Genomic DNA, 288,358 nt, shown 5'->3' with positions numbered 1-288,358 from the left:
CCACCCGCAAAAGGGGGGGTACTGTCAGTGTCCAGAGTCTTACCGGTACGCTGGGGCCGCGGGGCTGGCTTCCTTGGCGTTGTGCGGGCAGCGGCGGAGGTGGGCTGCTGCGCTGGATCCGTCGGCAGCAGTAGCTCGTGGTGGCGGGACGCTGCTACAGCGGGTCGCTCTTGCTGAACCGTTGCTTGGAGACCAGGGAGAGTGAGCAATGTGGCTTTGCAAAAAGTTCTGCATTACTGGGTGACGCCATGTTGGAGACCAAGTTTTAAGCATAGTTCCTGTTTCCTGTTTCTTCCAGCCAATCCAGGGGAAGCTCTCTCTATAAAAGGGGGCTGGTTTAGGACAGGGATGCCAGTGCTTCAAGTTACAACACACAAACACAATACAGTGATCCCCTGGCGCTAATTCTTATCTTAATTTGTGTATATGTCCTTTAACAAATTATTAAAAATCTACATGCAGCTCACTGTAAAGGGGGAATTCTCTACCCCCTTACCTCAATGCACACAAAAAAATATATATATATATATACAGACAGCGCAAGTAGATTTCTTATTAAAATAACTTTTTTATTTTTACTTTTATTTTTACCCTTATATTATGTAAAAAAACTCCTTTCTTACTGCTAACACCACTTTCACATAAAACAATTCGTTTTTTTATAAAATACATAGCATATTATTAATAACTCGTGACCTAGCACAATTCAATGCTCAGTTCTATACACTTTCAGATAAGCAACTAGATACAATTAGCTCAGACTCTTTCCTTTGCTCTTAAAGGACCTTCATCCTATATATTGATACTTGAATTTGGAAACTTTAATGATTCATTCCCAAACTGAAGAGCAATAGTTGTTACAAAGTCTCTTATTCAAGCTGTGTAAGATTATTTCCAAATCCACATTGCTATGGAACACAGATAACTGCGCTTCCAAAAGGATAAAGACAATTGCACAGTCTGGATAGTTTCTCCTTTCCGTTTTGAAAGTGTCACTGATTAGATATACAGCAGCAGTCAATCGGTTAATTATTTAGAGACATGTAGATATGCGAAGCTTCACTCAAAACCGACAATGTATATTCAAACAGCTCAGCTGTTAATTAAGCAATGGCCATCCTAAATATAAATGGTTACCAGACTTCCTCCTGGCTTCAATTTCTATTCCACTCCCGGCTCTGGTGCTTAGATCCCTTTTAGCGAGCCTTATCCGGATGTCCAAGAAATTTCCCCAGCGCAACGAAGTCACCCTGTGATACGGTGGTTTGCAGGCAGGTAGGAGTAGATAAAAGACGTGTTTCTCCGCCTGTAGCAATCGGCGGCTTCCTCAGTCAGATAATTTAAAATCTGCCGCCCCGCTCTCTTTTATCACCGGTATTTCTCAAATGCGCCTGCGCGTACTCACTGCGCTCCAAGCCTCATTCGGCATATGTCAGCTGTTTTAATTATTCATGGAGCTGCACCGTACGCTTAACAGCTCTCTGAATCCTGTTAATATGCAACCATTCATTAGCTGCTATGAATCCTGTTTATATCCAACCATTCCTTCCTCATTAATTTCAACCAAAATAAATTAGGTTGTACATATATATATATATATATATATATATATATATATATATAAACAAACAATTCAGACGCCTAGATCAGATACCGGAATTATTAATAACAATCAGAGCAGAACTTTAATTCAAACAAATAGGAAAACTATTTCTAAATAGGATCATGTACACATAAATTTCTAAAACAGATAAAATTCAATTAATCTTCTAATTACAACACCAATCATGTACTTCTTTAGTCTCACTTTCAATATACAGACCTATATATTACTCTATCATTATTTATAAAAATAGATCTCTTAATCAGTATATTTCCTTAGGGTACTAATTACAGAATAGTTTTTGTGAATATTCTATGCTGTACTTTTATTTATTCAAAGCTATAACCATTATATTATAGTGTTCAAATCTATTTAGCATATCCAGACTACCAATTTGTTAATCCTAATTCTTCATTACGATCCACATGAATTATTTCTATCCATATGGATCTACCATTTTTTTTAGATATACATATATAGTGAGTAAACTTACACATGTATACTTTTATCATATCACTATATTAGGTTATAATAACAATTCTGACCTTATTGATATTACTCTTCTTCCTCATCCTAACCCCCCACTCTATTCACAGAGATCCCACAGATATTAGCTATTGATTCCAAACCCCCCATCCATCAGTACCACATATTTAACCCTAGCCCCACGGTCTAGCTGATATGGTTTAATTCCACCGTATCATTCAGACCGTCAGGGCTCAGGGTACCCAGCCTAAATATCCAGAAGGCTTCCCTCCGACATAGTGTATTGAATCTATCCCCCCCACGTGCAGTACTATTAATATGCTCAATACCTAATACCTTGATATTACTAGGTGTATAGAGATCACATTGTGCCATATGGTTGGACAAAGGATGTGTTCGCACATTTTTATTTATATTTCTCCAATGCTCCATAAATCTGGTGTGGAGCATTCTAGTTGTGCGCCCCACGTATTGTTTGCCACAACCACACTGCACAATGTAGATCACGAAATTTGATCTACAGTTCATAAAACTTTTTATCTTAAATTTTTCCCCACTCTGATTTAAAACAAATTCAGTTGTTTTTTTATTTATATGTGAACATGTATTGCACGTGGAGCTCCCACATTTGTGGAAACCTAGAGGTCTGAAGGATAACCACGTATTTGTTGTCTGTTTATATTCTTCCTTCCTCTGGTTAAAATGACTGGTGGTTAGTTTTTGTTTCAAATTATCAGATCTTCTAAAGACCACTCTCCCATCAAGATTCTAAGTACTATATCTAGCTTCAAGATTTCAGAATTCTTTTTGATTATTTTTTTGATGTCATGGGAACAGTTGTTAAATTTTGTTATAAAGAAAGACGATCGTGAGGTTACTCTCGGTCACCCGCTGAGCAAAAAGTTCCCACCATTGGTTACAATGAAGCGCATAGGCGCTACATTGTAACACTGCCGTGTGCCGCCTGTCACAACGTGGCGCTCCCTGATTGGCTGATGGAACCTTCTTGGACTTAAGTCAGAGGGGGTTCCAGGCATTCGGGGAAAGGGGACCCATGTGAAAACATGGGTCCCCTTTCAGTGCGAGGTCGGGTATCCATTTTTTTATTTTTTCAAGTACGTGGATTACAAATGGATTTACCGAGGAGCCTAAGACACTGGATTATGTGAGTATAATTTTTTATACAGGTACACCATGGATTCTACTGGAGAAGAGGACCGACCTGCGTGGGAACATAAGGTAAGTATGTGTATATGGAGGTGTGGATGGATGTATTAAAGTTACACTTTCAAGGTGTGTGTGTGTTGTCTTTATTGGGGTATTTTTTTAGTAGTAGTACTACAGGTACCAGCGGGCCCGTTTTTCCGCCGCTTGCTGGTACTTGTGGTTCTCCAAGTACCAGCTTGCGGGGGAGGCTTGCTGGGCCTTGTAGTACTGCTACTAAAAACAATATTCATCACTTTGAACAAAGGTTATCAGCCCCCCATCCGCAGCCCATTGGATGGGGGGGACAGCCTCGGGCTTCACCCCTGGCCCTTGGGTGGCTGGGGGGGTGGACCCCTTGATTGAAGGGGTCCCCACTCCCCCAGGGTACCCCGGCCAGGGGTGACTAGTTGGATATTTGATGCCACGGCCGCAGGGCACTGTATAAAAGTGACCCCCGGCTGTGGCATTATCTGTCCAGCTAGTGGAGCCCGGTGCTGGTTTAAAAAATACGGGGGACCCCTACGCTTTTTGTCCCCCGTATTTTTGGAACCAGGACCAGGCGCAGAGCCCGGTGCTGGTTGTTTAAATATGGGGGAACCCCTGTCCATTTTTTCCCCATATTTCTGCAACCAGGATCGGCTCAAAGAGCCCGAGGCTGGTTTGCCTTAGGAGGGGGGACCCCACGCAATTTTTTTTTACACTTTAAACTTTTTTCTTTTTTTTTACAAGGTGAACAATGAAGCCCAGCACGGATCTCTCAGATCCGGCCGAGATTCATTGCATTAAAGTCGGCAGCGTTTTACAATTCACTCACGTAAAACACTGCAAAAAAAAACGAATGACATAGACATCGGAAAACCCGAAAATGCAGAATACGGCAGCTTAGTAAATTAGTCGTAATCAATTCAAAAAGTTGCAATCTTACACTTTCGATGTCATTCGTGATTGAACTTTGACCTCAAACGGGAAAATACGAATCTTAGTAAATTTACCCCTAAGAAGGCACCAGTAATCCTAGGGAAGGAATAAGTACCTTTTTTACTTCACCCCCTCCCTTTAACCCTCCTCACACACACGCAGATCAGCCTTGTACCCAAGGGCCCATGGTACCTCTCCCCCCTACCTCGGACCTCTGCCGTTGGTCAGCTCCACATTCAACGGCACAGGGTACAAACTCCAGCGGTGTCCCTGCTGCAGCATGCCCAGGCCAGTAAGCGAGGCACCCCCCCCATGCACCTTATCCAGGCCGATGTCCCCTCTTTCTCGCCCGCCCGCAGTACACCCGTACGCCTTACCAGCAACCCCCGCAGGCTGGATGCGGCGGCAGCAGTGGGCGGCCCAGGCCTCGGTTCCCCACGGCAGCCGTGGCTATCCCCCCTCCGATGTGAGACGCCTGTTCACTCCCCCGGCACCGGCGGGAGTGTTCCCCCCCACCTGGTTACATGCCATGTCCGCCCCGAATGCCCCCGTCCACACGGCAGCAGGTAGGACGAATATGCGCTCCCCCATGCAATTCTTGCACTCAAGCGGCGAGGCGGGACAGAGGCTATGTCCGGCGCACCGGTAGCTGACCTCCACGATGTCGCGCAATCCCCCCCTTCTGGCGCCGAGGGACCACGTTACGCACAGCACCAGCCGTCAAAGCAGGGGGACGGCACCTAACCCCCGACGCCGGGCGATCGCGCCACGCTCGGCGTCGGCCAACGGCAGGCGCAGACCCGGGTTCTGGCTGCCCCAGCCGGAGCTCGTACACCTGCTCCCCATGCCACCTAGCACAAAAGCCTGCCCTTTCCCCCGCAGCTTAACCGCAGCAGCCTTTCCCCCGCACACACAGGCAGCACAGGCTGCGATTACGCAGCATCCATACCCATCAGCACCCCAGGCGGGGTGAGGGCAGCAGCCACAGTGCATCCCCCCCTGGGTGGGAGCCCACAATTTACAAGGTGCAAATTATTGGCCCCCTCTGCGCACCTTCCCCCCGGTACCAGCATACAGGATACATTTATTAATTTATTTTCATTTAATTTAATTTCTTTTATTGTATTTGGTTCTCTTCGCCGTTTACAATTGTTATGTCATGTTACGTTGTAAAGATATATTTATTTAGAGTGTTTTACCACTCCAACTCCTGGCGCAAATGTTTGTAATGAGTTAATTAACTATACATCAGCTGCAAACACTGAGGGATTGCTGGCTCCCCCAAACAACAAGAACAAAAAATATATACAAAATGTGTATTGCGCTTGATGTATACTTGTTGATATTTAAATTGTCAAATAGTAAATACACAGGTGTCTGCTTAAATCAAATTTCAACACACATGGAACTTGCTGGTATGATTAAATTAAAACAGATTTATTAGCACACATTTAAAACCATTAAATAAAGGAAAGCTCGAGCACACTTATATACATTCAGATTTCTTTGTCACTTTGTGGTAGGACTTGAAACAGTGTAGCTTGTATGTTGCCACACAGACCTATTTAGGTCTATTTGAATCAATTGAACAGATTGCAACAGTTACTACAGCCTTTAGAGAATAATTGTAGTTCCCGTCCTCTATGCTACTGGCGTCCCAGTGCAGAGGAAGTGCTGCTGGTAATAATTACCCGACCTGCGGGAAGGTTCAGTCTCGCAGCGCAGGAGGTACCGGGATATCTTCTAAGCGTCCGCCGCCGGCACTATCACGGTGCAGATGTTACTGTCCTGGCGGGCGGGTGCGGATGCTTCGGAGGTAAGCTGACCTGGCGTCCCGGCAAGAGAGCTCCAAGGCTGATTTCAAATTCACCGCTGGATACGGATACGGCTGACAGCAATCTGTAGTACGTGTGCGGGCTGAGCAAGGAGGATGACGTCAACACGTTTCGTCCCGTCACACTCGTCTTGAGGAAGTCCCGGGTGTGACGGGACGAAACGCGTTGACGTCATCCTCCTTGCTCAGCCCACACACGTACAGATTGCTGTCAGCCGTATCCGTATCCAGCTGTAAATTTGAAATCGGCCTTGGAGCTCTCTTGCCGGGACGCCAGGTCAGCTTACCTCCGAAGCATCCGCACCCGCCCGCCAGGACAGTAACATCTGCACCGTGATAGTGCCGGCGGCAGACGCTTAGAAGATATCCCGGTACCTCCTGCGCTGCGAGACTGAACCTTCCCGCAGGTCGGGTAATTATTACCAGCAGCACTTCCTCTGCACTGGGACGCCAGTAGCATAGAGGACGGGAACTACAATTATTCTCTAAAGGCTGTAGTAACTGTTGCAATCTGTTCAATTGATTCAAATAGACCTAAATAGGTCTGTGTGGCAACATACAAGCTACACTGTTTCAAGTCCTACCACAAAGTGACAAAGAAATCTGAATGTATATAAGTGTGCTCGAGCTTTCCTTTATTTAATGGTTTTAAATGTGTGTGCTAATAAATCTGTTTTAATTTAATCATACCAGCAAGTTCCATGTGTGTTGAAATTTGATTTTAAGCAGACACCTGTGTATTTACTTTTTGACAATTTAAATATCAACAAGTATACATCAAGCGCAATATACATTTTGTATATATTTTATGTTACGTTGTAATGCTGTACTTTCCCCTTCACTTACTGTATTTACTGCAGACGATTAGACTACATGTCACATTCTCCTTCCGGCTTAGCTTTAGAGGGGCCCACGTGAAACGTTGCAAACTAATGATTCCGTGGGACACACATAGGGACCACCAGGATAAGTATTATGCATTTACATTCTATGTGTCTTGCCTCTGCAATCATTCATCACTCCATCATTACCCGTTTCTTATGTTCCTTTCACTCTATCCTTTGCTTGCTTCAATTTCCCCCTAGCGACTAAGGGACAGATCATACACCCCGCTCCTCAGTGTTTTCTTATAACGGGCACAATGAGTGAAAAGTCCGTCACGGTCCACTGGTATAGTTGTGACGTTATTGCAGAACTTTACTATATGCTCTCCAGTAACCTGCAAATAAAATATATGTGGAAGCCTAAGATAATCACTCCAGCCTTGGAGTTTGTTTTAAAAGACAAACGCATGGGAAGCAGATCATATAATAGCAGGACGGGACATTCAGCTGCTGCAGGGAGAGCAAACCCCACATCTACGCAGCCCTCCCCTTCCCTGTTGCTTCCCTCATAAAATCTCTGCTCTCACAGTAATACACTAGCTTCCCCCCTTCTTAATTACTGATAGTATGTCCAGCAGACGCTCCCTGGCTGGGGGGTTATCTCCCCTCCTCCAACAATGTTGGTGGTTCCCTTTCATCTTCTCCCCTGCACGTAACCCCTCCCAGCAGTGTGACCTGCGTACGGTATACGGGGAGGGGGTGAAAAAATAAAAATAAATTAATAAAATAAAAGGGCATGGGGTGCTGGGTAGAATTACAGGGTTGTGGGGGTTATTGCAGCGCATAGGATGTAATAGTGTCATAGTAGACAGTATAACATGGCTCAGTGGTTACATTGCTGAGTCAGTATTAAATTACAGCGTATAAGGTATGATAGGGTTATAGTATGCGATTGAGGCAGACCAAGGATCACAGAAGTGCAACTGCATGTATATATTGCAGGGTTAGAATAGGTACTAGTAATATAATATCCAATATAATACAAAGCAGTGATGTCATTGCCGCGTGGGTTTATTACAGTGTACGGGACGTACTAGTTACACAGCGTAATGATTACTGGGGACATTGCTGCAGGAGCATATTTCAGCATTATAGGCAGTGGTTAAAGTGGGCCGGAACGGGGCGGAACTGCGTTCCGTCACCTCTAATTGCAGGCGGAACCAGTTCCGCCTCCGCCCGGCCACAGCATCATGTCCCTGTTCCATAGTAAAGGTGGCAGCGGCCGCCAGCCAATCACGGCTCGCGGACCGGCTGCAGCACCAATCAGAAGAAGATGAGGCTTTTTTGGCGTGAGCCAATCACGGCTCGCAGACCGCCAGCCAATGAGAAGCTGCCAAGTGGCAGTTTCTCATTAGCTGGCGGTCCAGGAGCCGTGAATGGCGCACAGCCGGCGCCAGGTTCAAAGTGCCGTCTCTCCCCTCCTCCGCCGCTGCCACAGCCGCCAGAGTGTGACTGAGCCGCGGGTTGTAACGCCCGACCCCCCCCCCCCGCAGCCGCCGGAGTTAACTGTTCCATAGTAAAGGTGGCAGCGGCCGCCAGCCAATCACGGCTCGCGGACCGGCTGCAGCACCAATCAGAAGAAGATGAGGCTTTTTTGGCGTGAGCCAATCACGGCTCGCAGACCGCCAGCCAATGAGAAGCTGCCAAGTGGCAGTTTCTCATTAGCTGGCGGTCCAGGAGCCGTGAATGGCGCACAGCCGGCGCCAGGTTCAAAGTGCCGTCTCTCCCCTCCTCCGCCGCTGCCACAGCCGCCAGAGTGTGACTGAGCCGCGGGTTGTAACGCCCGATCCCCCCCACCCCCCCCCGCCCCCCCGCAGCCGCCGGAGTTAACTGTTCCATAGTAAAGGTGGCAGCGGCCGCCAGCCAATCACGGCTCGCGGACCAGCTGCAGCACCAATCAGAAGAAGATGAGGCTTTTTTAAAATCTGGCGTGAGCCAATCACGGCTCGCAGACCGCCAGCCAATGAGAAGCTGCCAAGTGGCAGCTTCTCATTAGCTGGCGGTCCAGGAGCCGTGAATGACGCACAGCCGGCGCCAGGTTCAAAGTGCCGTCTCTCCCCCCCTCCGCCGCTGCCACAGCCGCCAGAGTGTGACTGAGCCGCGGGTTGTAACGCCCGATCCCCCCCCCCCCCCCCGCAGCCGCCGGAGTTAACTGTTAACTGTGACGCTGAGCAGTGGCCAGTAATGCCCATGCCCACTCCCCATCTCCCTGCCAGCGCAGCAGCTTAAATTCCACCCTACCCCTAAGCTTAGTGACCCGCGGCCTGTAATGCCCTCCCCACCTCCACCGGAGCACTGTCTGCAAGTGAATGATGGTCCGAGGCCCTATCCTAACCGTGGCACACCCCTGGGCGTCTGGCAGGAGAGTCAACTCGCCCTCCACATGAAGACCTCCAGGTAACTGCTGCCACAATTCACAGCTCTGGGTGCCCAGTCTTTCTGCTGCTGATATTCTCTCTCTCTCTCTCTCCATGTTTCTCTCTCTCTCTGTCACTCTATTTTGCTATGTCTCCCCCTCATCTCCCTCTTTTGCCATGTCTCTCTCTCTCTCTCTTGCAATGTCTCTATCTCCATGTCTCTCACCCTCTCTTGCCATGTCACTCTTTTTGTCTTTTTTTGCACTTTCAAGACTCTGAGAGAGAGAGAGAGAGAGAGAGAGAGAGTGTGTGTGTGTGTGCGCGCGCGCGCTGGAAGGGGCTCTACCTGTCGTACTGTGTAAAAGGGGGACTCTGCTATTGTGTGTGTAAAGGGCATTAGTATGTGGGGCGGACAATGTGAATAAGATTGTGCTACTGTGAAGCATTATTTTGAATTGGTGTTACTTTTGTGTGGCCACGCCCCTTCTGTGTGAGGCCACACCCCTTTCTGCGGCATTGCGGGTGAGGTGAGTTCCCCCACCTCTCCAGGACCACTTTAAGCCCTGATTATAGGTATACTTGCGGGCTAATATAAAGCTTAATACCAGATCGATGGCCGGGGGTATATCGCAGATTATAGAGGGGAATACCGATAAATTATACAATATAAGGCAGAACAGTCATCACATTGCCGTGACCATGTATTATTGCATTTGTAGTAGGTATATAACGAACAGTATAATACATTCAGTGTTTTCAGTGCTGGCCAAAAAATAGGCTGCAGTCTAGGAGGTATGTTAGCAATATGTATTAATAAAGGAGCATGGTGACAGTGACGCACCATAACTTTCATATTAGCCAATTTTTCTGTATTACCCGTGGCCTTAGCAGGATTTTTATTGTATTGCATTTAGTGGGAAGGCGTCACAAGCGATTTGCAATGCCTTGCACAGTACATACATTAGAAAAATGCTGGGTACACAGAGCATAACGATGCAGTAACAAAAGAAACAAAAGAATACAGGTAACAATAAGCACCATGATTCGCATAGCACGGTCCAGCCCAGCGCTACACAGTACAACTTCCACTGTGCTAAACGCATGGTTTAATCCCCTGGCATTGCATTATGCGGTATATAGTTATACTGATAATAACCGGTTAGAACAAATTAGCTTGTTCTATAACCTGTCATACAAAATGTAGGCCTGGGAGGCAAAGCAAGTAGCGATAGCGCTCACAGTATAAAAACCATCAAAGCTGCTTTAGGGAATGTGCAGTATGATGTTCACTTAGGTAGCATAACAGCATAAACGCACCATTTATGGTGCAAGGGTTAGCATTACGGCCTCACAGCACTGAGGTCACGGGTTCAATCCCAGTTCTTAATTCATATTACAGTTACTAGCTATGTCTAAGCGCTGAATAAGTTCGTTCTATAACAAGACTGTCATACAAAATGCAAGGCAAAGCAAGTAGCGGTAGCGATCACAGTAAAAAACCATTAAAGCTACTTTAGTGAACGTGCAATATGATGGTCACTTATGGAATCATAATAAGGTAGACAGGACAGAAGGAGAAGGAAAGCCAAAGGCCAGGCGCAAAGCGAGGTATTTAAGGGCTGAATAGTACCTTGTCTCTGCATAAAGTAGGGGTCAAGGCTGCATGTGCCTTAGCAGTATACGGGATAACGTAGGACAACTATAGTCGGGCACAAGGCATGAATAACAATTCAGAGTAAACACACCAGTTATGGGGCAATGGTTAGCATTACGGCCTCACAGCGCTGAGATCAGGGGTTCAATTACAGTTAAGAGCATTCTTTGTGGAGTTTGTATGCTCTCGGGTGTCGTAATTAATATGACAGTTGCTAGGTATAGATCATAGTGCGCTATATGATGAGTATACTTAACCGGATTGAACCATACCATAAATACATAGTGTAACATCTCTTTACCGATATGCCGTGAGTATCGGTTTCGGATAAGGTGGGATCAACCCATTGGGGAATAGGGAAGGATACTCCAGTTGGAGACTCAAAGTGGTATTAGCAAGCCAACCTTATATACATTTAACATGAGTTTTAAATGAAGACAACTTCTCTGGTTCGCAAGGTCGCAGGTAACTTAAAGTTGCAGTGGTCGACAGCAGGCCAGAAATATGCCAGGAATGCCCGCGGTTGTCCAGGCAATCGACAGGCGCCTGGGGATTAACAATGTTCTGAGTTTGGAAAAAAGCCCAAGCATGTTCTGGCAGAGCAGCAGCCCTGTCCCAGGATGACAGGGTAAGGCTGCGGAGAGAGCTTGCAGTAAGGGTATGTGCATGGCCGCGGGGCAGCGTAGGTAGCGGCGGCCAGGCAATGATCCCGAGGATACTTAAAAAGCGTTCGTATAAGCACCTACACAGTGCAAACTAACATTGATTTTCTACTTCACAGGGTAATCTCTATCAGCAGCTTTCCACTAGACATCCACAAGATCCTCATAGAGCTAAAGAGTTTGTCAGGATTGCCCAAGGAGGAGCCAGGAAAGCCTTTCGGCAACAGGCTGGGAGTTTTTAAGCCCCAGGGATAAAAAGTCATTTAAACAGTCCCACATTGGGGTGGAAGTACAGGAGAGATTATGTGCAGGGAGCCTACATTCACCTGAGTCTGATTGCGACACCTTTCAGTGGCAAACGCAGGATTTGCAAGGGGGGTTTCCAGAACTGGGCGGAGCCAATCACGGGGGTGGGGACTGAGGTGACCCAGTATATGCTGGGTCCATAAAACTAGTGTGTCTGTGTGTGTGTATATATATATATATATATATATATATATATATATACATACACACACACATACATATACACGGGTGGTCTTCAGTATGCCGGCGGTCGAGCTCCCGGCGACCAGCATACCGGCTAAATAGAATAGTGTGTCGCGCGTAGCGCGCCATCGTGCCCGTAGTGTGCTGAGCGCAGCGAGCCCGCAAGGAGCTCATTTGCGCTCGCCACACTGTCGGTAAGCCGGCGGCCGGCCTCCCGGCACCGGTATGCTGGTCGCCGGGAGATCGTAGTGAACCCATATACATAGCACATTAAACATGCATATATATATATATATATATATATATGTACACACACATACAGTACACATATATATATATATATATACACATGTATACATATGTATATCATATGTGTGTGTGTTTATATGTATTGTCAAAGTCAGAAAAATATCTCTATGCACACTGCCATATTTGCACCTCATTCAGGTCCGCGCTGCGCATGCGTGCGCTCTCCCGCGATTGCGCATACCCGCTGTTGCGTGCACCCGCGGGCGCACGGTGTGCGTATTTACGGTAGAGTTTATGTAATCGTAGCGTGCGACTCATTCGTTACATATTTTCACTAATAAGGTATTTTATAGCTCATGGTCCCTTTGATAGATTCTGAAAGTTTGGTTAACATAGCATGTTCCTGAACAGAGGGATCCCTCTTTGTATTGTACGAAGGGTCTAACAGGGGTCATACAGTAGTGTTTGGTACCCATCGGAAGAGTATTTAAATAGCAATATTCCGGTGTTGGTTTGGAGCGGATTAATCGCTCGTGCGAATAGTTATGGACATAAGAAGTTTATGTCCATTTACTATTATTTGTTCTTATTTAATCATGCGGCGGGAAACCCAGTGTCCCACCCACCTGAACAGTTGGAAACAGTCACAGCCCACCTGTATGAATCAACCTATGACCTTTTGTTATAATGCGAAGCCGAATTCCTGTGTCCAATGGACAATAAGATTGTAGGGACCATTGAATTGTATTGTGTGTGGGGCATAAATAGGCAGGCCGACCATATCCAACTTCACTCTCATCAACGGTTCTCATTGCTGATAATCGGGAGCTGGATATCGAGGCGCATGCGATCGTTTCCCCTTGTGCGTAAGTTTTCTCCGTAATCATATTGTCTTACTGTGAGCCATCTCTCTCTCTTCCTCCTCTTTCTCTCGTATTTTCCCTCAATTGTATTGTATAGTATTTCCCGTGTTGTTATCTGGTTAGTCAGTCTATGTTATATTGTAGTGTATCATTTGTACTGTGATTCCTTTTGCAAGTATAATAGTTTTAATACATATAATAGGTTTTGGACCCTAAGCCCAGGTATCTGTGTATTCTTTATTGTGTTAAGTATTCCCTGAGCGTCGGTGACGCTCAAGCAGCTTTGTAGTTAATCAGGTTACACCAGGTTGCACTTACACTTTGTCTCTACACTAAGGTATACTGTGTATCTCATTGTTAAAGGTATAGATATAAAGGTTTAACGATTGTGAGCGTCTGCATCGCTGGTGATCTCCTCGTGGTCCCGAGCGTCCGCTACGCTATAGCGAATCATTACGTTAGTCGGCAGCCAATAGCGTGCCTGCCTGTGATCACTGGGCCGTAAGCGAACGTGACGCTTGAGCGTCTCGACTACGGTTGAGCGATCGCTACGCAACTTGCGTACCCTTACGGTACTTCTTACGTAGATAGCGTACAGTGTTCTTAGACCATAAAGTGTTTTATATACGATAAATATTCAGCTTTATCAATTGGCGACTCGTCCTGTCCTTCACATATCTGCACTAGGTAGATCAGCAGACATTATCCCTCAGCAAAGGGCGGGAGGTTGTATCCCTCGTAGTGCTGACAGGATAAGCGTCTGCTTCGCTTAGGTAAAGGGTGCTGAAGGAATCCGGGAACCGGAGGTAAGAACAAAACGCTAGTGTCTTTTAAAACTGTTTATTTTTCTGTCTTGCGTACACACGCACGCACACATATATATATCTGCATTTCTTTTTCATTTTCGTATATATCACTCTCCTGTCTGCCAGTTTCATAGTTGATAGAAGTACTAAAAGAGATTTGCCGTTATTTCATAGTTTAAGAATAGATAACATAGTTAAAGGATAGACAAACACACAGTTTTGCCCGGGAGATAAGGCGAAGTCAGTGTGTTGTGTGGTAGATGATCAAGGATCATCTACATTGATAAAAGTATAAATTGTGTTACGGTGGATCTTTGCTTTGCGTACACGTGTCTCTAACAAAGACTTGTGTACGCAATCCAAAGGCCGACGCACGCAGCGTACATTACGCAACGGAGCGTCCGGTTACGCCCACGTAGCCCAAGTCACGATAAGTTGATTTTTAACGCAAAGCGATAAATAACGCAAAGCGATAAATAGCGCAACAGGCGGTAAATAACGCAAGTCTATTTTTGGTGTCCGAAATTTAATTAACAGATCCTGCTCCTAATTGGTAACACACCTGATCTAAAGAAAAATTTCTGCGCAGAAATAGAAATAGAAACAAAGTGTACATGTGATGAGTGAGTGTTTTTACAATTTTTAAAGGTTGAACCACAAGAAAAGTCGAGTACTCGTGAGGTACATGCGTGTAAGTGACGTGCACGGTGGCTAGGGAGGCATCCCTGGTTAAATATACAATTTTGAGCATTAGAGTATAGCGGACCAGGAGGTAACAGACCAGGAGGTCATACCGTAACAAGACCAGGAGGTCATAGCAAACCAACAGGTTCAGGTACAGTAGACAAGGAAGTCCGCTATACAGTCCACAGGCACAACACCGAAAAGGGTTGGTGCAACACCCATATAGGCCATATAAGCTCTGGCTGAAGGAATTCGCAGTCGTAAGTTTCGATTCCATTGGTCTTTCCGTACATAAGCTTAGTTGTTTGTGTACTGAACGACTGGACCGCACGTAATTGTGTGCAGTAGTTAGTAATCTGACCTAGTACCATTAGAGTAAAGGGGTCACAAACGCTATTTGTACACTCTAACGTGATTTGTGTAATTTTTTTATTTTAAGGAAAGTTTGCTGCTCACTCAGGAACTATCCAGCAACCAATAGTTACTGGAAAGAGTAAGTGTTCTTCGGATAACCCTCGCAGGTTCCAGTAAATAGAGGTTCAGGTCGCAGGGGCCCTAGGTCGAGTACGCCAGCACCATATCGGTGTGATCAGGTCGTATTGGTCGGCGTGGGCGAGTGAGTGGGGTACTCGGTAAACCGCCGCCGTCAGCCTATTTTGGACATTTGGTTTTGCGTAAGGGTTGGCTAAATAAAGCAACACTTTCGAACTATGGGGGCCACTTGTTCAGGTAGGGGGCGATCAACCTCGGTTCGGGTTGATTCAGTGGTCCGGCCAATTGGGTCGGCCAGGTATATAATGTGTGAGAAATACGGAAGTCACACAGAAACTTTATGTGATGAATGGGAGAGAATGACTGTACATGACGGGGAGAAATTCCCAAAAGTAGGTAGCTTCAGCTCAGAAGTGTTACAAAATTTAAGGAGGAGGATATGTCTCATAAAATCAACAAAGAGACGAATCCAGCATTATGATTATTTACAGTTGTGGCAACAGGAAGGTGAGATACAGAGAGGTTTGGCTCAGGCGGCGGGATCTGGCTCTAACAGAAAACTGATTGCCACGGCCCCACCGCCACCATATATATCAGGAGAGAAGTTGATTGCGGAGAAAGACGCACTAAGGTGTAACACAAAATCACTTAGTAACTGTGTAAATGTTAATGATAATGTTAAACCATTAACCCATGCAAGTATTAACCCGTGCAAGTTGTACCCTGTTTTGAACTTTCCTCAGGAGTGTGATCAAGAGGACGAATCGGCAACGATTTCAGCGCTCTCTCTCGCAGCCACCATAGCAGAGACCACAGTAGGCACAGCTCCACCCACGAGATTAGTAAAGGCCCCTAGCGGAGGGATAGGTGAGGTCGTATCAACTGGTAAGTACGGCACCATGCATTATGCTGAAACTATTTCACCACAGCCTGTAGAATCTACACAGAATGAGGTTGTTAGAATTACACCTGTTAGAGTAATAGCAGTGCCAAATGGGAAAACAGAAGCATCAGGAGCCACTCCCATTAGGAACATCGCCATGTACACCCCATTTTCCCGAATGGAATTAAGGACCATAGTGTCTGAATTTCCTGACCCTAGAAAAGACTTAGTTGCCAGTCAAAAATACATCAGAGACTTAGGTAACACTGTAGAGCCCAACAATAAAGACTGGCAAATATTGCTGAGAGCATGTTTACCCTCAAATGTCGACGCAACTCAATTTTTAGCTGATTGCGGAGTAGATCATGATGTACCTCTTACAGATGTGTACAACCAAGATAATGTGAAAAGAATAAACTTGCAGCTAAAAGAGTATTTCCCAGCGGTAGCTAAATGGAATAAGATATTCTCCATTAAACAGAGGGAGTCAGAGACAGCTGCAGAGTATTTTCACAGAGCATTATTAGAAATGGAAAAATACACAGGCATAGAGGACATTAAGACAGACACAAACCATCGGGAAGTAGCAGTATCGGTACTGATGGATGGTTTAAGAGAGTCATTGAGGACTAGGGTACAGACCACACAACCATGTTGGCGAGGTCTGTCTGTGGCTACTTTGAGAGAGGCTGCTATTGATCACGATAGAAACATCACCAGACACAGGGAGCAACAAGGTGATAAATTAATGGCAGTAAGTATACAGGCCCTGACCACAAGGCAGCCTTTGTTTGTATCACCAAACCCTGTGGGTAAGTCAAGTATGGTTACTTGTTATTCTTGTCACAAACAGGGACACATGGCACGAGATTGTAGAGTAAAGAATTCACGAAACTCATACCAACCCCCTAGACAACGACACGACACACGACATTGGGATCGGGGTCCGCAGAAACGGAGTTATGAGCCACATGCAGGGGAAACAAAAAGATATCCCCCGAACAGAGACTGGCATGCCTCTGGTAGTTCCCAACTATCTCCCTCACAAGTAGTTGCTGCCAGCGGGATTCAGGAAGGTCACCATACCCAATAGGGGTGTGGCCATACCTGTAATCTGCAGCCAGTAAAATTGATTGCCAATCTTGGAAGTGAACCCGAGATCGCAATTAATGTAGCTGGTAAAACTTTAAACTTTCTTGTAGACACAGGGGCGGCCAAGTCAGTGATAAATTCGACAGTGGGCATGAGAACCACTGGTAGGACAATTCCAGCCATGGGAGTAACAGGAGTAGTCCAGCACTACCCTGTTAGCAAACCAGCCGAGATTACAATAGGGCCTTTGCATACCAAGCATTCCTTTTTGCTGGCTGCATCGGCACCAACCAATCTCCTGGGAAGAGACTTATTGTGTAAAATGGGGTGCGTCATTTATTGTACTCCTGAAGGTGTATTCTTGGACATACCTGAGAATCACGCTCAGGAAGTGCGAGACATGTTAGACTCCCTATCAAAATTAATGTCACATACCATTATGACAAATAGGAATCCATCCCAGATAGAAGAGATGACATCTCAGATACCAGAGTCACTTTGGACAAAAGACGGACAAGACACTGGATTAATGGCAAACGTAGCTCCAGTAGTTGTACAAGTAAAAGATGGTAGGATAGCTCCAAAAAATCCCACAGTACCCTCTGAAGCCAGAGGTGGAGTTAGGAGTTTACCCAGTAATAGAGCGCTTGCTACAACAGGGCATTCTGGTAAGAATGTCCAGCACTGCTAATAGTCCCATCTTCCCTGTCAAAAAGAGTGGGGGGAGGGGTTACAGGCTAGTGCAGGATCTAAGGGGGATTAACAAAATAGTTGAGAGTCAGTTCCCCGTAGTGCCAAATCCAGCTGTCATCCTAATGCAAATCCCTCCCACTGCGAAATTTTTCACTGTTATTGACCTCTGCTCCGCTTTCTTTTCGGTACCTCTGCACCCTGACAGCCAATATTTGTTCGCATTTACATACAGAGGAGTCCAATACACATGGACTCGATTACCCCAAGGTTTCATAGATAGTCCAAGTATATTTTCTCAGGCTTTGCATGATTGTTTACAGTCTTTCCAACCAGAGAGTGGATCAGTATTGATACAGTATGAGGATGATTTACTGCTGTGTTCAGATTCACTGGAAGCATCCCTGAAGGATACGAAACAGCTCCTGTTTCATCTTTCAGACACAGGACACAAGGTTTCCAAAGACAAGTTGCAATTATGCCAGACTAAGGTAAAATATTTGGGACACTGTCTAACACAAGGACTGAGACACCTGACCGCTGATAGAATCCAAGCAATTAGAGACATGACTCTGCCACAAACCCAGCAACAGATCAGAACATTTTTAGGAATGTGTGGGTATTGCCGTAATTGGATCCCAGGGTTTTCCATTTTAGCGTTACCTTTGCAGGAGATGGTCTCCTCGAACAAACCTGATCGGATTTCGCATACAGACGAGTCCGAGATGGCATTTGAGAGACTTAAACAGTGCCTAACGCAGGCACCAGCATTAGGTATGCCAGACTATGGGAAACCCTTTGAACTATACGGAACAGAAAGTGCTGGTTGCGCGGCAGGCGTACTAACCCAAAAACACGGTGATGCCAGCAGGCCAGTAGCATACTACAGCGCTCAGCTAGACACGGTAGCGCGATCCCTCCCCACATGCTTGCGAAGCGTTGCTGCGATAGCATTGCTAGTAACGAAAAGCGAAGACGTCGTGCTAGGTCACAACCTCACAATTCATACACCACATGCAGTGTCAGCCTTGTTAAATTCTGCCCAAACCAGGCACGTCTCATCAGCGCGGTTTACAAGATGGGAATTGGCACTAATGGCCCCCGTAAACATCACCATAAGGAGATGCAGTGCATTAAATCCTGCAACATATCTCCCGGGTGTGTCTGGTCAGACACAAAGGGTGGAAGATGAGAGTGGTGGGGAAGGAGGATCTGATACAAAGGAAGACACTCATGATTGTATGGAATATTTGACCCAAAATTTTACCGCAAGGCCTGACATCAGTGACAACCCACTGGAAGATGTAGAACTTACGTTCTACACGGACGGTAGTTGTCATAGACAGTCAGACTCGGGAGACTTGTGTACTGGATACGCAGTCGTAGATGACCAAGGCACCATAGAAGCGGAACCGCTAGGCCCACCTCACTCAGCCCAGGTTGCTGAACTGGTCGCCCTAACCAGAGCATGTGAATTGGCTAAGGGAACATCAGCCAATATCTACACCGATTCTAGATACGCATTCGGGGTAGTCCATGATTTCGGAGCCCTATGGCGCCTCAGAAATTTCATGACGGCAGCTGGTACACCGATAGCGCATGCAGCTCATATAAAAAGGCTTCTAACAGCGATACAGGAACCCGACAGAGTGGCTGTTATCAAGTGTAAAGCACACACATATAGCCAGGACCCAGTATCACTTGGTAACAGCCGAGCAGACGAAGCTGCTAAGTTAGCAGCTGCTACCCCCATACAGACAGACACCACACAATTGATGGTATTTAATACCATCAACACACAGAAGTTGTGTGAAATGCAAAATTTGTGTTCCACACAGGAAAAGGCAGTCTGGAAGGCAAAGGGATATGGCCAGGAGTCCTCAGGACTCTGGACGGATGGACATGGTAAACCAGTGGCCCCCAGAGCATATCTTCCATGTTTAGCTGAAGCAGCTCACGGGCTGACTCATCTGGGCAAGGAAGGGATGTGCAAGTTGGTAAGAGCATATTGGTGCGCCCCAGGATTCTCCTCTCATGCGAGTAAAAGAGCAATGTCATGCCTTACCTGTTTGAGAAAGAATATTGGAAAGGCAATACCTACAGAACCATCCCATATCCCACCTACAGGCGGCCCTTTCCAGATAATACAGATTGACTTCATTCAATTACCCCCTTGTCGGAATTTGAAATATGTACTTGTTTGTATAGATGTTTTCTCAAATTGGGTCGAAGCATTTCCTGCGGCTACAAATACCGCTATGTTTACTGCTAAGAAAATTGTGCAGGAATTTGTATGTAGATATGGTATCCCTAGAATAATCGAAAGTGATAGGGGTACCCATTTTACAGGTGATGTCTTTCAAGGAATGTGTAAATTGATGGGAATTGATAGCAAGCCTGCACACTCCATACCGTCCACAGGCGAGTGCGAAGGTGGAAAGAGTGAACAGCACTATTAAAAATAAATTGAGTAAAGTGATGGCAGAGACAGGATTGACATGGCCAGAAGCTTTACCCATTGTATTGTACAGTATCAGAACCACTCCCAGGTCCCCTCTTAATCTGTCTCCCTTTGAAATCTTGTTTGGTCGACAACCGCATGTCATGATTAACCCTCAGGATGATTTGAAATGTAACAATGAAGTAACTGTAAAGTACTTGATTAACATGAGTAAACAGTTAAGGAATCAAAATGATAATCTGAAGTTGGTGATTCCTGATCTACCTGATAGTAATTGTCATGACATTGAACCTGGGGATTATGTAATGATACGGAATTTTCTACGCTCAGGTTGCCTTATTGACAGATGGGAAGGACCATACCAGGTCTTATTGACTAGCACTACAGCATTGAAGGTTGCTGAGAGAGAGACTTGGGTCCATTCATCCCACTGCAAGAAGGTTGCTGATCCAGAGAAGTCCCGTGATAAGGAACAGACGGTAGAGGTTGTATCACTGGAGTGTCTGTTCCAGGAGGACTGAGGCGGCACCTGAGCCTTGAAGACCGAAAGCAGTTGTCGACTCCCCACTCCCTTTTAATGTTTTTCTCCACTTCCCATCCCCTCTCCCTCAAAATTTCTTTTTCCTCCTTCTCATTCTTCTCCGTTTCCTCCTATAAGATGGACTTGCCCCAAGAGACTGTGATCCGGATTTTCCTGTTGACCATGATGTTGACCAGAGCAGTCTGTTCCGGCGAGAGTACCATGGAGGTCGATAGAGGTTCTGGAATGGGTTCTGATGATAAAGATGGAGGCGTAGTTTTCCAAGATCAACCTAACCAACAAGCAAAGGCGAGTATCAGAAAACGATCCGATAGCATTGACCATAGAAGAAATTGTGACGGATTGTTAGCTGAAGAAAACTGCATCTGTAGGCTCTGTAACAATGTCATTGAAGATGGGTGCATTAAGAAATGCCAATCCAGTTTTAATATCCATATGGACCGGCATCCATTGAGTGACTATCACTCCTTAGTGGGTAATGTGTTAAACAAAACAGATTGTTGGGTATGCTCTCAAGTACCTCAAGGTCATAGCAAATCAGGGCTAGTGCCATTTCCTTTAACGATAGAGGAGGTACTTGAGTTAAATGGTGGGAGACCGGTGGACAGGAGGTTTAATATCTCCAGCCCTCCTAGTTTGAAGCTCCACCAATACCATGTGGATAGGTCCCTATTATGTTTCAACATCTCCAATCCCAGAAAGCCGGGAAATTGGGAAGTGTCATGGAGTAACCACACCATGACCTTTTCGCATAGAGCAGATAGAATGCCTACAGATACAGAGCTTGTACGCCACATAGCCAGTAGAGGAAAATCTTTCCGGTATAGGTACACCTTAGGAAATAGGATTACGAGAGTTGGAGAAGTATCACCAGGATACTGTGCACATATCGTACAACCTGATACGTGTATTAAGCAGATGGAAGAATTAGGGTTAGGAGATTTCACCTGGAAGGTGTGTAATATGGTTATGTCCTTCTCCGTCCCATATGTTCTCCCCGATGATGCATATTTCATATGCGGGAGAAAGGCGTACAAGTGGCTTGCCCCAAACTCTGAAGGATTGTGTTATATTGGAAAAGTACTGCCTGAAGTAATGACTGTAACACATGACAAAATGAAAGACATACACCGTGGTGCCCAAGCTCCTTATACTCACACTCATTACGAGCACATAGTTAAAAGACAACTGACAGAAAGGTTAGAGCATCCAGCCTCTGACCTAATCCATGAATCCACCGGGATTCAGGTTCTGGTGGCGTTAGATTTCACTCGCACCGCTCGAGGAGTGATGAACTATAGAAACATATCGGCGCTCGCAAATTTGTTAGATAATATCACTGAAATGTATGATGACACGTTTAGATATACGGGAAGGGAACTTCAAGCTTATAAAACAGAACTGGTACAGCATAGAATGGTTCTTAATTACCTCACAGCAGTGACAGGCGGATATTGTGTTACATTGGCAACACAGTACGGCGTGAAGTGTTGCACGTATATCACGAATAGCACCGAGGATCCGGTCGAGGTCATAGACCAAAAGATGGACGATATTCTCCAATTGAAGTGGGAATTTCGCCGAAAACACAATCTCACTCTTGCTGCTGTAGGTAATGAGCTGACTGGTTGGGTGTCATGGTTGAACCCGCGAAATTGGTTCTCCGGTTTGGGAGACTGGGCTCAAGGAGTCATAATGGATGTTGGGAAGTTTCTCCTATGTATCTTAGGTGTTGTCATATCGATTGGATTGATATTTAGATGCGGTCAGGCTTTAATGAAGTGCAAACATCGTACAAGGGTAATGAGTTTGAGGAGTGAGGAAACCGTAATTAACCTGGATTTGATTTATGACCCAACGATAGAAACAATGATGTGATGAAAATGCGATTATACGGTCCGTTTCTTTCACCTGTTTTTCTGCTTTTCTCCAAGATAAAAAGACCCCCTTGGACGAGGAAGTTGACGAGACGCTATACAGACAACGGATAGACCAAAGAAGAAGTTTTGACCACTTGAGATATGGACATTTGATGAACTTTGCCATGGATCCCCAGTTTCCCTAGAATTCTTAAACTTACGCTAGCCCAACATTTTTTGTAAATCTAATGGCATTGACAAAGCTTTTTGCTCACACCTAATGGGCAACACAGCGCAAAGAAGACGACTTTCAACTGATACCGAACAAAACTTCAACCGACAGATGTACATTAACCTGACATAGAATACTACTGCATTTTCCATAAGTGTTCTTTATCTTCAGCTCTACAACCCTCAGGTAATGACACACATAGTCGATAGGGAATACAGGCACAAATATCAGCAACCACATACCTCCCCTATTCATGTATCATCAACTAAAATGTGCTTCCCCATTTTGTTACAACCACAGCCGAAAAGAGCTCGGTAGAGTTTGACAGCCCATCCACAGACCCTTAATACGGGATAAGAAGGAATTCAAATGTATACTTCGCAATACCTCGAAGCTTGATTTACAACACGTACGGCACGATGATACATGACCCCCTAAACATGGACTCATACACACATGCTTCTGCTATCTCACTAGGTCATACCCTCTTCCCACCTACTCCTCTCTCCTCCCTTACCCAACCATGGAAATGAATTAACCCCTGACATATATTTTTCTCCTATTGAAATGTTTTAGAAGGTGGCAGTTATTATTGACTGCCAAATGGTGGACTGTCAAAGTCAGAAAAATATCTCTATGCACACTGCCATATTTGCACCTCATTCAGGTCCGCGCTGCGCATGCGTGCGCTCTCCCGCGATTGCGCATACCCGCTGTTGCGTGCACCCGCGGGCGCACGGTGTGCGTATTTACGGCAGAGTTTATGTAATCGTAGCGTGCGACTCATTCGTTACATATTTTCACTAATAAGGTATTTTATAGATCATGGTCCCTTTGATAGATTCTGAAAGTTTGGTTAACATAGCATGTTCCTGAACAGAGGGATCCCTCTTTGTATTGTACGAAGGGTCTAACAGGGGTCATACAGTAGTGTTTGGTACCCATCGGAAGAGTATTTAAATAGCAATATTCCGGTGTTGGTTTGGAGCGGATTAATCGCTCGTGCGAATAGTTATGGACATAAGAAGTTTATGTCCATTTACTATTATTTGTTCTTATTTAATCATGCGGCGGGAAACCCAGTGTCCCACCCACCTGAACAGTTGGAAACAGTCACAGCCCACTTGTATGAATCAACCTATGACCTTTTGTTATAATGCGAAGCCGAATTCCTGTGTCCAATGGACAATAAGATTGTAGGGACCATTGAATTGTATTGTGTGTGGGGCATAAATAGGCAGGCCGACCATATCCAACTTCACTCTCATCAACGGTTCTCATTGCTGATAATCGGGAGCTGGATATCGAGGCGCATGCGATCGTTTCCCCTTGTGCGTAAGTTTTCTCCGTAATCATATTGTCTTACTGTGAGCCATCTCTCTCTCTTCCTCCTCTTTCTCTCGTATTTTCCCTCAATTGTATTGTATAGTATTTCCCGTGTAGTTATCTGGTTAGTCAGTCTATGTTATATTGTAGTGTATCATTTGTACTGTGATTCCTTTTGCAAGTATAATAGTTTTAATACATATAATAGGTTTTGGACCCTAAGCCCAGGTATCTGTGTATTCTTTATTGTGTTAAGTATTCCCTGAGCGTCGGTGACGCTCAAGCAGCTTTGTAGTTAATCAGGTTACACCAGGTTGCACTTACACTTTGTCTCTACACTAAGGTATACTGTGTATCTCATTGTTAAAGGTATAGATATAAAGGTTTAACGATTGTGAGCGTCTGCATCGCTGGTGATCTCCTCGTGGTCCCGAGCGTCCGCTACGCTATAGCGAATCATTACGTTAGTCGGCAGCCAATAGCGTGCCTGCCTGTGATCACTGGGCCGTAAGCGAACGTGACGCTTGAGCGTCTCGACTACGGTTGAGCGATCGCTACGCAACTTGCGTACCCTTACGGTACTTCTTACGTAGATAGCGTACAGTGTTCTTAGACCTCTTAAAGTGTTTTATATACGATAAATATTCAGCTTTATCAATATGTATATACATGTGTATATATGTATGCACATGGATATATATGTACTATAATTGAAATAAAGTAAACTTATTGCACTTGCAAGTGCCACCAGGAAGACAGCAGGCTGCAGAGGACGCTAGACAGTCATTAATAACACTCATGCAGCTTTAAAAAAAAAAAAAAAACTTTTTTTTTTTTTTTTAGTGGAGGGGGGGTTTCTGGGTACTCGGAAACCCCCCCTGGGTGCGCCACTGCCTTTACTGGTGAAGTAAGCTCCCTTAGTGTCTTTTGGGAAACCCAAGGCATTATGCTGCCCGCGCTTTGGGGGAATGAAGGACTTTCCAATTTTGCCCTCAAAGAGGTTTTGTGGTTTTCACCTTCATATGGGTCACCCAAAAGCACTGTCCATGCTAGGCCACGCGGGTGCGGTTGGCAGGTCACTCCGATAGCTAGCGGGCAGCAGACATAGGGCAGCTGGTAAATATCTGGGCAGGCATGGGAGACAGAAGCAGTGGCCCCTAGGGGCCCTCAGTTCATCAAGCAGTCCTCCGCAGTGCAATAGGATTGTTTTAATTTTGGAGAAACTTAGTGGGCAAAAGGCTCTATTTGCCTTAGTCTGATGGAGACGGACAGCAGTGGTCATAGATGGTCGAAGCGGGTGGCGGGCCTTGGTTCTAGGAACCAGGCTTTGGCGGCAAGCCGTGCTCCTCGGCGGTCTGTAGTAGCGCAACATCGGTTGGCCGGCACTTCCCCCAGATACTCTGCGAGTTTGTCGTGGCCTCAAGGGCCGACACGGTCGTCATCTTAAGGGTGGACCGGTGCTATGCCAATGGTGGGAAGTGGTCCCGCTCAGCTAATTTGCACAAGGGCGGGACTTCGGTTCTGCCCCATTGTTTAATTGATGAGAAACTTAATATTGAGACTGGAGCCGGGGGCACACACTGCTTTCTCGCCACCCACTTATAGAGTACCAATTCTTTTTTGTGTAAACTATTTTTTTATTAATTAAAGCAGCAGACAAATCATTACAGCAATACTTTTCCAAAGAAGGGACAAAAACATCTCATATCATATATGTCAATACAATACGTTTAAAGCACCCAAAGTATGGAAATAAGTTGTCTGCATAACTTATAACATCAGAACATATAGGAAGGAACATTTTAACAAAACAGCACAGAAAAATAGGAAAGGAAAGAAAGAGAGAGGGAGGATAAGGAAGAAAAAGAGGTGGAAAGATAGTAAAGATAGAGCCAGGTGAGAGTGTATGCGCAGAGAGGACGATCACTTTTAAAAATAGGGGGGGGAACTTTAACAGTTAGGGAACTGAGACCAATTGGAAGGACACCTTACACGGAACATAGGGAGGGTTATGTAGCCATGTAGGACCGGTACACAGGAGATTCTTTAAAGTCGTACCAGGGAAACCAGATAGCTATAAAGTTAACGGTTTTCCCAGATGAGAAGGAGATCAGGTCCTCCATGTCTAAAAAGTAATCGATCTTTGTAAACCATAATTTAATCGAGGGTGGTGAGGTGGATCTCCAAAGAGTTGGAATAACCGCTTTTGCAGCGTTGCTAAGGTGTCTCAATAGGGAGTGTTTATAGGAGAGCGCCCCCGCGGAGGTGTGATTGAGGAGCCAAAAACCCGGGTCTTTCGGGATTACATCCCCCACTATCAGTTCGGAACACCTAAATACCTCTGCCCAAAATGGGGTTATAAGAGGGCAATCCCACCAAATATGCACAAAGCTCCCTGGGGCATTTCTACATCTCCAGCACAGATTCGAGGGGGAGGGAAATATTTTATTAAGAACAAGAGGAGTCCTATACCACCGGTATATGAGTTTATAGAGGGTCTCTAATGTCGATAGGCATAAAGAGCTCGCCTGGGTGTTACTAAATACGGAATCCCAATTGATCTGTGTAGGTAGCCCTATCAGATCCTTCTCCGAGGAAGCCATGAAGGTAGGAGGTTGCGGAAAAAAGTTTTCCATAATAAGCACATAAATTTGTGAGATAGTATGCGTGGGGGAGCTGTGAGAGACACATAGTTTTCAAACCCTGTGAGGTCAGGAAGGTTCTTGGAAGATGTTATGAAATGATGGACCTGCAGGAACTTCCAAAACTCGGAACTAGGTATGTTCCAATGAGACTGGATATCTGAAAATGAGTGCACCCTACCCGAGCTCACCTACTGACCGACCCTGAAAATTCCTGCCTCTGCCCACGGAGCAAACGCTGTCCCATGGAGACCCGGAACAAACTTGGAGTTACGGAGAAAGGAGGTTAAAGGGGACCATTTGGAGGATATATGGCTCTGAGATCTCAACGTGGCCCATAATTTAAGCGTGGGGGAGACCGTGGGATGAATAACCCACGGGAGGATAGGAAGCCAAGGTGCAATTTCAATATAATGTGGAAGACATCCCTCCTCCAGAAGAACCCATTGTTTGCGATCTTTAGCCCGAGACCATTCCAGAATCCTATTCAAGTGTACTGCATGATAGTAGTTGAGAATATGCGGGAGTTGTTGCCCCCCTTGATGCTTTCTCCTGAATAATATATCATGTCTAAACCTGGGTGTTTTGCATCCCCAAACAAATGCCCGAATAAGATTCTGGACGTCCCGAAGCCAAAGTAGTGGGATGTGTACTGGAAAGGTCTGGAGAAAGAATAATATCCTAGGGAGGGCATTCATCTTGACAACATTAATCCTGCCAAACCATGATAATCTTAATTTCTTCCATTTCTGGAAGTCCAGGCGAAGCTTCGCCAGCAAGGGGCTGAAATTCAGGGAGAATAATTTGGATAAATCGTTGGACAATAGCACCCCCAAATATTTTAATTTGTGATCATGCCACACAAAAGGGAAGGAATGTTTCAGACCCTCGACTACAGCAGGAGGGGTAGTTAAATTCATAGCAATGGATTTGGAATAATTTATTTTGAAGTTAAAGAGGGCTCCGAACTTCTCAAATTCAACCATCAGGTTTGGCAAAGAGGTGACTGGTTTTGAAATTATAGCGAGTAAATCGTCGGCATATAAAGCCAATTTATATTCAGTCCCTTTTACCAACAAGCCCGAGATATTCGGATTGGCCCTAATACTTCGGGCTAATGTTTCCATACAAAGGACAAAAAGTAAAAGGGATAGTGGGCAGCCCTGTCGCGTGCCATTAGAAATAGAAAAGGAATCGGAAAGGGAGCCATTAATCCTAATTTTGGCGGACGGGGAAGTATAAAGAGATAGGATTCTATGAAGACAGGTATTACCGAGCCCTAGATGCTTCAGTATGCCAGACAAAAAGTCCCAGTCCACCCTGTCAAACGCTTTTTCAGCATCGGTCGACAGTATGATTGAGGGGGACGAAAGCTGGTCAGCATAGTGAATCATGTTGAGCACTTTAGAGGTGTTATCTCTAGCTTCTCGGCCTAAAACAAATCCCGTCTGATCTCCATGTATCAGACCAGGTAATAATAGTTTAAGGCGATTTGCAATCAGTTTGGCAAATAGTTTTATATCCATATTCAATAGTGAAATTGGCCGATAACTGGAGCAAAGACTAGGGTCTTTACCCTCTTTAGGTAAAACTGCAATATGGGCTTCTAGTGATTGCGGGGAGAAGGGTGAGTGTTCTGATATAGTATTGAAGGCTCTCGTGAGTAGGGGGACCAATTTGTCCTTGAAAGCTTTATAATAAGCAATGGTATACCCATCAGGGCCTGGACTCTTGCCATTGGGAGAAGATTCAATGACTTTCATAACCTCTTCATTAGAGAAAGAGGCATCTAGATCCTCTGCTTCTTTTGTGGATAGTTTGGGGAAGTCTAAGGCCCGTAAATAGTCAGCTATGGCTGTTTGATGGGACGACTTGTCCGCTCTTCCCGTCGGACCTGCAATGTTATATAGAGTGGAATAATATGCCCTAAAGGCCTTAGCGATATGAGGTGTCTCATGTTGGGGCTGACCGTGACTATATTTAATTGTATGAATAAAAGTAAGAGCACGTTGCTCTCTAAGGGCTTTGGCCAGTAATTTCCCGGGTTTGTTGCCCCATTGATCGTATCTGCTACGGCACTTCCGATAAGAAAATTTGACTCTATCAGAAAGTAGCTTATTCAGATCAGCCCTAGCAGCTTCAAGATCAGCATAATGTTGTGGGGTTTGGGATTTCTTGTGTAAAAGCTCAAGAGATTGTATCTTAAACAATAAATCACCCCGGAGTTTCTCCCGCTGCCTTTTGCGGAAGGATCCTATCTGGACACAAACCCCTCTAATGACACATTTATGTGCTTCCCAGACTGAGACTTTAGAAATGTCATCTAGGTCATTGGTACAGATATAGGAATCTAGGGCGTTGTCGATTCGAGACCGACAGTCCGCGTCCTGCAAGAAGGTGTTGTTAAAACGCCAGGACCATTGGCGATGTGTTGGGAGGCAGGCGTAAAGTGAGGTTAACTGGGGCATGATCTGACCACACAATTTGTCCTATAGAAGCATCAGAAAGGAGGTGTAGGTGCCGGTGGCTCAGAAACAGGTAATCGATTCTAGAATATGTCTGATGTGGGTGTGAGAAAAAGGAATAATCTATCTCCGTAGGATGTGTCAGTCTCCATGTGTCAATCAGCTGGTGGTCGAGCAGGGTGCGCCTCACCCCCCTATGTTCCCTCTCCGACCTGCAAGAGGTCTTTTTAGAATTGTCCTGGGTGGGATCTAGGGTCCAATTTAAGTTGCCTCCCATCACCACCACCCCCTCCAAGAGAGGCTCCGCGTTTTCCAGAACTGAGGACAGAAAGGAGGGTTGTTTAGCATTGGGAGCATATATGTTCAAGAAAGAAAAACGTTGGCCGTATATATCGCATTTCACCAGCAACCCTCTACCTTCAGCTAGTCTATGAGAGGTAACATTAAGAATAGGCAGGTGGCGAGCCAATAATACAGCCACGCCTAATGTCTTGCCGGAAGAATTATTAGACAGGAAAACATGAGGATAGTAGTGATATTTTAGGGACGGCACATGCCCCATCTTAAAATGCGTTTCCTGAATAAAAGCAACGTGAACTCTCTCATCTCTAAGCCATTTGAGGAGTTTAGACCTTTTCTCAGGAACATTCAACCCTTTAACATTAAGGGTAGTGACATGCAGATTAGAGATGAGCGGGTTCGGTTTCTCTGAATCCGAACCCGCCAGAACTTCATGTTTTTTTTCACGGGTCCGAGCGACTCGGATCTTCCCGCCTTGCTCGGTTAACCCGAGCGCGCCCGAACGTCATCATGACGCTGTCGGATTCTCGCGAGGCTCGGATTCTATCGCGAGACTCGGATTCTATATAAGGAGCCGCGCGTCGCCGCCATTTTCACACGTGCATTGAGATTGATAGGGAGAGGACGTGGCTGGCGTCCTCTCCGTTTAGAATTAGAATAGATTAGAGAGACACTTGATTTACTAATTTTGGGGAGCATTAGGAGTACTCAGTAGTGTACAGTGCAGAGTTTTGCTGATAGTGACCAGTGACCACCACTTTTATTTATAATCCGTTCTCTGCCTGAAAAAAGCGATACACAGCACACAGTGACTCAGTCACATACCATATCTGTGTGCACTGCTCAGGCTCAGGCCAGTGTGCTGCATCATCTATTATCTATATATAATATTATATATATCTGTCTGACTGCTCAGCTCACACAGCTTATAATTGTGGGGGAGACTGGGGAGCACTACTGCAGTGCCAGTTATAGGTTATAGCAGGAGCCAGGAGTACATAATATAATCCGTTCTCTGCCTGAAAAAAGCGATACACAGCACACAGTGACTCAGTCACATACCATATCTGTGTGCACTGCTCAGGCTCAGGCCAGTGTGCTGCATCATCTATTATCTATATATAATATTATATATATCTGTCTGACTGCTCAGCTCACACAGCTTATAATTGTGCGGGAGACTGGGGAGCACTACTGCAGTGCCAGTTATAGGTTATAGCAGGAGCCAGGAGTACATAATATATTATATAGTGAGTGACCACCAGACACACAGTGCAGTTTATTTAATATATCCGTTCTCTGCCTGAAAAAAGCGATACACACAGTGACTCAGTCAGTCACATACCATATCTGTGTGCACTGCTCAGGCTCAGGCCAGTGTGCTGCATCATCTATATATATTATATATCTGTCTGACTGCTCAGCTCACACAGCTTATAATTGTGGGGGAGACTGGGGAGCACTACTGCAGTGCCAGTTATAGGTTATAGCAGGAGCCAGGAGTACATAATATTATATTAAAATTAAACAGTGCACACTTTTGCTGCAGGAGTGCCACTGCCAGTGTGACTAGTGACCAGTGACCTGACCACCAGTATATAATATTAGTAGTATACTATCTCTTTATCAACCAGTCTATATTAGCAGCAGACACAGTACAGTGCGGTAGTTCACGGCTGTGGCTACCTCTGTGTCGGCACTCGGCAGCCCGTCCATAATTGTATATACCAGTGACCTAACCGTGGTTTTTTTTTCTTTCTTTATACATACATACTAGTTACGAGTATACTATCTCTTTATCAACCAGTCTATATATTAGCAGCAGACACAGTACAGTGCGGTAGTTCACGGCTGTGGCTACCTCTGTGTCGGCACTCGGCAGCCCGTCCATAATTGTATATACCACCTAACCGTGGTTTTTTTTTTTTTCTTTATACATACATACTAGTTACGAGTATACTATCTCTTTATCAACCAGTCTATATATTAGCAGCAGACACAGTACAGTGCGGTAGTTCACGGCTGTGGCTACCTCTGTGTCGGCACTCGGCAGCCCGTCCATAATTGTATATACCACCTAACCGTGGTTTTTTTTTCTTTCTTTATACATACATACTAGTTACGAGTATACTATCTCTTTATCAACCAGTCTATATATTAGCAGCAGACACAGTACAGTGCAGTAGTTCACGGCTGTGGCTACCTCTGTGTCGGCACTCGGCAGCCCGTCCATAATTGTATATACCACCTAACCGTGGTTTTTTTTTCTTTCTTTATACATACATACTAGTTACGAGTATACTATCTCTTTATCAACCAGTCTATATATTAGCAGCAGACACAGTACAGTAGTTCACGGCTGTGGCTACCTCTGTGTCGGCACTCGGCAGCCCGTCCATAATTGTATATACCACCTAACCGTGGTTTTTTTTTCTTTCTTTATACATACATACATACTAGTTACGAGTATACTATCTCTTTATCAACCAGTCTATATATTAGCAGCAGACACAGTACAGTGCGGTAGTTCACGGCTGTGGCTACCTCTGTGTCGGCACTCGGCAGCCCGTCCATAATTGTATACTAGTATCCAATCCATCCATCTCCATTGTTTACCTGAGGTGCCTTTTAGTTGTGCCTATTAAAATATGGAGAACAAAAATGTTGAGGTTCCAAAATTAGGGAAAGATCAAGATCCACTTCCACCTCGTGCTGAAGCTGCTGCCACTAGTCATGGCCGAGACGATGAAATGCCAGCAACGTCGTCTGCCAAGGCCGATGCCCAATGGCATAGTACAGAGCATGTCAAAACCAAAACACCAAATATCAGTAAAAAAAGGACTCCAAAACCTAAAATAAAATTGTCGGAGGAGAAGCGTAAACTTGCCAATATGCCATTTACCACACGGAGTGGCAAGGAACGGCTGAGGCCCTGGCCTATGTTCATGGCTAGTGGTTCAGCTTCACATGAGGATGGAAGCACTCAGCCTCTCGCTAGAAAACTGAAAAGACTCAAGCTGGCAAAAGCACCGCAAAGAACTGTGCGTTCTTTGAAATCCCAAATCCACAAGGAGAGTCCAATTGTGTCGGTTGCGATGCCTGACCTTCCCAACACTGGACGTGAAGAGCATGCGCCTTCCACCATTTGCACGCCCCCTGCAAGTGCTGGAAGGAGCACCCGCAGTCCAGTTCCTGATAGTCAGATTGAAGATGTCAGTGTTGAAGTACACCAGGATGAGGAGGATATGGGTGTTGCTGGCGCTGGGGAGGAAATTGACCAGGAGGATTCTGATGGTGAGGTGGTTTGTTTAAGTCAGGCACCCGGGGAGACACCTGTTGTCCGTGGGAGGAATATGGCCGTTGACATGCCAGGTGAAAATACCAAAAAAATCAGCTCTTCGGTGTGGAGGTATTTCACCAGAAATGCGGACAACAGGTGTCAAGCCGTGTGTTCCCTTTGTCAAGCTGTAATAAGTAGGGGTAAGGACGTTAACCACCTCGGAACATCCTCCCTTATACGTCACCTGCAGCGCATTCATAATAAGTCAGTGACAAGTTCAAAAACTTTGGGTGACAGCGGAAGCAGTCCACTGACCAGTAAATCCCTTCCTCTTGTAACCAAGCTCACGCAAACCACCCCACCAACTCCCTCAGTGTCAATTTCCTCCTTCCCCAGGAATGCCAATAGTCCTGCAGGCCATGTCACTGGCAATTCTGACGAGTCCTCTCCTGCCTGGGATTCCTCCGATGCATCCTTGCGTGTAACGCCTACTGCTGCTGGCGCTGCTGTTGTTGCCGCTGGGAGTCGATGGTCATCCCAGAGGGGAAGTCGTAAGCCCACTTGTACTACTTCCAGTAAGCAATTGACTGTTCAACAGTCCTTTGCGAGGAAGATGAAATATCACAGCAGTCATCCTACTGCAAAGCGGATAACTGAGTCCTTGACAACTATGTTGGTGTTAGACGTGCGTCCGGTATCCGCCGTTAGTTCACAGGGAACTAGACAATTTATTGAGGCAGTGTGCCCCCGTTACCAAATACCATCTAGGTTCCACTTCTCTAGGCAGGCGATACCGAGAATGTACACGGACGTCAGAAAAAGACTCACCAGTGTCCTAAAAAATGCAGTTGTACCCAATGTCCACTTAACCACGGACATGTGGACAAGTGGAGCAGGGCAGGGTCAGGACTATATGACTGTGACAGCCCACTGGGTAGATGTATGGACTCCCGCCGCAAGAACAGCAGCGGCGGCACCAGTAGCAGCATCTCGCAAACGCCAACTCTTTCCTAGGCAGGCTACGCTTTGTATCACCGCTTTCCAGAATACGCACACAGCTGAAAACCTCTTACGGCAACTGAGGAAGATCATCGCGGAATGGCTTACCCCAATTGGACTCTCCTGTGGATTTGTGGCATCGGACAACGCCAGCAATATTGTGTGTGCATTAAATATGGGCAAATTCCAGCACGTCCCATGTTTTGCACATACCTTGAATTTGGTGGTGCAGAATTTTTTAAAAAACGACAGGGGCGTGCAAGAGATGCTGTCGGTGGCCAGAAAAATTGCGGGACACTTTCGGCGTACAGGCACCACGTACAGAAGACTGGAGCACCACCAAAAACTACTGAACCTGCCCTGCCATCATCTGAAGCAAGAAGTGGTAACGAGGTGGAATTCAACCCTCTATATGCTTCAGAGGTTGGAGGAGCAGCAAAAGGCCATTCAAGCCTATACAATTGAGCACGATATAGTAGGTGGAATGCACCTGTCTCAAGTGCAGTGGAGAATGATTTCAACGTTGTGCAAGGTTCTGATGCCCTTTGAACTTGCCACACGTGAAGTCAGTTCAGACACTGCCAGCCTGAGTCAGGTCATTCCCCTCATCAGGCTTTTGCAGAAGAAGCTGGAGGCATTGAAGAAGGAGCTAAAAGGGAGCGATTCCGCTAGGCATGTGGGACTTGTGGATGCAGCCCATAATTCGCTTAACAAGGATTCACGGGTGGTCAATCTGTTGAAATCAGAGCACTACATTTTGGCCACCGTGCTCGATCCTAGATTTAAAGCCTACCTTGGATCTCTCTTTCCGGCAGACACAGGTCTGCTGGGGTTGAAAGACCTGCTGGTGACAAAATTGTCAAGTCAAGCGGAACGCGACCTGTCAACATCTCCTCCTTCACATTCTCCCGCAACTGGGGGTGCGAGGAAAAGGCTCAGAATTCCGAGCCCACCCGCTGGCGGTGATGCAGGGCAGTCTGGAGCGACTGCTGATGCTGACATCTGGTCCGGACTGAAGGACCTGACAACGATTACGGACATGTCGTCTACTGTCACTGCATATGATTCTCTCAACATTGATAGAATGGTGGAGGATTATATGAGTGACCGCATCCAAGTAGGCACGTCACACAGTCCGTACTTATACTGGCAGGAAAAAGAGGCAATTTGGAGGCCCTTGCACAAACTGGCTTTATTCTACCTAAGTTGCCCTCCCACAAGTGTGTACTCCGAAAGAGTGTTTAGTGCCGCCGCTCACCTTGTCAGCAATCGGCGTACGAGGTTACATCCAGAAAATGTGGAGAAGATGATGTTCATTAAAATGAATTATAATCAATTCCTCCGCGGAGACATTGACCAGCAGCAATTGCCTCCACAAAGTACACAGGGAGCTGAGATGGTGGATTCCAGTGGGGACGAATTGATAATCTGTGAGGAGGGGGATGTACACGGTGATATATCGGAGGGTGAAGATGAGGTGGACATCTTGCCTCTGTAGAGCCAGTTTGTGCAAGGAGAGATTAATTGCTTCTTTTTTGGGGGGGGTCCAAACCAACCCGTCATATCAGTCACAGTCGTGTGGCAGACCCTGTCACTGAAATGATGGGTTGGTTAAAGTGTGCATGTCCTGTTTTGTTTATACAACATAAGGGTGGGTGGGAGGGCCCAAGGACAATTCCATCTTGCACCTCTTTTTTCTTTTCTTTTTCTTTGCATCATGTGCTGATTGGGGAGGGTTTTTTGGAAGGGACATCCTGCGTGACACTGCAGTGCCACTCCTAGATGGGCCCGGTGTTTGTGTCGGCCACTAGGGTCGCTAATCTTACTCACACAGTCAGCTACCTCATTGCGCCTCTTTTTTTCTTTGCGTCATGTGCTGTTTGGGGAGGGTTTTTTGGAAGGGACATCCTGCGTGACACTGCAGTGCCACTCCTAGATGGGCCCGGTGTTTGTGTCGGCCACTAGGGTCGCTAATCTTACTCACACAGTCAGCTACCTCATTGCGCCTCTTTTTTTCTTTGCGTCATGTGCTGTTTGGGGAGGGTTTTTTGGAAGGGACATCCTGCGTGACACTGCAGTGCCACTCCTAGATGGGCCCGGTGTTTGTGTCGGCCACTAGGGTCGCTAATCTTACTCACACAGTCAGCTACCTCATTGCGCCTCTTTTTTTCTTTGCGTCATGTGCTGTTTGGGGAGGGTTTTTTGGAAGGGACATCCTGCGTGACACTGCAGTGCCACTCCTAGATGTGCCCGGTGTTTGTGTCGGCCACTAGGGTCGCTAATCTTACTCACACAGCTACCTCATTGCGCCTCTTTTTTTCTTTGCGTCATGTGCTGTTTGGGGAGGGTTTTTTGGAAGGGCCATCCTGCGTGACACTGCAGTGCCACTCCTAGATGGGCCCGGTGTTTGTGTCGGCCACTAGGGTCGCTAATCTTACTCACACAGCTACCTCATTGCGCCTCTTTTTTTCTTTGCGTCATGTGCTGTTTGGGGAGGGTTTTTTGGAAGGGACATCCTGCGTGACACTGCAGTGCCACTCCTAGATGGGCCCGGTGTTTGTGTCGGCCACTAGGGTCGCTAATCTTACTCACACAGTCAGCTACCTCATTGCGCCTCTTTTTTTCTTTGCGTCATGTGCTGTTTGGGGAGGGTTTTTTGGAAGGGCCATCCTGCGTGACACTGCAGTGCCACTCCTAGATGGGCCCGGTGTTTGTGTCGGCCACTAAGGTCGCTAATCTTACTCGCACAGCTACCTCATTGCGCCTCTTTTTTTCTTTGCGTCATGTGCTGTTTGGGGAGGGTTTTTTGGAAGGGCCATCCTGCGTGACACTGCAGTGCCACTCCTAGATGGGCCCGGTGTTTGTGTCGGCCACTAAGGTCGCTAATCTTACTCACACAGCTACCTCATTGCGCCTCTTTTTTTCTTTGCGTCATGTGCTGTTTGGGGAGGGTTTTTTGGAAGGGCCATCCTGCGTGACACTGCAGTGCCACTCCTAGATGGGCCCGGTGTTTGTGTCGGCCACTAGGGTCGCTAATCTTACTCACACAGCTACCTCATTGCGCCTCTTTTTTTCTTTGCGTCATGTGCTGTTTGGGGAGGGTTTTTTGGAAGGGACATCCTGCGTGACACTGCAGTGCCACTCCTAGATGGGCCCGGTGTTTGTGTCGGCCACTAGGGTCGCTTATCTTACTCACACAGCGACCTCGGTGCAAATTTTAGGACTAAAAATAATATTGTGAGGTGTGAGGTATTCAGAATAGACTGAAAATGAGTGTAAATTATGGTTTTTGAGGTTAATAATACTTTGGGATCAAAATGACCCCCAAATTCTATGATTTAAGCTGTTTTTTAGTGTTTTTGGAAAAAAACACCCGAATCCAAAACACACCCGAATCCGACAAAAAAAATTCGGTGAGGTTTTGCCAAAACGCGTTCGAACCCAAAACACGGCCGCGGAACCGAACCCAAAACCCGAAAAATTTCAGGCGCTCATCTCTAATGCAGATCATTCACCCCCATCGGTACGGCAGACCTAAGGGCATTGGAATAATCATCCCTTCGACAGACACTGGAGAGGGGAAAGGAGGAGCAGCAAGGGAAGTAAATAGAAAGTGAAGGAAGGCAGAGAAAAGAGGAAAAGAAGATGCAGCGTGGAAAACCACGCTGTGAGGAATCATGATATTAAACAGAGATGACAATCCTAAAAAGAGGACAGCTGCAAAAAGGACAGGAGCGGAATCCTGCCGACTCCCAGTCCAAAGAAACAGGGGATGCAGCATGATGGGGTCCTACGGGGGGCCCAGGACAGCGACCATCCACAAATTATAAGCTAAACAAATATAAAGTATTACCGAGGAATGCACCTAGGCACAGGCGAAACATATAGAAAAAAAATGTAAATAAAAATTGAAGATAAAAAATAATCAGGAAATATGCAAACTTATATATATATATATATATATATATATACTTACAACAACTATCTATCAAGGTTTCATAAAGGCTGAGCAATAATGTATATGAGTATCGTCGCAGAAATGATGACTGTGGCTTAACCAAAAACAAGATATCATACCGACGATACTCCATTACCCATCCATGAAACCATTACAACATTACAAAATTACCAAATTACAAAAACCGATCTCACGTGTGAGCAACATAAATCACTGTTTAAGGAAAAGAACCAAATGTGTGACATAAGTAACAGGAGACTTCCTGTCGGCATGAGACGACATCTCCCCCTCAGGGAGGCTCAGAGGAGCGAGAACTAGGAGTAGTTCCCCACATCCGTGGGGAACGCACTTGTTGCCATGCGTCATCTGGGGGGAGCACAACAGGTAAGTCCGGTATGTGGTGAAAAGCTTCTCAGTCTGGCAACGGTACTGGAGGTATACCCAAGGTCGTGAAGAAGGCCTGTAATTCCGAGGGTCTGGAGAGACTCGCGACCTTGCCGCCATGAGAAACCTGAAGGGTAAAAGGGAAGTCCCATCTATATTTCAGTTCAAGTTTCCTGAGAGAGTCTGTAAGAGGCTTCAAGACTCGACGCTGCTGCAAGGTCGACCAGGTGAGATCAGGAAATATCTGGATCTGGTCTACTTGGAAGGTAATACTGTCCAGCTGACGGGCCGACCTCATTATTTCCTCTTTTTGAGCATAGTAGTGGAGCCTGCAAATCATATCGCGTGGCCTGTCAGACGACAAGCCGTGAGGACGGAGGGCTCGGTGGGCTCTATCAAATATGATGACTTTGTTCGGATCCAGGTCGATTAGTTCTCCAAAAATTGTAGTTAGAACCTTTGCCAGGTCAGCCTGTTGAACGCTCTCAGGTAGGCCCCGGACTCTAATATTATTTTGTCGGCCGCGATTATCCAAATCTTCGATCCGTGATTTTAGGAAAGAGATATTGGGGGTAATTCCAAGTTGATCGCAGCAGGAATTCTGTTAGCAATTGGGCAAAACCATGTGCACTGCAGAGAAGGCAGATTTAACATGTGCAGAGAGAGTTAGATTTGGGTGTGGTGTGTTCAATCTGCAATCTAATTTGCAGTGTAAAAATAAAGCAGCCAGCATTTACCCTGCACATAAATAAAATAACCCACCCAAATCTAACTCTCTCTGCAAATCTTATATCTGCTTCCCCTGCAGTGCACATGGTTTTGCCCAACTGCTAAAAAATTTCCTGCTGCGATCAACTTGGAATTACCCCCATTGTCCCTTTGATGTGACAGCACCTCCCGGAATTTAGTCAGAGAATCCAAGCTAGACGTCTCATGGCGTTCCAGAACATCAACACGGGTCGCAATTTGAGACATGTCTTGTCGGAGCGCTGTCACTTCCTGAGTGATAGTGGAAAGCAAACGAGTCTCCAAGGCCAGAAAATCTTGCTTCGTGGGAAGCGATTTTACATGAGATAAGATCTCGCCCATCTCCGCAGACAGAGAGGGGGCCTGTGGAGGCTGTGGAGTCCTTGGGGACGCCATGTCATCTAACAGCCCATGTAGGTTCGTGGAGGCCGGGACCGTGGAAGAAGTAGCGGGGATTGAGATTGGAGTATTTAAGAACTGGAGTAGGTCCGACGAATGTCGGTTCGCAGGGGATGAGATCGCGTCCGGCTTGGTCTTGGCCTTTTTTTTCCTTATCCCTCTCACCATGATATCTGTCTTCAAACAAAGCAGAGCAGTATTACACTTTCACATTTCCTCGGTACTATTACAGCATGTGGACCGTCGCCGCGCCAAAGCCCCCAAGCGGCCTTAGGGCAACATCAGGCAGGCAGACACATGGCTAGGGATCCTCACAGCACCAGGACATCTGGCTTGATCCAATCGAGGTGCAAATACGGGACGCTATGCGTCGCAAAGTGTGCGGCCGTAACACCTCTCCGCGTGCTTCGTGGACCTTCCTGGCCAGAAGGGGTGTTATATTATATATGTATATATATATATATATACATACAAATCCACAGAACTCGGCACTCCCATAGATAAATGTCTTACTTGGTCCGGTGCCCTCACAGCTGTGAGCGGCACTCAGGACACAGGCTCGGTGACAACGAGATGAATATCAACGTTTCAAACCTTTATTGGTTTGTCATCAGGATACAAAGATAAAAAACAGGTAAATGTGACTCACCTATATACCCACCACCATACATGAGGAGAGAGTCCGCACACCGGCGCCGCGTGCAGCTTCCGGAGTTCGGCGCCCTGCGATGACGTCATCGCGCTCACGCGAGGACGTTGCCAGGGCAACAGTAACACCACAGTGACATCGGGGACTGGGAAAAATACATATACATAAGGCCCATGACTAGCGGTTTCAGCATTTATGTACAAGATACATTCAAGAGACATATATAGAGCAAGATACTAATCCATTCTTATTCATAAAATATACATATATTCATAATACGTGCGCAGAGCATCAGCTCATTACTTAGAGTATTCTATAGATAAACATCCTTAGTCCAACAAAAAGCAACATAATTATATATCTGACATTACTAGTTAAAGCATGACAGCGGAAGTATTTAATTAAGCCCCCTCGGTGCTAGAACATCAAGTTTATTTATCCAAAAAGCCTCTTTCCTGAGCAATAATTTGCCACGATCCCCCCCTCTACGTAGGGGTGGGACATGGTCAATCATCCTATATTTTAGGCTGGCAAGGCTATGTTTTGCTTCTGCAAAATGCCTTGCCACCGGTTGTTCCCTACTGCCACCTGCTAATGCTGCCCTAATTACAGAGCGATGTAAAGTCATTCGCTCCTTAAACTTCCGTATGGTTTTCCCCACATAAGAGAGGCCACATGGGCACATAAGTTGGTAAACTGTGTGGGTACTCTCACAAGTTAAGTGATACCTAATGGAAAATCTTTCCCAGAATGCGGATGGAAAAAGGAATCTCCTGGTAGCATAAAGCCACATGTTGTACAAGGGCATTTGAAGCATCCTTTTTTAGGGGGGGGGGGGGGCAGGAATGAGGATGATGTAGTGAATTTTGTATTTGGAAGGTCCGTTTTCACTAGCAAATCCCTAAGATTTTGTCCCCGGGAATAACAACTCATTAAAGAATGATCAGGGATTCTTATTTCACGATCACTCTTTACTATAGGCCATAGTTTTTTGGCAGTATGGTTTATGTCAGCGGATGTAACATTATCACATTGAATCGAGATGATCTTTTGAAAAAGCAAGAAATTAAAAAATAATCCAATAAAGTAACTTGGGTCAGTAGGTATAATGTTACATCTGCTGACATAAACCATACTGCCAAAAAACTATGGCCTATAGTAAAGAGTGATCGTGAAATAGGAATCCCTGATCATTCTTTAATGAGTTGTTATTCCCGGGGACAAAATCTTAGGGATTTGCTAGTGAAAACGGACCTTCCAAATACAAAATTCACTACATCATCCTCATTCCTGCCCCCCCCCTAAAAAAGGATGCTTCAAATGCCCTTGTACAACATGTGGCTTTATGCTACCAGGAGATTCCTTTTTCCATCCGCATTCTGGGAAAAGATTTTCCATTAGGTATCACTTAACTTGTGAGAGTACCCACACAGTTTACCAACTTATGTGCCCATGTGGCCTCTCTTATGTGGGGAAAACCATACGGAAGTTTAAGGAGGGAATGACTTTACATCGCTCTGTAATTAGGGCAGCATTAGCAGGTGGCAGTAGGGAACAACCGGTGGCAAGGCATTTTGCAGAAGCAAAACATAGCCTTGCCAGCCTAAAATATAGGATGATTGACCATGTCCCACCCCTACGTAGAGGGGGGGATCGTGGCAAATTATTGCTCAGGAAAGAGGCTTTTTGGATAAATAAACTTGATGTTCTAGCACCGAGGGGGCTTAATGAAATACTTCCGCTGTCATGCTTTAACTAGTAATGTCAGATATATAATTATGTTGCTTTTTGTTGGACTAAGGATGTTTATCTATAGAATACTCTAAGTAATGAGCTGATGCTCTGCGCACGTATTATGAATATATGTACATTTTATGAATAAGAATGGATTAGTATCTTGCTCTATATATGTCCCTTGAACGTATCTTGTACATAAATCAGAAAAGATCTGTCTAATCCTCCCACGTGTTGCGCAGTCAAAAAAGAGGCTGCGCTATGGTTCCCTATGGCCAGGACAAGTGTCTCTCCAAACACTATAAACAGCTACAAAGAAAAAATTTTGGCCAAGGATACCAACAGGCGCCTAAAATCAATGAGAAACAAGATGTTCACTTGTAATAGAAAATAAAAAGCAAATATACAACCCTTATAGCCGGCGTGAAAGTCCAACTTCTACTCCTCACAATTCCTCCTCTTATTGTGATGACATGAAAAAATAGAGGGGAGAGGAGAACCACATGTGCAGTACAGTAATTTAATAACATATACACACATACACAAAAAGGACAGTCACAATACAGGGTCACAGAAAAAAGTGCAGAGAAATAAATTTCCAAATATGGCAGTCGTCAGGAGATGTGCAAAACAATTACCAGAGGGTTTGAGAACCCAAAAGAGTCCTCAAACAAGTTCTTTAATTTCCAAAGTCCGCCCGGGCAGGAGCTGGAAAAGGTCACTGGTTCTTGAAGATGCAGACCAACGTAGGACCTAACCATAGAAGGAAAACGCCGACGCGTTTCAACTCCTATTCCTGGAGTCTTCCTCAAGGCTGATTAATCACTGCACATACTTCATCCGGTTTTTAAATGTCTTGGTGTCTTTAGGAGTTCCCAGCTGTGGGGCAGCGTTTACAAGCACACAACTAGCGGTGAAGGAGATTCTGACAAGTTGTCAATGCTGCACTCGGCAGCGTTCAGGGAGTCACAGTGGTGATATGCCGTATGTATGGGTGTCCACTATGTATCGGATCACAGTGAGCGGCAGGTGTCTTTAGTGTACCAGTCCTCTGTGAGCGGCAGATGTCCTCAGTACAACGGTACACCGTGAGCGGCCGTCAATTGGCACATGCAATGCAGCAGAGTGAGCGGCAGGAATCGGCACAGCACGAACGGCCGTTGTACTGAGGACATCTGCCGCTCACAGAGGACTGGTACACTAAAGACACCTGCCGCTCACTGTGATCCGATACATAGTGGACACCCATACATACGGCATATCACCACTGTGACTCCCTGAACGCTGCCGAGTGCAGCATTGACAACTTGTCAGAATCTCCTTCACCGCTAGTTGTGTGCTTGTAAACGCTGCCCCACAGCTGGGAACTCCTAAAGACACCAAGACATTTAAAAACCGGATGAAGTATGTGCAGTGATTAATCAGCCTTGAGGAAGACTCCAGGAATAGGAGTTGAAACGCGTCGGCGTTTTCCTTCTATGGTTAGGTCCTACGTTGGTCTGCATCTTCAAGAACCAGTGACCTTTTCCAGCTCCTGCCCGGGCGGACTTTGGAAATTAAAGAACTTGTTTGAGGACTCTTTTGGGTTCTCAAACCCTCTGGTAATTGTTTTGCACATCTCCTGACGACTGCCATATTTGGAAATTTATTTCTCTGCACTTTTTTCTGTGACCCTGTATTGTGACTGTCCTTTTTGTGTATGTGTGTATATGTTATTAAATTACTGTACTGCACATGTGGTTCTCCTCTCCCCTCTATTTTTTCATGTCATCACAATAAGAGGAGGAATTGTGAGGAGTAGAAGTTGGACTTTCACGCCGGCTATAAGGGTTGTATATTTGCTTTTTATTTTCTATTACAAGTAAACATCTTGTTTCTCATTGATTTTAGGCGCCTGTTGGTATCCTTGGCCAAAATTTTTTCTTTGTATCTTGTACATAAATGCTGAAACCGCTAGTCATGGGCCTTATGTATATGTATTTTTCCCAGTCCCCGATGTCACTGTGGTGTTACTGTTGCCCTGGCAACGTCCTCGCGTGAGCGCGATGACATCATCGCAGGGCGCCGAACTCCGGAAGCTGCACGCGGCGTCGGTGTGCGGACTCTCTCCTCATGTATGGTGGTGGGTATATAGGTGAGTCACATTTACCTGTTTTTTATCTTTGTATCCTGATGACAAACCAATAAAGGTTTGAAACGTTGATATTCATCTCGTTGTCACCGAGCCTGTGTCCTGAGTGCCGCTACCAAAACCTGTATGTATATATATATATATATATATATATATATATATATATATATAGTCTCGCAATGGTGTGGCACTCGGCTTGATAAATAAGTAATAAACCAGTCAGGTCTTACAACGTTTCAGTGCTTTATTGCACTATATATATATATATATATATATATATATATATAGCGGCAGCGGGTGATAGCTTGTGTTAGGCACCGAAAGCAGGGACTGAGTGAGGGGCGCTTTTGTGGATAGCAGCGAGGTCACCACCTCTAATTTAACAGCCACCCCCCGCTGGGGCACCGCAGATCCCCGGCCCGGGGACCTCACTTACTGTCAGATGCCCAGCGGGAGAGAGACAGCCAGGAGCAGCCCTCCTGTGAAGATGGCCGCCGGGCGCCCGCCGGCCCCATCTCGTACGGCAAGTCTCCGGATCCCCAGTGCACAGGAGAGTGTGGTCAGCGGAGGACAGCTTCTTGTAGCAGCAGCCGGCGGCGGCGTGTAGCACGGAGCTCCGGAGGAGACTGGCAGCCCAAACTGGAGGGTCCCGGAGCCGCCGACGGTGCGGGGAGTTAATCGAGGCCCCCGGCTTTGTGAGCCCCGGAGGCCGCAACCCGCAGGAGCAGTTAAAACTGCTCCTCGAGTCCGCGGTTCTTCTGGTGGCACAGCAGGGGGATCAGGAGGGACAGGGGGGACGCCAAGGTGTCCAGATAAGTCTGCAAGGGGGGGTTTAAATGATTAATGGAGCTCTGGGTCTCAGGAGCTCCACCAGAACGCAGCTGCCTCCTTCAGCAGCCAGGCCACGCCCCCAGAGTACCAATTCTAATTCGATCAATAAATTTGTCTGTGACCTTTTAAATCGCAATTCAGTTGTCTGAGTGATTATTGGGGGAAAAGGTGGTAGGTGGTGAGGGGCAAGTGTATGAATAAAACCAATGGACGGCTTAAAGAATTCAAGGGCCAAATAGGCCTGAAGAATAAATAAGCGTCCTGGTATTTTAAGGAAGGAAGCCTAGGGCTGGGAATTGGGAAAGGAGGGAGGGGAGGGGGAAGGGGAGTGTAGAGCAGAGAGATAACAGAGCACATCCTATAGGGAAATGGGGAGGAGAGTTACCTGGGAGGTACAAAAGGTCAGGAAAGGCAGGCATCCTCTTTCACTCTGGACAAGGATCTAAGAAGGCACCCACCCTCCCGCCCATGTGGTATGGCATTTTTGGCACGAAGCGTAATTATCACCTGACAAGACATGGCAGTATTGCCACGTAGGCAGGGCAAAGTTGGATAACTGGGAGGTAGAAATTTTTTATTTTCGGTGGAGGCACCATCAGGATGTAGAATTTTTTTGTTTTCGGTGGAGGCACCGTCAGGATGTAGACCTTTTTTATTTTCAGTGGAGGCACCGTCAGGATGTAGACATTTTTTTATTTTCGGTGGAGGCACCGTCAGGATGTAGACATTTTTTATTTTCGGTGGAGGCACCGTCAGGATGTAGACATTTTTTATTTTCGGTGGAGGCACATCAGGATGTAGACATTTTTTATTTTCGGTGGAGGCACCGTCAGGAAGTAGACATTTTTTTATTTTCGGTGGAGGCACCGTCAGGCCATTTCAAAGTGTAATTATCACCTGACAAGAGAGGTCCAGCAGGCGCGGCAAGCAGTGCTCCTCGGCGGTCTGTAGTAGCGCAACATCGGATGGCCGGCACTTCCCCCAGATACTCGGCGAGTTTGTCGTGGCCTCAAGGGCCGACACGGTCGTCCATCTTAAGGGTGGACCGGTGCTATGCCAATGGTGGGAAGTGGTACCGCTCAGCTAATTTTCGCAAGGGCGGGACTTCGGTTCCGCCCCATTGTTTAATTGATGAGAAACTTAATATTGAGACTGGAGCCGGGGGCACGCACTGCTTTCTCGCCACCCACTTATAGAGTACCAATTCTAATTCGATCAATAAAATTTGGCTGTGACCTTTTAAATCGCAATTCAGTTGACACATGGTCATTCGCTTAGGTTAGAGGAGAGGAGTTTACGCACATTGAGGCGAAAATATTCACAGTAAGGACAATACGTGTTTGGAATTCCATGCCTGAGAGAGTAGTAACAGCAGACTCATTCAACACCTTTAAGAATGGGTTAGATAAATTCCTATTGGATAAAGATATTCAGGGTTATGGTGCTTAGGCACGCATTAGTTATTATAACTAGCCCTAACATAAAAATAACTAGTAGCAAAGAAAAGCATAGCGAATCCCAAACAAATCTTTAAATACATTAATAGCAAGAGATTAAAGAAGGAGAGTATAGGCCCTTTAAAAGACAAGTTGGGAGTCTTAAGCAAAAATTATAATGACATAGAGCACACACTAAATTAGTTTTTTTCAACAGTATTTACTAGAGGACCCAATTCAGGGACTAACACATAATCTTAATAATGAGAATATTCCACTGATAGGTACTTATTTAAGCGAGGAAGTAGTCTGTGACCGATGAAAACATTAAAGTTTAATAAGTCACCAGGTCCCGATGGTATTCAGTTTCACCCAAGGGTTCTAATGGAGCTTCACTCTGAACTTGCAAAACCGCTATTTTTGATCTTTAAGGATTCAGTAATATCAGGTATGGTTCCCAAAGACTGGCTTATAGCGGAAGTAGTGCCTATATTCAAAAAGGGAAGTAAAGCTGAACCAGGTAATTATAGACCAGTTAGTCTTACATCTATAGTGGGGAAAGTATTGGAAGGTATTCTAAGAGACAGTATTCAGAAGTTCCTTGAAGTCAATAAGGTCATTAAAAGGAATCAACATGGGTTTATGAAGGACAAATCCCGTCAAACCAACTTACTTGGCTTTTATGAAACAGTAAGCGCAAACCTAGGTCAGGGTAAAGAGGTGGAGGTAATCTTTTTAGATTTTGCCAAAGCATTCGATACTGTACCACACATGAGACTTATCTACAAGCTACAAGAATCAGGTCTAGGAAGCACAATATGCACTTGGGTCAAAAACTGGTTAGATAATAGGTAGCAGCGTGTTGTGGTTAATGGATCTTTTTCAACTTGGACTGAAGTGCTAAGTGGTGTGCCGCAAGGCTCAGTATTAGGACCACTATTGTTCAATAATTTCATTAACAACCTAACAGAAGGTCTAGAGAGCATGGTGTCAATTTTTGCAGATGATACCAAATTGTGTAAAGTTATAAATGCGGAGGGGGATGCTGAGTCGCTTCAGAACAACTTAGTTAAATTAGAAACTTTGGCAGCGAAATGGAAAATGCACTTCAATACAGACAAGTGTAAGGTAATGCACTGTGGTAACAAGAACAAAAATAACACCTATCTACTAAATGGGGTAAAATTAGATTCTGTACTGGAAAAGGACTTAGGTGTCCTCATAGATAGCAAACTAAGCAGTAGTACCCAAAGTAGGACTGCAGCAAAGAAGGCTAATAAGATATATTAGCATGCATAAAACGGGGAATTGATGCTAGGGACGAGAGTATTATACTCCTGTTATATAAATCACTTGTGAGGCCACACCTTGAATACTGTGTACAATTCTGGGCACCTTACTACAAAATATATCCTTGAGCTAGAAAAGCTTCAAAGGCGGGCGACCAAACTAATTAATGGTATGGAGACGCTGGAATACGAGGAAAGGCTTGCAAGACTAGGCATGTTTACACTGGAAAAGAGGAGATTAAGAGGGGACATGATCAACATTTACAAATATATAAGGCGACAATATACAGATCTTGCGCAGGACCTGGTTTTGGTTAGGTCAACACAGAGAACTCGTGGACACTCGCTCAGGTTAGAGGAGAGGAGATTCCGCACAATATGGCTTTTTTATGGTAAGGACGATACGCGTTTGGAATTCCCTGCCTGAGTGAGTTGTAATGGCCGAATCAGTCAACACCTTTAAGAATGGGTTAGATAAATTCCTAATGGATAAGGATATCCAGGGTACGGGGCATAGTCACGCACTGTGGTTATTATAAAAAAGAGGGATAAAACGTAACGGCAGACATCAGCATCAGTCAAAATTTTATACAAAATAATCATGCATAGGAGACCACAAATAGGTTGAACTTGATGGGCAATTGTCTTTTTTCAACCTTAGTTACTATGTAGTCCTATAATAAGAATGCATAGGAGACCACGAATAGGTTGAACTCGATGGACAATTGTCTTTTTTCAACCTTAGTTACTATGTGTATAAGGGCACTACTATTGGCATTCTGTATGTAAGCAGCAATAATGTGATCATTATGTGTAAGGGGCACTACTATTGTGGGCATTATGTGTATAAACTGCACTACTTCTGTGGGCATTAGGTGTATAAGCGGCACTACTGTGATCATTATGTGTAAGGGGCACTACTGTGGGCATTATGTGTATAAACTGCACTACTTCTGTGGGCATTATGTGTATAAGCGGCACTACTGTGGTCACTATGTGTAAGGGGCACTACTGCTGTGGGCATTATGTGTATAAACTGCACTAGTACTGCGGCCATTAGGTGTATACACTGAACTACTTCTGTGGGCATTATGTGTATAAGCGGCCTACTATGGTCACTATGTGTAAGGGGCACTACTGTTGGCATTCTGTATATAAACTGCACTACTACTGTGGGTATTTTGTGTATAAGCACCACTTCTGTGGGCATCATGTTTATAAGCGCCACTACTGTGGGCATTATGTGTAAGGGGCACTGCTGAGTGACAAAACCATAATAAAAAGGGCATTACTATGTGGTGTAATGGGAATACAACTGTGCTACTGTGTGGTGTAATGTGAATGGGGGGTACCATAACAGATGGAGCCATCTTTATCTTGCCCTTTAATAGGATTAAATGAGCCAGGGCAGTTGGACTTAATTCTTTGCTGTAATGACTTAATCCCCTGATGTATTGTTCTGGCTGTATTGTATTGCAGCTGAGAACAATAGATGAAGGGTTATGCTAATAAACCATGGTGCGCCTAGGCACAGCAGAGTAGCAAGATGAGCGTTGCTCCATCTGTATGTCACCACACTGCTTCTTTGTGAGATCAGTGTCCCTTTATAAAGTACGGGAAGTAGGGCACTAATTTATAGTTTACAGTGGTTGCCGAAAACACTAGCACTGGCCCTGGGCTTAGTGTGAGTGTGAGTGTGTGTGTGTGTAGTGGTGGACTGTGGTGGTGGTGGACTGAGGGGGGTTGGGTGTCAGGGTAATTGAGTTCCACCACCTCTCCAGGACCACTTATTCCTCTCCATCTGTCTGCATTCACTTAGGGCATGGTGAAGACGTTTTTCTGGATACTCCCTCACAGGGAACGCCTCTTCTAATTCTGTTGCTTGTTCACCATAGTGTTCGATGTCTGAAAAAGTGTCAGAATTTTGTTTACGGCGCCCCTAGGCCAAAAGTTTCTTGATAAAATGAGAAAAAAATATAAAATTAAGTAAATTGTGTTTGTAATGATGTCACTCTTAGGTTACATTGTGTGGTGACTGACAGGATTTGCTTCTGTTTGTCCACATATGTTATGATTAGCAGCCGCCAGCACTGGTTTTGCCTATTACATTGACCATAAATGATTTGAATTGGTCCTGGACCACCAACCTGTGGCACCTCTGCAAGTTTCCTAAGGTGCCCCGGCACACAGTTTGAGAACCACTTCCATAACCTGTATGTACAGTAGACATAAAGGACCCGTATAATGTACTAACAGGAGTATAAGTAGCTTCATATCCAGTAACTAGAAATTATTCGTCTTGTTGCCCATTTACTTTGTGTTAGTGACATGAGGAGACACAAGCGAAGAAGGGAATGAAACAACGTATAAAATTTTTTTCTCTTTAATTAGTCATTTGATCATATTTCTCAGTATCAATACTTATTGTTGGATCATCAATCAAACCAAACACTTATTAGGTGTTAGTAAGAAGTTCTTCTGTTCCTGCAGCTCCGTGCATGGTGTGTTCTAGGTTATACAGAGCCCAGGACCTTCTACCTGCACGTGTTCCCCATACAGAGTACAGCTGGAGTTGGTCTTGGTCTCGTTCTCTAGGATGGTCTGGGGATCACCTACAACTCAGAATGGGCCTCCCCTGTCTTCTGCAGCTCCTGGAGTCTCTCAGGAAGGGTGGTCATCCAGAATTTGTACTTATCTGCTTTCAGCCCTGTAGCAGACGCCTGCTCTAGATTAATCTTCAGATAACCTTCGTCTTGGCCGTATGGAGGCCAGTGGGTGAGGCCCGGCCCATTGGGATTGCTGGAAAAGATCAAATCGTCGATTGTTACATATATATCAGAAGAGATCATCATCTCAGAAACTAGAATTTCACAGTCAGCCAAACAACTCTCCAGAGTCAGCTGCACTATTACAGGTCTCAGGGACCTTCTACACTTCAGGGGCGCCTGGTGGCCGAACAAGTGGCGGACTGAAGACTGAAAAAACATTCAACCCAAGGGGAAAGGAGAGTTGTACACAAGGGAAAAAGAAAAGTGTGTGTGAGTGTGTTAATGATAGATGTGCTAAATATATATTTTTTTTAAATATATCTAAACACAGCTACATGGACAATTGCTCCCCTAGCCAGTGACTAAAATCATGACCATTATATCACTAGTATATATACACAATATGATGTGTAAGTGGCCGAGTGTAGCTGCAGCTTCTCCAGCCAAATCTGGTGTCTGTTTTGAGCACTAAAATCAGTACAGTGGATCAGGAAGACCAGAGAGCAGCTGCCAGCAAGAAGAGACAGGTGTCTTACCATGGGGTGGGATAATGTGCACATAGCAAATGCCGTTCTGTCTCCTACTGGTTATACTAGGTATGAATAATTATTATGGTATGTGTAACTTATTGGTCGTTTAAGTCCACCCGTAGAGCGGGGACTTGAATTATGTAGTGGTGCTCACATCCAGAACAAAAAAACAAAAAACAAAACATTCAGCTCAGACAGACTGGGATCGTACCTTGTCTAGAGATGTGTGGGTTTGGTTTTACTCGGATTTACTCGGGGCTTGAAACGGCATCTTATTGGATCACCGATGTCACGTGTTTTGGATAGCCAATAGGCAAAACCCGAAATACCTGAGTAAAATGGAACCCGCTCATCTCAGCGCCCCATCTAACAGCTTGCTTTAATCACTGTCCCTATAGTCTGATGTGGTTGCTGTTGGGTCAGAACTAAAGTGGGATAAAGCCTGCACATCTGCTGAATGTCTCCTGGTCTTCCTTCCCTGTAACCTCTGGTTGTTTTCATGGAGGGCCATCTTAATGTATTGGCCCACTGGGCAGCTGGCCAGGGCCCCATAATTCTAGGGGCATTCGAGCAGGGTCAGGTGGTGGTTACACAATCAGAGCGGCGAGACAGCATTCTTTACCTGCCTCCCAGCCTGCAGCCAGACAGTGAGTGGCTGTCAGCATGCTGATTGGTGGATGGCTGGAGCTGTACACCAATCAGAGTGCAGACAGCCAGTCACTGTATGGAAGCATGTGGAGAGAGGACACAGGAGGGGCAAGTTATGGGTTTTTATTGATTCCCGTGCATTGCTTTGCCCATTACCTACTGTTGGTAAGACAGCCTCCTGTCCATGCAGCATCTCACCTGTGTTATACTATTATTTCATACTATGTTGATTGTGCACTTTATGTCCCTGGCCTATGTAATGGCCGCTAGTGCGCACCCGGTGATAAATGCACCATTATACTGTATCTAGATAGGGAGAAGCTGTAATTAGACCCTGGTAGAGTAAGGACCCAGGATATACAGCCCCAAGTCCGTGGCCTCAGATCTTATACCCAGATAAGTCAGACATCAGGGTGGGTGAGCAGTCAGCAGATATCTTACCCAGTGCGGGCAAAGTTGGCCCAATATTTCATCATTGTCTTACTCAGAACCTTCTCTTCTTCCTCCGCGGCACCTAGAGAAACACAATAAGAGGTTAGTACCACAGATGTGGATGTAGAACAATGAAAATGACGGGTGATGGGCACTCAGGTGACATGTAGAGTCTGCCACAGACCGTAATAAAGCAATGTATATATGACCTCCGGGCATGTATAGATCATCTGCAGGTGGAGGGCTCCATGAAACATGCTGGATTCCACAAAAGATGCTCTTACTGGGTGGGACCCATTGGCCATGTGACAGGGATTTGGAGGACTACCCGCTAGGAACAGACAACTAACAGCTACTCTGGGTTGAGGCAAATCATAGAAACATAGAATTTGACGGCAGATAAGAACCACTTTGCCCATCTAGTCTCCCCTTTTTCTTTTAACCATATTTTTATCTCAAAGCTTACTTGATCCTTATTTCTTTGTAAGGTGTCATGATCCGGGTTACTGGACGCCATTATTTACCATTCAGGTGTCTCCTGAGGCTGGCTCAGTGTCCCAGGGCCAGGTCTCAGTCATGCTGCTGACATCCTCACTTCATATCTCCTCCCTGCCTGTCCACAGACGCTGTCACAAGGAACTCCTGTAGCTATAATGGCGTTTCTAGCCCTCCGCGGTCTCTGCCACCATTGCTGCACTTCCAGTACTCTGATGGCGTATCCTGTCAGTTGCGGCCTCTGCCGCCATCATTATATACAAACAGGTCTGCATAGCGTCTCTCACCTGCTGTGGCCTCTGCTGCCAGCTCTGTGTCATGTGCGCAGGTTGGCGGCTACTGTCCTCCACGGCCGTCGCCGCCATGACTGTTATTCCTCACATGGGACTACAAGCTAGAGTTCCCTCCAAATGTTAGTATGGGCGCAGCCATGTTGGTTCTAATCACATGACGCTATTTCCACCAATCTACAGCATCGCTGAACTCTGCCTGATTGTTCATCCAATCCCTGCACGGCTGCAGGTATAAAGGGCCTGTTCCTGAACCAGGAAGTTGTCATTGCTTTGGTTGTCATTTCCAGTGTATCCTGTCTCTGCTCCTTGTGGTTGATTATTCCAGGTATTCCAGCTCCTGTGTCTTCATTCCACCAGAGACCCGCACCAATCACCACCTTGCGGTGCAGCCTGACTCTTCAGTGTTCTCATTGCTTCCTGCGTCTGGCAGTGCTCTAAAACACCAGCTTCCAGCGTCTGGCTCCTAGTGGTGTTCAGCTTCACAACACCATAGGTGCTCTGCCATCGGTTTTCTTGATACCATCGATGGTCTGTTATCTACTCTTCAATACCATCGATCTCTAGCGTCACCAGTGTCATTCAACTCTCACTCTGCTACACTGGTTCATCTGCACTTCAACAGTTCTTCATCAGGTCCGGTTCCATCCGGCAAAGCTGGCAGTCTACATACACCATCTTCTTCACAGTACATCCAGACTCTGTACAACATCTGCTGGTCAGTTCCTGCCTCCATTTCACTGTTCAGTGGATAGATGTGGGTATAAGGACTTTCCATCTCCTAACTTCCCAAGCTTGTCTTGTTGTGGATACCACACCCAAGGACATTCCATCTACTGCTGCATTTAGTGGAACTTTGTACTGTTTTTAAATCATTCTCATATCTACTACTGCAACTGCCGATGTACCACCTGAACTGTGCTAAATCAATACTCATAGGCCCTCATTCCGAGTTATTCGCTCGCAAGCTGCTTTTAGCAGCTTTGCACACGCTAAGCCGCCGCCTACTGGGAGTGAATCTTAGCTTCTTAAAATTGCGAACGAAAGATTCGCAATATTGCGAAAAGACATCTCTGTGCAGTTTCTGAGTAGCTCGAGACTTACTCGGCATCTGCGATCAGTTCAGTGCTTGTCGTTCCTGGTTTGACGTCACAAACACACCCAGCGTTCGCCCAGACACTCCTCCGTTTCTCCAGCCACTCCCGCGTTTTTTCCCACACGCCCATAAAACGGCCGGTTTCCGCCCAGAAACACCCACCTCCCGTCAATCACACTACGATCGTCTGAACGAAGAAAAAGCCGTGAGTAAAATTCCTAACTGCATAGCAAATTTACTTGGCGCAGTCGCAGTGCGAACATTGCGCATGCGCACTAAGTGGAAAACCGCTGCGATGCGATGAAATTTACCGAGCGAACAACTCGGAATGAGGGCCCTTAATTTTATCTCTGTCGTTGTGGTCACGCCTTCGGGCTTTGGTGTGCTACTCCATCTGCATGTCTAGAAGTTCTATACTGCTGCCCAGGTTTACATATACACCAACCCCTACAACCACCAGCCCTCAGTTGTGACATAAGGCTATCCTTATGTCTATCCCATGCATGTTTAAAAAGCTCTACTGTCTTAGCTTCTACCACCTCTGATGCATAGTTGCCTACCCTCCCTCATTCTGCAGGAGACTCCCTGAAACAGTAGCAATCTCCCTCACTCCCTGAATGGTCCCTCAATCTCCCTGAAAAAAAAAAAGAACTCATAGATACATTAGAGATGAGCGGGTTCGGTTTTACTCGGTTTTACTCGGTTCTCAAAACGGCATCTAATTGGCTCACGGATGTCACGTGTTTTGGATAGCCAATAAGATTCGGTTTTGAGAACCGAGTAAAACCGAGTAAAACCGAATCCGCTCATCTCTAAGATACATATACATTTAAATGGTATTATCAGTGCCATTTCCCTATATTGGTTATAAGGCACAATGATCCTTATGGCTACATGCGTTTTAAAGGTTTCTTGTGGCCACTTACAGTATATGGAATCTCTTGTAAAACACAATACACAAACAAATCCTGCAAAATATAAAAGAGTATTTTCTTCAACAAGTAGATTTTATTACCTTTGGGGCTCATTTACATTTGGAATAAGTAATTTTTATGACACGCCTCTCCGATGTAGCAGTACGCGCCCGCGCTGATAGGTGTTACTTTCACAATCTCCCTGAAATACTTTTTCAAAAAGTAGGCAAGTATGCTCTGATGGGAGGCTATTCCACTTGTCCACTACTCTTTCTGTGAAGTAATTTTTCCTCGTATTTCTCCTGAATCTCCCCCCATTTAGTCTCAGTGCATGTCCTCGTGTCCTATTGCTTCTCTTCATTTGGAGAATGTTTCCCTCCTGGACTTTGTTAAAACCCTTGATCTATTTGAAAGTTTCTATCATGTCCCCCCTTTCCCTTCTCTGCTCCAAACTATACATAGAGATTTTTTTAGTCTTTCTGGGTATGTTTTGTGATGTAGGCCATGCACCATTTTAGTTGCCCTTCTTTGTACAGTCTCTAATGTATTAATATCCTTTTGAAGATACGGCCTCCAGAATTGAACACAGTGTTCTAGATGAGGCCGTACCAATGACCTATACAGTGGCATTATTACTTCTTTCAGCTGCTGATTCCTCTCCCAATGCAGCCAAGCATCTGACTAGCCTTCCTCATTGCTTTGTTACATTGCTTACCTGTCTTTAAGTCGCCTGAAATAGTGACTCCTAGATCCCTTTCCTCCTCAGTAGTTTCCAGTATAGTGCCATTAATACTATATTTAGCCTTTGGATTTTTGAGACCTAAGTGCATGATTTCGCATTTTTGGCCATTAAACTGTAATTGCCACACTCTTGACCATTCCTATAGTCTACCTGGATCCTCAGTCATTTGTTTTACCCCACCTGGTGTGTCTACCCTGTTGCATACCTTTGTGTCTTCTGCAAAAAGGCATACTTTCCCTTTAATGCGATTTGCAGTGTCACCAATAAAGATAATAAAAAGCACTGGTCCCAGTACAGATCCCTGGTACCAAATCATTTTCACTGGCAGCATTTCCCTCCTGTGAATGCACTCCATTTACCACAACTCTTTTTTCTACCCTGCAACCAAGAATCTTATCCATTCAATAATCCTAGTATCCAATCCCAAGCTTCCAAGTTTATTTAGCAGCTTGCGATGTGCAACAGTGTCAAAAGACTTACTAAAGTCTAGATAAGCTATATCCACGGTTCCACCTTTATCCATCACTTTAGTCACACAGTCAAAAAGTCAATAAGATTTGTTTGACATGGATCTCCCCCCAGTGAATCCATGCTGTTTGGGATCCTGTCAATTGCTGGATTTGAAATAATCTACAACTCTTTCTTTTAAGAGTGTTTCCATCAATTTCCTACTACTGATGTAAGACTCACTGGTCTGTAGTTTGCCTCTTCCTTGCTTCCACTTTTGTACAGTGGGACTGCATTCGCTCTTTTCCAGTCCTCTGGAAGTACTCCTGTAGCTAATGACTGGTTGAATAATTCTGTCAATGGTGCTACCAGCACCTCTTTAAATTCTTTTGGTATCCTTGGCTGTATCCCATCTGGCCCCATAGATTTGTCCACTTTCAGCTATGAGAGTTCTGTTAGGACCTTCTCCTCTGTAACTGTACTTGTTTAATTTTAATGAATATCCCTGCAACTTAACTGTGGCCCCTTCCCCTCTCTTTCAGTAGTGAATACTGAGCAAAAATAATTATTAAGATGATCTGCTATTACATTGTCTCCCTCAACAAGACTCCCAGTGTCCGTCTTTAGTTTTATAATTCCACCTTTTGTTTTTCTCCTTTCGCTTATATACCATAAAAAAGTTTTGCCTCCTTTACCCACTGACTGGGCCATTTTCTCCTCAGCTTGTGCCTTTGCACATCTTTTTACCTTCTTAGTCTCCTTCTGTCTAACAAGATACATCTCTTTGTCTTCATTATTTTATGTCTGCTTATATTTCCTAAAAGCCATCTTTTTTTTCCCTTTCACAATATTTGCTACTTCTTTCGCAAACCACACTGGCTTCCTTTTCCTTGTGTTTTTCCGAACACGCTTGATACAAAGGTCTGTTGCCTTTAATATTGCAGGCAACAGACCTTTGTATCAAAAGAGATAGGAAAAACACCAGGAAAAGGAAGTCATTGCTCTTTGCTTCACCTTATGAAATAAGCCCCTAATGAGTGATTGTATTTATCTCACAATCTCCTGCACCGACTGATACTTCTGCTAACAGTTATTAGGATGGTCTTAGTTTTCTGCCACATTTTCCATAATGCTCCCCATCCGTATTCTGGATTAACACACAGAGATTACCATTCCATCAAATATAATCTTCCATCTGTGATGTCACCTCTGCCCCCAGCAACTGAGACATCCTCCGCCCTTCTGTGAGAACCAGAGACAGCCGATATCCCGACATGTATTGTATGGAGCATTTACCAGTCCCGTTCCATCAGATCTGCTACACTTATGTTCCAGCCGTCTCTTTATTACATTGTCTGCTCTGTAATAATGCACCCTCCTTCCTGCCTACACACCATGAGCTGCCCGCCTTGCCACACATTCCTATGCCACGCATCTGTGCCACACCTCCCAATGCTGCGCATCCCTATGCCACACATTCCTATGACGTACAATACCTACGCCTCCCATCTCTATGGTACACATCCCTATGTCACGCATTCCAATGCTATGATCACTATGCCACCCCTTTCTTAGTTCTTATCTCAGCCAGTAAGGGCATTACCTGTGAACAGCAGACCCTCTGGTAGGAAGGGTCCTCCTATCACAAAGAACAGCTCATCTCCATGGTCGGCTTTGACAAAATCTGGTTTAGAATCCTTAAAGAATGATGGACGGCGCTGGAATTCATAGAAGTAGACTGGATTCCCGGCATCTGTTGGCCAATAATCAGAAAGCATGGAGGAAATGGGTGCATTGAGAAAGCGTGGAGGAAACGGGTGCATTGAGAAAGCGTGGAGGAAACGGGTGCAATGAGAAAGCGTAGAGGAAACGGGTGCAATGAGAAAGCGTAGAGGAAACGGGTGCAATGAGAAAGCGTAGAGGAAACGGGTGCAATGAGAAAGCGTAGAGGAAACGGGTGCAATGAGAAAGCGTAGAGGAAACGGTTGCAATGAGAAAGCGTAGAGGAAACGGTTGCAATGAGAAAGCGTAGAGGAAACGGGTGCAATGAGAAAGCGTAGAGGAAACGGGTGCAATGAGAAAGCGTAGAGGAAACGGGTGCAATGAGAAAGCGTAGAGGAAACGGGTGCAATGAGAAAGCGTAGAGGAAACGGGTGCAATGAGAAAGCGTAGAGGAAACGGGTGCAATGAGAAAGCGTAGAGGAAACGGGTGCAATGAGAAAGCGTAGAGGAAACGGGTGCAATGAGAAAGCGTAGAGGAAACGGGTGCAATGAGAAAGCGTAGAGGAAACGGGTGCAATGAGAAAGCGTAGAGGAAACGGGTGCAATGAGAAAGCGTAGAGGAAACGGGTGCAATGAGAAAGCGTAGAGGAAACGGGTGCAATGAGAAAGCGTGGAGGAAACGGGTGCAATGAGAAAGCGTGGAGGAAACGGGTGCAATGAGAAAGCGTGGAGGAAACGGGTGCAATGAGAAAGCATGGAGGAAACGGGTGCAATGAGAAAGCATGGAGGAAACGGGTGCAATGAGAAAGCATGGAGGAAACGGGTGCATTGAGAAAGCATGGAGGAAACGGGTGCAATGAGAAAGCATGGAGGAAACGGGTGCATTGAGAAAGCATGGAGGAAACGGGTGCATTGAGAAAGCATAGAGGAAACGCGTGCATTGAGAAAGCATAGAGGAAACAAGTACATTGAGTAAGCATGGAGGAAATGCATGCATTGAGTAAGCATGGAGGAAACAAGTACAAGCATGGGTGGAATGGAAATGGTGTAGTAAAGTAGACTGGTCACTGGGCCTATGATGTAACATGTAACATACGCACTCAGTACCAAACATGTGCATAGATTTATCAAGCCTTGGATAGTGATAAATTGCACGGTGATAAAGCACCAACCAATCAGCCCTTAACTGTCTTTTTTCAAACACAGCCTGTAACATGGCAGTTAGGAGCCGATTAGTTGGTACTTTATCACCGTGCAATTTTATCACTCTCCAAGGCTTGATAACCTGGTCATGGTTTCCCCAGAGCTGCGTTTCCATAGGAGGGAGCATTTCTGTGCCCCATGCTGCCACCTGACCAGCTTAGGACAGGCCTAGTGCATTGCTACAGCTGGACTTGGCAGGAGAGTTGGGCTGGAAGAGTAGATGGTTTGCTTCTGGCCGGTTTCCTCCATAGCTCGCGGCTCTCCTGCACTGCACTCTGGAGGAAGCACACAGGGGAGAGTTAGGGATGGGACAATACAAGCTTAACCTCAATGTCACCATCAACACATGACCATCGGGATCAGATACCCATCGGCTGCTAAACATCAATGATTTTGTATGCAAAGCGATTTATGGAAAAATTTTGTCCATCTCTAGGAGAACGTTGCCCCTAATTGTCAGGGTTTATTTGTTGATATATAGTACATTAGTGGACCTTGTCATGGTTCCTTTTAACTGGTCTTCATGAAGGTGTAACCTCAACACCTTATTCCATAATACAGTATAACTACCTCATATGCAAGAGGAGAAAACATGGCCTAGACCAGTGATGGCTAACCTTGACACTCCAGCTGTTGTTGAACTACACATCCCAGCATGCCCTGCATCAGTTTTAGCATAGCTAAATAGCAAAACTGATGCAGGGCATGCTGGGATGTGTAGTTCAACAACAGCTGGAGTGTCAAGGTTAGCCATCACTGGCCTAGACCCAACAGAAGGTGCAGAGACAGGGGATGTGCTACGCCCTGGGTGGGCCTCATACCTCTATGATATTTGGACTTCTTAAGTGCCGGCATCACAAACATGAAGTCTCCGCACAGGTCAAAGAAGTGGCTGCGGATTACAGCGGGATCGGTGGCGTCCCCCAGGTACTCATCCAGCAGCAGAGAGGTGGAGCCGGCCAGAGGACCCTGCAACATTTACAGATATTGTCACACCATTAATCCCAGTCTCCGGTTCCAGCCATGAGGCATACACAGTGGCCGGGTCTCCTGGGGTCAGACAATGGGGACAGAGCTGGGTCACCCCCAGCCTTGCTCGCCGTGGGTAGTTGTATTACATATGTATATCAGTAGTGATGTAATAACATTTTATAAAGGACGAGACAGGAATATGACACATGTATCATATAATGGTATACACCTAGAGATGGTTAATGGGCTGAGAGCCAGTCTAATTGTTCTGTGAATGAGTAACATGTACTGACTAATTGTGACTAATTGATGGGTGTCTGAGGCACAGACTGTATATACAGAACCGTGCATTATAAAGCCTGTGTGTATTATGTTTTATATCCTGTTAAAACCTTACATCTGTTACCACTGTGACCTTGTCGACAATATTTTTTCATTGTCGACATTGTGACTGTCAAAATGGTCATAAAGAGTTTTTTGTCCCGAAAAAAGAGTACTGGGACAGAGAAGATAGCCTCTTTTTGGGGGCACTCCTTGCTTTAAGTTATTGTTTAAAATCAATTTTAATTTAATTCGTTAAAAGTAATAGTGGTAATATAACTTTATTCGAACCTTATCCTATACCCTTACTGGTTAGTAAACGTGTGATACAAATTGCTTACCCTTTTACATGTAGATCAACATGTCATCAATTTTTTCGCACATGGCTCAGGTATTCTTGTTAGAGAAAACAATGGTCTGGTATCCATAACCCGGCTTATTGCTGTTTTATTTGTACAATTTTTTTGTCTCTAGTAAATCATAATTCAGCCCTGATTGGGCCGGCAGCATTTGGCTGCCGTTTAGGGGGTGATGTCACACGCAGCCGCTGTAACCAGCACAGTGACCGGTAGCTTCCTGTCAGCGCCCAAGAGCTGCACTGCCAGGGAGCTACTTTTCAAGTACAAAAGCATCGCCGCTGTTTGATGCTTTTGTGCATGGGGGACGGGGGGGGAGGGGCCCTGACATGCGGGGCGGACTAGCCCTGTGCTGGGCGTCCCCGTGCATGTCTATATAGCTGATCGTAGATGTGTTAATTTTAGCACATCTACGATCAGGTCTGAATTAGGCCCCATGATGGAGCCAGTGCTCTCTGTGAACCTCTTCAGGTCAATTACCAAGAATAATACATGCAGCACACACAGCTCAGGATCCTACTTCTTACACATAACACGTGGAGATTACAGTGCTAGAGATGATTGGAGCGCACATGGTGGGAACAGTACATAACACGGCTATTCTGCCCCGCATGTCAGACCCTACCCCTCACCCCAACCCCCCCCCGCCCCCCCTTCCCCGCACAGGTACAAAAGCACCCCCCCCCCCCCCCCCCCCGCACAGGTACAAAAGCATCGCATGGCAGTGATGCTTTTGTACCTGGCAAGTAGCTCCCTATCTGCGCAGCTACAGCGCGCCGGCAGGGAGCTACCTGCCACGTTCCGGGTCACAGCGGCTGTGTGATGTCATGCAGCTGCCGTGGCCCATCACCCCAACGGACCAGACCACGCCCTGACAAAGGCATTCTAATGCCATTGGCACACCCCCTCCCACCCCGCGACCACCTCTGCCTGTCAATCAGGTGGAGGCGATAGCAGCCAGTTAGATGCTGATAGCATCTCACTGGCCATCCAGGGTGCGCAGGCGCAGTGCGGCCGCTGCAGGTGCGCACTCCACATCGCTGCAGTCTGAATTACCCCCTAATTCCAGTCTCTGGTGTTATACAGAAGGTAAAATTGGGAGGAGAGGAGGAACAAGGCTCGGAAGCAACACTGAGGAGTGTAGGATGGATAGCCAGAGCTCACATAGCATATTGTTTCCTCCTGACGTAGGAGATGGGTAATGTATTACACCCGACAGAGTTACAAAACTGGATTTTATACACGTATGCGACCCGGCTGAGGCCCCTTTCAGAGTGGCGTCTGGATCCGGGCGACACAGGTGCAGTGATGAGATCATCTCCAAGCGCCGACTCTTCCTATGCTGTGAACGGGTCCCGGATCATATCGACCCAGATTAGCCATTCACACAGGGTCTTACCCGGGGTCGTCCTCACTAGCAGGGTTAGATTCCTGGGTTACTAGACCTAGATGGAGCCATTTCCACTGCCAGAAATCCCAGGTTCATGTGCAATAACCATGGACCTACACATCAGTGGAAAAGGGGTATTTATGATCAGAGAACACAGCGCACAGATCTCACCAGCATGGGGATGTTCTCTAGAACTTTGCTGGCGGTTTCTCTGTCCATTCCTTCTTTAACGCCGCTGATATTCATGGCCTGGTAATAACAACACATAAAACATGTTAAAATAGATTTATTATCCACAGATACCAGTGGACACAATCCTACCTTATTCCCACATCCTCTAACAACATCCACTCTAGACTTAAGGAGTTATTCAGGTTTGTCAGCGGACCCAAAAAGTTAGCAGTTGGGCAAAACCATGTGCACTGCAGGGGGGCAGATGTAACATGTGCAGAGAGAGTTAGATCTGGGTAAGTTATATTGTTTCAGTCATGATCCGTGCCATATCTCCTTTCTGCCTCTAGGTGTCACTCTCTGCCTCATGGTCCGTCTAGCAGTTTCCACTCTGTAACCTTGCAAGGTTGATTACCTAGTTATGTGCATCTGTGGTTGCACCTGGGAAGCTGCTATTTATCCCCTGCTCACAAGCACTCCTGTGCCAGTTCATCAAGTCTATGTTTGAGGCTGCTATCTCTCAGCTCCTCGTTAATGGCCTACTGAGTAGCTGGCCTGCATTCTCCTAGTACTCAGGTAACCTGCATAGCTGACCTGCATTCACCCAGTACTCTGCTATCCTGCATAGCTGACCTGCATTCTCTCAGCTCATCGTTAATGGACTACTGAGTAGCTGGCCTGCATAGTTGGCCTGCATTCTCCCGGTACTCAGGTAACCTGTATAGCTGACCTGCATTCTACCAGTACCCTGCTATCCTGCATAGCTGACCTGCTTTGTCCCAGCTCTTCACTAATGGTCTACTCAGGGTAACTACAAGTAACAGAGTAGCTGGCCTGCATTCTCCCAGCACTCTGTTATCCTGCATGTTCACAGCTACTTGCTTACATACCTGGCCGCTTATCTGTTGATAATGCAGTTTATGCCTATGGATCCTGTTATTTTGCATTTATAAATCTATATACATCCTTTGGTCTACGTATACCTCATTTCATGTACCTCCTGCGCACGCACACACAGGAAAGCCTAGTATCCATGACAGTTTCTGTGCATGGCAAATACTGGCTGCTTTATTTTTACACTGCAATTTAGATTTCAGTTTCAACACACCTCACCCAAATCTAACTCTCTCTGCACGTGTTACATCTGCCCCACCTGCAGTGCACATGGTTTTTCCCAATTAGTAACTTTTGTGATTTGCTAACAAACCTGAATAAGCCCCTTTATCCGCAAAATAACTTATTGTACAGAGGGAGTAACGTACCATTGGAAGCATCCAACCAAACTCCTGCTCCGTCACGCCAGTCATAAACGGAACAGGGCTACTCTCCTTATCAGCCAGAATCTGTTCTACAGGCTTGGGAAAGAACGTCCCGTCTATGCTCCCAGGCAGTGGAAGGAATTGCTGCACAGATAGAAAAAGCGATAGATAGATCAGGTCAGCGGTAATCATAGGGCATCATAACACGTGTGCAGAAGGCACATACATTAGATTTGTCTGTAATCCTAGTGGTCTCGGGCAGTTACACAAAAGGAAGTGTGTGTGTGTGTGTGTGTGTGTGTGTGTGTGTATATATCCTGTTACACTTCTATTATCTTTTATTGTGAGGGTAGTTTGTTAGTTTGTGTGCTTGCTGGTAGCCCAGCATTCATGGAAAGGGAGACCAGGGAAACAGGGGAAGATGTAAACCCAATTTTGATGCAGTTCTTTTATAATAAACAATGGTTTTGTGACAGCGGCCACAGAGAGGATTCCCAAAATGATTGTACGCAGCCACAGGGACACGTGAAGCCACTGGTGGGCATCTCGGTACAGACCCAGGCGGCTGTGGCATTTGCATACTTCCGCACAGCCGCTGCGCACACATTCACTGCTGTGGCATCATTCGCGCACATCACTATTTCAGGCTCTGTGTGCAGTGACACTATTAGAGAAAAGCCACTAGTCAGGGCCTATGTGGCAGCATGTTGTGCACACAGCCTGTATATTGAGTGTATGTGGCTTGTATACCGCCATATTGTGCCCACATATACTCTCCAGCCTTCTGGAGCATACGAGAGAGACAAAGCCGTAGATTCTGCTCAAATAGACCGGTATGTGTGGAAGCCGGCTCAGCGTGTCTGTGGTCTCTGAATCACGCTGGCACCGAGTCTGTAACTATGTGACTTTCCTTCCACATCTGTATTAAAGCTGAGCCCAACGCAGAGCATCACTAGAACAGCTGTACACATATGTGCGTATAGACTACATATGAAGAACATGCTATGTTCCTCTGCAATCAGCCAATGACCCCAGGATCCCAGCTTTACCACAGGAAATGTAGGCCTGACTCAGAGCTGGCGATCTTGTGACAATATATATATAATCATTCCCTGTGTGCCCAGCGTTATACTGTGATTCAGGGTAATATGATGACATGTACAGTACCAGGCTGGAAGCTATAGCGATGATCTCCTCTTCAGTTTTTGTCATGAAACAGTCCAGTATCTTGTTCTGGTCACAGCCGGACACATTTGCAACTATCTGCAAAATGTACAATTATCCGGTTAAAAGAAGATCTGCAGTGATTCCCAATATTCACTAGTTACAGAGATTCCACATTGCATATGTTTAACACTTGAGCTCAGCTTTGAGGTGACTATAGGGTTGGCTTCCCCTGCTATAGAGCAACCTGTACCTAAACAGATAAAAACTCCCCAAATGTCCAGTAGTATACACTGCTGCACCTGTGTATAATGACTACATGTATATACTGATGCCCCGTGTATAACGCCCACATGTATATATACTGCTGCCCCAGTGTATAATGCCCACATGGATATACTGCTGCACCTGTGTATAATGACCACATGTATATACTGCTGCTGCCCCGTGTATAATATACACATGTATATGTACCGCTGCTGCCCCATGTAATATCCACATGTATATACTGCTGCACCTGTGTATAATGACCACATGTATATACTGCTGCTGCCCCGTGTATAATATACACATTTATATGTACCGCTGCTGCCCCGTGTATTATATCCACATGTATATACTGCTGCACCTGTGTATAATGCCCACATGTATATGTACCGCTGCTGCCCTGTATATAATATCCACATGTATATACTGCTGCACCTGTGTATAATTTCCATGTGTATATGTACCACTGCACCTGTGTATAATACCCACACGAACCCTTTGGCTCATATATTATGTGTAAATCTGTCTCTGGTACTAGCCAGTGCCTCCTGAGCCATTTACCTCACTGCACGTCCCTGCCAAGATGGGCGTCTATAGTGTATGTGCACATGCACTGCTACATATTATTTACTGTATGAATGACATGGTGGAGAACGGCTGTCCTGCTCTTAGATTCAGAAACTTGCACCTTCACCATGCAATACCGCTGTTCCAGAATCCTGCACCGCTACCTGAAAGTAAGGGACCGTCACTGGCTGCTGAGCCGTCTACACCCTGCTCCACTACAGACCCTGCTTCATCCAACCAAGCAGTGTAACCAGGAGTACCATCACTTCGGTAATAAACCACATTGTCTGGTTAGTGGTTAAGCCCCTGGACTGGTTCTTGCCAAAATTACAAGCCACTGACAGTGGCTTGTGTGTACAGTACTCTGCTCAACACCAAACTGCAAACACATTCCCAACAGGTTATGGTCCCAGACACAGAAGAGTGAAAGTGTCACTAGGTATCCAGGCACACTGCATGAAAGCACCAAGAGTGCATAACTGTAACAGGCACCCAGGACACTTAACGGTCTATTTACTAAGCATTGGAGAGAGATAAAGTACCAGACGATCAGCTTCTAACTGCAATGTTACAGAGTGTGCTCGAAAAATTACAGCTAGGAGCGGATTACTGGTACTTTATCTTTCCCTAAGGCTCAGAAAATAGACCCCTAAAATACAGAAGGGGCACCTCAATATACTAATGGGAGAAGAATCACCAAAGCATTCTGTATACAGAAGCAGTGGGAAGTTTGTGATGGACACCAGACCAGCGCTGAGCCACCATCTTGGACACATGTAAAAGATATTCATGAAGCAGTGAAAAGAGTGGAGAAGTTACCCATGACAACTAATCACCTGTTACATATAATTTTATAGAATGCACTTGACAGATGCTACTTAAAAGCCGATTGGTTGCCATGGGCAACTTCTCCACTCTTTCACTGCTTCATGAATAGACCCCAGAGAGGACTGCAGCAGCACAAAAAGAAGCAAAGTGTGTTTTAATCTAAAAGGTGTCACAGCAAACACATTTACAATACCAGATCTGCAGAGTAATGGCTGTAAGGAACACACACAGGAATTACATCTATAAATGGTGTTAATTGAACTTATATGTGCGGAGAACTACACTACATGGCAATTTGATACAGTAATTCAACTTAGGTGGAAAACAGTGCAAAGTTAACAATAGACACAGTTAGAGCAAAGCTATTACAGTTTTAGAAACATGATAGCCACTGAAATGATTCTTGGTATATTGATTCAGGTGCAACAAGACATTAAGCTGCAATGAGGAGTGGTTTACCAAGATAAATGAGTGTGACTATCGCAATCAAAGGAATTGGCAATCAAACATTGACAGCCACAAAAGTTGGGACAGTTAAAGTTTTCATGAGAATTAGATCAATGATAATAGTTACACAAATCCAAAATGTATTCTATGTACCAGTGATGGGAACAAATATCCCCATCAGTGTCCTACAGCAAAGAGGTTCAATTTGACAAAGGAAAGAGCATTGGGAGAAACAGAAGTGGGACAATCATCGATACAAGGCACAAGTCTTCATCAGTTGCTAAGCAATGATGACAAATGAGTCACAGTCTTTGGAACTCAGAAAGAGAAGATTTGGTCACCTTGGATATGACCATGTTCAGAAGCTGCAGAACAGGATAGTTACAGGAATGTCAGGTGACTAACACCGAGATATCTGCATGTGGAAGCTGCATATTTGGGAAACAGAGCCATCAACCGTTTCCAAAGTCAACCAAAAGAGCTACAGCACCACTTGAAATATTACATTCAGACGTTTGAGGACCAGTGGAAATAAAGTCTGTCAATTGATACAGATCCTTTGTGACATTTATTGATGACTGCACGAGAAAAGCACACTTACAGTACTATATACTTCATAAAGGAGACATCTGAAGTAGAGATGAGCGGGTTCGGTTTCTCTGAATCCGAACCCGCCCGAACTTCATGGTTTTTTTCACGGGTCCGAGCAGACTCGGATCCTCCCGCCTTGCTCGGTTAACCCGAGCGCGCCCGAACGTCATCATGACGCTGTCGGATTCTCGCGAGACTCGGATTCTATATAAGGAGCCGCGCGTCGCCGCCATTTTCACACGTGCATTGAGATTGATAGGGAGAGGACGTGGCTGGCGTCCTCTCCATTTAGATTAGAAGAGAGAGAGAGAGAGAGATTGACCTGATTTACTGGAGCTTAGGAGTACTGTAGAAGTGTAGAGAGTGCAGAGTTTACTAGTGACTGACCACAGTGACCACCAGACAGTGCAGTTTTATTTAATATATCCGTTCTCTGCCTGAAAAAAACGATACACACAGTGACTCAGTCACATACCATATCTGTGTGCACTGCTCAGCCCAGTGTGCTGCATCATCTATGTATATATATCTGACTGTGCTCAGCTCACACAGCTTATAATTGTGGGGGAGACTGGGGAGCACTGCAGTGCCAGTTATAGGTTATAGCAGGAGCCAGGAGTACATATTATATTAAAATTAAACAGTGCACACTTTTGCTGCAGGAGTGCCACTGCCAGTGTGACTGACCAGTGACCTGACCACACTGACCACCAGTATAGTTAGTAGTATACTATATTGTGATTGCCTGAAAAAGTTAAACACTCGTCGTGTGACTTCACTTGTGTGGTGTTTTTTTTTTTATTCTATAAAAAACTCATTCTGCTGACAGACAGTGTCCAGCAGGTCCGTCATTATATAATATATACCTGTCCGGCTGCAGTAGTGATATATATATATTTTTTATATCATTATTTATCATCCAGTCGCAGCAGACACAGTACGGTAGTTCACGGCTGTAGCTACCTCTGTGTCGGCACTCGGCAGTCCATCCATAATTGTATACCACCTACCAGTGTTTTTTTTTTTCTTTCTTCTTTATACATACATACTACTACATCTCTTTATCAACCAGTCTATATTAGCAGCAGACAGTACAGTACGGTAGTCCACGGCTGTAGCTACCTCTGTGTCGGCACTCGGCAGTCCGTCCATAATTGTATACCACCTACCCGTGGTTTTTTTTTCTTTCTTCTTTATACATACATACTACTACATCTCTTTATCAACCAGTCTATATTAGCAGCAGACACAGTACAGTACGGTAGTTCACGGCTGTAGCTACCTCTGTGTCGGCACTCGGCAGTCCGTCCATAATTGTATACCACCTACCCGAGGTTTTTTTTTCTTTCTTCTTTATACATACATACATACTACTACATCTCTTTATCAACCAGTCTATATTAGCAGCAGACACAGTACAGTACGGTACGGTAGTCCACGGCTGTAGCTACCTCTGTGTCGGCACTCGGCAGTCCGTCCATAATTGTATACCACCTACCCGTGGTTTTTTTTTCTTTCTTCTTTATACATACATACTACTACATCTCCTTATCAACCAGTCTATATTAGCAGCAGACACAGTACAGTACGGTAGTTCACGGCTGTAGCTACCTCTGTGTCGGCACTCGGCAGTCCGTCCATAATTGTATACTAGTATCCATCCATCTCCATTGTTTACCTGAGGTGCCTTTTAGTTGTGCCTATTAAAATATGGAGAACAAAAATGTTGAGGTTCCAAAATTAGGGAAAGATCAAGATCCACTTCCACCTCGTGCTGAAGCTGCTGCCACTAGTCATGGCCGAGACGATGAAATGCCAGCAACGTCGTCTGCCAAGGCCGATGCCCAATGTCATAGTACAGAGCATGTCAAATCCAAAACACCAAATATCAGTAAAAAAAGGACTCCAAAACCTAAAGTAAAATTGTCGGAGGAGAAGCGTAAACTTGCCAATATGCCATTTACCACACGGAGTGGCAAGGAACGGCTGAGGCCCTGGCCTATGTTCATGGCTAGTGGTTCAGCTTCACATGAGGATGGAGGCACTCAGCCTCTCGCTAGAAAAATGAAAAGACTCAAGCTGGCAAAAGCAGTAGCACCGCAAAGAACTGTGCGTTCTTCGAAATCCCAAATCCACAAGGAGAGTCCAATTGTGTCGGTTGCGATGCCTGACCTTCCCAACACTGGACGTGAAGAGCATGCGCCTTCCACCATTTGCACGCCCCCTGCAAGTGCTGGAAGGAGCACCCGCAGTCCAGTTCCTGATAGTCAGATTGAAGATGTCAGTGTTGAAGTACACCAGGATGAGGAGGATATGGGTGTTGCTGGCGCTGGGGAGGAAATTGACCAGGAGGATTCTGATGGTGAGGTGGTTTGTTTAAGTCAGGCACCCGGGGAGACACCTGTTGTCCGTGGGAGGAATATGGCCGTTGACATGCCTGGTGAAAATACCAAAAAAATCAGCTCTTCAGTGTGGAGGTATTTCAACAGAAATGCGGACAACAGGTGTCAAGCCGTGTGTTCCCTTTGTCAAGCTGTAATAAGTAGGGGTAAGGACGTTAACCACCTCGGAACATCCTCCCTTATACGTCACCTGCAGCGCATTCATAATAAGTCAGTGACAAGTTCAAAAACTTTGGGTGACAGCGGAAGCAGTCCACTGACCAGTAAATCCCTTCCTCTTGTAACCAAGCTCACGCAAACCACCCCACCAACTCCCTCAGTGTCAATTTCCTCCTTCCCCAGAAATGCCAATAGTCCTGCAGGCCATGTCACTGGCAATTCTGACGATTCCTCTCCTGCCTGGGATTCCTCCGATGCATCCTTGCGTGTAACGCCTACTGCTGCTGGCGCTGCTGTTGTTGCTGCTGGGAGTCGATGGTCATCCCAGAGGGGAAGTCGTAAGACCACTTTTACTACTTCCACCAAGCAATTGACTGTCCAACAGTCCTTTGCGAGGAAGATGAAATATCACAGCAGTCATCCTACTGCAAAGCGGATAACTGAGGCCTTGGCATCCTGGGTGGTGAGAAACGTGGTTCCGGTATCCATCATTACTGCAGAGCCAACTAGAGACTTGTTGGAGGTACTGTGTCCCCGGTACCAAATACCATCTAGGTTCCATTTCTCTAGGCAGGCGATACCGAAAATGTACACAGACCTCAGAAAAAGAGTCACCAGTGTCCTAAAAAAAATGCAGCTGTAACCAATGTCCACTTAACCACGGACATGTGGACAAGTGGAGCAGGGCAGGGTCAGGACTATATGACTGTGACAGCCCACTGGGTAGATGTATGGACTCCCGCCGCAAGAACAGCAGCGGCGGCACCAGTAGCAGCATCTCGCAAACGCCAACTCTTTCCTAGGCAGGCTACGCTTTGTATCACCGCTTTCCAGAATACGCACACAGCTGAAAACCTCTTACGGCAACTGAGGAAGATCATCGCGGAATGGCTTACCCCAATTGGACTCTCCTGTGGATTTGTGGCATCGGACAACGCCAGCAATATTGTGTGTGCATTAAATATGGGCAAATTCCAGCACGTCCCATGTTTTGCACGGGTCTGGGACTCAGGGTCGACAGCACAAATGTCGACACACTTTAGTTCGACGCCAATTGGTCGACACACATTAGGTCGACAGGGTCAAAAGGTCGACAGGGTCAAAAGGTCGACAGGAACAAGGTCGACATGGAAAAAGGTCGACATGAGTTTTTTATGTTTTTTTGGTGTCGTTTTCTTCGTAGAGTGACCGGGAACCCCAATTAGTGCACCGCTTCGCTCGCCATGCTTCGGGCATGGTGCCTTCGCTCCGCTACCGCTTCGCTCGGCACACTTTACCGTTCCAATCGTAGTCCACGTGGATCGTTAAGTATGAAAAGGTTCAAAAAAAGAAAAAAATCGTGAAAAACTCATGTCGACCTTTTTCCATGTCGACCTTGTTCCTGTCGACCTTTTGACCCTGTTGACCCTGTCGACCTAATGTGTGTCGACCAATTGGCGTCGACCTAAAGTGTGTCGACCTTTGTGCTGTCGACCTGGAGTCCGGATACCGTTTTGCACATACCTTGAATTTGGTGGTGCAGAATTATTTAAAAAACTACAGGGGCGTGCAAGAGATGCTGTCGGTGGCCAGAAGAATTGCGGGACACTTTCGGCGTACAGGCACCACGTACAGAAGACTGGAGCACCACCAAAAACTACTGAACCTGCCCTGCCATCATCTGAAGCAAGAAGTGGTAACGAGGTGGAATTCAACCCTCTATATGCTTCAGAGGTTGGAGGAGCAGCAAAAGGCCATTCAAGCCTATACAATTGAGCACGATATAGGAGGTGGAATGCACCTGTCTCAAGCGCAGTGGAGAATGATTTCAACGTTGTGCAAGGTTCTGCTGCCCTTTGAACTTGCCACACGTGAAGTCAGTTCAGACACTGCCAGCCTGAGTCAGGTCATTCCCCTCATCAGGCTTTTGCAGAAGAAGCTGGAGGCATTGAAGGAGGAGCTAAAAGGGAGCGATTCCGCTAGGCATGTGGGACTTGTGGATGGAGCCCTTAATTCGCTTAACAAGGATTCACGGGTGGTCAATCTGTTGAAATCAGAGCACTACATTTTGGCCACCATGCTCGATCCTAGATTTAAAGCCTACCTTGGATCTCTCTTTCCGGCAGACACAAGTCTGCTGGGGTTGAAAGACCTGCTGGTGACAAAATTGTCAAGTCAAGCGGAACGCGACCTGTCAACATCTCCTCCTTCACATTCTCCCGCAACTGGGGGTGCGAGGAAAAGGCTCAGAATTCCGAGCCCACCCGCTGGCGGTGATGCAGGGCAGTCTGGAGCGACTGCTGATGCTGACATCTGGTCCGGACTGAAGGACCTGACAACGATTACGGACATGTCGTCTACTGTCACTGCATATGATTCTCTCACCATTGAAAGAATGGTGGAGGATTATATGAGTGACCGCATCCAAGTAGGCACGTCACACAGTCCATACTTATACTGGCAGGAAAAAGAGGCAATTTGGAGGCCATTGCACAAACTGGCTTTATTCTACCTAAGTTGCCCTCCCACAAGTGTGTACTCCGAAAGAGTGTTTAGTGCCGCCGCTCACCTTGTCAGCAATCGGCGTACGAGGTTACATCCAGAAAATGTGGAGAAGATGATGTTCATTAAAATGAATTATAATCAATTCCTCCGCGGAGACATTGACCAGCAGCAATTGCCTCCACAAAGTACACAGGGAGCTGAGATGGTGGATTCCAGTGGGGACGAATTGATAATCTGTGAGGAGGGGGATGTACACGGTGATATATCGGAGGATGAAGATGAGGTGGACATCTTGCCTCTGTAGAGCCAGTTTGTGCAAGGAGAGATTAATTGCTTCTTTTTTGGGGGGGGTCCAAACCAACCCGTCATATCAGTCACAGTCGTGTGGCAGACCCTGTCACTGAAATGATGGGTTGGTTAAAGTGTGCATGTCCTGTTTTGTTTATACAACATAAGGGTGGGTGGGAGGGCCCAAGGACAATTCCATCTTGCACCTCTTTTTTCTTTTATTTTTCTTTGCGTCATGTGCTGTTTGGGGAGGGTTTTTTGGAAGGGACATCCTGCGTGACACTGCAGTGCCACTCCTAAATGGGCCCGGTGTTTGTGTCGGCCACTAGGGTCGCTTATCTTACTCACACAGTCAGCTACCTCATTGCGCCTCTTTTTTTCTTTGCGTCATGTGCTGTTTGGGGAGGGTTTTTTGGAAGGGACATCCTGCGTGACACTGCAGTGCCACTCCTAAATGGGCCCGGTGTTTGTGTCGGCCACTAGGGTCGCTAATCTTACTCACACAGCTACCTCATTGCGCCTCTTTTTTTCTTTGCGTCATGTGCTGTTTGGGGAGGGTTTTTTGGAAGGGACATCCTGCGTGACACTGCAGTGCCACTCCTAGATGGGCCAGGTGTTTGTGTCGGCCACTAGGGTCGCTTAGCTTAGTCATCCAGCGACCTCGGTGCAAATTTTAGGACTAAAAATAATATTGTGAGGTGTGAGGTATTCAGAATAGACTGAAAATGAGTGGAAATTATGGTTTTTGAGGTTAATAATAATATGGGATCAAAATGACCCCCAAATTCTATGATTTAAGCTGTTTTTTAGGGTTTTTTGAAAAAAACACCCGAATCCAAAACACACCCGAATCCGACAAAAAAAATTTGGTGAGGTTTTGCCAAAACGCGGTCGAACCCAAAACACGGCCGCGGAACCGAACCCAAAACCAAAACCCGAAAAATTTCAGGCGCTCATCACTAATCTGAAGTGGCAAAGATTGCAGACTACAAGAGACTTGGTCAAAACCAAACAGGCTATAAGACTCAAAGTTCTGAGCTCTAATAACGGTGGAGAGTAACTCAAGAGAGATGTGGAACGATTCATGAGAAAATAGGATTTTAATTACCTACCAGTAAATCCTTTTCTTGTAGTCCGTAGAGGATGTTGGGGTCCACATTTGTACCATGGGGTATAGATGGGTCCACTAGGAGCCACTGGCACTTTAATAGTTTGAGAGTGTGGGCTGGCTCCTCCCTTTATGCCCCTCCTACCAGACTCGGTCTAGAAACTGTGCCCAAGGAGACAGTCATCTTTGAGAGAAGGATTACACAGACAGTCGCGAGATTCACACCAGCTCACACACAAGGCAAACCAAGCTAACAAGCTTGAAACTCAGCAACAGCTGAAAAAATAAGAATTTACTCACCGGTAATTCTATTTCTCGTAGTCCGTAGTGGATGCTGGGAACTCCGTAAGGACCATGGGGAATAGCGGGCTCCGAAGGAGGCTGGGCACTCTAGAAAGATCTTAGACTACCTGGTGTGCACTGGCTCCTCCCACTATGACCCTCCTCCAAGCCTCAGTTAGGTACTGTGCCCGGACGAGCGTACACAATAAGGAAGGATTTTGAATCCCGGGTAAGACTCATACCAGTCACACCAATCACACCGTACAACTCGTGATAGTATACCCAGTTAACAGTATGAAACAACTGAGCCTCTCAACAGATGGCTCAACAATAACCCGATTTAGTTAACAATAACTATGTACAAGTATTGCAGATAAACCGCACTTGGGATGGGCGCCCAGCATCCACTACGGACTACGAGAAATAGAATTACCGATGAGTAAATTCTTATTTTCTCCGACGTCCTAGTGGATGCTGGGAACTCCGTAAGGACCATGGGGATTATACCAAAGCTCCCAAACGGGCGGGAGAGTGCGGATGACTCTGCAGCACCGAATGAGAGAACTCCAGGTCCTCCTCAGCCAGGGTATCAAATTTGTAGAATTTTGCAAACGTGTTTGCCCCTGACCAAGTAGCAGCTCGGCAAAGTTGTAAAGCCGAGACCCCTCGGGCAGCCGCCCAAGATGAGCCCACCTTCCTTGTGGAATGGGCATTGACAGATTTTGGCTGTGGCAGGCCTGCCACAGAATGCGCAAGTTGGATTGTACTGGAAATCCAACGAGCAATAGTCTGCTTAGAAGCAGGAGCACCCAACTTGTTGGGTGCATATAGGATAAACAGCGAGTCAGATTTTCTGACTCTAGCCGTCCTGGAAACATATATTTTCAGGGCCCTGACCACGTCTAACAACTTGGAGTCCTCCAAGTCTCTAGTAGCCGCAGGCACCACAATAGGTTGGTTCAGGTGAAACGCTGACACCACCTTAGGAAGAAACTGGGGACGAGTCCTTAATTCTGCCCTATCCATATGGAAAATCAGATAAGGGCTTTTACAAGACAAAGCCGCCAATTCTGATACACGCCTGGCAGAAGCCAAGGCCAATAACATGACCACCTTCCACGTGAGATATTTCAGATCCCCGGTTTTTAGTGGTTCAAACCAATGTGATTTTAAGAAATTCAACACCACATTGAGATCCCAAGGTGCCACCGGGGGCACAAACGGGGGCTGAATATGCAGCACTCCTTTTACAAATGTCTGAACTTCAGGTACTGAAGCTAGTTCTTTTTGAAAGAAAATCGACAGAGCCGAGATCTGTACCTTAATGGAGCCTAGTTTTAGGCCCATATTCACTCCTGCTTGCAGGAAATGCAGAAATCGACCTAGTTGAACTTCCTCTGTTGGGGCCTTTTCGGCCTCACACCATGCAACATACTTCCGCCATATGCGGTGATAATGATTTGCTGTAACTTCTTTCCTGGCTTTAATAAGCGTAGGAATGACTGCCTCCGGAATGCCCTTTTCCTTCAGGATCCGGCGTTCAACCGCCATGCCGTCAAACGCAGCCGCGGTAAGTCTTGGAACAGACAGGGCCCCTGCTGGAGCAGGTCTTGTCTTAATGGTAGAGGCCACGGGTCCTCTGAGATCATCTCTTGAAGTTCCGGGTACCATGTTCTTCTTGGCCAATCCGGAACCACGAGAATTGTGTTTACCCTTCGCCTTCTTATTATTCTCAATACCTTTGGTATGAGAGGCAGCGGAGGAAACACATACACTGACTGGTACACCCACGGCGTTACCAGAGCGTCTACAGCTATTGCTTGATGGACCCTTGACCTGGCGCAATACCTGTCTAGCTTTTTGTTTAGACGGGACGCAATCATGTCCACCTGTGGACGACACCACTGATGAACAATCATTTGGAAGACTTCTGGATGAAGTCCCCACTCTCCCGGGTGGAGGTCGTGTCTGCTGAGAAAGTCTGCTTCCCAGTTGTCCACTCCCGGAATGAACACTGCTGACAGTGCTGGTACATGATTTTCCGCCCATCGGAGAATCCTTGTGGCTTCCGCCATTGCCATCCTGCTTCTTGTGCCGCCCTGACGATTCACATGGGCGACTGCCGTGATGTTGTCTGACTGGATCAGCACCGGCTGGTGTAGAAGCAGGGATTTTGCTTGACTGAGGGCATTGTTGATGGCCCTTAGTTCCAGAATATTTATGTGAAGGGAAGTCTCCTGACTTGACCATAGTCCTTGGAAATTTCTTCCCCGGGTGACTGCTCCCCAGCCTCGAAGGCTGGCATCCGTGGTCACCAGGACCCAGTCCTGTATGCCAAACCTGCGGTCCTCCAGGAGATGAGCACTCTGTAGCCACCACAGAAGAGACACCCTGGTTCTGGGAGACAGGGTTATCAAGCGATGCATCTGAAGATGCGATCCGGACCACTTGTCTAACAGGCCCCATTGAAAAATTCTGGCATGGAACCTGCCGAATGGAATTGCTTCGTAAGAAGCTACCATTTTTCCCAGGACTCGCGTACAGTGATGCACCGATACCTGTTTCGGTTTCAGGAGGTCCCTGACTAGAGAAGACAACTCCCTGGCTTTCTCCTCCGGGAGAAACACTTTTTTTTGGATCGTGTCCAGAATCATCCCCAGGAACATTAGACGTGTCGTCGGCATCAGCTGTGACTTTGGGATATTCAGAATCCAGCCGTGCTGGTGCAGCACTTCCTGAGATAGTGCCACTCCCACCAACAACTGTTCCTTGGACCGTGCCTTTATTAGGAGATCGTCCAAGTACGGGATAATTAAAACTCCCTTTTTTCGAAGGAGTATCATCATTTCCGCCATAACCTTGGTAAATATCCTTGGTGCCGTGGAGAGTCCAAACGGCAGCGTCTGGAATTGGTAATAGCAATCCTGTACCACAAATCTGAGGTACTCCTGGTGAGGATGGTAAATAGGGACATGCAGGTAAGCATCCTTGATGTCCAGAGAAACCATGTAATCCCCCTCGTCCAGGCTTGCAATAACCGCCCTGAGCGATTCCATCTTGAACTTGAATTTTTTTATGTACATGTTCAAGGATTTCAAATTTAAAATGGGTCTCACCGAACCGTCCGGTTTCGGCACCACAAATAGTGTGGAATAGTAACCCCGGCCTTGTTGAAGTAGGGGTACCTTGATTATCACCTGCTGAGAATACAGCTTGTGAATTGCCGCTAGCACCGCCTCCCTGTCTGAGGGAGCAATCGGCAAGGCAGATTTTAGGAACCGGTGGGGTGGAACCGTCTCGAATTCCAGCATGTATCCCTGTGATACTACTTGAAGGATCCAGGGATCCACCTGTGAGCGAGCCCACTGATCGCTGAAATTTCTGAGGCGGGCCCCCACCGTCCCTGGCTCCACCTGGGGAGCCCCACCGTCATGCGGCGGACTTGGAAGAGGAAGAGGGGGAGGACTTTTGTTCCTGGGAACCTGCTGTCTGTTGCAGCCTTTTTCCCCTACCTCTGCCCCTAGACAGAAAAGACCCTCCTTTTCCACGCTTGTTTTTCTGGGTCCGAAAGGACTGAACCTGATAAAATGGCGCCTTCTTAGGCTGCGAGGGGACATGGGGTAAAAATGCTGACTTCCCAGATGTTGCTGTGGAAACTAGGTCGGAGAGACCATCCCCAAATAATTACTCCCCTTTATACGGCAAAACTTCCATGTGCCTCTTGGAATCTGCATCTCCCGTCCACTGACGAGTCCATAAGCCTCTCCTAGCAGAGATGGACAATGCACTTACTTTAGATGCCAGCCGGCAAATTTCCCTCTGTGCATCTCTCATATATAAGACTGAATCTTTTATATGGTCAATTGTTAGGAGAATAGTGTCTGTCTAGTGTGTCAATATTTTCTGACAGTTTATCTGACCACACAGCGGCAGCACTGCACATCCATGCTGACGCAATAGCTGGTCTAAGTATAATGCCTGAGTGTGTGTATACAGACTTCAGGACTGCCTCCTGCTTTCTATCAGCAGGCTCCTTAAGGGCGGCCGTATCCTGAGACGGTAGTGCCACCTTTTTTGACAAACGTGTGAGCGCTTTATCCACCCTAGGGGGTGTTTCCCAACGTGACCTATCCTCAGGCGGGAAAGGCTACGCCATTAGTACCTTCTTAGGAATTACCAATTTTTTATCAGGGAAAAGTCACGCTTCTTCACACACCTCATTTAATTCATCTGATGGGGGGAAAAATAAGAATTTACTTACCGATAATTCTATTTCTCGTAGTCCGTAGTGGATGCTGGGGACTCCGTAAGGACCATGGGGAATAGCGGCTCCGCAGGAGACTGGGCACAAAAGTAAAGCTTTAGGACTACCTGGTGTGCACTGGCTCCTCCCCCTATGACCCTCCTCCAAGCCTCAGTTAGGATACTGTGCCCGGACGAGCGTACACAATAAGGAAGGATTTTGAATCCCGGGTAAGACTCATACCAGCCACACCAATCACACCGTATAACTTGTGATCTAAACCCAGTTAACAGCATGATAACAGAGGAGCCTCTAGAAAAGATGGCTCACTACAGCAATAACCCGATTTTTGGTAACAATAACTATGTACAAGTATTGCAGACAATCCGCACTTGGGATGGGCGCCCAGCATCCACTACGGACTACGAGAAATAGAAGTATTATTTTCTCTGACGTCCTAGTGGATGCTGGGGACTCCGTAAGGACCATGGGGATTATACCAAAGCTCCCATACGGGCGGGAGAGTGCGGATGACTCTGCAGCACCGAATGAGAGAACTCCAGGTCCTCCTCAGCCAGGGTATCAAATTTGTAGAATTTTACAAACGTATTTGCTCCTGACCAAGTAGCTGCTCGGCAAAGTTGTAAAGCAGAGACCCCTCGGGCAGCCGCCCAAGATGAGCCCACCTTCCTTGTGGAGTGGGCATTTACAGATTTTTGGCTGTGGCAGGCCTGCCACAGAATGTGCAAGCTGAATTGTACTACAAATCCAACGAGCAATAGTCTGCTTAGAAGCAGGAGCACCCAGCTTGTTGGGTGCATACAGGATAAACAGCGAGTCAGATTTTCTGACTCCAGCCGTCCTGGAAACATAGTCCCAAGTCCCTAGTAGCCGCAGGCACCACAATAGGTTGGTTCAGGTGAAACGCTGAAACCACCTTAGGGAGAAACTGAGGACGAGTCCTCAATTCCGCCCTGTCCGAATGGAAAATCAGATAAGGGCTTTTACAGGATAAAGCCGCCAATTCTGACACGCGCCTGGCCCCGGCCAACAGCATGACCACTTTCCATGTGAGATATTTTAACTCCACAGATTTAAGTGGTTCAAACCAATGTGACTTTTGGAACCCAAAAACTACATTGAGATCCCAAGGTGCCACTGGAGGCACAAAAGGAGGCTGTATATGCAGTACCCCTTTTACAAACGTCTGCACTTCAGGGACTGAAGCTAGTTCTTTTTGGAAGAAAATTGACAGGGCCGAAATCTGAACCTTAATGGACCCCAATTTCAGGCCCATAGACACTCCTGTTTGCAGGAAATGTAGGAATCGACCCAGTTGAATTTCCTCCGTCGGGCCTTACTAGCCTAGCACCACGCAACATATTTTCGCCAAATGCGGTGATAATATTTTGCGGTTACATCCTTCCTGGCTTTGATCAGGATAGGGATGACTTCATCCGGAATGCCTTTTTCCTTCAGGATCCGGCGTTCAACCGCCATGCCGTCAAACGCAGCCGCGGTAAGTCTTGGAACAGACAGGGTCCTTGCTGGAGCAGGTCCCTTCTTAGAGGTAGAGGCCACGGATCCTCCGTGAGCATCTCTTGAAGTTCCGGTTACCAAGTCCTTCTTGGCCAAGCCGGAGCCACGAATATAGTGCTTACTCCTCTCCATCTTATAATTCTCAGTATATTGGGTATGAGAGGCAGAGGAGGGAACACATACACTGACTGGTACACCCACGGTGTTACCAGAGCGTCTACAGCTATTGCCTGAGGGTCCCTTGACCTGGCGCAATACCTGTCGAGTTTTTCCCAACGGTTTATAATCATGTGGAAGACTTCTGGGTGAAGTCCCCACTCTCCCGGGTGGAGGTCATGTCTGCTGAGGAAGTCTGCTTCCCAGTTGTCCACTCCCGGAATGAATACTGCTGACAGTGCTATCACATGATTTTCCGCCCAGCGAAGAATCCTTGCAGCTTCTGCCATTGCCCTCCTGCTTCTTGTGCCACCCTATCTGTTTACGTGGGTGACTGCCGTGATGTTGTCCGACTGGATCAACACCGGCTGACCTTGAAGCAGAGGTCTTGCTAAGCTTAGAGTATTGTAAATGGCCCTTAGCTTCAGGATATTTATGTGAAGTGATGCCTCCAGGCTTGACCATAAGCCCTGGAAATTCCTTCCCTGTGTGACTGCTCCCCAGCCTCGCAGGCTGGCATCCGTGGTCACCAGGACCCAGTCCTGAATGCTGAATCTGCGGCCCTCTAGAAGATGAGCACTCTGCAACCACCACAGGAGGGACACCCTTGTCCTTGGTGACAGGGTTATCCGCTGATGCATCTGAAGATGCGACCCGGACCATTTGTCCAGCAGGTCCCACTGGAAAGTTCTTGCGTGGAATCTGCCGAATGAGATTGCTTCGTAGGAAGCCACCATTTTTCCCAGAACCCTTGTGCATTGATGCACTGAGACTTGGCTCGGTTTTAGGAGGTTCTTGATTAGCTCGGATAGCTCCCTGGCTTTCTCCTCCGGGAGAAACACCTTTTTCTGGACTGTGTCCATGATCATCCCTAGGAACAGAAGACGAGTCGTTGGAACCAGCTGCGATTTTGGAATATTGAGAATCCAACCGTGCTGCCGCAACACTACCTGAGATAGTACTACACCGACCTCCAACTGTTCTCTGGATCTTACCTTTATCAGGAGATCGTCCAAGTAAGGGATAACTAAAACTCCCTTCCTTCGAAGGAGTATCATCATTTCGGCCATTACCTTGGTAAAGACCCGGGGTGCCGTGGACCATCCAAACGGTAGCGTCTGAAACTGATAGTGACAGTTCTGTACCACAAACCTGAGGTACCCTTGGTGAGAAGGGTAAATTGGGACATGAAGGTAAGCATCCTTGATGTCCAGAGACACCATGTAGTCCCCTTCTTTCAGGTTCGCAATCACTGCTCTGAGTGACTCCATCTTGAATTTGAACTTCTGTATGTAAGTGTTCAAAGATTTTAGATTTAAAATCGGTCTCACCGAGCCGTCCGGCTTCGGTACCACAACAGTGTGGAATAATACCCCTTTCCCTGTTGCAGGAGGGGTACCTTGATTATCACCTGCTGGGAATACAGCTTGTGAATGGCTTCCAAAACTGCCTCCCTGTCGGAGGGAGACGTCGGTAAAGCCGACTTTAGGAAACGGCGAGGGGGAGAGGTCTCAAATTCCAATTTGTAACCCTGAGATACCACCTGAAGGATCCAGGGGTCTACTTGCGAGTGAGCCCACTGCACGCTGAAATTTTTGAGACGGGCCCCCACCGTGCCTGAGTCCACTTGTAAAGCCCCAGCGTCATGCTGAGGGCTTGGCAGAGGCGGGAGAGGGCTTCTGTTCCTGGGAACTGGCTGATTTCTGCAGCCTTTTTCCTCTCCCTCTGTCACGGGGCAGAAATAAGGAACCTTTTGCCCGTTTGTCCTTATGGGAACGAAAGGACTGCGCCTGATAATACGGCGTCTTCTTATGTTGAGAGGCGACCTGGGGTAAAAACGTGGATTTCCCAGCTGTTGCCGTGGCCACCAGGTCTGAAAGACCGACCCCAAATAACTCCTCCCCTTTATAAGGCAATGCTTCCATATGCCGTTTGGAATCTGCATCACCTGACCACTGTCGTGTCCATAACCCTCTTCTGGCAGAAATGGACAACGCACTTACTCTTGATGCCATTCGGCAAATATTCCGCTGTGCATCACATATATATAGAAATGCATCTTTTAAATGCTCTATAGTCAGTAATATACTGTCCCTATCTAAGGTATCAATATTTTCAGTCAGGGAATCCGACCACGCCCACCCAGCACTGCACATCCAGGCTGAGGCGATTGCTGGTCGCAGTATAACACCAGTATGTGTGTAAATACATTTTAGGATACCCTCCTGCTTTCTATCAGCAGGATCCTTAAGGGCGGCCATCTCAGGAGAGGGTAGAGCCCTTGTTTTGACAAGCGTGTGAGCGCTTTATCCACCCTAGGGGGTGTTTCCCAACGCACCGTAACCTCTGGCGGGAAAGGATATAATGCCAATAACTTTTTAGAAATTGTCAGTTTTTATCGGGGGAAACCCACGCTTCATCACACACCTCATTTAATTTCTCAGATTCAGGAAAACTACAGGTAGTTTTTCCTCACCGAACATAATACCCCTTTTGGTGGTACTCGTATTATCAGAAATGTGTAAAACATTTTTCATTGCCTCAATCATGTATCGTGTGGCCCTACTGGAAGTCACATTTGTCTCTTCACCGTCGACACTGGAGTCAGTATCCGTGTCGGCGTCTGTATCTGCCATCTGAGGTAACGGGCGCTTTAGAGCCCCTGACGGCCTATGAGACGTCTGGACAGGCACAAGCTGAGTAGCCGGCTGTCTCATGTCAACCACTGTCTTTGGTAAAGAGCTGACACTGTTAATTCCTTCCAACAGTTCACCCACTCAGGTGTCGACCCCCTAGGGGGTGACATCCCTATTACAGGCAATTTGCTCCGCCTCCACATCATTTTCCTCCTCATACATGTCGACACAAACGTACCGACACACAGCACACACACAGGGAATGCTCTGATAGAGGACAGGACCCCACTAGCCCTTTGGGGAGACAGAGGGAGAGTTTGCCAGCACACACCAGAGCGCTATATATATATATATATATATACACACACAGGGATAACCTTATATAAGCGTTTTTCCCCTTATAGCTGCTGTATTGTTAATACTGCGCCTAATTAGTGCCCCCCTCTCTTTTTTAACCCTTTCTGTAGTGTAGTGACTGCAGGGGAGAGCCAGGGGAGCTTCCCTCCAACGGAGCTGTGAGGGAAAATGGCGCCAGTGTGCTGAGGAGATAGGCCCCGCCCCTTTTTCGCGGACTTTTCTCCTGCTTTTTTATGGATTCTGGCAGGGGTTAAAATTCATCCATATAGCCCTGGGGGCTATATGTGATGTATTTTCGCCAGCCAAGGTGTTTTTATTGCTGCTCAGGGCGCCCCCCCCTAGCGCCCTGCACCCTCAGTGACCGAAGTGTGAAGTGTGCTGAGGAGCAATGGCGCACAGCTGCAGTGCTGTGCGCTACCTTGGTGAAGATAGGATGTCTTCTGCCGCCGATTTTCCGACCTCTTCTTGCTTCTGGCTCTGTAAGAGGGCCGGCGGCGCGGCTCTGGGACCGGACTCCATGGCTGGGCCTGTGTTCGATCCCTCTGGAGCTAATGGTGTCCAGTAGCCTAAGAAGCCCAATCCACTCTGCACGCAGGTGAGTTCGCTTCTTCTCCCCTTAGTCCCTCGATGCAGTGAGCCTGTTGCCAGCAGGTCTCACTGAAAATAAAAAACCTAAAACTAAACTTTTCACTAAGCAGCACAAAAATCTAACTGAGGCTTGGAGGAGGGTCATAGGAGGAGGAGCCAGTGCACACCAGGTAGTCCTAAAGCTTTACTTTTGTGCCCAGTCTCCTGCGGAGCCGCTATTCCCCATGGTCCTTACGGAGTCCCCAGCATCCACTAGGACGTCAGAGAAACTACGGGTAGTTTTTTCTCCCCAAACATAATACCCTTTTTAGTGGTACCTGGATGTAAATCAGAAATGTTTAACACCTCTTTCATTGCCTCAATCATGCAGTGAACGGCCTTGACAGGCATTAGATTTGACTCATCGTCGTCGACACTGGCGTCAGTATCCGTGTCGACATCTGGGTCTGCAACCTGAGGTAGCGGGCGTTTTAGAGCCCCTGACGACCCCTGAGACGCCTGGACAGGCACAAGCTGAGATCCCGGCTGTCCCACAGTTGGCATGTCGTCAAATTTCTTATGTAAGGAGTCTATACGTGCACTCATCTCTTTCCATAAGCTCATCCACTCGGGTGTCTGCCCCGCAGGGGGTGACATCCCTTCTAAATGCATCTGCTCCGCCTCCACCTCATTATCCTCATCAAACATGTCGACACAGCCGTACCGACACACCCCACACACACAGGGAATGCTCCAACAGAGGACAGGACCCACAAAAAGCCCTTTGGGGGGACAGAGTAAGAGTATGCCAGCACACACCAGAGCGCTATATATGTACAGGGACTAACTGAGTTATGTCCCTAATAGCTGCTTTTCAATAATATATAGATATATCTAGCCAAATTTAATGCCCCCCCTCTTTTTTTCCCTCTTACTGTGACTGTAAACTGCAGGGAAGAGCCAGGGAGTTTCCTTCCAGCGGAGCTGTGAGGGAAAAATGGCGCCAGTGTGCTGAGGAGATAGGCTCCGCCCCTTTTTCGCGGCCTATTCTCCCGCTTTTTTATGGAATCTGGCAGGGGTATTTACCTCATATATAGCCCCTGGGGCTATATATTGAGGTATTTTAGCCAGCCAAGGTGTTTATATTGCTGCTCAGGGCGCCCCCCCCAGCGCCCTGCACCCTCAGTGACCGCAGTGTGAAGTGTGTATGAGGAGCAATGGCGCACAGCTGCAGTGCTGTGCGCTACCTTGGTGAAGACTGAGTCTTCATGCCGCCGATTTTCCGGACCTCTTCTTGCTTCTGGATCTGTAAGGGGGACGGCGGCGCGGCTCCGGGACCGAACACCAAGGACTGGGCCTGCGGTCGGTCCCTCTGGAGCTAATGGTGTCCAGTAGCCTAAGAAGCCCAATCCGGCTGCAAGCAGGCGAGTTCGCTTCTTCTCCCCTTAGTCCCTCGCTGCAGTGAGCCTGTTGCCAGCAGGTCTCACTGAAAATAAAAAAATCTAAGACTATCTTTCTTTCTAAGAGCTCAGGAGAGCCCCTAGTGTGCATCCAACCTCGGCCTGGCACGAAATCTAACTGAGGCTTGGAGGAGGGTCATAGTGGGAGGAGCCAGTGCACACCAGGTAGTCTAAGATCTTTCTAGAGTGCCCAGCCTCCTTCGGAGCCCGCTATTCCCCATGGTCCTTACGGAGTTCCCAGCATCCACTAGGACGTCAGAGAAACATTACTTAACCAAGTAACAACGCAGTACAAAACTAAACAAAATCGTAATGAACCAAGTAAACACTGCAGGATCACGAAGCGCTGGGCGGGCGCCCAGCATCCTCTATGGACTACGAGAAAAGGATTTACCGGTAGGTAATTCAAATCCTATTTTCGCTTACATCCTAGAGGATGCTGTGGTCCACATTCGTACCATGGGGATGTACCAAAGCTTCAGCGGTGCAAGTACGGCGTACCCTTAAGAATTTAGCCATGAGTTCCCTGTACCCACACCGACGGGCCGCCTCTCCTCGTCCCTCCCTCCCTCTGCTGCTCACCGCCGCTCCAGCTGATGTGAAGGGAGGAGAGCGCAGCCTGTGCGGGGCATTTCTGTATCTGGCACTGTGGGGCAATGTGCACCTGGCACTGTGGGGCAATGTGCACCTGGCACTGTGGGGCAATGTGCACCTGGCACTATTTGGCACTATTGGGGTCATATGTGTATCCACCCCTCCCTCATATGGGTATCACGCCCCCATTTTCATTGGCCACGTCCCATGTGATAATTGGCCACATCCTGTAAGACATTTTTTCTACTTGCACCACTGCAAAGCTCCCAGAACAGGGAGAGCACGGAGGACCCTGCAGAACTGATTGATCAAACTTTAGGTCCTCAGAGGCCAAAGTATCGAACTTGTAGAACTTAACAGACGTGTTCGACCCTGACCAAGTAGCCGCTCTGCAAAGTTGTAAAGCCGAGACACCCCGGGCAGCCGCCCAGGAAGAACCCACCTTACGAGTAGAGTGGGCCTTAACAGATTTTGGACACGGCAATCCTGCCATAGAATACGCATGCTGGATAGTGAACCTGATCCAGCGAGAAATAGTCTGCTTAGAAGCAGGACCCCCAAGTTTCTTGGGATCATACAGGACAAACAGAGTCTGATTTTCTGTGACGAGCAGTCCTCTTCACATAGATTTTCAAAGCCCTCACAACATCCAAGGATTTAGAAGTAATTGAGGAGTCAGTAGCCACTGGCACCACAATAGGTTGGTTGATATGAAAAGCCAGCACAACCTTTGGAAGAAACTGCTGACGCATCTTGAGCTCAACTCTATCTACATGGAAGATCAACTGGGGGCTCTTACACGACAAAAGCCCCCAACTCCGACACACGTCTAGCAGAAGCCAAGGCCAACAAAGTTACAGCCTTCTATGTGAGAAACTTGACCTAAATCTCCTGTAGAGGATTGAACCAAGCCGATTGGAGGAACTGTAACACCACGTTAAGATCCCAGGGTGCCGTAGGTGGCACAAAGGGAGACTGGATGTGCATGACCCCTTTCAAGAAAGTCTGAATCTCAGGAAGGGAAGCTAGCAGTTTCTGGAAAAAATGGATAGGGCCGAAATCTGGACCTTTACGGATCCCAACCTCAGGCCCATATCCACACCTGCTTGTAGGAAGAGGAGAAATTGGCCCAGTTGAAACTCCACGGTAGGAAACTTCTTGGACTCACACCAAGACACATACTTTTTCCAAACTCGATGGTAATGTTTAGACATTACTCCTTTCCTAGCCTGTATCCGGGTAGGAATAAACTTGTTCAGAATGCCTTTCTGAGCTAATATCTGGCATTCAATCTCCGTGCCATCAAACGTAGCCACGGTAAATCTTGATAAGTGAATGGCCCCTGTTGCAGTAGGTCCTCCTGAAGAGAAAGAGGCCTTGGATATTCCAGCAGAAGATCCGCGTACCAAGCCCTTTTTGGCCAGTCCGGAGCAATGAGGATTGCCTGAACTCTTGTTCTCCTTATAAGTTTTAGAACTCTTAGAATGAGTGGAAGTGGAGGAAACACGTACACCGACCTGAGCACCCACGGAGGCACCATGGAGTCCACTGCCATGGCTTGCAGGTCCCTTGACCTGGAACAATACCTCCGAAGCCTCTTGTGGAGATGGGAGGCCATCATGTCTATTTGAGGTACACCCCAAAGATCCGTCACCTCCATGAACACCTCTGGATGGAGGCCCCAATCTCCTGGATGGAGATAGATCGTGTCTGCTGAGGAAGTCTGCTTCCCAGTTGTCTACACCTGGAATGAAGATTGCTGACAACACCAATGCATTTTTTTTCTGCCCAGAGGAGGATTCTTGTAACGTCTGACTTTGCAGCTCTGCTCTTCATTCCGAAAAAAGATCTATAAAACATCGCGCTTTCAATATAATTGTATGTTTATAACGATATTACAATAAAAATTAATTTTGAAGAAATGGCTGTGAAGTGGTCAGAAATGAGGCTGGGATACTGTTTATGAACAATAAAAATATATTAGTTTTATTTTATACCAAATATCCAACAAACATTTTTAAAATAAACATATGTATAGTTTTGGAAAAGCATCAGTTTGGTTAATATATTCCAAAGTACATGGCTTGCTATTATACCAACTATATTTTAAAAGCTGTAATTTTTATATGAATACTAAACTGTCCTCTTTAGAAGTAGTATAAATCAGCAATCGCACTCCTTTAAAAGATCCACACAATTTTAGGTGATGACTATAAATGCCGGCGTCCCGGCCACAGTTTTTTGTTCAGGATAGACTGGAGACCGGTATCTGTAAAACTCACAATGATGATTGTATAGTCTCTCCTATCCCGGTGGTGAGGCTATCACCGCGCCGGGTAGGTGTAACTTGTGTCCGTATAGCGGAAAAGGACTCATCCGTCTCCCCGATGGGATGTTTGCTGCCGTCTCTCCGCTCCCGGTGGTGAGGCCGTCACCGCCCTGGGTGATGTGTTGGGAGGGTTCGTGATTAATTGCCCGCAAAGGTCTCGTTGTCTGCACCCTGCAGCGTGATGGTAATTAAATGACGGGTTAACAGGCAGGTTGTTACCAATTGTGTTGCAAGACAGAGCCCTTTGAGGATTTTGGGCAGCGGTATCTCTGCAAGTTTTTTGTCGAGAGCCAAACAGGTTCTATCACGGTGGACTGGTGTGCTGCTGATTGTTCAATGGTGTCAACGCGTTTCGTCCCACAATGCCTTGGGACTTCCTCAGGAATACCATTTAGTTAGAGGGTTCCTCTTTTATAGCTAGCAGTGATTTCTAATCAATTACAGCTGTTCAGAGTAAATGGTTTTTCTTTCACAGGTCTCTAGACTTTTATACAGTTTAATTTGTGATGCTTCTAAAATATTATACTTTTAATAGGTGTACATATATAAATAATAAACTAAAATAAATTGAATTAAGGTGTGTGTGTGTGTGTGTGTGTGTGTGTGTGTGTGTGTGTGTGTGTGTGTGTGTGTGTGTGTATGTATGTATGTATAATATATATATATATATATATATATATATATATAAATATATATAATGCCATAGATTACAATTAATAAAAGGTCTCCCAACCTTAAAGCTCTTCTTTTCATAGGGTTTACAAGAGTAATTTGTAACTTTGATAGGTATCTCAGCTGAACTCAGTTCAATTTATCAAATGTCAGAACCTAATGCAGGTATCCACAAATCTCTTCTATGCAGAAGTAAATATAAGAGGGAAAGAAAAAATAAATATACGAAGAAATAGAAAAAAGCATGGGAAGAGAATATATGAATATGAACAAACACATATGTGGAAATATACACACGCATAAATACATCCATGTGCATAGGCACATGCATGTACTAATACATATTTTTCTTTTAAGACATTTTGTGGAATTAAACCAACTCTTCTATAGTAATTTTTTATATATATAATCATTTTTCTTATTCTTTTTCTTTCTCATTCGTCTTCCGTCTATATTTACACAGATGAAAATATTTGTGAAAAGAAAGGTTTACTAGAGAGGACTACTTTATTGTTCTCAATATTATTATTGTTGGGTCACACCAAAACAACATAAATAGGAAAGAGGTGGGGAATAGAGGGGGAGGGAGGGGAAGGGGAGATTTGTGGGGATGGGGGGGGGGGGGGGGGGGAAGGAAAAGGAGGGGGGGGTGGGGGAAGATGGCGGTGGGAAAGAAAAAGAAAGGGAGGGAGAGGGGGGGGGGGGGGGGAGGGAAGCGGAGGGGTTAAAGGAGGGGGGGAATGGCAAATGGAAGTTTGATGAGGAGGATACAGATGTATTTCAAGAAGCTATATGAAAGGGGACTGTATAAGCGATAAAAATTGATACATATATCCTTAGTGATTTTATTTTATTCTAAATGGGTGTATATATATATATATATATATATACACATACGCGTATACACACATATATATAAAAAGATATATATCTTCATATATATATAGGGGGTCAAATTCATCATTTCGTATAGATTGTCTAGTCCATATCTACGCCAGACTTAATGTAACAAATATATTCACTCATCTAGGCACGTATAGTCAAGTGCCTCATTTAGACCTTTAGGTACGAGGGTTTCTAATTTGAATATCCAAGAAGACTCACCAATACACAATTGTCTAAACCTGTTTCCACCTCTCTTTGTGTTGGTGAATCTTTCTACTGCTGTAATAGACAAGCCCATAGGATTTCCTCCATGGTGTTTTGCAAAATGACGAGAAACACTGTGTGTCATTTTTCTATTTATAATATTACATCTGTGTTCCCTAAATCTGCTTTTTATACTTCTAGTCGTCTTTCCTACATACTGTAGGGAACATGGACATTGAAGAACATATACACAATATGCAGACTCACAGTTAATATATTGTTTTATATCAAAGGTATCCCCATTAGAGCTTGAAGTTATGCTAGTGATTTTATTAAGCATAAATTTACAAGTTAAACAAATGGTTTTATTACATCTATAAGAGCCCACCATTTTAGTTTTAAGCCAGTTTTTTGATGGTTCTGTATTTTCTAACGTTTTTAACATGCTTGGGGCTAGCAGATTCCCCAAGTTAGTATTCTTTTTAAAGATTACTGCCGTTTTTTTTCTGATTACGTTTCTCAGAATAGGATCCTGTTCAAGTAACGCAAAATTGTTACAGATGATCTTTTTAAATTTCCCTTGATTTATTATTAAATTTCGATAGGAAGATGATGTTTTCACAAACATCTTCCTTGATGCTAGAGGATTCGATTTCTTCCGATTTATTTAAGGGTATTTCCTTTCCCAGGCTTGGTGGTATTTCTGGTAGGGTTTTATTGGGAGTATGTTTGCTCAATAAATCTTTTCTACATAGTTTCATCGCATATTTCCTAGCATTATCTAAGAGTTTATCTGGGTAACCTCTTCTCTTAAAGTGTCCCAACATGATTTCCATTTGGGAGTGGAAATCTTTATCTCCTGCACAGTTTCTTCTAAGACGCATTATCTGATTTTTTGGAATATTTTTAATCCATGGTCTATGGTGACTACTCATGAAGTGCAAATAATTAGATGCACCCACCGGTTTCATGTAATTAGAAGGTATGATAATGTTATCCGTAGCAGAGAGTGCAATATCCAGAAAGACTGTTTTCACAACTAAAAGAGTGAGTGAAATTTAAATTGAAATCATTTTTGTTCAAGTGCTCAACAAATTCAAGTGCTCGGTGATAACCCCCTTTCCAAATAATAAATAAATCATCTATAAAACGGCCATAGAGGACCAGATCATCTCTACATGGTCCGCCCCAAATAAGGCACTCTTCAAGGCGGCCCATATAGAGATTCGCAAAACTCGGTGCGAATCTGGTCCCCATAGCCGTCCCCAGTGTCTGTAAATAATAAGTGTCGTTAAACAAAAAATAATTGTGTGTCAAAATAAATAGTATAGCTTCAGTTACAAAGTCACGTATTTCTTGTGTCATGCTAGGGTCTTCCTTTAAATAATATTTTTTCTCTGACGTCCTAGTGGATGCTGGGACTCCGTCAGGACCATAGGGAACAGCGGCTCCGCAGGAGACAGGGCACAAAAGTAAAAGCTTTAGGATCAGGTGGTGTGCACTGGCTCCTCCCCCTATAACCCTCCTCCAAGCCTCAGTTAGATTTTTGTGCCCGGCCGAGAAGGGTGCAATCTAGGTGGCTCTCCTAAAGAGCTGCTTAGAGTAAAAGTTTTATTAGGTTTTTTATTTTCAGTGAGTCCTGCTGGCAACAGGCTCACTGCAACGAGGGACTTAGGGGAGAAGAAGTGAACTCACCTGCGTGCAGGATGGATTTGCTTCTTAGGCTACTGGACACTAGCTCCAGAGGGACGATCACAGGTACAGCCTGGATGGGTCACCGGAGCCGCGCCGCCGACCCCCTTGCAGATGCTGAAGAGAGAAGAGGTCCAGAAATCGGCAGCTGAAGACTTCTCAGTCTTCATGAGGTAGCGCACAGCACTGCAGCTGTGCGCCATTGCTCTCAGCACACTTCACACCAACGGTCACTGAGGGTGCAGGGCGCTGGGGGGGGCGCCCTGGGCAGCAATGAAAATACCTATACTGGCTAAAAATACATCACATATAGCCTCTGGGGCTATATGGATGTATTTAACCCCTGCCAGGTTGTCAGAAAAACGGGAGAAGCCCGCCGAAAAGGGGGCGGGGCCTATTCTCCTCAGCACACAGCGCCATTTTCCCTCACAGAACTGCTGGTGGGAAGGCTTCCAGGCTCTCCCCTGCACTACAGAAACAGGGTTAAAACAGAGAGGGGGGGCACTTATTTGGCGATATGATTATATATTAAGATGCTATAAGGGAAAACACTTATATAAAGGTTGTCCCTGTATAATTATAGCGTTTTGGTGTGTGCTGCCAAACTCTCCCTCTGTCTCCCCAAAGGGCTAGTGGGGTCCTGTCCTCTATCAGAGCATTCCCAGTGTGTGTGCTGTGTGTCGGTACGTCTGTGTCGACATGTATGAGGACGATGTTGGTGAGGAGGCGGAGCAATTGCCTGAAATGGTGATGTCACTCTCTAGGGAGTCGACACCGAAATGGATGGCTTATTTAAGGAATTACGTAATAATGTCAATACGCTGCAAGGTCGGTTGACGACATGAGACGGCCGGCAAACAAATTAGTACCTGTCCAGGCGTCTCAAACACCGTCGGGGGCTTTAAAACGCTCATTTACCTCAGTCGGTCGACACAGACACGGACACCGACTCCAGTGTCGACGGTGAAGAAACAAACGTATTTTCCTTTAGGGCCACACGTTACATGTTAAGGGCAATGAAGGAGGTGTTACATATTTCTGATACTACAAGTACCACAAAGAAGGGTATTATGTGGGGTGTGAAAAAACTACCTGTAGTTTTTCCTGAATCAGATAAATTAAATGAAGTGTGTGATGATGCGTGGGTTTCCCCCGATAGAAAATTATTGGCGGTATACCCTTTCCCGCCAGAAGTTAGGGCGCCTTGGGAAACACCCCTTAGGGTGGATAAGGCGCTCACACGCTTATCAAAACAAGTGGCGTTACCGTCTCCAGATAGGGCCGCACTCAAGGAGCCAGCTGATAGGAGGCTGGAAAATATCCTAAAAAGTATATACACACATACTGGTGTTATACTGCGACCAGCGATCGCCTCAGCCTGGATGTGCAGCGCTGGGGTGGCTTGGTCGGATTCCCTGACTGAAAATATTGATACCCTTGACAGGGACAGTATTTTATTGACTATAGATGCACTCTGGCATCAAGAGTAAGTGCGATGTCCATATCTGCCAGAAGATGTTTATGGACACGACAGTGGTCAGGTGATGCAGATTCCAAACGGCACATGGAAGTATTGCCGTATAAAGGGGAGGAGTTATTTGGGGTCGGTCCATCGGACCTGGTGGCCACGGCAACAGCTGGAAAATCCACCTTTTTTTACCCTAAGTCACATCTCAGCAGAAAAAGACATCGTCTTTTCAGCCTCAGTCCTTTCGTCCCCATAAGGGCAAGCGGGCAAAAGGCCAGTCATATCTGCCCAGGGATAGAGGAAAGGGAAGAAGACTGCAGCAGGCAGCCCATTCCCAGGAACAGAAGCCCTCCACCGCTTATGCCAAGTCCTCAGCATGACGCTGGGGCCGTACAGGACCCCTGGATCCTACAAGTAGTATCCCAGGGGTACAGATTGGAAATTCGAGACGTCTCCCCCTCGCAGGTTCCTGAAGTCTGCTTTACCAACGTCTCCCTCCGACAGGGAGGCAGTATTGGAAACAATTCACAAGCTGTATTCCCAGCAGGTGATAATCAAAGTACCCCTCCTACAACAAGGAAAGGGGTATTATTCCACACTATATTGTGGTACTGAAGCCAGACGGCTCGGTGAGACCTATTCTAAATCTGAAATAGTTGAACACTTACATACAAAGGTTCAAATCAAGATGGAGTCACTCAGAGCAGTGATAGCGAACCAGGAAGAAGGGGACTATATGGTGTCCCGGGACATCAGGGATGCTTACCTCCATGTCCCAATTTGCCCTTCTCACCAAGGGTACCTCAGGTTCGTGGTACAGAACTGTCACTATCAGTTTCAGACGCTGCCGGTTGGATTATCCACGGCACCCCGGGTCTTTACCAAGGTAATGGCCGAAATGATGATTCTTCTTCAAAGAAAATGGACGATCTCCTGATAAGGGCAAGGTCCAGAGAACAGTTGGAGGTCGGAGTAGCACTATCTCAAGTAGTTCTACGACAGCACGGGTGGATTCTAAATATTCCAAAACCGCAGCTGTTTCCGACGACACATCTGCTGTTCCTAGGGATGATTCTGGACACAGTCCAGAAAAGGGTGTTTCTCCCGGAGAAAAAAGCCAGGGAGTTATCCGAGCTAGTCAGGAACCTCCTAAAACCAGGAAAAGTGTCAGTGCATCATTGCACAAGGGTCCTGGGAAAAATGGTGGCTTCTTACGAAGCGATTCCATTCGGCAGATTTCACGCAAGAACTTTTCAGTGGGATCTGCTGGAAAAATGGTCCGGATCGCATCTTCAGATGCATCAGCGGATAACCCTGTCTCCAAGGACAAGGGTGTTTCTTCTGCGGTGGCTGCAGAGTGCTCATCTACTAAAGGGCCGCAGATTCGGCATTCAGGACTGGGTCCTGGTGACCACGGATGCCAGCCTGAGAGGCTGGGGAGCAGTCACACAGGGAAAAAATTTCCAGGGAGTGTGATCAAGTCTGGAGACTTCTCTCCACATAAATATACTGGAGCTAAGGGCAATTTACAATGCTCTAAGCTTAGCAAGACCTCTGCTTCAAGGTCAGCCGGCATTGATCCAGTGGGACATCACGGCAGTCGCCCACGTAAACAGACAGGGCGGCACAGGAAGCAGGAGGGCAAGAAACTGCAAGGATTCTTCGCTGGGCGGAAAATCATGTGATAGCACTGTCAGCAGTGTTCATTCCGGGAGTGGACAACTGGGAAGCAGACTTCCTCAGCAGGCACGACCTCCACCCGGGAGAGTGGGGACTTCATCGGGAAGTCTTCCACATGATTGTGAACCGTTGGGTAAGACCAAAGGTGGACATGATGGCGTCCCGCCTGAACAAAAAATTGGACAGGTATTGCGCCAGGTCAAGAGACCCTCAGGCAATAGCTGTGGACGTTCTGGTAACACCGTGGGTGTACCAGTCGGTGTATGTGTTCCCTCCTCTGCTTCTCATACCCAAGGTACTGAGAATTAGAAGACGTAGAGGAGTAAGAACTATATTCGTGGCTCCGGATTGGCCAAGAAGGACTTGGTACCCGGAACTTCAAGAAATGCTCACAGAGGACTCATGGTCTCTGCCGCTAAGAAGGGACTTGCTTCAGCAAGTACCATGTCTGTTCCAAGACTTACCGCGGCTGCGTTTGACAGCATGGCGGTGGAACGCCGGATCCTAAGGGAAAAAGGCATTCCGGAAGAGGTCATTCCTACCCTGGTCAAAGCCAGGAAGGAGGTGACCGCACAACATTATCACCACATGTGGCGAAAATATGTTGCGTGGTGTGAGACCAGGAAGGCCCCACGAAGAAATTTCAACTCGGTCGATTCCTGCATTTCCTGCAAACAGGAGTGTCTATAGACCTCAAATTGGGGTCCATTAAGGTTCAAATTTCAGCCCTGTCAATTTCTTCCAGAAAGAATTGGCTTCACTTCCTGAAGTCCAGAAGTTTGTCAAGGGAGTACTGCATATACAAACCCCTTTTGTGCCTCCAGTGGCACTGTGGGATCTCAACGTAGTTCTGGGATTCCTCAAATCACATTTTAAACCGCTCAAATCTGTGGATTTGAAATATCTCACATGAAAAGTGACCATGCTGTTGGCCCTGGCCTCGGCCAGGCGAGTGTCAGAATTGGCGGCTTTGTCTCACAAAAGCCCATATCTGATTGTCCATTCGGACAGGGCAGAGCTGCGGACTCGTCCCCAGTTTCTCCCTAATGTGGTGTCAGCGTTTCACCTGAACCAGCTTATTGTGGTACCTGCGGCTACTAGGGACTTGGAGGACTCCAAGTTGCTAGATGTTGTCAGGGCCCTGAAAATATAGTTTCCAGGACGGCTGGAGTCAGGAAAACTGACTTGCTGTTATCCTGTATGCACCCAACAAACTGGGTGCTCTTGCTTCTAAGCAGACGATTGCTAGTTGGATGTGTAGTACAATTCAGCTTGCACATTCTGTGGCAGGCCTGCCACAGCCAAAATATGTAAATGCCCATTTCACAAGGAAGGTGGGCTCATCTTGGGCGGCTGCCCGAGGGGTCTCGGCTTTACAACTTTGCCGAGCTGCTACTTGGTCAGGGGCAAACACGTTTGCAAAATTCTACAAATTTGATACCCTGGCTGAGGAGGACCTGGAGTTCTCTCATTCGGTGCTGCAGAGTCATCCGCACTCTCCCGCCCGTTTGGGAGCTTTGGTATAATCCCCATGGTCCTGACGGAGTCCCAGCATCCACTAGGACGTCAGAGAAAATAAGAATTTACTTACCGATAATTCTATTTCTCGTAGTCCGTAGTGGATGCTGGGCGCCCATCCCAAGTGCGGATTGTCTGCAATACTTGTACATAGTTATTGTTACAAAAATCGGGTTATTATTGTTGTGAGCCATCTTTTCAGAGGCTCCGCTGTTATCATGCTGTTAACTGGGTTCAGATCACAGGTTGTACAGTGTGATTGGTGTGGCTGGTATGAGTCTTACCCGGGATTCAAAATCCTTCCTTATTGTGTACGCTCGTCCGGGCACAGTATCCTAACTGAGGCTTGGAGGAGGGTCATAGGGGGAGGAGCCAGTGCACACCACCTGATCCTAAAGCTTTTACTTTTGTGCCCTGTCTCCTGCAGAGCCGCTGTTCCCCATGGTCCTGACGGAGTCCCAGCATCCACTACGGACTACGAGAAATAGAATTATCGGTAAGTAAATTCTTATTATTGTTTCTATCCCTGCTTTATGCGGGATATTCGTGTATAAAGCTTGGACGTCCAGGGTCAAGAATGCCCATCCCTCCGTCCAACAGATCTCTGAAATTTTCTGTAAAAATTGTTTCGTATCTTTAATATATGAATTCAAATTACTGACGTGACCCTGTAAGTGAGCATCAACAAATCGTGATAAATTAGAAGTGAGGGACCCAATACCAGAAATAATAGGACGACCAGGAGGTGTAGTGAGTGATTTGTGGATTTTAGGTAAGTGATAAGAAATAGGAGTGATGGGATAGGGACACAATAAAAACTTATAGTCGTCCTCTGTGATTGCACCCTCTGCTCGGGCTTTTAACAGTATATCCCTATACTCCATCTGATAAAGGGGGGTGGGATCACCAAGCAAGCGTCTATAGTACACTTCATCGCACAGCTGTCTTTCTGCTTCCAGTATGTAATCTGAGCGATCTTGTATAATGATCCCACCCCCCTTATCCGCTGGTTTTATAACCAGGGAGTTGATGTCTTTCAATTCCTTCAATGCTTTTCTCTCCTGTTTAGTTAGATTATTTTTAAAGGACAAAGGATAGTATCTCTTTTTATTTTTGTTCTTATTACTACTTTTGATATCGTTACCCTTATTTTTCCCTACACTTTCGCAAATTGTTTTAAAGTCAATCAATGTTTTGTTATAAAATAATGTACTTGCTGTACTTTTTTGACTGAGTGGAAAAAATTGTGATTTTTTCCTAAATTTAGACTCTATTCCCCACCTCTTTCCTATTTATGTTGTTTTGGTGTGACCCAACAATAATAATATTGAGAACAATAAAGTAGTCCTCTCTAGTAAACCTTTCTTTTCACAAATATTTTCATCTGTGTAAATATAGACGGAAGACGAATGAGAAAGAAAAAGAATAAGAAAAATTATTATATATATAAAAAATTACTATAGAAGAGTTGGTTTAATTCCACAAAATGTCTTAAAAGAAAAATATGTATTAGTACATGCATGTGCCTATGCACATGGATGTATTTATGCGTGTGTATATTTCCACATATGTGTTTGTTCATATTCATATATTCTCTTCCCATGCTTTTTTCTATTTCTTCGTATATTTATTTTTTCTGTCCCTCTTATATTTACTTCTGCATAGAAGAGATTTGTGGATACCTGCATTAGGTTCTGACATTTGATAAATTGAACTGAGTTCAGCTGAGATACCTATCAAAGTTACAAATTACTCTTGTAAACCCTATGAAAAGAAGAGCTTTAAGGTTGGGAGACCTTTTATTAATTGTAATCTATGGCATTATATATATTATATATATTATATATATTATACATACATACATACATACATACATACATACATACACACATCTTAATTCAATTTATTTTAGTTTATTATTTATATATGTACACCTATTAAAAGTATAATATTTTAGAAGCATCACAAATTAAACTGTATAAAAGTCTAGAGACCTGTGAAAGAAAAACCATTTACTCTGAACAGCTGTAATTGATTAGAAATCACTGCTAGCTATAAAAGAGGAACCCTCTAACTAAATGGTATTCCTGAGGAAGTCCCAAGGCATTGTGGGACGAAACGCGTTGACACCATTGAACAATCAGCAGCACACCAGTCCACCGTGATAGAACCTGTTTGGCTCTCGACAAAAAACTTGCAGAGATACCGCTGCCCAAAATCCTCAAAGGGCTCTGTCTTGCAACACAATTGGTAACAACCTGCCTGTTAACCCGTCATTTAATTACCATCACGCTGCAGGGTGCAGACAACGAGACCTTTGCGGGCAATTAATCACGAACCCTCCCAACACATCACCCGGGGCGGTGACGGCCTCACCACCGGGAGCGGAGAGACGGCAGCAAACATCCCATCGGGGAGACGGGTGAGTCCTTTTCCGCTACACGGACACAAGTTACACCTACCCGGCGCGGTGATAGCCTCACCACCGGTATAGGAGAGACTATACAATCATCATTGTGAGTTTTACAGATACCGGTCTCCAGTCTATCCTGAACAAAAAACTGTGGCCGGGACGCCGGCATTTATAGTCATCACCTAAAATTGTGTGGATCTTTTAAAGGAGTGCGATTGCTGATTTATACTACTTCTAAAGGGGACAGTTTAGTATTCATATAAATATTACAGCTTTTAAAATATAGTTGGTATAATAGCAAGCCATGTACTTTGGAATATATTAACCAAACTGATGCTTTTCCAAAACTATACATATGTTTATTTTAAAAATGTTTGTTGGATATTTGGTATAAAATAAAACGAATATATTTTTATTGTTCATAAACAGTCTCCCAGCCTCATTTCTGACCACTTCACAGCCATTTCTTCAAAATTAATTTTTATTGTAATATCGTTCTGAACATACAATTATATTGAAAGCGCGATGTTTTATAGATCTTTTTTCGTTTAGTTTATGCTAGAGACTCTAACCAAGCCTCAAAACATACGCTGCTGTCTACCTATATTGGTTATATCTCTAAATAGAAAATTTACATAATTTTTAGATTTTCTATATATATACACATAAGCGCCGGGAGAGTGGGACTGCTCTTCATTCCGCCCTTTCGGTTTATGTAGGCCACCATCGTTACATTGTCCGACTGTACTTGAACGGCTCGATCTCGCAGAAGACGAGCGGCTTGGAGAAGACCGTTGTAGACGGCTCTTAGTTCCAGAATGTTTATCAGAAGTCTGGATTCCAGGCTAGGCCACCTTCCTTGGAAGGTTACCCACTGTGTGACAGCGCCCCAGTCACAGACTTGCATCCATGGTTAGGAGGATCCAATCCTGAATCCCGAACCTGCGGTCCTCCAGAAGGTGAGGTAATTGCAGCCACCATACAAGCAAAATTCTTGCTATCAGCGACAGACGTATTCTCTGGTGCATGTGGTGATGAGAACCCGACCACTTGTCCAGGAGATCCAGTTGGAAGGACCGAGCATGAAACCTTCCATAATGTAGAGCCTCGTAAGGGGCAAACATCTTCCCAGAAGGCGAATGCACTGGTGAACAGATACCCAGGTGGGCTTCAGGACGTCCTGGATCATTGTTTCAATCACCAATGCTTTCGCCTCTGGTAGAAACACCCTCTGTACTTTCGTGTCGAGGATCATTTCCAGAAAAGAAAATCTTCTTGTCAGATCCAAATGTGATTTTGGAAGGTTCAGGATCCAACAGTGTTCCCTGAGCAGATGAGTCGTGAGAACAATGAACAGCTACAACATCTCCCTGGACGATGACTATCAGCAGATCGTCCAGATATGGGATGATGGACACCCCCCTGGCTGCGGAGGAGAACCATCATCTCTGCCATCACCTTGGTGAACACCCTCGGTGCTGTGGAGAGGCCAAATGGTAGTTGCCTGGAACTGAAGGACTGTCTAACAGTGCGAATCGGAGCTAAGCTTGATGCAGCGGCCAAATCGAAACGTGGGGAGGTACGTATTCTTGATATCCAGGGATACCAGGAACTCCCCCTCCTCCAGACCTGAGATCACCGCTCTCAGAAACTCCACTTTGAACTCCTTCAGAAAGGAATTTAGCGATTTCAAGTTCAAAATTGGCCTGACCGAACCATCCGGTTTCGGTACCACGAAAAGGTTCGAATAAGAACCTTTGTTTTGCATATGAGGTGGAACTGGGACAATAACCTGCGACTTTTCCAATTTTTGGATGGCTTTCTGTAGGACAGCCCTGTCTGCCAATAATGCTGGCAAGCCCGATTTGAAGAAACAGTGAGGCAGGAGTTCTTGAAACGCCAGTCAGTACCCCTGGGAAACAATATCCTGTACCCAGGGATCCAGACTGGACGACACCCAGACGTGGCTAAAATGCCTGAGTCTCGCCCCCACCAGCCCCTACTTCAGGCTGTGTGGTCCACAGTCATGCTGAGGATTTTGATGTACCAGAAGCAGGCTTCTGTTCTTGGGACCCTGTAGTAGCAGGTTTTTTTGATTTTGCACGACCTCCTCTAAAGAAGGTGTTATAAGGCTTGGTCCTCTTTGTTTTAGCTGTCCGAAAGGACTGCGATGTAGAAGAAACAGGTTTCTTCATAGCTGGCGAGTCTAAGGGAAGAAAAGGTGACTTACCCGCTGTTGCCGTGGAAATCCACGCATCCAACGCCTCCCCAAATAGAGCCTGACCGGTGTATGGTAGGTTCTCCACACCTCTGTTGGATTCCGCGTTGGCAGACCATTGGCGTAGCCAGAGTCCCCTGCGAGCCGAGACAGACATGGAAGATCTCTGCAGCCATCGAACCCAAGTCTTTCATGGATTCCACCATAAATCCTGCAGAATCCTGTATGTTACGTAAAAACAAAATAAATGTCATTTTTATCCATTGTATCGAAAGTCCTCAAGCAATGCGCCTGACCACTTTACAATAGCTTTAGAAATCCATGCACAGACAACTGTAGGTTGCATTATCGCTCCTGAAGTCGTGTCAATTTTGCGATCTGCTGGTTCTTTTAACGCAATAGATCCCGGGACAGGTAAAACCACCTTCTTTGACAGTCTGGAAACAGATGCATCAACTATGGGTGGGTTTTCCCATTTCTTTCTATCCTCCTCAGGGAAGGGAAAAGCAATCAGAACCTTTCTTGGGATCTGGAATTTTTTCCCCGGGTTTTCCCAGGATTTTTTAAATATAGCGTTTAATTTTTTAGACGCAGGGAAGGTTAGCGAGGCTTTCTTATTATCCGTGAAGTAAACCTGCTCAGGTGTTGTGTCAGCAATATTCAACACCTCTCTAATGGCCTCAATCATCAACTGCACTCCTTTTGCAAGAGATGTCGCCCCCCGCAGCACATCCCCATCACTGTCTGCCGTGTCAGAATCGGTATCAGTGTCATCTTGTATAATCTGGGAAAGAGCACGTTTTTGAGGGTGTACGCTAGGGGGCCCTGGAACAGAAACGGACCATACAGCCACAGAATTCTGTAAAACCTGATTTGTAGTCTCAGTCTGTGCTACCCTAGTAGAAATGGAGTTGATTTGGAGGGACAGCTCTCCCTGTCAGCATCTCCACAGTGATCTGTAGGCAGGAAAAATGGCGCTGAACGCTACTGGGTATGCTCTGAAGAAAAGCTCCGCCCCCTTGCATAGCACTGCTTCCCGCTCCACTGTTCATTTATACTGGCCTGGGGATTATGCTGGCATAGGAACCGGGGCCCCTGACAGACTTGAATACCAGTGTAGGGTACGGCACTGGCTCAGGCTGCCCCAGTAAGTACCGCTGAGCCTCCGGAGCGCAGTTAGTACTGCGCTCCCACCCTGTTGCCACCATCTTCACACCAGCTCCCCGATTGATAGGGGAGCCGGTGACTCACTCGCCACTTGAATCTTCTGGCTCTGTAAGGGGGTGGCAGCATGCTGCGGGGGTGAGCGATCACCTGTGGTGGCGAACAATCATTCCCCTCAGGAGCTCAGTGTCCTGTCAGCGGAGATAGTGGCTCAGACCCCTCGGGGCGGACACTACTCGCCCCCTTAGTCCCACAAAGCAGGGAGGCTCTTGCCAGTAGGCTCCCTGTGCCTATACTCTAATAAAAAAAATAAAACCAGAGAAACTGCTATGGAGCTCCCCTAGCTGTGACCGGCTCCTCCGGGCACATTTTCTAAACAGAGTCTGGTAGGAGGGGCATAGAAGGAGGAGCCAGCCCACACTCTCAAACTCTTAAAGTGCCAATGGCTCCTGGTGGACCCGTCTATACCCCATGTTACGAATGTGGACCCCATCATCCTCTAGGACGTAAGAGAAAATATGGAATAGAACATCAGTTAACCATTGCTTACAGTCCAGAGCGAAACAGTGTTAGTGAACTAGCAAAGCGTACACTAGTGGAGTAAGCAAGGCAGATGCTGAAGGACATACACCTAGAGAAACCGTTATGGGTGTAACCCATTTCCACAGTTCTCTACTTAGAGGACCATTTAACAGCTGCCCTAAAGGCCATAGCACCAATTAAGGCCTGTTCAAAGAGAAAACCAAGTGTAAAACATCTAAGAACATGTGGGAGTACTGCTTATGTCCATATACTAATGGAAAGAAGATGCTAGCTGGATTTTAAATCAATAAACTGCATAATGCACAGTTATTCTCATGAAAGTAAAGGCTACAGATTGTGGAATCCAGCTACAAGGAAGCTTGTCAAGTCAAGGGACAATGTATTTAAAGAGACCATCCAAGGTACAGAAAAGCTGGATTTTGGCATGCAGAGCACATGTGTCATTGGACATGCCAGTAGCTAGAGTTAGATCTGAACCTGGTATGGATCACAGGGTCCACCCTAATTAGGTTGACCGTCATTAGGTCGGCCACTATTGGTCAACATGGCAAAGGTAGACATGATGAAAAAGTAAACATGTGAAAGGTCGACACGTGAAAAGGTCAACAGGGAAAAAAGGTTGACACTGTAAAAGGTCGACCTGACAAATGGTCAACCCAGAAAAGGTTGATGCACCATTTTTTAAATTAGTTTGGTGTAGTTTTCACCATCACAGCACATGGAACGCCAATTAGTGTACACATCCCCTCACATGGCTTGCTAGCTTCGGGTAAGGTTACTTTTCCTATTCGTAGTACACATGGACGGCAAAATATGAAAAAGTGAAAAAGAATTATATAATAATAATAATAATAATAATAATAATAATAATAATAATAATATTATGAAAAACACCCAAAAAAGCAGTGTCGACCATATGCATCTGTCGACCTTTTGTACCAGTCAACCATAAGCACTGTCGACCTAATGACCACGTCAACATTTTGTCCATGTTGAACTAATGCATATAGACTATTGGTGGAAAACCTATTGACTGTCAACATAATTAAGGTCGATCATCCAGATACCAACTGAACCAGAGGCTACCAGCGTGGAAGTTCAACCACAACACGGCACACCAGATCATCTGTTAGATCAAACATCGGTAAGTCACCCAGAAGAAATGATGAGAGATTTAAAAACATTGCATACTGTGTGCCTAAGGAGATCCAAAAGCAATAGAGACTGATTGGTGTGAATCGAAGTCCACAATAGGAATAGAGACTTTTCAAGAGATAGGAGTCCATAGTACAATGACATCCAGCATCTAGACAGTGACAACAGTTCAAAAGTTCTGAATTAAGAGACTGTTACTTCATTTACTGCCCACCTATATTGTATCTGCGCATAAGCGACGCTAGGGCACACAGTGGTGCAGAGAGTTAGGGGTAAGCAGGTACGTTTTACCCAGGCCTGATGGAGAGGCCCAGAAGGGTCCCAAGAGCTCCCCCCCCCCCCCCTCCCCTCCCCTGCTCTTCTCCACGCTGCTGTGTGCTGGGCTGCAGTGTGGCCAGGGGGGCACATGTAGTACTATTTCTTCAGTATTTTTTCCTAAGTGTTCAGGGCCACGCCTCCCATGATTAGGCCACACCCACCAAAAAGAACATGAGCCTGGCCAGGCTATCTACTGCCCTGAGGGCATCCCAGGGCGCCATGATACTCAGTTTGGGAGCCACTGATATAACACATCCAATGGATACTTATGTTTCAGTTTCACTATTAGCAAAATATATTTGCAATTGCTACAAGTATGTATCTCTCGTCACTATTACTCTGCGTGGATTCCGCGCTCATGTGTAATGTGTGTCAGAGATTGTGTTACATGGAATATAAATAGGACAGAAAATCCACCACAAGATTCCACACAAAACCATCGAACAATTCTCACAGGAGCTGAAAGCAGCAGATTCCTGTGTTCACCTCAAAGAACCTCAGTGTTACTCTGTATAACCAAACCCTGTGTGCCAGGCTCAGCTTCCAGCGGGCTCGTAATCACCCATGTACTTGTTATTTGCCCCTCTCCACAGTACAGATAAGTCATGTGTCAACAATATTATTCAGGGTTTGGCAACGCTCTGCTGTACAGTCTGGTGTGCCGGCAATAGGAAGAGAAACATATACTGGATGGAGCAGGGTCCTCAGCAGCACAGAGTAGTGATGTCAGGCTGCTGTCACACTGATACAGGAAGACAGGCTGAGAGTTATATAGTGGCAGGAGCAGGGTCCCCAGCAGCACAGAGTAGTGATGTCAGGTGGGTGGTATTCATGTGACCGCCGGTCAGCTGACAGACAGTCACATGACCTCCTCCATCAGCCCGACGGGTCACTATCCCGACGGTCGGACTATTTCCACTTGTGGGTGTCCACGACACCCATAGAGTGGCAATAGAACCCGTGGCGACCGCAGGTCGCCAACGAGCCTGCAGTGTGGCGAGCCCGCAAGGGGCTTGCTGCACTCGCCCCTCCCCGCCGGGATCCCGGCGTCAGTAAGCTGACCGGCGGTCAGGAGACCGCCGGTCAGCAGTACTACACCCATGTCAGGCCCCTGTCACACTGATACAGGAAGCTACAGACTGAGAGTTATATATATAGTGGTAGGAGCAGGGTCCCCAGCAGCACAGAGTAGTGATGTCACACTGATACAGGAAGCCACAGGCTGAGAGTTATATAGTGGTAGGAGCAGGGTCCCCAGCAGCACAGAGTAGGGATGTCAGGCTGCTGTCACACTGATACAGGAAGCCACAGACTGAGAGTTATATAGTGGCAGTAGCAGGCTCCCCAGCAGCACAGAGTAGGGATGTCAGGCTGCTGTCACACTGATACAGGAAGCCACAGGCTGAGTTATATAGTGGTAGGAGCAGGGTCCCCAGCAGCACAGAGTAGTGATGTCAGGGCTTTGAGATATAATTGCTAGAATACAGAGGAACAAATGCATATTTCTGTATATGGTGCAGGACCGGGTCTGTGCTGGTGTAAGATTGCAGTTACAGTATTTACATGATAACCACAGGACAGCTATTTCCATTTGAAGATACTTACATTTCTGATAAAAATAACTTCCTCGACTGAGTTGGCAATCAATCCTGGAATGATAGCTACTCCGCTCTCTGCAATGGCTCTGTGGAATAAGCCTTTGGCTAAGGGAGATACCACCTAGACATGGAAAACACACAGCATGTGAGAATTTTAAATAACAGTAACTTTTTTTGGAATCAGGGAGGAAATATTGAATAGTCTTAGCGCTACACACTGATCACATTACCTGGGTGAGGTCTTAGCATGGAGAGATCATCCCACATCAGTGTTATATGTGCACATGCAGATGCTTTTTTAGTATTTCTCTTACATCCTATTAGAGGATGCTGGGGACCACATTAGTACCATGGGGTATAGACGGGTCCACTAGGAGCCATTGGCACTTTAAGAGTTTGAGAGTGTGGGCTGGCTCCTCCCTTTATGCCCCTCCTACCAGACTCTGTCTAGAAACTGTGCCCAAGGAGACAGTCATCTTTGAGAGAAGGATTACACAGATAGTCGCGAGATTCACACCAGCTCACACACAGTTTGAGAGTGTGCGCTGGCTCCTCCCTCTATGCCCCTCCTACCAGACTCAGTTTATAAAATGTGACCGGAGGAGACGAGCACAGCTAGGGGAGCTCTGCAGAGCCTCCCTGCATCGCGGGACTAAGGGGGGGGGGGGGGGGGGGGTTGAAGTAGTGTCCGCCCTGCGGGGTCTGAGTCACTATCTCCGCTGACAGGACACTGAGCTCCTGAAGAGACTGAACGTTCCCCGCCACAGGGGATCGGCTCACCCTGGCAGCATGCCGCCACCCCCTTACAGAGCCAGAAGATCAGTGGCGAGTGAGTCACCGGCCCCCTAGCAAGCGGGAAGCCTGTGTGAAGATGGCGGCAACAGGGTATGGAGCGCAGTACTAACTGTGCTCCGGGGCTCAGCGGTACATAGTGCGGCGCTGTGAGGGGCGCCCTGAGCCAGCGCCTGCAGCCTACACTTACCTCTCAAGCCCGTCAGGGTCCCGGGATCGCTGTCAGCACAATTCCTTAGGCCAGTATAATCTCCAGAAGAGCGGGAAGACAACGGCATTAAGGGGGAGGAGCTTCTCCTCAGAGCGGACCCAGCAGCGTTCAGCGCCATTTTCCTGCCTGCAGAAACGCAGTCAGTGATGAGCTATCCCTCCAGAGCAACTCCAGCTATCTCTTACGGTACCAGGGGGTTGTAGAAGGGGGGGGGGGGGGGGGAACGGCGGAGGCTGGGTAAAGACTGTGTAACCTATTAAGGTGCGCAGTCAGCGCTGGTTGGGGGTGTCCCTATACCATTGAAAACGCTGTATGTGGGTTGGCTCCAATCTGTGTCTCTCTTGCCAATCTTGGGGGGGAAACTCTGTGTGTGTGTGTGTGTGTGTGTGTGTGTGTGGTCTCCATTTAGCCATGTCCAGGGACTCTGTGTCATATGCTGCAGAGGATATGTCCTCTCAGGATGATCTCATTCCATGTAATCAGGATTGCACTGTTTTAGCGCAGATACCAGCAAGGGAGCCTGAATGGTTAGCCTCTATCAAATCTATGATAACACAGATTTCTACTAGGGTTGCACAGAATGAATCTGCAACTCAGGTTTTACAGAACTCTATGGCAGTTTGGTCCGGTTCTGTTACCTCAGGGCCCCCCTCTGTTGGTTCCCACAAATGTGCTCTTGCCCAGATTTTGCAAGATGACACGGATACCGATTCTGACACAGCAGGCGGTGATAGGGATGTGCTCAGGGGGGCTGCATCTCTTGCAAAAGGGGTGCAGTTGATGATAGAGGCTATTAGGGATATGTTGAATATTGCTGATACAACACCTGAGCAGGTTGATGAGGCTTACATCACTGACAATAAGAAAGCCTAGCTAACCTTCCCTGCGACCAAAGAATTAAAATGCTTTTTTGAGAAAGCGTGGGAAAACCCAGAGAAAAAAACATTCCAGATTCCTTGAAGAGTTCTGATTGCTTTCCCCTTTCCTGAGGAGGATAGAAAAAAAATGGGAAAACCCACCCATAGTGGACGCGTCTGTATCCAGACTCTCGAAAAAGGTGGTTTTACCTGTCCCAGGATCTACCGCCTTAAAGGAGCCGGCTGATCGCAAAATTGATACTACGCTCAAATCCATATACACGGCTTCAGGGGTGATTCTTCGTCCTACTATTGCCTGTGCATGGATTTCCAAAGCCATAGTAAAGTGGTCAGGCACGTTACTTGAGGATTTGGATAAGTGACGTTGAATTGTTTTTACGTAACATTCAGGATTCTGCAGGATTTATGGTGGAATCCATGAAAGACCTAGGTTCAATGGCTGCGGGAATATCTTCCATGTCTGTCTCTGCTCGTTGAGGACTGTGGCTGCGCCAGTGGTCTGCCGACGTGGAATCCAGGAGAGGTGTGGAGATCCTACCCAGGTCAGGCTCTCTTTGGGTAAGCGTTGGATGCGTGGATCTCCACAGCTACAGCGGGTAAGTCACCTTTTCACCCCTCAGCTGCACCTGCTACGAAGAAAGTTTTCTTCAGCTGCATCACATGTTTTTTCGGGTTACTAAAACAAGAAAGGCCAAACCGTCCAACACCATCTTTAGAGGATGTCGGCCAAAATCCAAGAAACCTGCTGCCGCAGGTTCCCAGGAACAGAAGCCTGCTTCAGCTACGCCAAAGTCCTCAGCATGACGGTGGACCACGTGGCCTGGAGGTAGGGCCGGTGAGGGCGAGACTCAGACATTTCAGTCACATCTGGGTGTCGTCTGGCCTGGATCCCTGGGTACAAGATATTGTGTCCCAGGGGTACTGGCTGTGATTTCAGGATCTCCCTCCTCACCGGTTACCCTACAGGGAGCCATCCAGAAGTTGGTGGAAGCACAGGTTATTGTCCCAGTTCCTCCCCACATGCAAAACAAATGCGAACCTTTTCGTGGTACCGAAACCGGATGTTTCGGTCAGGCCCATTCTGAACTTAAAATCACTAACCCCCTTTCTGAGGGAGTTCAAGTGCAAAATGGAGTCTCTAAGGGCGGTGATATCAGGTCTGGAAGAGGGGGAATTCCTGGTATCCCTGTATATCAAGGATGTGTACCTCCACATTCCGATTTGGCAGCCGCATCAAGCTTATCTCCGATTCGCACTGTTGGGCTGTCTTTTTCAATTCCAGGCCACAGTACTGAGGGTATTCACCAAGGTGATGGCGGAAATGACGGTTCTCCTCCGCAGACAGGGGGTGAACATAATTCCATATCTGGATGATCTGCTGATAAAGGCATCGTCCAAGGAGAAGCTGTTACAGTCTGCAGCTCTCACGACCCAACTTCAAGGAACATGGTTGGATCCTCAATCTTCCAAAATCACATTTGAACCAACCAGGAGGTTGTCATTTCTGGGAATGATCCTCGACACGGCAGTGCAGAGAGAGTTTCTTCCAGAGGAATAAGCGTTGGTTATACAAGCAATGGACCGGGATGTCCTGAAGCCAGCCCAGGTGCCAGTTCATCAGTGCATTCGCCTTCTGGGAAAGATGGTGGCCTCTTGCGAGGCTCTGCAGTGGACACCCTAGTGACTCTGTGGGTGTTCCAGTCGGTGTATGTGTTTCTTCCACTTCCACTCATTCCAAGAGTCTAAAAATCATAAGGAGAACAAAAAGTTCAGGCAATCCTCATTGCTCTGGACTGGCCAAGAAGGGCTTGGTATGCAGATCTTCTGAATCTACTGCTAGAAGAGCCGAGACCTCTTCCTCTTTGGGAGGACCTGCTGCAGCAGCGGCCGTTCACTTATCAAGACTTACCGCGGCTATGTTTGACGGCATGGAGGTTGAACGCCAGTCACTAGCTCGGAAGGGCATCCCGAACAAAGTCATTCCTACCCTGATACAGGCTAGGAATGGAGTAATGTCTAAACACTATCATCGTATTTGGAAAAAATATGTATCTTGGTGCGAGTCCAAGAAGTTTCCTGCGGTGGAGTTTCCACTGGGACGTTTTCTCCTCTTCCTGCAAGCAGGTAGGGATATGGGCCTGAGGTTAGGATCCATAAAGGTCCAGATTTCGGCACTATCCATTTTCTTCCAGAAACAGTTTGCTGCCCTCCCTGAGGTTCAGACTTTTTTGAAAGGCGTTCTGCACATCCAGCCTCCCTTCGTGCCACCTATGGCATCCTGGTATCTTAACGTGGTCTTGCAGTTCCTCCAGTCAGACTGGTTTGAGCCTCTACAGGAGGTTGAGGTCAAGTTTCTCACGTGGAAGGCTATCACTTTGTTGGCCTTGGCTTCTGCTAGACGTGTGTTGGAGTTGGGGGCTTTGTAATTGAAGTTCCTGCCGAAGGTTGTGTCGCCATTTCATATCAACCAACCTATTGTGGTGCCAGTTGCTACTGACTCCTCAATTTCATCAAAGTCCTTGGATGTTGTAAGGGCTCTAAAAAATCAATGTGATAAGGACTGCTCGTCACTGAAAATCGGACTCTTCGTTTGTCCTGTATGATCCCAAGAAACTTGGGTGTCCTGCTTCTATGCAGACGATCTCTCACTGGATCAGGGTCACTATCCAGCATGCGCATTCTACGGCAGGATTGCCATGTCCTATGTCTGTTAAGGCCCACTCTACTCATTAGATGGGCTCTTCCTGGGCAGCTGCCCGGGGTGTCTCGGCTTTACAGCTTTGCCAAGCTGCTACTTGGTCTGGGTCGAATACGTTTGCAAAGTTCTACAAGTTCGATACTTTGGCCCCTGAGGACCTGAAGTTTGCTCAATCAGTTCTGCAGGAGCCTCCGCGCTCTCCCTCCAGTTCTGGGAGCTTTGGGACATCCCCATGGTACTAATGTGGACCCCAGCATCCTCTAGGACGTAAGAGAAAATAGGATTTTAATTACCTACCGGTAAATCCTTTCTCGTAGTCCGTAGAGGATGCTGGGCGCACGCCCATCGCTTCGTGATCCTGCAGTGGTTACTTAGTTCAGTACTGCTTAGTTCTGGGTAAGTACTGTTTCGTTACTTGGTAAGTAATATTGTTAAGCAGTTGCTGATGTTTCAAGCTAGTTAGCTTGGTTTGCCTTGTTGTGTGAGCTGGTGTGAATCTCGCCACTATCTGTGTAATCCTTCTCTCGAAGATGTCAGTCTCCTCGGGCACAGTTTCTAGACCGAGTCTAGTAGGAGGGGCATAGAGGGAGGTGCCAGCTCACACTCTCAAACTCTTAAAGTGCCAATGGCTCCTAGTGGACCCTGATCTTCTGGCTCTGTAAGGGGGCGGCGGCATGCTGCCGGGGTGAACGATCCCCTGTGGCGGGGAACGTTCGATCTCTTCAGGAGTTCAGTGTCCTGTCAGCGGAGATAGTGGCTCAGACCCCGCAGGACGGACACTACTTCAACCCCTACCCCTCCCCTTAGTCCCACGATGCAGGGAGGCTGTTGCCAGCAGCCTCCCTGTAAAAAAATAAACTCTAAAATAAACTTTTCTATAGAAGCTCTATAGAGCTCCCCTAGCTGTGACCGGCTCCTCCGGTCACATTTTCTAAACCGAGTCTGGTAGGAGGGGCATAGAGGGAGGAGCCAGCCCACACTCTCAAACTCTTAAAGTGCCAATGGCTCCTAGTGGACCCGTCTATACCCCATGGTACTAATGTGGACCCCAGCATCCTCTACAGACTACTGGTAGGTAATTAAAATCCCATTTATACAGAACACATCAGTGATACATACAGTTATGTGCAGTCTTCGAGGCATTTCTTATAGCATAAAATTTCTACCGACCGCCTTGTGTGGGCTAAATAGGAGAGAATACACTATAAATATGATATTAATACATCATACCAGGGCAGAGACACTGACTCCTCCAGCAGACTCCCCAAATATTGTGACAGAGTTGGGGTCTCCTCCAAAATCCACGATGTTCCCCTGAACCCACCGGAGCGCCTGCACCTGATCCAAGAATCCGTAGTTTCCCGGTAACTGATCATCGCCAGAACTAGGACAGAGAAACACCGTCAGTTACATCACCTCTTACCAATATACAGAGCTGATTATCTATTAGAGCAGGAGATCTCAGCTCCAACCACCCAGCATCCACAGTAGGTCATGTTTTCAGGATTTCTGTCTGTGGAAGTAGGTGGGATAATTACTGACCCGCATAGATTATTTCACCTGTGCAGGTTTAAAGACATCCAGAAAACCTGACCTGTTGGGGGTACTTGTGTTGAGAACCATCACATTAGTGTAACCCCCCCGCCCCCTTTAATCCCAGGGGTATATGGGCTACCTACAATACTACCAATGTGCCTCCTCCCAAGTATTGGGAAGTATTTATGGGCCTACTTGGGAAAACCCACGTGTAAATGATACCATTGGAATGTAATGGTGCAATAAGAATTTGGTACAACAAGAGTACACAGTTATAGAAACCAATAGTGGTGTTTTTTTCCACTGACCACTTTAGCCGGCATTTTCTCAGTAACCTCTAACACGTTCATGTGAGAATCACATTAACATGACATACAGATATTTATAATGGTTTGATGTATTCTGAGTAAATCATAAACTGCTATTCATATTTGTTATGTATTCAGTATATAGTAGAATGTACTTCTATAGGTGTAAAGCTTACATTACAACACAATGAACCTCTGAAAATATAATGTTGCAATTAAACCTGGGTTTAAATTAGTCTCTTTAGCAGTGGCGTAACTACTGCCCCCGCAGCCCTCGCGGTGGCTTGGGGGCGAGGGGCTGCGGGGGCGCCACTGATTTAGTGCAGACTGACATGCGGACGAGCGTCCGCTTGTCAGTCTGCGGTCTCGTTCCCACCGCTGCTGTTAGGAGGGACACGGAGCGCGCAGCGCGCGCCTCTCCTGTGTCCCTCCCGGGTCTCCAGCGGCCGCGGGTCTAATAAAGGAAGTGCCGTTCGTGAGCACTTCCTTTATTAGACCCGCGGCCGCCGGAGACCCAGGAGGGACACAGGAGAGGCGCGCGCTGTGCCCTCCGTGTCCCTCCTTACAGCAGGGGAGCGGCGGCGGAGGAAGCGTTGGGGGCACGCACTGAGGGGGCATATCTGGCACTGGGGGGAATATCTGGCACTGGGGGCATATTTGGCACGGGGGGGGGGGGAGAATATCTGGCACTGGGGACATATATGGCACTGGGGGGGAATATCTGGCACTGGGGGCATATATGGCACTGGGGGGGGGAATATCTGGCACTGGGGCATATGTGGCACTGGGGGGGCATATGTGGCACTGGGGGGGGGATATCTGGCACTGGGGGCATATGTGGCACTGTGGGGGAATATCTGGCACTGGGGGGGTATATGTGTACCTGGCACATGGGGGGGGGGGCGCTATATTTGGCACTGGGGGCATGTGAGTACCTGGCACCGTGGGGGAATATCTGGCACTGGGGACATATGTGGCACTGGGAGCACAGCCCTAGCAACAAGGACTACCTCCTAGCAACGAGCATGACACCCAGTGCATGAAACACCTGGCAACGAGCATGACACCCAGTGCATGAAACACCTGGCAACGAGCATGAAAACCCCTGGCACCGTGCATGGAACCAAGAGCATGAAACCCCTGGCAACGAGCATGACACCCAGTGCATGAAACCCCTGACAACGAGCAGGTAATTGAAAATAAGATTTTACTTACCGATAAATCTATTTCTCGTAGTCCGTAGTGGATGCTGGGACTCAGTCAGGACCATGGGGATTAGCGGCTCCGCAGGAGACAGGGCACAAAAATAAAGCTTTAGGATCAGGTGGTGTGCACTGGCTCCTCCACCTATGACCCTCCTCCAAGCCTCAGTTAGGATACTGTGCCCGGAAGAGCGTACACAATAAGGAAGGATTTTGAATCCCGGGTAAGACTCATACCAGCCACACCAATCACACCGTACAACTTGTGATCTGAACCCAGTTAACAGTATGATAAACGTAGGAGCCTCTGAACAGACGGCTCACAACAATAACAACCCAATTTTTTTGTAACAATAACTATGTACAAGTATTGCAGACAATCCGCACTTTGGATGGGCGCCCAGCATCCACTACGGACTACGAGAAATAGATTTATCGGTAAGTAAAATCTTATTTTCTCTGACGTCCTAGTGGATGCTGGGACTCCGTCAGGACCATGGGGATTATACCAAAGCTCCCAAACGGGCGGGAGAGTGCGGATGACTCTGCAGCACCGAATGAGAGAACTCCAGGTCCTCTTTAGCCAGGGTATCAAATTTGTAGAATTTTACAAACGTGTTCTCCCCCGACCACGTAGCTGCTCGGCAGAGTTGTAATGCCGAGACCCCTCGGGCAGCCGCCCAGGATGAGCCCACCTTCCTTGTGGAATGGGCCTTGACAGATTTAGGCTGTGGCAGGCCTGCCACAGAATGTGCCAGTTGAATTGTGCTACAAATCCAACGAGCAATCGTCTGCTTAGAAGCAGGAGCACCCAGCTTGTTGGGTGCATACAGTATAAACAGCGAGTCAGATTTTCTGACTCCAGCCGTCCTTGAAATATATATTCTCAATGCCCGGACAACGTCCAGCAACTTGGAATCCCCCAAATCGCTAGTAGCCGCAGGCACCACAATAGGCTGGTTCAGGTGAAACGCTGACACCACCTTAGGCAGAAACTGAGGACGCGTCCGCAGTTCTGCCCTGTCCGAATGGAAAATCAGATATGGGCTTTTATACGATAAAGCCGCCAATTCTGATACTCTCCTGGCTGAAGCCAGGGCCAGTAGCATGGTTACTTTCCACGTAAGATATTTCAAATCCACCGATTTGAGTGGCTCAAACCAATGGGATTTGAGAAAATCCAAAACTACATTAAGGTCCCACGGAGCCACTGGGTGTTATGATTCCCGTACTCCAGACCAGAGGAGATCTTATGGCAGAGGTCTGAGTACTGGAAAGATATGCTGGTTACGGGAGCAGGAAAGCCTAGTAACCCCTGGCGCCCTAACTCCGTTGTCTCGCCCGTGTTATCAGAAATCCCCTGCGAGACTATGGTTGCTTGAGCCCATGGCAGCCGCGTTTGAAGGGCGGATTATGTCTGCCCAACTTCGATGCCCCCTCAGGTCTTAATGGGAGACAAAGGGAAATCCGAGACAGGGTGATAACAAGGGGCCCTCTGACTAAGCAACCAGGCCAGGGGCTACAAGCTAACTAACTTAAACCAAAAGTATGTGCGGACAAACCGCCAGGGAAAAGGACAACCAAAGATCCACTGATCCGTTACTCCTATCCAGCACCGCTGGATACCAGAGTGGACTTGTGGGAGCGGAATCCTCCGCAAAAGCTCCGGAACACAATGAAACTAAATAATAAACAGTAAGCGGTCAAGCCGCAACACACGGCTACGCCGCGACTCACGAACACCACAGGATGTTAAAGGTGCTCGGTCGGACTCCAGGAATAGATGACAACTTCCGAGTACAGGACCACTGAGGACAGGAACAACCGGATTGAGCAGGACTGGAAACTCTCTGTAACGGACACAGCAAACAGGAAGCTATCACCGGCGTCTGTGAGAAGTCCTGAGAGTGCTTAAATTTGGGAGCCCTCCAATCAAGATCCAGACAGGGTAATCACATAATCATGCCGTGCAGCTGCATGCTGCACGGCCAGGATACAATTGAACTGATTAATTAAGACCCAGCAACGGGGAACGCGGTCCGACCGTGGCGTCCCCGTTGCTAGGGTCTGAGCGGCTCCGTGCGCCCGGCGTCTAGCGTTGCTAGGGAGCCGGCGGCTGTCTGCCTGCGGCGTCCCTAGTTGCTAGGCGCCGGGCCGCACTGACGGGCGGACCCTCGGCGCCTAACAGTACCCCCCCCTTGAGGAGGGGTCAAGGAACCCCTAAGGCCAGGTTTCTGAGGAAATTCTCGAAAAAATGCCCTTTTGAGCCTCGGGGCATGGAGATCCTCATCCAGGACCCAAGACCTTTCTTCTGGACCATAACCTCTCCAATGTACCAAAAAATAAAGCCGACCCCGGGACAACTTGGAATCGAGAACCTTCTCCACCAAGAACTCCTGCTGACCCTGTACATCTATTGGTGATTTCCCCTGAGAGATCTTGCGAGGAAATCTACTGGACGAAACATATGGTTTTAACAAGGAGCAATGGAAGGTATTTCCGATCCGTAAAGTTTTTGGTAAACGTAACCGGAAAGCAACTGGATTGACTTTTTTGATAATATGAAATGGTCCAATAAATTTAGGACCCAATCTGGCTGAGGTTTGTCGAAGTTTAATGTTGCGAGTCGACAACCATACCCTATCTCCTACTTTAAAAGTGCACGGCCGCCGGAGCCTGTCAGAAAAATTTTTCTCCCGAAATGCCGCTTTTCTGAGAGCCAGGTGCACTTTTCTCCAAATGAGTTTGAGATGAGAGGTCAAGGTCAGTGAGGAGACAGAGGAATGTTGAAAAAAGGAATTAGCTCTGGGGTGAAAACCAAAAACTGTAAAAAAATGGAGACACATTGGTGGAGGAATGACAGGCATTGTTGTAAGCAAACTCCGCCAACGGAAGAAACTCAGACCAGTCATTTTGGAGTTTGGCCGAGTACAAACGCAAATATTGTTTTAATGATTGATTAACTCGCTCAGTCTGCCCGTTGGATTGGGGATGGTAGCCAGAAGTTAAAGGTAATTTCATCTTTAATGAGGCACAAAAAGACTTCCAAAATTGTGCAATGAATTGTGGACCCCGATCAGAAACAATATCAGTGGGTAACCCATGGAGTCTGAAAACATGGCGGAGGAGCAAGACTGCCAATCCCTGGGCAGATGGCAATCGGGGAAGAGCAATGAAATGGGCCATTTTGCTAAAACGGTCCACTACCACCCATATGACTCGGCATCCGGCTGAGAGAGGGAGGTCCACCACAAAATCCATGGAAATATGAGACCATGGCCTAAGAGGAACATTCAAGGGCATAAGTTGACCGATAGGCAAGGAACGGGGAACCTTATGCTGTGCACAGACCTGACAAGAAAAAACAAACTCCTTAATGTCTTTGGAAATACCAGGCCACCATACCGAGCGGGAAACTAATTCAAAAGTTTTGGCGATCCCCGGATGCCCGGCAACTTTGCTATCATGAAACTCCGTCAAAACAGTTGCTCTCAAAAACTCGGGGACATAAAGACGACCAGCAGGAGTATTTCCAGGAGCTTGATGTTGAAGCTGCTTTAACTGGGTAAATAAATCTTGTGTGAGGCCTGCCCGAATGACTGAAGACGGAAGTATGGGAGTAACAGGACTGTTGTCTTGAACTGGAAGAAAACTGCGTGACAGGGCATCTGCCTTGGTATTCTTGGAACCTGGCCTGAAGGTGATAATGAACTTGAAACGAGTAAAAAATAAAGCCCAACGAGCTTGCCGGGCATTCAGCCGTTTAGCTGATTCAATGTATTGAAGATTTTTGTGATCAGTCAAAACTGAAATGGTATGAGTGGCTCCTTCAAGCCAATGCCTCCACTCCTCGAAAGCCCATTTAATAGCCAGTAATTCCCGGTTACCAACATCGTAGTTGGATTCAGCAGATGAGAATTTCCTGGACATAAAGGCACAAGGATGTAATTCTAGAGAATCCGGATCCTTCTGAGATAGGATAGCTCCTACTCCAACCTCCGAGGCATCAACCTCAACAATGAAAGGCAATTCTGGGTTGGGATGTCTGAGGACTGGGGCTGAGACAAAGGCTTGTTTCAAGGCCTGAAAAGATAACTCAGCTTCACGTGACCAGTTGGTAGGATCTGCTCCCTTCTTAGTCCGTGCCACAATGGGAGCAACTAGGTCGGAGAAAGAGTGAATAAATCTTCTATAGTAATTCGCAAACCCTAAAAAGCGCTGAATTGCTTTTAAGTTGGTGGGTTGCGCCCAACTAAGGATGGCTTGGAGCTTCTTTGGTTCCATACAGAATCCCCGAGGGGAAATGATGTACCCTAAAAAGGATACCTCCGTGACATGAAATTCACACTTCTCCAGCTTGGCATATAGGTGATTTTCACGTAATTTTTTTAGAACCTGACGCACCTGGGTAACATGTTGTTCTATAGAGTCAGAATATATCAAAATATCGTCTAAGTAGACTACAACGAATCTTCCAAGAAATTCACGGAGCACATCGTTAATGAGATCCTGGAAAACTGCCAGAGCGTTAGACAGGCCGAATGGCATAACCAGATACTCATAGTGACCCGACTGAGTACTGAATGCCGTTTTCCACTCATCCCCTGACTTGATCCGGATGAGGTTATATGCTCCTCTCAGGTCAATCTTAGAAAAAATCACAGCCGAACGTAGCTGATCAAAGAGGACAGAAATCAGCGGCAAAGGGTAAGTATTTTTTACTGAGATCTTATTCAAGGCTCTAAAGTCAATGCAAGGTCTGAGTGATCCATCCTTCTTCTCCACGAAGAAGAAGCCTGCACTTAAAGGGGATTTAGATGGCCTGATTAATCCTTTCCCTAGGCTTTCTTTAACATACTCATTCATGGCCACAGTTTCAGGTCCGGACAATGCATATAACCTTCCCTTAGGCAAAGTGGCACCAGGAATTAGCTCAATAGCACAATCATAAGGCCTATGGGGAGGCAGAATGTCCGCATTGCCCTTGGAAAATACATCAACAAAATCCTGGTATTCCACAGGAATGGGTGCGGGAATGACAGCAGCTATTCTGATGGGAAACGTAATACATTCCTTATTACAGATGGTACCCCATTGTGAGATCTCCCCCGACTGCCAATCAATGATGGGATTATGAAAGGCCAGCCAAGGGTGACCCAGAACCACTGGAACTGCTGGGCAATGGGTAAGGAAAAACTCAATTTTTTCAGAATGCAGAGCTACCGAAAGTAGAACAGGAGGTGTACAGAGAGAAATAACCCCATTGGACAAGGGACTCCCATCTAAACCATGCATGGTGATACACCTACCCAAGGCTAACTGAGGAATACCCAAGGCCTTGGCCCATGTTAAATCCATAAAGTTCCCTGCAGCTCCACTGTCCACAAAAGCCGAGACCGAGGAACAGAGGCTGCCAAAGGAAACTTTAGCTGGGACTAACAGTGAATTATTTGAGGAGATAAGCTGCAGACCAAAGTGAACCCCCTCACAAATCACTTGGTCGAGGCGTTTCCCGACTTGTTCGGACAACTACGGGCAAAATGTCCCTTACCTCCACAGTATAAACAAAGACCAGAATTTTGCCTTCTGGTTCTTTCTTCAGGAGACAGTTTGGAGAGGCCTATCTGCATGGGCTCCTCTATGTCCACAGGAATGGAAAAAACACAAGGAGTAGACCCGACAGATGCTCCTTTTTCAGCCCTCCGCTCTCTGAGACGACGATCAATCTTAATAGAGAGCTCCATGAGTTTATCGAGAGTCTCAGGAGTGGGATACTGAAGGAGACTGTCTTTTATAGACTCGGATAAGCCGAGGCGAAACTGACTGCGCAGGGCTGGGTCATTCCATCCACAGTCGTTCGACCAACGGCGAAACTCCGTACAATAAATCTCTGCGGGATTCCTACCCTGTCTGAGAGCACGCAACTGACTCTCGGCGGATGCCTCTCTATCAGGGTCGTCATACAATAGCCCTAAAGACCCCAGAAAGGCGTCTACAGACAATAAAGCCGGATCGTCTGTTCTTAAACCAAAAGCCCAGGTCTGAGGATCCCCCTGAAGTAAAGAAATAATAATTCCAACCCGCTGAGATTCCGTACCTGAGGAGACTGGTCTTAAACGAAAATAAAGTTTACAAGACTCTTTAAAATTAAAAAACTGCTTTCTATCCCCAGAAAAACGGTCAGGCAAATGCATTTTTGGTTCAGGAATGACCCTCGGGGAAGGTCCGTAACAGATCTTCCTGTGACCTCACCCGAAGGGACAGATCCTGAACCATCTGAGTAAGTTCTTGAATCTGGCTAACTAGAAGCTGGCCAGGATTTGGCCCAACACCGGTGGGATTCATGAGGCCGACAAATCTTCCAACTGAATAAGGGAAAAAATGAAATCCTGTTTAATTTTAAATTTTAGTCTGGCCGGTGATAATGTTATGATTCCCGTACTCCAGACCAGAGGAGATCTTATGGCAGAGGTCTGAGTACTGGAAAGATATGCTGGTTACGGGAGCAGGAAAGCCTAGTAACCCCTGGCGCCCTAACTCCGTTGTCTCGCCCGTGTTATCAGAAATCCCCTGCGAGACTATGGTTGCTTGAGCCCATGGCAGCCGCGTTTGAAGGGCGGATTATGTCTGCCCAACTTCGATGCCCCCTCAGGTCTTAATGGGAGACAAAGGGAAATCCGAGACAGGGTGATAACAAGGGGCCCTCTGACTAAGCAACCAGGCCAGGGGCTACAAGCTAACTAACTTAAACCAAAAGTATGTGCGGACAAACCGCCAGGGAAAAGGACAACCAAAGATCCACTGATCCGTTACTCCTATCCAGCACCGCTGGATACCAGAGTGGACTTGTGGGAGCGGAATCCTCCGCAAAAGCTCCGGAACACAATGAAACTAAATAAACAGTAAGCGGTCAAGCCGCAACACACGGCTACGCCGCGACTCACGAACACCACAGGATGTTAAAGGTGCTCGGTCGGACTCCAGGAATAGATGACAACTTCCGAGTACAGGACCACTGAGGACAGGAACAACCGGATTGAGCAGGACTGGAAACTCTCTGTAACTGACACAGCAAACAGGAAGCTATCACCGGCGTCTGTGAGAAGTCCTGAGAGTGCTTAAATTTGGGAGCCCTCCAATCAAGATCCAGACAGGGTAATCACATAATCATGCCGTGCAGCTGCATGCTGCACGGCCAGGATACAATTGAACTGATTAATTAAGACCCAGCAACGGGGAACGCGGTCCGACCGTGGCGTCCCCGTTGCTAGGGTCTGAGCGGCTCCGTGCGCCCGGCGTCTAGCGTTGCTAGGGAGCCGGCGGCGTCCCTAGTTGCTAGGCGCCGGGCCGCACTGACGGGCGGACCCTCGGCGCCTACCACTGGGGGCACAACCGGGGGCTGTATATGTAGTACTCCTTTTACAAAAGTCTGGACTTCAGGAACTGAAGCCAATTCTTTCTGGAAGAAAATCGACAGGGCCGAAATTTGAACCTTAATGGACCCCAATTTGAGGCCCATAGACAATCCTGTTTGCAGGAAATGAAGGAATCGACCCAGTTGAAATTCCTCCGTGGGGGCCTTCCTGGCCTCACACCACGCAACATATTTTCTCCAAATGCGGTGATAATATTGTGCAGTCACCTCCTTCCTGGCTTTAACCAGTGTAGGAATGACCTCTTCCGGAATGCCTTTTTCCCTTAGAATTCGGCGTTCAACCGCCATGCCGTCAAACGCAGCCGCGGTAAGTCTTGGAATAGACACGGTCCCTGCTGAATCAGGTCCCGTCTTAGAGGTAGAGGCCACGGATTTTCCGTGAGCATCTCCTGAAGTTCCGGGTACCAAGTTCTTCTTGGCCAATCTGGAGCCACGAGTATCGTTCTTACTCCCCTTTGCCGTATAATTCTCAGTACTTTGGGTATGAGAGGCAGAGTAGGAAACACATACACTGACTGGAACACCCACGGTGTTACCAGAGCGTCCACAGCTATTGCCTGAGGGTCTCTTGACCTGGCGCAATACCTGTCCAGTTTTTTGTTGAGGCGAGACGCCATCATATCCACCTTTGGTTTTTCCCAACGGTTCACAATCATGTGGAAGACTTCTGGATGAAGTCCCCACTCTCCCGGGTGTAGATCGTGTCTGCTGAGGAAGTCTGCTTCCCAGTTGTCCACTCCCGGAATGAACACTGCTGACAGTGCTATCACATGATCTTCCGCCCAGCGAAGAATCCTTGCAGCTTCTGCCATTGCTCTCCTGCTTCTTGTGCCGCCCTGTCTGTTTACGTGGGCGACTGCCGTGATGTTGTCCGACTGGATCAACACCGGCTGACCCTGAAGCAGGGGTTTTGCCAGGCTTAGAGCATTGTAAATCGCTCTTAGCTCCAGTATATTTATGTGAAGAGACATCTCCAGGCTTGACCATACTCCCTGGAAGTTTCTTCCCTGTGTGACCGCTCCCCAGCCTCTCAGACTGGCATCCGTGGTCACCAGGACCCAGTCCTGTATGCCGAATCTGCGGCCCTCTAACAGATGAGCACTCTGCAACCACCACAGAAGAGACACCCTTGTCCGTGGCGATAAGGTTATCCGCTGATGCATCTGCAGATGCGATCCGGACCATTTGTCCAGCAGATCCCACTGAAAAGTTCGTGCGTGGAATCTGCCGAATGGAATTGCTTCGTAAGAAGCCACCATCTTTCCCAGGACTCTTGTGCATTGATGCACAGACACTTTTCCTGGTTTTAGGAGGTTCCTGACAAGTTCGGATAACTCCTTGGCTTTCTCCTCCGGAAGAAACACCTTTTTCTGAACCGTGTCCAGAATCATTCCCAGGAACAGCAGACGTGTTGTCGGGTTCAACTGAGATTTTGGAAAATTCAGAATCCACCCGTGTTGTTGCAGCACTACTTGGGTTAGTGCTACTCCGTCCTCCAGCTGTTCTCTGGACCTTGCCCTTATCAGGAGATCGTCCAAGTAAGGGATAATTAATACGCCTCTTCTTCGCAGAAGAATCATCATTTCGGCCATTACCTTGGTAAAGACCCGAGGTGCCGTGGACAATCCAAACGGCAGCGTCTGAAACTGATAATGACAGTTTTGCACCACGAACCTGAGGTACCCTTGATGTGAAGGGCAAATTGGGACATGCAGGTAAGCATCTTTTATGTCCAGGGACACCATAAAGTCCCCTTCTTCCAGATTCGCTATCACTGCTCTGAGTGATTCCATCTTGAACTTGAACTTTTGTATGTACAGGTTCAAAGATTTCAGATTTAGAATAGGTCTTACCGAGCCGTCCGGCTTCGGTACCACAAATAGCGTGGAGTAATACCCCTTTCCCTGTTGTAGGAGGGGTACCTTGACTATCACCTGCTGAGAAAACAGCTTGTGAATGGCTTCCAATACCGTCGCCCTGTCTGAGGGAGACGTTGGCAAAGCAGACTTTAGGAACCGGCGAGGGGGAGACTTCTCGAATTCCAACCTGTAACCCTGAGATACTACCTGCAGGATCCAGGGGTCCACCTGTGAGCAAGCCCACTGTGCGCTGAAATTCTTGAGTCGACCCCCCACCGCTCCTGAGTCCGCTTGTAAAGCCCCAGCGTCATGCTGAGGGCTTTGCAGAACCCGGGGAGGGCTTCTGTTCCTGGGAAGGAGCTGCTTGCTGCCCTCTCTTACCCTTTCCTCTGCCTCGGGGCAGATATGACTGTCCTTTTGCCCGCTTGTTCTTATAGGACCGAAAGGACTGCGGCTGAAAAGACGGTGTCTTTTTCTGTTGGGAGGGGGTCTGAGGTAAAAAGGTGGATTTCCCGGCAGTTGCCGTGGCCACCAGATCCGATAGACCGACGCCAAATAATTCCTCCCCTTTATACGGCAATACTTCCATATGTCGTTTGGAATCCGCATCACCTGACCACTGTCGCGTCCATAAACTTCTTCTGGCAGATATGGACATCGCACTTACTCTCGATGCCAGAGTGCAAATATCCCTCTGAGCATCTCGCATATAAAGAAAAGCATCCTTTAATTGCTCTAAAGTCAATAAAATACTGTCCCTATCCAGGGTATCAATATTTTCAGTCAGGGAATCCGACCAGACCACCCCAGCACTGCACATCCAGGCTGAGGCGATGGCTGGTCGCAGTATAACACCAGTATGTGTGTATATACTTTTTAGGGTAGTTTCCAGCCTCCTATCAGCTGGATCCTTGAGGGCGGCCGTATCAGGAGACGGTAACGCCACTTGTTTTGATAAGCGTGTGAGCGCCTTATCCACCCTAGGGGGTGTTTCCCAGCGCGCCCTAATCTCTGGCGGGAAAGGGTATAATGCCAATAACTTTTTTGAAATTAGCACTTTTCTATCTGGGTTAACCCACGCTTCATCACATACATCATTCAATTCTTCTGATTCAGGAAAAACTACAGGTAGTTTTTTCACCCCCCACATAATACCCTTTTTTGTGGTACTTGTAGTATCAGAGATATGCAAAGCCTCCTTCATTGCCGTGATCATATAACGTGTGGCCCTACTGGAAAATACGTTTGTTTCTTCACCGTCGACACTAGATTCAGTGTCCGTGTCTGGGTCTGTGTCGACCGACTGAGGTAAAGGGCGTTTTACAGCCCCTGACTGTGTCTGAGACGCCTGGGCAGGTACTAACTGGTTTGCCGGCCGTCTCATGTCGTCAACTGATTTTTGTAATGTGCTGACATTATCACGTAATTCCATAAACAAAGCCATCCATTCCGGTGTCGACTCCCTGGGGGGTGACATCACCATTACCGGCAATTGCTCTGCCTCCACACCAACATCGTCCTCATACATGTCGACACACACGTACCGACACACAGCAGACACACAGGGAATGCTCTATTGAAGACAGGACCCCACTAGCCCTTTGGGGAGACAGAGGGAGAGTTTGCCAGCACACACCCAAGCGCTATAATATATATGGGAACAACCCTATATAAGTGTTGTATCCTTATAGCAGCTTAAATATAGTAATATCGCCAAAAAAAAGTGCCCCCCCTCTCTGTTTTACCCTGTTTCTGTAGTGCAGTGCAGGGGAGAGTCCTGGGAGCCTTCCTCACAGCGGAGCTGAGCAGGAAAATGGCGCTGTGTGCTGAGGAGAATAAGCCCCGCCCCCTATTTCGGCGGGCTCTTCTCCGGAGTTTGTGAGATCTGGCAGGGGTTAAATACATCCATATAGCCTCAAGGGCTATATGTGATGTATTTTTAGCCATAAAAAGGTATTATACATTGCTGCCCAGGGCGCCCCCCCCAGCGCCCTGCACCCTCAGTGACCGCTGTGTGAAGTGTGCTGACAACAATGGCGCACAGCTGCAGTGCTGTGCGCTACCTCAGGAAGACTGAAAAGTCTTCTGCCGCCTGTTTCTGGACCTCTTCAACCTTCGGCATCTGCAAGGGGGGTCGGCGGCGCGGCTCCGGGACCGGACTCCATGGCTGGGCCTGTGTTCGATCCCTCTGGAGCTAATGGTGTCCAGTAGCCTAAGAAGCCAATCCATCCTGCACGCAGGTGAGTTGACTTCTCTCCCCTAAGTCCCTCGATGCAGTGAGCCTGTTGCCAGCAGGACTCACTGAAAATAAAAAACCTAAAAACTTTTTCTAAGCAGCTCTTTAGGAGAGCCACCTAGATTGCACCCTGCTCGGACGGGCACAAAAACCTAACTGAGGCTTGGAGGAGGGTCATAGGGGGAGGAGCCAGTGCACACCACCTGATCCTAAAGCTTTATTTTTGTGCCCTGTCTCCTGCGGAGCCGCTAATCCCCATGGTCCTGACGGAGTCCCAGCATCCACTAGGACGTCAGAGAAAAGTAATTAGAAGCCTTACTGTAGGACTTAATGTGTAATGGGCATTACGGTGTGTGGCATAATGTATCACGGACATTGCGGTGTGTGTCATAATGTGTCAGGCATTACGGTGTGTGGAATACTATATCACGGGCATTGTGGTATGTGGTATAATGTCTCAGGGTCATTGCAGTGTGGCATAATATATAACGGGCATTGCGGTGTGTGGCATAGAGTATAACGGGCATTGCGATATGTGTCACAGGCATTACGGTGTATGGTATACTATATCACGGGCATTGCGGTATAATGTCTCAAGGTCATTGCAGTGTGTGGCATAATGTGTCACAGACATTGTATGTGCTATAATGTATCAGGGGCATTGCAGTGTGTAGCATAGTGTATAACGGGTATTGCGATTCCTGTCATAATGTGTCACAGGCATTATGGTGTGTGGCATAATGTGTCGGGGGCATTATGGTGTGTGCATACTGTGTCATGTGCATTATTGTGTGTGGCATAATGTCTAAGGGCCATTGCAGTATGTGGCATAATGTATACTGGGCATTACTATAAGGAGGAAAAATGACAAATAATGTAAGGGGCATGAATCAGGATTATTTTTCTTTCCTGTGGTGGCCAACGTCTGGGTGTGCAGGTTGCAAAACTGGGGTATAAGGTAGTCTTTTCCTGCAATGTCACGCCCATTCCAACGAAGCCACACACCCTTTTTTGCTGTGCGCGCCGAAGGCGCGCACATATTTAGCCCTTTATTGCTCAGAATTATGGGGGATGGGGGGGGGGGGGGGGCGCCGAAGAATTTTTTGGCTTGGGGGAGATAAATTTCTAGTTACGCCACTGCTCTTTAGGTACTTTAGTAACTTTAGTGCACTCGTTGGGGCCCTTCTTTTTTTGTATATCCAATATACTGTAGATGTGGCTCATGACCAATTGTCATACGACTTTAGCTGAAGAAATATGTAGCTTTCCCGTATCTAGTGTTATTAGAAAATGTTCCAGGGTTGTTACACAATAATATACCATTTAATGTAGAATTGTTTATCCTTACACAGTCTCTCAGCAGAAAGGAAATTAAGTCACGGTAACTATAGATCCCCTCCTCTGGATATACATAGTGTTTAATGTCTCTCTATCGGAGAGGTTTGCTATTGCGAGCCTCTATTATGTGAAGATCCCAGGAGCTGCTGCTAAATGTAGACAGTCAGTTATATACCACCTTGGCTACAACCTGGGACTCCTAACACATATAACAGGACTGAAGGCCCATTACTGTATATTAAAGGCTTCCTCATCTCTCACCCACAACGGAGCCTCCTTGCAGTGAGCGGCACTGGTATGATAATAAATAATAATAAGCTGGGCAGCTGTTACAAGATAGTGAGGGGTTCCATTCACCAGTATTACTCCCCCGACTCCCTGCTCCGCAGACGGGCACTGGGAAGCTCTATTTCTGCTGCAGCCTCCTGAATCCCTGTCACTGGTAACACTGCCTTCTGGATCCGCCCCTTAGCTGCCAATCAATCTGCTGCTCTGCCTCCAGCTACACCTTGGGCTTGCAGCGGCTGGCCACCTCTCCAGCTCCACCCCAGGCTGGGTGTGTGTGCAGGGAGTATTTCATCTCCATAGTCCTGCACCAACAGCCCTGAGCTCCGCCTCTGCCACACCACCGCTGATGCCGGGACACCGCTGCACATGTCACAGCAGCTGACCAGGACTACAGGCTGCACACTACAGAAGCTGGCTGCTGGCTCTGAATCTGCCCACTTGCGATGCTGGCTTCGCCCACTTCCACTGCTGCTATCACATACCTCCCAACTGTCCTGATTTTCGTGGGACAGTCCAGTTTTTCAGGGTCTGTCCCGCTGTCCCATCCGCGGGCCGCAGTGTCCCGCGGGCAGGGGGAGGTTGGGAGATAACTGTCGCTGTGCCCCTCTGCGTGTGTAGGAGCCACGGCAATTCCATGTAGTGTGCATGCACGCGCCATCCTAACGCTGCAGAAGTCACGGGCAGTCTCTGCAGCTCAGACTACATTGGCCACGCACCCTGTATGACGTGTAGTGTTGGCGTGCCGCCCGGCCACGCCACGCTGATTCACAGCGTCTTTTCCCGGGGGTGGGGCTTGACTGACTGAAAGATCTGATGATTATGCTGTAAGGCTGGGGCTGGCTTGTGTGTGTGTTCTGTATTTGATAGATAGATAGATAGATAGATAGATAGATAGATAGATAGATAGATAGATAGATATCCTTTGTGGCGGCACTCCTGGGACTTATTAAATAAGGATTAGAGACACTGAGACACTAGTATCTGTTCATCGTTTTTGGTCCCCTTGGACCTTTATCATGAGGGGTTTGTGATAAAGGTGCAAGGGGATAGAAACGTTGAACAGATACCAGTGTCTCTGATCTGTATTTAATAAGTCCCGGGAGTGCAGCAACAAAGGATTCCATTTATGGTGTATCGATACCCCGGACAGCACCAGGGAAAGTATTTTTTTTTTTTTTTTTTTTTCATAATGTATGGAGTGCCGACTTGGTCTTGTTTAATAAAATATATATATATATATCTTGATAAAGGGGAGCAGTCCCCGAAACGTTGACTGTTAACCAGGTTGGTTGTCGTCTGATTTACTTATCGCTGAGTGCCACCATTATCGTTTATATATATATATATATATATATATATATATATATATATATATATATATATATATATATATATATATATATATATATATATATATATATATATATATATATATATATATATATATATATATACTCTGACTGTGGAGTTTGTATATTCTCCCTGTACTTGTGTGGGTTTACTCCGGGTACTCAGGTTTCCTCCCACACCCCAAAATACACTGGTAGGTTAATTGGCTCCCAACAAATTTAACCCTTGCAATATACCTCCCAACATGACCCGTTCCAGGAGGGACACAATGCTCTGCTTCTGGACTTCTCTTAATTTATGATTGCCGTCACCTGTATTATTATTATTATTATAGCACACACATATTCCACAGCGATGTACATATATTTGCCCATTCACATCAGTCCCTGCCCCAATGGAGCTTACAATCTATATTCCCTATCACATGTACACGCACACATTCACGCTAGGGTCATTTTTATTGGGAGCCAATTAACCTACCTGTATATTTTTGGATTGTGGGAGGAAACCGGAGTACCCGGAGGAAACCCACGCAAGTACCGGGAGAATATACAAACTCCACACAGTTAGGGCCATGGTGGGAATTGAACCCATGACCTCAGTGCTGTGAGGCAGTAATGCTAACCATTACACCATCCGTGCTGCCTTGAACACGTTAATGGATAAGAAAGGTGTTTCAGCACAGGTGCTGGCAATCATAGATTAAAAAGGAAGAGCAGGAGCAGAGCGTTGTGTCCCTCCTGGAGAGGTCATGTTGGGAGGTATGCTTGTATGAATGTGTCTATGTGTACATGTGTACATGTGATAGGGAATATAGAGTGTAAGCTCCACTGGGGCAGGGACTGATGTGAATGGCCAAATTTTCTCTGTGAAGCGCTGCAGAATATGTGTGCGCTATATATATATATATATATATATATATTATATATATATATATATATATATATATATAACTGGTAATAAATACTTATATATTATTCATTGTGAGAATTCTGGCACTCTTTACGGCAATGAAACTGTGCCCCATTAAACAGCACAGGGATAAAGTAGTCATTAAATAGAATTACAGGATGGTGGCACGGAGGAAATGAGGTGTAACAAAGAATTTATTCCAGCATTCCTGTGCACTGGACACTTTCATAGTTACATTTTATGTATACTGTATGTGTATATAGACCTTATTCAGAGATATACACAGCAAGATATGCGTCCATCTCCATACATGCTGGGGGCCGCCCAGCATAGGGCAAGGCATGTGTGGCGCTGCCTCACGATACGTCCGCAATTACATTGTGGACGCATCAAACGAAGGTTAAACCCTGGCAGTGCAGCCTGGATTCGCTGTCAGACTGTCCGCCACCATTTTTTTATTAAGAGCGGCTGCGTGTGACGTCATGCAGCTGCCCCAAAAACACTCCTGGCACGCCCCCATTCAGCCAGCCACGCCCCCGGTGCAGCCCTCAACCACATTGCGTCCGCATCCTTCCTTCATAAGATAGTGCTTCTGCACTGTACAGTCTATCTTACCACTAGAAATGGAGCCCCACCCGGATCGGCTGATCATACATTTATTCCTCCAAGACACATATTCATTCAATCCTTATCTGGAGTGGTGATGAGGGAATTGGGGTAACCTCCCTCCATTCTGACTTCTGTCACTTTATGCTCGTTATTGAATTCACAGTTGGTTCTATTCCATTTTACGGTTGGCAACACTGGTCACTGTGTTCAGCGGACCAGCAGCCAACCACCTAGTGTCTCTGGAGGGGGATCCGGTCTGAAGATCGACAGTGTCCAAGTCGACAGGCACTAGGTTGTCAGGGTCAGAAGGTAGACATGTTCTAGGTCGACAGGTCAACATGAGTTTGTAACTTTTTTTTAAATTTTTTTTTATACTTAACGATCCAGATGGACTACGATTGGAACGGTAATTGGAACAAAGGTTCACGAGCCATGCGAAGGGACGCGGTACACTAATTGGGGTTCCCGGTCACTCTACGAAGATAACGGCACCAAATTTTTTTTTACAAAAACTCATATCGACCTTTTGACCTGTCGACCTAGAACATGTCAACCTTCTGACCCTGTCGACCTAAATACGGTCGATCTAATGATCCACACGCCTCTGGAGGATAGGCTATCTTCGGCAGCAGCTCCTACTCCTGCACAGGAGGAAAATTCCCAGACCTAAAGGCAAGATTCTAATTCAAGTATTGTGGACACTATTCAGGCGAGTGCCCCAGCTTGTCATACTGTCTTTGTACATCACCATTATACCCCTTTTACACCGCCAGCATATAACACAGGTTATTGCACATGAACGTGCATAAACCGTGTTGCTGCTCGTTGTAAAAGGGTCGTGTTAGAATAATCAGGGTCGAGTGACCCGGTATTCCAACTCAGGTAGTTTGCAGGGTTGAACACGAGTTCAACCCAGCAAACTGCAGTGTAAACGGGAGCTGGGTCGCATCAACCTGGCTTCCCACTCACAGTGATGTACAGGTGGCGCATGGAGATCATGTGATCTCCAATCACCGCCCCGTCATCAGCAATGTCCCCAACCTAGCAATATGCCGGGTTGGTGACTGCAGTGGGCAAGGGGGCCGATGTGGGTCGTAGCCAGGTAGCACCCGTGTCAGGCTCCCGTCTGCAACCCGCTATTTTAGTCTAAAAGCGGTATTACTTTCTTCTGGCTAAGATATCTATTAAAGAGAAAGTATGCCTAAGTCTGGGGAAATCTATGCCTGCAGCCTGTAATGGCCACACGGGTTATCACTGGTGGAGGCGATCACAGTTGCAAAGGGAAGCTGTTTTATGCATATTTCACAATGGCAGCGGCACCATCTCCACTACCTTCTCTCCTCCTATTATACTGCCATCTCAGAATGCAGATAACAGACGTGAGAAAGGAGAAAGATACATTATGATGAAAATATATTTATTATTTACAGTAGATAAAAGATTTTGGGGGATATTTACTAAGCAGTGATAAGAGCGGAGAAGTGAGCCAGTGGAGATATATTTCCCCATCAACCAATCAGCAGCTCTGTATCATTTTATAGTATGCAAATTATAGATGTTACTTCAGTGCTGATTGGTTGCCATGGGCAACTTCTCCACTGGCTCACTTCTCCGCTCTTATCACTGCTTAGTAAATGTCCCCCTTTGTTTTCCATTTTATCATTTTTTTTTTAAAGTTCTTATAATCCACACCTGAAAGCCTGGGTACAAGGGACTGAGGGGGAGATGTATGAAGCAGGGATAACAGTGGAGCAGTTGCCCATGGCAACCAATCAGCTTCTATCATTTTATAGAATGTACTTGCTAAATGTTACCTCAAACCTGTTTGTTTGATATAGGCAACTTGTCCACTGGCATACTTACACACACTTACCACTGCTTCATACATCTCTCCCACTGAGTTTGACAGATCTCACTGGTTTCAGCATACTGCACATGAGCCATACTTGCCTACCCTCCCGGAATGGCCGGGAGGCTCCCGAAAAACGGGTGACCCTCCCGGCCCCCCGGAAGAGCAGGCACCCTCTGCCCGCCGCCCACTTAACGAGTAAAGTGGGCGGTCCGGGCAGGCGATGACGCGATTCTTGTTGAATCGCGTCATCGTAACCACGCCCCCTGCTGTATAATGCCGGTAATCACGGCATTACACAGCAGGGGGGTGGCTTAAATGACGCAGTCCAGAAGCCATGCCCCGTTCCGCCTCTGGCCCGCCTCTGGCCCGCCCCCCTGTCACGTCACCTCACTGCCCGCCCCCCCTGCTGAGCCGACGGGCTGCTCTCTCCCGGAGAGAGCAGCCCAGAAGTCGGCAACTATGACATGAGCCATAGAAAGAAATCCCTAAAGGGGGGTACTCACGGAGCGATAATCTAAGCAATCTGACTAGATTGCTTAGATTTTAAGCATGATTGCTCCGTGTGTACCCCCTACAGCGATAGCGATGCGCAGCCCCCGTCATGCAGGCCAATCTAGCAGGTCGCTCATTTCACCCAGCGGGTGAAATGAGCGCCCCGCACACATCGCGCTGTGCTGAGCGGTGCGAGAGATGTGCGCTGAGCGGTTCGCTCAGCACACATCTCTCCCACATCGGCCAGTGAATACGGGCCTTGGCTCTCATGCACCGGAACTAAGAAAACAGTATGCTCCTGGGTAGAGATTGGAAAGGCAACTGCATTGATTAGTTCAATGGAGTACAGTCTCTGTTAAGTGGGGGTATTTCTGGGTGGCAACTGAGCAGCTACCATATGATCGCACTTAACTGATCCCTCTCATGACAGTGTCATGAGAGTGCCAGGAGCATGTAAGCTGACTTCCATGCTCACTCGTGGCTTGCAGATGAGGATGGGACACCTGTCTCAGACAGATCCTTTGCACCCAACATGAAGTGTGGGTGCAAGAACATATATTGAGGGCAACTGCGGGCAATCAGGGGTGGGATGCATAGTTATATTCGTCATTCATCGGCGGATTAGAGCATTCTAGCATAAAGAGGAAAGTACGGTAGGCTGCTGCAGCCATACAGAAAGGTGGCTGCAAACAAATGTGTCTGACTCAGAATCAGCCTGTAAATGTACATGATTAAAAGAACACAGCCTTCACTGTAACTGAAAATGGAATACGTGTGTGTGTGTGTGTGTGTGTGTGTGTGTGTGTGTGTGTGTGTGTGTGTGTGTACTATAATTAAGTGTTGTGTTTGTGCTTTTGTTTCCACGATGATAGATATCAGAGTATAAAGCAGGCATTTGTAACGAGTACCAGCCACGGCAGATGCGAACGAAAAAGCTTCAGCAAAGAAAAAAATCAAAAAGACTTTGCTTATATAAGGATTCTCGGCGAAAAGAGCCCCCTTTCCTTCAAAAATCAAGGCGAGGGTCATCATTTGCTTTTTGTGAGTTTTGCACATCTGATTTTTCTGTAGGTCATGGAGGATATAATGATACAGGTTGAGTATCCCATATCCAAATATTCCGAAATACGGAATATTCCGAAATACGGACTTTTTTGAGTGAGAGTGAGATAGTGAAACCTTTGTTTTTTGATGGCTCAATGTACACAAACTTTGTTTAATATACAAAGTTATTAATAATATTGTATTAAATGACCTTCAGGCTGTGTATGTAAGGTGTATATGAAACATAAATGAATTGTGTGAATGTACACACACTTTGTTTCATGCAAAAAGTTCTAAAAAATATTGGCTAAAATGACCTTCAGGCTGTGTGTATAAGGTGTATATGTAACATAAATGCATTCTGTGCTTAGATTTAGGTCCCATCACCATGATATCTCATTATGGTATCTAATTATTCCAAAATACGGAAAAATCCGATATCCAAAATACCTCTGGTCCCAAGCATTTTGGATAAGGGATACTCAACCTGTATCACCAAACATATAGCTACAGAAAAACATGGTGCTTCTGCTAGGGCAGTCACCCAAAATACACCCTTAACCTCTTTCTCCTCACCTCCGGAATCTAGATTAGCAGATAATGTAACAAAAGCAGAGGTTTTGTTCACAGGGTTCTTGGTAGAACATAATATTTTGATTGCTGGCAGTGATTATGTGAAGCACTTATTTAAAAAAAAATATGTTTCCAGACTCAAATTGCAGAAAATTATGCATGTGCATCCACAAAAACAACCCCACATCATTCAGGGTGCAATAGCACCTGAAGCACTTAAAAACATTAGAGCAGTTATTTCAGGACGTAACAAATATTTTGGCATTTCACTAGATGCTAGTTCTGAGGAATTTGATAAATATTTCCCTGTTATAATTACTTACGAACATCCAGATACAAGACTTATGCTGCTTTCACATCGCAAACCCGGCTTTTAAAACGGGTCTTAAAACGGGTCTGAGCAGTTAAACCCCCTTCACATCGCATGTTGTAACTGGTATATTACCGTTTCGGTACCTTTCACACTGAACCCGTTTCACCCATAGAAAACAGTGGTTGTCATTATAAATGGACTTTTCTGGCCCACACATTATTAATAATTATTAACTAATTATTAATAATTTGGCTAGTCGTACGATGGAACCCAGCAGCTTCAAGCATCTTTACCAAATTTTTGTAGATTACTGCATCCTTCACTGTCCCAGTGTTTTGTCTACATATTTCTTCATCCCCTCTGATCCTAAGCAGCTCCCTAACCTCCTCATCACTCCAATTTGCCAATTTAAACTGTATTCTGTATAATAAAACGCTCCCTTCACTCTCGTGCGTTTCCTCCAGTTTATTTCCTGCTTCTGCCTGGTGACATCATGCATGGAGACAACCTATCACCTTCTGTGGCTTGGAAATACAGTTTGAGCCTTTCACACTGCACAATGAAACGGGTCTGAACCGGGTAGGACCCTGCTTTTTAACCGTTTCAAAATACCGGTATCTTGAAAACGGTAAATTCAAGGTGGCCCTTTCACACCGCAGCTAGAACCATTTTGGAAGGCTTAAAAATCGGCAATTTACCGGGTTAAAGCTGCGGTGTGAAAGGGGTATAATAGTCACTGGGTCCAAAGTATATGAAGAGGCAACTTCAGTCAGAAACAACCTTTGCGCAATACTGGCTGCAAAATTAAACTTATTTTCACAGATGACGTGCCACCAATGACAGCCTTCACCGCAGTTACTGAAACAGGCAAAATCTGCCACATATGTCAGTTTATCCAACTCCTGGTGCCAGTGTAGAAGCACATTCCTCCGATATAGAGATAATGGAGTAAAAGTTTCACTCCTTATTTTCAGAGCTAGTTATACAGTATAGCAAGATAATTCATGACCAAGATTCACTTTCTGTATGTTAATTTATGATGTAAATGTTTTATAAAAGCCTTAATATATAATTCGTTTTCGTGTTACTTGTGTAGCCTAATCCTTTTACTCAAACCAACTTGACCGTATGACCAGATATGAAAAAAAAATAAGATTTTACTCACCGGTAAATCTATTTCTCGTAGTCCGTAGTGGATGCTGGGACTCCGTAAGGACCATGGGGAATAGCGGCTCCGCAGGAGACTGGGCACAACTAAAGAAAGTTTTAGGACTACCTGGTGTGCACTGGCTCCTCCCACTATGACCTTCCTCCAGACCTCAGTTAGGATACTGTGCCCGGAAGAGCTGACACAATAAGGAAGGATTTTGAATCCCGGGTAAGAGACTCATACCAGCCACACCAATCACACCGGTAAACTCGTGATATTATACCCAGTTAACAGTACGAAATATAACCGAGCCTCTCAACAGATGGCTCAACAATAACCCTTTAGTTAACCAATAACTATATACAAGTATTGCAGACAATCCGCACTTGGGATGGGCGCCCAGCATCCACTACGGACTACGAGAAATAGATTTACCGGTGAGTAAAATCTTATTTTCTCTGATGTCCTAAGTGGATGCTGGGACTCCGTAAGGACCATGGGGATTATACCAAAGCTCCCAAACGGGCGGGAGAGTGCGGATGACTCTGCAGCACCGAATGAGCAAACTCTAGGTCCTCCTCAGCCAGGGTATCAAACTTGTAGACTCTTGCAAAAGTGTTTGAACCCGACCAAGTAACAGCTCAGCAAATTTGTAAAGCCAAGACCCCTCGGGCAGTCGCCCAAGAAGAGCCCACTTTCCTCGTGGAATGGGCTTTTACAGATTTAGGGTGCGGCAGTCCAGCCGTAGAATGTGCAAGTTGAATCGTGCTACAGATCCAGCGAGCAATAGTCTGCTTAGAAGCAGGAGCACCCAGCTTGTTGGGTGCATACAGGATAAATAGCGAGTCAGTTTTCCTGACTCCAGCCGTCCTGGAAACATATTTTTCAGGGCCCTGACTACGTCCAGTAACTTGGAATCCTCCAAGTCCCAAGTAGCCGCAGGCACCACAATAGGTTGGTTCACATGAAAAACTGATACCACCTTAGGAAGGAATTGGGAACGAGTCCTCAATTCCGCCCTATCCATATAAAAAAAAATCAGATAAGGGCTTTTGCATGACAAAGCCGCCAATTCTGATACACGCCTGGCCGACGCCAAGGCCAACAGTATGACCACTTTCCACGTGAGGTATTTTAGCTCCACGGATTTAAGTGGCTCAACCCAATGCGACTTCAGGAAATCCAACACCACGTTGAGATCCCACGGTGCCACTGGAGGCACAAACGGGGGCAGACTATGCAGCACTCCCTTAACAAAAGTCTGAACTTCAGGCAGTGAAGCCAGTTCTATTTTGGAAGAAAATCGATAGAGCCGAAATCTGGACCTTAATGGAACCCAATTTTAGGCCCATAGTCACCCCTGACTGTAGGAAGTGCAGAAATCGACCTAGCTGAAATTCCTCCGTTGGGGCCTTCCTGGCCTCACAGCACGCAACATATTTCCGCCATATGCGGTGATACTGGTTTGCGTTCACTTCTTTCACAGCTTTAATTAGCATAGGGATAACTTCCTCCGGAATGCCCTTTTCCTTCAGGATTCGGCGTTCAACCGCCATGCCGTCAAACGCAGCCGCGGTACGTCTTGGAACAGACAGGCCCCCTGCTGCAGCAGGTCCTGTCTGAGCGGCAGAGGCCATGGGTCCTCTGAGATCATTTCTTGGAGTTCTGGGTACCAAGCTCTTCTTGGCCAATCCGGAACAATGAGTATAGTTCTTACTCCTCTCCTTCTTATTATTCTCATTACCCTGGGTATGAGAGGCAGAGAAGGGAACACATACACCGACTGGTACACCCACGGTGTTACCAGAGCGTCCACAGCTATCGCCTGAGGGTCCCTTGACCTGGCGCAATATCTTTTTAGCTTTTTGTTGAGGCGGGACGCCATCATGTCTACCTGTGGCCTTTCCCAACGGTGTACAATCATTTGGAAGACTTCTGGATGAAGTCCCCACTCTCCCGGGTGGAGGTCGTGTCTGCTGAGAGTCTGCTTCCCAGTTGTCCACTCCGGGAATGAACACTGCTGACAGTGCTAACACATGATTATCCGCCCATCGGAGAATCCTTGTGGCTTCTGCCATCGCCATCCTGCTTCTTGTGCCGCCCTGTCGGTTTACATGAGCGACCGCCGTGATGTTGTCTGACTGGATCAGCAGCGGCCGGTGTTGAAGCAGGGGTCTTGCCTGACTTAGGGCATTGTAAATGACCCTTAGTTCCAGAATATTTATGTGTAGGGAAGACTCCTGACTTTCCTTGGAAGTTTCTTCCCTGTGTGACTGCCCCCCAGCCTCGAAGGCTGGCATCCGTGGTCACCAGGACCCAGTCCTGTATGCCGAATCTGCGGCCCTCTCGAAGAGGAGCACTCTGCAGCCACCACAACGGCGACACCCTGGCCCTTGGAGACAGAGTTATCCGCCGATGCATCTGAAGATGCGACCCGGACCACTTGTCCAACAGATCCCACTGGAAGATCCTTGCATGGAACCTGCCGAATGGAATTTCTTCGTAAGAAGCTACCATCTTTTCCAGGGCTTGCGTGCATTGATGCACCGACACCTGTATTTGTATTAGGATATCTCTGTCTAGAGATGACAACTCCTTGGACTTCTCCTCCGGGAGAAACCCTTTTTTCTTGTTCTGTGTCCAGAACCATATCCAGGAACAGTAGACGCGTCGTAGGAACCAGCTGCGACTTTGGAATATTCAGAATCCAGCCGTGCTGTTGTAGCACTTCCCGAGATAGTGCTACTCCGACGAACAACTGCTCCCTGGACCTCATCTTTATAAGGAGATCGTCCAAGTACGGGATAATTATTTCGGCCATTACCTTGGTAAATACCCTCGGTGCCGGGGACAGACCAACGGCAACGTCTGGAATTGGTAATGACAATCCTGTACCACAATTTTAAGGTACTCCTGGTGAGGAGGGTAAATAGGGACATGCAGGTAAGCATCCTTGAGGTCCAGTGATACCATGAAATTCTCCAGGCTTTAAATAATCGCCCTGAGCGATTCCATTTTGAACTTGAACCTTCGTATATAAGTGTTCAAGGATTTCAATTTTAGAATGGGTCTCACCGAACCGTCTGGTTTCGGTACCCCAAACATTTTGGAATAGTAACCCCGGCCTTGTTGAAGGAGGGGTACCTTGATTTCACCTGCTGGAAGTACAGCTTGTGAATTGCCGCCAGTACTACCTCCCTTTCTCCGAGGGCAGCAGGCAAGGCTGATGTGAGGTAACGGCGAGGGGGAGTCGCCTCGAACTTCAGCTTGTATCCCTGTGATACTACTTGCAGAATCCAGGGATCCACCTGTGGGCAAGCCCACTGGTCCCTGAAGTTCCCGAGACGCGCCCCCACCGCACTTGTCTCCACCTGTGGAGCCCCAGCGTCATGCGGTGGACTCAGAGGAAGCGGGGGAAGATTTTTGATCCTGGGAACTGGCTGTCTGGTGCAGCTTTTTCCTTCTTCCCTTGTCTCTGTGCAGAAAGGAAGCGCCTTTGACCCGCTTGCTTTTCTGAAGCCGAAAGGACTGTACCTGAAAATACGGTGCTTTCTTAGGCTGTGAGGAAACCTGAGGTAAAAAATTTTCTTCCCAGCTGTTGCTGTGGATACGAGGTCCCAGAGACCATCCCCAAACAATTCCTCACCCTTATAATGCAGAATCTCCATGTGCCTTTTAAAGTCAGCATCACCTGTCCACTGCCGGGTCTCTAATACCCTCCTGGCAGAATGGACATTGCCTTAATTCTGGATGCCAGCCGGCAAATATCCCTCTGTGCATCCCTCATATATAAGACGACGTCTTTAATATGCTCTATGTTAGCAAAATATTATCTCTGTCTAGGGTATTAATATTATCTGACAGGGTATCAGACCACGCTGCAGCAGCACTATTCATGCTGAGGCAATTGCAGGTCTCCGTATAGTACCCGAGTGTGTATATACAGGCTTCAGGATAGCCTCCTGCTTTTTTATCAGCAGGCTCCTTCAAAGTGGCCGTATCCTAAGACGGCAGTGCCACCTTTTTTGACAAACGTGTGAGCGCCTTATCCACCCTAGGGGATATCTCCCAACGTGACCTATCCTCTGGCGGGAAAGGGTACGCCATCAGTAACTTTTTAGAAATAACCAGTTTCTTATCGGGGGAACCCACACTTCTTTACACACTTCATTCACTCATCTGATGGGGGAACAAAACACTGGCTGCTTTTTCTCCCCAAACATAAAACCCCTTTTATGTGGTACTTGGGTTCATGTCAGAAATGTGTAACACATTTTTCATTGCCGAGATCATGCAACGGATGTTCCTAGTGGATTGTGTATATGTCTCAATCTCGTCGACACTGGAGTCAGACTCCGTGTCGACATCTGTGTCTGCCATCTGAGGTAACGGGCGTTTTTTGAGCCCCTGATGGCCTTTGAGACGCCTGGGCAGGCGCGGGCTGAGAAGCCGGCTGTCCCACAGTTGTTACGTCATCCAGCCTTTTATGTAAGGAGTTGACATTGTCGGTTAATACCTTCCACCTATCCATCCACTCTGATGTCGGCCCCACAGGGGGCGACATCCCATTTATCGGCCTCTGCTCCGCCTCCACGTAACCTTCCTCATCCAACATGTCGACACAGCCGTACCGACACACCGCACACACACAGGGAATGCTCTGACTGAGGACAGGACCCCACAAAGTCCTTTGGGGAGACAGAGAGAGAGTATGCCAGCACACACCTGAGCGCTATATAATGCAGGGATTAACACTATAACTGAGTGATTTTTCCCCCCAATAGCTGCTTGTATACACATATTGCGCCTAAATTTAGTGCCCCCCCTCTCTTTTTAACCCTTTGAGCCTGAAAACTACAGGGGAGAGCCTGGGGAGCTGTCTTCCAGCTGCACTGTGAAGAAAAAATGGCGCCAGTGTGCTGAAGGAGATAGCCCCGCCCCTTTTTCGGCTGACTTTTCTCCCGCTTTTTTCATGGATTCTGTCAGGGGTATTTATCACATATATAGCCTCTGGGACTATATATTGTGATTTTTTGCCAGCCAAGGTATTCATATTGCTGCTCAGGGCGCCCCCCCCCCCCCCCAGCGCCCTGCACCCATCAGTGACCGGAGTGTGAGGTGTGCATGAGGAGCAATGGCGCACAGCTGCAGTGCTGTGCGCTGCCTTGTTGAAGACCGAAGTCTTCTTCCGCCGATTTCCAGGACCATCTTCATGCTTCTGGCTCTGTAAGGGGGACGGCGGCGCGGCTCCGGGAATGAGCGATCGAGGTCGGGTCCTGTGTTCGATCCCTCTGGAGCTAATGGTGTCCAGTAGCCTAAGAAGCCCAAACTATCTCCAGTCAGGTAGGTTCGCTTCTTCTCCCCTTAGTCCCTCGCTGCAGTGAGTGTTGCCAGCAGATCTCACTGAAAATAAAAAACCTAAAATATACTTTCTTTTCTAGGAGCTCAGGAGAGCCCCTAGTGTGCATCCAGCTCAGCCGGGCACAAGATTCTAACGGAGGTCTGGAGGAGGGTCATAGTGGGAGGAGCCAGTGCACACCAGGTAGTCCTAAAGCTTTCTTTAGTTGTGCCCAGTCTCCTGCGGAGCCGCTATTCCCCATGGTCCTTACGGAGTCCCAGCATCCACTTAGGACGTCAGAGAAAGGTTTTGTAACGCTGCTCACTTTAGCAGACCACCCACTGGGTGTTACAAGACATGCCCACATAGGACAGGCCACACATCCCTCAGCGCGCCATGGCTTCGCCGCGGCGCACTGTCCCTCTTTCCACTTTTCAAATGTTGGGAGGTATGCCATCACCAGGAGGTCACAGCTCCCCGGCTGCTGTGATCTCCAGTGGGGCGGCCAGTGAGCAGGTATAGCCGCCAATGAGCTCCACTTTATAATAGGGACATCACAGCTCCAGCTGTGTTCTCAGCTCCCTCTCCGCCATCACTCCCCCTCCCCATGTGCCCAGCAACCAGTTTACAGCAAGATGTTACAGCTCCACTGCGTGGCACACCGGGGGAGGCGTGAGCCCTGGAGGGAGGGATCAGGAGACTGTCAGCTGCAACTGACAGCTCTTATATCTCCCTCTCCTAGAGGTCACATGACCCCTCCTGAGGTGATGCCCCACCCACTGGCAATCACCCCACTGGATAATTGACAGCTAGGAGCAGAAGGATTTGCTTGAAATTTTCTGTCAGACACTGGGCACCGATGTATAAATTAATAGGTTTACACATATAATATAATTTTAGCATGTATATGAATACAAATACATATGACTGGGTGACGTACGCAAATTATTTTTCCTTTTTACATTGTCTACCTTGTATTACAACAAAGAGAACAATATAAAGTGTAAATATATAAAATTATACATATAAAGTTACCTCACTTTTACCTATTTCTGTTCACATATATATATTGTCAAAGTCAGAAAAATATCACGATGCACACTGCCATATTTGCACCTCATACAGGTCCGCGCTGCGCATGCGTGCGCTCTCCCGTGCGTGCGCATACTCGCTGTTGCGGGCACCCGCAGGCGCACGGTATGTGCATTTACGGTAGAGTTTATGTGTTCGTAGCGTGCAACTCAATCGTTACATATTTTAACCATATAATGTATTTTGTAGATCATGGTCCCTTTGATAGATTCTGAAAGTTTAGTTAATATAGAATGTTCATGGACAAAGAGATCCCTCTTTGTTTGATACAAAGGGTCAGACAGGGGTCATATAGTGGTGTTTAGTATCCATCGGAAGAGTATTTAATTAGCAATATTCCGGTGTTGGTTTGAAGCGAATTAATCGCTCGTGCGAATAGTTATGGACATAAGAAGTTTATGTCCATTTACTATTATTTGCACTTACTTATCCATGCGGCGGGAAACCTAGTTTCCCACCCACCTGAGCAGTTGGAAATTGTCACAGCCCACCTGTATGAACCAACCTATGACCTTTTGTTATAATGCGAAGACGAATTCCTGTGTCCAATGAACAATGAGATTGTAGGGACCATTGAACTGTATTGTGTGTGGGGCATAAATAGACAAGCCGATCATATCCAGCTCACTCTTCAACGGTTCTCATTGCTGATAATCGGGAGCTGGATATCGAGGCGCATGCGATCGTTCCCCTTGTGCGTAAGTTTTTCTCCGCAATCATATTGTTTTTCTTGTTATTCTGAGCCATATCTCTCTATCTCTCTCTCCTCCTCTTTCTCTCTCGTATTCCCTTAAACGTAATAGTATTGTATTGTATTTCCTGTGTAGTTATCTGGTTAGTTAGTCTATGTTATATTGTAGTGTATGACTTGTACTGTATTATTCTTTTTGCAAGTATAACATTTATATAAGACGTTAGACCCTAAGCCCGGTAGTTGTGTATTTCTTATAGTGTTAAGTATTCTCAGAGCGTCGGTGACGCTCGAACAGCTTTTAAGTTAATAAGGTTACACTGTGTTGCATCTACACCCTATCTCTACACTAAGGTTTTACTGCATATTACATTGTTTATGGTTTAGATATAAAAGTTTAACATTGTGAGCGTCTGCGCCGCTGGTGATCTCCTCGTGGTCCCGAGCGTCCGCTACGCTATAGCGAACCATTACGTTAGTCGGCAGCCAATAGCGTGCCTGCCTGTGATCTCTTGGCCGTGAGCGAACGTGACGCTTGAGCGTCTCGACCACGGCTAAGCGATTGTTACGCAACGTGCGTACCCTTACGGTACTCCATACGTCAATAGCGTACAGTGTTCTTAGACCTCTTAAAGGGTTTTAAATAAGATAAATATTTAGCTTTATCAATTGGCGGCTCGTCCAGTCCTTCACATATCTCTGCTAGGTAATTTCAGCAGACATTATCCATCAGCAAAGGGCGGGAGATCATATTCCTCGTAGTGCTGTTTGGATAAGCGTCTGCTTCGCTTAGTAAAGGGTGCGGAGGGAATCCGGAACCGGAGGTAAGAACATGCTAGTGTCTTTTAAAACTGTTTATTTCTGTCTTGCGTACGCACGCACATATCTGCATTTCTTTTTCATTCGTGTATTTTCATATCACTCTCCTGTTTGCCATTTTATAATTGATAAACGTGCTAAGAGAAGATTTGTCGCTATTTCATAGTTAAAGTGTAAAAGTAATATATTAAGGGATAAAGTGTAAAAGCACACACGCAGCTCTACCTAAAGGTACAAGGAGAGATTGGTGTGGGGTTCGGTAGATGATCGAGGATCATCTACATTGATAAACGTGTTAGTTGTGTTACGGTGGACATTGGCTTTGTGTACACGTGTCTCTAACAAAGGGCTGAGACTTGCGTACGTAAAGGCCGATGCACGCAGCGTAAATTACGCAACGGAGCGTCCGGGTACGCCCACGTAACTCAAATCACACGCTAGTGTTATATTTTAACAGACGAAAAGGTGGCAACGCGATAAATAGCGCAAGTTTATTTTAGTGTCCGAAATTTAGACTAACAGATCCTTCTCCAAATTTACAACACATCTAGTTTAAAGAAAATTTCTGCGCAGAAATAGAAATAGAAACAAAAGTGTACATGTGATGAGTGAGTGTTTTGTATATATAAGTTTATACAATTTTCAAGGTTGAACCACAAGAAGTCGAGTTCTCGCAGAGGTACATGCATGTAAGTGTCGTACATGGTGGCTAGGGAGGCATCCCTTGTTAAATATAAAATTTGAGCAGTAGAGTATAGCAGACCAGGAGGTCATACTGTAGCACAGACCAGGAGGTCCAGAACAGACCAGGAGGTCCAGGTACAGCAGACAAAGAAGTCCGCTATAGATAGAGATAAGTAGCACAACCCAGGGGGTTGGTGCAGAACCCATATAGGCCAATAAAGCTCTGGCTGAAGGAATTCGCAGCCGAAATTTTCAATTCCACTGGTCGCTCTGCACATAAGATTAGTTGCTTATGTGCTAAACGATTGTACCGCACGTAATTGTGTGCATTAGTTAGTCTGACCAGTACCATTTGTGTACGAAACCGGTCATAAACACTATTTGTACATTCTGACGTGATGTGTAATTTTTTATTTTCTGAAGGGAAGTTCGCTGGTCACTCAGGAATTATCCAACAACCAATAGTTACTGGAAAGGGTCAATGCTCTGCGGAACACACTCACATGTTCCAGTAAATAGAGGTTCCTAGGGGCCCTGGGTCGAGTACGCCAGCGCTAAGGCAGTGTGTAGGTCGTATTGGTCGGCGTGGGCGAGTGAGTGGGGTAATCGGTAAACCGCCACCGTCAGCCTATCGTGAACATTTTGGTTTTTGTAAGGGTTCGCTGAAGACCCTGATTGAAGGTCAGAGGTGGTGAAAGCAACACCTGCAAGTTATGGGGGCCAATTGTTCAGGAAGGGGGCGATCAACCTCGGTTCGGGTTGATTCAGTGAACCGACCAGTCGGGTCGGCAAGGTACGTAATGTGTGAAAAATATGGTTCACACACAGAGGTTTTATGTGATGAATGGGAGAGAATGACAGTGCATGACGGGGAGAAATTCCCAAGAGTAGGTAGCTTTAGCCCAGAAGTGTTACAAAATTTAAGGAGGAGGATATGTCTCATTAAATCAACAAAGAGACGAATCCAACATTATGATTATTTGCAGTTATGGCAACAGGAGGGTGAAATACAGAAAGGATTGGCTCTGGCGGCGGGATCTAATCCTATCAAGAAATTGATGGCCCCGCCGCCACCATACATATCAGGAGAGAAATTGGTTGCGGAGAATGACGCACCAGGGTGTAACAAACAAACACTTAGCAACTGTGTAAATGTTAATAAGTTAACCAATGCAAGTATTAACCCGTGCAAGTTGTACCCTGTTTTGAACTTTCCCCAGGAGTGTGATCAAGAGGACGAATCGGCAACAATATCAGCGCTCTCTCTAGCAGCCACCATATCAGAAACTACAGTAGGCACGGCCCAACCCTTAAGATTAGTAACAAAGGCCCCTAGCGGAGGGACAGGTGAGGTCGTATCTATGGGTAAGTACGGCACCATACACTATGCTGAAACCATTTCACCACAGGCTGTAGAATCTACACAGAATGATGTTGCTAGACTTAATCCTGTTAGGGTGATAGCTGTTCCAAATGGGAAAACAGACACCACAGGAGTCACTCCCATTAGGAACATTGCCATGTATAGCCCATTTTCCCAAATGGAATTAAGAACCATAGTGTCTGAATTCCCTGACCCTAGGAAAGACTTAGTTGCTAGCCAGAAATACATCAGAGACCTAGGGAACACTTTAGAGCCCAATAACAAAGACTGGCAGATATTGCTGAGGGCATGTTTACCCTCCAATGTCGACGCAGCTCAATTTTTAGCTGACTGTGGACTGGATCAGGATGTACCTCTTACAGATGTGTACAACAAAGATAATGTAAAAAGGATAAGTTTACAGTTAAAGGAGTATTTTCCAGCTGTAGTTAAATGGAACAAGATTTTCTCCATTAAACAAAAGGAGTCAGAAACAGCTGCAGAATATTTTTCACAGGGCATTACTAGAAATGGCAAAATACACAGGCATAGAGGACATTAAAACAAACATAAACCATCGAGAAGTAGCAGTATCTGTACTAATGGATGGTTTAAAAGAGGCATTAAAGACAAGGGTGCAGACCACGCAACCATGTTGGCGAGGTCTGTCGGTGGCTACTTTGAGAGAGGCTGCTATTGATCACGACCGGAATATCACCAGACACAGGGAACTACAAGGTGATAAATTAATGGCCGTAAGTATACAGGCCCTGACCACAAGGCAGCCTTTGTATAAATCACCAAACCCTGTGGGTAAGTCAAATGTAGTAACTTGTTTTTCTTGTCATAGACAGGGACACATGGCACGAGATTGTAGAGTGAAAAATTCACAAAACTCATATCAACCCCCTAGACAACGACACGACACACGACATTGGGAGCAGGGTCCGCAGAAACGGAGTTATGAGCCACATGCAGGGGAAACAAAAAGATACCCCCCGAACAGAGACTGGCAAGCCTCTGGTAGTTCCCATTTAACCCCTTCACAAGTAGTTGCTGCCAGCGGGATTCAGGGAGGTCACCATACCCAATAGGGGTGTGGCCATACCTGTAATCTGCAGCCAGTAAAATTGATTGCAAGTCTTGGAAGTGAACCTGAAATTGCAATTAATGTAGCTGGTAAATCATTAAACTTTCTTGTAGATACGGGGGCGGCCAAATCAGTGATAAATTCGACAGTGGGCATGAGAACCACTGGTAAGACAATTCCAGCCATGGGAGTAACGGGAGTAGTCCAGCACTACCCTGTTAGCAAACCAGCCGAGATTACAATAGGGCCTTTACATACCAAGCATTCCTTTTTGCTGGCTGCATCGGCACCGACTAATCTCCTGGGAAGAGATTTATTGTGTAAAATGGGGTGCGTCATTTATTGTACTCCTGAAGGTGTATTCTTGGACATACCTGAGAATCACGCTCAGGAAGTGCGAGACATGTTAGACTCCCCATCAAAATTAATGTCACATACCATTATGACAAATAGGACTCCATCCCAAGTAGAAGAAATGACATCCCAGATACCAGAGTCACTTTGGACTAAAGATGGACAGGACACTGGATTAATGGCAAATGTAGCTCCGGTAGTTGTACAAGTAAAAGATGGTAGGATAGCTCCAAAAATCCCACAGTACCCTCTGAAGCCAGGAGTTAGGAGTTTACCCAGTAATAGAGCGCTTGCCAGGGCATTCTGGTAAGAACATCCAGCACTGCCAATAGTCCCATCTTCCCTGTGAAAAAGAGTGGGGGGAGGGGTTACCGGCTAGTGCAGGATCTAAGGGGGATTAACAAAATAGTTGAGAGTCAGTTCCCCGTAGTGCCAAATCCAGCTGTCATCCTTATGCAAATCCCTCCCACTGCGAAATTTTTCACTGTTATTGACCTCTGCTCCGCTTTCTTTTCGGTACCTCTGCACCCTGACAGCCAATATTTGTTTGCATTTACATACAGAGGAGTCCAATACACATGGACTCGATTACCACAAGGTTTCATAGACAGTCCAAGTATATTTTCTCAGGCTTTGCATGATTGTTTACAGTCTTTCCAACCAGGGAGTGGATCAGTATTGATACAGTATGTGGATGATTTACTACTGTGTTCAGATTCATTGGAAGCATCCCTGAAGGATACGAAACAGCTCCTGTTTCATCTTTCAGACACAGGACACAAGGTTTCCAAAGACAAGTTGCAATTATGCCAAACTAAAGTAAAATATTTGGGACACTGTCTAACACAAGGACTGAGACACCTGACCGCTGATAGAATTCAAGCAATTAGAGACATGACTCTGCCACAAACCCAGCAACAGATCAGAACGTTTTTAGGAATGTGTGGGTATTGCCGTAACTGGATCCCAGGATTTTCCATTCTGGCATTACCTTTGCAGGAGATGGTCTCCTCAAACAAACCTGATCGGATTTCGCACACAGACGAGTCCGAGATGGCATTTGAGAGACTTAAACAGTGCCTAACACAGGCGCCAGCATTAGGTATGCCAGACTATGGGAAACCCTTTGAGCTGTACGGAACAGAAAGTGCTGGTTGCGCGGCAGGCGTCCTAACCCAAAAGCACGGTGATACCAGCAGGCCAGTAGCATACTACAGCGCTCAACTAGATACGGTAGCGCGATCCCTCCCCACATGCTTGCGAAGCGTTGCTGCGATAGCATTGCTAGTAACGAAAAGCGAAGATGTAGTGCTAGGTCACAACCTCACAATTCATACACCACATGCAGTGTCAGCCTTGTTAAATTCTGCCCAAACCAGGCACGTCTCATCAGCGCGGTTTACAAGATGGGAATTGGCACTAATGGCCCCCGTAAACATCACCATAAGGAGATGCAGTGCATTAAATCCTGCAACATATCTCCCAGGTGTGCCTGGACAGGCACAAAGGGTGGAGGATGAGAGTGGTGGGGAAGGAGGATTTAATACAAAGGAGGACACACATGATTGTATGGAATATTTGACCCAAAATTTTACCGCAAGGCCTGACATCAGTGACAACCCACTGGAAGATGTAGATCTAACCTTCTACACGGATGGTAGTTGTCACAGACAGTCAGACTCGGGAGACTTGTGTACTGGATACGCAGTCGTAGATGACCAAGGCACCATAGAAGCAGAACCGCTAGGCCCACCTCACTCAGCCCAGGTTGCTGAACTGGTCGCCCTAACCAGAGCATGTGAATTGGCTAAGGGAAAATCAGCCAATATCTACACCGATTCTAGATACGCCTTCGGGGTAGTCCATGATTTCGGAGCCCTATGGCGCCTCAGAAATTTCATGACGGCAGCTGGTACACCGGTAGCGCATGCAGCTCACATTAAAAGGCTTCTAACAGCGATACAGGAACCCGACAGAGTGGCTGTTATCAAGTGTAAAGCACACACATATAGCCAGGACCCAGTATCACTTGGTAACAGCCGAGCAGACGAAGCAGCTAAGTTAGCAGCTGGTACCCCCAGACAAACAGACACCACACAATTGATGGTATTTAATACCATCAACACACAGAAGTTGTGTGAAATGCAAAATGTGTGTTCCACACAGGAAAAGGCAGTCTGGAAGGCAAAGGGATATGGCCAGGAGTCCTCAGGACTCTGGACGGATGGACAAGGTAAACCAGTGGCCCCCAGAGCATATCTTCCATGTTTAGCTGAAGCAGCTCACGGGCTGACTCATCTGAGCAGGGAGGGAATGTGCAAGTTGGTAAGAGCATATTGGTGCGCCCCAGGATTTTCATCTCATGCGAGTAAGAGAGCAATGTCATGCCTTACCTGTTTGAGAAAGAATATCGGAAAGGCAATACCAACAGAACCATCTCATATCCCACCTACAGGCGGCCCTTTTCAGGTAATACAGATTGACTTTATTCAATTACCCCCTTGTCGAAATTTGAAATATGTACTTGTTTGTATAGATGTATTCTCAAATTGGGTCGAAGCATTTCCTGCGGCCACAAATACCGCTATGTTTACTGCTAAGAAAATTGTGCAGGAATTTGTATGTAGATATGGTATCCCTAGGATAATCGAAAGTGATAGGGGTACCCATTTTACAGGTGATGTCTTTCAAGGAATGTGTAAGTTGATGGGAATTGATAGCAAGCTGCACACTCCATACCGTCCACAGGCGAGTGCGAAGGTGGAAAGAGTGAACAGCACTATTAAAAATAAACTGAGCAAAGTTATGGCAGAGACAGGATTGACATGGCCAGAAGCTTTACCCATTGTACTGTACAGCATCAGAACCACTCCCAGGTCCCCTCTTAATCTGTCTCCCTTTGAAATCTTGTTTGGTCGACAACCGCATGTTATGATTGACCCTCAGGATGATTTGAAGTGTAACAATGAAGTGACTGTAAAGTACCTGGTTAACATGAGTAAACAGCTAAGGAATCAAAATGATAATTTGAAGTTGGTGATTCCTGATTTACCAGATAGTAATTGTCATGACATTGAACCTGGGGATTATGTAATGATACAGAATTTTCTACGCTCAGGTTGCCTTATTGACAGATGGGAAGGACCATACCAAGTCTTATTGACTAGCACTACAGCATTGAAGGTTGCCGAGAGAGAGACTTGGGTTCATTCGTCCCATTGTAAGAAGGTTGCTGATCCAGAGAGGTCCCGTGATAAGGAACAGACGGTAGAGGAAGTGGTATCACTGGAGTGTCTGTTCCAAGAGGACTGAGGCGGCACCTGAGCATTGAAGATCACAAGATCAAAAGCAGTTGTCGATTCCCTGTTCCCTTTTATTGTTTTTCCCCACTTCCCATCCCCTCTCCCTCAATTATTATTTTTTTTCCCCCCCCTTCTCATTCTTCTCCGTTTCTTCCTATAAGATGGACTTGCCCCAAGAGACTGTGATCCGGATTTTCCTGTTGACCATGATGTTGACCAGAGCAGTCTGTTCCGGCGAGAGTACCATGGAGGTCGAGAGAGGTTCTGGAATGGGTTCTGATGACAAAGATGGAGGCGTAGTTTTCCAAGAACAACTTAATCAACAAGTAAAGGCGAGTATCAGAAAACGATCCGATAGCATTGACAATAGAAGGAATTGTGAAGGATTGTTAGCTGAAGAAAACTGTATCTGTAGGCTTTGTGACAATGTAGTTGAGGATGGGTGCATTAAGAAATGCCAATCCAGTTTTAATATCCACATGGACCGGCATCCATTGAGTGACTATCACTCCTTAGTGGGTAGTGTGTTAAATCAAACAGATTGTTGGGTATGCTCTCAAGTACCTTAAGGTCATAGCAAATCAGGACTAGTACCATTTCCTTTAACAGTAGGGGAGGTACTTGAGCTAAAGGGTGGGAGACCGGTGGACAGGAGGTATAATATCTCCAGTCCTCCTAGTTTGAAGCTCCACCAATATCATGTGGATAGATCCCTAGTATGTTTTAACATTTCCAATCCCCGAAAGCCGGGAAATTGGGAAGTGTCATGGAGTAACCAAACCATGACCTTTTCATATAGAGCAGATAGAATGCCTACAGATACAGAGCTTATACGCCACATAGCCAGTAGAGAAAAATCTTTCCGATATAGGTATACCCTAGGAAGTAGGATTACGAGAGTTGGAGAAGTATCACCAGGATACTGTGCACATATCGTACAAACTGATACGTGTACTAGACAGATGGGAGAATTAGGGGTAGGAGATTTCACATGGAGGATGTGTAATATGGTTATGTCCTACTCCGTCCCATATGTTCTCCCCGATGATGCATATTTCATATGCGGGAGAAAGGCGTATAAGTGGCTTGCCCCAAACTCTGAAGGATTGTGTTATATTGGAAAAGTACTGCCTGAAGTAATGACTGTATCACATGCCAAAATGAAAGATATACACCGTGTTGCCCAAGCTCCTTATACTCATACTCATTACGAGCACGTAGTTAAACGGCACTTGATAGAAAGAACAGAGCATCCGGCCTCTGACATGATCCATGAATCCACCGGGATTCAGTTTCTAATCGCGTTAGATTTCACTCGCACCGCCAGAGGAGTGTTGAATTATAAATACATATCTGCGCTCGCAAATTTGTTAGACAATATCACGGAAATGTATGAGGACACGTTTAGGTATACTGGAAGAGAACTTCAAGCTTATAAAACAGAACTGGTCCAGCATAGAATGGTTCTTAATTATCTCACAGCAGTGACAGGTGGATATTGTGTCACACTGGCAACGCAGTACGGCGTGAAATGCTGCACATATATTACGAATAGCACCGGAGGACCCGGTCGAGGTCATACACCAAAAGATGGACGATATTCTCCAATTGAAGTGGGAATTTCGCAGGAGACACAATCTCACCCTTGCTGCTGTGGGTAATGAGCTGACTGGTTGGGTGTCATGGTTGAACCCGCGAAATTGGTTCTCTGGTTTAGGAGAATGGGCTCAAGGAGTCATAATGGATGTAGGGAAGTTTCTCCTATGTATCTTAGGTGTTGTCATAACGATCGGCTTGATATTTAGATGCGGTCAGGCTTTAATGAAGTGCAAACGTAGTACCAGGGTAATGAGTCTAAGGAGTGAGGAAATTGTAATTCCAATGGATTTGATTTATGACCCAACGGTAGAAACAATGATGTGATGAAAATGCGATTATACGGTCCGTTTCTTTCACCTGTTTTTCCGTTTTCTCCAAGGTAAAAAGACCCACCAGGACGAGGAATTTGATGATCCTGTATACAGACAACTGATGGATTAAAGAAGAAGTTTTGACAACCTTATACACAGATATTTGATGAACTATGCCATAGACCCCCAGTTTCCCTAGAAAATTTAAAATTACGCTAGCCCAACACTTTTGTAAGTCTATGGACATTGACAAAGCTTTTGCTCACACCTATTGGCAAAAGCCCAAAGAAGACTGCATTCAACAGACACCGAACAAGACTTCAACCGACAAATGTTCATTAACCTGACATAGAATACCACTGCATTTACCATAATTGTGTCTTATCTTCATCTCTACAACCTTCAGGTAATGACACACATAGTCGATAGGGAATACAGGCACAGATATCAGCTATCACATATTCCCCCATTCATGTATCAACTAAAATGTGCTTCCCCATTTTTGTTGCAACCACAGCCGAAAAAGAGCTCGGTAAAGTTTGACAGCCCATCCACAGACCCGTACCACGGGATAAGAAGGAATTCAAATGTATACTTCGCAATACCTCGAAGCTTGATTTACAACACGTACGGCACGATGATACATGACCCCCCAAACATGGATTCATACACACATGCTTCTGCTATCTCACTAGGTCATACCCTTTTCCTACCTTCTCTCCTCCCTTACCCAACCATGGAAATGTATTTACATTTGACATATATTTTTCTCGTTTTGAAATGTTTTAGGAAGTGGCAGTTATTGTTGACTGCCAAAGGGTGGACTGTCAAAGTCAGAAAAATATCACGATGCACACTGCCATATTTGCACCTCATACAGGTCCGCGCTGCGCATGCGTGCGCTCTCCCGTGCGTGCGCATACTCGCTGTTGCGGGCACCCGCAGGCGCACGGTATGTGCATTTACGGTAGAGTTTATGTGTTCGTAGCGTGCGACTCAATCGTTACATATTTTAACCATATAATGTATTTTGTAGATCATGGTCCCTTTGATAGATTCTGAAAGTTTAGTTAATATAGCATGTTCATGGACAAAGAGATCCCTCTTTGTTTGATACAAAGGGTCAGACAGGGGTCATATAGTGGTGTTTAGTATCCATCGGAAGAGTATTTAATTAGCAATATTCCGGTGTTGGTTTGAAGCAAATTAATCGCTCGTGCGAATAGTTATGGACATAAGAAGTTTATGTCCATTTACTATTATTTGCACTTACTTATCCATGCGGCGGGAAACCTAGTTTCCCACCCACCTGAGCAGTTGGAAATTGTCACAGCCCACCTGTATGAACCAACCTATGACCTTTTGTTATAATGCAAAGACGAATTCCTGTGTCCAATGAACAATGAGATTGTAGGGACCATTGAACTGTATTGTGTGTGGGGCATAAATAGACAAGCCGATCATATCCAGCTCACGCTCTTCAACGGTTCTCATTGCTGATAATCGGGAGCTGGATATCGAGGCGCATGCGATCGTTCCCCTTGTGCGTAAGTTTTTCTCCGCAATCATATTGTTTTTCTTGTTATTCTGAGCCATCTCTCTCTCTCTCTCTCTCTCTTAAACGTAATAGTATTGTATTTCCGGTGTAGTTATCTGGTTAGTTAGTCTATGTTATATTGTAGTGTATGACTTGTACTGTATTATTCTTTTTGCAAGTATAACATTCATATAAGGCGTTAGACCCTAAGCCCGGTAGTTGTGTATTTTATAGTGTTAAGTATTCTCAGAGCGTCGGTGACGCTCGAACAGCTTTTAAGTTAATAAGGTTACACTGTGTTGCATCTACACCCTATCTCTACACTAAGGTTTTACTGCATATTACATTGTTTATGGTTTAGATATAAAAGTTTAACATTGTGAGTGTCTGCGCCGCTGGTGATCTCCTCGTGGTCCCGAGCGTCCGCTACGCTATAGCGAACCATTACGTTAGTCGGCAGCCAATAGCGTGCCTGCCTGTGATCTCTTGGCCGTGAGCGAACGTGATGCTTGAGCGTCTCGACCACGGCTAAGCGATTGTTACGCAACGTGCGTACCCTTACGGTACTCCATACGTCAATAGCGTACAGTGTTCTTAGACCTCTTAAAGGGTTTTAAATAAGATAAATATTTAGCTTTATCAATATGTATGTATAACCAGTGCCGTAACTAGACATTTTAGTGCTGTGTGCAAGAAACCGCATCGGCGCCGCACCCCCCATATACAAAACAGGGCCAGTGCGCACTGTAGTCGCACACCAAAAATACAGGGGCGTGGCTTCATGGGAAAAGGGGCATGGACGCAGAGTTCCCTTTTACACATTACGGCAGGCAGAGCTCCTCTTTACATATTATGGCAGTGGAGTTCCCTTTTTACACATTAGCCAGAGTCCCCCTTTTGTACACATTACAGCAGCAGAGTCGCCATTATAGACGCTATGGCAGGCTGAGTCCCCCTTTTTTTACACATTACAGCAGCAATGTCCCCATTTTTACTCATAGGCAGGCAGTAATTGCTGCAGCGGTGGATGTCCCTGTGTGGGTAATGGTAGTAGAGACCGCCGGGCGCAGTTGCTGCCACCTGCCGCCAGTCTGCTAAAACTCCGTCCAACTGGCTTCAGCCTTCCGGCATTCGCTGTGCGGCTCGTGGCTAAGGAGGCACGTCCCCAGCCTGCGCTGCATGGTGCTTGCAAGGGGGTGGGGGGGGGTTTAGGGAGTGGGCCGGAGCACACTGAGACACAGACACTGCCCAGCGCTGCCTGCTATAATATATTATTAGCAGCAATGCGTCCTGCATAGAAGGAGCCGGGCGCAACGCTACTATTATGTAGCATAGCAGGGAGCGCAGCAGCTTGTGGCGGGCAGTCGGGTGGATGTGGATGGTGCGCCCACAGCACAAATGCGCTGTGTGCATTGCACCATCTACCCACACATAGTTACGGTACTGTGTTTAACCCCTAATTAGGGTTACATTAAATAATAGCCACAAACCTCTTCTTTTTAAAACCTTTAGCAACATTTACAATTTTTTTTCGTTATTTCCCCTTTATTATAATGCTGCATGCAAACATGAAGTATTAACCATAAGTCACCCTTGTTAGTACTTCTGAACATTTCTCTAGTCTGGGTATTTATAATACAGGGCGAATATTCTCCTACACTCACTTACCCAGCTTCATTACTCCCATTGCCAAGGCTTTCACACCTCACTCCTATCTCCACAATGCAAGCATCAAGCTGCACTCCAGTGCCTCTACACTGCCACTCACCTCTCATATCCCTCAGAAACCATATCTTCACCCTACCTCTTCTTCCAGCTACCACCCCATTTCTCTAACGTCCTAAGTGGATGCTGGGGACTCCGTAAGGACCATGGGGAATAGCGGCTCCGCAGGAGACTGGGCACATCTAAAGAAAGCTTTAGGACTAACTGGTGTGCACTGGCTCCTCCCCCTATGACCCTCCTCCAAGCCTCAGTTAGATTTCTGTGCCCGACGAGAAGGGTGCACACTAGGGGCTCTCCTGAGCTTCTTAGTGAAAGTTTTAGTTTAGGTTTGTGATTTTCAGTGAGACTTGCTGGCAACAGGCTCACTGCATCGAGGGACTAAGGGGAGAAGAAGCGAACTCACCTGCGTGCAGAGTGGATTGGGCTTCTTGGCTACTGGACATTAGCTCCAGAGGGACGATCACAGGCCCAGCCTGGATGGGTCCCGGAGCCGCGCCGCCGCCCCCCTTACAGAGCCAGAAGAGCGAAGAGGTCCGGAAAAATCGGCGGCAGAAGACGTTCCTGTCTTCAATAAGGTAGCGCACAGCACTGCAGCTGTGCGCCATTGCTCTCAGCACACTTCATACTCTGGTCACTGAGGGTGCAGGGCGCTGGGGGGGGCGCCCTGAGACGCAATAAAACATGATAAAAATACCTTACATGGCAAAAAATACATCACATATAGCTCCTGGGCTATATGGATGCATTTAACCCCTGCCAGAATATACAGAAAAACGGGAGATAAGGCCGCCGAAAAGGGGGCGGAGCCTATCTCCTCAGCACACTGGCGCCATTTTCCCTCACAGCTCAGTTGGAGGGAAGCTCCCTGGCTCTTCCCTGCAGTCACTACACTACAGAAAGGGTTAAAAAAAAGAGAGGGGGGCACTAATTAGGCGCAGTATTAAAACATACAGCAGCTATAAAGGGGAAAAACACTTATATAAGGTTATCCCTGTATATATATATAGCGCTCTGGTGTGTGCTGGCAAACTCTCCCTCTGTCTCCCCAAAGGGCTAGTGGGGTCCTGTCCTCTATCAGAGCATTCCCTGTGTGTGTGCTGTGTGTCGGTACATTTGTGTCGACATGTGTGAGGGGAAAAATGATGTGGAGACGGAGCAAAGTGTCTGTAACAGTGATGTCACCACCTAGGGGGTCGACACCTGAGTGGATGTACTGTTGAAAATTACGTGACAGTGTCAGCTCTGTATAAAAAAAACAGTGGTTGACATGAGACAGCCGGCTACTCAGCTTGTGCCTGTCCAGACGTCTCATAGGCCGTCAGGGGCTCTAAAGCGCCCGTTACCTCAGATGGCAGATACAGACGCCGACACGGATACTGACTCCAGTGTCGACGGTGAAGAGACAACCGTGATTTCCAGTAGGGCCACACGTTACATGATTGAGACCATGGAAAATGTTTTATACATTTCTGATAATACGAGTACCACCAAAAAGGGGTATTATGTTCGGTAAGGGAAAAACTACCTGTAGTTTTCCTGAATCTGAGAAATAAAATGAGGTGTGTGATGATGCGTGGGTTTCCCCCCGATAACAATTAATAATTTCTTAAAAAAGTATTGGTGTATACCCTTTCCCGCCAGAGGTTAGGGTGCGTTGGGAAACACCCCCTAGGGGGGATAAGGCGCTCACACGCTTGTAAGAACAAGGGCTCTACCCTCTCATGAGATGGCCGTCCTTAAGGATCCTGCTGATAGAAAGCAGGAGGGTATCCAAAAATGTATTCACACACATACTGGTGTTATACTGCGACCAGCAATCGCCTCAGCCTGGAGGTGCAGTGCTGGGTTGGCATGGTCGGATTCCCTGACTGGAAATATTGATATCCTAGATAAGGATAGTATATTATTGCCTATAGAGCATTTAAAAGATGCATTTCTATATATGCATGATGCACAGCGGAATATTTGCCGACTGGCATCAAGTATAAGTGCGTTGTCCAATTCTACCAGTAAAATGGTCAGGTGATGCGGATTCCAAACGGCATTTGGAAGTATTGCCTTTGAAAAGGGACATTTGGGGTCGGTCTTTTAGACCTGGTGGCCACGGCAACAACTGGGAAATCCACGTTTGTACCCCAGGTCGCCTCTCAAAATAAGACGCCGTATTATCAGGCGCAGTCCTTTGTTGGCAAGCGGACAAAAGGTTCCTCTTTTCTGCTCGTGACAGAGGGAGAGGAAAAAGGCTGAAGAGATTAGCCAGTTCCCAGGAACAGAAACCCTTTCCCGCCTCTGCCAAGCCCTCAGTATGACGCTAGGGCCTTACAAGCTCAGGCACGGTGGGGGCCCGTTCTCAATGAATTTCAGTGCGCAGTGGGCTCACTCGCAAGTAGACCCCTGGATCCTTCAGGTAATATCTCAAGGGTACATATTGGAATTCGAGACGTCTCCCCCTCGCCGTTTCCAAAAGTCGGCTTTACCGACGTCTCCCTCTGACAGGGAGGCAGTTTTGGAAGCCATTCACAAGCTGTATTCCCAGCAGGCGATAATCAAGGTACCCCTCCTGCAACAGGGAACGGGGTATTATTCCACACTATTGTGGTACCGAAGCCAGACGGCTCGGTGAGACCGATTCTAAATCTAAATCTAAAATCTTTGAACACTTACATACAGAGGTTCAAATTCAAGATTCAGTCACTCAGAGCAGTGATTGCGAACCTGGAAGAAGGGGACTACATGATGTCTCGGGACATCAAGGATGCTTACCTTCATGTCAAAATTTACCCTTCTCACCAAGGGTACCTCAGGTTATGGTACAGAACTGTCACTATCAGTTCAGACGCTGCCGTATGGATGGTCCACGGCACCCCGGGTCTTTACCAAGGTAATGGCCGAAATGATATCCCTTCGAAGGAAGGAAATTTTAGTTATCCCTTACTTGGACGATTCCCTGATAAGGGTAAGATCTAGGGAACAGTTGGAAGTCGGTGTAGCACTATCTCAGGTAGTGTTGCGGCAGCACGATTGGATTCGCAATATTCCAAAATCGCAGCTGGTTCCGACGACTTGTCTTCTGTTTCCTAGGGATGTTCCTGGACAAAGTCCAGAAAAAAAAAAAAAAAAAAAAAAAGGTGTTTCTCCCGGAAGAGAAAGCCAGGGAGTTATCCGAGCTAGTCAGGAACCTCCTAAAACCGAACCAAGTCTCAGTGCATCAATGCACAAGGGTTCTGGGTAAAAATGGTGGCTTCCTACGAAGCAATCCCATTCGTTAGATTCCACGCAAGAACTTTCCAGTGGAACCTACTGGACAAATGGTCCGGGTCGCATTTTCAGATGCATCAGCGGATAACCCTGTCACCAAGGACAAGGGTATCCATCCTGTGGTGGTTGCAGAGTGCTCATCTTCTAGAGGGCCGCAGATTCGGCATTCAGGACTGGGTCCTGGTGACCACGGATGCCAGCCTGCGAGGCTGGGGAGCAGTCACACAGGGAAGGAATATCCAGGGCTTAGGGTCAAGCCTGGATACATCACTTCACATAAATATCCTGAAGCTAAGGGCCATTTACAATGCTCTAAGCTTAGCAAGACCTCTGCTTCAAGGTCAGCCGCTGTTGATCCAGTCGGACAACATCATGGCAGTCAGCCACGTACACAGACAGGGTGGCACAAGAAGCAGGAGGGCAATGGCAGAAGCTGCAGGGATTCTTCGCTGGGCGGAAAATCATGTGATAGCACTGTCAACAGTATTCATTCCGGGAGTGGACAACTGGGAAGCAGACTTCCTCAGCACGACCTCCACCCGGGAGAGTGGGGACTTCACCCAGAAGTCGTCCACATGATTAAAAAACTCGACAGGTATTGCGCCAGGTCAAGAGACCCTCAGGCAATAGTTGTAGACGCTCTGGTAACACCGTGGGTGTACCAGTCAGTGTATGTGTTCCCTCCTCTGCCTCTCATACCCAAGGTACTGAGATTGATAAGATGGAGAGGAGAAAGCACTATATTCGTGGCTCCGGATTGGCCAAGAAGGACTTGGTAACCGGAACTTCAAGAGATGCTCACGGAGGATCCGTGGCCTCTACCTCTAAGAAGGGACCTGCTCCAGCAAGGACCCTGTCTGTTCCAAGACTTACCGCGGCTGCGTTTGACGGCATGTCGGTTGAACACCGGATCCTGAAGGAAAAAAGGCATTCCGGATGAAGTCATCCATATCCTGATCTAAAGCCAGGAAGGATGTAACCGCAAAAACATTATCACCGCAATTGGCGAAAATATGTTGCGTAGTGCGAGGCCAGTAAGGCCCGACGGAGGAAATTCAACTGGGTCGATTCCTACATTTCCTGCAAACAGGAGTGTCTATGGGCCTGAAATTGGGGTCCATTAAGGTTCAGATTTCGGCCCTGTCAATTTTCTTCCAAAAAAGAACTAGCTTCAGTCCCTGAAGTTTAGACGTTTGTAAAAGGGGTACTGCATATACAGCCTCCTTTTGTGCCTCCAGTGGCAATTTGGGATCTCAATGTAGTTTGGGTTCCAAAAGTCACATTGGTTTGAACCACTTAAATCTGTGGAGTTAAAATATCTCACATGGAAAGTGGTCATGCTGTTGGCCCTGGCCTGGGCCAGGCGCGTGTCAGAATTGGCGGCTTTATCCTGTAAAAGCCCTTATCTGATTTTCCATTCGGACAGGGCGGAATTGAGGACTCGTCCTCAGTTTCTCCCTAAGGTGGTTTCAGCGTTTCACCTGAACCAACCTATTGTGGTGCCTGCGGCTACTATGGACTTGGAGGAATCCAAGTTGCTGGATGTTGTCAGGGCCCTGAAAATATTTCCAGGACGGCTGGAGTCAGGAAATCTGACTCGCTGTTTATCCTGTATGCACCCAACAAGCTGGGTGCTCCTGCTTCTAAGCAGACTATTGCTCGTTGGATTTGTAGTACAATTCAGCTTGCACATTCTGTGGCAGGCCTGCCACAGCTAAAATCTGTAAAAGCCCGTTCCACAAGGAAAGTGGGCTCATCTTGGGCGGCTGCCCGAGGGGTCTCGGCTTTACAACTTTGCAGAGCAGCTACTTGGTCAGGGGCAAACACGTTTGCTAAATTCTACAAATTTTATACCCTGGCTGAGGAGGACCTGGAGTTCTCTCATTCGGTGCTGCAGAGTCATCCGCACTCTCCCGCCCGTTTGGGAGCTTTGGTATAATCCCCATGGTCCTTACGGAGTCCCCAGCATCCACTTAGGACGTTAGAGAAAATAAGAATTTACTTACCGATAATTCTATTTCTCATAGTCCGTAGTGGATGCTGGGCGCCCATCCCAAGTGCGGATTGTCTGCAATACTTGTACATAGTTATTGTTACAAAAATCGGGTTATTATTGTTGGGAGCCATCTTTTCAGAGGCTCCGCTGTTATCATACTGTTAACTGGGTTCAGATCACAAGTTATACGGTGTGATTGGTGTGGCTGGTATGAGTCTTACCCGGGATTCAAAATCCTTCCTTATTGTGTACGCTCGTCCGGGCACAGTATCCTAACTGAGGCTTGGAGGAGGGTCATAGGGGGAGGAGCCAGTGCACACCAGTTAGTCCTAAAGCTTTCTTTAGATGTGCCCAGTCTCCTGCGGAGCCGCTATTCCCCATGGTCCTTACGGAGTCCCCAGCATCCACTACGGACTATGAGAAATAGAATTATCGGTAAGTAAATTCTTATTTTCTCTCCTACACTTTGCTTCCAAACTAATCATTGTACAGGCACCTAACCCACTATCTCTCCCCTCACTCTCTCCTCCATCCTCTACGTTCAGACACTCAGTGGACTAAAGTGATTAAAGAATTACTCAGGGCTAAGATGAAGGATCACTTCTCCCTACTCGCCCTCTGTGACCTCTCTGCCACTTCCAGCTCAGTCAACACCCTCCCTTCCCTTTTCATTAATGGCCCTGCTTTCTCCTGACTCTAGACAAGTTCCTCCAATGCCAGCCACAGCCTTCCCTCCCTTGTCAATCCTGGCACTGCTTTCTCCTGACTCTATACAAGTTCCTTCAATGCAGGACACACACCTCCCTTCCATTGGCATTCATGGCACTGCTGTCTCATGGCTTCTCTCCTGACTCTACATAGGGTCCTCCAGTGCCAGCCATAGCCTTCCCCTCCCTTAGCATTCATGGCACTGCTCTCTTCTGGATCTTCTCCAGACTCTACATCTGAACCCCCAGTGCCGACCACAGCATTCATGGCACTGTTCTCTCCTGACTATACATAGGTTCCTCCAATGCCGGTAACACAGCCTCCCCTACCTTTGCATTCATGGCACTGCTCTCTCCTGGTTCCTCTCCAGACTCTACATAGGGTCCTCCAGTGCCAGCCACAGCCTCCCCTCCTTTGGCATTCATGGCACTGCTCTATCCTGGTTCTTCTCCAGACACTACATAGGGTCCCCCCAGTGCCGAACACAGCATTCATGGCACTGTTCTCTCCTGGTTCTTCTCCAGATACTACATAGGTCATCCAGTGCCAGCTACAGCCTCCCCTCCTTTGGCATTCATGGCACTGCTCTATCCTGGTTCTTCTCCAGACACTACATAGGTCATCCAGTGCCAGCGACAGCCTGCCCTTCGCTTCCTGAATCTACTGGGATTCCCGTTTCCTGTAGTCTGTGGACTTCTGCCGCTAGATTGTAAGCTCTCCGTAGCAGGGCTCTCTGCCTCATGTGTACACCTCACTTATTTTACGTACAATGCACATCTGCTATGATTTTTTATTCTGCAGAATTTGATGGAGCTGTACAAAAAACAATGAATACTCGTGTAACAGTTATGTCATTCACGTGTTACATGCAATATATGACTTACCTGAGGAAACCCAAGAGCCCCAGCCGATACTGGATGGAGACAACAACAACATTTTCATAGGCGCTTAATGCAAAGCCCTCAAACATCAGCGCTGCTCCCATCGTCAAGCCACCTCCATGTATAAACACCATCACCTGTACACAGACAAGAAATGTACCATTACATAGGCAGTATTCAGTAACATGTTCATACCTTATCTCTTCACTCAGCAATCTGCCCCTAACAGGAGGGAAAGGAAGCATATTTGCATTTGGACTACACGCTTGAGTATTTTATACACAGTAAGTACCCAGGAAGTAAAAACTGCATACTTTGCAATGAGACCGTGGGTTGAAATGAGACCCACTATGGCCCTAACTGTGTGAGTTTGTTTATTCTCCCTGTACTTCCGTAAATTTATTCCTACTGGTTCTCCGGTTTCCTCCCACAATCCAAAAAGTATACTTGTAGGTTAATTTTCTCCCGACAACAAAAAATGCAAGTACATATTGCGGATGGATCTTGCACTTTATCCACTCTGTGTATACTCCATATAGAGAGAGTTATATGCACGCAGAGATCTGTCTGATTCCCGACGGACCACCTACATCAGGCTGGTGCAAGTGTGCACCGACAAAGACGGCGAAGTAGAGATGTGCGCCGACCCACATGTTTTAAGTTTAGATTTGATTCTAAATTCGTAGTCGGGCTTTTGTTTTGCCAAACTGCCCTCAAGTGTTTTGGTTTTAGTTTTGGATCTTTCCTAAAATAAAAGAAACCTTCTAAAATCATGTCATTTGGGCCTATTTGTGTTCCTACAGTATCATTGACCTCAGTAACATTAATTTCCACTCAATTTTGACCACCTCACAGCTCATAGTATTGTTTTCACCAATATTGGCTAAAGACTGCAGCTAGCTGGCTGGTTGCTAAGCGACAGAGCAGCTGCACAGACACGTGGCAGTTTATAGCACATCTGAGACATTGCCACACAGGATTGACAGAAAAGTGGTGCAAAATTGATTTGTCCTTGGGCTCTCCCACCCACCCTTATGTTGGATATTAAAAAAAGCCATGCAGAGTTTAACAAACCAAGCACTTCACCAACAGGGACTGACACTTTTGTGGCTGAAGTGCTTGGTTTGTTTGGGCACCCACAAAACAAACTACCAATGGGCTTAAGGCAGCTGTGCTAGCATTAGTCAATAATCTCTCCAGTGGCAAGATGTCATTATTATCCTCATTCTCACACTCGGTGTTTACATCATCCTCACACAATATTAATTCATACCCGCTAGAATCCACCATTACAGAAGTCTCTGCAATTGCAAGTAAAGGTCTTCCTCATGGAATTTGTCATATTTTCCACATTTTGAGAAAGTAGCCTCCTACGCCGATCGCTGACAAGGTTCCCGGCTCTGTGCTGAAACTCTGAGTACACACTGGAGAGTGGGAAGCTCAAGCAATGCAAAGTGAGTTTGTACAAGGGCCTCTAAATTGTCTTTTTTTTCCTTTCAGTACTCAAAAGGGACTCTGTGACATGCATATTTGTACGTTGTCATTTAAGTAATACTCCACCTTTCCATGAATGGTGACTGTATCAGGTGAATTAATGGTAGAGGTGTCACTGATTTTGTGCAATTCTCTTAGACCCAACCAGATGTCAAAATGTTGTGTTGACTCCTTTGCATCACCAGTAGGTCTTTTAGGAAAGCACAGTTTTTTCCTGGCAGCAGTTGCCAGAGAAACTGAAGGAGGATATGTTGTTGTGTCATGTGCCACTTGAGCTGACAACTTGCTCACCAGGAGCTCTTTGCATCTCAAAAGATCTGGGTCAGTTGGAAAGAAAGACACGACGTACAACTTAAACCTAGGATCAAGCAGGGTTTCCAAAATGTAGCGATATGATTTCAAGATATTGACAACCCTTGTTTCCTTGCGAAGCAGATAAAGTACATGATCTACAAGTCAGACATACTTAGCAGAATCACTTTGTTTCATCTCCTCCTTCAATTCCTCTAGCTGCTTTTCCAAAAGACTAAGCAGGGGCATCACCTGACTCAAGCTGGCAGTGTCTGAACTCACTTCAAAAGTGACTACTTTGAATAGTTTCAGTACCTTGCTCAAGACAGAAGGTATACTCTACTGCACTGGACTGGACTAAGGTACATTCATCCTCCTCTCCCAATGTCATGGTTTGTTGTATACTGTAGCTTTGGATGGCTTTGTGGTTTTTCCATCAGCTGAAGCATATAAAATGGAGTTGTACTAGATTACTACCTCTTGCTTCAGTTGTTGGCAGGCAAATTAAATTGTTTTTGCAGGTGCTGCAAACTTCTGCATGCAGCTGCTGAATGCCAAACCTGTCCCAAAATTTTTCAGGCCAGACAGCTTCTCCTGCACGCCTGTCTTTTTTTTTTTTTTTTTTTTTAAAGCCCTGTACCACTAAGTTGATCATGTGAGCAAGACAGGGAACGTGTTGGAATTCACCCAGGTGTAATGCTCTCAAAATATTTGTGGCATTATTCGAAATCACAAATCATGATGAGAGTCCAAGTGGGATGTTGCTATGACACCCCTTAGTTTTTCTAAAAGGTTTTCAGCAGTATGCTTCTTAGTGAAGCCGGTGATACACAGAGTAGCCTGCCTCTGAATGAGCTGGTATTGTTTGTTAGATAATGCTTCTGCTTTTTCTGCTGCAATTCACCCACCCAGAGATAATTTTATAGTCATGTAATCTTTAGTTTGCCCAGTTCCTCTTGACAACATATCTATTGTTAAGTGGACTATGGCATTTCTAGGCCAATCATTGTTTTGTTTGTTTTTTTAATTTACTTTCTGGTACAGACAAAGAATTGCTTTTTGGGTAAAATGGAACAGAGGTGGACAGAATGGAGCTAATTGATGCTGGACAGTTTGTTGTTAATTTTTAGCATAAATTTCTGATTTGAAAAAAACTTTTAAAAATTAATCGCTGCAAATGACGAACCAGGGAAGAGGTTCCTAGATGGTCATCGTGGCTAGCACTACTTACTGTGGCTTTACAAATGCTAAAGATGGCTTGACAACTGTTGTCAGGATTTGGGTAACTATAATCACACACAGAAGAGCTGGATTTTTTTGGCCTTATGCCCAGGCATGACAGTGGCCTTCTTCTCATCATTGGCAAGCACTGCTTCCACTTGTGCCTAACTTGCACAAACATCTTCATCCTTATAATCAGCATCCTCACTAGCACCAGCTACATAAATATCCTCCTCACCCTGTTGCACTTCCACAGTAGCATCCTCAATTTCTATGTTGACTTGTGCTGCTCCTCCCCACATTTGCAGAGGGTGCAGAAATGGTGGAAGGCGGCTTCTTCAATATCAGAATCAGAAAGGTAAAGCCCACACATAGCACTCTTAGACACACTTAGACTCTCCTCAGGGATTTGTGCTAAAACTGAACATACAGTTTGTTTTACTGCATTACTGTTTTTGTTTCAGCACAGATTTTCCAGTTTTCATTTTTTTTTATACCTCATCTAGACTGAGTGAGGTGGTCTTGGACATCAAGAGAGGCAGAAGAAAATGCCTCACTGGTAGCTGCAGAACAACCAATCATAAACAAAGGCCGAGACCTGATCTTTACTTGCCACTGCGTTTGGTAAATGGCATTTTGGCAATTTTAGTTTTTTTTTTTAGCATTGTAAAGTATTGTATTTATTTCAGGTGCCCTTTTTTAAACCCTCTGTGCCCTTGAGTACTGGCTTTAGCAGATGTAGAAGTACTGATATCACAATCATGACTGTCAGCAGCTACAGCACTAGTACTTGGTTGCTGCTCCCTCTTTTCCATCAACTGATCGTGATCTATACTGACTCAGTGGGGCACCTACTCTGCTTTACTGAATGCACAAGATATACAAAAATAAAACAGCTTTGTATTGTTTTTTTTTTTTTTTTACAAATGACAATTCACAAAACAGACTCACAGTGCTTACATTTATTAATGCAGTGGGGCACGGCCTGTTCCTGAATACACACACTTTTTTTTCTTTTTTTTTTTAGGGGGTTTTTACATATATTTTTTTTACATGTTGCCAATAACTGCGATTATATTAGTAATGCAATGGCCCCAGAGCCGGCCTTAGGCATAGGCAAACTAGGCAAATGCCTAGGGCATTTGGTATGCTTAGGGGCACCAGCAGCTTCTGCTGATTAAAAGGATATGCAGCATGCCTATATTCTGTGTGTGACTGCGGCTGTATCTGCATACGACATACTACATTGCAGTGTATTCCTGGAAATCACTGTAATGTAGCATTTCGTATGCAGATACAGCCACAGTCACACACAGAATATAGGCATGCTGCTTATTATTTTAATCAGCAGAAGCTGCTTGTGCATCCTAGCCACATAGTAATGCAAATAAGATGCATTTTTAGAAACAAAAGGCGCCAGATGTTAGCAAAGCTGCCAGATGACACATGCCAGGCATCTCCTGCAGAACTGGAGGCGGTGCTAGGGGGCACCAGCCAAAATCTTGCCTAGGGCATCATATTGGTTAGGGCCGGCTCTGAATGGCCCTGAAAGCTCACTAGCTAAAAAAATAATTTATAGTACAGGTTGAGTATCCCATATCCAAATATTCCGAAATATGGAATATTCCGAAATACGGACTTTTTTGAGTGAGATAGTGAAACCTTTGTTTTTTGATGGCTCAATGTACACAAACTTTGTTTAATGCACAAAGTTATTAAACATATTGTATTAAATTACCTTCAGGCTGTGTGTATAAGGTGTATATGAAACATAAATGAATTGTGTGAATGTAGACACACTTTGTTTAATGCACAAAGTTATAAAAAATATTGGCTAAAAATACCTTCAGGCTGTGTGCATAAGGTGTATATGTACCATAAATGCATTCTGTGCTTAGATTAAGGTCCCATCACCATGATATCTCATTATGGTATGCAATTATTCCAAAATACGGAAAAATCCCATATCCAAAATACCTCTGGTCCCAAGCATTTTGGATAAGGGATACTCAACCTGTAATATAATAATATATATATATATATATATATATATATATATATATATATATATATATATATATATATATATTTTTTTTTTTTTTAAACAATTGACAACAACCTCACACTACAGCTCACAGCACTTATATTATTAATGAAGTGGCACTGCCTTGCACAAGACACACAAGTTTTGTTTTTGTTCTTTTTATTTATTAATTTTTACAGACTGCTGAGAATCAATGTGATTATTACAGTAATTTATTATAGTAATGGTGGCACGCACTAGTGTGCACAAATAAAGGGTTAATGCTGCACTGCGGGCAGGGACAACAAAAAAAAAAAAAAAAAAGTGTTCACCAAGGGTTAATGCTGGGCAGCACTGCGGGCAGTTACAGCACCAGTAAAACATTAGTGCCGCCTTGTATTAGTAGCTCTGGGCAGCACTGCGGGCGGTTACAGCACCAGTGTGATTGCACCAATAAAGGGTTAATCAAATAATGGCATTAAATAAAAGCTGCCCTTAGGAGAAACTCCAGGCTGTCTCCAGTAATGGTCCTCATAATAAATATTGCTATAATGCACTGGCAGTCTAGTGAACGTGCGCTCTGTCCGAATTACTGTGGGAGCTACCACTGATGGCTCCAGTGTCGGGGCTGCAGTGCAGTCCAAAATTCAAATATGGGAGGCACACCAACTGCCAGTGAGTCCCGGCCGGCGATGTTTGGCAGCAGTTGGTGCGGCACCCCTATTTGAATTTTGGACTGTGCTGCAGCCCGTCCTCTGGAGCCGCCACTAAGAGGGACTTATACCGAATCCCGAACACGTGAGATCCAATGCCGGGAAGATGGCGTTTTGCCTCGTTTAGAAAGACCTGAGCCAGGGCTCGGATTCTCTTGGAAACCGGATGTTTGGGAAGGCTCGCGCATCTCTAATTAGAACAAGTGAATTGTGTGAACCTCTGACTTGACCCAATATTACCTTGACATTAATCACGCATGTGGCGTACTTACAGGTAATCTCGCGTTCTGCTCTCGGTCAGCTGGAGAGAAGATATTCAGGTACAGACAGTCCTCGGACACTGGCGGTATTGTAATTCGGACCTTAATTATCTTCATTAATTGTTCCACTATCTCTACATTCTGCAGACACCTGGAAACATGATCAGAATTTATATATAGGACAATTAGATCAGCATCTGCTGGAATCCATCTAATCCTCCCGACCACTTTGTACTCACATGGGGGGTTGTTCTGTGGCCTCTCGGACAGAGTCCCAGGGCTCCGGGGGTTCTGGGCTTGCAAGTCTTAATGGACCAACTGGTGGCTTTGCAAATGGGACGCCATAGAAAGCGTGTACAGTTCTGTCTGTCTCCTTCACCGCTACCGTCTTCCCTCTGAGCTTCCCGTACTGTGTGACCACCAGGGGCCTGTCCTCCTCCTGTCCTATAATCACATACACAATTATAGTTAGTTAGCTGGCCAAGTGAACTTAGGGGGTAATTAAGGCCAGATTGCTGCTGTGCATTTTCGCACAGCGTGTGATCAGATCTGAACTGCGCATGCACCACAACGCGCAGACGCGTCGCACAACAGTGACAGGCGCCGGCACGTAGCGATGGAATGGTGCAAAAAAATACAAATTATCGCATGGGTGATCGCAAGGTGATTGACAGGAAGAGGCCATTTGTGTCCGGAAAAACACAGGCGGGATCTGGCGTTTTCAGGGAGGGTGTCTGACGTCAGGTCCGGCCCCCGATCAGCAGGATCACATCACAGCGGCAGAGTAAGTCCTGGGCTGAGCAGAGACTGCGCAAACTGATGCAGCTCTCCTACAAAAGCGATCGCACACCAGCACAGCACTTTGTCCAGGGTACACCCAGCATCTCCAAACTCCGCCTTTTGCCCGCTACCGTGCTGTGCTTAGGCAAGCGCCAATTGGGGATTCGTCAACACCACACAGGTGTGGTAAGACACAGTGTTGGACGCATACAGAGCAGAACCGTGGTTCCAGACGTCACGGCAGGGAGGAGTCTGGTGGTGGCAGCGTAGTACCCGCCTACTGCGTAGTCAGTAACTGGCAGTTACTGATGGTAAGCAGGAATCCCCTAATTGGCCAGGGCCCGTGTGACCTAAATCTCCATTCTGTGTACTGGGCGGGACGCGAGGGCTTTCGTACAGGACCGTCCGGTCACAAATGGTTTATCATATATTTGTAAATCAGTGTAAGTTGTACTTACCTAGTGTCACGGAATGTCCAGAATTCTCAGAGTCCACCAAACTCCCGGAAAAGTAGGTGGCCCTCCGGTATCCCTGCAATTTTCTAATGAAGTTGATAGGATGGGGAACATAATGCCAGGACTTGTGGGTCCATGGGGAGGGACCGGGGACCTACAATTCGAGAGAATCATGACGCATTGGCTCCGCCCCTCATCTAATACCTGCAGTTTGCAGCGTTATGCTGAGAGAGGGTGGGGCATAATGATGGCAGCACCTGGTCTCCCCTCCATCAGTGGACAGCTGCATGTCATCCCTCCCCACCCCGGGCTTCTACAGAAGGGGGAGAAAAAAAGTCTGCAAGTGCTGTGTAACAGGTTCTGTATATCTTGTCGATATTCGTCATGTCGACAGGATTATAATGTTGACAAAACAATGTGTCCTGGTGCAGCGGTCTCTCAGTGTGTCATGGATCAGTTTTGGTGGTAAGTAACCCTAACCCCTAATTCCTAACTCTAACCCTCCAGCCCCACAGTCTAACCCTAACCCTCCGGTCCATGCAGATGTTCTATGTCAGCATTGCAACAATGTCAATATCATTGTGGTGTCGACACTTTCCCATTTTCTGTGTATCTAAATCTTCTGCATGTTATTTACATGTAGGGTGCTGGCTTCTATACTGGTGTATTGGGCAACCTTTTATGTGTCCTTCCTGCACTCTGTATATAACTGAATTTAAGTACAATAAAAGGCCACGCCCGCAGAATGAGTGGCACCACGTCTTCCCTCTGCAAAATCAGCCTGAAAACCATGTGAAATCTACACAGCACCACGTCAGTAACCGAGGCAGCGCTGACTGCTCCTGTCCTTCCCCCTGTATGCAGCACACAGCACAGTGTCAGTAACTGAGGCAGCACTGACTGCTCCTGTCCTTCCCCCTGTATGCAGCACACAGCACAGTGTCAGTAACTGAGGCAGCACTGACTGCTCCTGTCCTTCCCCCTGTATGCAGCACACAGCACAGTGTCAGTAACTGAGGCAGCACTGACTGCTCCTGTCCTTCCCCCTGTATGCAGCACACAGCACAGTGTCAGTAACCGAGGCAGCGCTGACTGCTCCTGTCCTTCCCCCTGTATGCAGCACACAGCACAGTGTCAGTAACTGAGGCAGCACTGACTGCTCCTGTCCTTCCCCCTGTATGCAGCACACAGCACAGTGTCAGTAACCGAGGCAGCGCTGACTGCTCCTGTCCTTCCCCCTGTATGCAGCACACAGCACAGTGTCAGTAACTGAGGCAGCACTGACTGCTCCTGTCCTTCCCCCTGTATGCAGCACACAGCACAGTGTCAGTAACTGAGGCAGCGCTGACTGCTCCTGTCCTTCCCCCTGTATGCAGCACACAGCACCACGTCAGTAACCGAGGCAGCGCCGACTGCTCCTGTCCTTCCCCCTGTATGCAGCACACAGCACAGTGTCAGTAACCGAGGCAGCGCCGACTGCTCCTGTCCTTCCCCCTGTATGCAGCACACAGCACCGCGTCAGTAACTGAGGCAGCGCTGACTGCTCCTGTCCTTCCCCCTGTATGCAGCACACAGCACCATGTCAGTAACCGAGGCAGCGCTGACTGCTCCTGTCCTTCCCCCTGTATACAGCACACAGCACCATGTCAGTAACCGAGGCAGCACTGACTGCTCCTGTCCTTTCCCCTGTATACAGCACACAGCACAGTGTCAGTAACCGAGGTAGCACTGACTGCTCCTGTCCTTCCTCCTGTATGCAGCACACAGCACCATGTCAGTAACCGAGGCAGCACTGACTGCTCCTGTCCTTCCCCCTGTATGCAGCACACAGCACAGTGTCAGTAACCGAGGCAGCGCTGACTGCTCCTGTCCTTCCCCCTGTATGCAGCACACAGCACAGCGTCAGTAACGGAGGCAGCGCTGACTGCTCCTGTCCTTCCCCCTGTATGCAGCACACAGCACCATGTCAGTAACGGAGGCAGCGCTGACTGCTCCTGTCCTTCCCCCTGTATACAGCACACAGCACAGTGTCAGTAACCGAGGCAGCGCTGACTGCTCCTGTCCTTCCCCCTGTATGCAGCACACAGCACCACGTCAGTAACCGAGGCAGCGCTGACTGCTCCTGTCCTTCCCCCTGTATGCAGCACACAGCACCACGTCAGTAACCGAGGCAGCGCTGACTGCTCCTGTCCTTCCCCCTGTATGCAGCACACAGCACAGTGTCAGTAACCGAGGCAGCACTGACTGCTCCTGTCCTTCCTCCTGTATGCAGCACACAGCACAGCGTCAGTAACCGAGGCAGTGCTGACTGCTCCTGTCCTTCCTCCTGTATGCAGCACACAGCATCGCAGAGACAGTCACAAGCTGAAGATCTGTCTGAATCCCCCGTTCCGCTTCACACTCCTTTACCAGTGTAACAGTGAGTACAGCTGTACTGCCGGCTGCACAATAAACCACACAGCCTGGCTAAGCCACACTGGACTTGTTCTTGGGTCAAATAAGTCTCCGCTGGTGTGTGCATATAACTCTCATAGACCAACACCTGTACTCTCACTTACACCAATACTGCTCCCAGATCACACTGGAAATACATTTATTATTACACAATCTCCTCTGAGTGATGTTACTGTAATCCGGCCTGTCTGTGTGATGACATCTCTGATGTGTGCAGCTTCCCGTTTACACAATGCCCTGACCCTGAGCCCAGTGCTGTACAGCATGTACACTGCAGGCTATATAAGGCAGGATCTGATCCTATGTCCCTGAGACTAGTGTTATACAGGACATACACTGCAGGCTATATAAGGCAGGATCTGATCCTATGTCCCTGAGACTAGTGTTATACAGGACATACACTGCAGGCTATATAAGGCAGGATCTGATCCTATGTCCCTGAGACTAGTGTTATACAGGACATACACTGCAGGCTATATAAGGCAGGATCTGATCCTATGTCCCTGAGACTAGTGTTATACAGGACATACACTGCAGGCTATATAAGGCAGGAGGATCTGGTCCTATGTCCCTGAGACTAGTGTTATACAGGACATACACTGCAGGCTATATAAGGCAGGATCTGGTCCTATGTCCCTGAGACTAGTGTTATACAGGACATACACTGCAGGCTATATAAGGCAGGATCTGATCCTATGTCCCTGAGACTAGTGCTGTACAGGACATACACTGCAGGCTATATAAGGCAGGATCTGATCCTATGTCCCTGAGACTAGTGCTGTACAGGACATACACTGCAGGCTATATAAGGCAGGATCTGGTCCTATGTCCCTGAGACTAGTGTTATACAGGACATACACTGCAGGCTATATAAGGCAGGATCTGATCCTATGTCCCTGAGACTAGTGCTATACAGGACATACACTGCAGGCTATATAAGGCAGGATCTGGTCCTATGTCCCTGAGCCTAGTGTTATACAGGACATACACTCAGTGGCACATGCAGGGGGTGGCGGTTTCCGAGCACCCAGAACCCCCCCAAAAAAAACAACAAAAAAACAAAAACAATAAAAAAAAATCTTTTAGCTGCATGAGTTTTATTTATGGCTGTCTAGCGTCCTCTGCAGCCTGCTGTCTTCCTGGTGGCACTCGTAAGTGCTTAATGAAAGGTTACTTTATTTTAATTATAGTACATATATATCCATGTGCATATAATTATATATATATATATATATATATATATATACATATACATACACACATACATACACACACACACACACACAACTAGTTTTACAGACCCAGCATATACTGGGTCACCTCAGTCCCCACCCCCATGATTGGCTTCACCCAGTTCTGGAAATTCTCCCCCCCCCCCATGCAAATCCTGCATTTGACACTAACACTGCAGGAGGTTCTGATCCTATGATCTCTATGCGGGCGGGGCTGTCTTGTATGCGATGAGAGCAAACACAGACCTTTGTCCTATACTGTATATTTATCTTTAACAATGATTATTTACACAGGGAGATGAAGGGATAGGCCTTCCTAAGGAATTTATCCATATCAGTGACTTTCAATAGAGTGGGCTTTCACAGAAATATGGTAGTGTGCAGTGACTCTATGGGGGTCATTCCGAGTTGATCGCATGCTTCTGTTTTTCGCACGCAGCGATCAGGTCACAACTGCGCATGCACCACGATGCGCAGGTGCGTCGTATGAGTACAAAGCAGATCGCTGTGGAGCGATGGATTTAATGAAGAATCCAATCACACAGCGGATCGCAAGGAGATTGACAGGAAGAAGGCGTTTGTGGGGGGTCAACTGACCGTTTTCTGGGAGTGTTTGGTAAAACGCAGTCGTGTCCAAGAGTTTGCAGGGTGGGTGTCCGACGTCCATTCCGGACAAAAACCAGACTGAAGTGATCACAGCGGCTAAGTTCTGAGCTACTCAGAAACTGCACAAAACTTTTTTGTACCGCTCGGCTGCACATGCGTTCGCACACTTGCAAAGCGGAAATACACTTCCCCCATAGGCGGCGACTATCTGTTTGCAGCGCTGCCAAAAATAGCGAGCAAGCAACTCGGAATGAGGACCTATATACCGTGTAAAATGAGATTTATGGTAAAAACTTACCGTTGTTAAATCTCTTTCCCTGTGGAGCCCAGTGTACCTCGCAGAATGACATTGGGTGTGGAGTAGGATCTTGATCCGGGGCACCAACAGACTCAAAGCTTTGACCTTCTTCCCAGAATGCCTAGCGACGCCTCCTCTATAACCCCGCCTCCGTGCACAGGAACTCAGTGTTTTGTTAACTAGTCCAATGCAGTAGCAGGCAAAAGAGACGACAACTGTTAGTAGCCACATACACCACACTCATGACAGGAGAAAGAGTCAGCGGCTAATGCCATAACATCCCAAAGAAGCTAACTACGTCAGGGTGGGCATCCTGTGGAGCCCAGTGTACCTCGCAGAAAGATTTAACAACGGTAAGTTCTTACCATAAATCTCGTTTTCTGCTGCGGGGTACACTGGGCTCCACAGTGAATGACATTGGGGATGTCCTAAAGCAGTTCCTTATGGAAGGGGACGCACTGTAGCGGGCACAAGAACCCAGCGTCCAAAGGAAGCATCCTGGGAGGTGGAAGTATCAAAGGCATAGAACCTTATGAACGTGTTCACTGAGGACCATGTAGCCGCCTTGCACAATTGTTCAAGGGTCGCACCACGGTGGACCGCCCAAGAAGGTCCTACCGACAGAGTAGAATGGGCTTTTATGGTAGCAGGAGCTGGAAGGCCAGCCTGTACATAAGCATGTGCAATCACCATTCTAATCGATCTGGCCAGGGTCTGCTTGTGAGCAGGCCAGCCACGTTTGTGAAAAAAAAAAAAAAAAAAAAAAAAAAAAAACACAGTACAAAAGAGAGAATCCAACTTCCTGATGGAGGCAGTTCTCTTCACGTAGATACGGAGAGCCCGTACCACATCCAAAGACCGCTCTTTGGAAGACAATTCAGGAGAGGCAAAGGCTGGAACCACAATCTCCTGATTAAGGTGGACAGAAGACACCACCTTAGGTAAATACCCGGGACGTGTTCTAAGAACCGCCCGATCACGGTGAAAAATCAGATATGGTGACCTACAAGATAAGGCACCCAAATCCGACACCCGTCTAGTAGAGGCAATAGCCAGCAGAAACACCTTAAGAGAAAGCCACTTAAGGTCTGCAGATTCAAGAGGCTCAAACGGAGACCCTTGCAATGTCTCCAAAACCACCAACAAGTTCGAAGGGGACACAGGTGGGACTTAGGGAGGTTGAATCCGCAATATACCCTGAGTAAACGTATGTACATCAGGTAAAGTCGCAATTTTTCTCTGGAACTAAACAGACAAGGCAGAACTATGAACCTTGATGGAAGCCAGACGAAGGCCCAAGTCCAGGCCTTGTTGTAGAAAGGCCAAAAGTTTGGCCGTACTAAACTTGTAAACGTCAGGATTGTTAGATGCGCACCAAGCAAAGTAAGAATTCCAGACCCTATGGTAAATCCGAGCAGAAGCCGGTTTCCGGGCCTTCAACATGGTTTGAATGACGGCCTCAGAAAATCCTTTGGTCCTCAAGACGGACGCTTCAAGAGCCACGCCATCCGGGCTAAATCCTGAGATACAGAGGGGCCCTGAACGAGGAGATCTGGGCGTTGTAGAAGTAGAAGGGAATGCTCTATCGAGAGACCCTGAAGGTCTGCCGTCTGGGCCACGCTGGAGCGATCAGAAGTAGGATTCCTCCTTCTTGCTTGAACTTCCTTATTACTCTGGGCAGGAGTGTGACACCGGAGGGAACACGTATGGCAGCTGAAAGTTCCATGTAATTGCCAGTGCGTCCACGAACGCTGCTTGAGGATCCCTTGTCCTTGCTCCGAAGACCGGAACCTTGCGATTGTGTCAAGATGCCATCAGGTCTACATCTGGAAGGCCCCACCTGTCCACGAGGAGTTGAAACACTTCTGGATGAAGGCTCCACTCTTCGACGTGTACATCCCGACAACTGAGAAAGTCCGCTTCCCAGTTTAGGACCCCCGGAATGAATACTGCCAATATGGCTGGCAAATGGCGTTCAATCTACTGAAGAATCCGTGATACTTCCCTCATTGCCACGCAACTTCGAGTGCCACCTTGATGATTGATGTATGCCACCGTGGTGGCATTGTCTGACTGTACTTGGCCCAGCATTTAATACAGAACAGACCTGTTCAATGAGTTGAACACCGCCCGCAATTCCAGAATGTTTAATCGGGAGGAGAGACTCCTCCTTGGTCCACCAACCCTGAAGAGAGTGTTGCTCCAACACCGCGCCCCAACCTCTCAGACTGGCATCCGTCGTCCGAAGGACCCAGTTGGAGATCCAGAAGGGACGACCTTTGCTCAATTGTTGGTCCTGAAGCTGCCAGCTTAGTGACCGACGGACCTCCGGAGACAGGGAGATAATTTGAGATCTGATCCGGTGAGGCAGGCCATGCCATTTGGCAAGAATCAGCTTCTGCAGATGGCGTGAATGTACTTGAGCGTACTCCACCATGTCGAAAGCAGACACCATGAGACCTAGCACTTGCATTGCCAAATGTATCGACACTTGCGGACGAGATAGGAAGCATCGAATCCTGTCCTGAAGTTTCAGGACTTTCTCCTGAGACTAGAACAACCTCCGGTTGTGAGTGTCCAACATCACCACCAGGTACACCATGCTCTGAGCAGGGACCAGGGAAGATTTCTTCCAGTTGATGAGCCACCCGTGGGCTCGCAGAAACTGGATAGTCAGATCCAGATGACATAGGAGAAATTCTGGGAAATTTGCCACGATCAACAAGTCGTCCAAGTATGGTAGGATCCGGACCCCTTGACGGCAAAGTACAGCCATCATTACCGCCATGACCTTGGTGAAAACTCGTGGAGCCGTGGTCAAACCAAAAAGTAACTTCCGAAATTGGTAATAGATGTTGCCAACCGCAAACATCAGATAATGTTGAGGTGACATTGCAATGGGAATATGCAGGAAAGCATCCTGTATGTCCAAGGAGACCATATAATCCCCAGGTTCCAAGGCCAGAGCAATAGAGCGAAGAGTTTCCATATGAAGCTTGGAGATCTTCACAAATTTGTTCAAGGACTTGAGGTTGAGAATGGGTCGGGGTGACCCATTCGCTTTCGGGACTAGGAACAGCGGTAAACAGCCTCTCTGAGCCAGAGGCACCTGTACTACCACTCCTATGTCCAGGAGGGACTGTACCACCGAATGAAGAGAGTTTTTGCCTTCACCTGATCCGAAGGGATGTCTGTCAGGCTAAATCGATGAGGGGGATGATTTTTGAAGGATACGGCGTAACCTCGAGCGACGACTTCCCGTACCCAGGCATCGGAAAGTGGTCTTCAACCATTCCTGGGTATACCCTAGAAGTCAGCCCCCCACCCTGGGATACCCCAGAGGGAGGCCCGCCCCATCATGCAGCAGGCTTATCAGTCTTGGAAGCAGGCTGACGGGCAGCCCAGGCCCTTTGGGCTTAGGCTTATTGGGTTTGGAAGTGCGAGTCTGTTTCAGGTACGCCTGACCCTTTGCTTTCGAAGGACGAAAGGAGCGAAAGAAGTACTCTTAGCCTTCGGTACTGAAGGAGCAGTACTAGGTAGACAAGCTGTTTTAGCAGAAGCTAATTCAGCCACAATCTTGTAGAGGCCTTCTCCTAAAAAGATGTCTCCCTTAAAAGGGGAGTACCTCCAGGGTTTTCTTAGAGTCCAGATCCACGGACCAGTACTGCAACCATAGAATCCAGTGAACCAGTATGGACGTAGTAGAAGCCTTGGCCGCCAGGATACAGGCATCAGGAGCCGCCTCTTTAATGTAATGAAAAGCTGTGACAATATACGATAAGCACAGTCTAGCATAATCAGAAACGTTGGAAGACATCTCAGCTTCCAACTCCTGAGCCAACGCTTCAATAGCCTCTGCAGCCCATGTCGCTGCAATGGTGGGCTGGTGCGCAGCACCTGCTAAGGTGTAAATCGCCTTTAAACAACCCTCCACACGTTTATCTGTCGGTTCGTTCAGAGACGTGACGGTAGTTACTAGCAGAGCTGAGGATACCACTAGCCACGCCATCTGCGAATCCACTGGCGGGGGTGTTTACCAATTTTTACTTGGCTCCGCAGCGAGGGGATAGCGAGCCAGCATCTTCTTGTCAGGCATGAATTTTTTTCCTGGATTTTCCCAGGACTCCTGATGTATGTCAACTAAATGATCAGAATGAGGTAAAACTTGTTTAACCACTTTCTGACGTTTAAATCTGTCCAGTTTCTCAGGGGCAGCATCAGGCTCCGGGTCATCAGTAATCTGAAGAATTAGCCTCCAACAAGTCAGCAACATCCACCTGTGAAACTGATTCCCTATCAGAAGCATCAGGATCCGAATCTGTGGGGTCAGTATAAACGCCATCCTCATCAAACGAGATGTCTGGGACGTTGGTGGATTGTGAGGAAGTAATAGCCCGCTTAGAGGATCCCTTGGTCTTAGGTGGGCGAGGGTTAAACTTCTGAGTAGTCAGTGATTGCTCAATTACAGCAATTGAACCAGACAGGTGATCTGCCCAAAGCGGGTTAACTGCGAGGACCATAAGCGGTTGTACCGGCACAGGAGGTCCCATAGGGGGCGTTAGTCTAGTTATCAGCATATTCAAAAGCATGGAGAAAGTAGCCCAAGGTGGGTCATTTTGAACCCCCATTGCTACAATCCCACTGGGGGGTAAGGTGCCCCCAGAACCTGAACCCTCAGCTGCTATATTTTCCTCTAATGCATCTGCAGCATCACCACCACCACACAATATGGGATCAGACCCAGCTCCGTTGCCCTTTGTAGCCGACATAACCAAAAGCTCAATGCAGGGCAACCCAGTACAATATCAGCAGCACAATACCTGACAAGAACCCCCTGTGCAGTTACATAGTAACATAGTATCTGAGGTTGAAAAAAGACAATTGTCCATCGAGTTCAACCTATTTGTGGTCTCCTATGCATGATGATTTGACTAAAATTTCTGACTGATGCTGCTGTCAGCCGTTGCATTTTATCCCTATTTATAGTAACTATAATGCATGACTATGCACCATACCCCTGGATATCCTTATCCATTAGGAATTTATCTAACCCATTCTTAAAGGTGTTGACAGATTCCGCCATTACAACTCCCTCGGGCAGGGAATTCCAAACACATTGTCCTTACCGTGAAAAAGCCTTTACGCCGTATTGTGCGGAATCTCCTCTCCTCTAACCTGAGCGAGTGTCCACGAGTCCTCTGTGTTGATCTAACCAAAAACAGGTCCCGCGCAAGCTCTGTGTATTGTCCCCTTATATATTTGTAGATGTTGATCATATCCCCTCTTAGTCTCCGCTTTTCCAATGTAAACATGCCTAGTCTTTCAAGCCTTTCCTTGTATTCCATCGTCTCCATGCCCTTAATTAGTTTGGTCGCCCTCCTCTGTACCTTTTCAAGCTCCAGGATATCCTTTTAACAGCACAAACAGGGAATTCAACACACACTGAGTATATCTTGTTAAACACCTATATTAAATGATAAACCCGACGCACCTAGCCCCCTCAGGTTACAGAATATAGTGATAGCAATCTGAGTGAGATACACGAAATGGAGGTCACACAGCAGCTACAGTGGTGCAAAAAAAGTATTTGGACAGCCACAGATTGTGCAAGTTGACCCACTTAAAAAGATGAGAGAGGTCTGTAATTTCCATCTTAGGTACACTTCAACTGTGAGACAGAATCTGAAAAAAAAAAAAAAAACAGGAAAATCACATTGTATGATTGGTAAACACTTTATTTGTTTATTCTTGTGGAAAATAAATGTTTGGACAATCAGAAAGTTTTGCTCAATACTTTGTAATATAACCTTGGTTGGCAATTACAGAGGTCAAACGTTTCCTGTAGTTCTTGACCAGGTTTTCACACACTGTAGCAGGTATTTTGGCCCACTCTTCCATGCAGATCTTCTCTAGATCCGTCATATTTTGGGGTTGTCGCCAGGCAACACGGACTTTCAACTCCCTCCACAGATTTTCTATTGGGTTGAGGTCTGGAGACTGGCTAGGCCACTCCAGGACCTTGAATTGCTTCTTACGGAGCCACTCCTCAGTTGCCCGGGCGGTGTGTTTGGGGTCATTGTCCTACTGGAAGACCCAGCCATGTTCCATCTTCATTCTCTTACTGAGGGAAGGAGGTTTTTGTCCAAAATCTCATGATACATGGCCCCATTCATCCTCTCCTTAATACGGATCAGTCGTCCTGTCCCCATTGCAGAAAAGCAGCCCCAAAGCATGATATTTCCACTCCCATGCTTCACAGTGGGTATGGTGTTCTTGGGATGCCATTCATCATTCTTCTCCCTCCAAACACGGCGAGTGGAGTTTATACAAAAAAGTTGTATAAAGTCCGTGTTGCCTGGCGACAACCCCAAAATATGACAGATCTAGAGAAGATCTGCATGGAAGAGTGGGCCAAAATACCTGCTACAGTGTGTGAAAACCTGGTCAAGAACTACAGGAAACGTTTGACCTCTGTAATTGCCAACCAAGGTTATATTACAAAGTATTGAGCAAAACTTTCTGATTATTCTTGTGGAAAATAAATGTTTGGACAAACAAATAAAGTGTTTACCAATCATACAATGTGATTTTCCTGTGTTTTTTTTTTTTTCAGATTCTGTCTCACAGTTGAAGTGTACCTATGATGGAAATTACAGACCTCTCATCTTTTTAAGTGGGCCAACTTGCACAATCGGTGGCTGTCCAAATACTTTTTTGCCCCACTGTATGTGCACACACATAGTCACGTTATACAATGCAGAAATTATGACATGCAATAAAACTGCACTGGACTAGCAAAACAAAGTAGTACTATGTATAGCTATACACTCAATAGATAACAATGCACAGTAACGACTGGATGTATATCACAGGGTACTTGTACTATATAACCCTGACTAAATGCAATCTTTCTTAACTAACACTGTCAGCAGACATGTAGGATACTTAAGTGTCCTGTAAAATGCACAGTGCTGACATGCAGGCGGCTAAACAGTCCCAGGATCAGCTCTGCTTGCTATAATGAGAGAGAGTGAGAGTGAGAAGAAAAAGAAAAAAAAAAAAAAAAAGGAAGAAGGGCTACAGGTCAAAGCCTTATCCCCCTGCTGGACTTCACCACTGGGTACTGTGGGCTTATATAAATGGATTATGCATACCTCCCAACTTTCTAAATACTTAAAGGGGGACACACGAGCGGCGAAGCCTCGCGCGCTCCCGAAAAGGGGTGTGGACTATTGAAAAGGGGCGTGACTTCACAGAGGAGCCATGCCCCCATTATTGTCACTGAGGGGGGCATGCCCAGAACTCTGTGAGCTGCTGGCATGCCCCCTCTACTCCTGCGTCCAGTGAATAGACGATGTGCGCACGCGCACAGTGTCTATTCACTGCTGCTCTGCTAAGCAGTGCAGCGATGACAGGAGTCTCCCCTCCCCCACCGCGGGACACTGCAGCCCGCGGGTGGGACAGCAGGACAGTCCCAAAAAACAAACAGAATCGGGACAGTTGGGAGGTATGCTTCATGAGAGGAAACAGACCTGTGCCCTTGCCCTGGTGGTCTAGTGGGGTCCCTGTACTGCCACAGTGTCCACGCCAGCGCGCGCGGCCCGCCTCCCATGCTGGATCGCAATTTATAGTGGGTCCCGCCAAGGGGACCCACTTACCTCCTCCCTGAGTGTGGCCACGCGATCCAGGAGCACAGCGGTAGTGTGTGTGTGACTAACTGGAAGAAACTGGAGCCTCCGCTGTAAGTACCCGGCAACCAGGGTGCAGGAGTATACAGCGCCGCTGGGGGAGGTGATGGAGCTGCAGCAGGAGATGTCTGACTGACATCTAACACAGTCAGTGTCTCTGCTGCAGCCCTTGAAGTCTTCATTTTTCATTAAAAGGTTCTTCTCAGGGCTGCTGGAACAGCCCCCCTGTTGTAAGCCTGCTTACTGCATGGCACCAACTAGAAAACTGAGCTCCTGTGTACAGAGGCGGGGTTATAGAGGAGGCGGTGCTATGCATTCTGGGAAGAAGGTCAAAGCTTTGAGCCTGTTGGTGCCTTGGATCAAGATCCTACTCTACACCCAATGTCATTCCCTGAGGAGCCCAGTGTACCCAGCAGCAGAAATATTTTTTGGCTTTATTTCCATGTACAGCAAGTTAACTGCTGAACAGGACTCATCTAAACTGGGCACACACACTTGCAGATATATCTGCCGATGGTGGTTGCTCATACACAGAAAGATGCACCAATATATCTGCAGATACGTTGGCCATCTGCCGGTGCAATATATCTGTGTAAGCCGTCATTCACAAACATTGTACACACCTGCAGACCAGCAAAAGATATTGGTCGAACAAATGATTGGCCAATATATCTGCCAGTGTGTACCCAGCATTAGAGGTCTCCACTGTGATATGATGGAATGCACGCCCTGTTTGCAACTAATGAACATCTATCCATAACCTCTTCATCTCTGACCACTTCAACCTGATAGCTATAACAGAAACATGGCTCACACAATCGGACACGGCCTCCCCTGCAGCACCGTCCAATTCACACACACCTCCAGCCCTGGTGACAGTAAAGGAGGAGGGTTGGAATATTACTGTCCAGTGTCACATACACAGTTCTACCACAGTTTCTATCACTCACATCCACATCATTTGAAGTTCACTGCATCAGGATATACTCTCCTTTCTCGCTAATATTCACCAGACTATGTTCAGTTTTGGAACTCACTTAAGGGCCCTACACATTTAAGGATCCACTGCCGAGGTGGCCGACAGATACGGTCGACCCGGCGGCAGGGGGGGCAGTGAAGTTACTTCACTCCCCCAGTCACACGGCTCCGTAGAAGTGCAGGCAAATATGGACGAGATCGTCCATATTGGCCTGCATGCACAGCTAACGGGGCACCAGCGATCGAGTGCGGGGCCGCGCATCGTTCATCGCTGGTGCCTCCACACTGAAAGATATGAACGGTATCTCGTTCATTAATTAACGAGATCGTTCATATCTTTGAGTGATATCGCCAGGGCCGGATTGGCCATAACGGTCACGGGGATCTTTCCCGGGAGGCCGACAGCACTGTCAGGTAGTCAAAGTCAGGACATGAACTGGGTTTGGTGAAAGTGGGGAAATAAGCTGGGAATAGCAGCTCTGCCCCTTCACCATCTCCCACGTGCCTCTTTCTATCCTCCTCTTATTCCATATTTCTCTCTCTCTCTCTCTCTCTCTCCTCTTTCTTGTCTGGCCTCATCTTTTTTCTTAATAATATGTTTCTAAAATCTGCTATTTCAAATTGATGCCCAATCGTCGTTAATTGTAAAATTATATTGCTACTGTATATTATAAAATAATTACTAGTCAACAAATATTAAGCCACGGAAAATTAACATGATCCATCATAACATGCAGCACGTTAAAAGGTCAGTAAAAATGCTGTCCGTAAATTTTAAGAACGTGGTCAGTTGAAATATTTTTTAAGTGTTGGCAGAATGTTGCCCAAAGGAAGATAAACTATTCTCTTTAAGAGAGACTGCATGAACAGTTTTATAGGGATGCCATGTGTTTATCTGCCCTGTGTGCCATCAGCCCTCGCTATGCCCCCGCTTGTAGTGCACTCTAGGAGTAACTAGGTGCAATTTCACCCCAAATTGTTATTGTTTTACTTTATATTGATGTATAGATATCCTCCATTAGCTAAAACTTAACCTTTTATAAAGCCATTTTAAAATGGTGCATCATCCAAAATTAATTGCTATTTTAAAATAGAGGAAATAAGTGAAAAAGTGAGAGAAACGTGTGTTTTAAAATAGTTTACTTCCTCTGTGTCCTTTTATTTCTTCCTTACGTTTTTTCGTTATATCAGCCATAAGCCGTTTCCATGGTGTAATATCAGGATTTTTTTTTTTTGAAGGTCTATTTGTTGTAAATGATGTGGGAAATGTAACCTATCCCCAAACAGTTAACAACAGCTTTCCTTACTTACTGTATCTGCAGAGGATTTTATTTACATTGTTATCCTTTTACGTTTTCCTCCCCATATAAAACATACCATTTCCCAGCTATACTGAAGTACTAATCTCATCTACTTTGATGTTGGCTCCGCCTACAGTTGATTTGGTTCCGCCCACATGAGGCCACTTCCAAAAGTATTTCCAGGGCCACTTTTATTTCCCAATCCGCCCCTGGATATCGCCCAGTGTGTAGGGGTGGGCAAGATGCGGCCTGCAAACAGATCCTGCCCGGCCCACTGCCTCCCACCAGCGAGCATTGACAAGCGACCTGACCGGCTGAGCTACTTGTTATTGCTCTGCAGTACCTCCAAGCTGCCAGCAGTGCCCGTCTCCCCTGCTGCATGGCGCCTGCGTTGTAGCCTCCTCCTCCTCCTGAGTCCCCAGTGACAATGGCTGTGTTCAACCAAAAACGGGGCGGAGCTATGTGACAATGAGGGGGTGGGGCTACATGGGACCTCAGTGGTGGAGCTACATGGGACAAGAGCTAGACTGCTACAGAGCTATCCTTCCTGCCACTGCCAGATCAGTAAGTTCATGGAAAAAGTGAGAGAGTGAAAGTGTGTGCGTGAATATTTGTGTGTGCAGGCAGTGGCGTCAGACTGTTTTTAGGTTGGGGGGAGGGAAAGATCTTTAGTTCTTGCTGTACCAACATCTCCCGCGTTCTGTCACAGTGTCCCGTCCCCCCCCTGCGTTCTGTCCCTGTGTCACCCCCCCCCCCACCGTGCGCGTTCTGTCCCTGTGTCATACTCCCTTGTGTTCCGTCACTGTGTCACACCTCTCCCCCCCCTCCCCCATGTTTTGTCACTGTGTCGCACCTTTCCCCAGGGGCCATAAGTCACTGGATAATTTGATGATGTGGCTCCAACAATCCCTAGGTCTCTCCAGGCCACAGCCCTATTCCGGTTCTCATCCTATCTAATCGCTCTTTCAGTGTCCGCTTCTCTGATTCCACCTCCTCTACTCTACCTCTCTCAGTTGGAGAACCGCAGGACTCAGTCTTAGGTCCTCTGCTTTTCTCTATCTATACCTCATGTCTTGGGAAACTAATCAGCTGTTTTGGATTTCAGTATCATCTTTATGTGGATTATACCCACATCTACCTATCCTCCCCAGATTTATCACCATCTGTATTGGGCCGGGTCACTGAATGCCTTTCTGTATTTTCATCTTGGATGACATCTCGCCACCTCAAACTTAATATTTCCAAAACAGAGTTAATTATATTTCCACCGGCCAATAGCAGTTACCAACCCGATATCTCTATCACTGTTGAGAACTCTACAATCATCCCTACCCCACAAGCTCGCTGCCTAGGTGTCATCCCTGACTCTGATCTGTCCTTTGTTCCCCACGATCACTCTGTCTCAAGATCATGTTATATATATATCTAAGAAATATATCCAGAATACGCCCTTATCTAACACAGGACACTGCAAACACTCTGATCCATGCTCTCATCATCTCCCGCATTGATCATTGTAATAGTCTCCTGACCGGTCTTCCCAAACATAGGGGGACATCCAGATCCGATCGCTGCTGTGCGTTTCCACACAGTGGGTGATCAGATCCAAGCTGCGCATGCGTCTGAGCCGCACTGTGCCGGTGCGTCGCACAGCTACAACAGGCATCAGCGCCCTGCGACAGGATAGTGCGAAGGATCCATTTGCACGGGCGTTCGCAAGGAGATTGACAGGAAGAGGCCGTTGTGGGTGGCAACTGACCGCTTTCAGGGAGTGTCCGGAAAAATGCGGGCGTGTCCGTGCGTTTTCAGGGAGGGTGTGTGACATCAGATCCGGCCCTGATCAGCAGGATTCAATCGCACTGGATGAGTAAGTCCTGGGCTGCGCAGAGACTGCACAAAGTTAGTTTGTGCAGCTCTGCTACACATGGGATCGCACACCTGCACAGCGACTATACACTGTAGGCAGCGACTATCTGATCGCAGGGCAGCAAAAAACGCAGCTCAACCATCAGATCTGAATGACCCCCATAGGCACTCACCACTACAATCCATTCTGAATGCAGCTGCGAGGCCAATCTTCCTGGCTAGACGTTCATCGGGGGTCATTCCGAGTTGATCGCTAGCTGCATTTGTTCACAGCGCAGCGATCAGGCTAAAAAAATGGCAATACGGCGCAATGCGCACGCGCGACATTCGGTCACAACGAACGATGCAGTTTTACACAAGGTCTAGCGATGCATTTCAGTCGCACTGCTGGCCGCAGAGTGATTGACATGAAGCGGACGTTTCTGGGTGGCAACTGACCGTTTTCAGGGAGTGTTCAGAAAAACGCAGGCGTGCCAGAGAAAACGCAGGCATGGCTGGGCAGGGTGTGTGATGTCAAATCCGGAACTGAATAGTCTGAAGTGATCACAAGCGCTAAGTAGGTTTTAAGCTACTCTGAAACTACCCAAAAATTTTTTTGCAGGCGCTCTGCGATATAACCGTTCGCACTTCTGCAAAGCTAAAATACACTCCCAGTGGGAGGCAGCATAGAGTTTGCACGGCTGCTAAAAACTGCTAGCGAGCGATCAACTCGGAATGACCCCCATCGTCTGCTGATCCGCTCTGTCAGTCCCTCCACTGGTTACCGGTATTCTACCGTATTCATTATAAAATACTTTTACTTATAAGACCATTAACCAAACTGCACCAACATACATCTCCTCACTCATCTCAAAATCTCCTAACCAGACCTCTCCGCTCTGCACAAGATCTGCGTCTCATCCACACTCATTACTTGTTCATACTCAAAATTACAGGACTTTATCCGGCTGTGGCGTACTGGAATGTTAACAGATACTAGAAAGTTCCAAAAGCCATTTGATTCGTATCAGTGAGTGGGGGAGTTTATGGCCCCAAAACCAGTTAAACCAGTTCTCGCAGACCCTGCCACATGTAGGGGGGTTAGGACAGGAAGTGTAGGGGGTTTTAGTAGAAGGAACAAAGCACAGGCTAGGGTCAGTGTGAGCTGAGGACTGAAATGGAGAGCACAGGCTAGTGACCAGGAGAAATGCAGTCTGGGGACTGTGGAACAAGTATGGTACACCACAGTCCCTGGGCATTATGGAGAGATGAGCAGCGTGTGGGTGTTGCTATGAAGAGAGGGAGAGCCCAAATCTGCAGTGTAACAGGAGAGATGGAGAGTACAGTGTGAGAACCACCGTATGCAGAGTACAGTGGAAGGAACCAGGAACAAAGGGGATCCCCACCTTCAGGGGTACCCAAAAAGCAGGACGGGAGGTGTGAGTCTTTGGGAGAGGACTATCTGGGTGAGTGGTAGGAAACCATGTGTGGCGGAAGGCCCCCAGTAACGTGTCCATGAGATATCCCATTTAGATAGAGCCCCCAGTGATTAGGGAGAGCACACTGAAATGAATCTGTTTGTGGACGCCGCACTACTGATTCCCAGAGACCGCATTGGTATGTACTGTACTGTAATGCTGTCACATCATTGTTTATGCTGTTATTGCCAGTGAAGCGAATTAAAGGGAATATGTAACCCATATGAATATTGTGCTGGAGAAAGGAGAACAAGAAGTTAAATGTTATTGTCGTGATAGCCCTGTCTGAACTTTAAATAAACTGCTTGCTTATGTGATGAGACAGCCTGGCGTTCAATGCTTTAAACATCACTGATGAACCTGCCGCTGCCCGGCTATCACACGGGCTTCACCCACTCTGTGGAATGCCCTCCCACGCACAATAAGACTCCCCTCTAGTCTCCAAACCTTCCAGTGATCCCTGAAAATTCAACTGTTCAGACAAGCTTATCAAATTACAGATACTAATACATTAACAGACTCTCACACTAATACGTTAATAGGTCAGAGACTCTCATACTAAAGGGGGAACACACGGAGAGATCTGACTAGAATGCTTAGAACATAAGCACAGATCTCTCCGTGTGTATGCCCCACAGCGATAGCGATGCACGGTCCCACGCATCGCTATCACCGGTGCTAGATTATGCCTGCAATCTACAATCTAGCAGGTCACTCATTTCACCACTGGGTTAAGTGAGCGCCCCCCACGTCCGCCCCCCCTTGCTCAGCACACATCGCGCTGTGCTGAGCGGGGGGAGAGATGTGTGCTGAGCGGTCACGGATAGATCGCCCAGCACACATCTCTCCCCGTTATACATTAATAGACAGGAGACTCTCACGCCGATACCTTAATAGACAGGAGATTCTCTGAGACATGAGTGCCATATACACCTGCCACCTGCAGCCTGACAGTGGTGGTAATTAAGACCTAATCGTAGCAGCAAATTTGTTAGCAATTGGGCAAGACCATGTGCACTGCAGGTGGGGCAGATGTAATATGTGCAGAGAGTTAGATTTGGGTGGAGTGTGTTCAAACTGAAATCTAAATTGCAGTGTAGAAATAAAGCAGTCAGTATTTACCTTGCACAGAAACAATATAACCCACTCAAATCTAATGGCCCTACACACTGGCAGATAAAACAGAACGATATGAACGTTCTCGTTCATAAATTAATGAAAACTGGTTCATATAGTTCTCTGTATAGGCACCAACGATTAACGATGTGCGGCCCCGCGCTCGTTAATCGTTAATGCCCCGTCGCTTATGCATGCCGGCCAATATGGACGAGATTGCCCATATTAGTGTGCAGTGCTATGGAGCCGGGTGGAGTGAAGAAACTTCACTCGCCCCCATTACCGGGTCGCCCGTCGGCCGTATCCGCCGTCGGGCTGCTCGGCGGTGGATCGATATGTGTGTAGGGCCCATTACTCTCTCTGCACATGTTATATCTGCCCCACCTGCACTGCACATGGGGCCTAATTCAGATCTGATCGCAGCAGCAAGCTTGTTAGCAGTTGGGCAAAACCATGTGCACTGCCGGTGGGGCAGATATAACATTTGCAGAGAGAGTTAGATTTGGGTGAGTTATTTTGCTTCTGTGCAGGGTAAATACTGACTGCTTTATTTTTACACTGCAATTTAGATTTCAGTGTTGAGCACAACCCACCCAAATCTAACTCTCTCTGCACATGTTACATCTGCCCCCTCTGCCGTGCACATGGGCCCTCATTCCGAGTTGTTCGCTCGCTAGCTGCTTTTAGCAGCATTGCACACGCTAAGCCGCCGCCCTCTGGGAGTGAATCTTAGCATAGCAGAATTGCGAATAGAAATTTCTTTGCAGTTTCTGAGTAGCTCGAGACTTACTCCTACACTGCGATCAGTTCAGTCAGTTTCGTTCCTGGTTTGACGTCACAAACACACCCAGCGTTCGCCCAGACACTCCCCCGTTTCTTCAGAAACTCCCGCGTTTTTCCCAGAAACGCCAGCGTTTTTCCGCACACGCCCAGAAAACGGTCAGTTTCCGCACAGAAACACCCACTTCAACGATGAAAAAACGTCATTATGCCGCGAGTAAAATACCAAACTTTTGAGTAAAATAACTAAGCGCATGCGCTCTGCGAACCTTGCGCATGCGCAGTAAGCGACTAATTGCAATATAGCGAATATCGGCAACGGGCGAACAACTCAGAATGACCCCCATGGTTTTGCCCAACTGCTAACAAAATTGCTGCTACGATCAGGTCTGAATTACCCCCAGCGAGAGGCGAGTACACCTGCAGCCCCCCTGGCAGCGAGAGGCGAGTACACCTGCAGCCCCCCTGGCAGCGAGAGGCGAGTACACCTGCAGCCCCCCTGGCAGCGAGAGGCGAGTACACCTGCAGCCCCCCTGGCAGCGAGAGGCAAGTACACCTGCAGCCCCCCTGGCAGCGAGAGGCAAGTACACCTGCAGCCCCCCTGGCAGCGAGAGGCAAGTACACCTGCAGCCCCCCTGGCAGCGAGAGGCAAGTACACCTGCAGCCCCCCTGGCAGCGAGAGGCAAGTACACCTGCAGCCCCCCTGGCAGCGAGAGGCAAGTACACCTGCAGCCCCCCTGGCAGCGAGAGGCAAGTACACCTGCAGCCCCCCTGGCAGCGAGAGGCAAGTACACCTGCAGCCCCCCTGGCAGCGAGAGGCAAGTACACCTGCAGCCCCCGACAGCGAGAGGCAAGTACACCTGCAGCCCCCGACAGCGAGAGGCAAGTACACCTGCAGCCGCTGTCGCCTGCAGCCCCCGACAGTGAGAGGCAAGTACACCTGCAGCCCCCGACAGTGAGAGGCAAGTACACCTGCAGCCCCCGATAGAGAGCGGTAAGTACACCTGCAGCCCCCGACAGTGAGAGGTAAGTACACCTGCAGCCCCCGACAGTGAGAGGTAAGTACACCTGCAGCCCCTGACAGTGAGAGGTAAGTACACCTGCAGCCCCTGACAGTGAGAGGTAAGTACACCTGCAGCCCCTGACAGTGAGAGGTAAGTACACCTGCAGCCCCTGACAGTGAGAGGTAAGTACACCTGCAGCCCCTGACAGTGAGAGGTAAGTACACCTGCAGCCCCTGGCAGTGAGAGGTAAGTACATCTGCAGCCCCTGGCAGTGAGAGGTAAGTACATCTGCAGCCCCTGGCAGTGAGAGGTAAGTACACCTGCAGCCCCTGGCAGTGAGAGGTATGAGGAAGTAATGTGATGTCTCACCTGCAGCCCCTGACAGTGAGAGGTAAGTACACCAGCAGCCCCTGGCAGTGAGAGGTATGAGGAAGAAGGTAATGTGATGCCTCACCTGCAGCCAGAGCCCCCAGTATGAGGCTGTACAGTATAATTCCTCTCATCAGAGCCCCCATGTCTCAGCACCATGCAGCGTTACCAGCAGATCCCCGGAGTGTGAGTGAGAATTGCTGTCTGTGGGCTGATACTTTGTTCTCAGGGCACGCCTGTAACATGACTTGTGATTGGCTGCTGCATACCTCCCAGCATGACCCTCTCCAAGAGGGACACAATGTTTTGCTCCTGCACTTCCCTCTTAATTGATGATTGTCATCATCTGTGCTGAAAGACCTTCATTAACCCAGTGTTTCCCAAACTTTTTGAAATCACAGCGCCCTAGCCTAGAGCATCAGAATTTTTTTCACTGCACCTGCAGGTGCCAAATGCTTCTTATTGAGAAACTTAGAAATATTAAATGAAGTAAATTGTGTTTATGTGTCATCCATTAGTGATATTGTGTGGTGAGAGACAGGATTTGCTTCTGTTTGTTCACATATTTTAGGATTAGCTGCCACCAGCGCTGGTTTTTCTTTTTACATTGACCATAAATAATTTTAATTGGTCCTGGACCACCAATCCAAGGCACCCCTACAAGTGTCCCGAGGCACCCCTGCAAGTGTCCTGACGCGCCCCAGGGTGCCTAGGCAGACAGTTTGGGAACCACTGCATTAACCTGTGCAAATCAGCTGCCGGCAATCATACATTGGGCCTGATGTATAAACAGTTATTTGCGTTAAAAAATAGACAGATTTCACTTTTCTATACTTTTCAATTTTTTTTGTATCGTCTGAATGTATGTAAGTTTTTCGATTTTATTTATCGGGGTTTTTTATAGCTAATTTATACTTTTTAACTTTTTTGTCAAACTTTTCTAACTTCTATTGAAAATGAATGGGAACTTTATGTATCACTGGATTATCGTGAAAATAGACTGTAACTTTTCATTGCTTTTTTTGACAGCTTTTACTGGTGAGTTCCACCTCAAAATTTACTTTTTTTTGTTTACAAAAAGAATCCGATAAAATATCTCCATATAAACATTATCTATCTATCTATCTATCTATCTATCTATCTATCTATCTATCTATCTATCTATCTATCTATCTATCTATCTATCTATCTATCTATCTATCTATCTATCTATCTATCTATCTATCTATCTATAGCAGTGGTTCTCAAACTCGGTCCTCAGGACCCCACACAGTGCATGTTTTGCAGGTAACCCAGCAGGTGCACAGGTGTATTAATTACTCACTAGCACATTTTAAAAGGTCCACAGGTGGAGCTAATTATTTCACTTGCGATTCTGTGAGGAGACCTGCAAAACATGCACCGTGTGGGGTCCTGAGGACCGAGTTTGAGAACCTGTGATCTATAGCATACCTCCCAACATGACCCTCTCCAGGAGGGACAGAATGCTCTGCTCCTGGACTTTCCTCTAAATTTATGATTGCCGGCACCTGTTTTGAAACACCTTTCTTATCCATTACCCTGTTCAATACAGGTGTCGGCAATCATAAATTAAGGAAAAGTCAAGAAGCAGAGCATTGTGTCCCTCCTGGAGAGGGTCATGTTGGGAGGTATGCTATATATATATATATATATACCGTATATACTCGAGTATAAGTCGACCCGAATATAAGCCGAGGCACCTAATTCTACCACAAAAACCTGGGAAAACTTATTGGCTCGAGTATAAGCCTAGGGTGGGAAATGCAGCTCTAGCCGTACACAGCCCTCAGTGCCAGATATGCCCTCATAGTGCCAGATATGCCCCCACAGTGCTGCCAGATATGCCCCCACAGTGCTGCCAGTTATGCCCCCACAGTGCTGCCAGATATGCCCCCACAGTGCTGCCAGTTATGCCCCCACAGTGCTGCCAGATATGCCCCCACAGTGCTGCCAGATATGCCCCCACAGTGCTGCCAGATATGCCCCCACAGTGCTGCCAGATATGCCCCCACAGTGCTGCCAGATATGCCCCCACAGTGCTGCCAGATATGCCCCCACAGTGCTGCCAGATATGCCCCCACAGTGCTGCCAGTTATGCCCCCACAGTGCTGCCAGTTATGCCCCCACAGTGCTGCCAGATATGCCCCCACAGTGCTGCCAGTTATGCCCCCACAGTGCTGCCAGTTATGCCCCCACAGTGCTGCCAGATATGCCCCCACAGTGCTGCCAGTTATGCCCCCACAGTGCTGCCAGTTATGCCCCCACAGTGCTGCCAGATATGCCCCCACAGTGCTGCCAGATATGCCCCCACAGTGCTGCCAGATATGCCCCCACAGTGCTGCCAGATATGCCCCCACAGTGCTGCCAGTTATGCCCCCACAGTGCTGCCAGTTATGCCCCCACAGTGCTGCCAGATATGCCCCCACAGTGCTGCCAGATATGCCCCCACAGTGCTGCCAGATATGCCCCCACAGTGCTGCCAGATACGTTCCCTCCCCAAGTGCCAGGTATGCCCCACAGTGTTGTTACTTACCCCTCCGTCGATCCCGCGCTGTCTTCTGGAGGGACACGAAGCACACAGCGTGCGCGGCTCTCCTGTGTCCCTCCTGCATCTTCGGCGGCCGCGGCGGGTCTATTATAGGAAGTGCCGGTTCGTGATCAGAGGTCACGAACGGGTATTTCCTGTAATAGAACCGCCGCTGCTGCCGCCGGAGATGCAGGAGGGACACAGGAGCGCCGCGCGCTGTGCGCTCCATGTCCCTCCTTCACACTGCTCTGCCTCTGCCTGCACTGACTCGAGTATAAGCCGAGGTGGCTTTTTCAGCACAAAAAAAAGTGCTGAAAAAGTCGGCTTATACTCGAGTATATACGGTATATATATATAGGACAAAGCAGCGGCACTCCAGGGTTTAGTAAAAATATAAACAATTCGTGTATTGAAAAATCGTCACATCTGGCCAACATTTCGAAATCTTGGGCAGATGTGATGATTTTTCGATACACGAATTGTTTATATTTTTGCTAAACCCTGGAGTGCCGCTGCTTTTGTCCTTCTATCCATTACCATTTGCCGCTGAGGGCACCAAGGTCTTTGGCTTGTCTGCAAAGAGTGCTGGGCATCCTGCTATACTATATATATATATATATATATATATATATATATATATATACATACACACACACTGCTCAAAAAAATAAAGGGAACACTTAAACAACACAATGTAACTCCAAGTCAATCACACTTCTGTGAAATCAAACTGTCCACTTAGGAAGCAACACTGACTGACAATCAATTTCACATGCTGTTGTGCAAATGGAATAGACAACAGGTGGAAATTATAGGCAATTAGCAAGACACCCCCAATAAAGGAGTTGTTCTGCAGGTGGTGACCACAGACCACTTCTCAGCTCCTATGCTTTCTGGCTGGTGTTTTGGTCACTTTTGAAAGCTGGCGGTGCTTTCACTCTAGTGGTAGCATGAGACGGAGTCTACAACCCACACAAGTGGCTCAGGTAGTGCAGCTCATCCAGGATGGCACATCAATGCGAGCTGTGGCAAGAAGGTTTGATGTGTCTGTCAGCGTAGTGTCCAGAGCATGGAGGCGCTACCAGGAGACAGGCCAGTACATCAGGAGACGTGGAGGAGGCCGTAGGAGGGCAACAACCCAGCAGCAGGACCGCTTTTGTGCAAGAAGGAACAGGAGGAGCACTGCCAGAGCCCTGCAAATGTGCATGTGTCTACTCAAACGATCAGAAACAGACTCCATGAAGGTGGTATGAGGGCCCGACGTCCACAGGTGGGGGTTGCGCTTACAGCCCAACACCGTGCAGGACGGTTGGCATTTGCCATAGAGATGAGCGGGTTCGGTTTCTCTGAATCCGAACCCGCACGAACTTCATGTTTTTTTTCACGGGTCCGAGCGACTCGGATCTTCCCGCCTTGCTCGGTTAACCCGAGCGCGCCTGAACGTCATCATGACGCTGTCGGATTCTCGCGAGACTCGGATTCTATATAAGGAGCCGCGCGTCGCCGCCATTTTCACACGTGCATTGAGATTGATAGGGAGAGGACGTGGCTGGCGTCCTCTCCATTTAGATTAGGAGAGAGAGAGAGAGATTGACCTGAGGCTGATACTGTAGAAGAGAGTGCAGAGTTTAGTGACTGACCACAGTGACCACCAGCAGTGCAGTTGTTTTATTTAATATATCCGTTCTCTGCCTGAAAAAAACGGTACACACAGTGACTCAGTCACATACCATATCTGTGTGCACTGCTCAGCCCAGTGTGCTGCATGCCTGCATCATCTATGTATATATAATATATCTGACTGTGCTCAGCTCACACAGCTTATAATTGTGGGGGAGACTGGTAGAGATGAGCGGGTTCGGTTTCTTTGAATCCGAACCCGCACGAACTTCACTTTTTTTTTCACGGGTCCGAGCGACTCGGATCTTCCCGCCTTGCTCGGTTAACCCGAGCGCGCCCGAACGTCATCATGACGCTGTCGGATTCTCGCGAGACTCGGATTCTATATAAGGAGCCGCGCGTCGCCGCCATTTTCACACGTGCATTGAGATTGATAGGGAGAGGACGTGGCTGGCGTCCTCTCCATTTAGATTAGATTTAGAAGAGAGAGAGAGAGATTGCTGTGATACTGTAGATTAGAAGAGAGTGCAGAGTGCAGACAGAGTTTAGTGACTGACGACCACAGTGACCAGTGACCACCAGAGACAGTGCAGTTGTTTGTTTTATTTAATATATCCGTTCTCTGCCTGAAAAAAACGATACACAGTCACACAGTGACTCAGTCTGTGTGCACTGCTCAGCCCAGTGTGCTGCACATCAATGTATTGTATATAAAGCTTATAATTGTGGGGGAGACTGGGGAGCACTGCAGGTTGTTATAGCAGGAGCCAGGAGTACATGATAAATAATATTATATTAAAATTAAACAGTGCACACTTTTGCTGCAGGAGTGCCACTGCCAGTGTGACTAGTGGTGACCAGTGCCTGACCACCAGTATATTAGTAGTATTGTATACTATCTCTTTATCAACCAGTCTATATTAGCAGCAGACACAGTACAGTGCGGTAGTTCACGGCTGTGGCTACCTCTGTGTCGGCACTCGGCAGGCAGTCCGTCCATCCATAATTGTATTATATACCACCTAACCGTGGTTTTTTTTTTCTTTCTTTATACCGTCGTCATAGTCATACTAGTTGTTACGAGTATACTACTATCTCTTTATCAACCAGTGTACAGTGCGGTAGTTCACGGCTGTGGCTACCTCTGTGTCGGAACTCGGCAGGCAGTCCGTCCATCCATAATTGTATTATAATATATACCACCTAACCGTGGTTTTTTTTTCGTTCTTTATACCGTCGTCATACTAGTTGTTACGAGTATACTACTATCTCTTTATCAACCAGTGTACAGTGCGGTAGTTCACGGCTGTGGCTACCTCTGTGTCGGAACTCGGCAGGCAGTCCGTCCATCCATAATTGTATTATAATATATACCACCTAACCGTGGTTTTTTTTTTCGTTCTTTATACCGTCGTCATACTAGTTGTTACGAGTATACTACTATCTCTTTATCAACCAGTGTACAGTGCGGTAGTTCACGGCTGTGGCTACCTCTGTGTCGGCACTCGGCAGGCAGTCCGTCCAACCATAATTGTATTATATACCACCTAACCGTGGTTTTTTTTTCATTCTTTATACCGTCGTCATACTAGTTGTTACGAGTATACTACTATCTCTTTATCAACCAGTGTACAGTGCGGTAGTTCACGGCTGTGGCTACCTCTGTGTCGGCACTCGGCAGGCAGTCCGTCCAACCATAATTGTATTATATACCACCTAACCGTGGTTTTTTTTTCATTCTTTATACCGTCGTCATACTAGTTGTTACGAGTATACTACTATCTCTTTATCAACCAGTGTACAGTGCGGTAGTTCACGGCTGTGGCTACCTCTGTGTCGGCACTCGGCAGCCCGTCCATAATTGTATATACCAGTGACCTAACCGTGGTTTTTTTTTCTTTCTTTATACATACATACTAGTTACGAGTATACTATCTCTTTATCAACCAGTCTATATATTAGCAGCAGACACAGTACAGTGCGGTAGTTCACGGCTGTGGCTACCTCTGTGTCGGCACTCGGCAGCCCGTCCATAATTGTATATACCACCTAACCGTGGTTTTTTTTTCTTTCTTTATACATACATACTAGTTACGAGTATACTATCTCTTTATCAACCAGTCTATATATTAGCAGCAGACACAGTACAGTGCGGTAGTTCACGGCTGTGGCTACCTCTGTGTCGGCACTCCGCAGCCCGTCCATAATTGTATATACCAGTGACCTAACCGTGGTTTTTTTTTCTTTCTTTATACATACATACTAGTTACGAGTATACTATCTCTTTATCAACCAGTCTATATATTAGCAGCAGACACAGTACAGTGCGGTAGTTCACGGCTGTGGCTACCTCTGTGTCGGCACTCGGCAGCCCGTCCATAATTGTATATACCAGTGACCTAACCGTGGTTTTTTTTTCTTTCTTTATACATACATACTAGTTACGAGTATACTATCTCTTTATCAACCAGTCTATATATTAGCAGCAGACACAGTACAGTGCGGTAGTTCACGGCTGTGGCTACCTCTGTGTCGGCACTCGGCAGCCCGTCCATAATTGTATATACCAGTGACCTAACCGTGGTTTTTTTTTCTTTCTTTATACATACATACTAGTTACGAGTATACTATCTCTTTATCAACCAGTCTATATATTAGCAGCAGACACAGTACAGTGCGGTAGTTCACGGCTGTGGCTACCTCTGTGTCGGCACTCGGCAGCCCGTCCATAATTGTATATACCACCTAACCGTGGTTTTTTTTTCTTTCTTTATACATACATACTAGTTACGAGTATACTATCTCTTTATCAACCAGTCTATATATTAGCAGCAGACACAGTACAGTGCGGTAGTTCACGGCTGTGGCTACCTCTGTGTCGGCACTCCGCAGCCCGTCCATAATTGTATATACCAGTGACCTAACCGTGGTTTTTTTTTCTTTCTTTATACATACATACTAGTTACGAGTATACTATCTCTTTATCAACCAGTCTATATATTAGCAGCAGACACAGTACAGTGCGGTAGTTCACGGCTGTGGCTACCTCTGTGTCGGCACTCGGCAGCCCGTCCATAATTGTATACTAGTATCCAATCCATCCATCTGCATTGTTTACCTGAGGTGCCTTTTAGTTGTGCCTATTAAAATATGGAGAACAAAAATGTTGAGGTTCCAAAATTAGGGAAAGATCAAGATCCACTTCCACCTCGTGCTGAAGCTGCTGCCACTAGTCATGGCCGAGACGATGAAATGCCAGCAACGTCGTCTGCCAAGGCCGATGCCCAATGGCATAGTACAGAGCATGTCAAAACCAAAACACCAAATATCAGTAAAAAAAGGACTCCAAAACCTAAAATAAAATTGTCGGAGGAGAAGCGTAAACTTGCCAATATGCCATTTACCACACGGAGTGGCAAGGAACGGCTGAGGCCCTGGCCTATGTTCATGGCTAGTGGTTCAGCTTCACATGAGGATGGAAGCACTCAGCCTCTCGCTAGAAAACTGAAAAGACTCAAGCTGGCAAAAGCACCGCAAAGAACTGTGCGTTCTTTGAAATCCCAAATCCACAAGGAGAGTCCAATTGTGTCGGTTGCGATGCCTGACCTTCCCAACACTGGACGTGAAGAGCATGCGCCTTCCACCATTTGCACGCCCCCTGCAAGTGCTGGAAGGAGCACCCGCAGTCCAGTTCCTGATAGTCAGATTGAAGATGTCAGTGTTGAAGTACACCAGGATGAGGAGGATATGGGTGTTGCTGGCGCTGGGGAGGAAATTGACCAGGAGGATTCTGATGGTGAGGTGGTTTGTTTAAGTCAGGCACCCGGGGAGACACCTGTTGTCCGTGGGAGGAATATGGCCGTTGACATGCCAGGTGAAAATACCAAAAAAATCAGCTCTTCGGTGTGGAGGTATTTCACCAGAAATGCGGACAACAGGTGTCAAGCCGTGTGTTCCCTTTGTCAAGCTGTAATAAGTAGGGGTAAGGACGTTAACCACCTCGGAACATCCTCCCTTATACGTCACCTGCAGCGCATTCATAATAAGTCAGTGACAAGTTCAAAAACTTTGGGTGACAGCGGAAGCAGTCCACTGACCAGTAAATCCCTTCCTCTTGTAACCAAGCTCACGCAAACCACCCCACCAACTCCCTCAGTGTCAATTTCCTCCTTCCCCAGGAATGCCAATAGTCCTGCAGGCCATGTCACTGGCAAGTCTGACGAGTCCTCTCCTGCCTGGGATTCCTCCGATGCATCCTTGCGTGTAACGCCTACTGCTGCTGGCGCTGCTGTTGTTGCCGCTGGGAGTCGATGGTCATCCCAGAGGGGAAGTCGTAAGCCCACTTGTACTACTTCCAGTAAGCAATTGACTGTTCAACAGTCCTTTGCGAGGAAGATGAAATATCACAGCAGTCATCCTACTGCAAAGCGGATAACTGAGTCCTTGACAACTATGTTGGTGTTAGACGTGCGTCCGGTATCCGCCGTTAGTTCACAGGGAACTAGACAATTTATTGAGGCAGTGTGCCCCCGTTACCAAATACCATCTAGGTTCCACTTCTCTAGGCAGGCGATACCGAGAATGTACACGGACGTCAGAAAAAGACTCACCAGTCTCCTAAAAAATGCAGTTGTACCCAATGTCCACTTAACCACGGACATGTGGACAAGTGGAGCAGGGCAGGGTCAGGACTATATGACTGTGACAGCCCACTGGGTAGATGTATGGACTCCCGCCGCAAGAACAGCAGCGGCGGCACCAGTAGCAGCATCTCGCAAACGCCAACTCTTTCCTAGGCAGGCTACGCTTTGTATCACCGCTTTCCAGAATACGCACACAGCTGAAAACCTCTTACGGCAACTGAGGAAGATCATCGCGGAATGGCTTACCCCAATTGGACTCTCCTGTGGATTTGTGGCATCGGACAACGCCAGCAATATTGTGTGTGCATTAAATATGGGCAAATTCCAGCACGTCCCATGTTTTGCACATACCTTGAATTTGGTGGTGCAGAATTTTTTTAAAAACGACAGGGGCGTGCAAGAGATGCTGTCGGTGGCCAGAAAAATTGCGGGACACTTTCGGCGTACAGGCACCACGTACAGAAGACTGGAGCACCACCAAAAACTACTGAACCTGCCCTGCCATCATCTGAAGCAAGAAGTGGTAACGAGGTGGAATTCAACCCTCTATATGCTTCAGAGGTTGGAGGAGCAGCAAAAGGCCATTCAAGCCTATACAATTGAGCACGATATAGGAGATGGAATGCACCTGTCTCAAGTGCAGTGGAGAATGATTTCAACGTTGTGCAAGGTTCTGATGCCCTTTGAACTTGCCACACGTGAAGTCAGTTCAGACACTGCCAGCCTGAGTCAGGTCATTCCCCTCATCAGGCTTTTGCAGAAGAAGCTGGAGGCATTGAAGAAGGAGCTAAAAGGGAGCGATTCCGCTAGGCATGTGGGACTTGTGGATGCAGCCCTTAATTCGCTTAACAAGGATTCACGGTTGGTCAATCTGTTGAAATCAGAGCACTATATTTTGGCCACCGTGCTCGATCCTAGATTTAAAGCCTACCTTGGATCTCTCTTTCCGGCAGACACAGGTCTGCTGGGGTTGAAAGACCTGCTGGTGACAAAATTGTCAAGTCAAGCGGAACGCGACCTGTCAACATCTCCTCCTTCACATTCTCCCGCAACTGGGGGTGCGAGGAAAAGGCTCAGAATTCCGAGCCCACCCGCTGGCGGTGATGCAGGGCAGTCTGGAGCGACTGCTGATGCTGACATCTGGTCCGGACTGAAGGACCTGACAACGATTACGGACATGTCGTCTACTGTCACTGCATATGATTCTCTCAACATTGATAGAATGGTGGAGGATTATATGAGTGACCGCATCCAAGTAGGCACGTCACACAGTCCGTACTTATACTGGCAGGAAAAAGAGGCAATTTGGAGGCCCTTGCACAAACTGGCTTTATTCTACCTAAGTTGCCCTCCCACAAGTGTGTACTCCGAAAGAGTGTTTAGTGCCGCCGCTCACCTTGTCAGCAATCGGCGTACGAGGTTACATCCAGAAAATGTGGAGAAGATGATGTTCATTAAAATGAATTATAATCAATTCCTCCGCGGAGACATTGACCAGCAGCAATTGCCTCCACAAAGTACACAGGGAGCTGAGATGGTGGATTCCAGTGGGGACGAATTGATAATCTGTGAGGAGGGGGATGTACACGGTGATATATCGGAGGGTGAAGATGAGGTGGACATCTTGCCTCTGTAGAGCCAGTTTGTGCAAGGAGAGATTAATTGCTTCTTTTTTGGGGGGGGTCCAAACCAACCCGTCATATCAGTCACAGTCGTGTGGCAGACCCTGTCACTGAAATGATGGGTTGGTTAAAGTGTGCATGTCCTGTTTTGTTTATACAACATAAGGGTGGGTGGGAGGGCCCAAGGATAATTCCATCTTGCACCTCTTTTTTCTTTTCTTTTTCTTTGCATCATGTGCTGATTGGGGAGGGTTTTTTGGAAGGGACATCCTGCGTGACACTGCAGTGCCACTCCTAAATGGGCCCGGTGTTTGTGTCGGCCACTAGGGTCGCTAATCTTACTCACACAGTCAGCTACCTCATTGCGCCTCTTTTTTTCTTTGCGTCATGTGCTGTTTGGGGAGGGTTTTTTGGAAGGGACATCCTGCGTGACACTGCAGTGCCACTCCTAGATGGGCCCGGTGTTTGTGTCGGCCACTAGGGTCGCTAATCTTACTCACACAGCTACCTCATTGCGCCTCTTTTTTTCTTTGCGTCATGTGCTGTTTGGGGAGGGTTTTTTGGAAGGGACATCCTGCGTGACACTGCAGTGCCACTCCTAGATGGGCCCGGTGTTTGTGTCGGCCACTAGGGTCGCTAATCTTACTCACACAGTCAGCTACCTCATTGCGCCTCTTTTTTTCTTTGCGTCATGTGCTGTTTGGGGAGGGTTTTTTGGAAGGGCCATCCTGCGTGACACTGCAGTGCCACTCCTAGATGGGCCCGGTGTTTGTGTCGGCCACTATGGTCGCTAATCTTACTCACACAGTCAGCTACCTCATTGCGCCTCTTTTTTTCTTTGCGTCATGTGCTGTTTGGGGAGGGTTTTTTGGAAGGGCCATCCTGCGTGACACTGCAGTGCCACTCCTAGATGGGCCCGGTGTTTGTGTCGGCCACTAGGGTCGCTAATCTTACTCACACAGCTACCTCATTGCGCCTCTTTTTTTCTTTGCGTCATGTGCTGTTTGGGGAGGGTTTTTTGGAAGGGACATCCTGCGTGACACTGCAGTGCCACTCCTAGATGGGCCCGGTGTTTGTGTCGGCCACTAGGGTCGCTTATCTTACTCACACAGCGACCTCAGTGCAAATTTTAGGACTAAAAATAATATTGTGAGGTGTGAGGTATTCAGAATAGACTGAAAATGAGTGTAAATTATGGTTTTTGAGGTTAATAATACTTTGGGATCAAAATGACCCCCAAATTCTATGATTTAAGCTGTTTTTTAGTGTTTTTGGAAAAAAACACCCGAATCCAAAACACACCCGAATCCGACAAAAATAATTCGGTGAGGTTTTGCCAAAACGCGTTCGAACCCAAAACACGGCCGCGGAACCGAACCCAAAACCAAAACACAAAACCCGAAAAATTTCAGGCGCTCATCTCTAGAGACTGGGGAGCACTGCAGTGCCAGTTATAGGTTATAGCAGGAGCCAGGAGTACAAGACAGTCACATACCATATCTGTGTGCACTGCTCAGCCCAGTGTGCTGCATCATCTATGTATATATTATATATCTGACTGTGCTCAGCTCACACAGCTTATAATTGTGGGGGAGACTGGGGAGCACTGCAGTGCCAGTTATAGGTTATAGCAGGAGCCAGGAGTACATATTATATTAAAATTAAACAGTGCACACTTTTGCTGCAGGAGTGCCACTGCCAGTGTGACTGACCAGTGACCTGACCACACTGACCACCAGTATAGTTAGTAGTATACTATATTGTGATTGCCTGAAAAAGTTAAACACTCGTCGTGTGACTTCACTTGTGTGGTGTTTTTTTTTTTATTCTATAAAAAACTCATTCTGCTGACAGACAGTGTCCAGCAGGTCCGTCATTATATAATATATATACCTGTCCGGCTGCAGTAGTGATATATATATATTTTTTATATCATTATTTATCATCCAGTCGCAGCAGACACAGTACGGTAGTTCACGGCTGTAGCTACCTCTGTGTCGGCACTCGGCAGTCCATCCATAATTGTATACCACCTACCCGTGGTTTTTTTTTTTTTCTTCTTTATACATACATACTACTACATCTCTTTATCAACCAGTCTATATTAGCAGCAGACACAGTACAGTACGGTAGTTCACGGCTGTGGCTACCTCTGTGTCGGCACTCGGCAGTCCGTCCATAATTGTATACCACCTAACCGTGGTTTTTTTTTCTTTCTTCTTTATACATACATACTACGACATCTCTTTATCAACCAGTCTATATTAGCAGCAGACACAGTACAGTACGGTAGTTCACGGCTGTGGCTACCTCTGTGTCGGCACTCGGCAGTCCGTCCATAATTGTATACCACCTAACCGTGGTTTTTTTTTCTTTCTTCTTCATACATACATACTACGACATCTCTTTATCAACCAGTCTATATTAGCAGCAGACACAGTACAGTACGGTAGTTCACGGCTGTGGCTACCTCTGTGTCGGCACTCGGCAGTCCGTCCATAATTGTATACCACCTAACCGTGGTTTTTTTTTCTTTCTTCTTCATACATACATACTACGACATCTCTTTATCAACCAGTCTATATTAGCAGCAGACACAGTACAGTACGGTAGTTCACGGCTGTGGCTACCTCTGTGTCGGCACTCGGCAGTCCGTCCATAATTGTATACCACCTAACCGTGGTTTTTTTTTCTTTCTTCTTTATACATACATACTACGACATCTCTTTATCAACCAGTCTATATTAGCAGCAGACACAGTACAGTACGGTAGTTCACGGCTGTGGCTACCTCTGTGTCGGCACTCGGCAGTCCATCCATAATTGTATACCACCTACCCGTGGTTTTTTTTTTCTTTCTTCTTTATACATACTACATCTCATTATCATCCAGTCTATATTAGCAGCAGACACAGTACAGTACGGTAGTCCACGGCTGTAGCTATCTCTGTGTCGGCACTCGGCAGTCCATCCATAATTGTATACCACCTACCCGTGTTTTTTCTTTTCTTTCTTCTTTATACATACTACATCTCATTATCAACCAGTCTATATTAGCAGCAGACACAGTACGGTAGTTCACGGCTGTAGCTACCTCTGTGTCGGCACTCGGCAGTCCATCCATAATTGTATACCACCTACCCGTGGTTTTTTTTTCTTTCTTCTTTATACATACTACATCTCATTATCATCCAGTCTATATTAGCAGCAGACACAGTACAGTACGGTAGTCCTCGCTTATCTTACTCACACAGCTACCTCATTGCGCCTCTTTTTTTCTTTGCGTCATGTGCTGTTTGGGGAGGGTTTTTTGGAAGGGACATCCTGCGTGACACTGCAGTGCCACTCCTAGATGGGCCCGGTGTTTGTGTCGGCCACTAGGGTCGCTTAGCTTACTCACACAGCTACCTCATTGCGCCTCTTTTTTTCTTTGCGTCATGTGCTGTTTGGGGAGTGTTTTTTGGAAGGGCCATCCTGCGTGACACTGCAGTGCCACTCCTAGATGGGCCAGGTGTTTGTGTCGGCCACTTGGGTCGCTTAGCTTAGCCATCCAGCGACCTCGGTGCAAATTTTAGGACTAAAAATAATATTGTGAGGTGTGAGGTATTCAGAATAGACTGAAAATGAGTGGAAATTATGGTTTTTGAGGTTAATAATACTTTGGGATCAAAATGACCCCCAAATTCTATGATTTAAGCTGTTTTTTAGGGTTTTTTGAAAAAAACACCCGAATCCAAAACACACCCGAATCCGACAAAAAAAATTCGGTGAGGTTTTGCCAAAACGCGGTCGAACCCAAAACACGGCCGCGGAACCGAACCCAAAACCAAAACACAAAACCCGAAAAATTTCAGGCGCTCATCTCTAATTTGCCAGAGAACACCAAGATTGGCAAATTCGCCACTGGCGCCCTGTGCTCTTCACAGATGAAAGCAGGTTCTCACTGAGCACATGTGACAGACGTGACAGAGTCTGGAGATGCCAAGGAGAACGTTCTGCTGCCTGCAACATCCTCCAGCATGACCGGTTTGGAAGTGGGTCAGTAATGGTGTGGGGTGGTATTTCTTTGGGGGGCCGCACAGCCCTCCATGTGCTCGCCAGAGTTAGCCTGACTGCCATTAGGTACCGAGATGAGATCCTCAGACCCCTTGTGAGACCAAATGCTGGTGCGGTTGGCCCTGGGTTCCTCCTAATGCAAGACAATGCTAGACCTCATGTGGCTGGAGTGTGTCAGCAGTTCCTGCAAGACGAAGGCATTGATACTATGGACTGGCCCGCCCATTCCCCAGACCTGAATCCAATTGAGCACATCTGGGACATCATGTCTCGCTCCATTCACCAACGCCACGTTGCACCACAGACTGTCCAGGAGTTGGCGGATGATTTAGTCCAGGTATGGGAGGAGATCCCTCAGGAGACCATCCTCCACCTCATCAGGAGCATGCCCAGGCGTTGTAGGGAGGTCATACAGACACGTGGAAGCCACACACACTACTGAGCCTCATTTTGACTTGTTTTACGGACATTTCATCAAAGTTGGATCAGCCTGTAGTTTGTTTTTCCACTTTAATTTTGAGTGTAACTCCAAATCCAGACCTCCATGGGTTAATAAATTTGATTTCCATTGATAATTTTTGTGTGATTTTGTTGTCAGCACATTCAACTATGTAAAGAACAAAGTATTTAATAAGAATATTTCATTCATTCAGATCTAGGATGTGTTATTTTAGTGTTCCCTTTATTTTTTTGAGCAGCGTTTATAGTTTGATTGACTCTTTGTAGTTCTGTTGGAAGTATACCGCACACACTACTAAAGACCAGTAGAATTTCATCTCAGTAACACGTTGATAACAGTCATTTATAATAACCAATCGAATTGTCTTTGTAAAAGTTCCTCCCCTTTCAGTTTTCCAATAGGTGTCCCCATAGTAAAGTAGCTATTCTACTCTGCTGTAGGTCCGGTATGTGCTAAACGCCACCATGGAACTCACTGCGCATGTCCGGCTCTGAAACAGAGCACGCGCACTTCATTTCATTTGTTCGAAATGTGATAAAACGACCAAAAAGGTAGAGCGATAATGATCACATTTTTGGGCTTTTATCGCAATCACATTTTCTATAAAAAAAAAAAAGACACAACATTTTTTAAAAAGTCATGAAAAACACACGATAAGTGACGAAAAAATGTTGAAACATCACATTTTTGAAACATAGGCTCCATTAAGAGGAAAGTCCAGAAGCAGGACATTGTGTCCCACCTGGAGAGGGTCCTGTTGGGAGGTCTGGACTTGTCACTGGCTGATACACTGTACAGCTTTCATGTCTATATCAGGGTATGTAGATACAAAGCCTTTCTTACATTGGGTGTAGTATGTAATGCTGGCGGTCGGGCTCCCGGCGGCCAGCATACCAGCGCCGGAATTCCGACCGCCGGCATACCGACAGCTGGGCGAGCGCAACTGAGCCCCTTGCGGGCTCGCTGTGCTCGCCAAGCTGCGGGCACGGTGGTGCGCTATGCGCACCACGCTATTTATTCTCCCTCCAGGGGGGTCGTGGACCCCCAAGAGGCAGAAAAGCTGTCGGTATGCCGGCGGTCGGGATTCTGGCGCCGGTATGCTGGTCGTCGGGAGCCCGGCCGCCGGCAAACTGAAGACCACCCCTTACATTGTATCAGGGTATAGAGCAATCCCCCTTTCAGACATCAGACCCAGGAAACTGACAGATATAGAATGCCGGCAAATTCCTGGGTCTGAGCTCCGTGACTCTGGTCAGGAGAAAGGTCGGGGACCTGGGACTGACTTGCATGCATTCACACATACCAAAATCCCGGGTGGATGGCCATTCATGTGCATAAACCCGGGATTTTGATGCATGTGTGAAAGCTAAATAAGGGGGTAATTCAGACCTGATCGCTAGGCTGCATTTCCTACAGCGGGCAAACAGGTCTAAACTGCGCATGCGTATGCACCGCAATGCGCAGGCGCGTCGCACAGGTACAGAGCAGATCGCCGCTCAGCGATGGGTTTGTTCGAAGGATGCATTTGCACGGGTGTCTGCAAAGAGACTGACAGGAAGAGGGCATTTGTGGGCGGCAACTGACCATTTTCAGGGAGTGGTTGGAAAAATGCAGGCGTGTCCAGGTGTTTGCAGGGCGGGTGTCTGACGTCAATTCCGGTCCCGGACAGGCTGAAGTGATCGCAGCGGCTGAGTAAGTTCTGGGCTGCGCAGAGACTGCACAAGATCTGATCGCACAGCTCGGCTACTCATGCGTTCGCATACTTACAAAGTGAAAATACACTCCCCTATGGGAGGCAACTATGCGAGTACAGGACTGCAAAAAAACCCTAGCGAGCAAACAGGTCTGAATTAGCCCCTAAGTGTAGCTACAGGATCTGCACTTACAGTCTCTCCTGCTGGGTACATGGCCGGGAGATACTGTACAACCCTCAGCCACGGGCAAAAGCAGGATTTCTACAGGGGGTTCCCAAATGTATGCATGGGGAAATCTATGTAACAGTTCCGTGGTGGGAACCTATTCTGTAATTGTCATATGAGGATAGCGATGTCAGATATCATACTTGCCTACTTTTCATTGGCGTTTCTATAATGGGTGCAACGCACACATTGCACCCATATTTTAATACTTACTTCTTCAGAGTCCAGCACTGGGCACTGCAGCAGCATCAAAAATCTCCTCTAAAATGGCCGCTGCGCAGTGCGCACGCACAGTAGTGAATTTGGTCTCCAGAACATGGCGGGCACAATGTTTCTGGAAACCTGTGCATGATGCCGTAGACTACTGCACCGTGCAGTGGTGGGGGCCCACCCAGAGTCTGCACAGGGGCCCCTCCTCTGTTAAAACGTCCCTGCTACTTTTGAAAGCTACAATCAGGGAGATTACAGTAGGATGGATGTGCCGCGTACATGATAAATGTGATGCCTCGGCAAGAAATTCCTAATGCAATTTGACCTTGTGTGAATTCATCCATAAATATATAAGTAAATTATGATTTTGGTATATTAAATGTTATTTTATTGCGAACACTCGACTGTATCTTGTAGGCACTGCCTATATTTATTGGATGTGCTGTTTTACATACCATTACAGCATTAACCAAAACATTACAGACAACAGATACTCTAATTAAACATATGTGTTTATCGAAAGAGAGATTACTAACAACAATTCTTACTCTAACATCTAACTAGCACCTGCAGCAGCACACTATGGATGAGTGCACACCAGCACAGGTAAGAGAACCCTGTGTGTGATCATGTGCTGCTGTCTCTCTCTCCTGTCATGGGTTCCCACAAGGGCGGATAATAAGAGCTGTTAGCAGTGACTCCTGAGCACCTACAGCAAATCACTTGCAAAGTGTCAAGCAGCGGCACTTACCGCTGCGGAGGCGGGTCCGTCCGGGTCCGGTCGGCTGGCTGCGGTGCTGAGCTGCGGGGAGTGCGGCGTGGTCAGCGACGGGAGTGACTGCTTCCTAGTGGCCAAGCTTCCATGTGTGTCTAAGTATGGGGGCGGCCATGCTGGAGACCAAAGTGCAGCACCAATGAGCGTGATGGGTGAGTGACAGACAATCCTGATCCCCTGCTGCCTATAAGTAGGCTGGGGTTTTTGCATTCTGTGCCATTGCTTTGTTGTAGTTACTCTGTGCCTTAGCTCTGTGCTCCCGCAGCTTGTTCTGTGTATCTCAGGTTAATTGGTCCCGTCTGGCTCTCTGAGTCCTCCGCCGACTCTCGCAGTACAACGCCCGCCAGCACTTCCGTGTGCAGTCACAGTCGCCCGCTCTCCCACCGGTGCTTTCGGAATCCGCAGGATCTCCGTGGTGTCCAGTTTTCACAGTTCTTCATCCACATCTTCAAATCCTCCAGCATCCAGTTTTCACAGTCCTTCAGCCACGTCTTCAGATCATCCAGTGTCCAGTTTTCACAGTTCTTCACCCACGTCTTCAAATCATCCAGCATCGTTTTCTCTGTTCTTCATCCACGTCTTCAAATCATCCAGCATTTAGTTTTCACAGTTCTTCATCATCCACGTCTTCAAATCATCCAGCATCCAGTTTTCACAGTTCTTCATCCACGTCTTCAAATCATCCAGTGTCCAGTTTTCACAGTTCTTCATCCTCGCCTTCATACACTCCAGCAACCAGCCTTCACAGCTCTTCAACCTTGCCATCGCATCATTCTACAAACTCGTCTTCACAATTCTTCAGTCTCGTCCTTATATCAACCTACGAACATCCTTCACAGTTATACAACCTCGGCTTCCTATCACTCAGTGACTCGCTTCCCAGCAGTTTCCCAGTCCTGAACTGATTATCCCCAGCGCCCTGCAGTCTCATTCATATCTGTTGTCCTCAATAAATATATGGAAAGGAATTACCTTCGTCCTCCTTGTTTCCAGCTCTCAGGGGCATCTGCTCCTCCACAAACACCACCTGCCCTGACAAAAAGAAACTCTTGCAATGAAACTCCTTAGTGTCACTTCTACACTGTTATTCTGCACTCTGGCTGGAGCTGTCTCAGCGGTATTCAACTTCACAAGATGGCCATGGTGTCCACAGGGCTGGTGCAAGGTCCCTATGCACCCTAGACAAAGCTTCAACCTGGTGCCCTCTAACCTGCAAACACCCTGCAGGAGGTGCATCAGGCTATGAGAAGCGGTCATGGGGGCACCCCTCAGGAGCCATAGTTACATCCGCCTCATATGTGCCTTCACGTGACTTGATGTTACGGATGTCGCCACAGAGGAAGTGCTGAGGCCCTATGTGGTACAGCCTGATAGTGGTATCTGCACCTGATTAGACCCGCAGCAGCCAGCGCAGTGTAAAAGGAGGAGGTGGCATACAGAGACATCCTTCAGTTTTTTGCTAGATGAATTCAGTGGTGCCCTCCAGGAGCTGGCACCCCTAGGCAGCTGCCTAATGGTAGAGCCAGCCCTGGGTGTCCATGTCTCTGCATAGGCCTGGCGGTGTCCGGACCTTGGCCGTGACATCTCACGTATGCTCTCCCAGTTCTCTGCACTCCTGGAAGCACTTCACTGCTCTAACTGTGCAGCGCTGCTTCGCTCCTCTTAATGCGTCCAACTCCTTCAATGTCTTCTCTTCAACTCTTCCTTCTTCTTCCCACAAGGCTCCTGTGGCTCTCTGACACTCTGCTTAATCAGCGCTCACCAGCTCAGACCACGTGACCAGGCGCAGGTCTGTACCAGCACAACACTTTACAGGCTGCAAACACTGTCTTTCACTCTTAAAGGGGCACACACGTATTATTCCCGGGTGCCACACATGCCCATAGTGCTGACTACCATGGTGATAATGCATAGTGCATACCCGTAGTGCTGAGGACCATGGTATTAATGTGCAGTGCATGCCCGTACTGCTGAAGGCCATTGTAATAATATGCAGTGCATGCCTATAGTGCTGAGGACCATGGCAATGCGCAGTGCATGCCCGTAGTGCTGAAGACCATGGTAATAATGTGCCGTGCATGGACATAGTGCATGCCCATAGTGCTGAAGACAATGGTAATGCGCTGTGCATGCCCATAGTGGTGTGGACCATGGTAATGTGCAATGCATGCCCATAGTCCTGAGGACCATGGTAATGTGTAGTGCATGCTCATAGTTCTGCGGACCATGGTAATATGCAGTGTGTGCCCGTAGTGCTGAGGACCATGGTAATGTGTAGTGCATGCCTGTAGTGCTGAGGACCATGGTAATGTGTAGTGCATGCCTGTAGTGCTGAGGACCATGGTAATGTGTAGTGCATGCCTGTAGTGCTGAGGACCATGGTAATGTGCAGTGCATGCTCGTATTGCTGAGGACCATGGTAATGTGTAGTGCATGCCTGTAGTGCTGAGGACCATGGTAATGTGTAGTGCATGCCCATAGTGCAGAGGACCATGGTAATGCACAGTGAGTGCACAAAGTGCTGAGGACCATGGTAATGTGTAGTGCATGCCTGTAGTGCTGAGGACCATGGTAATGTGTAGTGCATGCCCATAGTGCAGAGGACATGGTAATGCACAGTGAGTGCACAAAGTGCTGAGGACCATGGTAATGTGTAGTGCATGCCTGTAGTGCTGAGGACCATGGTAATGTGTAGTGCATGCCCATAGTGCAGAGGACCATGGTAATGCACAGTGAGTGCACAAAGTGCTGAGGACCATGGTAATGTGTAGTGCATGCCTGTAGTGCTGAGGACCATGGTAATGTGCAGTGCATGCTCGTAGTGCTGAGGACCATGGTAATGTGTAGTGCATGCTCGTAGTGCTGAGGACCATGGTAATGTGTAGTGCATGCTCGTAGTGCTGAGGACCACGGTAATGTGTAGTGCATGCCTGTAGTGCTGAGGACCATGGTAATGTTCAGTGCATGCCCATAGTGCTGAGGAAGATGGTAATAATGTGCAGGGCATGCCTATAGTGCTGAGGACCACGGTAATGTGTAGTGCATGCCTGTAGTGCTGAGGACCATGGTAATGTGGAGTGCATGCCCGTAATGCTGAGGACCATGGTAATAATGTGCAGTGCATGCCCATAGTGCTGAGGACCATAGTAATGTGTAGTGCATGCCCGTAGTGCTGAGGACCATGGTAATGTGCAGTACATGACCATAGTGCAGAGGACCATGGTAATGCACAGTGAGTGCACATAGTGCTGAGGACCATGGTAATGTGTAGTGCATGCCTGTAGTGCTGAGGACCATGATAATGCGTAGTGCATGCTCATAGTGCTAAGGACCATGGTAATGCGTAGTGCATGCCCGTAGTTCTGAGGACTATGGTAATAATGTGCAGTGCATGCTCGTAGTGCTGAGGACCATGGTAATGTGTAGTGCATTCACGTAGTGCTGAGGACCATGGTAATGTGTAGTTCATGCCCGTAGTTCTGAGGACCACGGTAATGCGTAGTGCATGCCTGTAGTGCTGAGGACCATGGTAATGCGTAGTGCATGCCCGTAGTGCTGAGGGCCATGGTGATTATGTGCAGTGCATACCCGTAGTGCTGAGTACCATGGTAATGTTCAGTGCATGCCCGTAGTGGTAAGGACCATGGTAATAATGTGCAGTGCCTGCCTGTAGTATTGAGGACCATGGTAATGTGCAGTACATGCCCATAGTGCTGAGGACCATGGTAATGCACAGTGAGTGCACGTAGTGCTGAGGACCATGGTAATGTGTAGTGCATGCCTGTAGTGCTGAGGACCATGGTAATGCGTAGTGCATGCTCATAGTGCTGAGGACCATGGTAATGCGTAGTGCATGCCCGTAGTGCTGAGGACCATGGAGTAGAAAGAGAACCGCTTTTCGTCAAACTTGACAGGTCAACACGCCCCCTTTTTATAGTTCCCGTCTCTTTGTAATTGTGTTTAATATAAAACTGATATCATATGATATAAATCTGATATCAAAAGATCATTGATTCGCTAGTAAGAAAAGGGGATCCTTGTGGACCGCATATATGAGTGAAAGTGTGTGTTATAGTCAGAAGCACAGCTTGTGAAACTTGTGGTCCTGATTAGTTTTAAACATCACCTTACACAAAACCCATTGTTAGTCACATGTGCACAACACATGACAGGATGTGCTGTGAATCGGAGTCTTCATGTGAGAGACAGGGATGTCTTCATGTAAGACAGAACACTGAAATAAATGTGAAACAGATGTTATAGACACTTGAATTAAAAATGCAATGCGTTTATTACATAAATGGTATGTTCAGACATGAATCGACATTCAGCGCACATGCTATATAATAGTTGGCTATATTATTTCCTTTGACTGGACATAGCTGTGAAGGGGAAATCTGTATTAGAACGATGCGTTAGAAACATCATACGCGTTTAAGTAATCACAAGGTGATTCATCGTGCCCTACTGGCGCTCTTCACACCGTCGTAAGGGACTACGCCCCCTTAACCCTTGCTCACCCTTGTGGCATGCAATATTTTAATTATATGGCGTATTACCTCCAATCATAATTGTGTGAGTGGTTAAATATTGCACGGACAAAGGGCGTGCGATGGTTAAGGGGTCAAAGCCCCTTGCAATGGCGTGAACAGCGCACGCAGGGCCTGATGAATCACCTAGTAGGTGCTTTGGTTGGGGGAGTGGCGGGTGCCTGCAAGATGCGTATGGGATCCGGGGGTGCCGAGGGAGGGGAAGGGGCGGTTGTGGTGATGTCGCAGGTGGGGGAGGGGCTGATGCGGAGGTGCTGTGGGTGGGAGAGGGTGCGTGGGGGCCGCGGGTGGGGGTCCAGTGCCGTGGGTGGGGGAGCAGCAGTTGCAGGGGTGCCCCGGGTGGGGGAGGGGCGGATGCGGTGGTGCGGCGGGAGGGGCGGGTGCAGGGTTGCTGCGGGTGGGGGAGGGGGTCCGGAGCTACCGCCGGTGCTGGAAGGGGTGTGGGGGTGCCGCGGATGGGCCCCGGAGGTACTGTGAGTGGGGGAGGGGCGGGTAATGCTTATCCTGCTTCTCCTGTCAGCAGCTAAGCTGCTGTCATCCCCCAGCAGCCAGTCACTATTGTTAGCGCCGGTGTCCCAACGTGCCCCATTACAGGGAAGATGCACTCAATAAACTACAGCTCCCAGCAGGCCTAAGGGCCGGAATGCTTCGGTGCTAAGGGCTGCTGGGAGCTGTAGTTTATGTAGTGCGTCTACTTCCCTGTAATGCGGCGCGTTGGAACACTGGTGCTAACAATAGTGACTGGCTGGCAGAACTGAGTGACTGGCTGAATCAATGTAAAAGGTGAGAGTGCTGTGCAGTGTTAGTGTTAGTGACACTGCACACATGGCCGGCGCTAGCCGCTCAGCAAAGGGATGCAGTGCAGGGAGGCACCAGGAAGGAGAGGCGTTCTCCCTGCTCTGCATCCCTGTGCTGAGCTGCTGCTGCTATCCCTGCTGCTGCTGCCGGCTGCTGTCACACATGCAGTGGCGCCGGCAGCACAAAACCTCCTCTCCCCTTCGGCGCCGGCAGCACAAAGCCTCCTCTCCTCCTCCCCTCCCCTGCGTGACATTCAGTGGCCGGCTGGGAGCCAAAGGGGGCGGAGCTATATGGGAATAAGGGGCGGAGCTAGATGGGACCATGCTGCAGCAGGAGGATGAGCTGCTACAAATTCGTCCAGCCAGACTTCATTAGGTAAGTGTCTGGAAAGAGAGTGAGTGTGTGTGTGTGTGTGTGTGTGTGTGTGTGTGTGTATACAGTGTCTGTGTATACTGTATATATGTGTGACTGTGACTGTGTGTAATGTATGTACAGCATGCATGTGTGTGAGTTTGTGTGTGTATATATATATATATATATATATATATAGTCCCAGGAATGAACCCGCACTCGGATGCTGATAATCTGAATACAAAGAGGGTGCCCTCAGCAAATATAATTGCACAAAAAAAGGAAGAAGGCTGCGGCACTCCGTAAGCAGAAGATGAATATATTGGTTTTTAAAAAATCATAACAGCAGTGTATATGTCAGCAACGTTTCGGTACACGCAGGTACCGTTCTCAAGCTGTGTGCTGCTGCAAGATGAAATCAGAATAAACAAGAATCACTAAAATATACTTACTTAAATAGCCCCCCGCTGCTGAGAGAAGCCGGTGTACGGCGGCGTCCCGCATGGAGTCCGTCCATGACGGGCGCTTGCCGATGACGTCACTCCACACAGCGCCGGGAGGTTCCAGGGGAGCGTGATGCGTTGCCTGGAAACCAGACGCTGGGGATTGAGTTCTCTCGCCGGCCTCCCGCAGCAGCTAAAGGAGACACAAAACTGGACATGTTAATTGAAAAAGTAATGTATGTATAAACAGTAAATGGATATGAGAAAATATAAGAAAATAGGAGTCACATGTACAATACCGTGAGGGCACAGGCAATATGTCTGAACACTCACTGCTGAAAGCAGCAGATAGCCATAATGGTAATGGTAACAAAAACGGCATGGCCTGGAAAAAATTAAATAAAACTACAACAAAACAATGGGGAAACAGAAGCCATAATTACGGGGCCTGGATGTTCTAATACTATCATAGGCCTCACGTAATGAATAAAAAAGGGGAGGGCAAACTAATGGCCCATAATTCGTCATTAATTGTAAATGAGCTGCATGTAAGCGCAGCATATCACAAGTATCAAATATGCTAAATGTTACTATATAATAGGATGCCCTGTTACAAAAAGGTGTTCCAATTGTAGCGTTCGTTCAATCCAGCTGGTGATACTGTATTAAGACGGTGTATCCACGACATCTCACACTTCAAGAGCTTTCCATTGCGATCACCACCACGAAGTGATGGCGGAATGTGATCAATTAACATGTGTTTCAGCGAGGATAACGGATGCCCAAACTGTTGGAAATGTCGGGCAACAGGTTGATCAGAGCTTCCACTGGCAATGGCTTTTCCAATGGAAGATCTGTGGAGTGCCATACGTTCTCGTGCTGTACGAATTGTTTTGCCCACATAATACAAATTGCATGGGCAAATAATAATGTAGATCACATGGGTGGAAAGACATGACAGGGTATGCTTCAAGAATATATTTTTTTTTTTTTGAAATACTTTATTTATACGTGGTCAGGTAGGTACAGAGAACATACTGAAAATACATGGGACAGGCGGCCAACATAGCCAGTGTCCGGGGTAGACCACATTTTCAAGTATATAACAAGATTAATCAATGAGGGAGAGACAATCAACTTCAAACATGGGGTTTGGGGGGGGAGGGGGAAGGACCACATTTGTGTCTATATATGATGTATACCATGAGAACAAGTAAAGTCAGATTAAGAGGGGGGAGGAGATTCAGAAGGGAGTGTGGACGAAGAGAGCAGCAGGGAGGAAGGGAAGTTAGAGCGGGGGGGGGGGGGGTGGGTGGGTTAGAGAGAATTGTCGGAGGGGGAGAGCAGTAGGGGCCCATGGGTCCCTGGGGGGGAGGGGGGTGTTCTAAAGGAGGGGAGGCTAGTTTCTGCGTTCGGCGGCGAGCCAAGGAGCCCAAACCTGCTCGAAGACGTGGCCCCGGTCGTGGAGATAGTATGTGATCTTTTCCATTGAGGCGATGTGCCAAATTTTAGCTTTAAGGGAGAGTAGGGAAGGTGGGGAGGGGTTCTTCCAGTTGAGGGCAATCAATGATTTTGCTGCTGCTAAGATATGTGAGGTTAGCTTTTGGGAGAATTTATTGAGGAGTGGGGGGGGATAACATAGCAGGGAGGTCCAGGGGTCTTTCCGGACAGGAGGGTCTAGAAGTGAGTTAAGGAGGGAGTAGACCAAGTCCCAGAAGGGCACAATTACTGGGCAGGTCCACCATGTGTGGAGCATAGTGCCTCTAGCTCCGCAGTTTCTCCAACAGGACGGGGAGGAGGATGGGAAAATTTTGTTAAGTCGGTCGGGGGTGTAGTACCAGCGGTAGTAGATTTTGTAGGCCGTTTCCTTAAAGGCAGTGGCAATGGAGCTTTTAGCGATCCCCAGCCTCATATCCTCCCAGTCCTCTGTTTCTGGAGGAGGTCCGAGGTCTTGTTCCCACGCGAGTTCATGGGGCCGGGAAGAAGGGAGGGAGGAGTCTAGTAGGGGAGAGTAGAGTTGGGAGATTATACCTTTGGAGGAATGGGAGTTGACGCATAGGGATTCAAAGGGAGTAAGGGCGCGGAGTAAGGCGGAAGAGGGGAAGGAGGCCAGAAAATGGCGTATTTGTAGGTATTGGAAGGGGTTAAGTGGTTGTGAGGGAGTTTTCCGCTGGAGGTCGGGCAGGGACAACCATTGGCCTCGATCGGCAAAGTCCGTTGGAAATTTAAGGCCCAGTGTTGTCCACATTCGGGATCTCGTAACAGAGAGTCCGGAGGAAAACTTGGGGTTTTGCCAGATGGGGGTCAAGGGTGAGGGTATGGTAGTGAGACCCCAGTTCAAAGAGAGAGCGTCCCAAGTTTTGAGATTGAATTTGATGGTAGGGAGATGCTTAGAGGCTGGGGATCGAGAGGTGGGGGAGAGGCCCCATAGGGGGGACAGGTCTGGAATGCCCATGAAGGCTGCTTCGATGTCCAGCCAGGACACCGATCCTGGAGGAGCGTATGAGGCGACAATGTGGGATAGGTGGGAAGCAAGGTAGTATAGTTTGACGTCGGGAAGGCCTCTACCACCCGCGAAGGTTGGTCTTTTCAGAGTATTGGCGGCTATGCGGGGAGGTCTGTGGTTCCAAATAAAGCGTGTGAGGGCTCGTTGAATAGTGCGGAGGAAGGTGGTCGGGACTGTCACGGGAAGGGTCTGGAAAAGATAGAGCCATTTGGGGAGAATGGTCATTTTAACCGCTATGATCCTGCCCAGCCACGAGATGAAAAGACTATTCCAAGAGGTCAAGTCAGCTAGTGTTTTGGTAAGGAGGGGTGGAAAGTTTTCTCGGAAGAGGCAGTCGTATCGAGGGGTTAGGTATATCCCTAAGTATTTGATCTTCGTGGGTTGCCATTTAAAATTGAAGTTGGTACGGAGGGACTCGGCCTCACGCTGGGGGGTATGAAGCATCATGGCCTCAGATTTGGAATAGTTGATTTTATATCCTGATATAAGACTGTAGGCTTGTAGTAGCGAGAATAGATTTGGGAGTGAGATGAGGGGTTGGGACAGGGAGAGTAGGATGTCGTCTGCAAAGAGAGAAATTTTGGGATTTGTGGGGCCCACCTGTATACCGTGTATGTCCGGGTGTGCTCTAATTTGAGAAGCAAGTGGTTCTATAATGAGGGCAAATATTAGAGGGGAGAGAGGGCAGCCCTGACGTGTGCCGTTGGCAATACTAAGTGGGGCGGATGGGATACCATTGATAAGGACGGTGGCAGTGGGAGTGGAGTATAATGCTAGGATGCTTGTGAGAAAGCCGCCAGATAGGCCATAGGCCTCTAGGGCGGGTCTCAAGAAATCCCAGGAGATTCGGTCAAATGCTTTTTCGGCGTCTAAGGAGAGTATGATAGTGGGGGCTTTCCTGGAATTCGAGATATGTATGAGGTCAATAGCACGCCTGGTGTTGTCCCTTGCCTGGCGGCCCGGGATAAATCCTACTTGATCGTAGTGAACTAGGGAAGGGAGGTATGGGTTAAGACGGGTGGCCAGGATCTTGGCAAAAATTTTAAGGTCTAGGTTCAGGAGGGATATGGGGCGGTAGCTGGCGCAGTTAAGGGGATCTTTGCCTTCTTTGGGAATCACCACTATTCTGGCCTCTAGCATCTCAGGGGGAAAGAGGTCGCCCTGGACAACCCCATTAAAGAGAGAGTGCAGGTGTGGGGAGAGAAGGGCAGAGAATTTTTTGTAGTATAGAGCCGTAAACCCGTCCGGGCCCGGGGATTTGCCAGTTTTTTGCATGAGGATAGTCTGGGCGATCTCTTCTACCGTGATCTCCCTGTTGAGGGAGTCCAATGCGTCCTGGGGTAGTCTGGGTAGTTTGGAAGCAGAGAGAAAGTGGGAAATGAGGTCAGCGTGGGGTTGGGAGGGGGCACCCGGTGGGGGAGGCGGGAGGTTGTATAAATCAGTATAGTAGGATTGAAAAGCGGCTCTAATGGCTATGGGGTCTTGAACAAGTTGGTTGAGAGAGTTCCTGATAGTGACAATGTTGGTTGTGGCTCTCGTAGAGCGGAGTCGTGCCGCCAGAATCTTGTCCGCCTTGTCGCCCTTCTCATAAAAGGTCTGGCGAAGCCACTTAAGACGCTTGGCCACCCGTGTAGTGAGAAGGAGGTCAAGTTCCGCCTTAATGGTGCGAAGTTCGGACAAGACCTTCGGGTCGGAAGACGCCTTGTGTAGGGTCTCGAGTGCGTGGAGTTTAATGGAGAGTCTATTGTATTGGGAGAGGGTTTGCTTTTTGGCTTTTGAGGCAAGGCTAATGAGGTGCCCCCGGAGGACCGCCTTGTGTGCCAGCCAGAGGGTGGACCTAGAAATGTCGGGATGGTCATTTAAGGCGAAGTAATCAGAGATCATGTTTTGGAGGTGAGAGTTTATCTCAGGGTTGTGTAGGAGGGAATCGTTGAGACGCCATGTCATGGGGCGAGGGCGAGAAACCAGGCCTGTCAGGTCGCAGGATATGGGGGCGTGGTCGGACCAAATTAGTGGGTGAATATGGGCATCCTGGAGATTCAGGGCCAGATCATGGCTGAGCAGGATCATATCAATTCGGGAGTAGGAGTTATGTGGGGCGGAGTAGAAGGTGTAATCGCGGGCAGAGGGATCTTTTATCCTCCAAGAGTCATAGAGGAGTTGAGAGCGCATGAGACGGAGGAGGGATCTAGAGCGGAGGGAGTCCGACGGGGAAGGGGCAGGGGAGGCGGTAGAACGATCTAGCTGTGGGTTGAGGACGGAGTTAAAGTCCCCTGCAAGTATGAGGTCGCCTCTTTGGACTCGTGTGAGGAGAGTATCCAGCCTTGTGAAGAATCGTTCCTGTCGTTGGTTGGGGGCGTAGACGTTGACTAGGGTGCATAATTTATTATTAAGTTTCCCCACCAGGACTAGGAAACGACCGTCTTTGTCGGTATGGGAGTCTAAGAGTTCGAAGGTGAGGTGACGGGCAAATAGGATCGCTACTCCACGTTTTTTGGCTGAGTGATCGCAGGCGTGAAAGGAGATAGGGAATGGTTTGCAATGGAGGGTAGGATGTGAGTCGTGTAGAAAGTGAGTTTCCTGTAGAAAGATCAGGTCGCCTCTGTGGTGTTTAAGGGAGGCAAACAGTTTACCTCTCTTTTGAGGGCTATTCAGACCCTTCACATTATGAGAAAGAACCCGGAGACCCATGGGGAAACAACAGCGAAGTAGGCAGATTAAAAAGAGCGGAAATGTTTAGAGATGTAGGAAGGGGGGGGGGAGATAGGTTGGAGGTATATGAGGTGGGAAAGAGTATGGTCCACGTAGGGAGGGGGGGGAGAGGAGACCGGAAGGGGTGGGAAGGTAGTTGGTCATCTGGCATTGGAGGCCAGGACCGGTAGAGCTGACAATGGGAGGGAGTACTAGGCGTCGGGTGAGCACCTAGGTCAGCGGTAGGGCGCGTGGCCCTGTGGGGGCGCGGCATGGGGCCCAGTTCGTGGGTCACGAGCCGCTCGGGAAATAATCGTAGGCAAGCCTCCCCCGGGGGGAGTCTGAGGGAGAAAGCTAGAGAGAAGACAGGAAGAGAAGACAGCTGGAGCGCCAGCCCCATGGGGCTAAGAAGAGGAGAAGGGGGGGGGGGGGGGAAGGGTGGAAGGACTTAACTCAGAGGCTAGCATGGAATCACTTCAGGACAGAGACATTTGTAATTTTAGGCAGTTAGGCATTAAGATTCGCAGCATTGAAACGTTTCAACAGGGGGCAACAATAAAGCATTTGTAAAACAACAACTGAGGAAACAAGAGATCAGATTACGGAGAACCTGAAATAGCGTAAGATTTCTATTGGGAGAGTGCGACCAGGGGTGGTCGCCCCATTTTTGTGTGAAAAGCGGTTGTGTAGAGGGATGAAAGTTCTCAGGTAACTGGAGGTGGAGCTTGGGAGGTCGCGGAAGATGGGACCGTGATCCATTCTGAGCGCGGAGATTGGGGTGTGTCCCGTTGTGACCGCGGCGGGAAGCGCGGCGGGTGAGCATCTTGGTCAGGGGTGGAGATGCCCAGCCTTGAGAGGAGCGTTTGGGCCTCTGATTGATCTTTGGCTGTGAGAAGTTTCCCTTGGTGCCATACGAGGATCCGGAAAGGGAAACCCCAGCGGTACTTCACGTTGTGGCGGGAGAGTAGGGAGGTAATGGGTTTAAAGTCCCTACGTTTAGCTAGAGTGAGCGGGGATAAGTCCTGAAAAATTTGAAGCGGGGTGTTTTGGAAAGTCACAGATCCTAATCGTCGGGCCTCCCTCATGACGGCTTCCTTTGCCGTGAAGTAATGTAGTCGGAGGATGACATCTCTGGGTTGGGAGGAGTCCTGGGAGCGGGGCCGCAGGGCCCTGTGGGCCCGGTCCAGGAGGAGATGTTCCTCAGGGGTGTCAGGCGATAGGTGTGCAAAGAGACGTTTGAGGTAGAGCTCAAGGTGAGTAGGCTCGACCTCCTCGGGGATACCCCGGATCCGCAAATTATTTCTCCTTGCTCTGTTGTCTTGATCTTCATGGTCCTCCTTAAGGTGGGCGACATCTTGGCGGATTTGGTGAAGGTCGGTTTCAACCGTTTGCTGGAACGTTACCACCTCCTCGACCCTAAGAATATATTTTTTGAAGTGTGAGGATGTTGAAATGATGGACCAGTAAGCATATGGGAGCAGGTGGTGCATCGCGGGCATCTGTAGCAGCCTGGTAACTTTGTCATGAAATGAGGCACCGGAGGCGGTCTATCAAAGCCAGTGATGTCCGTGTGGACAACCATGTCCTTAATATTTCGTCCTCTTGTGAAACACGCCATGGGCCTTTTTGACTTGAAACAGGGTAAAGCTTCATCGGATGCTACAATGGGCCACAGGGCACGACTCGCTCTCTGTACCACTTGACTGGATGTGGAATATTCCATCTTCCAAGGAATTGTTGCTTGGGTGTCCTTCACTTTGGGAATTAGCAATTGGGACCGGTCCAATGCTAAAATTTCCATTTTTAGTTTCTTTAACTCAGTGAAGTTGTATCCTCTGGCCACAAATTTATCGATAATGGCATCGATGCTATTGGCTGCTATTGTTTTATCACTTGCTATCCTTGCTACCCGCATCATTTGTGATTTGGGCAGGCCTCGTTTGAGGGGTTTGGGATGAAAACTGGAGGCTGATAGCAAAGTGTTCCGGTCGGTTGATTTGGAAAACACCTCTGTCCGTAATTTGTGGTCTATGATGGACACTTGGACATCCAAATAGTGGATTGAAACTGTGCTATAATTAGCCGTGATCCTGATGGTGGATGGTCGGGAATTGATGGTTTCTATAAGATTCAGCAAGGTTTTTTCATCACCCAGCCATAACATGAATAGATCATCGATGTAGCGCATGTATATTGAAATATAACATGCACTTTCTGGGGCAGTGAAGAACATGGATTCTTCTTCAGCAAACATAAATATGTTGGCGTAGCTGGGTGCTACGTTACTGCCCATGGCACATCCTGCCAGTTGTCGATAGAATGTGCCGTTGTAAATAAAATAATTGCGTGTTAATGTAAGTTCAAGCAACTGCATGAATACATCGATGTCAAGATCTGAAATGTTTTCTTCTATATAGAACGCTCTAACTGCTGCAAGACCCTGTACATGGGGAATCGAAGTGTAAAGACTATTGATATCCATGGTGACTAAGAAAGTGTTTGTTGGGATATCGGTGATGACTTCCAATCGGTTGAGAAAGCTTGTGGTATCCTTGATTAATCTTGCATGTCGAATCACATGAGGTTGTAGAATCTGATCAAGATACATCGCTATAGGCTGGTACAAGGAGTCGCGAGCCGAGATGATTGGGCGCCCTGGAGGAGACACGGGGTCCTTGTGAATCTTAGGGACAGTGTAGATTATCGGACTCACTGGGAATGGTTGTTGTAAAGCCTGTAAAAGAGAATCATCCAGCTGGCCATTGGCTTTGGCCTGCTGTAGGATACCTGTAAGTTCAACTTGATACTGGTAAGTCGGATCACCATCGAGCTTCTGATATACAGCTGGATCAGCTAGTTGTCGTTCGATTTCCGCCATGTAGGCCCCCAGGTCCTGGACCACAATGGCGCCCCCCTTATCTGCTGGGCGAATTACAATGTCTCTGTAGTCGGACAGATTTTTGAGGGCAAGATGTTCATCCCTACTTAAATTCTGATGTGGTCGAGGTTGAGCGTTCACAAATTTTTGTACCGAAGCATCCATCAATCGGGAAAACGTTTGTATGGAAGCGTTCTGTGAAACAGGGTCAAACTTAGAGCGGCTTCTCTTCCTTAGGAATTGTTGTGTAGGTGTTGTGGTGGAGACTTCCGGGGAATTTTGGAAGTGCTCCTTTAATCGGAGCGATCTGGAAAATCTGTAAAGATCGATGTTCCAGGTGAGGTCGTGATGTTTGTTGGTCGGCACAAAGGAGAGGCCCTTGTTAAGGACTTTCTCCTCTGTCTCGGTGAGCACGCGGGAGGAAAGGTTGTAAATCATTTTTTCTTTAGGGAGGGAACTTCTTTTTTGCCTCGAGTTTTGACCCCCGCGGCGGGTGGCTTTGACTTTACAGCCTGGTCTTTTGTTGTTTTCTTGATCTGACCGCTTGGGGGCAGAGAGATCCCTTCTAAAGGGTCATCAGAGTCCCGTATTTGGAAGTCACTGTCGCTATTGGAAGTGGCAGTGCCTCGTGCCCTGTCCTCACGGCGTTGCCGCCAACCTTGGCGAGATCCTCCCTTATGTGATCGCATGGGGGGACGATCGCCACCCATTAGCCAATGGTAGACTCTGTTGGTCTCATAGTCTTGTACAACTGTGTCATATTTTTTAAGCTTAAATTTGGACAATTCCTTCTGATAGGTCTCAATAGTTGATTTAATTTTGGAAAGCCAATCGGTGCCCATGTCAGCAGATAGAATAGGGGCATTGGTCGTTTGAAATTTGTTAATCTTCTCTCTCACCAAGTGGAGTTCTTTATCTGATTCTTTAATCACAAGTAACATGAGATCAAGTCCACATTTGTTGACAATCCCTATCCACTGCTGACCTGCACCACCAGCTGTATTGTTTTCACCCCTTTTGGAACATTGACACATTCCATCATGGAAACCCAGTCAGACGATGGTGGTGGTTTTGCGGCAGGTTGCCGTAGTATGCCCCGAACCAAAGGATTATTATGCAGTTTCACCGACGAGGAAGCAGAAGGTATCCTATCTAAAGAACCATGGCCCTCCTTTGCATCAGAGCTTTCAGCTGAAGAAGTGTTTCAACAGTTAGTTAAACTAAAAAAACGTGAAACCGACTACCTTATGCATGGAGTCACTTTGACCAAATACTACAAGGAGAAGATGATACCACGCGGCTTCCGTTGCCGCAATGCACCAACCATCGGTCGATACAGCCCGGAATTTTGTCAGCAGTGGATAGGGATTGTCAACAAATGTGGACTTGATCTCATGTTACTTGTGATTAAAGAATCAGATAAAGAACTCCACTTGGTGAGAGAGAAGATTAACAAATTTCAAACGACCAATGCCCCTATTCTATCTGCTGACATGGGCACCGATTGGCTTTCCAAAATTAAATCAACTATTGAGACCTATCAGAAGGAATTGTCCAAATTTAAGCTTAAAAAATATGACACAGTTGTACAAGACTATGAGACCAACAGAGTCTACCATTGGCTAATGGGTGGCGATCGTCCCCCCATGCGATCACATAAGGGAGGATCTCGCCAAGGTTGGCGGCAACGCCGTGAGGACAGGGCACGAGGCACTGCCACTTCCAATAGCGACAGTGACTTCCAAATACGGGACTCTGATGACCCTTTAGAAGGGATCTCTCTGCCCCCAAGCGGTCAGATCAAGAAAACAACAAAAGACCAGGCTGTAAAGTCAAAGCCACCCGCCGCGGGGGTCAAAACTCGAGGCAAAAAAGAAGTTCCCTCCCTAAAGAAAAAATGATTTACAACCTTTCCTCCCGCGTGCTCACCGAGACAGAGGAGAAAGTCCTTAACAAGGGCCTCTCCTTTGTGCCGACCAACAAACATCACGACCTCACCTGGAACATCGATCTTTACAGATTTTCCAGATCGCTCCGATTAAAGGAGCACTTCCAAAATTCCCCGGAAGTCTCCACCACAACACCTACACAACAATTCCTAAGGAAGAGAAGCCGCTCTAAGTTTGACCCTGTTTCACAGAACGCTTCCATACAAACGTTTTCCCGATTGATGGATGCTTCGGTACAAAAATTTGTGAACGCTCAACCTCGACCACATCAGAATTTAAGTAGGGATGAACATCTTGCCCTCAAAAATCTGTCCGACTACAGAGACATTGTAATTCGCCCAGCAGATAAGGGGGGCGCCATTGTGGTCCAGGACCTGGGGGCCTACATGGCGGAAATCGAACGACAACTAGCTGATCCAGCTGTATATCAGAAGCTCGATGGTGATCCGACTTACCAGTATCAAGTTGAACTTACAGGTATCCTACAGCAGGCCAAAGCCAATGACCAGCTGGATGATTCTCTTTTACAGGCTTTACAACAACCATTCCCAGTGAGTCCGATAATCTACACTGTCCCTAAGATTCACAAGGACCCCGTGTCTCCTCCAGGGCGCCCAATCATCTCGGCTCGCGACTCCTTGTACCAGCCTATAGCGATGTATCTTGATCAGATTCTACAACCTCATGTGATTCGACATGCAAGATTAATCAAGGATACCACAAGCTTTCTCAACCGATTGGAAGTCATCACCGATATCCCAACAAACACTTTCTTAGTCACCATGGATATCAATAGTCTTTACACTTCGATTCCCCATGTACAGGGTCTTGCAGCAGTTAGAGCGTTCTATATAGAAGAAAACATTTCAGATCTTGACATCGATGTATTCATGCAGTTGCTTGAACTTACATTAACACGCAATTATTTTATTTACAACGGCACATTCTATCGACAACTGGCAGGATGTGCCATGGGCAGTAACGTAGCACCCAGCTACGCCAACATATTTATGTTTGCTGAAGAAGAATCCATGTTCTTCACTGCCCCAGAAAGTGCATGTTATATTTCAATATACATGCGCTACATCGATGATCTGTTCATGTTATGGCTGGGTGATGAAAAAACCTTGCTGAATCTTATAGAAACCATCAATTCCCGACCATCCACCATCAGGATCACGGCTAATTATAGCACAGTTTCAATCCACTATTTGGATGTCCAAGTGTCCATCATAGACCACAAATTACGGACAGAGGTGTTTTCCAAATCCACCGACCGGAACACTTTGCTATCAGCCTCCAGTTTTCATCCCAAACCCCTCAAACGAGGCCTGCCCAAATCACAAATGATGCGGGTAGCAAGGATAGCAAGTGATAAAACAATAGCAGCCAATAGCATCGATGCCATTATCGATAAATTTGTGGCCAGAGGATACAACTTCACTGAGTTAAAGAAACTAAAAATGGAAATTTTAGCATTGGACCGGTCCCAATTGCTAATTCCCAAAGTGAAGGACACCCAAGCAACAATTCCTTGGAAGATGGAATATTCCACATCCAGTCAAGTGGTACAGAGAGCGAGTCGTGCCCTGTGGCCCATTGTAGCATCCGATGAAGCTTTACCCTGTTTCAAGTCAAAAAGGCCCATGGCGTGTTTCACAAGAGGACGAAATATTAAGGACATGGTTGTCCACACGGACATCACTGGCTTTGATAGACCGCCTCCGGTGCCTCACTTCATGACAAAGTTACCAGGCTGCTACAGATGCCCGCGATGCACCACCTGCTCCCATATGCTTACTGGTCCATCATTTCAACATCCTCACACTTCAAAAAATATATTCTTGAAGCATACCCTGTCATGTCTTTCCACCCATGTGATCTACATTATTATTTGCCCATGCAATTTGTATTATGTGGGCAAAACAATTCGTACAGCACGAGAACGTATGGCACTCCACAGATCTTCCATTGGAAAAGCCATTGCCAGTGGAAGCTCTGATCAACCTGTTGCCCGACATTTCCAACAGTTTGGGCATCCGTTATCCTCGCTGAAACACATGTTAATTGATCACATTCCGCCATCACTTCGTGGTGGTGATCGCAATGGAAAGCTCTTGAAGTGTGAGATGTCGTCGATACACCGTCTTAATACAGTATCACCAGCTGGATTGAAAGAACGCTACAATTGGAACACCTTTTTGTAACAGGGCATCCTATTATATAGTAACATTTAGCATATTTGATACTTGTGATATGCTGCGCTTACATGCAGCTCATTTACAATTAATGACGAATTATGGGCCATTAGTTTGCCCTCCCCTTTTTTATTCATTACGTGAGGCCTATGATAGTATTAGAACATCCAGGCCCCGTAATTATGGCTTCTGTTTCCCCATTGTTTTGTTGTAGTTTTATTTAATTTTTTCCAGGCCATGCCGTTTTTGTTACCATTACCATTATGGCTATCTGCTGCTTTCAGCAGTGAGTGTTCAGACATATTGCCTGTGCCCTCACGGTATTGTACATGTGACTCCTATTTTCTTATATTTTCTCATATCCATTTACTGTTTATACATACATTACTTTTTCAATTAACATGTCCAGTTTTGTGTCTCCTTTAGCTGCTGCGGGAGGCCGGCGAGAAAACTCAATCCCCAGCGTCTGGTTTCCAGGCAACGCATCACGCTCCCCTGGAACCTCCCGGCGCTGTGTGGAGTGACGTCATCGGCAAGCGCCCGTCATGGACGGACTCCATGCGGGACGCCGCCGTACACCGGCTTCTCTCAGCAGCGGGGGGCTATTTAAGTAAGTATATTTTAGTGATTCTTGTTTATTCTGATTTCATCTTGCAGCAGCACACAGCTTGAGAACGGTACCTGCGTGTACCGAAACGTTGCTGACATATACACTGCTGTTATGATTTTTTAAAAACCAATATATTCATCTTCTGCTTACGGAGTGCCGCAGCCTTCTTCCTTTTTTTATATATATATATATATATATATATATATGTATATATATATATATAATGTGTCTGTTGTGTGTGTATGTGTGACTGCGGCATAATGTGTGTAAGCGTCACTGGTAGAGGAGGCATTACGTGTGTAAGCGGCATTGGTACAGGGGGCGTTACGTGTGTAAGCGGCACTGGTACAGGGGGCGTTATGTTTGTAAACGGCACTGGTACAGGGGGGGGCGTTACGTGTGCAAGCGTCACTGCTACAGGGGGCGTTATGTGTGTAAGCGTCACTGCTACAGGGGGCGTTATGTGTGTAAGCGTCACTGCTACAGGGGCGTTATGTGTGTAAGCGGCACTGGTACAGGGGGCGTTACGTGTGTAAGCGACACTGGTACAGGAGCGACACTGGTACAGGGGGGCGTTACGTGTGTAAGCATCACTGCTACAGGGGGCGTTACGTGTGCAAGCATCACTGGTACGTGTCTAAGCAGCACTGGTACAGGGGGTGTTACGTGTGTAAGCGTCAGTGGTACAGGAGGCGTTACATGTGTAAGCGTCACTGGTACAGGGGGCGTTACATGTGTAAGCGTCACTGGCACAGGGGGCGTTACCAGTGCTTAAAGTGGTCCTAGAGAGGTGGTGGAACTCACCCCCCTCCCCACGGTGCCCATGTAATAAAGGTATTGCGCGCGCCTACGGCGCGCGCAGCAAAAAGGGGGTGTGGCCTCAAAAAGAAAGGGGTGTGGTCACACAATAGTAATAATGCCCACAGTAGTAGTACCCAAGTGGAAATTTTGAAGTGGGGGTATGGAAAAGTGAAGGGTGCAATTATGTGCGCGCCGAAGGCGCGCGCACTCCTGACAAGGGGGCGTGGCCACGCAAAAGGGGGCGTGCACTTCAGTGTAGTTTACCACACCATATACCCCTTATACACATTATGCACCGCAATAGTAGGACCCCTTTCACATTATACCTCACAGTATGAGCAGAAATTCACATTTATACCACACAGTATGAGCCACATTCATATTACACCACACATTATGAGCCAAATTCACATTACACCACACAGTATGAGCCAAATTCTCATTACACCACACGGTATGAGCCGAATTTCACATTACACCACACAGTATGAGCCGAAATTCACATTATAGCACACGGTATGAGCCGAAATTCACATTACACCACACAGTATGAGCCGAAATTCACATTACACCACACAGTATGAGCCGAAATTCACATTATAGCACACGGTATGAGACGAAATTCACATTACACCACACAGTATGAGCCGAAATTCACATTATAGCACACGGTATGAGCCGAAATTCACATTACACCACACAGTATGAGCCGAAATTCACATTACACCACACATTATGAGCCAAATTCACATTACACCACACAGTATGAGCCAAATTCTCATTACACCACACGGTATGAGCCGAATTTCACATTACACCACACAGTATGAGCCGAAATTCACATTATAGCACACGGTATGAGCCGAAATTCACATTACACCACATGGTATGAGCCGAAATTCACATTACACCACACAGTATGAGCCGAAATTCACATTACACCACACGGTATGAGCCGAAATTCACATTACACCACACAGTATGAGCCGAAATTCACATTATAGCACACGTTATGAGCCGAAATTCACATTACACCACACAGTATGAGCCAAAATTCACATTATAGCCACACGGTATGAGCCAAATTCACATTATAGCACACGGTATGAGCCGAAATTCACATTATAGAGTGACAGAGTGACAGGGAGAGTGACAGCAGAGACATGGAAAGTGACAGCAGGGACATGGAAAGTGACAGCAGAGGAATACAGTAGGGACTAGGGAGAGAGAAAGGCAGCAGGTTAGATTACCTGTTTAGCAGCGGCGGTGGTCTGCGGTGCTGTGGATGAGTAGGCTGTGGTAGGCGTGACGTGGAGGAGGCTGTGGGCCTCGGAGATAGTGCGGAGGAGGAGGCTGTGGGTGCGCAGAGGTCCGAGGGCGGGGCGGCAGAAGAGGCTGAGGGCGGCTGCATTGGATCTGGAACCAGGCTGGCTTTATTCCTGCCGCCGCATCGAGCTCCTGTGACCATGGCGCTAATATTTCAAAACTGCTGCGGACCGGCAGCCAATCAGCGACAGATTTGAACTAGTAGCGCCGCGGTCACAGGAGCTCGATGCAGCGGCAGGGATAATAAAGCCGGCCTGGTCCCAGATCCGCTGCAGCTGGGAGTCTGGAACCTGGGCTTCCAGTGCGGCGGCGATGGTAGGGGTGGACCGACGGACGGCGGACCGGGAACGCAGCTTCTTTGTCGGCCCATACAGTAATGCCCCCAGCAGTAGCACCCCTTATGCAATGCCCCCAACAGTAGTGCCCCTTATGAAGTGCCCCCTTTACAATGCCCTCATTAGCTGTGCACCCCATCAGTAATGCCCTTAATGGTAATGCCCCTGTGTAGTATTGCCCCTAATCGTTTAGCCCCTGTAGTTTAGCCCCAGTAGTCATGCCCATACTGGTAATGCCCCTGCAGTTATGACCCCAGCAATTTACTCCCCCCCCCCCCCCCTTTAGTTTAGCCTCTGAGTGGTAATGCCCCCAGTAGTTTTGCCCTCATGTAGTTTGCCCCATGTAGTTTATCCCCCAGTGGTAATGCCCCCTGCAGTTGTGCCCCCAGTTGTTTAGCCCCTGTAGTTTAGCCCCCATGTAGTTTGCCAAAGTTAGTAATGTCCCCAGTAGTTTGCCCCCTTGTAGTTATACCCCCAGTAGTTTAGCTCCTGTAATTATGCCCCCTTGTAGTTTAGCCCCCAGTAGTAATGCTGCCAGTAGTTTGCCCCTTTGTAGCTTTCCCCCTTGTAGTAATGCCCCCAGTAGTTTGCCACTTGTAGTTTGCCCCAGCAGTAAAGCCCCCCAGTAGTTTGCCCCCAGTACTAAAGCCCCCCAGTAGTTTGCCCCTCTGTAGTTTGCCCCAGTAGTAAAGCCCCCCAGTAGTTTGCCCCTCTGTAGTTTGCCCCAGTAGTAAAGCCCTCCAGTAGTTTTGCCCCTCTGTAGTTTGCCCCAGTAGTAAAGCCCCCCAGTAGTAAAAGCCCCCCAGTAACTAGCCCCCAGTAGAAACGCCGCTAGTGGTACACATGTAGGAGGGAGGGGGGGGAGCACCATACTTACCAAGCCCCGCTCCCGCCGCAGTCCTCTCTCGCCGCCCGCTCCTCGGCACTATGGGAGAGACGTCATGACGTCTCTCCCATAGCGCGCACTGACAGAGCCGGAAGCCGGAGCTCAGTACTGAGCTCCGGCTGCCGCTGCGGAGAGGGAGACGGGCGCCCGCTGGTAACGCGATCTCAGCGGGCGCCCGGCATCTCCCTGCAGCGCCGCCCGGGACATCGGGTTAGGTGAGCCGGGGGAGGCGGAACTGCGTTCCGTCTCCTGGTGGAACTGACGGAACGCAGTTCCACCCCATTCCGGCTCACTCTAACCCCTGGGCGTTACGTGTGCAAGAGTCACTGGTACTTGGGGCGTTACATGTGTAAGTGTCTCTACTACAGGGGGTATTACGTGCGCTGTGCCTTTGTAAAGTATGCGAGGGTGCAAATTTATACTTTGCAGGGGGGCGCCGAATACCCTAGCACTGGCCCTGACTGCACACCCACTGCACTGCACAGCACTGTCACCTTTTACATTCATTCAGCGTCCAGACATTACCCTCCGTGATATCACCCACTCTATCCGTTACATTAGCCATCTCGGGGCTTCCAGGCCAGCAGCCCAGGTGCTGTGTTGCGGAGTCAGGGCCTCTGGGGATCTGGGCGCGGCTGTGGCAGGGAGACACTTCTGTGACATCACGCGCAGAGGAGGCTCCAGGGCTCAGAGAGTATGCGGTGCAGGGAGGGCTATGAAAGGCTTCCGCTGCCCCGTTTTCATAAACATCTATGCTGGTGGCTGCAGCAGCTTTTGCTCCACCTGTGCTGCGGCTAGGTAGTGGGGATTGTTGATGCCGTAGGGGGCAGGAGGACTGGCAGCAGGACATAGGAAAAAAAACACTTTTACTGCAGCGTCCTATCTACAGCGCAGAGACTTGCTGCAGATGCAGTGGCATACCCTCCAGCTGCACGTTTTTGGCAGGTGCAGTCCATTATTTTTTATGGTATGTACCTATTTTTAACTCTCCAAGCCTCCATTGAGTATAGGAATAGGGGCGTGGCCACGCCACTGTATCCGTGGCCACGCCCCCTTTTCAAATTTGTTCTTTTTTATGTGTACATTGGCCCTCATTCCGAGTTGTTCGCTCGGTAAATTTCATCGCATCGCAGCGATTTTCCGCTTAGTGCGCATGCGCAATGTTCGCACTGCGACTGCGCCAAGTAAATCTGCTATGCACTTAGTAATTTTACTCACGGCTTTTTCATCGTTCTGGCGATCGTAATGTGATTGACAGGAAATGGGTGTTACTGGGCGGAAACAGGCAGTTTTATGGGCGTGTGGGAAAAAACGCTACAGTTTCCGGAAAAAACGCAGGAGTGGCCGGAGAAACGGGGGAGTGTCTGGGCGAACGCTGGGAGTGTTTGTGACGTCAAACCAGGAACGACAAGCACTGAACTGATCGCAGATACCGAGTAAGTCTGAAGCTACTCAGAAACTGCTACAAGGTGTGTAATCGCAATATTGCGAATACTTCGTTCGCAATTTTAAGAAGCTAAGATTCACTCCCAGTAGGCGGCGGCTTAGCGTGAGCAACTCTGCTAAAATCGCCTTGCGAGCGATCAACTCGGAATGAGGGCCATTGTTGGAGGGTGTGTTGCTGCAGATGCAGTGGGCCTATTTTGGGGTGTGGGGCTGAAGCTGCAGCTCCATCAGTCCCATTGCTAATCCTGCTCTGTGAAAACACAGCAGCCAAAGGGCAGGGCCTCCCATTGGATGTAACCTGTGTGGGATGGCGTTTCTCGCCCAATCAGCTGTGGACTGGGTGTAAACGACCTGCCACTAACCCAATGAGAGCTCCTAGCCAGGGCCGGCGCCACCATTAGGCAGCTTTAGGCAGCTGCCTATGGGCGCCGGCCACTAGAGGGCGGCGACTCCCGCTCGCGGAAAAAAAAAATGATTACTTTATTATTAGTGTAGCAGTAGCTGAGCTCCTTAAGAGATGAGGAGCGAGCAGGGACGGCCGCCCAACTGTTTATCAGCCAGCCGCCAGCACAGCCACAGACAGTGTATGTGTGTAACCAATCGGCTCTTATGTGCGCTGTCTGCAGCTGCTCCCTCCCTCCCTCCTCCGCAATCCTCGTCCTCACCTCCCCTTCTGCGCGCCCATAGCACCCGGCCGGCACACACCCTCGTATATGCAGAGTGCAGTGTCCCGCATGTTACCCCGCGCTGGCAGCCGCCGGCGCGCGCCCCCCTCCCCCCCCCGAGATTATGCCTCCCACCCCACGATCGCATACCTGCATATATTCTCCCCCCCCCCCCCCCCTCCCTACCCTTCATGATCCATTCCAAACATGCTACGTGCCTATTTTGTTCAAGAGGCACATGGAGTCTGGGAGTCTAGCACAGGGATTAAAGAAAAGGGGGCAGCAGTGGCTCTGGGGGTATGTAACAAATAGGGTACCCCTTTCTGTTACCAATGAAATGTATATTTTTGGCTATATACTGAATATATATATATATATATATATATATATATATATATATATATATATTGGAAGTAGTTGGCGGCACTCTCAGGCAATAATGGAATCCAAAACTGTATGACTTGAAGTCATACTGTTTTGGATTCCATTATTGCCTGTGCGCCACAAACTACTTCCAATATATACAAACAGTGGTAGCTGCCACTTAGTACAGTTTTTGTGCTTCTTAGCTGGCTGGCTGTGGGAGGCAGGTAGAGAGGGATGTAGTTCGTATGCCGGCGCTCGGGATCCCGGGGGTCAGCATGCCGACACCGGAATCCTGAATGCTAAAAATGCCACCCCCTGTCGGCATTCTGTATGCCGGGATCTCGGTGTCGGTATACTGAGCGCCGGGAACCCAGCAGCCGGCATACCATACCCAACCCCCCTAAGCTCCTCTGGCTGAGACTCAGGTGTAATGTGCACGCACGTCAGGCTGCTGTGCGGTGTGTGTGACACTGCTGGGGAGCTGAGCAAGCTGTCATTGGGCAGGAACAGCTGAGCAGCCACGGAAGAACAGGACGCTAGGCCAAAGTACAGCTGGTAAGTTTTCTTATGCTACTGTGGGAGGTGATGTGGTGTTATTATTGTAGGGGCTGTATCTGTCAGTGTGGTCAGTCCTGTATGTATACGTATCAGTGTGGCCAGTCCTCTCTGTATGTGTATCAGTGTTCCTGGTCTGGATGTATGTGTGTCAGTGTGGCCTTTCCTGTCTGTATATGTGTCAGTGTGGCTGGTCCTTTCTGTGTGCATTTCAGTGTGCCCGGTCCTGTGTGTGTATGTGGCCGGTCCTGTGTGTGTATGTGTCAGTGTGACTGGTCCTGTGTGTATATGTATTAGTGTGGCCATCCTGTCTCTGTATATCTGTCAGTGTAGCCGTCCCACTTCTGTATATCTGTCTGTGTAGCCGTCCCACTTCTGTATATCTGTCAGTGTAGCCGTCCCACTTCTGTATATCTGTCAGTGTAGCCGTCCCACTTCTGTATATCTGTCAGTGTAGCCGTCCCACTTCTGTATATCTGTCAGTGTAGCCGTCCCACTTCTGTATATCTGTCTGTGTAGCCGTCCCACTTCTGTATATCTGTCAGTGTAGCCGTCCCACTTCTGTATATCTGTCTGTGTAGCCGTCCCACTTCTGTATATCTGTCTGTGTAGCCGTCCCACTTCTGTATATCTGTCAGTGTAGCCGTCCCACTTCTGTATATCTGTCAGTGTAGCCGTCCCACTTCTGTATATCTGTCAGTGTAGCCGTCCCACTTCTGTATATCTGTCAGTGTAGCCGTCCCACTTCTGTATATCTGTCAGTGTAGCCGTCCCACTTCTGTATATCTGTCTGTGTAGCCGTCCCACTTCTGTATATCTGTCTGTGTAGCCGTCCCACTTCTGTATATCTGTCAGTATAGCCGTCCCACTTCTGTATATCTGTCTGTGTAGCCGTCCCACTTCTGTATATCTGTCTGTGTAGCCGTCCCACTTCTGTATATCTGTCTGTGTAGCCGTCCCACTTCTGTATATCTGTCTGTGTGGCCAGTTCCGTCTCTGTATATGTGTCAGTGTGGCCGGTACCATGTCTGTAAATCTTCGTGTGGCCAGTCCTGTGTCTGTGTGGCCGATCCTGTATTTAAATCTGAAAAGCCAGGGCCACTTATTTGCGTTTGCCCCCCTGGCTGAACGTTGCCACCCTGCCCCTGGTCATCACCATGTTGTATATTTTCACTAATGGCATATAGAGCATTACCCCTCCTGTCACAATCCACGGATGTTTTTTAGATTACATCTCACTCTGGGAATGGAAAAATGTGATAAAACCCTGTTTCCAGGGTTTTACAGCATTTACCGTATGTACTAAGACCTGGCCTCCAGGCTTCCGATAGCGAGGTTAAAGCCAGCTAAACCTGACATCACCCTATAGAAGCCTACGGGATTCTTTCCTCATTAGTGCTCTCTGATGGATCCATCAAAGAAGTGCAGTTCCAATAGATATTGGTAATTATATTGCTGGCTTATTGGCAGGAATAATACAAGTTGATGGTCCCATATCCAAATATTCCGAAATACAGAATTTTTTCCTTTGTTTTCTGATGGTCCAGTGTACACAAACTTTGTTTAATACACAAAGTTATAAAAAATATTGGCTAAAATGACCTTCAGGCTGTGTGTATAAGGTGTATATGTAACATAAATGCATTCTATGCTTAGATTTAGGTCCCATCACCATGATATCTCATTATAGTATGCAATTATTCCAAAATACAGAAAAATCCAATATCCAAAATACCTCTGGTCCCAAGCATTTTGGATATGGGATACTCAACCTGTATTTGTTATATTTTTCTCCTAGTCTTCAAAGTGTTGGTGTAATCTTGATGTTATGAATTTTTTTTTTTTACGGTAGTTTTTATCCAAATTAATATTTTATGAGCTGTCCTATAGTGGTTCTTGTTGTGCAGTGGTGTGAACATGTATGATACCAAAAAGCAGTGTTGCTATATTATGAATGTATATTGGACTTTTCTGGACCCTGAATGCTGTGTGGAGAGATTAGGAGCCATCCCAGTGCGCACTTTGGGAGCTGTTTACCCCGGTGCCACCCATCGTTGGTGCTCCACCCCTGATACGTCACATGTCGATGTGCCGATGTGCAGGGAAGACTTCCCTGCACATCGGCCCGCGATTGAGGCAGGGGCAAGCCACCATCTCTGTCCAGGTCTCCACTCCCAGCAGTCCTAACCTGATGGCGGCCTTGTATATATGTGTGTGTGTGTGTGTGTGTGTGTGTGTGTGTGTGTGTATAGATATATATATATAGAGAGAGAGTGTTAATCGGCTAAGCAAATTTTTGGTGAGAGTAGCAACTCCTGCATGACAACCCTGATTTTGATGGTTTGTGTGTTGTTTGATAGTGTGTTATGTAGATTTGCAATAAATTCAGCGAATGTTAACAAATGGTCAGGTTGTTGAGAAATAATGCATGCTCAATTATGAGCAACTGTTGACTAGTGAGTCTATCTATCTATCTATCTATCTATCTATCTATCTATCTATCTATCTGTCTGTGTGTATATATATATATATATATATATATATACACACACACACACACACACACACACGGCCAAGTCACAGTATTATGAGTAATAGCCAGAGTAACTGCTGTGCGCAGCATCATGGAGGGCAGCTAGATGGAGCTGAGCTGTTGTTTTAGCCCCAGATTCACTGTGTCGGTGAGCTGCTCCACTGTAGTGTGTCGGTCGGCCCTCGTGCATCTTCGCAGCCAACATTCACCTCTCACACCAGTGGCACGTAGTGCTCCGCAGTTTCCAGTTTCCACGTCAATTATTTGCAATGTTGCCATTTGTCCAGTCACAGTACACCTGCAGCAGCACATGGACAGTTCACACACTCCGCTGTTTCAGAAATACTGCCGCCCTTGGCCCAAAAGCTAATAATCATCCCTTTTTGCAACTCTGATGAACCGCCTCTTTTACCAATGACAGCAACGAGTGATATGTGTGCAAACGGCACACCTTATATACCCACCAAGCCAGCGCACAACACGTGGCATACTTCATGGTCTACATGCTGCCAACATCACATGTAGGAGGGGGTCATAATAATGTGACTCCACCGTGTATAATTATTTCAAAGGTAAGTGCGCGCTTGCCTTTGGGGTAATTCAAGCTGTTTAACTGACATATGCTGAAGGGTTTTTTACTTTAAAAAATGTATAAATTGTTCCAAGGTTATTGCTGTTACTGTTACACTGTTATTTATTGTTGTTATAATTTATGTTGTAAATCTAAAAATAAATCTAATACTAATTTAAAAAGTCAAGTGTGTACAGTATGTGAGCAGCTGGGGGGAGGGTATAGGTGAAGGCAGGGGCACTATTGTGCAGCTTTGCCTAGGGCGCCTAGAAACCTTGCACCGGCCCTGCTCCTAGCCACGCCCAGCGTTAGAGACCGAGGCACAGAGTCACTGATCTGGGCTATTATATAGGAGATTTTATCCAGCGATTGGTATACGAACGTATGTACACGCGTGCATGTTTAAGTTATAATATGTTATGTATATTTTATGACAGCGTTACGTGTAAAATAAATAAATAAAAATAAAATAACTGTTATACACAAATGTGTCTCATTATTAAAGCAGAACAGCTTTTTAGTATTATACTTTTACACATAATTTCCACAAACAAATGTCAAGTTGATCGTGTTTGATCTTAAAACGCAGAGCAAAACATGACCTGACACATTTTAAAAATAATATTTTATAATAATTTCATCAGAAAAAAGTATCATTACTTTTAAGATATAAGATATATTTCTGAACAGAAAAATGTAAAGAAAAGCGCACGCCCAGAACATCCCATATGTGGGGTTGTATATTAACATATGTGGGCTGTGCCATTTATCCTATGCCTATTTAAGTGTTGTAAGTCCAGTCTCTCTCAAACTAAAGCATTAAGCATCAGGAAGTTGAGCTCGTAAGAAACGTAAGCATACTATTATTATTATTATTATTATTATTATTATTACTATTAGTATTATTATTATTATTTCTCTTATGTCCTAGAGGATGCTGGGGTCCATTTTAGTACCATGGGGTATAGACGGTTCCGCAGGAGCCTTCGGCACTTTAAGACTTTTCAACAGTGTGAACTGGCTCCTCCCTCTATGCCCCTACTCCAGACCTCAGTTTAGAAAATGTGCCCAGGAGACTGGATGCACACTAGTGGAGCTCTACAGAGCTTTGCTGGAAAAATACTTTCTTAGTTTTTTTTATTTTACAGGGAAGCTGCTGGCAACAGCTTCCCTGCTTCTTGGGACTTAGGGGGGGAAGTAGGAACCAACTTCTCAATTAGTTAATGGTTCTGCTTCCACTGACAGGACACCATTAGCTCCTGATCGGTACTGAACACAGCCCAAGCCTGGCCAGCGTTCACTCCCACAGCACTGCCGCCACCCCCTAACAGAGTCAGAAGTTAGAAGGCTGGTGAGTATATTACCGGAGTCCTGCAGAGAGGGGATCCACCGGTCATCGTTGGCGGCATACAGGTACACGCGCAGCGGCGGGACGCCGTGCACCATGTCTCTCAGCACAAGGGTGCAGAGAGCGGGTGGGGGGCGCGCTCTGAGGGCATGTTTTAAAACCTTACTCTCACTGGCAAAAAGGGTACATACATGTACAGCCGCTGATGTGCCATCCCCAGCCAGTATAAATATTACATTGCTGAGGGTGAAGGGCGGGGCTTCTCCTCAGACTTGCCAGAACACTCACTGGGTGCCATTTTCTCCTGCAGAAATGCCAGTGTGAAGCTCCTGAACGCTGTTTCTCCTCATGACAATGCTGATACCATAGGTGTGTGCAAGGGGGGTGCCTGGTGCGCACAGGCACCCCCTAATGCCTGGCACCCTGATCTCACATGCCTGATGCAGCGATTACTGTCCCCTCTGCGGTGCACCCTGTCAGGACTACATTACTTACCGGATGCCTGGGTTAATCAAGGGTGCCACTGCCACCGGCTCTCAAACTCCCGGCTCCACCTCTATGTACAAAAACAGCGTTATGTGATATGATTACCTCATGCTGCTCGCACGCCCACCCGCCACACGCCCACCTCTCTCCTTCTATGTTATGCCAACGCCAGCCACTGATGAGGAGCAGCATGCAGCCAGCGTTCCTCTTAGGAAGACAAAGTCGATACTGGCAGGCGGTCGGCAGCAACATTGACACATCACTCGTTTTTCCAGCTGCGGCAGCAGTACTAGCCTGCGACTGTCAGTGTCAGTGAGTGACTGGCTTGTAAGTAAGCTGCTGCAGCTTGCAGGGGAAAGAGACGGGGAGCCAGACCAGGCTGAGGAGGAGCAGTGTAATTGCAGTGAGTGCCGTCAGGGGTGTTTGTTTGGTGCACACCACAACATCTGACAATGTATCTGCTTTATTAGGATTGGTACAAGGGTGGATATTTTATATTGCGTTGACCGTCAATAGATGGTTCTAGACACGCCCCTCCAACAGTGCACCCCCTAATAAAATGTGCTGCGCACGCCTATGGCTGATACAAGTACAGGGTGTTATAGAAGGGGCAGAGAGTGTTCATTATAATTAGGTCTTTGAGCCTCTTATTGGTATATGCGCTGTAAGTGGGTAATATTTCCACAATTCACAATAAGGCGCAGTGTGTGGACTGGCAGATCCCTCTGTGTCTCTCTGACAGACTTTAGTGTGGGTCTGTCCCCAATAGCTCCCCTGTGTGATAGGTGTGTGTGTGTGTGTGTGTGTGTGTGTGTGTGTGTACACAAGTGTGTAACATATCAGACATTGGGGAGGGTTCTTCCCAGGAAGAACCCATTTTAGATGCACAAGAGGGTAATGTGGTAGCCCTTCCCTCTCAGAAGGAGCCGGAGTGGGTGAGAATGTTGCAAAAGAATATGTCAGTGCTTGCAAAGAAATTCTCTGAGTCTAAACAACAGACTAAATATTGGAGGTAGTCTGTGGAGGGGTCCCATCCAGTTCCCAGAAAAGGTCTCTGGCTAGGATAATGCAAGGGGATACAGACAAAGATTCTGACTCTGACGTTGACACTGGGGATTTGAGAGGGGTAGACCCCAAATTAGCCAAAAGCATACAATGTATGATAGTTGCTATAAAGGAAGTGTTGGAGTTTCCTGAAACAACACTGGTCCCAGAGGAAAAGGATTATTTTAAATTAAATAAAAAGCAAGTTGTGACTTTTCCTCCTTCAAAGGATTTGAATGCGTTCTTTAAAGAAACCTGGGCTAACCCTGAGAAGACATTTACCCTTCCCAGAAGGATACGTGTAGCGTACCCTTTCCCTGAGGAAGACAGGTACAAATGGGAGACTCCCCCAATGATAGACACCTCAGTTTCTCGGCTGTCTAAGAAAATTGTTTTGCCTGCCCCTGGTTCAGCCTCATTAAAAGATCCAGCTGACCGTAATTTAGAAACAACCCTGAAATCCATACATACGGCTAACGGAATGGTGCTCAGGCCCACCATTGCTTGTACGTGGGTGGGCAACGCTGTGGAAAAATGGTCTGACAACTTGCTTGTTAACATAGACACAGTTGACAGGGATGAAATAGTCCTAACTCTTGGCCATATCAAAGATGTTGCAGGTCACTTAGTTGAAGCTATGAAGGATATTGGGTTGCTGAGTTCAAGATCCTCCGCTATGGCAATTTCAGGCCGCAGGGCGCTGTGGATCCGCCAATGGAATGCTGATGCGAAATCAAAAAAGAATATTGAGGCGCTTCCTTACAATGGAGAAGCCCTCTTTGGAGACAAGCTGGATGCCATGATTTCAACAACTACATCAGTCAAGTCAGCATTTCTGCCTTCCGCAGCTGCTCCACCTAGGAAAGGATTTCATTCTCATATGATGCAATCCTTTCAGCCCAACAAGTCCAAAAAGGCCAAGGGTACCCCCTTCTTCGCAGGAAGAGGGCGAGGAAGAGGTAAAAAATCCACAACACCATCAGGCTCGCAGGAGCAGAAGTCAACAGCTATTTCTGCTAAAACCTCAGCATGACACTGGGGCTCCCCTGCGGGAGTACGATCGGGTGGGGGTACATCTACTGTCTTTCAGCCAGGTCTGGGTTCACTCAGATCTGGATCCTTGGGTATTGCAGATAGTATCCCAAGGGTACAAATTGGAATTTCAGGACCTTCATCCCATGCCGATTTTTCAAATCAGCCTTACCAGCTTCTGTTCAGGACAGAGCAAAAGTGCTGAACGCAATACAGGAATTATGTCAAGACAACTTAATTTCCTTAGTTCCTGTGTCACAACAGGAAAAAGAGTTTTATTCAAGCATGTTTGTAGTGCCAAAACCGGATGGCTCTGTCAGACCGATTTTAAACCTAAAGACTCTGAACCTTTACTTGAAAAGGTTCAAATTCAAGATGGAATCCCTGAGAGCAGTGATCTCCAGCTTGGAGGAAAAGGAATTTCTGGTATCGATGGACATCAAAGATGCTTATTTTCATTAGAGATGAGCGGGTTCGGTTTCTCTGAATCCGAACCCGCCAGAACTTCATGTTTTTTTTCACGGGTCCGAGCGACTCGGATCTTCCCGCCTTGCTCGGTTAACCCGAGCGCGCCCGAACGTCATCATGACGCTGTCGGATTCTCGCGAGGCTCGGATTCTATCGCGAGACTCGGATTCTATATAAGGAGCCGCGCGTCGCCGCCATTTTCACACGTGCATTGAGATTGATAGGGAGAGGACGTGGCTGGCGTCCTCTCCGTTTAGAATTAGAATAGATTAGAGAGACACTTGATTTACTAATTTTGGGGAGCATTAGGAGTACTCAGTAGTGTACAGTGCAGAGTTTTGCTGATAGTGACCAGTGACCACCACTTTTATTTATAATCCGTTCTCTGCCTGAAAAAAGCGATACACAGCACACAGTGACTCAGTCACATACCATATCTGTGTGCACTGCTCAGGCTCAGGCCAGTGTGCTGCATCATCTATTATCTATATATAATATTATATATATCTGTCTGACTGCTCAGCTCACACAGCTTATAATTGTGGGGGAGACTGGGGAGCACTACTGCAGTGCCAGTTATAGGTTATAGCAGGAGCCAGGAGTACATAATATATTATATAGTGAGTGACCACCAGACACACAGTGCAGTTTATTTAATATATCCGTTCTCTGCCTGAAAAAAGCGATACACACAGTGACTCAGTCAGTCACATACCATATCTGTATGCACTGCTCAGGCTCAGGCCAGTGTGCTGCATCATCTATATATATTATATATCTGTCTGACTGCTCAGCTCACACAGCTTATAATTGTGGGGGAGACTGGGGAGCACTACTGCAGTGCCAGTTATAGGTTATAGCAGGAGCCAGGAGTACATAATATTATATTAAAATTAAACAGTGCACACTTTTGCTGCAGGAGTGCCACTGCCAGTGTGACTAGTGACCAGTGACCTGACCACCAGTATATAATATTAGTAGTATACTATCTCTTTATCAACCAGTCTATATTAGCAGCAGACACAGTACAGTGCGGTAGTTCACGGCTGTGGCTACCTCTGTGTCGGCACTCGGCAGCCCGTCCATAATTGTATATACCACCTAACCGTGTTTTTTTTCTTCTTTCTTTATACATACATACTAGTTACGAGTATACTATCTCTTTATCAACCAGTCTATATATTAGCAGCAGACACAGTACAGTGCGGTAGTTCACGGCTGTGGCTACCTCTGTGTCGGCACTCGGCAGCCCGTCCATAATTGTATATACCACCTAACCGTGGTTTTTTTTTCTTTCTTTATACATACATACTAGTTACGAGTATACTATCTCTTTATCAACCAGTCTATATATTAGCAGCAGACACAGTACAGTGCGGTAGTTCACGGCTGTGGCTACCTCTGTGTCGGCACTCGGCAGCCCGTCCATAATTGTATATACCACCTAACCGTGGTTTTTTTTTCTTTCTTTATACATACATACTAGTTACGAGTATACTATCTCTTTATCAACCAGTCTATATATTAGCAGCAGACACAGTACAGTGCGGTAGTTCACGGCTGTGGCTACCTCTGTGTCGGCACTCGGCAGCCCGTCCATAATTGTATATACCACCTAACCGTGGTTTTTTTTTCTTTCTTTATACATACATACTAGTTACGAGTATACTATCTCTTTATCAACCAGTCTATATATTAGCAGCAGACACAGTACAGTGCGGTAGTTCACGGCTGTGGCTACCTCTGTGTCGGCACTCGGCAGCCCGTCCATAATTGTATATACCACCTAACCGTGGTTTTTTTTTCTTTCTTTATACATACATACTAGTTACGAGTATACTATCTCTTTATCAACCAGTCTATATATTAGCAGCAGACACAGTACAGTGCGGTAGTTCACGGCTGTGGCTACCTCTGTGTCGGCACTCGGCAGCCCGTCCATAATTGTATATACCACCTAACCGTGGTTTTTTTTTCTTTCTTTATACATACATACTAGTTACGAGTATACTATCTCTTTATCAACCAGTCTATATATTAGCAGCAGACACAGTACAGTGCGGTAGTTCACGGCTGTGGCTACCTCTGTGTCGGCACTCGGCAGCCCGTCCATAATTGTATACTAGTATCCAATCCATCCATCTCCATTGTTTACCTGAGGTGCCTTTTAGTTGTGCCTATTAAAATATGGAGAACAAAAATGTTGAGGTTCCAAAATTAGGGAAAGATCAAGATCCACTTCCACCTCGTGCTGAAGCTGCTGCCACTAGTCATGGCCGAGACGATGAAATGCCAGCAACGTCGTCTGCCAAGGCCGATGCCCAATGTCATAGTACAGAGCATGTCAAATCCAAAACACCAAATATCAGTAAAAAGCCTCTTTTTTTCTTTGCGTCATGTGCTGTTTGGGGAGGGTTTTTTGGAAGGGCCATCCTGCGTGACACTGCAGTGCCACTCCTAGATGGGCCCGGTGTTTGTGTCGGCCACTAGGGTCGCTAATCTTACTCACACAGCTACCTCATTGCGCCTCTTTTTTTCTTTGCGTCATGTGCTGTTTGGGGAGGGTTTTTTGGAAGGGACATCCTGCGTGACACTGCAGTGCCACTCCTAGATGGGCCCGGTGTTTGTGTCGGCCACTAGGGTCGCTTATCTTACTCACACAGCGACCTCGGTGCAAATTTTAGGACTAAAAATAATATTGTGAGGTGTGAGGTATTCAGAATAGACTGAAAATGAGTGTAAATTATGGTTTTTGAGGTTAATATAATACTTTGGGATCAAAATGACCCCCAAATTCTATGATTTAAGCTGTTTTTTAGTGTTTTTTGAAAAAAACACCCGAATCCAAAACACACCCGAATCCGACAAAAAAAATTCGGTGAGGTTTTGCCAAAACGCGTTCGAACCCAAAACACGGCCGCGGAACCGAACCCAAAACCAAAACACAAAACCCGAAAAATTTCAGGCGCTCATCTCTAATTTTCATGTTCCCATCTACCCTCCGCATCAGGCATACCTGAGGAATGCGGTGCAAGACTGCCACTACCAGTTCCAATCATTGCCTTTCGGGCTCTGCTTGGCTCCGAGAATATTCACCAAGGTGATGGCGGAGATGATGGTTCTTCTTCGCAAGAAAGGAGTCAAAGTCATCCCATACTTGGACGATCTCCTCATAAAAGCGAGATCCAGGGAGAAACTAGTGCAGAACATTGCACTTTCCCTGACGGTGCTTCAACAGCACGGTTGGATCATAAACCTTCCAAAATCACAATTGAAACCCACAATGAGGTTATCATTTCTGGGAATGATATTGGATACGGAAACACAGAAAGTATTCCTACCGGTGGAAAAGGCTCTGGAGATCCAGAGGTTGGTCAAACAAGTTTTAAAACCAGCACGCGTATCAATTCATCAGTGCATCCGCCTGCTGGGGAAGATGGTAGCGGCCAACGAGGCTCTACAATTTGGCCGATTCCATGCCAGGGTGTTCCAATGGGACCTACTGGACAAGTGGTCCGGATCGCACCTACACATGCACCGGAGGATAATCCTGTCAACAAAAGCCAGAATATCACTCTTGCGGTGGCTTCAAAGTTCTCACCTCCTGGAAGGACGCAGGTTCGGGATTCAGACTTGGATCCTGGTGACCACAGATGCAAGCCTCTGAGGATGGAGAGCAGTCACGCAAGGGGAAAGCTTACAAGGATGATGGTCAAGTCAAGAAGTACTCCTTCTCATAAACATTCTGGAATTGAGAGCTGTGTGCAACAGCCTTCATCAAGCGGCACACCTTCTTCAAGGTCATCCCATACAGATCCAGTCAGACAATGTAACGGCAGTAGCTTACATAAACTGCCAAAGGCAGAACAAAAAGCAGAGCGGCAATGGCAGAGGTGACAAAGATACTCCTCTGGGCAGAAAGACATGCAAAAGCTCTGTCGGCAATTTTCATTCCGGAAGTGGACAACTGGGAAGCAGACTTCCTCAGCAGACACGATCTTCATCCAGGAGAATGGGGCCTCCACCCAGAAGTCTTTGCAGAGGTAGCAGATCGTTGGGGCGTTCCTCAAGTAGATATGATGGCATCATGTCTCAACAAGAAGCTTCAGAAATATTGTTCCAGATGGAGAGACCCACAAGCAATAACATAACATATAATGACAGTACATGTGACAAAAAAAACAACAATCACATATGCAGGAAAACATGGCATGTCAAACATCACATTACATACAGATCACATATTCAGTTGTGGTTTTCAAATGAATTACAGTCCAGAGTCACATGTGATAGTAAAATGTTCCAGACATCTTGTGGCAATTGCACCAAACACAGAGAACCTGCCCTTGCCTGCCCATGTCTCCCCCCACGTCTGGGTCAAAAGAGACAGGTGGCTCTCGTGGGCCCCTCCCAATAAACAAGTTTCTTCAACTTTTTAGAAAATATATATAGGGGACTCCATTCCCCTTGCGATCCTTGGCTCTTTCGGACACTCAGAAATGGCCAAACACAGTGCCCCCAAGGGTGTTGCTCCGACCGGGTGCACTGCATAGTCCCGATGTCCTGTGACATGAGTTCCACCTCCACAAATATTGCCCTTAGAGCCCCACGTTGGACGCCAAATGTAACACCCCACTGGTAGTAAGTATGCAAAATCTGCAGTCACTGTGGATAGCGCATCACGCTTACTCTGCCCCGGCTGGTCATGGGTTCAGGCACGGATACCAGAGGGCGCCCTGAATAATCAGGTGTTTAATTACAAGTGCATTGTGGGTGTGGACTACAGGTGTCGGTGCAGCGCATAAAGAATTGGGCGCCAGGCATCTCAGAAAAACAGCATAAAGTTTATTTTAACATCAAACAGGGATATTGCAGGGATAACTTGTGAACACTCCTCCAGCACAAAGTATAACAGTTACAGTGGATCACACATCAGGGCACCTCCTCCAGCGCATCGCTTAGTCGCAGCGGCATATATATGGCGAACATCAGTACGTACCAGGGCATTCTGTGACCAGTAGTGCTACACATCAGGTTACCGTCTCTCTCTCTTTTACTTAGCGAGGATTCTTTTCCATGGGGGTTTCTAATCACGCCGCGTGGCTTTCCGACCACTTCACCCAGATACCTCTAGAGATTCCTTTCCATGGGGGCTTTTAATCACGCCGCGTGGCTTCTGACCACTTCACCCAGATACCTCTCGAGACTCACACCTTTAGCACACTTTTCTCCTGGCATCACCCTTTCACTGGATTCTGAATACTGCTGCTCTCACACTGCGATGTCTCCCTCTGTCAAGTGCCTTGATGTGGCTGGCATCACTCCCCACCTAAACATGTGGGGAGCCCTCACTGGGGCTACATCTTTCTGGTTACTCCAACACACTTCTGCTAGCTAATACACGTGCTTCTCCTCACTGTCTTTCCACTGTCTGCTCACTGTCTGTCTGCTCTCTGCTCCCTCAGGCTCTCCCGTGCAGGACAACCTTTTTATAACCTTGCATTCCCAGGGACACATTCCATCTGGGATCTCCCGCTCTGAGTTTCCCGCTCTCAGTTTGCAAATGGGTGAGTCATGCCCTCTGCATTTTGCAGACTGATCTGTATTGCTGTGAGCTGGGCTGTTAACTCCTTCTGTGCTGCAAGCTGTAGGCTGCTGGCTCAGTTCTATATTACACAGCCATGCTGGCACCTGTAGTGCCACAGTTGATTTGTGCTTGCAGTTCCAGGGTATTACACATGCTTGTTAGCATGGGTTATGTTGAAGGCCATGTTAGGCGGCATGTTTTGTATGGTGTGAGCTGGTGTGAATCTCGCCACTAGTTTAATGCAAATTCTTCTCTCGAAGTTGTCCGTCTCCTCGGGCACAGTTCCTATACTGAGGTCTGGAGGAGGGGCATAGAGGGAGGAGCCAGTTCACACTGTTGAAAAGTCTTAAAGTGCCGAAGGCTCCTGCGGAACCGTCTATACCCCATGGTACTAAAATGGACCCCAGCATCCTCTACGGACTACGAGAAAAGGATTTACCGGTAGGTAATTCAAATCCTATTTTTTGCAGTGGTGGCAAACAGGGCCAGATTAACAATGGGGCGGATGCAGCTCCAGGCCTCCCCATGAAAATAGGCCCACAGGAGACTGCAGCTTTGACAGGAAAAAAAATTTCCTATCACAAGCTGCCAGCAGCCGGCCACCCAGGCCCCCATGCAAACCCTGCAGAGGCTCCACCGCCCCTACCTGCCCGGGAGAATACCTCCGTTTGCTTGAAGCTGGGTCCCTGGCATTAAAAACAGCGGAGCAGTGAGGAGCTCCACACTCAGCCCAGCCTGCACTGTATGACGTCACATAGGGTCCACCCCGGGGGCGGAGATAGCAGGGGAATCCAGAGTGGATGGAAGAATGGCCCTCATTCCGAGTTGATCGCTTGTTGCCGTTTTTCACAGCGCAGCGATCAGGTGAAAAATCGGCATTTATGCGCAAGTACTTTCACACAAAAGTTTGTAGTTTTACCCAAGCTCGAGCGACGTTTTTCAGTCGCTCAAGTGTTCGTAGTATGATTGACAGGAAGTGGGTGTTTCTGGGCGGCAACTCTGCGTTTTCAGGGAGTGTGCTAAAAAACGCAGGCGTGCCAGGTAAAAACGCAGGAGTGGCTGGAGAAACGGGGGAGTGGCTGGCCGAACGCAGGGCGTGTTTGTGATGTCAAACCAGGAACTAAACTGACTGCAGTGATCGCAAGATAGGAGTAACTCTGGAGCTACTCAGAAACGGCATGACATTTTTCCTGTGCAGTTCTGCTAATCTTTCGTTCGCACTTCTGCTAAGCTTAGATACACTCCCAGGGGGTGGCAGCTTAGCGTGTGCAATGCTGCTAAAAGCAGCTAGCGAGCGATCAACTCGGAAAGAGGGCCCATGTGCACAAACTGCTTAGCAGCAGTAAAGGAATTATGAACTTTCAACTCTGCACTGTGAGCATCGGTGCAGAGAGGACACTGACACTGGACAGAGTGGAAAGAGGGACGTCATTTGTCCTCTGTACTGCAGCTGATTTGATTATTTTATTGTTATAATAGAAAATGCTCTACGATGTGTGCAACGCCGGGGACTTACAGAGGCTGTGTTACAGCATTGCACACATAGCTCCTACCTCCTCCTGGTGGCCCCCTAATAGGATTAACATGATCTTCAACACGTGAGGGGAATGTAACAGAAAAAAGCAGCAGTGTTTGAACACCTGAGTGGGGGTGGAGGGAGAAGTATAATAAGGGAAATGCAATTAGGGAATAATGGGTTTAGTTAATTATGGTTAGACGCCAGAGGCGTAACTAGGGTTTTTGGAGCCCAGGGCAAGATCAATAATGGCGCCCCCCCCCCCCCCCCGAAATTTTTATTTTTAATAAAAATAGTAAATAAATAAAATGATAATAATAAAAAAAAAAATACAAAAGGAAAGTATGTGCAGACGCCACCGGTGTCACTGCATATAAAGATGTCAGGGTGTGTATGTACAGATGTAGGTGCAGTGGTCGAAGTTGAATTTTTGAAGGCGGAACGAAAGAGTGCAGATAGCAATTATGCGCGCGCCTCCGGCGCGCGCGCTCCGGAAAAGGGGCGCGGTCACTCGAAAGGGGCGTGTCCTTCAGTGTAGTAGGACCCCTTATACTATCTAGTACTGGTGCCCCTTTCACATTATAGCACACGGTATGAGCCGAAATTCACATTATAGCACACAGTATGAGCCGAAATTCACATTACCCCACACGGCATGAGCCGAAATTCACATAATAGCACACAGTATGAGCCGAAATTCACATTACCCCACATGGTATGAGCCGAAATTCACATTATAGCACACGGTATGAGCCGAAATTCACATTATAGCACACGGTATGAGCCGAAATTCACATTATAGCACACGGTATGAGCCAAAATTCACATTACTCCACATGGTATGAGCCAAAATTCACATTACCCCACATGGTATGAGCCGAAATTCACATTATAGCACACGGTATGAGCCGAAATTCACATTATAGCACACAGTATGAGCCGAAATTCACATTACCCCACACGGCATGAGCCGAAATTCACATTATAGCACACAGTATGAGCCGAAATTCACATTACCCCACATGGTATGAGCCGAAATTCACATTATAGCACACGGTATGAGCCGAAATTCACATTATAGCACACGGTATGAGCCGAAATTCACATTATAGCACACGGTATGAGCCAAAATTCACATTACTCCACATGGTATGAGCCAAAATTCACATTACCCCACATAGTATGAGCCGAAATTCACATTACAGCACACGGAATGAGCCAAAATTCACATTACCCCACATAGTATGAGCCGAAATTCACATTATAGCACACGGTATGAGCCAAAATTCACGTTACAGCACATGATATGAGCCAAAATTCCCATTATAGAGTTAGGGGATCCTACCCCCAGAATTAACATGGCCTGTGGGGCACTATGATGAGGGGAGCCCACCCCCTTAATAGACTAATTGCAGTTTAGCAGCGGAAGGGCTGCAGCGGTTTCTCACCCCAAGCTGCGGCGCTTCTGCCACCTCCGACACTCCACATCTTCGGCACCACCCGGGATGCAGAGCACCGCACCGGGTATGCACCCTTTTCAGTGTGGTCTGCTGCGCTCCGAAGGGGTTCTTGTTTCATGCTGCAGGATCCCGATGTACGCCTAGTACATCCCCGCTGTTACTGTCACGGTAAGCATTAGTATCGTTTACCGCAGAGGCCATTTTCTGAGGCATATGTGTTAAACCTCAGGAACTGAGATGCCCTTCTCACCATACAGCTGTGTGGCCGAGCCGGGCGGGGGGACAGCCAGCAGCAGCATGCCGGATATCAGCAGCAGAGGGTGCGGGCTGTACATACTTGAGGCAGCTGGATATTCAACAGTGCTGAATGCCTCCGGAGCCCGCACCCGCCGGAGCTGCAGTACACCGACAGAGGACACCCATCCCCCGAACCCTGCGCAGCCCAAAGCCGGAGATCAGCAGCATGTTGAACGCGGAAGCAGAAGCTGCTTATTGCCGGTCAACATGTTGCTGATCTCCGGCTTTGGGCTCCGCACGTGCCTTACAGCCCCCACCCTCGGCTGCTGATATCCGGCATGCTGCGCCTGCTGCTGGCTTTCCACCCGCCCGGCTCGCCCACCCAGCTGGATGGTGAGTGAGAAGGGCATCTCAGTGCCCGTGGTTTAATACATATCTCTCTTCGGTAAATGGCCATTAGTACATCCCACACACACTGATTACACACACACAGACTGGCCACCCCCAATTCCTACACACACCCACTCAGACTACACACACACATTCTCATACTTTCCTCTCCCCCACACACACACTGGACTGCAAAAATTTACACACACTGACACTGTTCCACACACACACAATTAACACACACTCACACTGTCCCACACACACAATTAACACACACGCACACTGTCCCACACACCAGTGGCGTGCGGTGAGGTCAGTGGCGTGCGGTGAGGCACTACAGCCATAATGTCTGCCGAATCCTGCCGATGACCCCTACCGCCACCGAGCCAATGCCCGCCACTGCCTCTGAGCCGATGCCCGCTGCCACCACCAATGGCTTACAAACTCGCCCACCATCAACTGACCCAGCCCTCCGCCACTAATTTGCAACTCAGTCCAAAGCCGCCAATGCCCGCTGCATGCCTGCTCATCATACTTGTGATATATTGTACATTTTTATAGAAAAAAAGAATAATTTGTGTTTGGGACTGGGAAGGGAGTGGGAGGAGGACATGAATGCAATTTTGTTGTCCAGGGCTTCCATTAACTTAATGGAGAAGGGTCTGAATGGGTTAAAAATGTAAAAAAAAAACAACAGCGTGAGGTCCCCCCTCCTAAGTATAACCAGCCTCGGGCTCTTTGAGCCGGTCCTGGTTGTTTAAATACTGGGAAAAAATTGGACAGGGGTTCCCCGTATTTAGACAACCAGCATCGGGCTCTTAGTCCGGTCCTGGTTCCAAAAATACGAGGGACAAAAGATGTAGGGGTCCCCCCGTATTTTTAAAACCAGCACCGGGCTCCACTAGCCAGGGACATAATGCCACAGCCGGGGGACACATTTATGTAGGTCCCTGCGGCCGTGGCATTACCCCCCCAACTAGTCACCACTGGCCGGGGTTCCCTGGAGGAGTGTGGACCCCTTAAATCAAGGGGTCACCCCCCCTCCAGGCACCCAAGGGCCAGGGGTGAAGCCCGAGGCTGTCCCCCCCATCCGTGGGCTGTGGATGGGAGGCTGATAGCCATGTAAGTAAAAAAAGAATATTGTTTTTTGTTGTGGAACTACAAGGCCCAGAAAGCCTCCCCCGCTTGCTGGTACTTGGAGAACCTCAAGTACCAACACGCAGGGAAATAACGGGCCCGCCGGTACCTGTAGTTCTACAACAGAAAAAATACCCAAATAAAAACACAACTCACACACCGTGACAGTAAAAATTTATTAAAACACACTGACATACTCACACATACTTACCTATATCCCACGCCGGTCACGTCCACTTGTCCAGTAGAATCCAATAGGGGAATCTGTAAAAATGAGAGACAGATTACTTACCTAAATCCCACGCCGGTCACGTCCACTTGTCCAGTAGAATCCAATAGGGGTACCTGTAAAAATGAGAGACAGATTACTTACCTACATCCCACGCCGGTCACGTCCACTTGTCCAGTAGAATCCAATAGGGGTACCTGTAAAAATGAGAGACAGATTACTTACCTACATCCCACGCCGATCAAGTCCACTTGTCCAGTAGAATCCAATAGGGGAATCTGTAAAAATGAGAGACAGATTACTTACCTACATCCCACGCCGGTCACGTCCACTTGTCCAGTAGAATCCAATAGGGGTACCTGTAAAAATGAGAGACAGATTACTTACCTACATCCCACGCCGGTCACGTCCACTTGTCCAGTAGAATCCAATAGGGGTACCTGTAAAAATGAGAGACTGATTACTTACCTACATCCCACGCCGATCACGTCCACTTGTCCAGTAGAATCCAATAGGGGTACCTGTAAAAATGAGAGACAGATTACTTACCTACATCCCACGCCGATCACGTCCACTTGTCCAGTAGAATTCAATAGGGGTACCTGTAAAAATGAGAGAGAGATTACTTACCTACATCCCACGCCGGTCACGTCCACTTGTCCAGTAGAATCCAGTAGGGGTACCTGTAAAAATGAGAGAGAGATTACTTACCTACATCCCACGCCGATCACGTCCACTTGTCCAGTAGAATCCAATAGGGGTACCTGTAAAAATGAGAGACAGATTACTTACCTACATCCCACGCCGATCACGTCCACTTGTCCAGTAGAATCCAATAGGGGTACCTGTAAAAATGAGAGAGAGATTACTTACCTACATCCCACGCCGGTCACGTCCACTTGTCCAGTAGAATCCAATAGGGGTACCTGTAAAAATGAGAGAGAGATTACTTACCTACATCCCACGCCGATCACGTCCACTTGTCCAGTAGAATCCAATAGGGGTACCTGTAAAAATGAGAGACTGATTACTTACCTACATCCCACGCCGGTCACGTCCACTTGTCCAGTAGAATCCAATAGGGGTACCTGTAAAAATGAGAGACAGATTACTTACCTACATCCCACGCCGGTCACGTCCACTTGTCCAGTAGAATCCAATAGGGGTACCTGTAAAAATGAGAGAGAGATTACTTACCTACATCCCACGCCGATCACGTCCACTTGTCCAGTAGAATCCAATAGGGGTACCTGTAAAAATGAGAGACAGATTACTTACCTACATCCCACGCCGATCACGTCCACTTGTCCAGTAGAATCCAATAGGGGTACATGTAAAAATGAAAATGATACTTACAAACTTCAATCCACAGGAGGAGAGAGAATGAGAGAGAGAGAGAGAGAGTGGGAGGAGAAGGAGGAGGGGGGGGGGAGACTAACCTGCTGCTGCTGCTGGGGAGACCGACACACACTGCAGGGCCACGACGGGAGGACGGAGGCGGCGGAGGAGGGGGAGAGCCGCACACCGCCGCTCCTGTCAGCGGCAGCGGAGGAGGACGGGGCGCACACTAAAGACGCCAATAACCGCCGGGACAATTAACACACACACACACAATTAACACACACGCACACTGTCACACACACACACACACACACACACACACACACACAATTAACACACACGCACACTGTCCCACACACACACACAATTAACACACGCACACTGTCCCACACACACAAATAACACACACGCACACTGTCCCACACACACACACAATTAACACACACTCACACTGTCCCACACACACACACACACACACACACACACACACACACACACACACACACACACTTAACACACTCACACTGTCCCACACACACAATTAACACACACTCACACTGTCCCACACACAATTAACACACTCACACTGTCCCACCCACACAATTAACACACTTACACAATTAACACACACTCACACTGTCCCACACACACACAATTAACACACCCACACAATTAACACACATTCACACTGTCCCACACACACAATTAACACACATTCACACTGTCCCACACACACACAATTAACACACTCACACTGCCACACACTCACACAATTAACACACACTCACACACAATTAACACACACACACTGTCCCGCACCCCCCTCTCCCGACAGAAAAAAAATATAAACATAATTTGAAAGCCCGCTCACCTGTTAAGGCCCGCGCACCTCCGAGGTCGCGGTCGCGCGCACGCGCGATCGTGTTCAGTACAATGTGCAGGGAGGAGGGGGGGGGGGTGAGGGGAGGCTCCTGGCTGCCGCTGCCTGTCCAGTGTGACAGGCACAGCAGCCGGGGAGACAGGGAGAGCGCCGTAGGTAGCGCCGGCGGAATCCCTGTCGCATGGGGTGAGCGGGCCGTGCCGGTGGCGCCCCCTCTCTGTTGGGGCTTACACGGCGCCCAGGGCACGTGCCTTGCTCGCCCCGTGCTAGATACGCCTCTGTTAGACGCTTTCGGTATTTTATGGCATCACTGACGCTCTCTGTATTTTATGCTGTCACTGATTCTTTATTTTATGCTGTCACTGATTCTCTCTGTATTTTATGCTGTCACTGATTCTTTCTTTATTTTATGCTGTCACTGATTCTCTCTGTATTTTATGCTGTCACTGATTCTCTCTGTATTATATGCTGTCACTGATTCTCTCTGTATTATATGCTGTCACTGATTCTCTCTGTATTATATGCTGTCACTGATTCTCTCTGTATTATAAAATCGAGTTTGTCCGATTTGTGTTTTTTTTTCTAAGTCCCAACACGGGAATTCACTAAGCACCAATCTCGGCAGTGTTTGGACTATTCGTAATGGTTTGAATGACAAAGTTCAGAAATACGAATTAATAGACCATCGGTCAAACGTGGCTGTTATTTCATACAACACGGGTATTCACTATTCATTCGTATTTGGGTGTTAGTCTGTGAGTGCTCAATTGCGGTCGTATTTTTTTGCGATTCGTTAAAAAAAGCGTCAAAAAAATAGACCTGCTTTTTTCAGCCGTGTTTACATGTGTTGCAACTCAAAAATCAATCACACCTGAATACGGATGCCTTTACAAAGGATGTTAGGCCCAATTCAATCCACCTACACTCAGAAATGGCAGCAGGACTGTGGACCAGTGATATTTTGTGTGCTGTGGGATTCCTCAGACTCAGACATCAGCCTGTAAGTACCCAGGGCCAAGAAACTGAACATGGTCAGCAGGTTGTACAGGTTCCGCGGAGGCTGCACAGGCCTCGTTTTTTTAGGGGGCGTTTAAACTTGAACGCATTGTCCGATGATATGGTCATACAGATGTTCCGTCTAAATCGTAACAACATTTTCCGTCTGTATGACCTTGTCAAACTGGGCCTAGACCCTGAGACAGCATGCTCTCGCTGTGTCTCAGGCCTGCACAAACTCCTGGCTGTGTTGCACTTTATGGCTACTGGCAGCTTTCAGGCTGTGTCTGGGGATGTCACAGGAATCTCACAGCCCTCATTTTCGAGAATATTAACACAGGTGATGTATACCTAACTACATCCTCTGTTTTTTGTTTGTTTTAATTTCTCAGTGGCCAGTTCTGTCCTAAAATCTCATGTTTATTTTTCTTTCAAATATACACACAGGTGTTGGCTGTTTTGCAGCCCCACATCGATGCCTCAATCTGCTTCCCTACCCAGGAGTCTCAGTGGCATGCCGTCAGGGTAGATTTCTATGAGCTGGCTGGCATGCCCAATGTGCTGGGAGCCATAGATTGCACACACATTTAGCTGAGACCACCTAGGGGCAGGCAGCACATCTATACTAATAGACATCTAGAGCACTCCACAAATGTGCAGGTGGTTTGTGATGCAAATCTCAAAATAATGAGTGTTGTTGCTGGTTACCCTGGGGGCTGCCATGACTCCTTCATCCTCAGTCAGTCATCCCTCTTTGATAAGTTTGAGGATGGACAAATGCCAGATGGGTGGCTGCTGGGTATGTAATTTGATATGTGTAGGCCTGCGTCTACTTTGTCCAAATACAGGGGCAGATATATTAACCTGGAGAAGTCATAAGGAAGTGATAAACCAGTGATATGTGCAAGGTGATAAAGGCATGAGCCAATCAGCTCCAATATGTAAATTATCATTCAGGGACAGATTTCCCGCTGCCTTTATTACCTTGCACATATCACTGGTTTATCACTTCCTTATGCCTTCTCCAGGTTAATACATCTGCCCCACAGTGTGTTACTTATGTGTTGCTGTATCTTAACATGAATCACGTTACTATATGTGTCATTTAGGTGATGGAGGATATGGCTGTTTCTCTTGGCTTCTAACTCCATTGTCCCGACTTGATACCCCTGCTGAACACAATTACAATCATGCACATAAGTCCGCGCGGAATGTGATAGAAAGATATTTTGGTGTGCTGAAATCTAGGTTTCGGTGTCTGGATAAGTCTGGTGGCCTTTTGTTGTATAGTCCTCTTGAAGGTGACTCAAATTGTGTTCTGCTGCTGCTTTCTTCATAACATGTGTTTGCAACAACATCTGCCACATGTTGAGGAGGACGAGGAGCAGGAAGAAAGCAGCCAGCAAGCAGAGGAATTAGAGACATCTGGTGATACTTGGAGTACAGATGTAGGGAGGCAGGTTAGGCAAGACCTCATAAATCGTTATTTTTAAGGTAAGTTTTGTTTGCTTCTTTCGTTTGTTGTATAAGGCTAAATATATGTTGGGCCTTTTTTTAAATAAAAACCATTACTCAGAATGTGTCTGTCTGCTTGAGACATACAAACATACCCTCGCTTTATGCTATACAAATGTAGCATGTGTATTGTGTTTATTTAAAAACTCAAAACAACAGATTATGAGTTGTATGCATTAAGTCTGGATAAGTGTTAATAAACTTGGTTTGTAAATGTATTACAAGCACACATAATCCACATAGTAATTTTTTTTACATTTTACTTTATGATTGTGTGTAACGTCCTAATGCACAGGTTCTCAAACTCGGCCCTCAGGACCCCACACAGTGCATGTTTTGCAGGTAACCCAGTAGAAGCACAGGTGTATGAATTACTCACAGACACATTTTAAAAGGTTCACAGGTGGAGCTAATTATGTCACTTGTGATTCTGTGAGTAGACCTGCAAAACATGCACTGTGTGGGGTCCTGAGGTCCGAGTTTGAGAACCTGTGTCCTAATTAAACACTCCTCCACATATAATATGTTAGCCTTGAGGAATACATGTGTCCCTATGTGTGATGCTCCATTGTATTTAAGGGACACAAACTTAGTCTCATCCAAAATAATTTATTTTGTAATGTTTGCTGCAGTAAGCTTGCTGATTTGTAAGTAAATACACAGTTTGCCACATATATACATTATTATACACATTAATTGTTTTTTTGGGGTAAAAAGTCAAATTTCTTTGGTTCTGCATCATGTGTAAGAAAATGATTACTAATTTTTAACACACACAAACATGGTCCAACAATAGTGACATTCATTTTGACACTGAATTACCTAAATTCAATCACAACATATTAAACCCTTTTTAGCCAACTCAATTGTGTTATTCTTGTAATGTTGTATAGAGAAGAAAGGTAAAATAGTTAACAATCAAATTGTAATTTGTATTGGCTGCAGAATATAAGATTGATTGGAATCTAGAAAGAGTAATGATTAGAAAAAAATCAAGTGGTCTGGTTACTTCCTGCTAACATCTATGTGCAGCACAAACATTTCCCTCCTCCAAAAAATACCAAAGATGGTAAAGAATAAATGTGCGTACAAATTTCCTGTTGCTGTTTGTACCACTTATAATTAATGATGTTGTACAAATTGTCAAGGAGCTAAGTGTTATATCTATTTTGACAAACATACACTTACTAAGTATTTTGATTTACTTCTCTGAAATAAAAAATTTGAGTTTTATTTGTTAATTGTTTTTGGGTGGCTGCTTGTCCTGCCCTTTGCCTTTACCACTGTCATGTTGGCGTGCTCTGGTGGAGCGTCTTGGTGGTGATGACATTGGCGTGATATTTGGAGTAGTCGTACCAGAACTGCTGCTTGTTTGCTGTTGTTGCGGAGGGATGCTGTTACCAGGACTAGAAGCAGAAATTTAAAAAAATAAACCATTAGCTAGCCATATGTTTGATCAATTCTAACAAATCACTATACATGGAACACATGTCATTGACTGTTGCTTTCGGATAACCTGCATAGCAACATCATCACTCATAACTTAAATACATACATATGCCTGTTTGTGGCAAATGGGTCTGGTTACTTCATTGTGAAAGCAAACACATTAGTTTTATTGTAGATCACACATACTCCACCATAAAAACACTTTGAAATCCATAATGTGTTACCTTATATTTTTAATAAAACAAACATAGTAATGTTTTTTTATATGTATTTGGCAATGTTAGTTCAAAAACACATGTGAAAATTTGTTAAATTACCGTACTATTTTCACAAAATAAACATGAGTTTCTGTTGCAGCATCTTACACGCTATGGCCCTCATTCCGAGTTGTTCGCTCGCTAGCTGCTTTTAGCAGCTTTGCACACGCTAAGCCGCCGCCTACTGGGAGTGAATCTTAGCATAGCAGAATTGCGAAAGAAAGATTCGCAGAATTGCGAAAAGAAACGTCTTTGCAGTTTCCAAGTAGCTCGAGTTTTACTCTGCCATTGCGATCAGTTCAGTCAGTTTCGTTCCTGGTTTGACGTCACAAACACACCCAGCGTTCGCCCAGACACTCCCCCGTTTCTCCAGCCACTCCAGCGTTTTTCCCAGAAACGGCAGCGTTTTTTCACACACACCCATAAAACGGCCTGTTTCCGCCCAGTAACACCCATTTCCTGTCAATCACATTACGATCGCCAGAACGATGAAAAAGCCGTGAGTAAAATTACTAAGTGCATAGCAGATTTACTTGGCGCAGTCGCAGTGCGAACATTTCCCGTGTGCTACAAATTTCTGAAATAAACATGCCTGTAATTTCACAAACTGACCGCTAGATGTCGCTATTTTGTAACTCAACTTTTTTTTATGTTTTGGTGACAATAGCATTGCTTATCTGAATAGCTGTTATCATAGAGCAGAATGAATACAAATCTTGGCCAATATTTACTAATATCCGTGTTTGTGTCGGTTTGTGTAGTGTTCAAACTCGTCTTGTATCGGGTGCATTTTCATGCAACTTTTTGAAACTATATACGCCAAGTTACGAAGCAGTCGACTTTATGGTTTTCGTGTTTTCCGATGTCGATGCCAGTCGTTTTTTTTAGGCACATTTACGGCCGTCATTGTTGTTTGCGTACGTGTTTTTGTATTTTTTGCTGGCTTTTTTTCTAAGTTAAACGCGGCAGGGTTTTTTTTTCTTCTCGCGGCCGCATTTTCACTTTTAGTTTCGTTTTTCATCCCCGTTCGTGATTGGTTGTGTTTCAGATGGTAGGAGTGTCTGTGCGCAACCATATAAATACGCCCCAAACCGTCCGCACCTCGTGGGTTTAGTTAGTGGTGAGGAGGGAGGTTGTGCTGTGGAGGTTGGTGAGTAGTTGGTTTGGTGAGGAGTTTTTTGGGCGATTTCTGAGTGCAGCATTGTGTTTGAAAGTAGTCTTGTCATTCTTGTAGTCTTGTTTTTTGTGGTTTTGTCTCATTTTTGGTCCAAGTATCTTTTATTTATAGTCCCTTGTCAGTGTGTGTGTGTGTGTGTGTGTGTGTGTGTGTGATTTGTGCAGTGGTAGTGGAGGAGTGTGTTGCTTGTCTTTTTATTTTTCTGTGTTAAGTGTTTAGACACACAATTATGTGTGACTCACAGGTGGGTGAGGTGGAGAGTGTGAGTGAGGGGGAGGAGGTTGGTCAGGTGGAGGAGGTGAGTGTGAGTGAGGTTAGTGAGGTGGAGGAGGTGGGTGAGGTTGCTGCAGCAGCCTCAAGGGACAGTGATAGTGACAGTCAGAGTGCTCCGCAGCCACGCACCACTACTAAGACTGGGCGGAATGTCAAGTTTAGTTATGCAGAAAATGTGGCATTGGTGCGGGAGCTGATGTAGTATCAGCGGCAGCTATTTGGGACTGAGTCCGCCAAGGTGCCAACACGGAAGAAGACGGTGTTGTGGTCGAAAGTTGTTTTTGATTGAAAAAGCGTCTTTATTGGCATAAAGTAGCAAAAAACAGACGGGTACATTGACAAACATAAGTGCCGTGTCGCAGCACAGGCCAAAACACAGCACAGATGCAGACTGTATAGTGCAGTCGAAGAACTACGGCGCAGGCCTGTAGCCTACACTGTAGTTCTCAGACTGCACTATGCATTTAAACGATACAATAACACAACAGTTAATAAGGCTATGGGTGTGGAGGGTAGGGGGGTGAGGGAGGGTGAGTCACATGCCCGAAGCTTTATTGAAGGACAGACACATATAAGGGGAGGGGCAATAAATAGAAAAGACATCAATAAAACAACAGACATTGTGAGTGAGGGGGAAGGGGCCACGGTCCCAAAGTCTCATTATTCAGTCCAAACAAGGGGAGAGGGGCAGAAAAAGGGGGTTTTTAGTCCTCTTCTTCCTCAGGGCTGTCCATGATGGAATAGTCTCTGAGCAAGCTGTGAACCAGCCTGCAACAGTCCTGGATGGACATCCTCTCCCTCCGCAGAATGAGGCGGTTCCTGGCTAGCCACGAAGCGTCCTTGATACAGTTCATAAGGCGCCAGGCTTCCTGGATCGCCCCAACGGTGTGGGTGCCAGGGAAAAGTCCGTAGAGTACCGAGTGGTACGTGAGGCAGTTCCTTGGCACAGAGTTTTTCAGTTCGTTTTCCAGGGCATCCAACAACAACTGGGCCCAGGCACAGTCCCAAAACAGGTGCATAGATGTTTCCTCATGTATGATGCACCTGGGGCAATGTCTGTACCTGCACAGGTTCCGGGAGTGCATGAATGACCGGAGGGGCAAGCCCCCTTGGATGGCCATCCACGACAGGTCTTTGTGTCTGTTTGTGAGCCTTTTGGAGGCCACATTCTCCCAGACTTGTTTGGCAGTCGCTGAAGGAAGCCCTGGAATCAGCTCCAAATCGTCTTTAGCTCTGATGAGCTTGTAGATCGTCTTCGGTCTCCATAAGGCAGGTTTAACTCCCTCCAGTTGGTGTTCCCTCACGAACTTGGACACGTCCAGGTAGTACCACGGAGTGTTCCAGTTGTAAGGGATGGAGCTGTCCCATTTGTCCCAGTCGAGGTTCCTCCAGAGAGGCAGGAGGAAGAAACGGGACATGCAGACCAATGGAGTGAAGGATTTGCAGAAGGAGAGGATGGTCCACAGTGTCAAAAGCAGCAGAGGGTTCAAGTAGAATAAGTATAGAGTAGTGTCCCTTAGATTTGGCAGCATGGAGGTCATTGCATACTTTTGTAAGGGCAGTTTCAGTGGAGTGGAGAGGACGTAAGCCAGACTGGAATGGGTCAAGCAGTGAGTGAGAGGAAAGAGAGGAAGTAAGGCGGTTGTAGACAATACGCTCAAGGAATTTGGAGGCAAAAGGCGGGAGAGAGATGGGTCAGTAGTTGAAGAGAGTGTTTAGATCAAGCAGAGGTGTAGCTAGATGCCATGGTGCCCAGAGCAAGGGTATGTTTTGGTGCCTCCCTCCACTGTACTGAATTGAGGGCCTAGTCAACATGTGGTGCATGTTACATTTGAAAAGAAACAATATTTCAAAATCCTAAATTGGTGACAGGGCCAGTTCTAGACCTTGTGGAGCTCAGGGCAAAAGTTTCCTTTGGGTGCCCCCCATGTTTAAAATAGGGTCAGTGCGTGCTGAAGGCTTGCAACAACGATATAGGGATATAAGGGCATGGCTTAATTGGGAAGGTGCGTGGCCACAGAATAGTGCAAATTGATTTTACACCACACAGTAGTGTCTGCTTATCACATTACACCGCAGAGTAGTGCCCTTATACACATTACGCCACACAGTAGAGCTCCTTTTACACATTACACTATGGTTGAGCTCCTTATACATGTTACACTATGGTTGAGCCCCTTATACACGTTACATTATGGTTGAGCCCCTTATACACGTTACACCATGGAAGAGCCGCTATGGAATTAGCTGTATTTAACTACAAATAAATTGAAAAATCTATATATGCTACAACTGACCTGTACTTAAACCCTCAAATTTCTCAATGAAAATAAAGCCCCAATTGTGACCCCCCCACAGACCTGAAACCCCCCAAACTCTCAATGAAAATAATGCAACAAAATTGCCCCCCGACTTGATAATCCCCCAATGCCTCAATGAAAATAATAGAACTGCCATCCCAGACCTGATAGTCCTACTGTTTCAATAAAAAATAATGTCCCAGAATTGCCTCAGTAGCAGAGAGAGCTGCACCACAGCAGCCTGAGGGGCAGAAAGAGGTGCTGCAGCAGCCTAAGGGGCAGAGAGAGGTGCTGCTGCAGCAGCAAGGGCAGACAGAGGTCCTGCAGAAGCTGGGGCAGAAAGAGGTGCTGCAGCAGCTGGGGCAGAAAGAGGTACTGCAGCAGCTAGGGCAAAGAGAGCTAATGCAGTATCTGAAGTAGAGAGATGTGAAGCAGATTCCATGACAGGGAGAGGTGCTGCAGCAGCTGGGGCAGAGAGTGGTGCTGCAGGACAGAAGTAACCCTGATACACAGCTACAAGCAGACAGTGAGACCTATACAGAAGGCAGCAGAGCTCCGGCATGTGCCGGATGTCAGTGTCTCCTGCTGTCACCTCTGACCTGCCTTGTTCCCTACCTCGTCTCTGAGTCCCAGTCAGTGTGTGCCCTCTGCTTCTCTTCCTGCTCTGCAGATGCCAGTACAGTGGCTCAAGGAAAGGGAGGGGACTGGCGACAGTGCGTCCTCTAACTTTGATGGCACCTGGAGCTCATGCTCCACCGGAGCCACCCTCGCTACACCCCTGGGATCAAGGGTAGGTTTTTTAAGAAGAGGAAAGATGAGTGCATGCTTGAAGGCGGAGGGGACAGTGTCTGATGAGAGGGAGAGATTGAGAAGGTTGGAAAGATGGGAACAGGCAGAAGGAGAGAGGTAGCGGAGGAGGCGGGAGGGGATAGGGTCAAGTGGGGAGGTTGTGAGGGGACAGGAACGAATGAGGGCCATGACTTCCTCTCCAGATACATGGGAGAAAGATGTTGGTGAGAGGGATGGGGAGGGGTAGAAGGGATGGGAGGAGGCTGGTTACTGATGGTCTGGTGGGATATGATGTCCTGACATATGGAGTCAATTTTGGATGTGAAGTAAGTGGCAAAGTCAAGAGCAGAGAGTGAGGAAGGGAGACGAGGTGGAGGTGGGCAGAGGAGTGAGTTGAGAGTGGCAAAGAGGCGCCGGGGGTTGGAAGACTGGAAGGAGATGAGGTTCTTGAAGTATGACTGTTTAGCAAGAGAAAGGGCAGCACTGAAGGATGAGAGCATAAGTTTGAAATGGAGGAAGTCTGCCTTAGAGCGTGATTTCCTCCAGTGTCGCTCAGCAATACGTGATCATTTTTGCATATGTCTGGTGCATCTGGTGTGCCAGGGTTGAGGTGTTAATTTGCAAGGGTGAATAGTGGTTGGTGGAGCAACAGAGTCAAGAGCAGAAGTAAGGGATGCATTGTATGTGGAAGTGGCTTGTTCAGGCCACGAGAGAGAGAGAATAGGAGAGAGAAGTGAGTCAAACGGAGGAAAGAATGTGGTGTCAATAGCTTCAATGTTACGCTTAGTGATGGTAGCCTTAGGAGGTAGAGATGGGGAAGTCGAGAGAGATAGGTTAAAGGAAAGCAGGTGGTGGTCAGAGAGGGGAAATGGGGAGTTGGAAAAATCAGAAATATCACAGCGGTGAGTGAAGACCAGATCCAGTGAGCTCCCATTCACATGGGAGGGTGAGGAGGTCCACTGGGAGAGACCAAGGGAAGAGGTGAGGTTAAGGAGTTTAGAGGCAGGGGATTGTGTGGGGATGGCAATAGGGATGTTGAAATTGCCTAGGATAATGGAGTGAATGTCAGAAGAGAGGAAATGAGGAAGCCAGGAAGCAAAGTTGTCGATTAATTTTAAAGCAAAGCCAGGGGGGCGGTAAATGACAGCTACTCTAAGATGGACTGGCTGGAAGAGGCGTATGGCATGGACCTCAAATGTAGAGAATGTAAGGGATGGTTCTGGTGGTTGGTAGGAGTAACTAGAAGGTAAAAGGACCCCAACACCACCCCCATGGTGACACCCAGGTCGGCGGGGGTGTGTGAATGCGAGGCCCCCAGCAGAAAGAGCAGCAGTAGTAGTGTCAGAGGGCGTAATCCAAGTTTTAGTAATGGCTAGTAGGTGTAGGGAGTTGGAAATGAAAATATCATGAGTGGGGATCAGTTTGTTAAAAACAGATCTGGCATTCCAGAGGGCACAGGATAGGGGGTCTGAGTGTGTGGGAGAGATGTGAATGAGATTATCAGGGTTGCTGTAGCGATGAGGTTAGATTAACTCTGAGGGCAGGGATGATGAGAGAGTAGTGATGATGTGGGTGCCTGAGCAAGGAGGGGAAACTGCAGGAAGTGGGCAGGGTGATGTGGATGGGGGTGTGGGCATAGGCGTGCGCATGGGGGGTGCCTGGTGCGCACAGGCACCCCATAATGTCTGGCACTGGCACCCCCCACACTCCACGCCTGCTCAGTGGTGATCGTCGTGGACCACCGCCGAGCCCAGCTTGCTGCTTATTCCTGGATGTGTGACTCCCCACTCTGCTGCACCGGCCGCCGCCAGGGGCATGCTGAGCGCTTCCACACTCATAGGCGTAATGAGAGTGGCGTGCGCAGGGAGTGGGGGAGTGCACCGCTCCATGAGCCGTGACAAAAATGCTCAGTAACTTGTGGACGCAAACTAGCCAGTAGCCAGGGGTCAGGAGGAGGAGCAATGGGGGCTTCCTCTCCCGCCTCTCCCCGACCCTGGCTCCTCCTTTCTGCCTCTGAGTGACAGCGGTGGCTGGCTGACAGGGGCGATCTGTGCCGCTGGTTGAAAGAGACACAGGATGAAGCCTGAAAGGCCAGCCCGTCACCATTACACCCCTGTGTGCATGTATGTCAGTATTTGAGGAGGGCAATGTGCAGAGTAGACATAGATGTCAGTATGGGGGAATGTTGTGTGTAGACATGGATGTCAGTATTGTAGGGCGGGGGGGATGTGTGCAGACATGATGTCAGTATGGGGGGTGCGTGCACACACCTCTACTGTATATATATATATTTGGCTCATACCGTGTGACATAATGTGAATTTCCCCTCATACTGTGCAATATAATGTGAATTTTGGCTCATACCATGTGGTGTAATGTGAATTTGGCTCATAACGTGTGGGGTAATGTGAATTTGGCTCAAACCGTGTGACATAAAGTGAATTTCAGCTTATACCGTGTGGCATAATGTGAATTTCAGCTCATACTGTGTGGCATAATGTGAATTTTGGCTCACACCATGTGACATAAAGTGAATTTGGCTCATACCGTGTGGCATAATGTGAATTTTGGCTCATACTGCATGGCGTAATGTGAATTTTGGCTCATACCGTGTGACATATGGGGGCATTCCGAGTTGATCGACTGCTGCCATTTTTTGCAGCGCAGCGATCAGGTGAAAAATCTGCATTTCTGCGCATGCATGTGGGCCGAATGCGCATGCGTGTCGTACGGGTACAAAGCTCATTGTGGTTGTGCACAGGTTGTAGTGAAATTTTCAGTCACACTAACGGGTGCAAGAAGATTGACAGGAAGGGGGCGTTTCTGGGTGTCAACTGACCGTTTTCAGGGAGTGTTTGTAAAACTGCTGGCGTGTCTGAAAAAACACAGGCGTGGCTGGGCGGGTGTATGACGTCAAATCCGGACACGAATAGGCTGAAATGATCGCAAGCGCTGAGTAGGTTCAGAGCTACTCTGAAACTGCACAAACTGTTTTGCAGAGCTCGACTGCACATGTGTTCGCACTTCTGCTAAGCTAAAATACACTCCCCAGTGGGCGGCGGCATAGCGTTTGCACGGCTGCTAATACTAGCTCAACTCGGAATGACCCCCCATAATGTGAATTTGGCTCATACTGTGTGGCATAATGTGAATTTTGGCTCATACCATGTGACATAATGTGGATTTGGCTCATATCGTGAGGCATAATGTGAATTCGGCTCATACTGTGTGACATAATGTGAATTTGGCTCATACTGTGTGGCATAATGTGAAGTTGGCTCATACTGTGTGGCATAATGTGAATTTGGCTCATACTGTGTGACATAATGTAGATTTGGCTCATACTGTGTGACATAATGTGAATGTGGCTCATACTGTGTGGCATAATGTGGATTTCAGCTCATACCATGTGACATAATGTGAATTTGGCTCATACTGTGTGGCATAATGTGGATTTAGCTCATACTGTGTGGCATAATGTGAATTTGGCTCATACTGTGTGGCGTAATGTGAATTTGGCTCATACTGTGAAGCATAATGTGAATTTAGCTCATACTGTGTGGCATAATATTGTGTTCAGTTTTGGGCACCATTGTTTAAAAAAGACATCAGTGAACTCGAAAGTGTTCAAAGGCGAGCTACTAAATTGATTAAAGGCCTAGAAGGACTGGACTATAAGGAAAGACTTACTAGGTTGAATATGTATACACTAGAAAAGAGGCGCCTAAGAGGAGTGTGGCCGGAGGGACCCCAGCCACGAGGGAAATGGCCGCCTGCAGCACTGAAGGGGTTAACCCCTAGTGCCCGGCGCCATTTTTTACAGACAATGGGCGCTTGGCGCCAGATTTGAAAATGTATTGGGCGCTAGGCGCCGTGTTGTGTTAAATGTTTAAATCCTGTATTTTTAAGGGTGCCGTGGTCCCAGACCCCTCCGGAGACCACGGCAGGGAGGACAGCCCCCCGGCGCGCTCAGCAGTGTGTGTGCGCCGGGGGAGAGAAGGCAGCCGCTGACCGCCGAAGTCCGGGAGCTCCGCTCCCGGCAGCGGTCGGTGAAGCCCCGGGCGCACTGGAGTGTGCTCGCCGGGGAGAAGGGTGAGCGCTGCGGCTGGGAGCTCGGCTCCCGCTGCAGTGCTCTCTGTGAGAGCCGCCGCTGGGGGCCGGGAGCTCTGCTCCCGGCGCCTCAGCCCAGCACGGGTGGCCAGCCGCAGCAGCGCCGCTCAGGGGGGACTGGGCTAGCCGGCTCCCTAGCGGCGTGGGTGAATTAGGATGGTGAGCGCTGGGGTCCGGGAGCTACGCTCCCGGCGCCTCAGCGCTGAAACAAGCCAGAGTCACGGCGGCCGGGACAAGTGTCCCGGGCCGCCGGGCTTTCGGTACAGGGGGGTGCGCCGCACTGTGCGGTGAGGCCACTGAGTAGTGCCACCCTGGGGGGGACAGGGAGAGCCAGCTCCCTGGAACCCCAGAGACAGGAAGGCAGGCTGGAGGATGGGGGAAGCCAGCCCCATACCTCCAGCACTGAGAGAGAGCCCTAGCAGCCAGGCTGCAGGGCTAGGGAAGCCCAGCGCTGAGCGCTGGGCACAGTAGTTAAATAATAAGACATTGTGAAAAAATGTAATGACATACAGTGTGTTGTAAGGCACTGCAGTGCCTGAGTATGTAGAGTCTGTGCGGGGCACAGGCTCAGTGTATATTTAAAGGGAAATGTACAGTGTGATTTAAATGTGATGTATTTAAAGATAAATTGCACTTACTTGATTGTGTGTCCCAGGAGGGAGGAATCCATGGCTGTGCAGGCTGATGGATTCTCCCAGACCTTTTCCCCAAAAACGGAATGCTTTCCCATCCAGCCTCACATTTCCAAGGGGCACAGGGAGAAAGAGAAGCAGCTCAACTATGAAACAAGCTGAGTGGTTTCTTGGAGCTCCATGGAGATCAGCCGTAGTGGACTTGAGACCTGGACTGGGGGGCCAGGCTGCCCAGCTCTGGAGCCCAAATCCAGGCTGCAGGCAGTGAGCTGGGTCCCGGGCAGGTTTCTGGAGGTCAGATTTAGGAGGGAAAACTTCCCCCAGCCAGACTGAACGGCACCGGGGAGTATCCTGACTCTCCAAGATGGGAGAGTCAAAGGAGACCGACCACTCCCCACTGTCCATAGGGAACAATGTTAGCTGTGCATGAGACCAGAGCATGCACAGCTCATGGGTAAACATTGATTGGTTGTGCACCACAGGGCGGGCTTACCCCCTGTGGTAAGGGGTCTTGGAGAGGGATAAAAGAAGGGCAGCTGGCCCATAGGAGCGTGTAATTATTCCATCTTATTCTGCTGAAAACATCTGATTGTATGCTGTTACCCCTAGCAATAGGGAGGAGCCTTTTTAAAGGTTATTTGAGCAATAAACATCTTTGCCTCAAGAAGACTGCTTCATCTTGTGACCAACAGGGTTAGGCCAAACCTAGCCCCGTCCTCCGGCTGTCCAGGGAAGTACCTAGCGTCTCAAAGCTCCGCCTTCCGCCAGCTACCGGTAGAGGCCTAGCAAGTGGCTAGAGGGGATTCGTCAACACCACACAGGTGTGGTAAGGCAGTGCGTCGGCACATACAGAGCAGAACCGTGGTTCCAAACGCCACGGCAGGTTAGGAGTTTGGTGGTTGCAGCGAGAACCCGCCCACAGCGCAGTGGGTGGAGTCAGTAACAGGCGGTTACTGACGGTAAGCGGGAATCCCTTATGTGGTCAGGCCTCGTGCGGCTTGACCTTCCATTCTGTGCGCAGTCAACGGGACGCGGAAGCGGCGAGTGCTTCCGTACGGTACCGTCCTGTCACAGAAATTGGTGGCATAGTGGTGGGATATTCCCAGGCGGCTTTTCATCACCCGATTGGAGAAGCCGAGTTACTCAGGAGAGGAGTAACTGCAGCGCAGGAGAACGCACAAGATGGCGGAATTCAGCGGAATGTCCAAGGAAGATCTGGAGATCGTATGCCAGGGGAAGGGTGTGGATATCCCTTCCAACGCGTCCAGAAGCGTCATGAAGGCGGCGCTCAGGAGCGTGGAGGAGTCTCATCGGGCGGAGGTGGAAAGCACTGACGGCGTCAGCATCGCAGAGGACGGCCCAACAGTGGACCTTCGTAAGGAACCGGTGAGAACCACAAGCCCCGCCCTCTCTCACAGCAGCAATGTTTCCCAGCATTCCCTAGCAGGGCCAGGATCCCAACGTCCCAGGGGGGGCGGCCCGAAAACCCTAGCAGATCGGCTAGCGGAATTGGGGGAAAGGGCAACGGAGCAAGAGCGCTTGATCATCATCCAGATGTGGCGTGATGAGCGGGCACCACAGGCTGTGGTACCCCGGGAGCCGTTGTCAGCTGTTGTACACAGATCGGGACGCATTCAGTTTGCCAAGTTTGCAGACAGTGATGGGGACATTGATGGACATTTGCAAGTTTTTGAAAGGACTTGTAGACTACACGATTTACCCAAGTCGGAGTGGGTGAGACACCTTGTGGCCACTCTGCATGGAGAGGCCTTGGAGGCCTATCGAGGAGTGGCGACGGAGGACTGTGGGAACTACGACGAAGTCGCGAAGGCCCTCCTCCAGCGATTCTTCATCACTCCAGAGTCTTACAGGAAGAAGTTCAGAGACTTGCCCAAGAATCCTAGCAGCACCCATGAGCAGTTTGCCACCCAGCTGCGGCAGTACGTGGTGAAGTGGGTGAAGGATTCGGAAGCCACTACCTGGGACGCACTGATCGACCTGATCTGCAGGGAGCAGTTCTACCGCAGGTGCGCCCAAGAAGTGAAGGAGTGGGTGCTAGATCGGGAGCCACCCAGCTTAAAAATGGCTGCCCAATTAGCCGACAAATATGTGGCAATTCGGCCACAGGGGCAGAAGCGCCCCGCCAGCAGCCTGCTCCATCAGACTGTACCACCAAGGGGACCACCCTCTTCAGCTCATCACCCCCAAAGACAAGCATCTTCCAACCCGGGTGCTCTTGGCCAGCAACCGCACCGCAGCGTCCCTGCAACGGATCAGAGATCATCGGTGCCACGACTGGAGAAGAAGTGCTACGGCTGTGGGAAAATCGGACATCTGAGGATGAACTGTCCTGCATCCCAAGCACCCCAGACTCGTGCGCCAAATCCGAGTGCTGGAGCCCGGATCGCTTGTTTGACGAGAGGAGATGAGCCTACAGAGACTGTTCCCCCTCCAGTCAGTCCGATGGAGTGTGGCGAGAGACAGGTGCACTCTGCGGAGAGAGTCACCTGCATGGCCAAACAGCCCCTACACAACATGTGGAGGCACCTGCAGCCAGTCCACGTGGGACCCCTGCAGGGAGAAGGCCTAAGAGACTCTGGGGCCTCAATCACTGTGGTGAGCCCCCACCTTATAGATCCTGCTGCAGTATTGCAGGGTCGCACTGCCACGGTCACCCTGGCAGAAGGAACAGAAAAAGCGGTTCCCATGGCAAGAGTCTACCTGGACTGGGGAGCTGGACCAGAGTTGCGAGAAGTTGCCGTCATGGATGGTCTCCCAACTGATGTGGTCCTAGGAAATGATCTGGGTGGTGGGATCGTCACTATGTTTGTTGGCGCCATTCCCCGGAGTAAAGTTCCAAAACCACCGTTGACATCAGCTACTCCAGCACAGCCCAGCCCAGAGGAAAATACTACAGCTGCTAGACAACTGCCAGCACAGCCAACCACAGCATCAACCAGCCCAGAGGAAAAGATCACAGCGGCTAGATCAGTACATCGACCCCGCATGCCTTTTGCCTCTGGTATGCCTACGTCCCCTAGCAACGCAGAGGATGTCGGTTCCAGCTCGTTTGATCCTGTGGGGGTGCCCAATGATGCTCCTGACCCAAGTGGTTTGCCAACTCCGGCGGTGAGTATGAGAAACCACTCTGACTTTTCCATGACTGACCCCTACCAGACTGTCCCTAGTAGTCCCCACCTAGATCCCCCTGTAGAGTGTCCCAATTTAGGAGAGATTGAGGGCCACAGGCAGGAGTTTAGGGAGGTTCAACTCTCTGACCCATCCCCGAAAGGCATGAGGCGCCACTCTGGCAGCGGCCTTGACCGGGTTGGGGCGGGAAGGTTGACCTGGTGGGAAGGGTTAAGGTACAGGGTAGCCAGGAAAGTGGGAGGGGATAGACCAGATAGGGAATGTGTCCAACTGGTCCCCCCAGGGAACTTTCCTGCGCAACCGGTGTCGGTTGCCAGCGAAACCCCTTTGGACAGTAACCCGGAGACAGACCGTACCCTGAAGTGCCTGACACAGAGCTTACCCTGGTCTGGAATGTCAGATGACGCCAGACCAACTGTAAGGCTGGTGCCATGCGTTGGCAGCCGGGGCACTCCAGCGGTTGTGTTGTCTCTGGGCCTCTGCCCATAGGAGAACCCTTGCAGCAAGTTGCTGTGGACATAGCAGGTCCCCTGCCTGTGCGCAGTAGATCGGGGAAGACACGCAGCCTCCCTGTAGTGGATGCCACACAGGATCCAGAGGCTGGTGGTCTGGCCGCCATCACTGTGGCACAGGTAGCGGACGAGGAGGGAAGAGTAGACCTAGGTGACAGGGTAGGTTTCCCGAGTCATAGGTCGACAGAAGAGGATTGGAGGGCAGGTCTGACAGTTAGGGCAGACAGTTGCCAGATAGGTATGACGAAGGTGCAGTGCCTGGGGCACCATGTGGGAGGAGACAGGGGTAGGCCCAACCCAGAGGGGGTGGAGGCAACCAGAGGCTGTCCACGATCCACATCACCCAGACAGGTACTGACCTTAGAACCTGTAAGGCCCTACGGACATGTTGTCATTGACTTTAGTCCTGTAGTGAACCCCTTGACAGAGATGGCTAGGAAGGGCATTCCCAAGTCAGTGGACTTTGCACCCGCTTGCGAGTTGGCATTCCAGTCATTGAAGGAGGCTCGGGTACCCGCTCCAGTGCTGATGGCGCACATTCTTGACCAGGACTGTGTGTTACGAACTATTGCGCCACTGCACGGACTGGGAGCAGTACCGAGCCAGAAAGAGCCATATGGGCAGGAGCACCCCGTGGCCTGGTTGAGCAGTATACTGCTATTGTGGGAGGTGGGGTATGCCACAGTTGGGACACTGTGGGTGGCACTTGTTTGTAACCGGCCCCCCACCGTGGTGACTTACCACCTACCTGTTAGGTGGCTGCAACTTACCTTGGGGGAATTGGACAGACTTTTGTGGTGGCGCCTTGAACTTGGACTTCAGGAGGACTATCTGAGCATTGTGCACCCACGAAGAGAGGCCCACTGCACTATGGATGAACTGTCTAGGCCAGAGCCTACAACCCCCAGGTAGCGTCCCCTTCACCCCAACGGGCTGCGGGACCAGGACCCAAATCATTGGGACATGGGTCCCTGGTTGACCCGCTTGAATGGGGGGGGGGGGGGGAGTGTGGCCGGAGGGACCCCAGCCACGAGGGAAATGGCCGCCTGCAGCACTGAAGGGGTTAACCCCTAGTGCCCGGCGCCATTTTTTACAGACAATGGGCTCTTGGCGCCAGATTTGAAAATGTATTGGGCGCTAGGCGCCGTGTTGTGTTAAATGTTTAAATCCTGTATTTTTAAGGGTGCCGTGGTCCCGGACCCCTCCGGAGACCACGGCAGGGAGGACAGCCCCCCGGCGCGCTCAGCAGTGTGTGCGCGCCGGGGGAGAGAAGGCAGCCGCTGACCGCCGGAGTCCGGGAGCTCCGCTCCCGGCAGCGGTCGGTGAAGCCCCGGGCGCACTGGAGTGTGCGCGCCGGGGAGAAGGGTGAGCGCTGCGGCTGGGAGCTCGGCTCCCGCTGCAGTGCTCTCTGTGAGAGCCGCCGCTGGGGGCCGGGAGCTCTGCTCCCGGCGCCTCAGCCCAGCACGGGTGGCCAGCCGCAGCAGCCGGGACGGACATCCTGGGCTGCTAGCCGGCGAGGGGGGGTGCGCCGCAGCCCGGCACCCCGCCGGACGCTGCGGCGAGGCCACAAGTCAGCGCCGCTCAGGGGGGACTGGGCTAGCCGGCTCCCTAGCGGCGTGGGTGAATTAGGATGGTGAGCGCTGGGGTCCGGGAGCTACGCTCCCGGCGCCTCAGCGCTGAAACAAGCCAGAGTCACGGCGGCCGGGACAAGTGTCCCGGACCGCCGGGCTTTCGGTACAGGGGGGTGCGCCGCACTGTGCGGTGAGGCCACTGAGTAGTGCCACCCTGGGGGGGACAGGGAGAGCCAGCTCCCTGGAACCCCAGAGACAGGAAGGCAGGCTGGAGGATGGGGGAAGCCAGCCCCATACCTCCAGCACTGAGAGAGAGCCCTAGCAGCCAGGCTGCAGGGCTAGGGAAGCCCAGCGCTGAGCGCTGGGCACAGTAGTTAAATAATAAGACATTGTGAAAAAATGTAATGACATACAGTGTGTTGTAAGGCACTGCAGTGCCTGAGTATGTAGAGTCTGTGCGGGGCACAGGCTCAGTGTATATTTAAAGGGAAATGTACAGTGTGATTTAAATGTGATGTATTTAAAGGTAAATTGCACTTACTTGATTGTGTGTCCCAGGAGGGAGGAATCCATGGCTGTGCAGGCTGATGGATTCTCCCAGACCTTTTCCCCAAAAACGGAATGCTTTCCCATCCAGCCTCACATTTCCAAGGGGCACAGGGAGAAAGAGAAGCAGCTCAACTATGAAACAAGCTGAGTGGTTTCTTGGAGCTCCATGGAGATCAGCCGTAGTGGACTAGAGACCTGGACCGGGGGGCCAGGCTGCCCAGCTCTGGAGCCCAAATCCAGGCTGCAGGCAGTGAGCTGGGTCCCGGGCAGGTTTCTGGAGGTCAGATTTAGGAGGGAAAACTTCCCCCAGCCAGACTGAACGGCACCGGGGAGTATCCTGACTCTCCAAGATGGGAAAGTCAAAGGAGACCGACCACTCCCCACTGTCCATAGGGAACAATGTTAGCTGTGCATGAGACCAGAGCATGCACAGCTCATGGGTAAACATTGATTGGTTGTGCACCACAGGGCGGGCTTACCCCCTGTGGTAAGGGGTCTTGGAGAGGGATAAAAGAAGAGCAGCTGGCCCATAGGAGTGTGTAATTATTCCATCTTATTCTGCTGAAAACATCTGATTGTATGCTGTTACCCCTAGCAATAGGGAGGAGCCTTTTTAAAGGTTATTTGAGCAATAAACATCTTTGCCTCAAGAAGACTGCTTCATCTTGTGACCAACAGGGTTAGGCCAAACCTAGCCCCGTCCTCCAACTGTCCAGGGAAGTACCTAGCGTCTCCAAGTTCCGCCTTCCGCCAGCTACAGGTAGAGGCCTAGCAAGTGGCTAGAGGGGATTCGTCAACACCACACAGGTGTGGTAAGGCAGTGCATCGGCACATACAGAGCAGAACCGTGGTTCCAAACGCCACGGCAGGTTAGGAGTTTGGTGGTTGCAGCGAGAACCCGCCCACAGCGCAGTGGGTGGAGTCAGTAACAGGCGGTTACTGACGGTAAGCGGGAATCCCCTATGTGGTCAGGCCTCGTGCGGCTTGACCTTCCATTCTGTGCGCAGTCAACGGGACGCGGAAGCGGCGAGTGCTTCCGTACGGTACCGTCCTGTCACAAGGAGATATTATTAATATCTTCAAATATGTAAAGGGACATCACAAAGAGTTATCAGAGGAATTATTTATTAAAAGAACACAGTTTAGGACACGTGGGCACTCACTGCGACTGGAGGAGAGAAAGTTCCGAACGCAATGGAGGAAAGGGTTCTTCACTGTTAGGGCAATCAGGATGTGGAATTCCCTGCCAGGGAAGATGGTAATGGCGGACTCTGTAATTGGACTTAAAAAAGGAATGGATACATTTCTGAATGTAAAAGCTATCTAAGCTTATAATACTTAAAATTTCAACGTGGTTAATCTGGGGGTAACATGAGTTATAGTAGCTAACTAGTCATAAAACATTATTCAACGGGTATGTAGATTCATCACTTAAAATAGGTTGAACACGATGGGCAATTTGCCTCTATTCAACCTCAATTACTATGTTACTATGTTACTATATAATGTGAATTTGGCTCATACTGTGTGGCATAATGTGGATTTCGGCTCATACTGTGTGGCATAATGTGAATTTGGCTCATACTGTGTGACGTAATGTGAATTTGGCTCATACTGTGTGGCATATTGTGAATTTGGCTCATACTGTGTGACATAATGTGGATTTCGGCTCATACTGTGTGGCATAATGTGAATTTGGCTCATACTGTGTGACGTAATGTGAATTTGGCTCATACTGAGTGGCATAATGTGAATTTGGCTCATACTGTGTGACATAATGTGGATTTCGGCTCATACTGTGTGGCATAATGTGAATTTGGCTCATACTGTGTGACATAATGTGAATTTGTCTCATACCGTGTGGCATAATGTGAATTTGGCTCATACTGTGTGACATAATGTGGATTTCGGCTCATACTGTGTGGCATAATGCGAATTTGGCTCATACTGTGTGACATAATGTGAATTTGGCTCATACTGTGAGGCATAATGTGAATTTGGCTCATACTGTGTGGCATAATATGAATTTGGCTCATACCGTGTGGCATAATGTGTATTTCGGCTCATACCGTGTGGCATAATGTGTATTTGGCTCATACTGTGTGGCATAATGTGAATTTGGCTCATACTGTGTGGCATAATGTGAATTTGGCTTATACTGTGTGGCATAATGTGGATTTCGGCTCATACCGTGTGGCATAATGTGAATTTGTCTCATGATGTGTGGCATAATGTGGATTTCGGCTCATACTGTGTGGCATAATGTGAATAAGTGGCACTACTGTCAATAGTTGGTGAGCATGGGGACATGTGTGACAAATGCTGGTGTCATAGAGAGGAGGAGTGTGATGTCATAGAAAGAGGCAGATGTGGCTGTGATGGCACATGTGCATATTTTAAACTGTACTTGTGTTATGTTAAAACTCAAATGTTCGGCCCCCTAAATCTTCCGTACTTTTCAGAATGTCCCACTCAAAATTAGGGTGTAGGTGCTTGGGGGTGAAAGGAGTGAGGTGTGGGGGGTACATATGCACCTCTGCCCACCACTCTCTTGTTCCGCCGCTGGGTCAGGGATAGGATGGGGAAGTGTAAGCAGTGATAGAGTGCAGTGGCAGCTAGGGATCAGGGTTATGCTGTAGCAGACAGTCAGTAACAGACAGTGGTCACACCATTATGTTTCATTTTATTTCTCTGGGGTGTATTATATCTACTTCATTATTAGGAACTAGGGAGAAATTAGATTAAGCCATGTGATTTTACTGAGAGAATGGAAAATAGTGCTAGACACGCCCCTCCTGCGCTGCACCTCCTAATAAAATTAGCTGCGTACGCCTATGCCTTCTGTCAGTATGCCGGCAGTCGGAATTCCGGCGCCGGAATGCTGGCCGCCAGTAACCCGACCGCCGGCATAACAAACTACACCCAATGTAAGAAAGGCTTTGTATCTACATACCCTGATATAGACATGAAAGCTGTACAGTGTATCAGCCAGTGACAAGTCCATACCTCCCAACAGGACCCTCTCCAGGTGGGACACAATGATCAACTTCTGGACTTTCCTCTTAATGGGACCTATGTTTCAAAAATGTGATAAGTTTCGAAAATTTTTTGTGTGTTTTTCATGACTTTTTAATTTTTTTAATCTTTTTTATTTTAATCGAAAATGTGATTGCGATAAAAGCCCCAAAAATGTGATCATTATTACTCTACTTTTTGGTCGTTTTATCGCATTTCAAATAAATGAAATGAATTGCGCGTGCTCTGTTTCAGAGCCGGACATGCGCAGTGAGTTCCATGGTGACGTTCAACACATACCGGACCTACAGCAGAATAGAATAGCTACTTTACTATGGGGACACCTATTTGAAAACTGAAAGGGGGAGGAACTTTTACAAAGACAATTTGATTGGTTATTCTAATGACTGTTATAAACATGTTACTAAGATGAAATTCCACTGCTCTAAGCAGCCTTGATAAAGAGTGGTACACTCAAAACGCGTTGGTGAGGACTATTGCCTGCTGGACCTTACACCGCTCGTTTTTGGGACAAAGATACGACCCCCTTCTTTTTTTTATTCTAGCTCCATAGGTACCAGTCCCTGTGTGCAGAATAAGGTTGCTCCTCCTAGTCCTCAATACGGGCGGTGCCCTCCGACAGCCAATATTTTATTTCATTTTTTTGTAATTCTTTTTAATAAGATTTTTTTATTAAAATTTGCTACATATTTCTATATATGAGCCTCTATCTCCTTGAAAGACAAAGATACCTTGATGCGACTGCAACATATATGAACGTCTGTGGGTACTGGTACGATTTTCTATACTCAAAAAGATACCTTTATAAGAGGAAACTGCACCTAACTAGTGTAAGTTAGGTACGCATTGTTGAAATCCTTGTTGATGTATGTTTGAAACCATTTGACCTTTGAGTGAATCCTGGTGTTATTTGGAAAAGATACCTTGATAAGTCTGCTATCAATTATTATAGTGTAAGTGGAGGTACGCATTCACTCCCGAAATATGCTCCATTGAGAGACCTCCGGTTCCAAATATTTCTGAAAAGAAACCTTTATATGCTGTGACATATCATTTAATGTGTAAGCTAGGTATACCTGTTAAAGATAAACAACATATAAAACTATACAGGAACAACACATTCTAAATTGGAATTAGAATATAACCTAGTCATTCCAATTTTTTACTTGCATGTACTGCCCGAAATTCTCTGGAAGGACATCTTCAAAGAGAATAAAAAAGGGAAAGGAAGAAAATTTATAAGGTCAACACACCCCGACATATAGATAAGTATAAGTCATTTATTCTCAGCGTCATCCTTCTTCTACCACCTTCACCACTGTTTAAGCTGCTGTCCTCCCTTTGGCAGTGGCTCTACCGGAGACTCGCACAGCAGCCAGTCACTATTGTTAGCGCTGGTGTGTCAACGCGCCGCATTACAGGGAATAAGATGCACTCAATAAACTACACGCCTAAGGGGCGGAATGCTTCGGCGCTAAGGGCTGCTGGGAGCTGTAGTTTATTTAGTGCATCTCCTTCCCTGTAATGCGGCACATTGGGACACTGGTGCTAACAATACTGACTGGCTGGCAGAACTGACTGACTGGCTGAATCAATGTAAAAGGTGAGAGTGCTGTGCAGTGTCAGCGACACTGCACAACAGGCCCGGCGCTAGCCGCTCAGCAAAGGGATGCAGTGCAGGGAGGCACCAGGAAGGAGAGGCGTTCTCCCTGCTCTGCATCCCTGTGCTGAGCTGCTGCTGCTATCCCTGCTGCTGCCGGCTGCTGTCACACATGCAGCGGCGCAGGCAGCACAAAACCTCCTCTCCCAGTCGGCGATGGCAGCAAAAAGCCTCCTATCCCCCTCCCCTGTGTGACATTCAGTGGTCGGCCGGGAGCCAAAGGGGTGGGGCTAGATGGGAATAAGGGGCGGAGCTAGACGGGACCATGCTGCAGCAGGAGGATGAGCTGCTACAGCTTCGGCCAGCCAGACTTCAGTAGTTAAGTGTCTGGAAAGAGAGTGAGTGAGTGTGTGTGTATATACAGTGTCTGTGTATACTGTATATATGTGTGACTGTGTATGTGTAATGTATGTACAGTATGTATGTGTGTGTGTTGGTGTATATATATATATATATATATATATATATGTGTGTACGTGTGTGTATGTGTGACTGCGGCATAATGTGTGTAAGCGTCACTGGTAGAGGAGACATTACGTGTGTGAGCGGCACTGGTACAGGGGGGGGGGCATTACGTGTGTGAGCGGCACTGGTACAGGGGGGGGGGCATTACGTGTGTAAGCGTCACTGGTACAGAGGGCGCTACGTGTGAGAGCGTCATTGGTACAGGGGGGGCATTACGTGCATAAGCGTCACTGGTACAGGGGACATTACGTGTGTAGGCGGCACTGGTACAGGGGGCGCTACGTGTGTAAGCGGCACTGGTACAGGGGGCGCTACGTGTGTAAGCGGCACTGGTACAGAGGGGGCGTTACGTGTGTAAGCATCACTGGTACAGAGGGGGCTTTACGTGTGTAAATGTCACTGGTACAGGGGGCGTTACGTGTGTAAGCGGAACTCGTACAGGGGGCGTTACGTGTGTAAGCGGCACTGCTACAGGGGGGCGTTACGTGTGTAAGCATCACTGGGACGGGGGGGCGTTACATGTGTAAGCGTCACTGGTACAGGGGGCGTTACGTGTGTAAGCGGAACTGGTACAGGGGGCGTTACGTGTGTAAGCGTCACTGCTACAGGGGGTATTTCTTGTGTTAGCGTCACTGGTACAGGGGGCGTTACGTGTGTAAGAGGAACTGGAACAGGGGGCGTTACGTGTGTAAGCGTCACTGGTACAGGGGGCGTTACTTGTGTAAGAGGAACTGGTACAGGAGGGCGTTACGTGTGTAAGCGGCACTGGTACAGGGGGCGTTACGTGTGTAAGCGTCACTGCTACAGGGGGTGTTTCTTGTGTTAGCGTCACTGATACAGGGGGCGTTACGTGTGTAAGAGGAACTGGAACAGGGGGCGTTACGTGTGTAAGCGTCACTGGTACAGGGGGCGTTACATGTGTAAGCATCACTGGGACAGGGGGAGGGGCATTACATGTGTAAGCGTCACTGGTACAGGGGGCGTTACGTGTGTAAGTGTCACTGCTACAGGGGGTGTTTCTTGTATTAGCGTCACTGGTACAGGGGGCGTTATGTGTGTAAGCGTCTCTGGTACAGGGGGAATTACATGTGTAAGCGTCTCTACTACATGGGGTATTATGGGGGTAATTCTGAGTTGATCGCAGCAGGAACTTTGTTAGCAAATGGGCATAACCAGGGTGGTCATTCCGAGTTGTTCGCTCTGTATTTTTTTCTCGCAATGGAGCGATTACTCGCTAATGCGCATGCGCAATGTCCGCAGTGCGACTGCGCCAAGTAAATTTGCTATGCAGTTTGGTATTTTACTCACGGCATTACGAGGTATTTTCTTCGTTCTGGTGATCGTAATGTGATTGACAGGAAGTGGGTGTTTCTGGGCGGAAACACGCCGTTTTATGGGTGTGTGTGAAAAAACGCTACTGTTTCTGAGAAAAACGCGGGAGTGGCTGGAGAAACGGAGGAGTGTCTGGGCGAACGCTGGGTGTGTTTGTGACGTCAAACCAGGAACGACAAGCACTGAACTGATCGCACTGGCAGAGTAAGTCTGGAGCTACTCAGAAACTGCTAAGAAGTGTCTATTCGCAATTCTGCTAATCTTTCGTTCGCAATTTTGATAAGCTAAGATTCACTCCCAGTAGGCGGCGGCTTAGCGTGTGCAAAGCTGCTAAAAGCAGCTTGCGAGCGAACAACTCGGAATGAGGGCCCATGTGCACTGCAGGGGAGGCAGATATAACATGTGCAGAAAGAGTTAGATTTGGGTGTGGTGTGTTCAATCTGCAATCTAATTTGCAGAGTAAAAATAAAGCAGCCAGTATTTACCCTGCACAGAAACAAAATAACCCACCCAAATCGAACTCTCTCTGCACATGTTATATCTGCCCCCCCTGCAGTGCACATGGTTTTGCCTAACTGCTAACAAAGTACCTGCTGCAATCAACTCAGAATTACCCCCTATGTGCGCTGTGCCTTTGTAAAGTATGAGAGGGTGCAAATTTATAGTTTGCAGGGGGGCGCCGAACACCCTAGCACTGGCCCTGACTGCACACCCGCTGCACTGCACAGCACTGTCACCTTTTAGGGTGTGTACACACGGTGAGATCTTTTCTTCCGATTCTGACTATATAGTCAGAATCGGAAGAAAAGATAGTGACAGTCACCTTGCGATCCCGATTCGATGCCGATGCGCGGCCCCGCGCGGTCGGCATCGGCAGAAAAAATAGACTGTGCAGGCAAGTCAATCTTGACTATCTCTATAGAAGAGATAGTCAAGATTGACACTTAGCCAAAATCGCACAGAACCAGGATCGCAAGCACACTCATTATGTGCTTGCGATACTGGCTAAGTGCCGACCCGGCCCCTGTCGCACAGTGAGAATCGGTTAAGTCCGAATCTCACCGTGTGTACACACCCTTACATTGATTCAGCGTCCAGACATTACCCTCCGCGATATCACCCACTCTATCCGTTACATTAGCCATCTCGTGGCTTCCAGGCCGGCAGGCCAGGTGCTGTGTTGCGGAGTCAGGGCCTCTGGGGATCTGGGCGCGGCTGTGGCGGGGAGGCTTTTCTGTGACATCACACGCAGAGGAGGCTCCGGGACTCAGAGAGTATGCGGCGCAGGGAGGGCTATGAAAGCCTTCCGCTGCGCCGCTTTCATACACATCTACGCCGGTGGCCGCAGCAGCTTTTGTTCCACCTGCGCTGCGGATAGGGAGTGGCGATTGTTGATGCCGGAGGGGGCAGGAGGACTGGCAGCAGGACATAGGACGCTGCAGTAAAAATGTTTTTTTTCCTATCTACAGCGCAGACACATTTTTATTTATTTTTTAACATTATTTTTTATTGAAGCAATATATGCAATACATACATAAACATTCACTATATTTCAAATCTTCGGTAGAAGGGTATCACATGAAAATAGAGCAAGGAAGAATACAGTTGAGTCCTTAATCAAGGGACACATCCATTATAAGCAAATAACAGTATCACATCTGCATGAAACAAGTCCCCGGAGACCATCGGCTCAGTCGATTGACCCAGACTTATACACTATAAAAAGAGGGGGGGGAAACTGCCTTCCTCACCCATCGGCCCACGAAACCCCGAGTGTCAGTCAACTTTAAAGTACAATCGGCGGATCTCCCGTAGCCATTCTAGTTAGAAACCATTCTGTATTGGACAACGAGTCGTGGAGCTGTTTCCTAACCGTTGTCGACAAGGTCGTTATATAGCTCTCCCAAACTTCAAAAAAATTATGTATCTTAGTGTCTTTTTCCAGCAGGACGCTTATCCACTCCATCCTAAAGAGGTATAATAGTTTGGCTTTAAATAATGATAGAGTAGGTGGATCCCTCGCTATCCACACCTGCAGAATGGCTTTCCTAGCCGCTATACTAACTGCCAGCAGCAGTTTTTTACTGCCCAAAGAGAGGCGTTGATTCGGTGGTAGGATACCGAAGAGCGCCCACTCCGGAGACAACCTCCAATAGTTCACCAGATTGTCCGTCAAGTAGTTTCTTATCTGTATCCAAAACTGTCTGATTATAGGGCATGTCCACAGGCAGTGAAATAGATCCGCCTGGAGAGTGCCACATTTCCAACATGCATGTGTGTCAGCAAGTCCTATCAAGTGTCGTCTATGGGGCGATAAATAAGTCCTATGTAAAATATTAAGAGACATTTCTTTATACCTAGAAGAGGGAAATAATTTGCAGGCTTTAACGTGTGCCGCCAGTAAGTCTGTAGTCTCAATGTCTGGGAGACAATTCTTCCAAGACATTATACCTCCCAGTCCCTTCGAGTAATCTAGGACGTTTCGAAAGTACCCATATGCAGTCGAAATTGCCTTACGAACCTTAGGGGTTTGTTTCAGCATTCTATCCAACGGATTGTCCCAATCCCCAGGAGAAAAACATCTGATAGTGGATGAAACATAATTGATAAAGCTGATTATTTACCTTAGAACACAAGCTATTTATTAATATCGTGAAGCCGTAATGGCCGCTGTCCCTCGTGCACGTGCTACGCACTTCGTACGTTATTTGCGTACAAAGACCTCGCACGTGGTACGCAAGTTACGTACACACGCTGCGCTGTGAGTACGGAATACACACAGCGAGCGTACACACAGATAATAACCTTTTAAACCTTACACAGAGTATGCTTATACTGTAAATATTAGTGTTGAGATACTGCAATGATATAATGCTGTTTAACCTTGGTCAGTAAGCTAGCTGTTTGAGCGATTTGAGATGCTCCGATTACCCTCAGCAATGTAATAAACACTCAATACCTTGCTAAGGTTCCAACACCTTTACTAACAATATTTAGCTAAGTAAAAGGGAAAAGAAAACAGTGAACAGTTCATACACTACAGGCTAACATTAATATCTAACAGAATAACTAAACAGAAATATACACAATAGCGAACGATCGCAAACACAAATACATCGACTAAGAATGAATGGCTAACATTTAAACGGGTAACAAAGTGGCCACAGAGAAACATACCATACGGGGAACACTCGCTAGCGCAACCGGATCCAGTCCTCCAATTATCAGAGATAAATGTTGATGAGAGAGAGTACTGGCCGGTCTGGGGACAGTGACCCTTATATACACAACATATAGTGTACTACAAAGGGCCCTACAATCTTATTGTTCATTGGACACAGGAATGTCTCCTTGCATTATAACAAAAGGTCATTGGTTAGTTTGAACAGGTGGGCTGTGACTATATCAAACTGCTCAGGTGGGAGGGAATCTCAGAATTCCCGCCGCATGGATAATGAACTGCAAATATAGGAAATGTCCAGAAACTACTAATGGCCATAACTATACGCAGGAGCGATTAATCTTTACCTAACCAGCACCGGATTGTTCCTAATAAAATGTTCTTTAGTTAGGTACCAAACACCACTGCTCAAACCCTGTCTGACTCTTCGTATCATGCAAAGAGGAATTTCTCTGTCCAGCGACCAGTTACATTAAACAAACTTACAGTCATTATTAAGGGGAACATTATCTATAAAACATACTATTTGGTTTTATTATTTAACGATTGAGTCGCCCGCTAGACGCACACAAACTCTACCGTAAATGCACATACCACGCGCTCGAGCGCATGGCTGAGGGGGCGCCATCACGCAGCTGCGAGTATCCGCACGCACGGGAGAGAATGTGCACGTGCAGCGAGCAAGCGCATGAGGTGAATATATGGCAACGTGTAGCATGATATTTTTCCGACTTTGACAGTCCACCCTTTGGCAGTCATCAATAACTGCCACTTCCTAAAACAGTTAAAAAAAAGAAAAATATATGTCATCCTGAAAATACCATTTTATGACTGGGTAAAGGGAGGAGAGGAGCAGGTGGGAAAAAGGTATGACCTAGTGAGATAGTAGAAGCATGTGTGTATGAATCCATGTTTGAGGGGTCATGTATCATCGTGCCGTACGTGTTTTAAATCAAGCTTCGAGGTATTGCGAAGTATACATTTGAATTCCTTCTTATCCCGTATCAAGGGTCTGTGGATGGGCTGTCAAACTTTACCGAGCTCTTTTCGGCTTTTGGTTGCAACAAATGGGGAGCACATTTAGTTGATGATACATGAATGGGGGGAACATGTGAATGCTGATATATGTGTCTATATTCCCTATCGACTATGTGTGTCATTACCTGAAGGTTGTAGAGGTGAAGATAAGGAGCAATTATTGTAAATGCAGTCATAAACTATGTGAGTTTAATATACATTTGCCGATTGAAGTCTTGTCTTGTGTCTTGTCTCGATGTACATGTTGACTGTAGTCTCCCGATACTTTTGCTATAAATGGCGGCAAAAGTTTTTCCATTGTCCAGAAAATTACAGTCTCTATAATATTTGGGGCTATCGTAAAATTTAAAGTCACTAGGGAAATTGGGGCTTGTAGCATAGTTCATCAATGGTCTGTATTAAAAGAGGTTGTCAAATTCTTCTTCCAAGCGGATGTCTTTGTACCTTGGAGGAAAACAAAGGAGAAACGGGTGAAAGAAACGGACCGTGGAATCACATTTTCATCACAACATTGTCTCTATCGTTGGGTCGTAAATCAAATCAGTTGTTGTTGTTATTACAGTGTCCTCGCTCCTTAAACTCATCACCCTGGTGTTACTTTTACTCTTCGTTAAAACCCGAACGCATCTAAATATCAGGCCAACCAATATGACGACTCCCAGAATACACAAAAGAAATTTCCCTACATCCATGATAATACCTTGGGCCCATTCTCCTAAACCAGAGAACCAATTTCGTGGGTTCAACCATGACACCCAACTGGTCAGCTCATTACCCACAGCAGCGAGTGTGAGATTGTGTTTCCTTCGAAACTCCCATTTTAATTGTAAAATGTCATCCATCTTTTGGTCTATGACCTCGGCTGGGTCCTCTGTGCTGTTTGTGATGTACGTGCAGCACTTTATTCCATATTGAGTTGCTAGGGTAACACAATACCCGCCTGTCACTGCTGTGAGGTAATTGAGAATCATCCTATGCTGAACCAGTTCTGTTTTGTAGGCTTGTAACTCTTTCCCAGTGTACCTGAATGTGTCGTCATACATTTCGGTGATATTGTCTAATAAATTTGCAAGCGCAGATATATATTTATAATTTATCACTCCTCTGGCGGTACGAGTGATATCTAACGCGAGTAGGAATTGAATCCCGGTGGATTCATGGATCAGATCAGAGGCCGAGTGCTCTGTCCTCTCTATCAGGTGCCTTTTAACGATGTGCTCGTAATGAGTGTGAGTATAAGGAGCTTGGGCACTGCGGTGAATATCTTTCATTTTGTTATGGGTTACAGTCATTACTTCAGGCAGTACTTTTCCAATATAACACAATCCCTCTGAGTTTGGGGCAAGCCACTTATACGCCTTCCTCCCGCATATGAAATATGCATCATCGGGGAGAACATATGGGACGGAGTATGACATTATCATGTTACAAATTTTCCATGTGAAATCTCCTAACCCTAACTCTCCCATCTGTTTAGTACACGTATCTGTTTGTACGATATGTGCACAGTATCCTGGTGATACTTCCTAGAGTGTATCTATACCGGAAAAATCTTCCATGGTCGGCTATCTGGCGTATAAGTTCTGTGTCTATGGGCATTCTGTCGGCTCTGTATGAAAAGGTCATGGTTTGATTACTCCATGACACTTCCCAATTTCCCGGCTTTCGGGGATTGGAAATGTTAAAGCACACTAAGGACCTATCCACATGATATTGGTGGAGCTTCAAACTAGGAGGACTAGAGATATTAAACCTCTTGTCCACCGGCCTCCCACCACTTAGCTCAAGTACCTCTCCTACAGTTAAAGGGAATGGTACTAGTCCTGATTTGCTATGACCTTGAGGTACTTGAGAGCATACCCAACAGTCTGTCTGGTTTAACACTTTACCCACTAGGGAGTGATGCCGGTCCATGTGGACATTAAAACTGGACTGACATTTCTTGATGCACCCATCCTCAACTATATTGTCACAATGCCTACAGATGCAGTTCTCTTCAGCTAACAATCCTTCACAATTTCTTCTATTATCAATGCTACCAGATCGTTTTCTGATACTCGCCTTTACTCTGAGATTATGTTGCTCTTGGAAATTTACGCCTCCATCCTGGTCATCAGAACCCATTCCCGATCCTTCCTCGACCTCCATGGTACTCTTGCCGAAACAGACTGCTCTGGTCAACATCATGGTCAACAGGAAAATCCGGATCACAGTCTCTTGGGGCAAGTCCATCTTAGAGGAGTAAAAGGAGAAAAATAAAACAGGGGAAAGGAAATAGGAGGGAGGTGGGAACTGGAGAAAATAACAAATGGGAAAAAGAAATCTGGCTCGACAAGCTTCTGGTCTTATTATTCTCAGCGCTCAGGTGTCGTCTCAATCCTCCCTGAACAGACACTCTAGTGATACAACCTCTACCGTCTGTTCTTTATCACGCGACCTCTCTGGGTCGGCAACCTTTTTACAATGAGACGAATGAACCCAAGTCTCTCTCTCGGCAACCTTCAATGCAGTGGTGCTGGTCAATAAGACTTGATATGGTCCTTCCCATCTGTCAATAAGGCAACCTGAGCGTAGAAAATTCCGTATCATTACATAATCCCCAGGTTCAATGTCATGACAATTACTGTCTGGCAAATCAGGAATCACCAACTTTAAATTATCATTCTGGTTCCTCAATTGCTTACTCATCTTAACCAAGTATTTTACGGTTACTTCATTGTTACATTTCAAATCATCCTGGGGGTTAATCATAACATGGGGTTGTCGACCAAACAGAATTTCAAAAGGAGACAGATTAAGAGGGGACATGGGAGTGGTTCTGATGCTGTATAATACGATTGGCAATGCTTCAGGCCATAACAGTCCTGTTTGTCATTACCTTGCTCAATTTATTTTTAATAGTGCTGTTTACTCTTTCCACCTTCGCACTCGCCTGGGGGCGGTACGGAGTGTGCAGCTTACTATTAATTCCCATCAACTTACACATTGTTTGAAATACTTCACTTGTAAAATGGGTACCCCTATCACTCTCAATGATTCTAGGGATACCGTACCTACACACAAATTCCTGCACCATTTTCTTTGCAGTAAACACAGCGGTATTTGTGGCCGCGGGAAATGCTTCGACCCAATTTGAGAATACATCAATACAGACCAAAACATACTTTAAATTTCTACAAGGTGGTAATTGTATGAAATCAATCTGTATTACCTGGAAAGGGCCATCTGTCGGAGGGATATGGGATGGCTCTGTCGGTATTGCCTTTCCGATATTCTTCCTCAAGCAGGTGAGACATGTCATTGCTCTTTTACCCGCATGGGAGGAAAATCCTGGGGCGCACCAATAAGCTCTTACCAACTTACACATTCCTTCTCTGCCTAGATGAGTCAGCCCATGTGCCGCTTCCGCTAGACTTGGAAGGTATGATCTGGGTGCCACTGGCTTACCCTGTCCATCTGTCCAGAGTCCTGAGGACTCCTGGCCATATTCTTTTGACCTCCAAACTGCCTTTTCCTGTGGGGAACACAAATTTTGCATTTCACACAATTTCTGTGTGTTTACAGTATTAAATACCATCAGTTGTGTACTGTCTGTTTGTATGGGGTTACTAGCTGCTGATTTAGCAGCTTCGTCTGCTCGGCTGTTACCAAGTGATACCGGGTCTTGGCTATATGTGTGAGCTTTACACTTGATAACAGCCACTCTGTCGGGTTCCTGTATCGCTGTTAGAAGTCTTTTGATGTGGGCTGCATGCGCTACGGGTGTGCCAGCTGCCGTCATGATATATCTGAGGCGCCATAGGGCCCCGAAATCATGGACTACTCCGAAGGCGTACCTAGAATCTGTGTAAATATTGGCTGATTTGCCCTTAGCCAATTCACATGCTCTGGTTAGGGCAACCAGTTCAGCAACTTGTGCTGAGTGTGGTGGGCCTAGCGGTTCTGCTTCTATGGTACCTTGGTCATCTACGACTGCGTATCCAGTACACAAGTCTTCCGAGTCCGTCTGTCTGTGACAACTACCGTCAGTGTAGAAAGTAAAATCTACATCTTCCAGTGGGTTGTCACTGATGTCAGGCCTTGCCGTGAAATTTTGGGTCAAATATTCCATACAATCATGCGTGTCATCTCCTGTATTAAATCCTCCTTCACCATCACTCTCATCCTCCACCCTTTGTGCCTGTCCAGGCACACCTGGGAGATACGTTGCAGTATTTAATGCACTGCATCTCCTTATGGTGATGTTTACGGGGGCCATCAATGCCAATTCCCATCTTGTAAACCGCGCTGATGAGACGTGTCTGGTTTGGGCCGAATTCAGTAAGGCTGACACTGCATGTGGTGTATGAATTGTGAGGTTGTGTCCTAGCACTACATCTTCGCTCTTTGTGACTAGCAATGCTATTGCTGCAACACTTCGCAAGCATGTGGGGAGGGAACACGCTACCGTATCTAGCTGGGCGCTGTAGTAGGCTACCGGCCTGCTGGCATCACCATGCTTCTGGGTTAAGACACCTGCTGCGCACCCAGCACTCTCTGTTCCGTACAGCTCAAAGGGTTTCCCATAGTCTGGCATACCTAATGCCGGTGCCTGCGTTAGGCACTGTTTGAGTCTCTCAAATGCCATCTCGGATTCGTCTGTGTGCGAAATCCGATCAGGTTTGCTTGATGAGACCATCTCCTGCAAAGGTAGGGCCAGTATGGAAAAACCTGGGATCCAGTTACGGCAATACCCACACATTCCTAAAAACGTTCTAATCTGTTGCTGGGTTTGTGGCAGGGTCATGTCACGAATTGCTTGAATTCTATCAGCGGTAAGGTGTCTCAGTCCTTGTGTCAGACAGTGTCCCAAATACTTCACACGGGTCTGGCATAATTGTAACTTGTCCTTGGAAACCTTGTGTCCTGTGTCTGAAAGATGAAACAGGAGTTGTTTCGTATCTCTCAGAGACGCTTCCAGTGAATCTGAACACAGCAGTAAATCATCCACATACTGTATCAATATTGATCCACTCTCTGGTTGGAAAGACTGTAAACAATCATGCAGGGCCTGTGAGAAAATACTTGGACTGTCTATGAAACCTTGTGGTAATCGAGTCCAAGTGTACTGAACTCCTCTGTATGTGAATGCGAATAAGTATTGACTGTCAGGGTGCAGAGGTACCGAGAAGAAAGCGGAGCAGAGGTCAATCACAGTGAAAAATTTGGCAGTGGGAGGGATTTGCATAAGGATGACAGCTGGATTTGGCACTACAGGGAATTGACTCTCAACTATTTTGTTGATCCCTCTTAGATCCTGCACTAATCTGTCACTTCTCCCCCCACTCTTTTTAACAGGGAAGATGGGACTATTGGCAGTGCTGGACGTTCTTACCAGAATGCCCTGTTGTAGCAAGCGCTCTATTACAGGGTAAACTCCTAACT

General features: G+C 47.2%; 1 protein-coding gene across 1 annotated transcript; it reads right to left on the bottom strand.

The window, feature by feature from the left end:
• Positions 1 to 49,882: 49,882 nt before the first annotated feature.
• On the bottom strand, positions 49,883 to 189,703 carry LOC134969750 (cocaine esterase-like). The gene is made up of 13 exons (XM_063945907.1): positions 189,563 to 189,703; positions 167,333 to 167,537; positions 167,106 to 167,244; positions 161,095 to 161,228; positions 111,077 to 111,230; positions 105,275 to 105,388; positions 64,439 to 64,534; positions 63,275 to 63,415; positions 62,013 to 62,090; positions 59,624 to 59,771; positions 57,481 to 57,630; positions 51,903 to 51,975; positions 49,883 to 50,314 (listed from the first exon to the last, which is right to left on the bottom strand). Exons 1-13 carry the CDS (start codon positions 189,621 to 189,623, stop codon positions 50,128 to 50,130), a joined length of 1,680 nt encoding a protein of 559 aa, XP_063801977.1. The 5' UTR covers positions 189,624 to 189,703; the 3' UTR covers positions 49,883 to 50,127.
• Between the last annotated feature and the right edge of the window lie 98,655 nt (positions 189,704 to 288,358).

Source organism: Pseudophryne corroboree, chromosome 11, assembly GCF_028390025.1.
Source record: "Pseudophryne corroboree isolate aPseCor3 chromosome 11, aPseCor3.hap2, whole genome shotgun sequence".
Lineage (NCBI taxonomy): Eukaryota > Metazoa > Chordata > Amphibia > Anura > Myobatrachidae > Pseudophryne > Pseudophryne corroboree.
Note: the sequence above shows the minus strand (reverse complement) of the source record. Positions and strands in the feature narration are given on the sequence as shown.

Bases quoted from the DNA above. Each gene is read 5' to 3' on its own strand.
- LOC134969750 (XM_063945907.1), bottom strand. From the start codon at position 189,623: ATGGGGGCTCTGATGAGAGGAATTATACTGTACAGCCTCATACTGGGG. The intron at 161,229-167,105 runs GTAAGTACGCCA...GTCTGTGTACAG, and splicing joins AGCAGAACGCGAGATTACCT to GTGATGGTGTTTATACATGG. The intron at 63,416-64,438 runs GTACTGTACATG...CTATCTGTGCAG, and splicing joins TCGCTATAGCTTCCAGCCTG to CAATTCCTTCCACTGCCTGG.